Source organism: Mastacembelus armatus, chromosome 12 (genome assembly GCF_900324485.2).
Source record: "Mastacembelus armatus chromosome 12, fMasArm1.2, whole genome shotgun sequence".
NCBI classification, from domain to species: domain Eukaryota; kingdom Metazoa; phylum Chordata; class Actinopteri; order Synbranchiformes; family Mastacembelidae; genus Mastacembelus; species Mastacembelus armatus.
In genome coordinates, this window is record NC_046644.1 from 15,340,648 (window position 1) to 15,620,506 (window position 279,859).

The 279,859-nt window shown below is 40.0% G+C and overlaps 15 protein-coding genes and 1 long non-coding RNA gene across 34 annotated transcripts; 11 read left to right on the forward strand and 5 right to left on the reverse strand.

Annotated features, from left to right (window-relative positions):
* Positions 1-2,543: 2,543 nt before the first annotated feature.
* Positions 2,544-27,698, forward strand: csgalnact1a (chondroitin sulfate N-acetylgalactosaminyltransferase 1a). Its single transcript, XM_026297537.1, has 8 exons — positions 2,544-2,677; positions 11,302-12,625; positions 15,124-15,340; positions 17,099-17,200; positions 23,711-23,889; positions 24,267-24,361; positions 24,585-24,666; positions 25,558-27,698. The coding sequence occupies exons 2-8, from the start codon at positions 11,815-11,817 to the stop codon at positions 25,848-25,850; spliced, it is 1,779 nt and encodes a 592-aa protein (XP_026153322.1). The 5' UTR covers positions 2,544-2,677; positions 11,302-11,814; the 3' UTR covers positions 25,851-27,698.
* Positions 27,699-30,053: 2,355 nt separating this feature from the next.
* Positions 30,054-41,965, forward strand: plpp1a (phospholipid phosphatase 1a). Of its 2 annotated transcripts, none has more exons than XM_026297540.1 (6): positions 30,054-30,607; positions 34,722-34,873; positions 36,148-36,428; positions 38,353-38,410; positions 39,566-39,742; positions 40,093-41,965. In XM_026297540.1, the coding sequence occupies exons 1-6, from the start codon at positions 30,550-30,552 to the stop codon at positions 40,210-40,212; spliced, it is 846 nt and encodes a 281-aa protein (XP_026153325.1). In that variant the 5' UTR covers positions 30,054-30,549; the 3' UTR covers positions 40,213-41,965. The 2 variants fall into 2 exon arrangements, with proteins under 2 accessions (XP_026153325.1, XP_026153324.1); XM_026297539.2 differs by lacking the exon at positions 34,722-34,873 and adding an exon at positions 33,143-33,297 and having other exon boundaries at positions 30,056-30,607.
* Positions 40,801-58,601, reverse strand: mtrex (Mtr4 exosome RNA helicase). Its single transcript, XM_026297536.2, has 27 exons — positions 58,473-58,601; positions 57,966-58,100; positions 57,657-57,723; positions 57,508-57,570; positions 57,220-57,332; positions 56,520-56,694; positions 56,316-56,406; positions 56,084-56,208; positions 55,871-55,969; positions 55,560-55,677; positions 55,339-55,470; positions 52,131-52,210; positions 51,816-51,926; positions 50,940-51,041; positions 49,280-49,405; positions 48,489-48,639; positions 47,967-48,139; positions 47,808-47,876; positions 47,606-47,731; positions 47,280-47,390; positions 47,009-47,197; positions 45,591-45,754; positions 44,804-44,909; positions 43,744-43,800; positions 43,492-43,654; positions 42,408-42,512; positions 40,801-41,734 (listed from the first exon to the last, which is right to left on the reverse strand). The coding sequence occupies exons 1-27, from the start codon at positions 58,571-58,573 to the stop codon at positions 41,682-41,684; spliced, it is 3,105 nt and encodes a 1,034-aa protein (XP_026153321.1). The 5' UTR covers positions 58,574-58,601; the 3' UTR covers positions 40,801-41,681.
* A 286-nt stretch (positions 58,602-58,887) lies between these two features.
* Positions 58,888-68,674, forward strand: dhx29 (DEAH (Asp-Glu-Ala-His) box polypeptide 29). 3 transcript variants are annotated; one of them, XM_026298239.1, is made up of 28 exons: positions 58,888-59,203; positions 59,676-59,749; positions 59,948-60,061; positions 60,152-60,281; positions 60,366-60,505; positions 60,596-60,739; positions 60,859-60,985; positions 61,190-61,348; positions 61,561-61,729; positions 61,955-62,075; positions 62,214-62,606; positions 62,703-62,969; positions 63,081-63,224; positions 63,466-63,642; positions 63,935-64,075; positions 64,330-64,474; positions 64,583-64,703; positions 64,790-64,901; positions 65,175-65,263; positions 65,610-65,738; positions 65,890-65,965; positions 66,064-66,288; positions 66,449-66,585; positions 66,778-66,868; positions 66,963-67,262; positions 67,342-67,473; positions 68,006-68,102; positions 68,308-68,674. In XM_026298239.1, exons 1-28 carry the CDS (start codon positions 59,035-59,037, stop codon positions 68,361-68,363), a joined length of 4,179 nt encoding a protein of 1,392 aa, XP_026154024.1. In that variant the 5' UTR covers positions 58,888-59,034; the 3' UTR covers positions 68,364-68,674. The 3 variants fall into 3 exon arrangements, with proteins under 3 accessions (XP_026154024.1, XP_026154025.1, XP_026154026.1); XM_026298240.1 differs by having other exon boundaries at positions 64,817-64,901; XM_026298241.1 differs by lacking the exons at positions 68,006-68,102; positions 68,308-68,674 and having other exon boundaries at positions 67,328-67,467.
* Positions 68,675-69,153: 479 nt separating this feature from the next.
* Positions 69,154-75,833, reverse strand: pstpip2 (proline-serine-threonine phosphatase interacting protein 2). The gene is made up of 14 exons (XM_026296622.1): positions 75,704-75,833; positions 74,659-74,759; positions 73,899-73,973; positions 73,498-73,532; positions 73,252-73,358; positions 73,112-73,174; positions 72,382-72,480; positions 71,771-71,816; positions 71,541-71,620; positions 71,368-71,466; positions 70,958-71,054; positions 70,720-70,798; positions 70,564-70,604; positions 69,154-69,898 (listed from the first exon to the last, which is right to left on the reverse strand). Exons 1-14 carry the CDS (start codon positions 75,734-75,736, stop codon positions 69,843-69,845), a joined length of 1,011 nt encoding a protein of 336 aa, XP_026152407.1. The 5' UTR covers positions 75,737-75,833; the 3' UTR covers positions 69,154-69,842.
* A 2,273-nt stretch (positions 75,834-78,106) lies between these two features.
* Positions 78,107-79,401, forward strand: LOC113124808 (uncharacterized). The gene is made up of 2 exons (XR_003295075.1): positions 78,107-78,669; positions 78,785-79,401. It is a non-coding gene; the product is annotated as an uncharacterized LOC113124808 (long non-coding RNA).
* A 229-nt stretch (positions 79,402-79,630) lies between these two features.
* Positions 79,631-84,913, reverse strand: LOC113124866 (Golgi phosphoprotein 3-like). The gene is made up of 5 exons (XM_026298011.2): positions 84,519-84,913; positions 83,832-83,963; positions 83,321-83,435; positions 82,626-82,786; positions 79,631-82,100 (listed from the first exon to the last, which is right to left on the reverse strand). The coding sequence occupies exons 1-5, from the start codon at positions 84,726-84,728 to the stop codon at positions 81,837-81,839; spliced, it is 882 nt and encodes a 293-aa protein (XP_026153796.1). The 5' UTR covers positions 84,729-84,913; the 3' UTR covers positions 79,631-81,836.
* A 12,206-nt stretch (positions 84,914-97,119) lies between these two features.
* itga1 (integrin, alpha 1) lies at positions 97,120-134,672 on the forward strand. 2 transcript variants are annotated; one of them, XM_026297139.1, is made up of 30 exons: positions 97,120-97,379; positions 111,679-111,799; positions 114,183-114,292; positions 116,954-117,042; positions 117,807-117,921; positions 119,029-119,156; positions 119,910-120,058; positions 120,375-120,525; positions 120,764-120,938; positions 121,385-121,458; positions 122,355-122,502; positions 123,797-123,942; positions 124,178-124,321; positions 124,440-124,691; positions 124,780-124,910; positions 125,756-125,925; positions 126,062-126,219; positions 127,985-128,095; positions 129,314-129,390; positions 129,807-129,936; positions 130,023-130,100; positions 130,223-130,299; positions 130,459-130,548; positions 131,095-131,197; positions 131,275-131,391; positions 131,473-131,571; positions 131,792-131,896; positions 131,991-132,171; positions 132,257-132,397; positions 132,581-134,672. In XM_026297139.1, exons 1-30 carry the CDS (start codon positions 97,331-97,333, stop codon positions 132,670-132,672), a joined length of 3,711 nt encoding a protein of 1,236 aa, XP_026152924.1. In that variant the 5' UTR covers positions 97,120-97,330; the 3' UTR covers positions 132,673-134,672. The 2 variants fall into 2 exon arrangements, with proteins under 2 accessions (XP_026152924.1, XP_026152925.1); XM_026297140.1 differs by having other exon boundaries at positions 97,121-97,379; positions 131,991-132,086; positions 132,284-132,397.
* Positions 134,673-135,537: 865 nt separating this feature from the next.
* On the forward strand, positions 135,538-141,220 carry kcmf1 (potassium channel modulatory factor 1). Its single transcript, XM_026297560.1, has 7 exons — positions 135,538-135,729; positions 137,341-137,508; positions 137,704-137,843; positions 138,282-138,383; positions 138,514-138,697; positions 139,320-139,614; positions 140,715-141,220. Exons 1-7 carry the CDS (start codon positions 135,714-135,716, stop codon positions 140,977-140,979), a joined length of 1,170 nt encoding a protein of 389 aa, XP_026153345.1. The 5' UTR covers positions 135,538-135,713; the 3' UTR covers positions 140,980-141,220.
* A 5,530-nt stretch (positions 141,221-146,750) lies between these two features.
* Positions 146,751-158,274, reverse strand: ntrk2b (neurotrophic tyrosine kinase, receptor, type 2b). The gene is given in 16 exon segments (XM_026297670.1): positions 146,751-146,936; positions 148,662-148,820; positions 150,172-150,412; positions 151,148-151,320; positions 151,444-151,574; positions 152,341-152,529; positions 153,338-153,437; positions 153,607-153,662; positions 153,982-154,323; positions 154,799-154,931; positions 155,431-155,567; positions 155,751-155,902; positions 155,995-156,063; positions 156,149-156,220; positions 156,330-156,404; positions 158,078-158,274. Coding segments are annotated over 16 exon segments (2,412 nt in total).
* A 3,701-nt stretch (positions 158,275-161,975) lies between these two features.
* hnrpkl (heterogeneous nuclear ribonucleoprotein K, like) lies at positions 161,976-174,374 on the forward strand. 11 transcript variants are annotated; one of them, XM_026296818.1, is made up of 18 exons: positions 161,996-162,094; positions 162,974-162,991; positions 163,151-163,255; positions 163,915-164,012; positions 164,133-164,189; positions 165,080-165,123; positions 166,353-166,425; positions 167,305-167,337; positions 167,434-167,547; positions 167,859-167,987; positions 168,131-168,435; positions 168,891-168,944; positions 169,607-169,643; positions 171,393-171,408; positions 171,698-171,730; positions 171,852-171,919; positions 172,008-172,177; positions 173,035-174,374. In XM_026296818.1, exons 1-18 carry the CDS (start codon positions 162,013-162,015, stop codon positions 173,063-173,065), a joined length of 1,467 nt encoding a protein of 488 aa, XP_026152603.1. In that variant the 5' UTR covers positions 161,996-162,012; the 3' UTR covers positions 173,066-174,374. The 11 variants fall into 11 exon arrangements, with proteins under 11 accessions (XP_026152605.1, XP_026152603.1, XP_026152607.1 ...); XM_026296824.1 differs by having other exon boundaries at positions 161,999-162,094; positions 162,907-162,991; XM_026296827.1 differs by having other exon boundaries at positions 161,999-162,094; positions 162,907-162,991; positions 163,185-163,255.
* Positions 174,375-174,555: 181 nt separating this feature from the next.
* On the forward strand, positions 174,556-184,088 carry LOC113124257 (guanine nucleotide-binding protein G(q) subunit alpha-like). 2 transcript variants are annotated; one of them, XM_026296831.2, is made up of 8 exons: positions 174,556-174,807; positions 175,085-175,225; positions 177,638-177,822; positions 179,580-179,734; positions 180,023-180,151; positions 181,402-181,531; positions 182,026-182,179; positions 182,633-184,088. In XM_026296831.2, exons 2-8 carry the CDS (start codon positions 175,090-175,092, stop codon positions 182,821-182,823), a joined length of 1,080 nt encoding a protein of 359 aa, XP_026152616.1. In that variant the 5' UTR covers positions 174,556-174,807; positions 175,085-175,089; the 3' UTR covers positions 182,824-184,088. The 2 variants fall into 2 exon arrangements, with proteins under 2 accessions (XP_026152616.1, XP_026152617.1); XM_026296832.1 differs by lacking the exon at positions 174,556-174,807 and adding an exon at positions 174,829-174,993.
* A 144-nt stretch (positions 184,089-184,232) lies between these two features.
* Positions 184,233-191,881, forward strand: LOC113124258 (guanine nucleotide-binding protein subunit alpha-14-like). The gene is made up of 7 exons (XM_026296833.1): positions 184,233-185,652; positions 187,153-187,337; positions 187,797-187,951; positions 188,132-188,260; positions 188,885-189,014; positions 190,828-190,981; positions 191,261-191,881. The coding sequence occupies exons 1-7, from the start codon at positions 185,532-185,534 to the stop codon at positions 191,449-191,451; spliced, it is 1,065 nt and encodes a 354-aa protein (XP_026152618.1). The 5' UTR covers positions 184,233-185,531; the 3' UTR covers positions 191,452-191,881.
* Positions 191,882-192,014: 133 nt separating this feature from the next.
* On the forward strand, positions 192,015-201,411 carry prune2 (prune homolog 2 with BCH domain). 4 transcript variants are annotated; one of them, XM_026296838.2, is made up of 11 exons: positions 192,015-192,177; positions 194,440-194,503; positions 194,637-194,837; positions 195,362-195,529; positions 197,081-197,183; positions 199,151-199,282; positions 199,365-199,451; positions 199,603-199,701; positions 199,805-199,843; positions 200,300-200,350; positions 200,477-201,383. In XM_026296838.2, exons 2-11 carry the CDS (start codon positions 194,452-194,454, stop codon positions 200,505-200,507), a joined length of 963 nt encoding a protein of 320 aa, XP_026152623.1. In that variant the 5' UTR covers positions 192,015-192,177; positions 194,440-194,451; the 3' UTR covers positions 200,508-201,383. The 4 variants fall into 4 exon arrangements, with proteins under 4 accessions (XP_026152623.1, XP_026152619.1, XP_026152621.1 ...); XM_026296834.2 differs by having other exon boundaries at positions 200,474-201,379; XM_026296836.2 differs by lacking the exon at positions 192,015-192,177 and adding an exon at positions 192,188-192,845 and having other exon boundaries at positions 200,474-201,386.
* A 395-nt stretch (positions 201,412-201,806) lies between these two features.
* On the reverse strand, positions 201,807-224,375 carry pcsk5a (proprotein convertase subtilisin/kexin type 5a). The gene is made up of 37 exons (XM_026296817.2): positions 224,226-224,375; positions 222,714-222,818; positions 221,578-221,745; positions 221,308-221,451; positions 220,938-221,014; positions 220,608-220,696; positions 220,334-220,506; positions 219,957-220,163; positions 217,954-218,054; positions 217,759-217,862; positions 217,308-217,428; positions 216,860-217,048; positions 216,200-216,336; positions 215,952-216,074; positions 215,215-215,317; positions 214,800-214,990; positions 214,165-214,249; positions 213,649-213,752; positions 213,365-213,503; positions 213,077-213,192; positions 212,623-212,725; positions 212,226-212,362; positions 211,209-211,409; positions 210,965-211,033; positions 210,760-210,802; positions 210,455-210,597; positions 209,925-210,125; positions 208,983-209,066; positions 208,655-208,853; positions 207,614-207,828; positions 206,846-207,088; positions 205,984-206,235; positions 205,684-205,861; positions 204,829-205,046; positions 204,336-204,436; positions 203,747-203,945; positions 201,807-203,390 (listed from the first exon to the last, which is right to left on the reverse strand). Exons 1-37 carry the CDS (start codon positions 224,373-224,375, stop codon positions 202,915-202,917), a joined length of 5,688 nt encoding a protein of 1,895 aa, XP_026152602.1. The 3' UTR covers positions 201,807-202,914.
* Positions 224,376-265,771: 41,396 nt separating this feature from the next.
* LOC113124773 (BCL2/adenovirus E1B 19 kDa protein-interacting protein 3) lies at positions 265,772-273,203 on the forward strand. Its single transcript, XM_026297877.1, has 6 exons — positions 265,772-265,938; positions 268,393-268,543; positions 268,775-268,856; positions 269,492-269,565; positions 272,124-272,270; positions 272,470-273,203. Exons 1-6 carry the CDS (start codon positions 265,896-265,898, stop codon positions 272,516-272,518), a joined length of 546 nt encoding a protein of 181 aa, XP_026153662.1. The 5' UTR covers positions 265,772-265,895; the 3' UTR covers positions 272,519-273,203.
* The last annotated feature ends 6,656 nt before the right edge of the window (positions 273,204-279,859 follow it).

The following is a 279,859-nucleotide window of genomic DNA, read 5'->3' on the forward strand; positions in this document are numbered from 1 at the left end:
ACATAACAATGAGTCTGCACAGGCCCATCTCTCCACACAGTCTGCTGTGTGACATTAAATACTGCAAATTTTCAAAGAACCCCCTCAGACCAGGTAACACCCCAAGGTTTCATTAACGAATACATTCGCCCGGAGATGGAGCTTCTTCCCCAATTAGGTTAAAAGTGTTTGTGCCGCCATTCATCATAGCCAAATCTCAGAGGGTTGTACAGAGAAACAGAGAAATGATGCAACTCCTCAAGGTAAAAGAAATGGGAAGTGAAGCAGAGGATTTAAATTGGCATGTTAGAAAGAGAGGCCGACATCTATAGCACTTCAAAGTGAATACAACATCTAGTAGAAACTGGACTTTAATGATCTAGTTTGCATCATTGTCCCTCTGGTGTGTTTCCTTTCAAAACTGTTGAAGTTGCAGTTTTATAGTTGTCCATGTGGGGTCACCATATGGTAATAAAATACAGTTTTCACTTAAATTTACCCACAATTAGAACAGTTTATTTTCATACATGCTACATTTAAGGTGAACATTGTGTCAGTAATTACCATCAGCTGTAATATCAATTTCTGCAATCTCACTGCAATTCAATCTAGATTGTGGCGATATGGTGTCTTCTCCTGCAGCCCACTTTTGGTTCTCCACTCAAAATGGTTTTTATTATTACTACACTTGGATGTTTGTGCTTCAGTGTGCCAAATGAAGTATGTGCAGTAAGACACAAGAGGACTGCTCAACATGGTCTCTTACTTATGTAAATTCATGGATGTAAGAAGGCTACCAGGCAGAGGGCTCCCTGATCAGTCCTTCAGGGGACAATAAAGTCAGTTAAACAATCATAAACAGATGCAAAACAACAATAGAGAGACACAACGGCAGACACATAAATGAAGGACACATCGACCATAAAAAGATTAAAAATGACAACAATAAAAAAGACTTTCAAAACAACTTCAGAGACATAAAATAGCCATAGAGAAACAAAATAACCACAGACATCTGCACTTAGGCACAAAGTGACCACAAAGAGAGACAGAGGTTTGTAGTTAAAACATGACTACAAACTGACCCGATAGAGTTTGAGGGTGTCCTGTTTCTATTGGGGTGGGGGCCCTTTTACTTGTTTGTGCCCTTTGCCTCCTAATTCACGTTTAAATCATCCAATCAGCAGGACTTTTGCCTATGAGAGTATTTCTATATAAATTAGAAAAGAGAGGCCAATTGCTACTTAGGTAAAATCTGAGTACTCATATTTAATTGAATAACTGACTCCATGCAATCATAGGCATTAAAGAATCTGGTCAAATAGGAGCCATCACGCAATTACAACTGGATATCACTTCACCCTACCCAATTTGTATATTTTCTGCCTGATTGAGAGTATAGCCCTCCAGTGAGTTTAGATTAATTAAGAGGCATGGTTATGTCGACTTTACATTTGGACTTCTTGTTGGCTTTGGAAATGAAAGGCAGTAGTGTTTCTTGCTGCTGTAACGGTGTCTTAAAACAACTAACAAGGCTGTCTTTATGTGAGAACAGGGGGGAGGCTGGGTGATCTGGGTGGATCGGACCTGGGCGGACCTGTGTCAAAATAACGCCGCTAATGAACCGGACTTCCGCTCCACGCCTTCAAAATAAGACAACAAAGACGCTCAAATAGTGAACCTGTCTGAACTACAATTATGTAGCATAAACACGGGTTCGTTTTCTTATAGATGATCTAGTTTTTGATCTTTGATAAGTCTAATGCAAGTTAGACACTTTATTACTTTATTCCAAAAATAAAGGTTCAGACAAACCCCAAGCTATACTATCACTGAAATCCATGTTTCCGTGGTAACAACCAGTAACACTTCCCGGTATCACCAAATGAAAAAAAATAAAAAAATCTTTATTTGTTAAGTTTGCGTTTTGTGCTTTTTGTGCTGGAGTAAAAAAACAGAAGGAACTTTATATACTGTATGTTATAAAAGTCTTCGTTTACCCAGAATTCATAGCAAATTAGTCCCGCTTACAAACTGATCTAGCGTTAGCTAACATTAGCTAACTAGCGGTAGCATTCTGTAAAACATAAATTTAGACATGTAACGTTACCCAAAACCTTTTTGTCTTTGTGAAACCGACCTAAATTACGGAGTGCATGGGTCCAGGTTAGTTGTCCCTTTTGTCCGGTTGGTTACCCAGCCTTGAATAAACAAATAGCTCAACAATTTGGGAAATATCTTACGTTTATTTGCGTTTTTCTCTGAATTTTTTTTCTGTATGGTTAAATCAGTCTGTGGAGATATAAGTTAGCTAGCTAACATGTTAAAGCACAGGCCGGTTTGTTACCTCCAGACAACCAGTTTAACATTAACTAACTGTTTCCTTGATTTTAACCTAAGCTAACTAAACTAACTAACTTTACCTTCTAGAAAAAGTGGATATGTCCAACTTTTATTTGCCCATTAGGAAATTGACTGAGTAAATTCTTTTAATTTGAAAGCAACGCTCTCCATATTCCGGTGTTATTTTGCTTCTTGCAGCGGTACAAATGCTCACACCCACTCATGCACTCCGCAAGTGTCGGCTGTGGACCGGTGGAAGGATGGAAGACGAGACCGGGACCGCATTACCGGGACAAAACAAAACCTTCACCCGCACCATGGACTAAACCAACGAGTGCCGGAGCAAGTTGGCCGGGTGAGAGAGTGTACACACTGAAATATAGATGTAATTTGCTGATCGCCATAATGTAAAGTAATATTTTAATAGTCTTTATACGGTAATCATCCTGACCCTGGTCGTTGTTAATTTCATAGTGGTGATATTTACAAGAGACAACTTTCCTCAAGAAGAACAAAACAAAACAACTATCAATTATGATCATATGAAGTCGTATTTTCCCATAACACACCTAATTGGCACAGGATTACTTTGAAGGCATAGAGTGTATAAAATGTGACTGTGATTTGGTTCTCTTTGTATTTCATTGCTTTTCTTGATTGACCTATAGGTTTTATTCATTCATTGACTGAATACACACATTTCTGAGATACTGTGTGTAATATAAATGAAACTGTGGCAAATACTGTTAGTGCCCTGCCAGGTTGCCAGTCTTTGAGTCACAGTTTAGGTCACTTGAAAGCAAAACCACACAGATGTATTAAAAAGCCGCCCACAATAATTTGCAGTGGGTAGAACCAGATAATATAATTACCTGTACGCTGAAAGTGCAGGCTTCTTTTCCAGTGTTTTCTGCATATCACTCACACACAAACACACATGCACACAGTCTACAGAGTGAGCTGGAGGTTTTTTCACGGAAATGGCTCTAATCCTACTTAATGCATTCACTAACAGGCACCTGGCACCCTGAAATATTTGGTTTGCAAACTGGCAGAGTTGTTTTTTTTCTCATACTGGAAGAATGAATTTGGAGCTTATATGGGATTTGAGATTGTGAGAAGAGAAGGTTTTTGGAGAGTGTACACATCTAGTATGCTCAGGGTAAATTTACTGTATATGCCGTTGCCCTGTTGTGATTAATTGAAAAAAAGCTGTGTTACACAATGACATGTACGTACTTGGATGGAAGACGAATCTGCCCCCTTTAAATGCCCAGTGCTTGTGTGCTTTGTGTGTTTTTAGTGCATGTGTAGGAGGGTGTGTTATTCTCACTTTCTGATCACATTAGTTCTCATGTGTCACAGTTCATGTAACAGTAAGACAAGATTTACCCACTGATTTTTTTTTTTTTTTAATGGTGCTGATGTAACTGCAGCGTCCCTGCGGTGTATTGACAAATTACTCACTAATGATATTACAGTTACCCTTGCTCATTTAGATTTTGCCAGTTTATAAAAATCTATTCAGTTAAATGGAGATGCTAATGACGCTGACGGCCACATTGCCACAAGGACTGAGTCGCTCATGTAACCCAGTATAAATTGTCATCAGCCAGGGTGTAGCTGGTTCAATTATTCCTGTAAATATTTAACTTTTACTTCTAGAAACCAAACTAAAAGACTTCACATTTGCCTGTAAATGGGCTACAAATTGAGAAATATGACTGCTCTGGTGTCCAGGGTGATGAGGGAAGTAATGTGCTCTGGCCCAACTGAACTTGGCTCAATCTTGTTCATATCTTTCACAACTTATTTCCCAAACACGCCCGAGTGGCAAGAATTGCAGAGGTAAACTGGTGTGATGCAAGTTAACAGCTAGGGCTGTGAGCTGGCCAGATGTTTTTTGTGGACACACTAGATTTAGTTATTTTGTGTCAACTTCATTAGTGCCATCTCTGTTATCACTCTTAGTGACAATTTTTTTACTTGTAAAATTGCTGTAATCAACTGTGAAGCATGTGACAGAAAGTCTAAACTAAGATTTGTTTTGCACCATAATTATGTACCAGCAGAATTGTATTGTGGTTTTTTTATTGTGTTTTATTGAATGAGGCAGTTCCCACAAATTTCTCATCTCTACATACATATATAGCACAGAATTGGGTGGTGGTTGTTTTTGTATCATTCATTTATGGAAGATATCAATCTCTTTGTGTGGATCACAAACTCAACATGACAGTCCCTGCTGTTCACGTTGGATTGAAATCAAAGTATTTGGTTTTTAAAGGCTGACAGATGCTCTGGTTTAAAATGCCAACAAACCACATCTGCATCTCCTTTAGCTTACCTGGTACTGGATTATTGTGGCCAGTAGCGCTATATATGAAAATGATTAAACATTATTTTTGCCAATAAAAAACAACACAAACATCTTAAAAAGGATCCTTTGGTTATTGAAGAGTTGTAACCAAAAATATGTTCCAATCTGAGCAGTTTACAGTTGAAATAAACTTGCTCTCTGTGAACAAACATATAATTATGCAGCTGCTTCTAAATTGGCTCAAACATATGCTCAGAATGTCTGAGCTGCACTTTCTTTTTATGGTTGATATGCACAGTTTGCCATTATACTTTTGATAATAATTTAAACCAGTATATCAAATATATAATCCAGACAAATGCTCACCTATGCTAACTGTGTCAGTCTTCTGTTTGGTGCTGAGTACAGTCAGTTTCAACATCTGTTTTACAACTATTAGCATCTGTTCCTGGAAATGTGGCTCATGAGAACTGTGACAATGAATGAAAACAGTAAAACTGAATATCATGAAATTAAAGATGCTAGACACTCCATAGCATGAGGGAGAGGAAAGAAAGGTTGAAGAGGGGGCAGGAGAAAGGTGGTTGGTGAAAGTTAACACAGGACGCTTGTAGTGAAGTAGAGGAGTGTAGTGGTTTTTTTTTTTTGTTGTTGTTTTTTTTCTTTTCTTAAGAGCTTTACAGATGGCATGTCGACAGGAAGGTTCCAGGGAAACCGGCCCCTAATGAATGTGAGGGAGAATCACCTGAGGGGACAAGAGACATCAAAGAAACCTTTCTCTTCTTTCCCTCCTGCATGCTCCTTTTATATATTGACTTGTTTCTGTGCTTGATTTTCTACTCACACCATATAGCCGATCTCCTCGCTTAAACATTCCACTCAAGTAGTCAGTGGACATAGTTAATGCACTCATCAGCCTCTTTTATCCACTAATTTTTAAAATTTATCTTAATTAATCTCTCCTCTCCTCCTGTTTTCCTCTCTCCTACAGAACGTTCTACATTTCTACAGTGAGATAGCTGTAGGGCAGGTTCAGACACAGCTGTCTGAGAAGAGACCCTGAGGGTCACTGTGGCGAACATGCACATAAATGCATTAACATTCTTGACCTGTAACAAATGCACAACCCACAAGGAGCTGAAAAGAGGAAGGGTAGGGATACATAGATATACAGTATGGTGTAGAGTTTGTTGTTTATCAGGTTTGTAATGATCATAGATGCCTCTTACACTTAAGAGTGTGTGGGATGCGTAGGCGTGGGAGGAGAGGGTTGAGGTTTAAGTGATTAATGCTTCAATACACTCTCTTATAAACGTGTGCACTTTTTGGTGATTATTTGAACCACAGGACAAAAGAAAATGCCGAGTTGGTGTTTTGTGTTATTTAAGGAGGTCTTTAATTGAGCTGACATTAATGTTATTGTTTAATGTGCTTTTCCTCCTATGACAAGCCGAAGTGTCCGCTGCGAAGAAGGTCGGTTGCACAATATGTAATATTCTGTGTTTTTTGGAAATACTGTTGACTAAAAATAAGGATATTTTAAGATGGATTCATGAGCATCAAATTTCTTGCTGTGATAGCGCACCACATCTAGCGCACCACTAGATGAATGTATTATACATGCTGAGGCCATACCATCCACTATATGAACAAAACATTGTTTATAGTATTTTACTTTCTTTGTGGTATGTGTAGTGGTGGGGATGTCCACCTACATTTTTCAGTGGATATGAGAATACTCCTTCTATTTGCCACACTGATTCATTTACTGTGGTAGAGAGCACCGACTGTTGTAGACAAATGTTTTGCAGTGAAGTAGCTTATCTAAACATGTTAAAAGATAAGTGAGCTTTTTGCTTCATGTTATGTGTAGTCTGAGCAACAAGTACTGACATTAGTATCTTGTAGGAGAAAACACAAGCAGTCCTTGCTGACTAAATTACTGTTTTTGTGCTTCCCATGTTGTATCCGTGCTGTTGTTGCCCGGTGTGTAGTTATAATTTTGGGGAAGGATAGCTATGTTGGGTTATTGCTTATGGTCTGAAGCAACACCATAACCCCCTTAACAGGCAACTTTAAATCAAGCATCAGCCTCCAGTGCACAGATTTTATCCCTTCATGTTTAGGTTTTCCTTTGTTAATGCCCTGACTTTGAAAATGCTAAAGATACTGAATGAATGGAGCACCTCATTTAATTGAAGGGCTATGCATTAATTAGTGAAGACTTAAACATCTGATGTTAACTATAATGAATTACACAATACAAGGAGGGTTCCTGAGTTTGTTAATAGATTTTCATGCCATGCAGAAAATGAAAAAAAGAAAAAAATGCTTCTAAAAATATAAAATTATTGTACATGCCTTTGAATACCATGTGGAACTTGCAGTTAAAGAGATGGAACGTCAAAAAACACTGATAAAATCTTTGAAAGCTTACATATACTGTCTTGTCTGTTTTCTCTTTCCTGTAATTTCAGTCACACTCCCTCTTTCACACTAAGACACATTCACACTCTCACAGCTAATGCATCTGCAAATTGCTTCTGCCTTTGAAAAGCCCATATCCTGTATGTTCTCAGTGCATAGATTATTTTTTAAGAGTGGGCTTGAATATATTAAATACAGCAGAGAGCAAAGAGAATCTGCTCTTTCGGTGTGACAGCAGAACAGAGATCCTACCTCTGTCATGATGAAACAGTCACTAGGTTGCTTCTCAAATGCCTCAGACCTTTAAAGATTGACCTGTGTCGTCTGTAATACAGAGGAGCACACACGGAGATAACCTGTCACCTGTATGTGATTTCTGTGCAATTAGTGCGACAACCAGAAATGAAACCAAAACCCAAAAGAAAATCATTCTTTTCAACAGCAAAGTCCTGCAGCTCCTACTGCTCACTTACCTCTATCTTTTCTCACACTTGTTTTTTCCTGTCTGACTCATTTTCACTAAGATAAGCACAGAATTTCTAACAGGTGTTAAAAGGGCAACATTAATATTTTGCTGCAAATGGAACAGATACAGCCATATTCATATTGCCACATAGATGCACACACAGACACACACAAATGCCCTGTGGGCAGGAAGCTGCAGCAGGAGGGGAGGATGTGATTTTGGAGGCTGTACCAGATGCTGCAGTACTCTGTTTTGGAAAAATCTCTGGCCACCAAATAATAAATCATTCTCTTTCCTCTTTCTCTTTTTCTTTTCTTTATGACAGCCTGCTTGTTTATTTCATCTGTTTTCTGACCCACTCTCACTCTCATCCCTGCGTCTCTGTTTCTATTTCCAGCAGAGAGAATGAAACATTTGATAAGGAAGAAAACACATTTATCATTTTTGTCATCTCAGGAAATGGAGGGAATGTATCGTCTGCCTTGTTTCACTGTTGTCAAATGTGTTAGTTCTGTTATGCAAAGAAGATCCTGCCTATACAGTACCATGAGATCTTTGATAGAGGCTGTGATAGAGTTACTAACAGAGTTAAGGTTGAAACAAACAGCAGGAAACTGTTATCAGGTGCACAAGTGTGCAAGCAAGCGTCCCCGGCACAGAAGGAAGTTGAAGTGTCACATAGTGTGAAAACTAAAACTCCCTTTAGGTTAACTGTGTGATTTATTCTTTTGAAATGTGATGATGCTGTCAAATAATTGTAATATATAAATGTGCATAAGGATGCTATGGTAATGTCTTGCAATCAAATAAAGTACAGTAATTTCCTGTCAGTTAAACTGTGTCAGCTTGGATGTACTGGAAATCTTGGCTTGGTTCAGGTTCTGGTTTTGGAAAGACATTGGGGGACGAGGTTTCTGAAGTGTGCATCCAAAATGGCAACTTTAGAAGTCCACAGTATGTCCATGCTACTGGCTGTACTTAAGCACAGCGATGCTTTCAGTGAAATGTTAACATAAGCATGGCATAAGCTTATCTTACTGTGAAGTTGACTGCATCAACATTATGATCATTGTTCTTTAAATAATTAATAATTACTGCAAAGATAAATAATATAAGCAGAAAAAATAGAAATGACTGTTCGGACAACCTAAAATCAAACATGATTTTTTAGCTGCCTGTGGAGAGTCATATAACCAGGGCTGAATCAACTCAATTATTCCCAGTGAGACTCGTGACTTTGGTGGTTTGGCTGAGAGGCTCTGCTCAAAAGTTTCCTTTCAGTAATGATTCTTTCTCTCATTACTTTACAGCAGGGATTGGCTACTTTGGCACAGAGGAGCTGTAGTCCAATCATGGTTGTGATCAGTTGTTTCTAAAAGAAGAAATTAAAAAAGGAAAAGAAAAAGTCAGTAGTTTAAAGGTATAGTTCATTATTTTGGGACAAGTACTTATTTGCTTTCTTGACAGAGATTTTAAGCATCCTATAATATACATTGTACAAATTTCTTATTTAACTCTTGCAAGAAAACAGACATACTTACATATTTCCCAAACTGTCAAGCCAACTTGTGACAGGTGTTTTTCGCTGTTTTCTGACTTGCTAATCAGTTAATTAATTGATAGTGAAGATTTGCATCACTATGCTGTATGCTTCCTTTTTCTCTCTGTAAGGTGACCTTGAGTGTTTGAAAGGCGCCATGAAATAAAATGTATTATTATTATTATTATTATTATGCTTATACTATACTATAGATGTCTTTCCATGAATACTATGTGACATCAAAGTAAAATGAGGAAGAAAATATAACTACATGATTTTTGTAGTGCATTTGTTCCCCAGAGAAAAGGCAAATTGACTTTCACGATGTGAGAACTAAGTGCATGGTCTCGCTGGTGAAAATGGTTTGTGGTTACTTTTAGTGGCATTAGTTCAAATGCATATGTGTCTTACAGGAAACCAGGAAAGTCAAAGTCTTGATGTGATCTAATTATTCAAAGGAGGTTCCCAGGCTGTGATCAAATGGAACTAATCTAATGACTGTGGCTACTACACCATTAATGTGATGCCATATTATCCTGATGATTTATGGCTCCATATGACACCATGAAGATCTTCCTGTAATGGAAAGGATGCTACTCCATCACACCAGTCATATTTTGCTCTCTAGCACTCACTCACTTTCCTTGAGCACCCTATCCTTAAAAATTTTCTGTGTCGGCAGTGGAGGTCCTGCTGGAGAGATGCCCTGCCTCTGCTGATTCAGCTGTCTGTTAGAGCACAGTCCAGTATTCACTCATGCCATATACTAATCCATTCATTAGGCCCAGCTTCAGGCAACTCTGTCAAAGAACCAACTGTGTACGGAGTCGAGAGACCAAACCTGACACACAGAGATACATTTATAGATATATACACAAACATAAAAAACACAAACCTAAAAAAAAATGAAAAATATGCTTCCACACATTCACATAATGAAATACACATCAGTGTCACAATAAAACTAAGATTGGAGAAAGATCTGAAAAAATACAGTGAAATCATAGGTATCAGTTTTTGAATGCATTATAGTTTGCCATTTTAGGAAGTAAGTGCATTTGTTTTCATGACTGGAATTAGATAAACCAATTGATAACACTCTCTCTCTACACTAAATATTACTGTAACTACAGCCAGGAGGTTTATTTAGCCTAACCCATACACCACAAACAGGGTAAGAGCTAGCACTTCTCTGCCCAAAGGTAATAAAATTCACCTAAAAGCACCTTTAAATCTGACTAATTAAATACATTTTATCTTGTTTGTTTTACCTGTTCGAAAGAAGAAATGTAAATAGAACAAACGTGTAGTTTATAGGAGGTTAAGAAAACCAAGAAAGTGTCTGGCACAAAACTTCTCATAAAAACCATAACTTGTTTTACAGTTTGGTTTTTGTACAGATTGCTTCCAGTCTTTATCTAATCTATGTGTGTGTGAATGTTTCCAATGTTTCAGTTTTTATATAATGCTTTAATCTATCCATTATCAATACCTGAGTATTCTTTGCAGTGTATCCGAATTTACATTGGGTGAGAAGTGAAATATACTGTACCTTGACAGTTTGCCATTTTATCACAAGTCTTAGAGAGATATGCTCACACTCATAGTTATGGGTTATTTATAATCATCAAATGAATCTGTTTGTCTTTGGACTAGGGACAGAAACTGGAGCACCCAGAAGTTTGCACCCTGGGCTTAAAATAACTTATTGCAAGAAACTTTATTTAGAAATGCTGCTGTTGTATATGTCATTCATGAAAAACAGTTCATAATAATTATAATTTTTTTAAGGCATGCTATCTTGAACAAGAAACAATGCATCTGAAGAGGCACTGTGGTTAAAATATATGTTTATAATACTATTGAGGTTAGTCTGGCTGTATGGATATGACCCGGGTACTTTACTCTTTATCCAATGAATGCACACTCACAACAAAACAGAAACACTCTATTAGTGCACTTTTAAGCAAACAGCCCAGCACACAGCCTCTTATTCACACACATCAGTGACAACATTGTTTTCCAGGAGCTGTAGTCCTGAAGGAATGCTTAGTTTGGCGTAGGCAGTCAAATCCTAGGCCACCCTAAACAAACCGCCTGATTTCTTACACCATGATACAATGATAGTAACAGTAATGAGTTTGAGTCGGTGGAGGTTAAAACGTTAAAAATTATTCTCTCTCTAATGACAAACCTCTCTGTCCTATTTTTTTTTTTTTTTGATAGGAATACAACATGAAGAAACCACCGCTGACAATCAAGGTGCTGTTTTCTCATGGAACGTAGCATTTCTTTCATCAGCCAGCTTCACGCGGGCTGATGTAGCTGAATATTCAATCATTCCAAGACACAACCAGTCAGACAGGAAGAGGACGTTACGGAGTGACTGAGAGTCGGAGCACACACAAACAGATGAGTCACATATGAGTGATTGATGATGTAACAGTAACTGTGAGACTTCCAGCACGCCATGAGACTAACAGAAAGGTGGGAAGTGTTTTTTTTACAAGCATTTAAATTTACTTTGCCAGTGACAAAATAAGTTACAGTCTCAGACATGGGAGTGGCATGACCTAATTCAGATTAAATGGCCTTACACTGATAAGCAGCCTTCCTCCTCAGTGGGTTATGGAACATAACCACAAATGGACTGTTATCATTGAGGCAAGAGTGCGTCAGGTTACATGATATTTTGTATGTGTGGGTGGATGGCCGTTTAACTCAAAGGACAGAGTTTTGATGCTACATGCAGCAATGTTGCGACGTGGACTACTAGCCTGGGTGTCTCGTGTAGGAGGGGTGCTGGTGCTCCTCTGCTGCTCTCTGTCACTTCTCTATGTGATGACCTGCAGCCCTCCACACTCTGATGATCTGCCACTGAGTCATGCATTACCCCGTGCTGGACCCAATCATCCCAGCCTAGGGGGCACAGGGCCAGGCCTTGGAGCAGCATCTGGTGGGACAAGGGGATCCAGAGCTGGGCCTGCTCAAAGCAGTGGACCACCAGGTGTCAAGTCGTACCAGGTGCTCCTCCAAGAACGTGAGGAGCAGCACCGCCTCCACATCTCCTCCTTAAAGAAGCAAATTGCTCAGCTGAAGGAAGCCTTGCAGGAGCGCAGCCAGCAACTAAAAGGAGTGCAGGAAAGCCTAAAGAGAGCTGCTCCATCAGAGGGACAAGAAGCTGGGACTAGGTCTCAGGGAGGTGGTCTTGGGGAGGCTCCCGGTGCCAAGAGTCAGCAGGCAGACCTCCAGGAGTTTCTGAGGAGCCAGCTGTCAAAGGCAGAAGTAACTGCAGGGATTAAGCTGCCTAGCGAGTATGCAGTGGTGCCATTTGAGAGTTTCACCCTGCAGAGGGTGTACCAGCTAGAAATGGGGCTAACACGTCACCCTGAGGAGAAGCCAGTGAGAAAGGACAAGAGGGAGGAGCTGGGAGAAGTTTTGGAGACAGCTCTGCACAGCCTCAATACACCTACATCTGAACAGGACAACAGGGGTGGAGCAGAAAAGACTCAAACTAGCAAAGTGTATGCCCCATCTGACTTCATAGAAGGTGAGAGCCCATAAAATCTTAACCATGCCTCCTAGAAATGATATTTTTATACACAATAATTAATTTTGACAGAAACATAACCTGGTTAACATGGATTATGTTTTATGTTAATTAATGTATCTGGCAAGCAACGAAATTTTGAATCTTGAGCATAATATATTGATTGTGATTGTGCTATGTACATCCATCATCCACCTGCCTATGACTATAATATGACAGTGATTAGGTTTATAGTTTGTTCTGTATAAAGATTTAATCACCGATTGATATCTTAGCTATTGAGAGCATGTTTGGGAAATAATGTTAGACTCAACATAGCTTTGAATTAAGTGTTACAATAGCCAATTCGTTCTCAGTCTCTGTCTTTAAGATAACATAATGTTTGTTATCACAAAGCACAAAATGATCTCTATATAGATGTAATTTCCCAGAGAGTACATCAGAACACCATACTTTCGTTTCATCTGTTACCTTCAGTTGCTATGATCTTTTTTGAGTACACAAATCCCTGGAAGGTCAGAAAGATGTGTGTTTTTGTACGGCCAGGATATCCTCATAGTTTGTTCTATTTAGCTCTGATCAGGAAACCTCTGGAAATGAACACAGCTGCTCCTCATTCACAACAAAGCATCTCTTCAAACATGGCATTTTGTTGTGTGTATAATATGTCCGTTGTGTGTGATCTGCTCTGTAAAGCTCATCATCTTCGTTCTGTGAGTGGGTGGAGGTTTTAAAGTGAGTAGTGGGGCCTCCGGCTTAGAGATAATGAGCCACAGGTCACTATATAGAACATCTAACATGTGCATGAGCTTGTGTGTGGTGTAACCTATATGTGTGTTTATGTGATGGTGACTTTAATACTGCAGATGTGCATACATCTGTGTGTATTCACCTGAACAGCCTCTACAAATCCTCAAAAGGACAGCAGGAGAGTGCAGCTTGCTTTTAATGAAACAGCGACTCCCTCCTGCTCATATTTTGCAGTTAATGAGCCTTAATGGATTTAGACATTGATTTTAAGCAAGCCTCGAACAAGCAGCCAGCCAACCAGACAAGAGAAAGGCAGTCTAGATGGCTAGACTGACAAAAGCATCTTTAGGGAGCTTTCAGGACTGAGGTAGCATGCTGGTGATCTGAAACTACACACACACAAACAACAGAAGTATGCAACATGAACTCGCCAATCACGTTCTGCCTTTAGGAAGAGACAGGGAGGTGTAGTTAGACCGAAAGAGACAGGAAGTGAAGGCATTTAGTCTAAATTGTTCAACATATTTTCTAAATGAAAGCTTAATATGTCCCTATGGGAAATGAGGCCTCCCATCACAGGAAGCTAGCAAATTATCAGGAAGGCCTGTCACAGCAGAGTCAGAGTTACCAGTTGACTGGAAGTCTTTGTCTGAAGATGTCTTTCTGTTCTCGTTTTTATTTCTTTCATTTTGAGCCAATTGTGTGTGGCCATATTTTAGTCTGTCATCAAAGACAATGAACCTTTTTCAGTTATGAATTTTCTTCCTCTTTTTCCCAGTTTCTTTCCTTTTGTCTGGTCTCACTTCTCACTTTCTGTATGCCAGTTCCCTTTTCTTTCTGTAACACCTGACATCAGTAGTACAGTAGTTGAAAAACAGCTTCTCTGATGTAATGCCTACAACAAGAAAATGGGTCTGGATGACCAGAAGTTTCTCTTTCCGTGTATGTAAGTTTGTATGTGTGTATGTACAGTCATGGCTCTTTGCCCAGCAGCAGCAGAGTGGATGCACGAGTTCTCCTATGGGCTCATACGCATCACTCTGTCAGAAAGAATTAATGAAAGATACACAATAAATTAATGATCAAGCTAATGGTAGAAATTATGTTCTCTTGAGAAACATTTATTTTTGTGCAATTTTTAAAATGAGATGTTGACTAACTGGCAAAACATGATCCTTGGCACAGAGAAGCACAAAAATCCCAAGGGAATTACACAAAAGCCTCACTGTGGAGAAAAGAAAAACAATATCACTGCAATGAGAAAGACACTGAACTTTAGGCACAGAAACTGAAATCTGATTTTAAAATGCACTTTATGCAACTTTTTAAAGTTAGCAAGCTAGCATGCTAAATTAAGATTGTAAACATGCTGAATATGAATATATGTGTGTAATAGCATGTATCTAAATACAGCCAGTGCAGCATGAACATTAATTTAGTTTTGTCTTTAGACCCAGACTCAGGTTAACTCTTTCCACGTGATTATAGTATTTATGCAAAGCTAATCAATCTTCTAGCTGTAGCTTCATATTTAATGGACATATATGAGATTGTTATTGATCTTCTCGTCTGACTTTTGGCAAAACTGTCAACTAGTGCATTTGCAAAATTGTTCTTTTAAAAATGCTGTTGTAGTTTATAAAACTGTTTTCCATTGATGGAACTACTGCTTAGCACAAAACCCAGACAATATCATTATATATTAAGTTTGTTTAACAATGACTTTATGCCTCTGTCCCACCCATCAGGTATCACTCGTACAGAAAAGGACAAAGGGACACTGTACGAGCTGACCTTCAGGGGGGAGTCGAGTAATGAATTCAGGCGCCTGGTCCTCTTTCGTCCCTTTGGACCACTGATGAAGGTGAAAAATGAGAGGTTGGACACAGCTACTGTCCTGATCAACATCATTGTCCCACTGTCCAGACGTATTGACAAGTTCAAACAGTTCATGCAGAACTTCAGGTGAGACTCTATGATTTAACTTCATCTAAAGTTCTTGAATTCTTTCTTCTGAGTCCATGCTGTTAATTGCAAAGTTACCACACCACAATAAATCATCCCAGATGGGTTCTCTTTGTCACACATAACCCAGTTGTAATTATGGTTTTACATTTTTATTGTGGATCTGGAAGACAGGGACAAGAAGTGGAGGGATTAGACGAAAGAAAATGAACATGGGCGATATTGTTTTTCTTTCTTGTTTGAGGGAACATCCATGCTTTTTGAAACTGCACATGTAATGTTTTAGTCAATTTATTTTGGTGCTGTTAGGCATTATAGAGAGATTTAAATCATTTAGACAGGAATATGAATAAAGATGGTCTCTGAGACTCTAGCTTAGTTTTAATCAGATACCACATGACCACAGGAAATATAATTTCATACATATCTTTGACATGTATAGCTAATAAGCTTCTCAAATTTATCACATTATTATCACAAAAAGATCCAAACTACATTGTGTATGTGATAAATCAACGAATAACTTTTGATTTAAATAAGTCTGATTTTCTTTTAATGGACCTCTGCAAGGTGAAATTAAGATGAAGAACAGTTTTTAACTCACTGACAGTCAGAACTTATCAGCTAACAGGAAAACATGCTTGTTTCGGCTCTGCACTCTGTCACAATCAGCTGAGAAAATATCCTCCTTATGCCTGTAATTTATTGTGCTGCTGCTGCTTATCACAGCTCTTTTTACATGGTAAATCCTGCTTAGTAGCAGTGTTGCAGCCCATTAATATGCCCCCCTGGGCAGAACAGCAGTAGCTGATATACAGCATGGGAAATGTACTTACTTGAAAGACTTGGCGAGTTGCTGAGCAAACACTTTACCCTCATCCATATTAAAGGGGTACTAGGAGTGTGTGTGTTTTTAGGGGGTGATAACAATGAGTAACTGCATCCAGGATTTATCAAATGATCTTTACACACTTTTAGACAGAAATATAACAGCATTTCTGATTCACTGTGATATGTTTCCCCAGTGCAGAATGTAGAGATAAAATGTGACCCAAATACGACATCCAAACAAATCGCAAACATTTGCAGACAGGCACTCTGGAGTTTGTAAAGAGTCTTATTCTTACCACATAATCTTATAATCAAGACAGTTTTTTTCATATGTGCTTCTGGGAAAAGGTCTGACCAGTGTGTGTGTCTCGTGGGAGAGGAGGTGAATCATCTTCAGCGTCTGTGTGATATATTTGACATGTCTCCATCAAAGTGTCAGCAGGCATCTCCCACCTGGTCCCTCTTTTACTTGCACACAATCTTTCCCTCCCTCTGCTTTACATAGTAACAGAATGAGGAGAGTCAGGATTGTATGTCATTTTTGATGAATTAATGAACCCTCTAATCTATAAGTGTCCCAAAATCCAAGTCTGACATTTCTTTAATATGTGCCTACAAGCCAAACCATAATCAGTTTACAATGTAACACAGAAAAGCAGCACAGCCTTGCACTGCAGAAGCTGAAACCATTTTCCGATCAATAATTTGATTGATTAATAAATCAATTATCTGGGTTGCTGTTAAAAAAATGTTGCAACACTAAGAATACACACAACACAAAGAATAAAACATCTCAGCCAAGCCTTCTTCCTATTAAAAACCCTCATTTGATCACAGTGCTCTTCCTGCCTGCAATATCCCCTGCTCAGTTGTAGAACACTTTCAGCCATAATGTCCCTTCCTCTGTGTGTTTGTGTGCTCGTATAGGGAAGTCTGTGTGCGTCAGGAGGGCCGGGTCCATCTGACAGTGGTGTATTTTGGGAAAGAGCAGATGACTGAAGTCCGCAGCACTCTGGAAAACACGTCCAGGTGGGTTGGAACACAGCCACACAGCCAAGATCAGGTCTTTGAATCAGAGGCCAAAGACACTGTGCATTTTATGTATGAAACAAATGCTGCTGCAGTCATGCAGCCACTCTCAGAGACAGCCACTGTAAAGATTGTTTAGTTATCTCCTCACATGCACCAGAATCTCCTCTTCTTCACATTTTGTAATATGCACCTCTCTAATGACACACGCAAGACATATACCCTTCCTGGCTCGCCTTTCTGCCACAGCCGTTCATCTGTTTGATGAATAATGAAGCTGTGTGCCACCCATGCTGACGAGCTGAGAGCTACCAGCCAACACAGATAAATTACGACAGGCCTGTGATCATCCCTGACATTACCCTTTTGCATAGACCCGAACACCCACTCCTCTGGCGACAATGGCTATGTGGCTGATCAGAAGTCAGATCCACTGTGGATTGGGCCGCCAATTCCCTGAGGTAGTTGCTATGGTGATGCTTGTCAATTCCCCAGCCCTGAAGGTTTTAATGTGGCCTTGAATCAGTCGGACTACCTCCAGTATCACACAGAGTCTCTTTGTCTCTTTGTATCTCCTCTTGCTGCTGTCACAGAGGACGAACTATGGATATAAAAAAGGCAGTGTTAAATACTCTTAAAGCGAAGTGTCACATGAATTGAAAAATCTCTGAATGTGCAAAGAAGAACATGGACACATCAGACTTTAATTATTGGTATTGATAGTGAAAATTTTCAGAGAGGTGTTCGAGAAGAGATACACACTGAATGGAAAATAGCTGGGTTGGAAGTAAGTGAGGGTACAGTCTGAAAGAAGGGTGCTGAATAAGTACACTGTCCTGTAATTGTTCTTGCTGAGAAGTGGCTCCGTCTTGAACTCTTTTAGGCTTTTTATATTCTTCTCACACTCTTAACAATTCATTCATTGGTTATGTAGCAGCTTATCTGGGTGTGAATCAGTTCCTGTAATCAACTTTGTACTCCTCTTTTCTTTTATCTGGCTTTCAGACTGTGGATTAAAATGAATGGCAGTCGTCAATGGTTCCATTATCTGAATCCCAAGGCTGACACGCAAATGCAATACACATACAATATGCACACAGATATGGTTACAAATTGCATGTTGGCTCTCAGTGGAAGGTGCGTGCATGAGTGCATGTGTAATTGGGCTGAAAGTGAGTATGACTATCTTAGTCATCTGTTGTTTTTCATCACTTACTGAATTGCTTGCTCTTTAATTTGCCAAGACTAATGTCAGAAGTCTGTCACAGGTTAATACATTAAACCTTTATTGCACAATAGTCGACAGCCAAATGGCTTAATGAGGATAAGTGAAAACTTACGCCTGTTAATAATGCAACATGAAAGGATCTCCAAAGTGAGTTGTATTCATCCTTTGGTGACCATGAATATTTCCAGTCAAATGTCATTATAATCCATCCAGTAATCAGTGGAAGATATCATTCAAAAATGGCTAACATGGCCAAACGTCAAGCAAAATCCAGTCCTATCATTTGTGAGGTTGTATTTAATTGATTTTGGCGCAGTTGTACTTGATGAATTGCTTCAAGAAAAAATCAGTTGTAACATAATTGTTCTTTATTGACTAATCTGTTACACTAACTGATCAGTTGTCTCATCACTTGTGTGCAGGGCACACATGCAATCAACTTTATGCTTGTATTATTTACTCTTAGCAAATAAAAAAACGCTTGAATTCAACTTTAATCTTTAAAAGCAAGCCCTAAAAAAGTGTTGACGATCGACAAAAACTCCTCACTCCAAAGCTCTAAAACTCACTCAAAGGTATGGTTCAAGTACACACATGCACACACACTCATCGGCACTCACAAACAAGTCAATATCTGTTCCCAGCAGTGATGGTATCATTAGTGGCTGATCTGATTCTACACTGCCCGTCTTACAAATTAAATGGACCTCTACAAACTAGTTCTGCTCCCAAATACCCTCTAGCTCTTTGTCATTTCGAAGTCACACTTCCTCCTTTTTAGTAGAATGGTATCCTTTCTCACGTTCCTGAAAAAAAGTATATCCTATCAATAGCCAATATAAACTACTTGAGGCAAATATAAACTACTTGAAGTGAATTTCCTGTGAGTTTCTAAGCTCTAATTTGTCTTGGATGTGCACCAAGCTTTCTAACCACCATCAACTCATCTTCCAGGAGGGTTAAAATGTGTTTTTTTTTTTTTTATTGCAGCTGAGTTTATATATCAACAGCTAAACCAGTTTTGCAAAAGTCAAATCAAGCAGAATATCATAGATAGAAATAAATCCTCCAGCAAATCTACAGCCTAAATCCTTAAGCATTCTAGCAATCCTTAAGCATTTAAAATAGATAGGATTGGCCGGTGAACTTTCAAGTATATAGTTTGCGCATCTATACTTCGACTCTCAGGCTCAAGCCATTGGGGGCATGTAAGCTTCTGAACCTTACATGCTCAAGAATAATGATTGAGAAAAACATGAAATAAAGAGGAGGAGATACAGAGACGAGGGAGTGAGAAGATGGGAGATTTTGTGTGAAGCAGGGAGAATGAGTGATCTATTTTAAAGAGATACCAGTCAATACGTATTAATAATTACTGTGTTTGAGTGGCAGAGGAGAGATGATAGCTGAGGGGAGAAAGGAAGTTTGGAGGAGAGTTTAAAGATTAGAGAGCAAAGCTAACGTGGAAAAAAGATGCAGGAAGAAGAGCATCAGCAAGGATCTTGGAAACAAAGATAAAAGAGAAGTTTGGAAAGACAATGAAACAAAGGATGAGATCACTTTCTCTCATCTTGCACCAGCTTGCGACAGCCTCTTTCTTCATGTTAGTGTAGTATTTTATTCACAGTTCACAGATGGGTCAACAACTCTCTGAAGAGCCTCTGACAGCGATGAGGAAACAAGAGGATAATTCTGAGCAGAAAGTAAGGTTATGGGTGGATGAAATGACAAATCCTACACCAGTTAGGAAGCTTTTTTCATTTGCACAAGAGCCCAGAAAAGATACACCAGGGTCCCTGCTCTGTAAACACCAAACAGGATGGAGGAATGTTGATGCTGATGAACTGGAAATGTCCAGCTTCTTTGGTTAAAATGCGTATTTAAAACACAACAAACCTGAGAGTCTACAGTTTTGCTAGTTTCTGTTTGAGGTCGTGCTTAGACGCACTGGTGCTTTGATCTAACAGCATGCTAACATACTCATAATAACCAGGATAACATGCTGATGTTGAGTGGTCGCACTGCGTGCCATGTTTGTCTAGTTTAGAACTGTAGAGGAGATGTTAAGATATTTCACTGGGTTAGTGCATCTTTGACCGGCTGGTGGAGGTAAAGCAAAGGTCAGAGGATCACATGTTGTAGTTCGGATTTAACATCTGAGAAATGTGGACAAACAAAATTTGATGCTAACCTCTCCAGTAGTTGCTTGAGATACTTATGTCTGAACCAAATAGGTTTACAGACCAACATCCAGAAAGAGCAAGCATGCCTCTCTGCTATCTGAGAAATTTCATGGGACTAAAAAGAAGCCTGGACATTCCCACAACTGAGGTTTTTCTCATTCAGTAAACACCATTCCTGCAGTGTGTGCTCAAGTTATAATCAGGCCCAAGCAAATACATAAAAATGGTTACAAACAGACAGAAAAAGACACACAGAGAAAATCTGGTCTTCTTTCCCTGTCCTGAGCAGAACTAACAGGATCAGGCCTGCTGCTCAGGCACAACATGACAGCCTTTTACAGGCTCCTCAGTCTGACACACTTTCAACAATTTAGTTGCTACTAGGTACCAGCCATCACGCCTACAGTAAACAAATTGACTATTTTAGGCCATTATACAGGAGCTGATGCCTGTGGGGAAGGAAAATAACGCGATATAAAAAGTAATTTAGAAAACAACGATATTGCAGGATTTAAGTGATCCCTTCCATTCAGCAGTGGTGTTTTTCTGTCTGTGAGAATTATCGAAACAGCTAATGCACTCAGGCAACGCACAGACACCATGCACTCACCAGAATGAATAATAGATCAGCTTTAGTCCTCTTGAAACAATCACACACACAATAGTAATGAAGAGAATAACACCACTATAAACAATTTATGACCTATTTATACCTACATGTTGCTTTAAACATAAATACGCACATCTGAATTTGTAAATTATTGCAGTAGACATGTATCTCTACACTTAATATAAACTTAATGCCAGGCGACAGTTAGCTTAGCATGACGAAACAAGTCCGGGGTCACAAAATACTTGGATATCTGTCTTAAAGGAATATCTTGACATTTTAAACTAATCTTATTAGCTTTCCTTATGAACGTGCTTTTGAAAGACTTCTACCACCCTCATTTCTGCAGGTAAATATGATGCTACAGCCCACAGCTCCTCAGCTTAACTTATCTTGGTATAAAGACGAGACAGGGTGATGCTGGTAGGTGCATGTTTTACCCATGCATGTGCATGTTTTAGTCTTTGTGCTAACCTAAATGGCTGCAGCTTCATATTTAGCATAGAGGTACAAGAGTGGTGTCAGTTTTCTCATCAAACTCTTGGAAAGAAAACAAAGCATATCAGCCAAAATGTTAAAGTATTCTTTTTAACAGTGTGGGACATATTTGTTTAGACAAAGGCACCATAAAATGTCAATGTTATCACAGCTCTTGGCCTGAGTTTAGTGGTATGTTTGCTTTTTCAGCCTCTTCACACTCCTCTTGAAAATGTGCAATTTTCTCTCTTCATCTCTGACAAACAAGTTTCCTGCCCCATTAAATTTGAGAGTGAATCAACATGTGAATGTAGCTGGAGTTGCATTAACATTGTCTGACACAAACAGAGCTATTGTGCTCTGTCTCTGCCATCTGTGGACAGTTTAATGCCAGCGGGTGGGTCCGCCTCTCCTGGGACTCTGTAGACTGTGAAACAGATTGACTGTGTTTGGATTCATAAACTGCAGACAGACGTGCAGACTCAACTCTGTGAGCTGACATGTACAAAAACACACACCCAGGTATATATCGTGATGATTTACTTGTTTATAAAAATGTTTGAGGTGCAAAGACTTTTTGCTGGCCGACTGCAGTTTGGACAGATAAACAAGAAGCTTTTAAGTGGCATGTTTATGTTTCTCTGTAATTTAGGACCATTCAGGATCAGTTTTATTACGCCTTACTTAAGGCAGAGGATGAAAATATGGCAGTGAGACAAAAGCTTTTTGCTAGTACACATGAATAAATATACTAATACACACGATTGTCAAACACAACACACAGCAGTGGCATGGAAATGTGGAGAGCATGATTCAAGCTGCCTCAGGCAAAAACAAATTGACCATGTTTCCTCTGACCCTCCTGGTTTCCTCTACAGATCTGTGCATGTCTGCTTCTATCTACCTGCTCTCTCTCTCTGCTGTTTCCCATGTGTTATGTCACTCAGGAATGAAGAAGGAGGTTTGATCCTGCTTTGGACAGAGACATGTGAACCAATTTTTCCTCATATCTTCTATCTGAAGTCAGTGCAAGTCTGTGTTTATGTGTCTGACTGTATATGTGTGCATGCATGAGTAAAGCATTAGTCACAAGCAGTGCGAATTGTTGGGCTTAGGAAAAAGCCCACAGCTGTGTACATCTGAATCCAGCTGTTTCTCCCCCACCACATCCCTGAAAAACCTCAGACCAGTGATGGAGGAAGCTTAGTTATCCCACGCAGTTAATTCTTGGTTCCAGTTAAAAGGTTGTTCGTATCATCACCAGAACCAGAGAGACAACAGCAGGAGTTCATGAAAATGCTGGAGGAGTGAAATGAAATTAGTCTACAGAGGTCTGTGCTGATGTGAACTTTTGTGAGGTCATTTTGTGGAAAATACTAAAAGGAGCAAACAGATGATTACTAGGACCACATTAAACCATAAGCCTCGGGAAGAATTATCCCATGGGCCCTTACTGACTGTCAGTTGCCCCCTGTCTTGCACATGGAAGCTTCATGATAGTTTTGCTTAGAATCCAAGAAACTACTTATTCTGTCATACTATCCCACCCCATGTGTGTCATGTTGTTGTTTTGTGGTCACATTTCTACTAAAGTGCCGCACAGCGGATATGAGCTCCAGGAGCATTTGCCATGGTCCCAATAACAGTTTGGCTGCAGATTGGACATGTTGATTTTTGATGGCTGAGGTTACAACCTGAGCTTGGAGCCGTCTGTCCAGCACCTGATCTGTAAGAATATTGGTTGAATATTTTTGTTTGAATCTTTCAGAACCATTTCAACCAACAGGTCCAATCATAATCAGTGTCTTACTATTTCTGTGCGTTTCTGTTCATTATTAAATGTTTTTCAGTTATTTTATGTCAGTAAACCGCTCTGAAAACAGTACACAGGAATTCAGTTAAGATATAAATATTTTCACCTAAAACAGGTTTCCAAAGCAAATCAGCAACACAACGCAGCTTTATTTAGGGCAAAGAATAAACATTTATATATGTGTTTATTCTCTCTGCAGGGAAGTGAATTTTAAGAACTACACTCTGCTGCAGCTGGACGAGGAGTTTTCTCGGGGACGAGGTCTAGATATTGGGGCTCGAGCCTGGAAAGGAGGCAATGTGCTGCTTTTCTTCTGCGACGTGGACATCTACTTCACCGCTGACTTCCTCAACACCTGTCGACTCAACACACAGCCAGGTGAGATCCACAAACATACTATGGCAAGCTTCTTCAGCGTATAAAATTGATATTAAGACAATAATTATATATAATCAATCAAACCTTCAATCTTTATTGAAAAATAGTTTTATCTTATTACAAACATTTAAAGATATCTGCCTTAAGGTTTTGAATGCATTGTGGAAATCTGTGATCTGTCTAAAAAAATGACAGACTTACACAATGCAATTGCTGATATCCTGAGTAATAATTCCAAATGGTCAGATTATAATTATTTCTCAAATTGGTAATTGTCTCAAATGTAGTTGGAAATGGTCAAACTAAGCTATTAAATGTTAGCATTGCCTTCCATACACACATTCCCATTAAATTACAGCTTGTTCTCTCCCTCTTAGGTAAAAAAGTGTTCTACCCGGTGTTATTCAGCCAGTATAATCCCACTCTGATCTATGGCAGCCCTGAACACATCCCACCTGTGGAGCAACAGCTGGTAACACACACCAATCAAATTCATCTTTTCTCTTTCTATTTTCGAACAGTGTGAAAGCCACTTGTGGAAAATATAATACTCAGTTCTTTGCTGCATTGCTGTGAGGTTAAGAAACATTACTCCTCTCCAGCTGCTAGGTGAACAAATCCACAGAAGAACTTGTGCTGAACTACCCCGGTGTGTGCCGAGCTGATGCATTTTTGCTCATCTGTTTTCCCTGAAGGTAATCAAGAAAGACACAGGGTTCTGGAGGGATTTTGGTTTTGGCATGACCTGTCAATACAGATCCGACTTCATCAACATAGGTAAATATTACAGAATAAAACAACATGTACTGCAGTCATACCCATCACACCATTTTAGCAATCCAAAAATTTATGAACAGATCCTCTTGGGGTTGATTATCATTGCAGAGGTGTTACATAATGCAGAGTAAAGGGCTTCCTGGATAGCTACAAAAATATGTGCTCTGCTATGTTAATGGTGCTGTAGCTGAATGGATATGGAAAACATCTGAACACAAATGGTTCAATATTACATTACCTTTCTTAACTTAAATGGGATTTTATTATATTACTCTGCATGAAACTGCTCTGAGCAGCAGCAGTAGCAGCGCACATTTGCATATTTCATAGTCTCGTGTCCTCTCCATGTCTATATTGCACTCTAGAATATTGGCTCGAAAGACAGATTTGCATTTATTTCCTTTTCCTCCAAAGTGAAATCAATTAGACGCTAGGGTGAAATTCAAAATGTTTTATTGTTTAGGGCCCAAACACAAACACATTCAGGCAAATGCTCTCACTTAACTGTGCCAACACGTAAGACAAGGCTAGAGAAGGTTGTTTTAGAGGAATAGTTTTCAGGAAATATACTTATTCACATTCCAGCTGAGGATTGTATGTGAGCACATGTATCGCTATATGCGCATATATATCCATGTCTTTGTCCTTGTTACTTTGATTTCATTTTGTTTTGAAATGAAATTATAAACCAGGCAGTGTAGAGACAAAACTGATTATGACCACATGCTGTAAACTCTAATCAGGATTCATAATCAGTATCATTTTAAGAGGTAATGAAAAAAAGATCTGAAAACAGTGATTGTTTGGTTTAACCCTCTACTTATAACACAATTCACTGGTGACATAATAAAATTTTTGCGTTACACTTTTGTTCTGTGCTCTCATCACCAGGAGGTTTTGACATCGACATCAAAGGCTGGGGTGGTGAAGACGTCCACCTGTACAGAAAGTACCTCCACAGCAACCTTCTGGTGGTTCGAGCGCCGTCACGTGGCTTGTTCCACCTGTGGCACGAGAAGCACTGTGCTGACGAGCTGCCTCCAGACCAGTACCGCATGTGCATGCAGTCTAAGGCCATGAACGAGGCCTCGCACGGTCAGCTGGGGATGCTCTTCTTCAGGCACGAGATTGAAGCTCACCTCCGCAAACAGAAACAGCTAAACTCAAATCCTAAGAAGACATGAAAGCTCAAAGTTGGATGGATTATAACTGTCGCAGAGACTTTCATTTGTTAAAACTGAGCGGATGATGTCAGCTTATCTGAACTGCATCAGATTTTAAAGGATTAGTTTACCATTTTTTGGAAATAGACTTATTTGCCTTCATGAGGAGAGTTAAATGAAAAATCTGTGTGCTAAACATGGAGCTTAGCTTAGCTTAAAGACACTGATTCACATTTTATCTTGTTTAGCATGTCCAAAAAACATGTGAAAATGACCACGAGTGGCTTTGCAGGCGGTTTTATAGGCTGTTGGCTCAGCTTGGCTGAAATAGTAAAGAAACAGAAAGAAAACAAGTTTGCTTAAAGACTGGAAGTCCTGAATTATATATGGGAGTCCAGGCAATTATGGATTCATTTCCTGGTAATTTTCTCCACTAAGCTTCTAGTAACTAAAGCTGTCAAATCTATGTAGTGGACTGAAAAGTACAGTATTTCCCTCAGGTGTAGAGGACAGGAAGTATAAAGTGGTATGAAGAAAAAATGCTCATGTTAAGTAGAAATACCTGGGATTTGTACTTAAATGCAGTACTAAAAGTACATTTCACCTCTGCCAACCTTCATGCTTTACATTCTAACTACAGATATGAGAGTGCTATAAATCTTGTCCTTTACCTCTCAACAAGAAAGTGAAGAAGTATAAATGTAAAAATGTCAGAATAATGAAAAATGTGAAGAATGTTTACTTTTCAAGTATTCAGAAAGGACAACATAAAGATCGAGCTGCTTGAATCATTCATCTACTGGACTGTGGTGGACTGTAGTTTTCTCTGATACATCCATCATTAATTTACAGTCCGTTTGTGTGTTCCTGCAGCAAGACCTGTCAGAAAAAGCAACCAACCGAATTTTGAGACGTACTATCTTTCTGAACCGTGTGCCTTCTGTGCATTAAACCTAAACACTGTCTCTTCAGGACGGCCAGATGAATTTAAATCAACCCACAGGTTCTTATTTGCAGAGAAACAGAGCCATCTAGTGGAGCTAAAGCGAACAGCAGGTTGGTGAATAAACCATGAAGGACTTGAGGAAAGCCTGGATTTTTTTTTTTTTTTTTTTTTTTTATAAATTATTGAACAAGAATCTTCATTCCGTTATTTATGTTAGTTATAATTTTGTAATGACAACATTTATTTTTTATTATTTCCATTTTTCCAGTGCAGTTGTTGCCTGGTCAGTATTATGTGAGGACCATTCACCTCTTAAATGAAGTGAGAATGAGCCAAAGAAAAACACAGCATGAACTGAATTTACTACATGTCCTCAAAAGCCTTCAAAGTATGACTCATTTGTATTTAAATGTTTTTGTCACATAACTAATTTGTGGATAGCTAAAGGAAATGTATTGGCAATTAGACGCTTGACTGTCCAGACACTGACGATGACTTAACCAGTCAGAATGAGACTATTGAGTTGAATATTTTTGTTTCTTTTAATAAAATGTGACTCTTGTGCTATAAATATACATTTAGGTCCAGAGTGCAATAATGAAGATAAAATGTGACAGTCCAAATATCACTGAGCAGTCACAGAAACTGAAGACGTTATGATTTATCAGTTTATGAAACCTTCTTCATCAGCTGCTTCGGTGCTTAGTGAGGGTTTGTTTTGATATAGTTTGCCATGGAGATACTGATGTTGAATTCCTGCTCCAGCTCTTCCTCAGTCTTAGAGGCAATCAAAACAATGTGCATCTTTAGTGGAGGACAAAACGTGTGAAAAGAGGCACTTTTTGAATCTTGTTCTTATTGTTTGCCATTGAAACAATCCTTGTAATAATACATCATTGAATAAAACCCATTTGCGCACTGTGTAGATTTTATTAAGATCTGATTGCTTCTGACATGTAGCCTACTGCAATCAAGCCTTTTTGATTATGTTACAGATAAAAGAAAAAATAATAATTATTGTTTCTTGGCTAGTCTGTTATAAAATGTAAAGGTCTTCTTCAAATGTTAATGGACTTTTTATTTTAAGATTTTTTTTTTTTTTTAAACTACAGTTGTTCAAAGGTTTGGGCACCCTGCTAGGTTAGCACTAGGTAACCGCACCCAAAATCGTCTGCCTACACTACCCACAATGCAACTCGAATGGCCAACAGGTCAAGAGCCAGGTGCAGTAAAATACGTAGCAGCTAATTTAGCCTCCTGCACAGACAATGAGCGAGCACCTGGTGAGCAGTTTATTAACTTCACACTCCTAAATCATTTTTAGTTTTAGACTTGTAGTTTTCAGACCCAGGCTTTTCCTGTAGTTTTCTCTGGAGCTGAATGTATTTGTTAACTTGCGGTGGGACTACAAGTTGTTTTCAGGATGTTTGGGGGAAATGTTTGTTTAGTCTGGGGATATTACGGTCGTGAGATGAGATAAACTTTATTCGTGCTTGACGGGAAATTCAGGATTATATTTAATTATCTAAATAATTATTTGGTAAAATTCAAACGTAGCTGACAGGTTCAAACCAAGCTGAGACTCTGTAATGTTTGTCACACCTAGATAAACTGAGCAAAAATAAGTGCTGGGAGCAGCCTCATGGAGTTGTGAGCTGTAGGAGACATTGTTCCTGTATGTTATTGTGAGTGAGCACCATTACCACTTGACATAACTAGTAACATGCATGATATAGACTTTATTCTGTGACGCGTCAGTATAAATTAAGATGGACTTAATAATCTTATAAAGGAATTTGTTTATGACCCGAAATATGTGCAACTGTACTCTGTATATTTCACTGTTTTAAAGTTACATTGTTCCTGCTGCAAAATGTCAGTTTGTGATTTGCTTGTGATTCCGCATTTAAATTACTTCATGAAATGCTCAAACAGCCGCCCTGCAGCTTCCTATTCTAAAAGTGTAAAAGACATTTCACACGTAGACTTAAATTTTCAAATTATAACCTTTTTAAAGATTTAAAAGTGAAGAATTGTGCAACCAAAATTTAAAATATAATACCAAATGTAATATCAGCCCATTTGTCAACAAGCGGCACACTTTAAGTGGACTTTATTAGCACAAAGCATATGGGAGTAGTTGTGTGCTATAATAAAGAAAATAGTCACCATATGGATCTCACAGAATGAACAGTCCCAGCATAATTACTCTCTGATTGAAAACACCTTGAATCCATTGGTGTAGCTTGACCTCCAGGGCACTAGATGGAGTCAGTGAGCTAAAAACAATGCCGTTTGTGATCAGTATAGAGCTGCTTTGTATGTTTGTGTATACATACTAAAATCGATACGCATTGGCTGTTGAGGGAATAAATTTCAATAAGAAGGTAAATGTAGATCTAAAATGTCACATTTTCTAACCAAAAAGACGTGCATTTCTCAGTATATTTCCATTTAGCCTCTTCTTATTGGCTTAATGTTCTCTGTGGCCTTTTGTAATTCCCATGGGTGATAAATGTTTCCTGTGCAGACATTTCCAGAGTTCAACAGATTATATCTCAGTTGTGCAGTGCTGAAGGTCTGGGGCTGATATTTAAGAGTCACCAGTGCATTTAAGAAGGAATGTAGCTCAAATCTAAAAATTTTACATCTTAGAAATAATTGGAAAAACATCACAGCTTCAGTTTTGGTAGTTTATTTTTGCAGCAATAATGAGAAACATACAACTATAAAACAAAAAAAAAAAATGCTGCCCTATTGTCTCTTCATGCAGACCCAGACTCAGTTTATGATGCTGAAACCAGGACTTTGTTGGGGGTCAAACCATCTGTTGCAAGACTCCTTGTTCTTCTTGTCTCTGAGCTCTGCTGCAGGAGTCATTTGGGGTCAGTCGCCTTCCTGACGGTGATACATAAGAATTTACCTTTTTCCAGCAGCCTGCATATTGTCTGCAGTGATGAAATATGTGATAACATAGAATATAAAGTTACAGTCCAACTTTATTGTGACTTATTACTTTGCTCTTTAAACGTTTCAGGAATTTTCTCCTCTAGGCACAGTAAAGTTGATGAAACATGGTTTCCTGTTTGTGAATTTGTGTTATTGATAAAAAATAGAAATGCGACTTGAAGATTTTAAACCCCAACCAGACTACATTTAGCCAGATGTGTGAAACGTGTTTTGTGGGATCCCTTCAGCATCAAAATAACATTTTTTTGGTTTGTTTTGGGGTTTTTTTTAGGTCAAAAATGAGGCCAGTACTGGTATGTCCGATGTTTCCGCAAGCACGCGAAGGCAGCACCAGGCCTTCCTCTGCGGTGCTTTCGGGTCTTTTCGGCTGCGTCAAACTCTTGTTCGTCGCCGTCGTCAAACTTGTGAGAATGGACAGGTGTTGGTCCAAATGTCTGGGCCTCGCTGAGACCGTGTCCTGGCTGGTTTTCAGCCCTTTACAGCAGCTCTGAAACCACCATGGCAGCCCGGTGCTGGTATCGACCGTGCTGCAGTCCACCCTCTACACCACCAGGACACATTTCTCCTCCTGATATGATCCTTCCTGCGCAGTCGGGGTTTATTACTTTCTGACGACGGGAGGGACGTTTGGTTGTTTGTTTGTTTTTTTATTCACTGTGGGGTTTTTTTTGGCACCACTCGCTGTTATTTTCTGATCTGGCTCTCAATCGGAAGCAGCAGCGACGTCCCAAGGAGGAGCATCCCCTGGTGTTTATTACAGAGGACGCGCCGCAGACCAGGGACTCGACACTGACAAGAGCAAACATGTTCGACACCAGAGGGATCCCCTTCGTCCTGCTGGACATAGCCTGTCTGCTTCTAGGTATGTGCTTTAAAAGTGTTTTGCTGCTGATTTAAGCCGGTTTGTGATCTGATATAATCCTCCTGTTTGGACATTTAACAGCCTGTCAGCTCATGAAGGGAGTGGTGAATGTTTACCCCAGCAGTCTGATTTAACATTATTTATTTCTAATGTCTAATGACAAGAGTGTGTGTGTTTATTTGTGATACTGGTTAAAATGTCTAGGTACAGTAAGAGGGTTTGTTTTATCACTGTAATGAGGAACGACCTGCTGCTTGTTTTCCATTGTATGTAAATTAGTGCCAGTCCAGTCTCTTTAAGTTTCAGAAATATGATGCTGCTTTATATGCTGTGCACCAGTTTGTACTAGTGCATTGAATACAAGCACATCTCTGCAGTGATTCCAGGTGTCACTACTGTATGAACTATACTCCAGTACTTTCATAGTTTAAAGGTATAGTCTTATAATCTGTGCTCACTGTTTCATTTACTCCATTAGTTTAATTTCTAAATATATGTGTGTGTAAACAGATCCCTAACATGAAGTTGGCCTGTGACTGTTAATTTTGATTAACCTGTTGATTCTTTTTATTTCTGCTCAGTTGTTTAAGCAGTATATGTCAGAAAATGAGTGGTGTCTTCGATTTAGAAACCCCAACCAGTTTAATGAACAGCAAATATTTGACATTTTTACTTTTTCGTGTCTGAATTGTTGCAGATTCGTCTTCTTTCAATTGACTAATCAATTAAACAACATTTGACTGTAGTAATAAATGAGTAACTTGCTGGTTACTGTTTCAATCAGTTAAAGTTTATCTCTATTGATGTTATAGATGGCACTAATGTCTTTCTAACAATGTTTGAATCTGAAACTGGTCTTTATAAACAACCTTCTAGTGCCAAAGTCTGCACACAGTATAATCACAATGTGTTTGTGACCTATTGCTAAGCTGCCTGGGACTATAGATTTATCTGACATAGTTCTGTAAGTGCCTTACAATGTGTGACTGTACAACCTCAGTAATGCTGTTTGGATGACTGATGCAGGGGCAAACTTGATTACTCTGGTCCATTCAGTTGTTAATGCAGTTAGTGAGGAGACGGCAAACAAATCCTGTTGCTAAAATATTCACATTTCTTTCTTTCAGTGTTTGTGCTGAGCGTTACATAGATGAGCACGTGTTACACTGCTGTTTGCTGTGGTTAGAAAATGACCTGGGGGTGGGGTCCTCTAATGGCCCCTTGTGTGCTACTGTCCAGACCTGAGGGCAGTTCCAGCTGTTGTAACCAGTCAGCCCAGGATGGTACAGCTGACGACGGCAACAGCTGCAGAAGTGGCCGACAGAACTGAAATACCAGACAGAATTAGAAAGTAGCTCATGGACAGTTCCCAGTCAGTTGTGGGTGAAAGTGCATCTTCATGTGATCTTATGTTTGTGCCATTTGTAGACGTGACTTGCTAATGTGCATTACTGCTCAGTAAGAGACCCTCACTTTCTGCTTGACTGGACGAACAGACGTTTCACTACTATACAATGGGCCAAACGAGCCAAACAGCCAGAGAAGTGACAGCAGCATTACGTTCAAACTTTGGACTGTCAAATCCAATTAGTTTAATCTCTTATCTTTATGTCCAGTGCTCCTTTCACATCACCATGACTCAGTGCTTCATCTAAAACTGTCTCAATCCTTCTTGGCGCAAAACTGGCCAATGATAACATGGTTTTTTTTTTTTTTTTGGAGTAATGAAGTCACTGCTGTCAAGTGTTTTACTGTGTAATACATCATATTGTAAAGTGTCTGACTGAGCTCAGTAATGCACATTTTCTGGGGCTCCAAATGAGAGGGTTAAGGTGACCAGGATTTCTTATTTTTCTTACAATGAACAAATCTCATAAAGACCAAAACCAACAATGAAATGATCCTACGGGTAATTACTGTTTGTGTTGGCAAAATGTGATGCAGCTTATTTTTCTCTGATTTACACCTCAATTATAGATGATGACACTATTGTACTGTGACTGTGGGCGACATGTTTTTTTTTTCATTAAGTGAACATGGGCACTGATCATCATTTTAAGTCAGTTCCACAGAGTCCTGCTGCTGCAAATGCTAATCAGAACAAATACACTTAGTCTGTGAGAAATATTTGCTAAAAAGTACAAGCCCAGATAATTGTACTTTGCCCAGAAATGACTAAGCAAGGTATAGAGATCAAGATATATATTTGAATTGTTTAGGTTTTCTTATTCACTGGGAATCAGTGAGCTCATGTTGAAGTGTTGGAAAATATTGAGCGATGGATCAACATAGTTGGTTTTGTTCTTTTCATCGGGTTTGATGGAAATAGGATATGGACTTAGTCAGCCTTATACTTTACCTGGACTAGTGCAAAGATTGGGGTTCTCATTTCTCTCACTCAGATTTAAATGTATAGTTTGGTGCACATTTTGTTTCTGTATTTCATGATGCTGATAAGCACTAAAATCCTTTCTGTTCTCTTTTACACCTCTGACCTCTTCCATGGGTAACTCCTCCTGATCTCTCCACCCACAGGTGGTCTGCCCCTGGCAGCCTTTAACCTGGGTAAGATCCGTCCCTACCAGAGGGGCTTTTTCTGTAATGATGACAGCATCAAGTACCCCTTCCACCACAGTACGATCACCTCCACGGTGCTCTACACTGTGGGCTTCACCCTGCCCATTAGCTGCGTAAGTAGGATTTATTGAAGGCAGGTCTGACAAATAGACACATGGTGTGTCTCATGGAAAATATGTCACCTGTCAAGTACAGGTGTAGCTAATTACCCAAAAGCTTTTCAAGGTGTGCCAGGGCTGCAGCTGTTACGCATGTTGGGTTTCTGGCACACCCACATGGAAAACAGCAATTATTATCATCACATGCACAAGCTGTGGTGAGTGGATCTGCTGTGAGAAAGGTCTGCTAGGACTCACCACACATTCATATTGTGACTGACACTGCAGGTAATGTAATGTAATCAGTGGCCATCAGGAAAGCACAGCTGCCTGCTGTTGAAACAGAATATCTGCATTACATTTAGTTCTGCAGTGGTTTATTTCATTATTGGTGGTGCTCGCCAGCACTGGCTCCTGTGTATAAAAACCAAACAGCCAAAGAGGATGTCCACTTAAAAACAGTCACACAAACACTAAGCAGAGCATGTTTCTTTTACCACTCTAATGCTGCTGCAGGCTTCATCAAGCCAATGACAGATTGTTGTGATTTTAATGATCCTCTAGGTTAATGTTTCATTTTCTAACATTTTTATTTTATTTATTGAACAGTCCAGCTGTAAACAGTTGGCCCAGCACAACGCACAGTCTCTCAGAAAAGATCACAAACAGCACATGAATTTAGCAACTGCTTTAGTGAATCACTGCTTTAGTGAATCAATGCAGTTTCAACTTTTTGCCTTTATTTTCATCTATTTGGTGCAGTGTCCTTTCAAAAACGCTGGAATGCTCTTCTGGAACAGAACAATTGTTTTTGGAGGATGAGAGGGAGGAAGGGCTGGTGCTGGTGTGTGTGTCTTCTTTATGTGCGACTTCTCTTATTTCTTTGTGGTGTCAATTTATCTTTACTTCTGTTTTCTGTGTATCAGAAGCTGAATTTGTAACACCTTAAATGTTGTTAGTGGAGTTTTTAAAGTCTGACTTCAGTGTTCACTGTCAAAGGAAGATGAGTAGGTGTCAGATTAGAGCAAAGGGAGACTTGTTTTTCTTCCATGGACTTCATGGAAACACACCATGCCTGCTGCACTGGCTGCTTCAGCTGAGGGCTACCTTCTCAGGACTACTCCCTAACCTATTAAGAAATGTCATTTTTGTGCCCTTAGTGTTTTTCTATTAACAGCCGTTCCTCACCAGCCTTTACCGCTGTCGTTTATGTGCCAACACTCTAACCTTTTGCACCCTGACGTTCCTGAAAGCTACAGAGGATCCCGCTGCCTTCAGAGGATGCAGCGTTTCATGTGACCCTCTCACATGGCTGCTTGTCTTCTGCTTTGCACAGTCTGCACTGCTGCATCATGGATGGAGTTCAGAGCCCCAGTAACATCTTGTAACCTGTATTTTTTTTTTTCCCTTTGTTTTTTCTCTCATTGCCTCTCGATCAGCTGGAATCCCATTTGTAGTGCTCAATTTGCAGCACAGTCCTTTCCACCGGGGCTTTTTCTGTAATGATGATTCGATCAAGTACCCCTTTAAAGAAGACACCATTTCCTATCAGTTGTTAGCAGGTGTTATGATTCCCATCACAATACTCACTGTAAGTGCATCTGTTTTGTTTTCTGCTGACAGTTTTCTCTTTGGCACGGCTTATATCTTCTCATCTTAGCACTATCTTCATCTCATTTTGTAATACATTGTTGTTTAATAATGTATGTGTGCTTTTAAATTGCATGCTACGCTCAGCTGTAACTCTAACAACTGCATGTTGTGGGAAAATGTTTTCAAAACCATAGTTTCCAAAATTCTCACATTAGGAAATGAAACACAATGATGTTCTGAGGCTTTGCAGTTTGCAGATAGACTAAATATGGAAGTCTTGACGTGGAATTTGAAACATTTTTGTTTTAGCACCAAAAGAGACACTATTCCTAAACGCATAAAGACAAACCTGTTTTTGTGGTTTTTCCATTTGGGCTGGATTTGTGAATGAAGCAGACACCTGTGGTGATTGCTGACGGCAGTTAGTCCTGAAGGCTTTAAGAGGCAGTGATGACTGAACAGTAACGAAAAGGGATTGTCAAGTTATTTATTTATTGTCCCGGACTGTTGTTGAACATGTGCACCTTATGGGCAATGCTCCCTACAAATGGAGTCATTCCTCTGACGTTACACGTCGCTGATCAAGTATCAAACATACGCACATTTTTAGCTCTAACATTATCTATATGTAAACATTATTTTAAGTGGACATCATCCTCTGGCCATGATTATTTTTAACATTACTGTCTCGATATGACACAACAAATGCCAGTTTTGTCAGATGAGCATCACTTTATAATGGATGTAGTTCAGAATTTTGGGAAATGTGCTTCCTTCTCTGAACTTAAATGAGAAGATCAAAACTACTGACATTTATCTAGTATATATAAAGCTACAGTACAGCCAGGACATGGTTAGCTGAGCTTAGCATAAAGACTGGAAACCAAAGGAAACATGTTTGCACTTTTTAAATAGGTGCACACACTGAAATGAAAGATGTAGGCATATTATGCCACCCTCTGACCACTGAGACAGACTAGATGTTCCCTCGTTTTCATTCTTTATCCTAAGAAAGCGAACAGCCTGCTGACGGTAGCTTTATATTTCCCCAAGAGTCAAATGATTCCTTTAAACTCAAATACAAACCTGTGTGTACTAGGCACTAAAGCTACTATCTCAGACCCAGCTAGTGAAGGGTTTAGGGGATAATCCTGGCTCTGATTTTGTTCATTTCATTCAGTTGCATCTTGGAATTTTGGTCATGTTGTATATCTGTACAAATCTCTTGACTCTGTATCTTTCCCTCCCTCATCCTCCTCCTCCCCCTTACAGATGATCTTTGGCGAGTGCCTTTCAGTTTATCTAAAACATGTTCAATCCAGGTCCTCTTTCGGCAGCTACGTTGCCTGTGTTTACAAAGCCATCGGCACCTTCCTTTTTGGTGCCGTGATGAGCCAGTCTCTGACCGACATAGCCAAGTATTCTATTGGCCGACTCAGACCACACTTTCTGGATGTTTGCAAACCTGACTGGAAACTTGTCAACTGTTCATCCGGGGCTTATATCGTAGACTTCACCTGCACTGGAGACCCGACGATTGCCAATGAGGGCAGGTAGGTGTTTTATCTCAAAACTTTACTGCAGTAATTTAAAATGTGCCAGCTTCACAAGCGTGAGATTTGATGCTTTTGTTTGTCATACATGATAGAAGTCTGAATATCTTTGGGGTTTGTTTGTTGAATAGAACGCTACAGGCCATGCATTTCTCCCAATTTCAAACATTTATAGACTGAACAGTGAATTTGAGGTTTAGACTGTGGTTTGATTTCAGGTGTTTGCTGTGTAGAAATTAGCTCATTGAAAATTGTAGCACTCTGCTCTTGTGTTGTTGCTCAGCTGATTAACCAAAGCCTTAAACCTCTGTTCTCACCATTGTTTTGCAACATAAGCTCATGGTGTAAGTACAAGGAGCAAAGGTCAAACGTGTCACCAAGCATCATATTAATAAATTGCATGTTTTTCTCCTTTAATTTGGCAGGTGTTGACCCTTTTTATATTGACGTTCCCAAGATTACACAGTGGGGGGATTTGCATACACTTCTCAATCTAAGCATAACAAAAAATTTAAAAAAAGAGATAATCAATCCCCCTCTGAACCCAGAAGACAAACATGCTACATTACTCATCATTAATGGGATGAGTTTGACAGATGATATGGCAATATCTTTAAGACACAATTAAAATAGTACTAGGATTTTACGCTACATGCAGAAGCAGGGCCAACCTCTAATATTGTATTTGGAGTGTTTTCAGCTGGCAGTTTATTAGGTCCACCAAGATAAAGCTCATGTAGTCTAAAAAATCCTTCCAGATGTCAGTGATGCAGTTTGAACCTTTTGCAGTGCACACGACCGGAGATACAAGGCTTCAGTAACATCGCAGGAATGTAAAGTTTGTTTTGATTAAGGTCTCTGTCCCTTATCTGCTCAGAGCAGGAGGAAGTATACTGGGAGGAGAGGATATCCACTTCTCATCCTGATGTTGCAACACGTGCTGAGACTAACTGTAATTATAGAAGTAGAGGCCAAAATATGTGAACTCACCTGTGCCACTTGTATCACTGTTGAGGAACTTTCTACTCATTTCAATCTAATCAACTTGGGAGCCTTGGAGTCTAAGAGCAGCGTGGACATGTCCCTTATGTGCTGTACATTTAGCAGGATGTGGTGCGTGATCGTTGAGGTTTCCAGAAGCCCCATTAGGTTTTCCTTGAACCTTAATGAAACATTTATCTGCAGGCCAAACAAAGGATGAGGTGATCCATGGCTTTTAAGGTTGATGTCAGGAGACATATTTCTACCTCCTCTCTCTGTGTCTGTCTGTGTGTGTGTGTCTGTGTGTGTGTGTGTGTGTGTGTGTGTGTGTGTGTGAGAGAGAGAGAGAGATGGTCTGCTGGGCACTAATAGAGCTAATAGTAGCCTGCTCAGGATCACTTTACTGTAATATGATTCCTCCTCAGCTTGGTTTAACTTCCACAGGAGAGAGGTGTCCTGCTGTCAGAGCTGTGTGTGTTTGTTTTCATACAGAAAGTACAGAGGTTGGGTGTGTAATAAAAAACAGTTGTTTGCCTTTGTGTGTTCAGCAGATTGACTCTTGATAATTCTGCAGGGTAAAAACCCCAGAGAGGTGATTTTCAGTGCAAATGTAGACAGATGACCTACAGGCAGCAGGGAGTTAGTCTACAGGGTTGTCTAGACATCATATGTTGAAGCTCTGAATCTGAGTGGAATAACACACCAAATAAGGTGGTGTACAGTAATATTACACTGTGCGTAGACATGGCTGTTGCTGTGGATGTAGTCCAGACGTCGACAGGACTGTTATTAGAAACAGGAAGTACTAAGGCAGGAGGATTTGGAGGGTCTGCTGCGTTTCGCTGCTGCAAACAGCAACAAACAGATGTACCTGCCAGTTTTTCATGCAAATGTAATAAGCCCATGACAAATTGCTGAGCCGCTTTTTATCTTCCCATTGCAGGTTATCGTTCTACTCTGGCCACTCCTCTTTCTCCATGTACTGCATGCTGTTCCTGGCTGTAAGTACCCAAACCACTTACGTATCGATCTGGAGTCAAGTTTGTATTCACTGCAGAGCTGTGTTCAAGGTCACAGAGCAGGATGTTCGAGACATTTCTTCAAAACTATAAATACATTCTTAAAAATTCACAGCCACACACAAACATGTCTTCATTTACTAATGAACATTTTCTAGCTTTAGTTTGTGCAAAAATGCTTCCAGTCCTTATGCTAACCCCAGCTAAGAGACTGGCTGTTGCTTCACATTTAACAAATAATTGGTATCAGTCTTATTTAACTACTGGAAGGAAAGTGAAGTAGTTTATAACTAAAATGTCAAACTATTCCTTTGAACTGCAGTGCTGAAAGATTACTTTCATTCGCCTTCGATGACCTTATGACAGTTCCCTCAGAAGCGTTTGTGTGTCCTCTGCTGTGCCTGGTCCGAGCTGATTTTACCGCCCAGCCCAAGCTGCTGATTCATTCAACACCAGCAGATATAAATAGACACGCAGACAAAGTCCTGGCACCGGTATAAAGCTCTCTTGCTCTGCGTGGAGTGGAAATACGAGTAACAGCAGATGCCATTTAGCTGAAGACACAAGAGTGTTTTTCTTTTTTTCCCTCACCACCAATTAAATGACAGCATTTGCGTCAGAAATGAGGTGAAATGGGATGAGAAATGCGGATCTTGATAATGTGGCTAAACATGTTTGTTTTGGATGCGGACAAAAAGAACAGACACACCCTGTTTTTAATACAAACAAAATGAGTTTATCCGGTTTTAAGGCACGAAAGGGCATGACTTTCAGCTGACTAAAGATTCATACACAGATCATCCTGGCCCAGAGGGCGGAGGAGTTTTTCCAGTTAGGGCAGTGAGGAAGTAAATAGATGAAATGGTTCGTTTCACACCAATCTTAATGTTAGGCCTCAAACTGCTAGTTTTATTGTAATGTTTTTCTGTATGAGAGTTGTACTTGGTTGTAATGGGAGTGGAAATAGAAATGTCGAAATGACTCATCTGGAAATCACTGCAATTGATTTTGGTGCCACTCCTGCAGGAGTGATCATATGCCAACTGCCAAACCTTGCTTTGAGTCCTTGTTACAGTCTCTGCCGGTGAAACACATTTACTGTATTATGACTTAAAAATCATCCTGTGTCTTTCCCAGCTCTACCTACAGGCTCGACTTCAGGCCGATTGGGCAAGGCTGCTGAGACCCACAATCCAGTTTTTCCTTATTGCTGCCTCAGTGTACACAGGATTGTCAAGGGTGTCCGATTACAAACATCACTGGAGTGATGTGCTGACTGGACTCCTGCAGGGTGCCCTCATGGCTATCCTAGTGGTGAGTGCTGCACCTTATCTTGATTACTGTAATATTTTTGGAAACAGGCTCATTAAACGACTTTGCCAGTTGAAAAGTTAAAATGAGACTAACTCTATTTGTTAATGCAAATCATGGCTTCAGAGTTGCAGGTAGCCCGATTTTACCTTTGGACTGAGCCATGATGTTTGTTTCTGTCTTTACTTACCCTCTCTCCTGTAGCTTCATATTTAACATATGCATGTTAGATCTTTAGATCACTTAGTCTCTCAGGCAGAATCCATGTTTCTTTATTTTAAATTGCATGATTATCAGTTTATTAAGCTCCATTTCCATCTACTTCTCTCTAAATGTCTCTTTGCACCCTACAGGTCTTCTTTGTGTCTGACTTTTTTAAGCCAAATGCAGTTTCCCGTAAAGAGGCAGAAATCCCTCACACAACCCTGCAAGAGACCCCAACAAATGGAAACCACTTTGAAAGTCCCAACTAAGCTAAAGAAGAGGTGGAGGAGCCTACCTCTGCTTGGTCCAAAGGCACACCCAGGATCTCAGCTCTCTAGCCTTTCATTTTATGCAAATTCTGATGCCCTGCATGGATTTACAGTGTAGAGTACTTGATTCCTACTTCAAGTAAGCTTGTGGATGATGCTTTTCAGAAGAAACATTTGGAAGCTACACCTCAGGCCTTTTCAGATTATAAGACAATTTGCTGTCTGGTCCAGTTTCTCCATCTGGAAGGAAAGTGGTGAGACAACCTGTGTAACCCTTGTTGATCCACTAAAGTGACTGTGTAGGTTAGGGGCTAGAAATGTAAGGATGGGAACCATTTCACATCTATCTACTGAGCTGGTGGGAAGACCTACCCGCACGCACCCACTAAAGGGCCTGACCACTGTCAGAAGAGAGGAGAGTTGGAAACCTGTGAATGTAATCATGCTTTGTGCTTTTCATGACTTGAGTCAGTTTTAAGTCAACACCTGCAACCAGAGAAACATCTGAGTCCTCTAAACCTTTCTGCCTTGGGTCCAACAATGATTAATCTGCTAATTCTAAGGAGGTTTGTTTTTCCAGGACTAGAGCATGTTGGAGACTAAAGTTGATCCTAGACCAGAGGGCAATCCTGATTCACATCTGGAGCTGCTGACTCCAGGACACAGCTCTTATTCTCCAACTGCCTAACGCACAGGCCTCTAACTCCAGTCCTTGACAGCCACTGTCCTGCTTGTTTTTTAACTATCCCTGCCCTACCCACTGCTGATTACCTGGATCAGGTGCATTTGGCCAATCAGAAGCTGCAAGGGAAAGTTGGAAAACAAGCAGGACAGTGGCCCTGGAGGACAGCTCTTGACACCTTTGGCCTCTCAGTCAAGGAAGCTTGATTTGAATCATGTTTGCTTATAAGGTTGAAGAGTAGACAGTTCAAGTCCTGTGTTGCCTTTGCTGGACTGCTGCTATCCCAGCTCCCTGTGTATCAAAGAACTAATATAAGCATCACGTCAGCAGCGTACCTTTGTATAATCTGTATGTAAAATAATCACACAGACTTTTAATGAAAAAAATGTTACAAGTATGTACAATAGGAAAAACAAAGCCATTTTAACTTATACAAACACCTTTGTGTTCATGTTAACAGGAGCCGTCACATAAAATTAAAGCATGACTTGTGTTTACGTTCTCAGCCAGATATTGTCACAAATGCACCATTTTACTAATGTAAGCAAAAACCTAAATAAAAGCATGAATGTTCAGTGTATTCTGGCAATGCAGAAAAGCACATTTGGTTGATGTATTTATAAAATGCAACAGGATCTTGGAGTGGATAATGTGACTCATCTGAAAGCCAATTTAACATCTTGGGACTACATAGCACAACATATGACACCAGTGTGAGACGAACAGAACCATTGTGGGTTATTAAGTTAAGTCCAAAAACAGATCACCTGCAGCATCCACTGTTTGGTTACAGGTAGAGACTAGCAGCAAACACAATGTCTCTCTTGATCTTCGTTATACCTGCAATGACATGAAATATTCATTTAATACTTTTCACACGCACATTTCAACTCAGTAAAGAATTTACACCATTTTGCAGTTCCAACACAGTACTTTGTTAAATGTTAACAGCATATGGGATGACAACTGTATACTCAGCAGCGAATATCTACACCTATACAATCTAATGGAACCCAGTACAGCTATCTTGCTCTCACCTCTTGAGGAAGCTCATAAAGTTTTTGTCAGAAATGTGGGGAGTATGTGTATTTTGTGATCATAATTAAAAGGGGAGCAAGTGGAAAAGTCCAATCTGACATGGACATACATGCAACTGCAAACAATGCAGTCAAATTGGTGGTGAGGGTTCTCTCTCTTAGAATCCTGTACTACAGGGTTGAGAGGCCCATTGTCTTTTAATTCATTCATGACTGGACTCAGATCAGCAGCATAATTGTTGACTAGATGAACCAATTAGATAAGAATGGAACTAAATTACAAATTCATTCATTCAAGTTTATGCTTAAAAAACAAAAACTGGTCCATTATGAGTCTTTGTAACCAGCTAATCTCAAATCTCTGAGCAGTCGTACGACTGGATTTGAGTATGTTTACTTAAACAGCCTGAACGATTGCCACTTCATTTCCTGATAACCAATTAAAAAATAATTTCAGTAACAATGCAGTTTCTTACCTTCAGCAAACTTGTTCTCCAGCTCAGTGTTGCCTATGGCCTTGGCAGCAGAGCACATTTGTCTCAGTACCTCCTCCAGACGGCGCATGCAGCGGATGATGCTCCCTACACAGGACAAACCCAAAGACAGCATTTAATGTGTGGACATTATAGCAATCAGAGAATACAATTTCTAAGAAAAAACTAATCAGTGATGAATTTCATTTAAATCGTTTTTGCAAGAAAATTCCAGTTTTTATGAAAGCTAAAATGACTATATACTATTACAGAAACATTTTCCAGGAAAAATAGAAAATTACAGATGTGTAAAATAAACCACAACCTTTTATTTACAGCCGTAAATAAAAGGTTGGTAAGAGTTTATCAAGATTCAAATTAGATGAGGCAGAAAATCGTAGACAAGTAATTTTTTGCGAAATGTCCAAATTCTTTCTTCACCAGCACACACGGGGACATTTAACACTCCCTAAAGTTTCCCAACTCAGCACTACTTTCTTAATCCAATGACAGCCAATATTTTACAGCTGAGGTCATTGTTGGAATTGGTGATAGGACCTATGAGAAGAACTGGGCTTAAATTCAATAATAAATCAATTACTAACCCTCCCATGGTCTCCAAGGCACTGCACACACACTGATAGTGGATAAATCAAAGGTGAAAGTGCATATTTCTCAGCAGTGCTGGATGAAGTACTCTGATTCTTTACTTAAAAGTATTTTCTGTATTAAAAAGTCTTTGTTCTGCAGAGAAAACATCCCCATGACTGGTATAATGTTAAATAAGATGTTACTGAGCAGCATTTTACTGTTGTGCTGCTCAAGGTGGCGCTGGTTTTAAGATAAATCAGCAAGGCTACGAGAGGAAAAGAGCAAAACAACTTTCTGCTATCCAAATCTGTATTTTCAACTTTTCTCAAATCCTGAAAATTTTCTGTAAAATAATGTCCAACGCCCTGAACGATTATTACAGTTAACAACTTAGATGATGAAAATATGAAAGCTTTATTCCAAGGTCCAGCTTTATAAGCTTACTGTGTTTCTTTTTTTCTCCTGTCATGTCTGGAGGATATTATTAAAAACACACCTTCAAAGACGTCGGTCATCTTGCAGATTTGGGCAAACGTGGCACCATTAGCCCAGGCATAGACCACATCCATCAGGTGGGGCTTAAACTGGTTAAGATAGGTCTCTTCATCCACCTCCAGCTTGGCATCTGCGGACACTTTGGCTATGCGCCTTGCACACTCCTGAACACTCAGCAAATCAACAAAAACCACATTTTCACTAAACGTTCAACAGTTAGAAAACCCATTGACAATTTTTTACATTGTCTCACCTGCATTTGCCTCAGGGGGGCAGCTAGTTGTTCAGTCAGTTTTGGCATCTCACTGGCCTGGAAGTGAACATGACATCTATAATGTTGTGACAGCAAACTTCAAACATTTGTTTGTATTAATTCCAAGCTCCAGACAAACATGTATTACCACTGTAATCATCGAGAGGCATGTTTGAGAAGCCAACAGGATTCCTCTGTTTTCTCTGCTCGGATGTGTTCATAGACACGTCACTGAAAGTGCCTGAGAAATGTTTGCATCTTTTGCAATCTTCCAGAGCACCCTAAGGATTTCTGGATTCCTTCAGAGTAACATGGTGAGAACCAGACCTCGTATTTTCTTTGAACATGGTCTTGTTTAATTCAAACTATTTTCTTTACAACTTTAATACAACTATTAATCGGTAAAAAGACCCTGAACAACTTCAGTTCTCATTAATGCCAATCTGTTTGTTAGCAGCTGTTGTCTGTCTGTCACTCTAGCCTTCATTGTTGGGAGCGACTCCTTCCTGCACTGGTTAGTACGTTAAAATCATCAATCTTTAAAGAAAACTCTATTGTCAGAGGTTTAGAAATGCGCAGACCGGACAGTTTGATGTCCCTCTCAGCTCAACTAGCAGCAGGTGCTGTTTAAAGAAAGGCAGCAGCTGCGAATGGACAAACAATGGTCCAGTATGTCAAACATGACAGCTGCTTGCCGTCGTTCTCTCCCTAAGAGAACAAATAAGAAAACAGAGACAACAGCGGGAGATGTGTTTGAGCTGAAGTCACCAGTGTGTTAAGTTCAGAGGACTGAGCTGATGCGGAGCCAAAGAAAAGGTTCGTTAAACCATCTGACACTGGATTGCCTCACTGAAAGAGCAGGCTTCATTAGGAAAGACAAACACACATCAACCTCGACTTTCTGTTTTCATTGCAGTGCATGGGAAGAGGTCAAGAATGTGACTCGAGCTTGAATGTGTGTGAATGGGAATCAGCCCTTTATCTCAGTGTTCAGGAATGGCTTCACATCTGTTTGTTTGGAGAATCAGAGGAATTAAAATGTGTTTGTGTGTGTTCATACATTCTCCTGGAAGACAAAGCAGGACAGCAGGGCGGTGGCTTGTTCAACCGTCAGGTCGTTGAAAAGCCCGTTGAAAATCATCTCTGTCAGCAGGAGCTCGTCAGCACTGAAAAGATTAAGGCACAGGATTAATTAATAGATCATATTTTATTATGTTCAAGATCTGACATACCTGTCCTTCCTCAGTCATTATACAGAAACAAGATGTAGAATCAAGCTTTAGTGAGTGCAGATGATACCAGTTCTCATATTTCAGGCCTGGCAAGAATCACACTTCCCTAAACCTCAGGAAATTTAACCAAGCAGAATTAGACACTGTCTGTTCCATCAACAATAAATAAATAAACCAAATTTTTATTTATTTTTTAAGTCCAGTTGTAGCAGCTTCTGCTCCATGAAATCTACATTATTATTAAATCCACATTTGAATTGCATCCTGAGCATCTTGTTGACAAAAGGCACTCGGGCTGCCTTTTGTCTCATGGCAGGATGTAAGGCAGCCCAAGTGCCTTGCTACAAAAACTCTGCCAAATATCTTACAATATCATGTGTTTTCACTTTTCATTAAATGATGCGTTTGTTCTTATTACAATGCAATCAATCATAGATTTTGATAAATGAAATCATAAGCTAGCAATAACTCCAGTTGTCTTTAATTAACTGCTCCAGCCAGGCCTTTCACATTCAGAGCTGTGGAAGTCGAACAAGAGGTATGCTAATGTTATTGTTCCCCAAATCATGCATGTCATCTAATGTGAATGATGTGCGTTTGCTCCTTCCTTCCCACCTGCTAATTTCACAGGCGACTCGTCCTTTCATCTCGATGACATCAGAGGGGCTGGCGAAGCCAAGGCGTCGCAAAACTCTCTTCCTGCACTTCAGCTTGTCCATCTGTAGGACGGTTCGAGCTTTCTTTAGCTCCCGCTTGGCTGCTCGAACGTCTGCAGCGATCTAAAACAGAAGGGCACACACATTGTGTTATACCATGTAACCATCGCCACATGTAACCTGTAGAAGCTCTTCAGGGTTCCCAGAAACAAGTCTAATTATTATAGGCACGTTGATAACTACCAGCTGTTCCGGGCCCAAGCTCATGTCAAACGCTACATGGTGACGCAGGGGAATCTATTAGTTTCCTGCCAACGATGCTCATCTGTCCACTTGTCTGCCCACAACAATGTACTACATTTTCCACTTCAACATTTAACCCTCATCATTACACTGCACCTCATGGCTGAGGATGCAAACACAACCACAAAGAAATTTCAACATAGTTCATTACTGTTTTAGAGTTATAGTCTATATGGTTTTATATGCAGGGCAGCTTTTACAGTTGTGGTAATGTGATGAGCTGAGTTGTTAAACATATAAGGGTATAGGCTGAGAATTAAGGCTGGGGACGTTCAAAGAGCAGAAGGATTTTAATAGGAGAGCAGGTTTATACTATGCTGCCATTCAAACTGTTTACACTGCACAACCCATCATCTCTCACATACAAACACACTATCTGCACCAAAGTTTTGACTGAAACATTGAGACTATTTGACGGATTGTCGTTAATTTCATGTGGATCTGATTTTATGTAGCGTCATCATGAGTTCATCATTTTAGTTTATGACAATATACTGTATCTGCTGTATCCAATGAAATGAATTCCTCCAGCTGAAATGTATGTTCAGTGCTAATTACCTAATGTTAATATTCCAACATGCTAAACCAAGACAATGAACTTGGCAGACATTATAGGTGCAAAGCCCCTTGGACAGGCTGCTGTAAATGATTGGTTTCTCTACAGTGGCAGTGTGTGTGGCGCCTTGTCCTGTCTCTGGAAAAGTGACAATACAACAAAAAAAAAAACACCCATTGTCGTAGCCTTTCTTTATTCCTCATTCAATTTGACATTTTCTATTCTGACCTATTACTTAGGGTTAGGTCCTGTAAGTACAACTTTCTTGCTTTCTTCCTGTGTTTGTCTGTGTGAATATATACAGTATTTCAAACAAAGCTGATTGGTCTCAAGAGGAAAATACAATGAAAGGTCAAAACTGTTAACAAAAGTAGATTAACAGGAAAGATTAGAAATCATATTTCAATAAGAACAAAAATATCTGCAACCTGTGGATAAATGTTTAATAGGGTTTGATATTTAGCAGCATTTCACATGATTTAACTCAGATACACAAACTCAAAGAGTAAGTTACTTACCAGAGCCTTTTTCTCACAGAGAGAATAAACAGATTCCAAGTTAGGGTCACTGTGCAGTGGGTGGGAGTACATGCGGTGTTCAAAGGCCTCTACTTTCTGAATGACTTTCTTCAGTGCAGGGTCTTTAATGCCCATGTCATCAATGGGGTCGAGAAGAGGAACACCATCTGGGAAACGCTTCTGCACCTCCTGAGGACAAAATGTTTGAACAGGGAAACAATTTAGATTTTGATTTCTGCAGTTTAACCAGTTTCACTGTTGCATTTTGTACCTGTATGGACTTGAGCATGAGCTGCCTGTTGTCAAAAGGCCTGAGGTCCTTAGGGATGTAAAGACGAACAGAACTGATGGCTGTCAAGAGATGCAGCATCACTGGGACAACCTGGAAAAAATATAATCACAATTACAGAAAGCACTGAGATAAACAGTTGGTGGTGATTATTCTCCAGGCAGATACCATTAAATAAACGCAGATGAAGACAAATTAACAGATCGCTAGTCAAACCTCACTTGCAAATTGAAAATGCTAATGGAAATGCACTTACCATCATTTTTGTGTGTGTGTAATATGTCATTTTATGTGTTTGTTTTACTCACCTGCATTTCTCCAGTTTCCCCTGGAGCAGCAGGTTTCGCAGCCTCAGTCGCAGCATCTTTCACACTGTCCTTACTACAGTGGACCAAAACCTCCACCACGTACAGTGGATCTGAGTCTGTGCTGGTCTAAATAGGGAAAGGACATTAGTCACAGCCACATGTTATTTCATTCACTTGGTGCAACAATATGACACTAACTTACCTTCACATTAGACTTCTTGCAAAAGTTTACCACAACTCCCCAGCCAAAGTCAGCATCTTCATTTTTCACCTGACAGACCAAAATAAAAAAGTAATTAAGTGACATGTTAAACCAATAACTGCTGCAATGTCATAACACATGAAGCATGTGACGCTTTACCTTAACAAGTCGCCCAGGCTGCAAGAAGGGCAAGCAGTATTTGGGTTTCTGGATGAACTCTTGTATCTCTTTACCCAGTTTGGCTAGCTGCTGTCTGATTTTAAAGTACGTAACAACACTCTCTTCATTAGGGATCTCAATGGCGTGATACTGCTCCTCTAACTTCTTAATTTCTGACAAAAAAAAAAAAAAAAAAAGTTAAATAGGATTCAAATTCAGCCTAGAACTAGGCTTGAACAGAACTGGCAATGTAACTTCATTTCAGCATCTTGCAGTAAAAAAAAAAAAAAAAACTTTCTTGAAGGCCCAATGACGTCTGGCATTTCTCAAACAACTCTGCCATTAGTTAGATTCATCTTTGACATTTTTTTTTCCACTGCATAAATCACACATGCACATGTAGACTGATGTGCAGAAGTCACTGTATTAGAATGAATGTATTAGAGTCTTTGACAGCTTGTCAGCGAGTTACTATCTCTCCCAGCCTGAAGTGTGTATAAGTTCATAAAGAAATGTGCTTACTCTCTACTACACCAGGCAAAGCTCTGTAGTGTTGGAACTGGTAGAAAGACTTCTCCAGCATGTACTCAGGGTTAATCTCCTCCACACGCAGCAGGTTGAGCACCATGTTATAGGTCAGGTGGAAAGCACTGTTCAAGGGGTCTGCTGATCCCTGCACAACACAAAAGCCAGACAGATTAACAAACATATAAAAAAAATACTTAATTTATACCAGTACATAGCTGTAGTTAATTATGTATTTTGACAGTCTTAGTGTTTTGCTGAAGGTGCCAAGAAGGCATGAGGTTTGCATAAATGCAGGTTGAAGTCACATCTCTCAAATTAAACTCTGAGGACGTTGTTCAATGACCTCTGAAACCTCAGAAACCCACAGATATGTGTTCAACATCTTCCTCCAAGAAACTGGGAGTTAAACACTATGAGAGTGCCAACAAACAGTTTTACATTAGCACAGCTCTCTTTCAAAAGCTACGAAGATACATATTAATAGCAGCACAGCTGTAAATGTGTCAAATCAAAGACAAAAGCCCAGGACTCTTGGTTCTCTGTGGCTGTGTGAGCCGTCAGGCTTTGACAGAGCACCAAATGGCCCGATGATCCACAGAGAACAACTTAAGAGTCACTCCTGACAATTTCCACACTTCCAGCAAGACAAGTGGAACTACTGTATGATTGCAACAGAAGGGTGTGCAGACAGCAGTCAAGAGGTTTGCAAAGATATGATGGATGACTAGTAGATGTGTTCTGAAGAGTAATATAAACTGACTTCATAGGAGCCACAGTCACTGTACCTTGAGAAGTTGTTTGCCCACAGCTGGACTCATCTTCTCGTCCACCATGAAAATAACAATTCCCCTGTCATCCATTCCCCTCCTTCCAGCACGTCCAGACATCTGGATGTATTCACCTGATGTAATCTAGGCCACATGAACACACATGAGACATTAAGAAAGAAGTGTGTTAGCAAATGTTTTTCTATATTTGTAGACTGAAAAAGAAACAGCCTATTCTACTGAGAAAAGAGGTTTAGAACATCTAAAGGTAGAGAGGAAGGACTGGTCATGAGCTAATGTATATTTGAGTGACCAAGTGTTTCAGAATTTAGATAACATATTCCTACAGTCTGTAGGTGCCTCAACTATTAAAATAGAAATCTAGGTGGGGAAACTCTCATGAGAAAGACATTGGACGAGTTTTCCATAGGCCTCTGTACTACATTACGCTCCACATTTCTACTGGTCTCTGAGCAATAAAAATGCAACAAAAGGAAGATACGTTTTTTTTGTGCTGAAGTAATCTGATCATCATTTCAGGCATGCCATGGGATCAACTCTTGATTTGAAACACAGTGTGTTTCAGGAATGAGAATTGTGTGAACTGAAGTTTGTGAGTGCCTGCGTGGAGCTTTGGCACCATCACAGGAGCCAGATGTAGTTTCCTTCTCCCTCTCACAGTCTTTGCAAAGCCATAGTGTGTGTGAGTGTGTGTGTGAGAGTGTGTGTGTGTGCACGCGCCTTGTATGCGTGCGAGAGAGAGAGAGAGCTGGAAATGCATGTGTGTGAAGTAAAGATGAAGGGTGCTTCTAAGTAACAGCAGCTCCACACACAGCCCCCAGCTCTTACAAACAATACGTGGCGTTTATGTGGCGATGCAAGCTGCATGGCTTCAAGGCCTTATAAAGTACTCAGAGCAGCAGACAGTGTGACACCTCCACAGGCTGGAGCTGTTATTTTGAAGAGATAGTGCTATTTATGGGGAGTTTTACTACTAAGAGTCAAAATCATTGCAGTGGGGGTAAGAGAGACAGCCTGGTTTCCCTCACTCACTGGATGTTTATGGAATAAATAGCTGCTCACTTTGCACAGAAAAGCATTTTTACACTTTACAGTTTGGTTGAGTTCACTTTCTGTTTATATGTCTCCACAGCCACACGGATGGATGTTTCACAATGAATTTTGTATTAGGAATTAGCATTCATGATAAACATGAAAGGTAGAAAAAAACATTTCATGACAGGCAGAGTGGGGAATATACACATAGGTGGAGCCAGTCATTTCAATTCACCAGAGGTGGACTCCAATCAAGTCCTAAACTTCTCAAGGATAACTCAAAGTAAACAAGATCCAGAGCAAAGCAACTGAATACTTTTGTACTTTTTATTACATTGGCAAAAAAAAAAAAAAAAATCAGAATGCTTTCTGATGCCACTTCATAATTAAACTACAAGACTTGAGACAGACAAGACAAAATGAGTTTAGTTCTGAGTGAAAACTAAAATATATCAGTGAAAATGTAGTTTTAGGGAACACTTTTAAGAACACGTTCTCCAGTATTCACCAAAACATGCATGTGACAATAGCTGTGTGTGTGTGTGTGTGTGTGTGTGTGTGTGTGTGTGTGTGTGTGTGTGTGTGTGTGTGTGTGTGCGCGCGCGCACGCGCGTGCTCTTACAAAGCGATGATTCTTGCCATCATATTTGCGTGCGCTGGTGAAGAGCACAGTGCGAGCCGGCATGTTGATGCCCATGGCAAATGTCTCTGTGGCAAACAAGGCCTGGAATGAGAATGAAAAGAGTTAAAACAATCTCATCTCAATATTCTGACAGCTTAATTGTAAATGCAGTCATGTGTAGTGGCACTGTGTGTATGCTTGTGGCCTAACAAATGTGTTGACTGTGTATTGCTCCTCATACAGCTTCTGCAAAGCCAATATTTAAAAACATAACGGTGTCCTCAATGGATAAATTATGTTCAGTGCACTCTGATTTATATCCATATCCGGCATCTTAACCATCTTTTCCTGACCTTTTGTTGGCACACTGACATGTTTTGTGACAGGTTATGCTGCATTCAGACTAACATCACCTTGTTCTGGAATAAGACCAATCTGGTGGCCAACACAAAGCTCTTCAGCCAAAAAAGCGCTTCCAGCAGAAAAGGGTGAGTCTAGCTCAATTTTTGTTGAAGTTGCCAATTGAATCAGTGGATTACTTTGTAAGATTAATCGCATTTTCTTTTATTTACCTTTCAATCCTCTCATTGAAAAATATAGTAACTGCTGCTATGATACATTTCAAGACTGTCAAAGCCTGAAACTGGTGATGGAACAGTGACCTGAGTCACCACACCCTTGTGATCTAACAGACTGATGACCAGCTCTCAAACACACAGCTCCATGCTGCAACTAGTCAAAACTTCCAGGGTCCCTTGTAAAAACAGACTAGGGTGGTCTGGATTCTATTATTTCCCGTTTTGTGCATCACTTCACAGTTTTTCTACTTATCCTGTCTTTTATATTCAATGTATAAAATGATTCAAAAAGTCATACCTTGAGCAGGCCTTCAGAGAAAAGGATCTCTATGGTTTCTTTCAGGATGGGCAGCAGACCTCCATGGTGGATTCCTATACCTCTCTTCAACAATGGCAGCACATGCTCCACCTGGGGAATACCAAACAAGGATAAGCCTCTTATTGTTACCAGCATTTGTTTCTAAACACTTTGGGACAATGTAAATACACTAGTTCATAAGAGCACAGCCAGAAACACCACAGAGAGTGGGAACCATCACAACGGGTTTATAAAGGTTTATAAAAACATCAAATGCTTAGAGAGGAAATAGAGTGAGAGTCCAGTCCTTGTCACCTGAGGAAGTTTCTTGTCTTCATCTGAAAGACAGTCCACTGCGTTGTTGAACACTTCTTCCACCAGACGTTTCTCATCATCTGGAATAAACAAACTATGTTAACATCGTTTTTTAAGCTGTGAAGAAAATGTTCTAAATATTATCACAAAGTCACTTCTTTAAGCCTGAACCTGTCCAACATACATCCACACACAAACTCATACACACTAATCTCAAAAATATCAATTGTAATTTTTCCTCATGTGAGACAACAGGCAGGGTCTTTTTTTTCTTTTAGGGAATCACATGTAGTGAAACAACCCAGGGACTGAGCAAGAAAATGTTAATGCAATCGCTTCAATTATTTCTTTTTTTCTCGTTTTACAGCCATATGTTGCAATAAAACAGTTTCTCTAATTTATGTTTTTATAGATTTCCTTCTTCAGTTTAAAAAAAAATTATGAATGTTGATATTGTGAAGCAAATGTTTTATTACAGTGTAAACATTGTCTGACAAATTTTTGGCTGCTGCAACATTTTAACCAGCACTTCACAATCAGTACCTATTGTATATGAATGCACCAACTGACCCACCACCATGACCCTGGCCTTATTATCACATTGTTTGCTGCTGGCCATGTTTGCCCATGTGGAAACTTAGTCACAGGTCTTTCTTTATTCATGAATCCATTCTGGGAAATCTTCCTTCTCATGTGTCTGTGTTAGTCAGAAACTTGGACTTCCACAAGGTCGGACAGCTCAGAATTTATTGTTAATGCAGAGTGGCTTTACTGCCGATGGGACTCCTTGTAATCCCACAGCAAACACACACTAAGTCATGCAAAAAGGAAGGTACGCACAGGCTAACCATAACCACAGTAAACAGACTAATGAAAAAAAAATGTGAGCCAATCACTGGAGGCTGCGAAGTTCATAAAAAGCAAATATATGAAAACATATTCCTGTGCATGTTTTGTATTTTTAGAGCCATACCAGCAGTTGGCCAAAGATCTTAAATTTGTCCTAAGAATCAAGCTAGACAAAAACTCCTAGTTTCCAAAATAGAAAATGTTTACCCTTGCAGTGGTTGTATTCACTTAATTATACTAGGAAAAAACAAATCAGAAAAATATAATAGGCCCACAGGTGCCAGAACCAGTCAGGGAGGATCTAATGAAAGATGCTATAGATTTGCAGTGACGGAAATGCAGGGTCCAGTGTTTTTGGAGAATGCAAGTTCTCGTTTTTTTTTTTTTTTTTTTTTTAAAGTATAATTAATTGCAGTTTCCTTTTAAGTGGGGAATGTTTGACTTAATGGTGAAATCTCAGGACAGTCAGCAAATCCTTTCAAATGATCCAAAACAAAGCCATAGCTATCTGATCAGTAAAAGCTGAAATATTTGGACTTCATCATACTTTGCTATTAGTTGCAAAAAACACTTTGCCAACCTCAGTCTATGTTCACTTGTCAGCCTTTCCATGAACTGAAAAAAACTACTATAATTTGACTGCTTGTTGTGAAATTCTGCACTCATTGGGTTTGTGTTTCGGCACCAGTTGGCCCCCTGACTCCAACACAGCTCTGCCATTTGACAAACGCTTCCCAGAAACTATGTGTCACAAAGAGCAGCAGAGACAGAAAGAGAATGGGATCTGTCTTTGGGGCTCAAAAAAAGAAACAGAGAAAGATTTGGATGGAGGGAAGAAACAGAGTACAAAAAGAGTGGTCCAGGGGGTGGAGAGTGGCTACTTGAAAAAAGAAACCAGGAGAGCCACGTGGATCCCCTGTGCTCATAACCCACCTCCACACTCAGGAACTCCATAACACCAACAACCTGCCCATATACAGCGTACACTGATCAAACTAAGACTTCTTAGTTCTTTGCAATGAGTTTGCAATAGGTGAGAACACAACTGAATCTTTGCTTTAAAACTGCAAATGATCAGGTTTGTCCTTCAGAGTAATTAGTACAGCAGAATTTGTGATACTTTTTTCTGTAGCCAGAGAAAAACACATTTTGTCATGAAAGCGCCTTTGTTTGAACTAATATAAAATGTAAATGCAATAAATTGCCTCTGACTATAAATCAGATACATTTTTCTTTACTTAAATGAAATTTAATTCAATCAAGTTGAATGTCCCGATTGTTGTTATTGGATTTTATCTGCCTCACATAGGCTTGTTCGATAATATTTTCAAAATGAAACTGCTGGAAATGAGAAATTCTTTGTCATAGTTTTTCCATTTGTTTTTGCAATGTGGATGAAAAAATTGGCAGCATTGGCTGAATAAAGCTCTTTAGTGTTGGCAGAACTCAGCATTAAAGCAAACCTCATTTATATGAATGTCACAATACAGTGGAAACAATCCAAATAGAAGGAGAAAAATGTTTTCTGAGTACAAATCATGAGAATGTTTTATTTTGCTAAAAAAGCTTGAAGCAGGAGGACATGAGCCAAACTCAATTTACTGCTGGACTGGCTCCCATCATGCAAAGATTTGTCCTCATGAAGCAACTTCACTTATCCTCTGGACCAAACAGCAGGACTAGCTGTCCGGGCATAAAAAGCAATATTCAATTTAATATTTTGGTGAGCGGTTACACTTGCCTACACTTCAACTCTCTCCTTCCCAGCTGTCTTAGCAATTCATCAGTTTATTTGCTTTGGCCTTTCATTGCACAAAGACAATCTGCTCACCAAAGCTAATAAACACTGTTTTGTGTGCTGTGTGTGATTCTAATACCTGATAACTCTGAAAATAAAATACTACGTGGCTCTAGCAATTGTCCCCTCCAAGCATCCTTTCCTGTATGTACATCCCCATAACCCCTGACGTGTGTCATGGATGGCACTTTGTTACTTTCCTGGCCTTTTTCCCAGCCATCAGATTATGAAATGTACAATAAGTGGACTATAAATCTACACTTCCAACACACTATTTTTTTTTTTGACTTATCACCGGAATTTATGCTTAGTAAAGACAAGTACCATTCATTTACATGATGCTGTATTTGTTTAAGACTAAATTTGACCTCACTCGGCTTGAAAAAAAATGAATGTGATCTCACCTGTCATTAATCTACTGGGCCAATGGCTTGACGTAAACCTTTGACTATTCATGTAGCTCCCCAAACCACCAACACTATTATACTCTATATGGCTACTCACACTGAACAAATCCTTGACAGAGAATTGCACCAAAGTACACAAAACAAGTGCACAAACCTCTGTTAAAGTCCAGTTTGGCCACCTGCAGAGCGTATGCCTCGCAGTCTTTCTTGCTGAAGCTGAAAATGATGACAGGCTGGAAGTTCCTCTCCATGATCATCTTCACTATCTTGAACACACTGGATGGACCTAAGGAAATCACATGTTAGAAAAGAGACATGAATTCTGAGGTGAATTACTGAACTGAAGACTATTACAGATTTAAACCTGACACACACCCCTAGTTCCTCCTTTCCGTCCTTTTGGATCCCATTTGCCACCTCCGCTGCTCCCAGAATCCCCTGTGTCTCTCAGCACCTGCATGGCTGTATTGAAATTGTCCTCTCTGAAGTCACCCTGAAGAAACAAATGACCACAGAGATGTTAGATGTAACAAGTCGTGTGAGGAGACATACAAATGGTCACCTTGCTAGAAAACAAGACCAGACACATCTAGTCTATTTGTAGCTCCAAAGGATTAATTGATCTTTAATAAGCAATCACCGATGGCTCTGACTGACTCCACAAAGTGTAGCATAAGTGTCCTTACATTCTCATCAACCACCAGGTGGAGTCCATCGCCCCCTGCTGGAAAGATGTAGTGTTGCAGTGGAGTGGGACGGTAGTCTGTATAAACTACATGGCAGGGCTAAAGGAGACATGAGATAAAACCACTTTAGCTATGTATGAAAGGAATGAAAAACACCAAGAAATAAAGTAACTTAAACCTTAAAATATTATATATGGCAGTTCAGCATCCCACCTGTTTATGTAGGTGACAAATCCACTCAGCAAACTGTCTGGCATTGGGGATGGTGGCTGACAGGAAGACATAATGCACGTTATCTGGAAGAAGAATGATGGTCTCCTCCCATACGACACCACGCTCTGAAACACATACAACACAGGTGGTCCTTGAATGAGGCCTGATGTTCCAAAATACCCTGACTGGATTAGCAAATACTAGGTCTGTGCAGTTTATATTCTGTACACACCGGCATCCCTCATGTAGTGGATCTCGTCAAAGATGACCCATGCCACTTCCCTCATGATCTCAGAACCTCGGTAGAGCATGCTCCTCAGAATCTGGGAGTAAAGAAGTTTATCATGTCAGATCAACCTTGCAGCACTATCCTCCAATAAAGGTGATGTCTGACCAACTTAATGACTCCACTACATCAGACATATCTGCGTCCCACCTCTGTGGTCATCACAAGGCAGGAAGCGGTGGGGTTGATGGTGACGTCCCCAGTCATGAGTCCCACATCCTGGAACTCTTCATACATCTCTCTGTATTTCTGGTTGGACAGTGCTTTAATAGGGCTGGTGAAGATCACTCTCTGCTTCTCTCTGAGGGCCAGGGCAATGGCATATCTACAAAGAGGAAGGTATCAGAGCAAACCAAATTAGATTTGATAGTACCAAAACTGTAAGATGTAGTACCAAAAATGTAAGATTAACTATGGTTTCTAAAATTTACTTTGAGAGAAGGCAATCACTGAATACATCAGCTTATCTTCTTTTAATAAAGTAACATTCACAGTTTCTGTAAAATTGCTTTAAACAAAAACTGATGCCATGCTCAATGTCATTTTTATTTTCTGTAAATATGAATCCTTAATTGAAGAATATATTCACTGATCGCACATGGAACTGAAATAATGATACTGTTGTTGTCAAGTGAAAACTTTGTAAAAAAAAAAAAAAAAAAAACAAACAAAAAAAAAACCTTTTCAGAAAATGCATCAATATTATGTGTCATACAAACAACAACAAAACATGCGGTTTGGGGTTAGGCTAATTAGGTGTGAATGTGAATTTGTCTTCCTTTAGCTGTTAGCCTTGCAAAACACTGGCAATCTGTCCAGGGTGTACCCTTTGTTTATACAGGATACTCACTCAGCACAGACAGTCTTGCCAGCAGAGGTGTGAGCAGACACCAGCACAGACTGGTTGTTGTCAATACATAAGATGGCCTCACGTTGGAACGGGTCAAGAATAAAAGGGTACTCCTACAAGACAAGCAATGTTTACAAATGAAAATCAGGTGGTACATTAAGGTTCACTTTACACCACCTTCTGAATATACTTACTGTATAAAACAAAGTGATAAATGATGAACATATAAGATTCAAAATATTTGTAAAATAAACAAGCAGAAGACCAAAATGAAAGATATAAAAACACCTTGGCAGCTTTCCCCACTCGAGGTTTCAGTGGTTTATATTCATCACTCGCAGGCAGAGCGACCTGTTGGGGAAAGACCAGATGTTTAGCCAATAAAGTTTCAGCAACTGCACCAGAGAAATGCATTTGGTTTAATGTGCTGTCTTTACCTCGTGTGAGCATCCTTCCACAGTCTCAACCTGCTCTACCTTCACTTGGGGCATAAATTCTGCAAGACTGAAGTAAACAAAGCAACTTTAAAACATGTTGTGCAGCTCTTCAGGACAACAACTCCCCTGACAAATCTCTAAATCTTTCATTTGTGTCGTAACTGCTTTGTGAAAAGAGACATGTCGAAGCTGTGAGTTTATTAGGTAAAATAAAAGCAACAGTCCTGCAACAAAACACCCCAATTTCTATTAATGGTTATATACATGATTATAATCATGCAGAGGCACACAGCATTAAAATGTACTGACTTTAGGTCATTAGCTGTGACTGTGTCATGTCGAGGTTTCTTCCCAAGCACCACCTCCTCTCCACCGTCACTGTCTGCCTCCCTCTTGCCCCGGACAGATTGACCAGCATCCTTGTCATTTTTCCCTAAAACATTCCTGGAAAAAAGAAAACACAGGGAGACACAAACTGTTGTTAGCCGAACATGTCTGGCATCTATCTAGTTAGGTGTGTAACTTTGAGTTAACGTTAGCCAGTCTCCTAGCTGCTCCCTCTCAAAATGAGCCTTATATTAGAATTTGAAGGTGTAGTTACAATTTAAACACTTTTCCATAACGGTATTGAAAGTGAGGTAAACATAATACAGTGAAAACACATCAAAAACATTTAGAGGTAACACCTGTTTCATGGTTCTAATTAGCTAATCAAACTAGCATACTCAGCCCAGTAAGAACGCACATGATGCTGAATTTACGGTACATTCTAATTTAAAAAAACCCAAATTGCTTCACAAACACTACAAAATTTACCCAATTTCTGGAGCCACCGGGGTGGGTATCTTTTTATTTGTTGTGGTTTGTTGTTCATCGTCAAACACGCTGAACAAGCTATCCCCAAAAGCGTCTGCCATGATTGAGGCACACTACCCACAATACACCACGAGGTTGTTTCACTAATGCAACGTTCACGACATATCGTTCAAACGTAACACGCGCCACTTGCGTGGACATTAAAATGCTAACTGTACAACAACACAATGCAGTCAGCCGACTTTATAAGAGCCATACACCCTTTGTTTGCATCGGCTTTCATTTAGTAACAGTAATTATAACGCACCGAACGTCGCTGTTTTAGGCTCGTTATCCATCTGAATAAGTGGCGTTGAATTCTCATTCTCCCATTGTACATGAATGCAACATAACACATCCTACGGCAGCCGTTTGGTCCAAAAGTGACTCAAGACAGTCAGAAGAGCGTGAGAAAAGCATAGAAGCATTATTTTTGTTTTGCCTCCTTTCAGCAACCTGCTGATGACTTGTCTTTACGTAGCTGCATAAAGGCGCCACAGACAGCCCGGATCCTGGAGACTTAATGGGTGGGAAGAAAAAGAAGTCGGCGGCTGCTGCGGTTGCTCCGGTGGCCCCGGCAGCCCCGGCAGCAGGCGGCAGGACTGGAGCGGGGAACGGCGGGACGGAGGAGCCGAAGAAACAACCAGCCAGCAACAAGATGAGCAAACCAAGCAAAGACAACAAGGCCAAAGGTGGTATTACCTTCTAGCATGGCACATTCGCCCCAGACGTTGACGAAAATATTCAGGAATATAATTGTATTTTCATACAGCGTGTACTGGTGAAAGCTGGAAGTGTGTTGTGGATGTTTTCAGTTTGTAGTTAATGGTGTTGTATTGTTTCTAAGTGTTTATAATAATATTGTGACAGCTCTGTATACAGTGACTTAAACATTCGTGTGTTTTTGCTGTGATCCGTCAGTGTTCTTTACTTAATGGTCAAATACAGAGAATTTACCTTTTATTTCTCAAAATCTATTTTGCTGCTGTGTTTTGGTTGCATGCCAGGGTGGGTAAACAAATTTCCTGTATGGCTGGAAAACTGGTACCTTTTGGTGGACTGTATATCAAACACTATCCAGACTGCTAATATTGGTTAGTGGAACAGGAGCTGTAGTTTGTGTGATAACTGGACTAACCTGAACCTGTTTTGTCCATACTTCAGCTCCAAAGACCTACAGTCTGGCCAACACTGCCCAGGTTGACACAGGTGGGGTCTCCGACAAGTCGATTCTCAAAGTGAGTCAGCTGCTGAACAAGCAATATTTATTTTAATAGTAAGGAGTAATGTTTCTTTTTCATGCTTTCATTATTTTACTGTTGTGAAAAATGCTGTATATATAAATGTACTTACATTTATTCTGCTGCATAGATAGATAGATTGTAAAATAACATTCATAATGTTGTAATGTGACCAAAATCTCCCACTGAATACAGGTAACAATTCAAGCTGACCTGGAGAAGAAGATCATCAAGCTGATCAATGACTTCAGACAGGAGAATGGGGAAAAAAGGCCCATATCTGGCAGACTTACCAGCAAGAAATTGCTGGTAAAGAAAAAAAACCTACCTCTGATTTTTCACATAGAGATCTGGTCTTGCAGCAGCTTCTTGTATTAAGGTTGGATTTCTTGCTTGTAGGACTTGTACACAGCTCTGCAGAAGTTCAACTTTAAGAGAGAACACATTGAGGAGGCAATGAAAAGCAGCGTACTGTACGGAGGGGATCTCCACTCTGCCCTCGACTGGCTCTGCCTCAACCTTAAAGATGGTAAGAGGGTCATTTTGATTTCATCGCCTTATATTGTAGCTGCTGAGGACATGATGCTGTCAAAACTTAATTTATTTCTTCTAGAGGAGCTTCCAGAAGGTTTCAGCCAGCAGATGCAGGAGGAAAGTCAGAGGAGCAGGCCCAGGTTCCAGCCTCCAGCTCAGCAGAAACCTGCCACCCTGAGCACCAAAGAACATAACAACACTCACAAAGACACCACCAAGGTTTGTGTGTTCATAAGTGGGTGTTGCTTAGACAGATGCGTATGATCACATTATATCATAGCTTATAACTGTGTGCATTATGTTTGCCAGGCTACAGAGAAGGATGAGGCTGCAAGCATGAAGGACTGGATCTTGAGGTATGCAGAGCAGAGCAGCGAGGAAGAGGAGGATGTTGAAGCTGAAGGAGAGAAGAAGACTGCACACAATCCTGAATTGGAGGACAAGTTTGATCCAGTAAGTAAAAATAAAGCTGAGATTTTAGCTATGTTTTTTTTAAAAATCAAATATTGATCAGATGATGCAGCATGCAGCATGATTTCACTTTCACTGATAGTGTGTGTTATTTCTTTCAGAATGACAGGTATTTGGTCCTCACTGCTCAGCTTTATGACACTAAAGAAATGGCAGCTGCTGCTAAGACCAAAGCAGATAAAATGGGCCAGAGGATGGCACAGGACAGAATACGTATCATACAGCAAGGTGTGTGCATTTACAGATGTCTAGTTTTTGTTTGAATTTACTTTTTGCTTTCCTGGAACACATGTATTTTTTTCTCATTTTACTCTTTCACGATATTTATATGGAATAAAAACCAACACAAATATCACCAACCCAAAGAAAAATTAAGTTTCTGTTATTTTACCAAAATTTTCCCCTGATTTAATCATCTGTTTTCTTTTCTAGAAATGAAACAACTGGAGTCCCACCCCATGTTCAATTCAGCTCTGAAAGTGGTGAATGTACCTGAAAAGGAAAAGAAAATACTTCCTGTTAATGAGGACAAAGAGGATCTGGGCTTCACCTTATTTGAACAAGCTGAAAAGGAGCCTCCCGCTGAGAAAGGTTCCTCTTGCAAATAAACCATCTTTCAGCTGAGTTAAAATCACCATATCAAGGCTATAGCAAATATAGCACCACTATGACACATAGGTCACATCCACATGACTAATCACAGGTTTCTCCCTTATCCATATAAATCAGTTGCAAAGTTCTGACCATGATTCCAAAGCCTTCTGCCCACATCAACTTGAGTTTGCCGCTATTTTTCTTCACAGTTGTGAAAAAGAACGAGCCGAAGGACATTCGCAATTTTGATTACACAGCTCGCAGCTGGACAGGAAAGTCTCCCAAACAGTTCCTCATCGACTGGGTTAGAAAGAACCTGCCCAAGAGTCCGCCACCGGCTTTTCACAAGGTTGCTGCTGGTAGATACTGGAGATGCAAGTAAGTGTGTGTCTCTGTATCCTTGTTCAAATATACAAGGAATCCCATAGCATGTAGTTCTGGAGAGGTGCACTAGTAAAGGGAAAAATAGTCAGTTTTGATGTGGTGACAATCCACTTTGAGAATCTATTGCTTACACTACAAACATATCAATCATTTGTTCTGCATAAACTGGAGAAAGAACCAGCAATAACTGAATATAAAAATGTCTTTATTACCTCTAAGGGTGCGAATTCAGAGGGTAGAGGATGTGCTAGAAGTTTGTCCAACCATTGTGACTGAGGACAGCATGCAGGCTCAACATCTGGCAGCCACACTGGCACTCTACACCCTGGTTAAAGGACAGGTACAGTACTACATGTATCTAAAGGATACTGAATTTTTTCTAGTTTGGCTTGTTTAGAATTTACATTTTTGCTTAATTGTGTCTTTATTTTTTGTACACTCAATCCCTTCCCCCTTTCTCTTCATCGTTGACCCTCAGTCAGTGCACCAGCTCCTTCCTCCCACCTATAGAGATGTATGGCTGGAGTGGAGAGACAGCGAGCAGCAGCAACAGGAGGAGAGTCGCACTGCTGCTAATAAACCCCGAGACCAGTTCATCTCCCGGCTCCTGACCAGACTCAAACAGCAGCAGAACCAGTGTCAAGGGCAAGGGTCTGGATCCGCAGGACAGGTGGGGCTGGGTCAGACTGGGAATGAAGAGCCTGAAGAGTCCTGGGAAAACCTGGCTGGTCTTGATATTGAAGAGCGTGGAGAAGAACTGGGAGACAAAATTCAGAAAAGGGGAGGGAGGACTGAAGGGGCAGGAGCACTGGAGGCATCCAGAGAGCTCTTAACAAAGCTGAAGAAGTCCTCGCTGGCCCGCAAACTGCAGGTAAATACACATCAGCACTGTACAGTTTCCCATATTAAAGAGTGTTATGTATGCATACAGTAAATCTAGACATTAAAAGAGTATACTACCTTTAAGGCAGAACGAGAGCAACTTCCTGTCTTCCAACACCGGAATCGTGTCCTGGAGGCTCTACAGCGCCACCCTGTGGTGGTTGTGGCAGGTGAGACAGGCAGTGGAAAGAGTACTCAGATCCCTCAGTTCCTGCTAGAGGAGCTTTTGACTGGGGGCAAAGTGGCTCAGCCCTGCAACATCGTGGTGACCCAGCCCCGAAGGATATCTGCCATGAGCCTGGCCTGCAGAGTAAGTCAGGAGCTCGGCTGTGAGGATGGACCGGGATCAAAGGTGAAAATACATTTTTTATCAGACATCATAAGAATTGAGGGTCACTTATATACTGTGTACATGTAGAATGCACTGTTTCCTGCATTAATGACCATGTTAAAATCATTTTAGTCGTCACTGTGCGGGTATCAGATCCGGATGGAGAATCAGTCTGGGGAGTGGACCCGACTGTTGTATTGTACTACTGGAGTTCTGCTCAGGAAGCTCCAGCATGACAGACACCTCAACTCCCTGACACACATCATCATAGATGAGGTACTAACAGCTGCTTATTAAACAGTCTTTGTAGATTGTCAATGACTTTATACACTGTGTGTTGCCATAAGAGGCCTTTTTTACCACAGGTTAATATATTTATAAGAGCTGTTCATGAAGTTATTAAATCAGAAAGTGTCACATTTTTTGTTAAGTGACAAAATCAGACTCTGCCATCTCAGGAAGTCCCATGTGTGCCCCAATAATCATTTTTTGGACCTCCTCATGTTCATCTTCTCAGGTCCATGAGCGCAGTGTCCAGTCAGACTTCCTGTTAACCATCCTGAAAGACATTGTTATGAGAAGATCAGACCTGCAACTCATCCTCATGAGCGCTACAGCAGACTGTGACAAGTTCTCCAGCTACTTCAACCGCTGCCCTGTGATCACCATTCCTGGCCGGACATTTCCAGTTGAGGTGAGAGGAGCTTTAGCGGCTTATGTGTTTACTTGTATATATCAGAATCAGCTTTACTGGCCAAGTTTGTGCAGAGAAACAAGGGATTTAATTTATTTAACTGTATATAGAATCCAACTGAACTATTTCTGGTATTATTGCTATTTTTATTTTTTGCTATTCAGGAATAGATATTAAGGAAGAGCTCCATCTGTTTTTGCATTTTATTATAGCACAGATTTTTTTTTTGTTGCAACCAAGAATAGAGGGAACAGGATGTACTGTCCTCAAGCTCCTGTGATTTTGTGTCCAGGTGTTTCACTTAGAAGACATAGTGGAGCAGACGGGATACATCCTGGAAAAGGACTCGGAGTACAGCCAGAAAATACTTGAAGAAGAAGAGGAAGTAAACATCTCCGTCACCCAAAAAGGTGGCAAGACTTTACAACACCAGGTAACGTCAGCTCTCAGCAGCAGAGCGACAGGATTCAAAACAAGAGCAATTAAAGAAAAAGCAAATACAGAAATTTACTGGCTAATTATTTTGTGCACATGTAAATCTGCATCACTGCTAGAAATGACTCATATAAACTCATGGAAAAAGAACTTTTTGTTGCCTTTATATGACTTACAGGACCTGATTCTAATGTTATTCTACTGTAATTTATACTGTGTATGTGCTAACCTGTGTGCTTGTGTGTGTTCTAGGAGGTGATAGTGAGGGACTCCTCCTCAGGCTGGGACCTGGGTCCTGACCTTGACCACTTCAGTAGCAGGACCCGACAGGTGCTGCAGTATATGAACCCTAATAAGATCAACATGGACCTGCTGGTTGACCTCATAGATTACCTAGGTACAACAGATTACTATGTGTGTTTCAGACAGCACAAAGCACATGTTTATACATGTTTTTGGTTTTATATGTGCACAATTTTTCTGTATTCTTTGTTGTTTCTATCAGACAAATCCCCACAGTTTGCAGAGATGAATGGAGCAGTTCTCGTGTTCCTCCCTGGTTTGGCTCACATCCAACAGCTTTGTGACCTGCTGTCCTCAGACAAGAGGTTCAGGGACAAAAACAGGTGACATTCACACCAATCTAATATACTGTAATTCAATATACACACAATAGTAACACTAAGTAACATTATATAACACTAAACTACAGATTGAACTTGACCTTTGTTATTTTTAGATATCAGATAGTTGCTCTTCACTCTACTCTGTCATCCAAAGACCAGGCTGCTGCCTTCACAGTGCCTCCTGCTGGAGTTAGGAAGGTACTTTTTCGCACTATTAAAAAGTATTGTGAAATATGAGAGCACATACTGTAATGCAATTTTTTTCCACTGTAACTGTCTCACACTATCAGGTGATTGTTTCTTTTGTTTGAAAATAAAAAACAGGAGGTAGGGTTAGGGTGATATTTGTTTCATTAGTTTAAGCTTTATGTAATATTACATAAAAACAATATGATTTCACTGAATGACTGAACAAATATATTCAGTCCAAAAACAAATAACCACTGCTATGCTTTGTTTTCTCTCTTTCAGATTGTCCTGTCAACTAACATTGCTGAGACAGGTGTGACTATTCCTGATGTTGTATTTGTCATCGACACTGGGAAGACTAAAGAAAATAAGTAATGGCTCCTGAACACAGATTTTTTTTTTTTTTTTTACTATATTGTTTTTATATCCTCTCATTATGTCTAAACTATTTGCTAGTAAGTATATGGTATAAAAAAGGATGGGAATGTCATATCCCATATTTGTATTTGGTCATAAAACAAAGTTTTAGATACACCAGTGTTATGTTTTTGGCTCTCTACTAGTCCAGTATTAGGACCAAAGTGGTGGACTGGCTGGCCAACCAACATTACCAACTGTAACACCCCACCACTAGCAAGGCTTATAATTACAGCAATGTAAAAACGTAACTGAAGTTAGTTGTAGAGAGACTCAACTCCAGTCCACTGTGCTGTTCAGGTACCATGAAAGCAGCCAGATGAGTTCTCTCGTGGAAACGTTTGTTTCCAAAGCCAGTGCCCTCCAGAGGCAGGGGAGAGCGGGACGTGTTAGAAATGGCTTCTGCTTCAGACTCTACCCAAAATACAGGTATGGCGCTCATCATTCACTAAGCAGAGATGAGATAAAGAATGCAAATTTATTTTCACATTAAATTTATAAAAAAGTGTTCAACAAAAAGCCAACTACACATCCTAATGCTGTTTTATGTAATCAGTTCTACTCTTCTCTTGGATGTCAGGTTTGATGCCTTCATGGATTACTCCATTCCAGAGATACTACGGGTCCCACTGGAGGAGCTCTGTCTTCACATTATGGTACATAAACCACATCCAGTTGCAGAGACATAGATGATCCTATTTGAGGTGTTCTAGACTCCCCCTAATCTCCTTAACTTACTCTGCGCCACTGTTAGAAATGTCAGTACGGCTCCCCGGAGGACTTCCTGAGCCGGGCCCTGGATGCTCCTCAGCCCCAGTCAGTCAGTAACGCTGTCAGCCTGCTGAGGAAGATTGGTGCATGTCACCCTGACAGCCATGTCCTCACGCCCCTGGGACACCACCTGGCGAGTCTGCCTGTCAACGTGAAGATTGGCAAGATGCTCATCTATGGAGCCATACTTGGCTGCCTGGAGCCCATAGTACATCCCATTTTCTCATTATTTAGAAAAGAGCTGTGCTTATCTTTTTGTTTTTGCAACAGTATGAGACTTAAATTGTGGTGTTTTATTTTGTTACTCCTGATTATTAGTTTTATTATTTATTATTTTGCTGTGAATATTAATAAAAGATTTGTTTCAGGCAACCATTGCGGCGGCCATCACTGAGAAGTCTCCCTTCTCTACACCAATGAATAGGAAGGAGGAAGCTAACCTGGCTAAAGCTGCTCTGGCATTAGCTAACTCTGATCACCTCACCATATACAATGCATATCTTGGGTATGGCCTATACTGTTCCATCTGTTTTTGTCACACCTGTAAAAATCACTGTCCTAACTGCTAGGAGCTAAAAGACTTAATTTTATAATGAGCATGTGTCAATATTAGGAAAAACTTGAAATGACATTTCAATAAATCTCTGTCTTTAATGATGACTTAATGATTTTGTGTGTTTTACTGTCGTCCTGTTAGGTGGAAGAACTCACAATCTGAGGGGCAGAGAGTAGAAATGTCCTACTGTAGGAAACATTTCCTCAATCGAACAGCTCTCATTACAATAGAGGTGTCCCAAACAAATATTTCCATGCACATTCTCACATGAGTTTCTTGTCATTTGTTTGAACGCCTGTCTAATGTCATGTGTATCTTCCATCAAGGATGTGAAGCAAGAGCTGATGAGGATGATGGAGCAGGCAGGTTTCAGCTCTTCTCGCTCCTCCTCTTCTCATTTAAAACTGCAGGCAGCTTCGCTGTCTAGGCAGCAGATCTCTGTCCTGAATGCAGTGCTGACAGCAGGGCTGTATGACAGCGTGGCCCGGGTCTTGTGCACTCCATCTGTGGATGTGCTTGAGCGAGTGGCCTGTACAGTGGAGACCCCTCAAGGCAAGGCTCAGGTCCATCCCTCGTCTGTTAACCGCAACCTGCAGACACACGGCTGGCTGCTGTACCAGGAGAAGGTACGACCGAAGAGTGTGTGTATATGTATTTTTTTTTTTGTTTTAAGTCTCTCTTGTCCTAATAGATATTGATCCACAGGTGAAGTACACTAAGATCTACCTGCGAGACACCACTCTGATATCTCCATTGCCTGTGCTGCTGTTTGGAGGTGACATTGAAATTCAGCACAGAGAAAGGCTCATCACATTAGATGGATGGATCCACTTTCAGGTAGGAGGTCACCTGGGTTCTATTAGTTGGTGGTGTTAAAGCTATAAGGGTCATTTGAACATCAAATTGTGAAGCTTATCATTTCTGCAATTTTTATTCAATTTAAACATAATAAATTTACAGGTGAAGTCTATGGGAGAAATGACCTGACTGTAAAGTAAATCTTTACAAGCCTGCAGCTGGAAACACAGTCAAATGTTTAACCATCTTTAAACTGTCACAGCTATAGTTCTGTTTTGTGATTTTTACACATCCTTAATTTTTACTCTACAAGCCCCAGATTTACCTTAGATGTTGCCGCATTTCTCTTCTTCTGCATAATGAAGACATAGGACCCACAGAAGTTGTAGTTTTTTCGAGCTGAACCTTCATTGATATGTCAGGTGTCTTACTCCAGTCACGGTTCCCAGCGCTCACACATTTTCTCCAGCAAATGCAGATTGATTGAGTTATGCCTTTGGTTGACCAGTCAATGGGTGAGCCATGAAAAAGGCTTATTTAATTTACTTAACTTTATTGTTCTCCTTTAAAGGCTCCTGTACGGGTTGGTGTGATCTTTAAACACCTGCGTAAACTGATGGACTCTTTACTTGAAAAGAAGCTGGAGAATCCTAGGATGAACCTGGAAGGTAAACTAGGCTTTACAAAAATGCCTAAGTGTGGATTTTCCCCACATTGGGAATTGTATCTTATTTAAAGTCAGTCCACATGCATAAATTATTAGAGAATGCTGAAATGTAGGTATGTTTCTAAAATACACTAAATAAAATATTACATTTTCTAGAGATTTCATTTTGTATAGGGGAAATATCTAATCTGAACCTGTCTCTGTAGGTGAGAGGACCATCCAGATCATTCTGGATCTGATCAAGTCAGAGTATGCTGTGTGATTTTAGACCACCAAAAGACATACTTGCCACAGAGGAAGCTGCAAGTAACATCTCATGCACTATGAACAGACTTCTGTGTCCAGTGGTCCTGCTGGGGACATGCTTCCTACTTCATCTGTTATTCAGGATTAACTCCTGCAGACACACAGCACCCTGTGGACTGATGTGAGCAACCTAAAAATGAACTGATGGATACGAAGAGCTCCTACTCACATTGAGGAGGACTCTATAATAGGAAATGCTTAAATATTATAATGATGTTTCCAAATTGTGGTTCAATTAAAGCTGTATTAAATTTTTGTTGAACCTTTCATTGTGTCATGGTAAAAACAAAACACTGAATTAAATATTGTATAGCAGGTGTGAATGCAGGCAGCGAGCAGAGCTTAGCAGTATGTTAAAGATAAAACTGAACAGTTAAAGGGTATCATATCATGCGGACAGACTAAAAATTAAAAGTAAAACTAAGTATTAAGCCTGTAGATGGATCAGTGCTGCAGCTAGAATGTCTTCCAGTATTACACAACAGATGAGTAAGGTCACGATCAAGGAAATAAGAAGCAGTGTCAGCTGCTGCAAGTTGCCATTGCCCTCTTTACTCCTGCAGTTGAAAACATACAGTTTTAGCGTTTTCTACAAATTATGTGTTCTTAACATAAAATTAAGCAAAACCAAAGTGCAAAAACTTAAACAATCCTCTAGTACCCAGAACATATTGTGCGTCATAGCGTATACATTTTGTCAAATTGTTAAATGCAGGTTAAGTGACAAAGTACAGGACCTTCAACAGAAATTAAGAAAAAATTGTTTAATTTACTTAAACCAACTTATATACTAGAGATAAATGTTTCTGAGCCTTTAGGTTCCAATCACATGATTGAAACCTGCTCATGCACTTCTCTCGCATCAAACAGGAAATGAAAACAAGTAAGCAGATGACACATTTTCTTGAGTCATTTTCTTGTCAGTCTATATTTAAAATTTGAGAATATAACCACAAAATAAATAGAAAGATAGAATTAGGATCCAGTTCTGAAGACAATATTAACCTTGTGCACCATAAACATGCGGATAATAATTAGGCTCAGAACCTGGACAATGGAAATGGCAACTTTAATTAGGTGGACGCCACTGTTTTGTGTTTATTATCTAATCAGTAGCTGTATTGTTTTACAGAATGTCAAGTCCATTAAAAATACTGAGCAAAAAAATCTCACTGCTTAGCATGTTCACTGCTTAGCATTAAAAATACACAGAAGGACCCTTAAACTAAAATAATGATGTTTACTGTGATAGTTATAACACAGTGATATACTCAAAATACCTTTCTAACTCACCTAAAATATTTATTTATATAGTTATGACACCTCCTTTCTCTCTATCTTTACAGAGAAACACAAACAAGGAAGTAATGAGATACAGGACAACTTCCTTTCTATTACAAAGGACTGCCTATACCTCCTCTGTCAGTGCTGTGTGTTAGTACTCAATAACACTGTAGCCTGCGTCCTGCACTGTTGAGTAGATTGTATCATCTGCAATCAAAACACAGATCAAACATGTGTTGGTTAAGGATGTAACGCAGAAGTGAAAGCAATGAGCCACAAGCTCTAATCTCGCCACTGGAAATGCCTTTTGTCTCACTCACACTGAACAGACTGAAGTGCAAATGTGCCAGTTTTCACCACACTGTAAAATGTAGCAGCAGTTGGGTCAGTGTTCATTTTAAACCATGTATTTGACCTGTCATTAGACCCTGCAGTGGATACCCTGCAGACTGCGTCTTCATAAATGTCCTGTTTCACATACTGAGCTCTCTGCACTGTGTGCTTAGTTTTTAAAAAACCAGCTAAAGCGTGCTAAGATGGTGATAGGAAGCTCCACAGATTTTAAACAGTAAACATCATACCTAGAGAGTTGGAAAATGATTTAGAAGAGAGTGTTGCTGGTTTTAGGGATATGGAGAAAACCAATTATTCACAAAGCATATTTTTCTGTGTTCACAATTTTAGAGGAACAGACTATTCCAGATGCAACTTAGGCTCTCTGTTTGCTTTTATACTTGTGTGATACAAAATACCACTTCAGTAGCAGTGCAACACATGAGGTCCACAAATGAACCCACTTGCCAAGCCTCTCCAACTACATCATCCTTATAAACACATCATACACAGTTTGTAAGTATGAAAAAAAAACATACCCTCTGTTGTGCTGTGTGTTGGATTAGGTATTGGGCCCCTCCTGCAAATTCCCAGAACAAGGTAAACAATTAGGACTGTGAGTTAATGAAGAACTAGGTTAATATTAAATGAAAATGTAGATGGATAAACAGGTTGCAGGTGTTTCTCTTGTTTACCTTGATAGAGGCAGTCGAGAAGTTGGAGCTGCAGTTGGAGACTTCTGGCCAATGTAGAAGTTCTCATACATTACTGGAGCTGTTGGAGGAAGGTTGATACTGGTCATATACAAACGATGAAACAGTGAATGCTTGTATGTCGCCTGATAACCGCCTTCCTCTGTATGTGTACTTAGCACCACAGCTCTGGTTAATTGTTAATGACAGGGTTTGTCAGTGAGTATTGCTGCATTCATACCTGGTGGTTTATCACCGGTCCGTCTCAGGTTTACAAAGTGTTCAACATCTTCCTGGACGTCACACTGTTCTAGTGACTTCCTCACTTCCTCATACAGCTATACAAACACAGACATGCACATAGAAACAGTGGCAACAAGATCAGAGTCTGGTGAAGCCATGTCTTTATACTACAGATATTCAATACTACAGTTTGTCCAAGAGGTTTACAAAGTGAGATTTTCATAGCGCAACATTTCTGTCTTGATTTGTGGTTGACCTTAAATATGAATTAAAAATTCTTTGAGCCATTTGTAGAGACACTTTGTAGATTTGTCACTATAAAGAGCCAATTTCACAGTACATGTACTCATTTACGCACACATTGGAGCAATTTTACAGTTGGTTATTGTGGCTAACCATATGTGTTACCTCATCACTGGTCACACACTGCTGGGACAGCTGGTTCAGGTGAGTCCATACTATGTTTCTCAGAAAACTGATGCGCTCGATTGATTGTTTTTCAAAAACCTGTGAGGGACACATTCAGCTTATTTACATCATGAGTGCTATATTCAAGAAACTTGAGTCATTTAAAGTCTTACCTCACACGCCTTCATGTGTTCCTTCAGCCATTCATCTCGAACCTTTCCCAGCGCAGCCACATTCTGCTGGTATAACCTGTCTGCCAATCGTAGAGTGCACCAGTATAAGCAGTAAATCACACTCGCACCTACTCATCACTATCAATTAAGGGATTAGCAAAGTGAATCTATAATCATGTTGGGGCCATGCAGATATGTACCAAATGTCAACCTGCTGCAGTTTATCTTACCTGCTTCTTCTGCATTCTGTTTTGCTTGTTGTGCTTTTGAATAGAGCTGAAAGTGAAAAAAAAACAAAAAAACATGAGGACTAGGTCAGACTAGGTCAACAGACTTGAACAAATATAGAACTTCCTCTCCATAAGGTCTTCACAGTCTTAATATAGTGGTGTAACGCATATCTGTGAGACAGATGAAGGGAGTTTGAAGTACAGAGATAAAAATACATGTATTTATGTTTTACATTTTCAAATGCAATATTTTAGCAGGAGCTACTAAATAAATTAGCGAGAACACAACAGGACTCAGATGCCTACATCAATGAAGGGGGTAACTTAAGCAAGGTAATTCCCTCTACACAACAGAGCATATTCATTTTACGTTAGGGAACAAAGAACCTCTCAACATTGCCTCAAATGGAACATGAGATACAATGTAGCTTCTCAAAATAGTCACATGTTCAAACAGTGATATACTTTTCATAAGGTTTCTAGAGGTTTTCAGCTCTTGTCGTGGCCTAATGGATAGGGAGTCTAGATTAGATTAGATTTGATATTACATTTTAAGTTTGAATTGCATACATAACACGTTAATTGTCCATCTGTGTGAAGCTGCACTGTACCTTCTCCATGTGTTTGGTGTTGTTGGTGTTGGTGTTACGGTTTACGTTCTGATCCGCTTCTTCTTTATCTCGACACTTCTGCTCATATGACTTCTTTGACTGGGGACAGCACCACAGTTAGCATTAGAACTTTTAATGCATTGTTTTCAATTGATTTTTTTTTTTACCAACACAAAATCTAGAACAGAATAAAAGTTTACAAGAAACAAACAAAAATCTGTAGACTCAAGCAAGGCGCTCTCTACTTCCGGGCAACTTCAGTCTACTGCCATCAAGTTGTGTTAGTGTCACAAACTTATATTTAGCTTTATTAGAACAGTACATGATAAGTACTTCTTGTTTTAGTGTTGATTTTCATGGCATTAAATGATGCCTAGTGATTCACTTCCCAGATTGCACAGCACAACTTCCTCCACCAAAGGGGAAGAACAGAAAATGGATAACAACTGCATTTTCACTGTTTCAAAGCACAACTAAGCTCACCTGACATGAATCACAGAGACTATTGTGTGTTGGCACGCACTGTAAGACTGACCTTATAGGTAACACAACACTGGTTCCATCATATTCAGATGTTTGAATATAGCTAACAGTATTTTGGCTTTGCCAGCTCAAACATTAGGTGCCACAGAAGCAGAGCACAGAGCAGAAAAGTTCAAACTGTACCTTGTAGTAATTTATTTCATGTTAAGCACATAATAATTAACTGTGAGACCCTTCCATTACTTACATCCATTGTCTTTTTGAACTGGGAAGACTTCTGTTTGTGCAGAGTATCCATCTGTTGTTCTATCTGCAATGACAAGTCATATGTGTTGACAAGATGCCTCAGTGACTTCGGTGCATCTCAGTGCTGATAAAGCTGCCAACCTTCTTCCTTGCTTCTTTTTGTTTTTCCCTGAATTCCTCCAGTTTCTTGGCCTCGTCCCTCATGCTCTGCGCCAGTTGTAAATGTGACAGACTCACTTGCTCAGTCTCTGCACAGTAAAAACATGGTTTAAGTAGTGAGCTACACAAAAAACAAAAAAAAAACAAAACTGAAACTGAAACATACCTATAAATATACCAGCGGCTGTATGGCAGTGTAATTAACATTTGAAAATGTTAAACACTTACGTAATTTGAACACATCCAGGGATCTTTTTAATGTGCTGAAAGAAGAAAAGAAATAAAAAATTATTTAGTACATGTTGCACAATCTGCATAAAAAGTTCACACTATAATTTTATGCATCATTCAAACCTTTCAATATCCAATGCACAACACATAAAATAATCAAATGATCATGAAGATAATACTATGGTTTAACAAGCCCTCCCACCCCACTTGTCTTCCAACCTCTTGTCACTTTAACATCTCCAAGCAGAAACACCACAAACCTAATGTAATAATCAGTTGACCACTAGACTTGCTGATAAGCAAACCTCATATTAAATGCATAAAATTAAACACGCTCTTATTATGAAAACAGAGGCTACAGGATATTTCAATCATTGGTCAACACAGAGATTGCTTACTTCATCTCATTGTGTCCACACACCTTCTTGGACAAACCAAGGAGATCTTTGGCATATTTCTCTTCAATTGACGCTCTGAAAAATAACAACCAGAAACAGTGAGATCAGCCTACAAGCAAAGTACTTAAGAGAACAAACAGAGCAATGCTTTAGCTCATTAAAATGCAAATTTCACTCAGTCATTCCAGTCTAATTGCATTATTTTTGAACACTTATACTAAAATCTAAAGGTTTATATGACTGGCTGGCAACTGGCCTTGTGTGTGTGTGAATGGTAGACAAATGAACTATTAAAAGAGAAAGGAAGAAATTCATATCGGCCTATTCTGATGATCTCAGCCCATTACTTGCAGTGTAAGGCTTAGAGTACAGCACTGTAGATGAAAGACACTTTTTCAGTTCCTGCTCCACATGCAAATTTCCACTGGTCTATAATGATGCAGTATTGTGCAAGAACAAATGTTCCTTTACTTGCAGATTGAATTTAAAATAGACAGAAAATCTGCTGGATCAACATATTATATTAGATTCAATTATATTAAAGTCCATTTCAGATGCAAATCATACTAAAAAGTGACTTTTTTGGACTGTTAAAATGTGCATTTTAACTTCTAACGTCAATTAGTTCAGTTACTCCTGCAGCTAATACACCTGGCCACTAATTTAGGGCTACAGTACAGTAGAGCCCTGCTGACCCAGACTGCAGTAGAATGATAATGCACATATTTTACATGAACACATACATAGATCATAGCATTACCTGGCTTTCATGAAGTCCTCCACCTCCTTGCATGTTCGCTTGCCATCATTAAGATACTGGATAATGGCATCATAGCCACCAGTGCAGATCAGGTCAGAGTTCTGTCAATAAAAGAAAGTGTTGCATTCGCTTCATTGTGTTTGTTATAAAAATAGTTATAGATTAGCCTGTTTGTTTAGATTATGCTGTATGTCTAGTTCATGGATAGATAAGACATTGTACAGGATTACTTCAAAACAGATACCTTGAACCATGTATTGCCATTTTGCTACCTCAATACCACTTCTCTTACTAACAGTGTTAGCGTTAGACTGGGAGGCTCTGTGCAAATTGAAATTCACAGAATGAAACTCCCAAGAAAACACTACACACTCTCAAATTGATGTTTTGAAGTGCACATCTCCATAATTTAGGTAAGCTGAGTGTAAAGCCATATAATTATCCAAACTATGTGAATGTCACACTCTGACTGACTGCCTAACTTTATGAAAGATTTGAACGATATCATGGTTTTGTTAACTCAATTATACAAGGAAATTTACTTTTTCATAAATCCAGTGGTGGAAAGTAACAAGTACTGTGCAAGTACAAATTTGAGGTAGTTTTTGAGGTATTACAGTTTATGTTTCTTTGCTTCCGTACAGCATTTAAGGAAGGAAACAATGCATCTTTTATTCTACTACATTTAGCTATTTACTATTTACTTTACAATTTATGGTTTTAAATACAAAAATGATGCATTGTAATAGATTAAACTACCCAAAATGTACACTTCAACTTACCCAAAATCACTGGTAATCTTTTCAGTAATTAATATTTTTACTTATGATACTTTAAGAAAGTATTTTTAACCAAATGTTGCTAATACGCATTGCAAGATTTTTACTTCTACAGAATTTCAGTGTTATTTGGGTACTTAGGTAAATTATCTGAATAAGTCTTCCATCAATGCGTAAATACAGGAAAATGGATCGTATTGGATGAAACTTAAATATAAAGTGTTTTCAGGTGAATAAATAAATAAATCACCAAACAACAAACTCACCCAGAAGAAATCCTTGAAATGTATGTTTTTCATAATTGTGAAAGGTGCTAGGCGACAAAAGAGCAGCGTTTCTGCAGCTCTGGCACTGACGCGCGTTGTCTCCGCTTGTGAAAGTCACAGTGACAATGTGTCAAACTGACGCATGCGCACTGATAACTTCAAAAATTAAGACTTCATTCAAAAAATCGATCAGATTAATTTGGTCGTGCAATCCAACTCAAGCTACATAGCAATGATCTTTAAGAAATCAGTATTGCTCGGTTGTATATTCAGCTAATAATTAATACTCAAAGCAGCAAATAAATTCATTCAAATTAAATCACAGCTTTTCCCAATGTGCTTCTCAACCTTTACCATCAAACATATCGATGAATCAATCACAATAAACAAATCAACGCGATTGGTATTATAATAAAAATATAGGCCAGTTTCTAAAACAAACTAATGTCAGTGCTTTGTATTTGGTGTTGACAGAGCAATGCAGCCCTCTGCTGGACAACACTGAAAGGTATACAGCAAGTCGCTGTTTTATATGTATGTTTTTTTTTTTACATGCTACTGAAAAACAATCCACTCAGTTATTAAAAACTAAAATCTAAATAATTGTCTATTAATGTTATATTGTCAGCAGTGTCCCATCAGGAGTAAATATGAAAGAGAACAACAGGTGAAACTAAAGAGTCATAGTGCAAACATTAGTTATAGTTAAGTGTTTTGTTTCCTTTCCTGCTTTCACACAGGGAGAGACATGGGGTGATTCCAAGTGAGATATTGTATTTACATACAAAGGATCACATGACTAAACCTCGTGTGGGTACAGTAACTTTGACATACATGGTCATAAAGCACTTCGTCCCCGTCTGTCTTTGCCCTGCCTTCAGGATGTGGCAATAAAAGAAAACCTGGAAGCAGTAAACATTTTACAGCCCTGTTATCACCAGAGAGGCCCACGCCTTTTCCAACTACACTCGAACATTTACAAACAACACTGTGCTTAAAGTAAGCAATAGTAGAAAGAGACTCAGTAAATTTACTCAGTTCAGTTTTGTTATAATTGAACTTTACTTGATTTCACTACCTTATCCTTCTGCTCAATCATCATGTCATGGTAATTACATTCAAGTGTGATTTTTCATTCTTTTAAATAACTGAGCTTCAAACACAGCTAATGATAATCATCACTGAATAATGTGCTTAACGTTTATTATGTCATGAACACTGCAAAGCTTATAGAGGAGCTTGGAAAACAATGGAATAAACTACCAAACTGTATATGGTAAAATTACGGAAGACGAGCTCCACCTTGACCAGCGACAACTGAAAAATGCCGTTTATACATCGGTATATCAGTATTATTTCAACAATATGATAATAAAAATATATCAGTTACAGTGGCAAGTACTTCTGAAGAATAAGAGCAATAATCACAGATTAATTTTAAATGTGTTAAATGTATTTTTACTTAAGTTAAAGATCTAAATATTTCTTTGTTCTGGCTTCCTGGTTCAGATGACGTCACTGTACTTTCCATGGTACTTCCCTATTTCTACAAAGAAAAAACTACACAGCTGAATTGCAAGTTGCTACATGTCCATAATCCTTTGAGTGTGCATAATATTTGATGCCAGTGAAATGGAGCACACATATACAGTATATATTTGGCTTTTACAATATATTACAATCCTTTTACTGTATGTCTTCCTGGTGTATGTGGGTCATTGCCCTGGTGAGGTGTTGTCTGTTGAATGGAGTGTCTCTGTTGCTGAATGAACGCAGTCCACTCTGATCTCTGTTCTTTAATTGTCTAATATTGCACTAAATATGACCCTATGACTGCTGTACATTTAGGAAAAACAAACATTGTGGCTAAATATCTTATCACTAACAGTGATAAGCCCATTAGGACAAAATCAGTCACTGATTCTTCTGCGAGCTGTTGTTGTATATTCACACCACAGTTAACTACTGGAAAAAAGCTATAAATCTTGATAGTGGGATTATGTAAATGTGAGTTTTGAATCTTCACCCTGTATCTTTACAACAGCACACTGGAACCATCCATCCCTGTACTGATTATCCTGGTACATGCTGAGACAAGAGGAGGGGTAAACCCTGGACAGATCTCCAGTCTATCACAGGGCTGACACAGCTGAACAGCAAAACCTAGCATGGTTTTCAGCGTCTTCACTTTATTTTGTTTTGTAATACAAACACTTATTTTATTATTACTTATTGAATTATAGAACAGAGCAGACAGCAGCAGACAGCAGAGAAGATGATTACATCAAGCCTTTTTTGTCGTGTACACGCTGACTCGTGATCTTGTAACGTCATCAGCACATTAGTAGCAGAAAGTGAAACTAACAACGTACCTAGCTCCAGCGTGTCACATCAAACAAGATTCACTGTAAAAAATTGCTCTAAATTTGTAGTGTCAGCTGGATACCAGAAAGAATTTTCTGTACAAGGTTATATATGACTTCATTTAGTACGTCATAAGGTAAATACATGCACTGCATGCATGTAATTAATAGGCTAAATCTTCTAATGTTGTCAAATCACTTTATAATTTATTTAGTATATTTCTAACTGCAGTTTATTTATGAAATCTATAAAACCCTGAATGATCACTTGATTAAAACTAAGTGTACAAAACAACTATTATCAGGCACAAACAATACAGATGTGTTGCGTTCTACCAAAAGATACGTTTTATGTAACGCACTGATTAAAAGTGCCATAAACATATTTTTAACAGAGTACTCTACGTAAGAGTAGGAGGAACTTGGCTGTGGCTGTTGCAACACCACTAGTATTTAAGAGAGTACTTCTATTAGTAGTTCAAACTTGTTTGAAACCTGACAAGCCACAGCTACAGAGATTTATAAGCACCGGGGGAGAAGAACAACAGACCTTCTTTTCTCTCTCCCAGACAGACAGAAGCATTATAAAAATGGCCAGCCAAGGTGAGTATCTACTAAGTTTACAATTAACTTGAACTGGTTGTGACTATGTATTAATACATGAATTGGAACATGGATTTTCAACCTGTCTGATCCGAACTGTGCTTCCTGCCCTCAGATGTTTCTGTTGTTGTGGCTCACATGGCACAGGAGCTACGTCAAGTTGGAGACACAGTTTACTGGAGATACAAACTTCTGGAAATATTGAAGAACTACAAAATGAACATCAAGTGAGACGTCGTTGAGAAGACTCAGATATTGCTAAACTGGAAGGTATTCAGAGCTTAAAGAGAAGATTCTTGGCTATAGACTCACCACTGGGGGCAAAATGGGGAATCCTTAGTGGGTTGTGCATAAGCCTATGGAAACACTTGTGACCCGTCAGTCGACTGTGGTCATATTCATAAGTGGAGCCCAGATGTACGTGATGCTGCCGATCCATTGATTCAGACCTGTGGCTGACAGGACCAAAGATAATTTTCTGAACAGAAATTTTCTCCTGAAGATGCCACATGCACCCTGGATATACCACTGTACACACTAATGTATTCTGGACATACTAATATATATGGGATCGTGGATTTTGTGTACTATGCTGTCACATTTACCTTAACGTGAAAGCTCAAGGACCTGGACAAAGCATTACTTGGTTTCTTATTTGCTCAAATATCTTGTAAATGTCTTTTCTTATGTGAAATATTTAATGAGTTGCTATAAAAGATGCATATTTAATAAGTCTAGTATCTGGTCTTATGTATTATCATTGAAAAGAGTATGTACACAGCACATTAGTTTTTACGCTTTGCATAAAAACCGGAAACATGGGAAGTTGTTGATCTAGGACAACATAAACACACCAGCAGCTCTAGCTCTAGTCAGCTGACGAGGTTGGTCTAATTAAACTACAAAGAAGTATCCAACATATATATTCAAACAAGAAAAAAAGACAACAGCAAAACATTGCTAAATTCAGGCACTTAAAGGATCCTTACTTTATTTTGTGTGGTAATACAAAAGCATACAGAATTATAGGACAGGAGAGAAGATCCCTTTCATTGAATTCCGTTAGATCATACACATAAAATGACTAATAATTACATACAAGCCTTTTCGTTGTAGCTACATCCACAAGTACCCTAGCCCTCCACCAATAGCATGCATGGTCTCTTTGCTGTAAACAGATCAACAGTTCTTCATACCTACAGGGATTTTGTATTTAAAAAAAAAAAAAAAAAAAAAAAAAAAGTCTTGTCACTTCATACATTGATCACACCGGTCAGACCAGGATGTTTACAATCATAATTTTTTACTGAAACAGAGGTTTTACCAGTCCTACACTAAAGCATGTTTACAGAAGGTTTTTGTTACAATGTAGACAAACAGCTTCAGTCTTTAACAAAAGTTTCATCTGGGGCTCAAGTAACCTTCTCATCATCTGCAGTATGAAACAATACAACATACCCACATGGACCTATTAGACAGAAGTAACATCTAATTATGGCATGACGTACAAAGAGACATACATTATATTGCAAGAGGGAAACTTAAAGGGCTGGTTCACCCAAATTACAAAATATATTTTTCTCACTTAACCCTATAGGCATCTAATGCTATTCTCCATAGAACTTGCTGTTGACAGTTTCCATAGGGTCTGTAAGTAGCTCAAGGGAAAACTGTTTACAGTAAAGTCTGTACTTTTGTCATATACAAACTCCTATGCAAAATGTTGCTTTTTCCTACTGCTGACAAGCATCGTAAAAGGAAATTCCTTCCAGTCTTATTTCACTAGGATAGAGGCAGATACCTTAGATGGGGATTTCTAAACCTAATCTAAACCAAGACCTCCTCCAAGGTTAGATATCATGTTAGAAAATTCCTTTTTATAATGCAATTTGGGTGATCTGACCCATTACTCTTTTCTAAACTGAAACTAGCTCCTTTGGCTAAATTCCCATTTTTATAAGTAACTGCTTTATATAATAATATATCATATATTGTAAATCTTCCTCAGGCCATTCACAGAGATCCAAATCTGATTAGATTCATTCACTCTTTTCCCCCACTACACATCTTGGCTCACACTTATAAATAAGCACACACTTTTTTTTTATACCAGAGGAATGATTTTAAAGTATTCATAGAGATCAATGGTTGTAGAAAAAATAAGTGAGATCCTTTTAACCATGGTTACCAAGGTTCATAATTTTCAGTCTGATCTTCACAAGCTGGTTACTCAAACTAAAAAAAAAAAAAAAAAACCCTAACAAATAATATCATACTGTTAGGCCTATTAACTGTGCAAAATAGTTGATAAATGGCAGGCTACTCCAAGCAACAATCAGCATCATGAGCAGAAGTGGAAGACTAAGTTATTCTATTAACATTGAATGAACCAAGTTATTTTTTTAAACTCAGTGTTTAATTCTTCATTTAGATGTGAGTCTATAAGGGATAAATTCCCAGCACACTCTTACTGGCATGGGAACTGAATGCTAGATTTTTTTGGGGGGGTCCCATCTTTTATCCTCAAAATGCAATGAGGAGAAAGTGAACTGAAGGACATGATGGGGTGAATCAGTAAAACATTCATAGTATGTTCTAACAGCCTTAAGCATAAACTCCCAACACAAGTGGGAATGAAGAGGTGGAAGCATGAGACCTACACAAGTGCAAAGAGCATCAAGAGTCATGTGACCAAGAACTGATTCCGGCCAGCTCTTCTATTAATGGAGAGATGTTTGCTTAGTGTAGAAGGATAACTTGGCCCCAGTTAGAATCTTCATATTCCACATGCCCACTGCTGCCACCTGTTTTGTTCTTTGATGTCATCTAATATTCATACAAGCCCAACAAGTAATGTGAATGTTTATACATATATCTATCCTCGTAGAGTCAGATAACTTACCTCACTGTGCGAAAGCAGCCATTTTTCATCTAGAGACCTTTCCAACCAACGAAATGTTACTTGGTGAAGACCACCACCAATCAGATTGCACTGGGTTAATATGGACTACCACCAAACTGTCATCCCGAATAGATGTACAAACAGGCTCCCCAACCACAACAGATTGTCTCATTAAAGTGAAGTCTGTCTCATTAAGTGAAGTCCTTCAACCAATTAATTAACACAGACTGTGGCCAGATCTTCCAGTCCAACCAATTACGTGTTTTCATTTAGTAAATGCAGCCACCACAGCCCACATAAGTTCATTGGCATTGGGCTTTGCACTTTCTTTCTCTGGTTCCAGCTCTAGCAGAGTGTGGACTCTCTTCATGCCCAGGTCGTACTGATCGTCTTGGAGCGGGGCAAAGGCATTCTCGAGAACATCGGAAGAGTGGGCCAGAAGGATTAGAGCCAGAACCCGCTTGTCCATCCGGTGAGGATCATTGACCCACTTCTCCAAAACAGAGTCCTGGACCTTCTTGACGAGACGCTGTAATCAACAAAGGGAATATATGTATTAAATATCCATTATAATATGCAGCACATTTAAGCATTATATGTGTTTAACTAGAAGAAATAATTAGAATTAACACTAACAGGATAATAGGAGTAGTTAACATTTGAGGAAATATACTTACTATCTATCAGACTGTTAAATATGCAACAGACATAGTTTGAAATAAAATAATTTTTAATGTACCAGTTTGCCCTCTATGAAAACTGGGAAATTATGGTTTTTGGACAAATATATGATGGACTTCAACAGAATCCAGTGTAGCTGTTAATATGTAAGTGAAGGTCAGATTTATGTGCAGTTAAGTTGAGACTGTGACTGCTACCATCATAAAAACTAAATGTTCATGTTTGCAGACTGATCATAAAAATATTGCTAGCATTGATGTGGGTTTACTTCTAACTCAAGAGTCTCCAGCAATACTTATTTGAGGCATTTTAATTATATGACAGCTAAAGTTTAACTTGGTTATACAATAACAATTAACTGTGAACACTTCACCTGTTTAATGGAACTGTTGGTGAGCGGATGTGTAGTCATGTCAAAAAGCAGAAAGTTCTGTTTCTCTGTAGTGAGGACACCTTTCTCTACCAGGTTTTTTGCCAGACGTTCTCTAACATTTCTCAGCTGGTAGTGCAGCTTCAGGGGATTCCAAGTCTCTCCTAGAGGACAATATGAGATCCAGTTCAAGACATATATCATGCTTGTCAATCCCATTTTGATTTGAGCTCTGCATGCCCCTCCTTCCAACTTATTCCAACTTACTTGTAAGGTTTGTGTATTGTGTATTGTAAAATTGCTAAAAATTCTGGTTAGAATTTACCACAGCCCATGTGTCTGGTGTAATCACCAGTCGAAAAACCCAAAGAAGTTCCCTTTAATATCATGTAAATAAAAATTTTTTGTTATTTTGTACTACTGTGGGCATACAATGACAGAGATTCAATCATTCATCTATGACAAGGACAGCAGGCAATCCTGACACTTAAGAAACTACGAGCAGAAACTCTTTGATATTCCTTAATGACAACTGACTAAAACAATTATCAAAAAAGTTGTGTGATTAAATCAGGAAAGCTCTCAATATAATTTATTATAAAAGCAGGATATAAAATTGGAAGTATGTTATCCACATGTGAAAGAATGAGTATTTTATTACTAGATTTGATAAACAAACTGGGCAGGCTTTATCTCACCACTCAGCAGCTCTATCCAGCTCTGGACCGTCTCTGGAGGCTGGGTTTCTTTAATGTGCTTCAAGGCCTCATCCAGTAGCACATCTCCCGTCGGGGCATCCGACTTGCAGATCACCTTAGCAAACAACGGCGAACATATTTGAGGGAGAATGATTGTCAGTCTCACTCACATCCTGTGTGCAAACAAAAATCCCTATACATTCTCTAGTACATTATGTGTTTTCACCTAATTCAATTCAAGTCCAACTCAATCAGGGATTTTCAGCTTAATGCTGTGTTTAACCAAACCAAAATTTCCTCATATCTTAGTCACAGCTCTATGCTTTTAATTGAGTCTTACTTTACCTTTAGAAGTCCACTTTTCAATGGCTAATTTGTTCACAACTAAGGCCCCATTGCTTACCAATGACTCACACAGTAGAAAGGGTGTCGGGTGTAAAGAGATTTGACTGGATAGACGAAACACAGAAGTGTTTTGTGTTCCCTCTGAATACTTGAACACGGTTCTCACCTTCCTTGAGAGCAGGCTTTTCCTCCTCACACCGCAGGCCTCCAGCTGAAGCCTCCCCCTGAGGGCCAACTCGACCAGCATGCACCCGCGAAGACCGGAAGAAATACAGTCGTTCCAGAAAGACGTGTAGCCCTGGGGTGGAGGAAGGGTAAAAACAGAGAAGCCAAGGTGCTTAACTTTAGCTGACGTGTGGGAGGAACATTTGCTGTGCTTATGGCTGAAAAGGAGTCACATCACTGCGGGAAAGCTGCCAAGAAAACTGGTAGTTAACGCAAGCTAAGAGTGCTACGTAACTAAGCAAACAGGTAAATGGCTGCTTCCGTCCAGGAAATCACGTATGGTCTGCTTCCAACTACATGTCGCCTTAAAATATATATGTATGTTGCATTTGTCATATGGTCAAATGACGTTCGAAGCTTATTTGCCATAGAAATATACACGTAGCATTACCTAAGCTTCTGTGCAAACACTAGCTGAACGTGAAACATCGGTAAACGTGCACTTTGTTTTTTCCTGACAAACTAATCTAGGAAACGTGAATTGTTTAGTAACGTTGCTGCTTGGAGGAGCGAAGTTAGCTTCACGTTTGGTGACGTAAACACAATGTTAGCTAACGCTAGCTAGCTAACCTTAAACGAATAACCAGAAATCAAACTGGAGGATTAAAACGCGAAACACGGCGCACACCTCTCGGTCCTTGAGGCCCAAAAGCAGCACTTCTTCCATCAGCGTGAGCCTTGTTTCCTTTGAGTCCCCCTTGTCGTCGTCGTCGTCCTCCCCGCGGCGCGCCTCTTCTTCCTCCCCACCGGACTCCTTCTCCTTGTCGGCGGCGGCGCTGCGAATGGCCTCGGTCCTTCGCTGGACGAGGCCCGAGGTCCTCTGCGCGAGAGAAGTCATAGCTGGAGCTGCAAAACGTTCAGATCTGGGCAAGAGCGTCTATGTCGAGCAGCCAGAAAGCCCTGCAGCATGTACCCTGGGTATTAAATGCGAAAATAGTGAGATGATCGAACGATCGTGCGGACTCGGCTGCTACCGTTAAGCTGCTTCGATTCTGCCCATTTCCTGATCCAACATGGTGGCGCTGCCAATGACGTAGAACGCGATTTGGGCCGAAGCGTGAACGGTGTTCTCGTGTTACCTTCATGTGCCAATTCGAAATAGCTCAAAACTGGTGCAGTACATATTTTGTTGATTTTGCTGAAGTAAATACAACCCCTGCTAAAACCCACACATTAAAAAGGTAAGATTTTCACATTTTTTTGCAAGGCTGATTTCATTACCTTAAAAACATAGCTGGGGAAAATACAGTAATTGTGGCTTGTGGAAAAATTTGGAGACTACTAAGCCGGTTTGATGTTCTCAAATGCATTTCTTTATTATACATGGGGCAGCATCTATCCAAATCCCCAAGTTTCATTACATTTTTTTTAACAACAGCTAAAAACACCTTTTATAACTGAATACATCCCATACATGTTATTTTATTTAGCCTATTAGTTTTTTATCATTATTTTTTTCTATATGTAATTCTATTGTCTGTCTCTTATGTCAGCTGTCTCAAATTATGTCATACAAAAAATTATTAATATTCATATTATAGCTGCAATTAAGTGACGATAAGGTGAGGTGCCACTAAGCAAGATGTTGTTCTATAGACAGTGGTTTACCTGGTACCTTTTAGTTGTAGATGTACTTATGTTCTTTTAGAAATTTAGCATAGTGCATATTATCTATGAAATAATGTTCATGAGCTACATAGCAGATAGAAATTTTAGTAGCAGCCCTCTTGATGACCATAGGATATTTATTTATTTAATATAATATAGAAGCATTTATATTATTATTTGTATATTATCTTTATTTTCAGAAAAACAAAAAACAATATACAGTGTAAACAGTTATACAATATAGACATAATGCAATATAGACTGTAGGCACAAGGTGGCAGGCTGCGTATGTGAAAGAAATAGTTAGTCCAATGATATTCTGCCCTTGCTTTCTTTCTTCCTTGTTCTTGGAAATTGATCCTGCTGAATGCACTTTTCTGTTGAGGTAATATCTTGTGCAGTAACCTGTATGCAGGTTACTATGGGACCACTTCATCATTGGCAGAGGGCTACTGTTGATCATGGCATCAAAACTAGTCTCAAATGTCCTCCACTTGACCTCACTCTCCCTCCATATCCTCCACTCCAGATCTCTCATCTTGTCCAAGTTACTTTGTGATGTCAGGCAAAGCTCTTTGTGAAAGATAAAGAAACCCATTAACACAAGCCTGGATCGTCAGTCTGTCTTTTTGTCTTGTTAGCGGGAAAAAGTTCAGATGTAATTAATATTTATAAGTCAGCATGCACAAATGCTAGGCCACAGAACTGAAACAATTACAGCCATCTTCCATTAAAAAGGCCTTTTTATACACACCACAAGAAACACAGGCCCACGGTATGCTTATAAAACATGTCAATGACTGCTTCTGTTTTTCTTCCAAAACAATAAGATTTAAAAAGCATTTGGACAGCCTTTGGCTATTGTGTGCAAAAGAACATAAAAGATGAAAAAAATGAAGCCATGAACATAGAGGCTGACTAACGCTTTTAAACGAGCAGCAATAACAGGTGTCAAAGGGAGAGCCAATAAGCTGTAGTGGTGGTGAAAGCAAAGACCACGAGTTGTTTCGTGATACCTCAAATCCTCGGGAAATACAAGTAGTTTTATCCACTAATCCTGCTTTATGACCCTGTGAAGATTCATCCTCAAAATAAGCTGAGGCTTTATTTTTGCTGTTGTTTATAAATGTGATATACTCCATATGGCTACAGTAGCCTACGTGCCTGTGATGCCTTATTTAGTTATTTCTTGGGATGAGAGTGAGTAACTGCACAGCTTGATGCTTTTATGTTAGCCCTTTAATAGGTTGGCTAGTAAGCTCACCTCACTATAAATATTTCTGATACTTCTTCTAATTTGTTCCTTTTGTTTAAAATATTAGGCTTTGATATTGTTCCCCTTGGCTTGTGGATAGCTATAATAAGTTGATTTCTTTTTAAAATAAGTTTAGGTTTAAAGAAAGTGACATAACATTAGAAAAACTGATAGCTGTAGCAGAAGTATTTGAATTTAAGAGTTCTAATTAAATATCATCAACTAACATTAATCTGGATCTTTAATCATGAATTAACAACAGTGGTGGAAGAAGAATCAGTATCCTTCAGTAAAAGTATCACACTAAAGCCCTGCATGTAACTATCTACAGTGAGTACACCATGAGCAAAAGGTAGGCTGTTACATAATTAAATCAGTTACTGATTCATTACTGTGCACCATTATTGTGTACTGGTGTTGATGGTCAAGTTGGAAACTTTTTTAAATGCTTCAAATTAATGTAGTAGTGTAGAAATATAAAGTCATGTAAAAGTACCCTCATCTACTAGTAAGGTAGCCTTAATTTTATACCATTACTGTATTCCAACACTGGTGAGCAATATAATCAGTTTCTCCTCTCTGATTGTAGTGTGTTATGGATATATGGACTCATTGTATCACACAAGCTGATGAAATAATCTCTTCTCTGTTCATGTTTAATTCACACTGCCAAGAAAGTCATAACACATCACAAGCAGAATAAAAGTAACAGTCTTTTTTCTGATGTTAAGGAGCCCTCAAGTGTGGCCCTAAAAATATCTTTAGAGAGATGATTCCTCAGATGGTTGGAAATATGCACTGTGTAAACAACCATCTCTGCTACCATCACAGCTGAGACAGTCCACCAACACTCTGACCATCTATGTAGCATTTTTGCACACAGTCCAAGATGTCAACAAGCACAAGCATTGGAGCAATAGGTCTGGAAAAAAAATCTAATATATATATGTATATATATACATATATATCTTAACAGATGTAAACAGAGATGAAAATTGTAAAAAGATTTAACATTACCATACTAAAGCAAATTTCTGAGTGAAATTGAATTGTTACTATATTCAGATTGAAAGTTATAATAAGAATGACAACAAGTAGAAGTTAAATGTAGTTCTTAAAAAACACTGTTTAAATATGGAAGACTGGACACAAATTTTATTTGACATATCACCTCCTCATCTGCTACCTCACTGACACTATTAATAAACCTCTGGGTCCCCGTGAAGCCTACCAGAGATATTTAATTGGTCCCAACAAAACATCTGTATTTTTCACTTTGTTCACTTTTGTTCACTGATCTGCCATTCTGGTCCTGACTAGGAGCCTAAATCACTCCCCAGAGCTTTAATGGAGGCCACACTCAGGCCCATATTGGAGTCATTTCCTGTCTCTGGAGTGGCAAAGTGTTGACCCTTGGTGCCCTTTCTATATAAATGCACAAAAACTCACTGACACACACACACTTTTAAGACAATACCCCCACAGAGACAACTAGGGTAGTCACTTATCATTGAACTCCAGTATAAGTGAATTACAGGATCTCTCAAATGACCTGCTACAATGCATCTCACTGGAGAATAATGGCTGAGAAAATATAATTATATGTAATAGCTTGTCATATTCAAAAGCCCCAGTGAATACTATGAGACTGAGAAAAAGCAGAATCCCAATTTTAGATTCATATGGAGAGGGCTCAATAATGAAGATCCTACCAATGTTCTCACAGCCTGTTGCAATAATAAGAAACAAGATAGGCAAAGAGGCTGCATGTATGGAAACAAGTGGAGAAAATTAAAGGTCACATCTGCACATTTCAATAATTCTTTCTCTTTTCTGAGCTGGTGTAACCTTGAAACATAACAAAACAGAAGCTGACTGAAATTTATATTGTGCTTGTGTGATAGCACATCCAAGGACTGTGCACCATCATGCACACGTCCAACAACAGTGAGACTACTAAAGAAAGAGAGTGAAAGAGAAAGCATGTTGACGTCTAAGAAAGAATGCAACAAAAAGTTAGTCTCAAAATCTATTCCAATTTGGCACAATTACTGGAAGTGCTCTGCCTGCACCCCATTCATAGTGACATAAATAATAAACATAAGGAGGCAATACGTCTTTAGCCTATAGTGCAACTGAGTAATGTTACTTCACAGCAGAGGCTTGAATACATATTGATAGACTGAGGAGTTTATCACACAATGAATCAGTTATCTAAGGCTCTCACTTGGAAGAAGAATTTTACTATGATGAACAAATCTTAGACAAACATTTCTTATTTGCAACAACTAAAACCCAGAGTTAACTTTACAGTGAGTGTGGAATAAAGCTGTAGCAGCAAAAAGACAATAGAGCATTTTATTGAAAATCAATGAATTCAACTTTTTGTTTGTAAGAAAAGTTCTTTCAAAAGTAACATAATCTTGCTTTGAAAAAATATGGTATAAAGTATTTCGTAAAGTTTAAATGAATAGTCTATTTTTTTTTTAAAAACTGAATGAAAATGTGCATTTTCTGTATAGACTCAAAAATTGTTTGATCCTCCCTTTCCTTTGTTCTACAGGAAGCCTTTAACAAAGGGACCCCCTCCAGATGTCTTCACACATACACACTCACAGAAGCACATATGTGCTGTTTGTATTTGCACGTACAATGATCCCACCCCTCCCTTGTTTATATGACGCCGACCATCGTTTAGACGCAAGTTTTCTGATCAGAAACAGGGACGAGCTGATGGGGCAGCAGCAAAGTTGACCCCGTGGTTAACATTTGGTTTATTTGTTCAGCAGAAGTGACGGAGTATTAAAGGCCTGCTCTGCTCAATTTAAGGCAAAATCCCCATTAATGACAAATTACTGAATATATTTTGGTTGAATACTACTAAAATAAAATGTTTAAGTATTTGTGCTTATTTGAGTGCTTCCTTTTTATGTCTTGCTATACTTCTAATCCACTACATTTATTTAACACATTATTTAATTATAACTTTCTTGTCATATTAAACATATAAATGTTTTTTCTAAATTACAATAGGTTTCCTTAATGTTTGTGCTTTGACTTTTTGTAAGTGCAGGAAAAGAGTACTTTTACATTTGGTTTTATGTACAGCTTTATAATAATTCTAACATATTTTTCCTTAACTGAAATCTTGAATGCAGAAATGGTACTAATGGAGTACTTTTACATCAGTTTCCACAGTTGTGTTGCTTAAGTGATGAAAATATTTTGGTCCCCTGCTGGTATAGGCAATGCCAGCTAATAATCTTGACCAGATGCTTCTTGTGACGTTCACTAGTTGTGGTCAGAGGCCAACCAATGTTCGCCCCAAAACACAGGATTTGTGGTTGGAAAAAAAAATCAAGTCACAGCGAGCATGATGAAAGGGCATGGAGACCTTATGATCTTAATCAGCAGCTTGTTTCAGGGGAGGTAGAGTACACAAGGGTCAGTGAGCACACACATACATGTTATACCCACTGAGTCCTGGAGCAAAGCAGCAGAAATGTGAGGATATGTGACACCCATTTGTTTTCTCCTCTTACCCTGAATTCACATTCACCACAGGAGACCTGTCAAAGTGACTAAAACTAGATCCGTCAAAAATTAATTTTCTCACTGTTATGACACAGGAATTCAAAAACAAAAGGTTTTTCTTTACTGCCAACAAAGTTAAATCCACATAAACACAACTTTGACCACTTTAAACTGTCCCTTTTGGTCGACATAATGTTCTACTCAGATAGTAACAGAATCGCCCGTTCACTGTGCTTTCATGCTGCATATGTTGCAGTGTTCCTCATGTGAGTGTCTTGTGAACATTGTGCTGACAGTGTCCAGCTTTACCACCTCTGACAGGCGAATGATAAACAAATCTTTTCCCTGTTGTTGAGTGAACCTCTGGGCTGGATGGTCAGACTGAGCTGGCCAAATAAAATGTACTAAAAGTCAGGGGGCATACTCTACAGTTGAAATAGTCCCTATTATATTACACTGAAAACATATGAGGCAAAACTCGCTGTTGAAAAACCAGCCATTTGCATCTTACTTTGTTATATTATGAGCAAACAACATTTTTGGTAAGGCTGCATCTGTAACTTCCCTCATTGTTTCTTAGCCGGTAGCTGTTATTTAGCTGTAAATGACATTATTTCCAAGAACAACATACTAAAGCTGTTAGGGATTATAAGAGAAATGGAGTAAAGATAAACTGTTACTGTACCCACCAGGAAGAGTCATGTTTCTAAGGAAAAATCTGAAATTATATAGAAGATTCCCCAATTCCTTATTTTGCTAGTTTTTCCACTTGGATTATTTTCCTTGGGCTGTGTGATTCAGATAAATAAGATTTTTTTCTACTTATCCTCCTATAAACAGGACTAGATCTGTATGTTCAGTTATCTATTTATCTTTAATAGCTAAGCCTGAACAAGCATTGGACAAGGAGAAACAGCTGTTACTAATAACATTAATGACTGACGTTGTTGTTAATTTTATAATTTACACCTGTTTCTTTACCACGACAAAAGATCTTCTGCTGTGGCTCTTGTGCAGCTACCCTCTAAATATCTGTGAAGCACTGAATAAGATGTGACATTTCTCCATTATATTACATTCTTTGTGTGGTCTCTGAAACATAGATTGGTCTTTGTCCTCAACGTGTAAATCATGGCAAGTTCAGAGCAATGGTGGGTGGACAAGAGCGGACTACTGTAAAGCCACTGTCTACTTCTTGAAAGGTCAGTGACTGGGGGGGTTCAAGGTCAGTTTATTCGAAATACAAAAACAACAGGACCATGCACACATAAACAACACTTTCTTGTACCAAACTGTGAACATAAGTGAATCTTAGGATTCTGCAGCATGACCCCACACACCCTCATGTCTCTTCACACACACGTACCGTACTGTCATGCCAGATGTCACGCCAAGAAAGTACAGCACTCTGAGCAGAATGTGATATTCTTCAATCACAATGGCTGTGTGACCTGCCAAGAATGTGACGTCACATGCTGGAACCATGTATGTGCACGTGTGCATGCCTATGGGTATGTATATATGCAAAGCTTTCTGTGTCTGGGACATAAGAGAAAAATAGTTATACTGTAACACTAAAACTAAACTACACTCTATCACCTCTTGAAAATAACTGGTGTGAAACAGCTTGCACGCAGTGAGCGCAGTCCAGTTTTGGCAATGATCATTCTTTAAACAATCAGTTCCAGTGAGAGAAGCCCCACCAAACTTCCTGTATACTGACACCATGGTCTGGGGACAAACTAACAGAAATCACATTCCTGTCATTGTTAGGCAGTCAGAGTCACACACAGCAAAACCCAGACACATAATGGTTTCCACCATTATGCTCTACTTCCACAACAATGATGCTTAGACTCGTCAAAGGATGCAGGAGGAAACAAAGCTATGACTCTATAGACGTGCTAGTGACTCTCTGAGGCTTTATTTAGCACAGTGTGGCTTTGAGCTAAATGCTACAGTTGATGCTGTTGAGTCATTAATTTTGTAGGTGTCTGGTCATAAACTATTACACAAATTTTAAAATAAATGATCAGATGATAGCACGACATTAAAAATTTAAAAATCCATCCATCCATTAGCTATACAGCTTATCCTGCAGAGCGTCACGAAGGGGATGATGCCAATGGTTGAATTATCCTCAGAGTTATTGTAATTCTTCCTGAGGGGAAAATAACTGTCAGTACCAGATTTTATGGATATCCATCCAGTAATTACTGTGACAGCAGTCACTCTTGTGATGGTGCTTGAGGATAAATCAGAGGATTGCAAATTCATTAGAATGCACCACCTGGGAACCATGAATGTCTGTAAAAAGTTTTGTTGTGATCACACATTAGTTGTTGAAATATTTCAGTCTGGACCAAAGTGGTGGACTGATAAACTAGCACAGAGCTATACCCCTTGCACAGATGAATGTAAAGGATAGTGCACCGTGATGTGCTCAGACAAGACAATGTTCAATACCCAAGAAATAAAGAAGAAACCTGCTTATCACATTGGTTACCATCTCCTTTTTTTATGAGGCATTCCCTGTTTGTTGACAGCTGTCCAAACATTTGTCGGAGACATATTTTAGTATAATACAATCAATAAAAGAAAAGGCTGAACGAGGATCGGGGGGGTTCACTCTAGATATTTCCATTTGGTCTCCTTGTTCTGGTTAATGTCAGAATTAAAAACATAGTCCCAAGCTGTTCTCATCTAAGAGGAATCAGTAAGGATGGATCTGCTTTCTTTCACTCTGAGCTGAGAGCAGACTTTAGTCCGTTCTCCCTGAACTTCAGCCCCAGTGGTATTGCCAAGTCATGCTTGCAAGCAACCACCTGTGCTGTTGCATCAAAAAGGACCTCCACAGTCCTGCTCCATAACCACGAGGAAGCTCCTGCATTAGCCCACTTATAAATACAACTCCTGGCTGAAACTTAGCAGCACTAGCTACTATTTCTTCCTTCTAGTAGCTTTTCATTTCTACAGCTACATGTTCAGGCTGCACAAAGATGTAAACAAGGTAGAGACATCACCTTTCAATGATGAGTGTTCGTGTGTGTGTTCGTACAGGCCCCTGATATAGACAGGTGTGATGGATTGTGGGAAGACATTGTTATACAGTCTGGTTGTATGGGCTCAAATGCTTCTGTACCTTTTTCAGATGGCAGAATGGAAAAGAGAGTGTGTGCGCTGTCAACCACAATGCTCAAAGTGGATGCATCATGTAGTGTAAATGTCTATGATGGAGCAAAGAGGGACCCCAATAATCTTCTTTGCTCTCCCATGTTCTGTAGAGTCTTGTGATCTGAGATGGTGCAGTTCACAAACCAGACAGTGTTGCAGCTGCTCAGGATGCTGTCTATTGTCCTTCTGAAGAAGGTGGTGAGGAAGGTTGGTGGGAGATGGGCTTTTCTCAACCTCTGCAGAAAGTGAGGTGCCGCTGGGCTTTCCTGGCTATGGTGCTGGTGTTGATAGACTAGTTCTCCACCAGGTGAACACAAAGGAACTTACTCTTGATGATCTGCAGGTTTATGTTCAGTGGGGCCTTCTGTGCTGTCCTGGAGTCAGCATCAGATGTTATATTTAGTAAATTAACTTGATTTTCCAGGTATCAGATCAGTATATACAGGAAGGAAATAACAGTAGTATATGTTAATGTGAGCTGTCATGCACCTTTACACAAAAACACTATCCTCTTGTATACATTACAGATTCCTGGTCACTGTAAATGGCTTTCACTGGAGAAGAAGAAAAGTTTGATATTGAGTCAAAAGGATCTACTGCTTAGCTTTAACATGACCATTTAGCATTGATTCTGCAAATAAATGTTGTCTCTCTAAGCATATGAACTAAGCTAATTTCCCTCACTTAAAGGGATTTAGTGTCCCTGTCATATACAGTTTGATTTCATTACCTTAGTGGAGCCTTACAGCACAAAAAAGCAGCTTAGGCAGGCTGAGTGATTGAAGAAAGATATTTTTAGAGGATTTTATTCAAAGAACAAAATGAACAAATATGCCTTTGATTAATTAGGGACCCAGAGAACCTTGTGTGTTGAACATTCCTAAAGCTGTCTTCCTGTCTGGTTGTATACGATGAGTTAAAGGGGAAGAGAGAAAAAAAACAGATTAGGTCAGACATTTATGCCATACTAGAGGAGTATGTTATAATGAAAAGCAGCGGATGGAGGGAGGGGTGGAAACAGTGTAGGGGTTGCAAATGAAAACATAAAGTACCATTACTACACTGCACTGCATTGTTACCAGGAGAAAACAGTACAAGTGGATTGAAGTGAGCAAAAGGATGAGGAAGGGACGAGAATGCTGAGGAAGCATATGTTGTAGTGAGGAAATGCATTGAAACTAATCAGAGTCTTCCTGAGTCTCATGCAGTGATATCTGCAAGCTGAAGACAGGAAGGACTCCTGTAAGCTGTGAGTTCCTGCGATCCTGTCTGATCTTCATGTGCCATTTAAAGTCTACATGTGTTGTGTTTGCACATGTTGTATAAACCCCAAGCATTATTTCTGCGTATTGTGTATGCATAGTTATACAATGAGACAACAGGATATACTGTAAGTATAGTAAACTCATTTTGCATGCTAGCCAATAAAATGATCTTCATGTTCGTAGATCTTTGTGTATAAATAGACCCATGATATTTATACACAGAAATGGAGGAAAGCAGCAGTTCTGCTACTCAGTGACTGAAGAAATGGATACACACCTGCAGGCATCTGTGTTTTTGTGTGGTGGTGTAGTGGTGCTGGCGGAAAAGTAATGATTTTTAGTTATTGCTTGAAACCAGTACACATCAGAGGGAAGAAAATTGGATGAACAGAATTAACACAGAGGCTGAAAAGTAAATTCAGGTTTAGCATGTAATGAAAACATATGTTTGAGACTGTAGTTTCTCAGTGGGGGTTACTGTGGTACTATAGCAGATGATTACACCAGTGAATCTTAGATGATTACTGCTTTAAAGGGGGTTTAACAGCACAGTAACACTACTCATTACTGAAAAAGCCATCAGGTCACTGTAACTACAGAATCACACTGGTCATTGGTCAAAGGTGACAACAAACAGACAAAGCAGCAACAGTTAAAATGATCATAAAATTGTCAAAAGACACAAAAAACAATTGCTGTCTGAGTCACAGTTTTTCTGATGGGGGTTGAAATGTTAGCTTCTGTAGAAATGTTTGCTGAGTTATCCTGAAAGTGTTGGCTATTGATTAACAGTGGCTATTAATGTGACGGCAGGCGTCTGCAAGTGAATACTCGTGATTTCTCTGCTGTCATCACATGGTTTTAAACCTGTAACTATGACGAGAAGGCTGAGCCAGCAGTTTTCTTTCCTGTAGTTTCACATGACTTGAACCTGGAGGACTGGTGACCTGTCCAGGGTGTACCCCTGCCTTCCACCCAAAGAGAGCTGGGATAGGCTCCAGCAGATCCCCATGACCCTGGTTAAGGAATAAGCAGGTATAGAGAATGGATGGATGGATGGATGGATGAACGTAGAGGATATATACATATATATATATTAGATATATGTATATATATATAACTAGAAACGCATTCAAAATTGTGCACAATTGGCAAAATATTGTCATAAGCTATTTTATACACTTGGGGTAAGCAGGCTCTATTACAGGATTAGGGACAGAACTGTGAAAATACTGCACAGTACCATTTTTAGGGGAACCTCCAGCTGTAAGAAGGCAAAAATTTGTTTTTTACATTATGAAATTGTACAGTTGATTGTAATCAGGTGTGCACCTCTGGGACTCCTGAACAAATGTTATCCACCACCATCTCTACAATAATCCAATGATTATCTGGGAGTTTTGCAGGTTCTCAACAGCTGTGGATCACTGGATTTGAGACCCCATTTCAGACTATTTGTAAGATTGCACTTTCATAACAGTATAATTCATCAGGGGCTGATCTAGTTCACCTGAAAGTAAGTACGCATATAGCAGTATAGCACACTGCAATATACTGCGTATGTTATTTTATAGTTAATAAGTAGATACTATACTGGATGTGCTTCATAATAATTGGTTGGTTTGAATACCTCATCTGAAAAGTGAGGCTTCAGAGCTACAGAAGGAAATGGGCATATATATATATATATGTATGTATGTATATATATATGTGTGTGTGTGTGTGTGTGTGTGTGTGTGTATATATATATATATATATATATATATATATGTAATAGTACTAATAGTATGTAATAGTACAACACAGATGGTGACCTTCTTTATACACTGTGGCTCTCAACCTTAAATCCAACCAAAACTAAACCACAGCTGCTGAATGAGTGTGGACCACTGGGAAATATGATGAGTTTATTGCCAAAGCAGCATAAGATTATATTTTCTTTCATTTCTTCCTTTATATATATCCCTCAGAATTCACTCTAAACGTACAGTGTTAGGATTCCTAATGGATGATTCTGATTAGAGGAAGGATCTAAACTTTTGGTGCATCTGAAAAGCCAAAAACACAATTTTCACTCAGTTCCATTTCCTCTACAATTGGCCAGAATCACGATGCACCTTCACTCAATAACATGCAGCGATGCGATGCTATGATACATCTACAGTTCACATAAAGGGTCAGCTGCTCTGGTCTAACTCTTCAGTGACTCTTGTATTTACGTCTCCAGACACACTGCGCTCCTGGGACTTGATTGGTGAGATTTTCCCATGAATCGGCAGACCAAGTCCCCAGAAACATAGTTTGTAAGGTCCTGTGCACTAGTGAACTCTTCACAACTCTCCCACCAGCCTTCTTCCTCTTCCTCCTCCTCCTCATTCTCCTCCCTGTTTCTGTCTGTGCCCTCTGCTCAGCAGAGTAAAGCTCATCACGAGCAGTGGAGTCCGTCTGAAACGGGACTTGCGGCTGCTAAGCTGTGGATGCTGCCGCACAGGAAATGCTTTGTGGACTCGTCTTAATCATTTAGCGATTTGCCTTCTCATCGAGAGCGAAAAGAAGAAGGTCCGTGGAATAACTGAAGCTACGGGACAGACTTTGTGCGTCAGGATGCTCGAGTTAAGTCAGCTTTTCACTACGACAACAGTGGCAGTTGTTGGTGAGTGACAATATAAAAACGACATGTGTGTTAATTATTAGATGGAAATATGAGTGACAGGCGGCGTGTGCGCAAAGATCTCCGGCACATCTTTACGCACACGCCGGAGTTCAGGCTGCATAAATGAACCGGCGACTGAAAGCATCTATTAGGTGTGTCACTCACGTTACCTACACGCCCATTAAAAGGTGGTGGGACGTTTAAGTACTTTAAATAAATACTTTATTGCCCAGAAGCTATTTATTGGGACTGAGGGAAAGTGCAGAGCGCTTGTTTCTATGTGCCGCGGTTTGGTCTTAGAATCATGACAGTAAGTCACACAATAGTGACATTACAGTCATTCAAATTACTGCAGGGTTCCCTAATTGAATGTTTGGCCTGCTACTATTTATACACTATTTCAAGGCTTTCTGGGAAAGTAAGAGTTCTTGCTACTGAGTAGATGTTTTTGCAGTGTCCCATATTTTAACCAAGGATGTGCGATGTGAAATAATGTCAGGTTCTGTGGCATAACAAGCTCTTGAATGAATGTTTGGAACAGATGTTCCTCAAAGCACCATTGATAACTGGATTATAAAAAAAGATGGGGAAAGTGAAATTAATATTGACTTTACACCACCTTTAAGAGGCCGCGTCAGAGTCTGAGTCCACATTAGTAATTGATATCTGTGTGATATTGGGGAGTCCCTCTGGTGATTGGGTGTGATCTCAGCTTCAGCTCCAGACCAACAGCAGTGAATTAACTTCTAGATCCTGTCCAAGTAGGTCAAACATGAGGGACAGTGCTGCAGAGTTTGGGGGACAGATTAAGAGATCAAAGTAAACAGTGCATGTCTTTTTATAATTTTCAGATTGCTAGAAATGCATGTGATAGCAGCTTGTGATCATCATTAGGGAATTGAGTTAGACATGGAGATGTGTGTGTGTGTGACTTTGTACATGAAGGGATCAGCAGAAGCTCACTTAGCAAATCACTGCCATCACATCCAGCAGTCAGGTTTACCTGGCCATGATGACCCCTCTGCCCACCCCCACAATCCCAAATGCCATGTACTCCTTCAATCAAGTTGCTGCAGGTCATGAAACAATGATCCTGGCTCTGTCTGTGCACCTTCAGGCTGATTGTTTGTGATTGAGGCTGGATGCAATTAAGTGAACTGAACTAGTCAGTGTTCTATTATTGTCTCCTGTCCAATCCTACACAGTTTTGCTAATGCAAAGTCAAGTAATGAAGTCTGGGCTGTGTGAGCATGACCTCAGCTGGGTTACACAGCTGAACACCATACTGGGAGATCCCGTGTTGTGCAATTGGAGCTACCTCTGCCTGCCTCAGAGGCCCACATGTGGGTTATTGTAGTGGCAGCTCTGTAAATTCCTAACGGAGATGGGCTACAGGTGGTTTGCGTTTGGTGCTGAGGACTGAAGGGACCAGGCTTACTGAGTATGTGAGCAGCATGAACATCTTTACTTGAGACTAGGGCTGCAACCTATGATGGTTATTTTTATGTCCAGATTAGTCTGTCAGTTATGTTTTTTTCAATGAGATGATTAGTAATTTAGTTTTGAAAATGTTAGGATAAGGGTGGAAGATGCCGATTACAGCTGCCCAGTGTCCAAGATAATGTCTTCAAATTGTGATAGTCTAATAATCAAATAATTTGCTGTTTTTCATAAGTAAGAAATCACTGTAAACTGAATATCTTTGGGTTTTGGACTGGTGGTTGAGCAAAACAAGACATTTTAAGCCACCACGTTGGACTCTGGGAAGTTGTTAGTAATTTTTGTTTTACTAGATAAACAATCATGTAGCAGTTATTTTCATTGCCTTTTATTCTGCCAATTACTTTCTTAATTAGCCATGTATTCCTTTGGTCCTTAAAATATCAAGAGTATAGTAAAAATCCACACTGTAGTCAAAATAAGTCTAATGAGTCTAAATTAGGAAATGTACAAAGCTACAAAGATGGTGAGAAAGGTTGAGGGGTTTGACTTAGATTCCTCCACATTCCTTTAAGCAGTGGGATGTTGTTTTCCTGCACTTTCTCACATCTCAGATTTTGCCTTTTCTCTACATTTTTGTGAGCATGCAGAAAGCTTCAGTGGATGACCACAGCAGACGATTAATTATTTGAAGGCTGTAAGGTCAAGGGAAACAAGTCTTCAAACATTAAAGCTCTAGATTGAAATTATGGGCAGAGTCGACCTGGCCATCTCAGTCTTTAGGATTACGTCTTCTCCTCCTCCCCTGCCATCTCTGCTGCATTTCATTTGCATCAACTCACTCCCTGAGTCACAGCAATCAGCACTAATTTGACATAAACTTTCTGCTGGCAGTGACAAACTGATTCTCAGTAAAGTTAATTAATGAAACTCTGATTATGTTTGTTGATTCTCTGCTTGTCTCCTGTTTAGTGTTGCTGATTTGTTCATTTTGTTTTTCATTGCTCCTATTTTAGCTGTTCTGACGTTATGTTCACACTTTAAACAGCAGGTGTGAAAGGAGGCCATGTTACCCTCGTATTTCCTCTTCCTGTGAGACACTGACATTCTTACATGAGTTTGGTAGTCGGGCTACATTGCAACAATAATTTGCAAAAAAGTAATGCTGTAAAATCTGTGACTGCCTTAAATATAACACCTTTTCTCCTAAATGTTTGTTCTGGTGGTTTATGGTTTGTGCTGTTGGTAATACGGTAGAGGAGCAGGTTTTCACACATCTGTCCACACACTAACACTTCTCTCATGGTTGCGTTTTCAGACTCGGTTGGTGCTAGAAACTGTTGTTCACTGTGATCACTGCAATGTGATCAGACCTTTATTTGTCAGCGTGAACAAAGATTTCCACTAGTCAGTTAGCAGCGTCTGACCATTTAAGTTCATACTGCAGACGCTTGTTTAGCATTCTTTCTTTGAATCAGCAAAATAGAAAAGATAAAAGTTCATGTCAGGAGCCATTTTTTTTCAGTGCATGTCAGAAGAGAAAGCGTGCTGTAGGATGGAAAGGACACAGATCTGTGGCTGTTGGGGTGTCCAACAAAACAGACCAGAAACAGTCACATGAAAAACTTCCTGTTTATCTTGGCAAAGATGAAATAGGAAGATACAGTAGTTCCTTCACTTGATGTGTTAGAACTGGGGGTTCAAACACAAAACAGAAGCAATGTTTTTCAGATAGTCCATGTGACGGAAAAAGATCACAATAACAGATATATCCCTGACAATATTAACAATGTTCTAGGGAATATTGGCATTTCATTTCAACTGCTTCACTTCACTTTTCAGTTCTACTGAACCTGTCAGGGTTGTATCACATATCTCATTCAATAGAAGACAAGTTCATGACCGATTTCAGAAAATGACTAACTTTGGCAGGAAGTTGCATTCAGGAGAGGCAGATCATGATGAGCATATATTTCCTTGAACAGAACCTAGACAGAGTTGGTTCAAAGATTTAGTCCTACCCTTTGAAACCACATAGGCCACCCACTCGACTTTGTTTCACTTTGTTGCTTCAACCCACCACAGATGTGTAACAGTATTGCCATTTATTCATTCTTCTGTCTGTGCAGCATGTGTCAACCATGAAACTAGCATTTGCAGAGTGGAAGATGTTCAAGGTCTGGAAAACCAGTCATTGGTCACAGGAGCTGACCTTCAAGTCTGGTCATTCAGCTAACCATGAGCATGGCACTGAGACAGAGATTCATATTGGGACGTTTAATGCCTACACAGACCTAAGCTTAATCTCTGTAACACTTATTAACTACAGCCTTCCTTAATTTGTAATAAAAATAAGAAAAATCAAATTATTGATCTACTGTATTTGCTGAGTGTGCTTCTGCCCTAAAGGACAGCCAAATGCTGTGAATTTTAGTGATACTTTATAATTTACATTTCAAAATCTGTAGACAGGTAGACCAGTGTGGACATGGTGTAAGTTAGGCCTAGTGGATGCTTTGCAAGTTTGCATGATTTCACCTACTACAACATTTAAATGTGAAATAATGAAATCCAATCAAGGTTAACATCAAGGTTAACAAGGTTAAGATCTGCTGCAAAATAAATGTCAGGCCTGAAACATGAACTTGCATGACATTCATGTCCGCTTCAAGGTGAAGATTGCAGTAACTTTTGTGACCCTCTGACTATTAATGTAGTCAGTCAAAATTTTAGTTCTGTCCATCTGTGATTTTACATGCCTTTTATTAGAATGGCTGCATGCTCTCAGTCTTGTTACAGCGTAAATTGTGAAAAAGAAAATGTGAATAATATCTTTGATGTATATGTGAATGGTGACTGTCCGTAATGCCCACCAGGGTTGGGTTCTGCCACAGAAGTGAGTCATCACTGAATCATTAGGCTCAGTCTCTGCCATAATTGCAAGTGAGAGACAAAAATAAGAACAACTTGAGGGTTGCCAAAATGAAGCTTGTGCCAAGCTTCATCTGTTTAATCACTGCAAATGTGAAGTCATCTCCTGGAGTCTTTTGGTTTTAGGACATGAAATGTTTCAAAGCCTAATATTTCTATTGGCTGCCAATAAATAGGTGCAGAATAATCCTCCCGGTTATACACACACTCTGGAGAAACTGATATCTGTCAAAAAGAGCTTTGAAAAGCAAGACACCCGTGACGGTGCGACATCACATGTCGTGTCAGCTTACATAGGTCCTGCACAAGGTCAAGCCACACACAGACACACACTGAACACATAAAAGCATTCAGCTTGTGTTTCACACTTTACCGCTGCTCATCACTCATTCTTCAGACTGTTACAATTTCACCTATTTTCAGGGACGACCTCTTAAACCCATTATCCACTGGGATAATTGTTTCCATATTGAAAAAATATCATCAAAAATATTTTAATATGTACACACATTTGCATGCATTATGCTTAATATTAGTATTAGTAATATCAGTAAATGTCCTATTTATCATATAGGAAATTTGCACCATTAGTTTAATCAAAAATGATTTTGGCAGCAGAGTACAAGTTCTCCTGACTCTTCAAGCAGCCAGGCTCTGCTTTGTCCACAGATGATTTTCAGTCATGTGAACTCTGGCACTCCATAGTTGTTATCACCAGGGGCATTGAGCAGAGAGAAGATAGCAGCAGCAGGGCAGACATGTAGGCAAAGGGGCAAGTGCAAAGGATGTTTCCAGGAGAGGAAAGCTTTGTGTGAGACAATAGGGAGTCAAAGAGGAGGTCTGTGTCGAAAGAATTTGTGGTGGTAGAAAATGTGTTTATCTCCGCTTTGATGTGAGCAACGAAGAGTGCAGAGGTTAAAGTGACCACTGCTTCTGTTTTTCAGAGAAATGGTTTAGTTATTGGCACAGTTTCTGTGACCACTGTAGTTGACAATACAGTTCTCACGCTTAAGTAAACTGACTGTTATTTGTACATGCCTGGCAAAATGACCTAAATGAACATTTTTGTCACATTGTAATAAAATATCAAATCAACATTTGAGAAATGCACTTCATCACTTTCATACCAAGCATCAGATGAGAAGATCAATACTGCTCTATTGTTTGTTTGAAGCCAGAGCAGAGTGGTGAATAGTTTAGTGAGGGGCATAATAAACTGGACATAGGGCTAAACAGGCAGACTCACTATCTCCAAAATTCAACATACTGCACCAGAGGAAGTTACATGATGTCACTATTTCTTGATGAACAACAGTTTATTCATTTATCCAGCACTTCTGTGTGGTGCCTCCGTTAGTTACTTGGCATGAGTGGAAATCCTGAGCCTGGCTGTTGTTTGCCAAAAACTATTCAGAGCATGTAACCACTCCAGAAGTGACATCTTTATGTTTCTGTCTGTGTACAGATTAAACAAATAAATGACAATAGGATAATTGGTGAGTTTTAGAGGTGCTGCTGGATGTATGACAGCCCGTGCTTCATAGGCTAAGCACACTGGCTACTAGTTGAAGCTTCCGACTGTATTTAACATGTGAGCATGGCATCGATCTTCTCATCTAACAGAAAGAAAATGAAAAAGTATATTTCCTAAAATCTCAACATAATAACGGATAAATGTAGATAACAACTTGGTGTAGTTAAAGGAAACATTGCTATGGATAAAAGAATGAAATCTGAACTGACCATTGGTGTAAGACATGCAAACTGAAACCCTAAATTTAGGCCCTTTGTGCTTTCCCAATTACTCTGACCCACTCACACTTTGTTTTGCTTTTCTCTTGCTTCCTTGTTGGGTACACTGAAAGGGAAGTAAATCTTGAAAGCAGGAACTTCTTCTGGAAAGTGGGATGGACAGTGATTACAGGAAATGTAAATCAGCTAGTAGTCAGCTAGTTTTAAACTTTATCATTTCCCTGTATTAACATTAATTTGGAAAACACTTCTGTTTTGGGTGCAGTTTGTGATAAGGCAAACAGGATTTAGGCCTGTCTGAAGTCATTTCCTTGTTTTTGTATGCCAACCAAGATCTTGCCAGAAGAAACATATTATGAATACACACACACAAACACACACACATACTTCAGGTCCTCAGGGGCACTCACTACCTGGTAAGTGTTGATAGCCTCAGATTCTAGATGTATGTGTTTCTCAGTGTGTGTTGTGGTGTGTGTGTGTAGGTTTGCAGCCTGAGCAATGCTGCATCTGTGCACCAGGCCTGTCCAGTCCTCCACCCCCTGTCTCTCTCCCAGGCCAGCTGTGGGCCAGAGCTATCCATCAAACTGGCATCATACAGGGAGCAGTGGAGCAGTGGTGTCTGCCTGGGGCAATGTGTTCTTATTAACCTCTCCCACAAGAGGCCAGCACGGACGGCCATGTTAGTCATGTCGCTCATCTCCCAGACAAATGTTTCATGGGAAAAATGTGTAATATTTTAGTGTTGCGATGCTTCGCAGGTCAGAGATGTTAGAAGAACTCAGGATATGTAGGTAACCAGTCCATACAAACTATATGATGAGGCCAGTTTGTTTTTGTTGGTTCATATAATGCTATTAGGGAGTAACATTTGAGATCAGCATCTTGGTTTACATTGACAACAGATTTTCCCACAGGTGCAAGACAATATGATAATATGATACTGATCGCAGGTGTTTTCCAGACATAAAGGGACCAGAGGCCTCATGTTCACCGTGGTTAACTTTTAAATACTGAATATAAAAAAACTAATAAAAAAATACAGTTTAGATTAGTACATGGGTATATTTTCAAACAACTAAGAAACAGAAATGCAGTTTACAGTCCTTATTGCTGCTTTGTTACAGCAGATAAAAACCTGCAGAGGTTTGACTTGAGCTGGTTTGTTGACAGAGAGAGCAGCTGACACCAGACCTGACATTTATGACTGATGTTTATGATGGTTGAAATTCCCATTTGTTGGAGTTGGCTGAAAGTATTGAGTGGCATAAATTGTCTATTTTTGGTTGTTTTTCTGCAAAAAGGAGAGAAAGTTTTTCCTCATCTCTAAAGCAAAAATAGGAGCAGTGAGTTTTACACCACAGTTTGTTCCGTAGTTCCATGTAACTGTCATGCAAACAATTTCTCATGCTGTGTGGAAGGGTGGAACCTATCATAGAAAAATGAAGGCTGCAGCTCTGTGAAATATCAAAGTTTTGCTCAGCTTAGTGCATGTGGTGAGAATAGCATAATGTCACGAGCAGCGAAGAAATGCAGAAAGAGAAGGGAAAAGTTCATGTGACAAGTTCTTAATGTCCTTGGGGTGTTTTTGGTATTAGGATGTAAGAAAAGCCCATTTGCAGTGTCTCTGTGTCCTTGTTTGACTTTATGTCTAGGTTTCTAATCTGTTAGCACATGTATGTGTTTGACAGAGAGAAGTAGTGTGGCAGCTGGGGTGGGTTTCACTTCCCCTGAGGTCATGCCCACAATAACATTAATAGATTCTTTTCTTGAGCTTCAAGTCAAAATAGGCCAGAGGTTTTTTCACGTTTATGGTTTCAGCATATGAGTAACTATGAAACCATGTTAAAATCTTCGGTGCCAAGGTAAGGTGCCGGCACTTCCAACCCAGTAATTTTCACTTGTTTGTTTGTGGCTAAATTATCTTAAACAACTGTAAAAATCAGTAGTATCACACTGACAACAGCATTACACAGTTGTCACTTCAGATAACAGCTCTGTGCTGTGATTCAAAGCATATAATTATTCATGCCATATATACTTTTCGCTTTTAACCTAGTGTGTGATGTATTTACAAAATAACCCATGAATAACAGAGTAATCTGCTTATGCTCCGCACTAAACAGACATTTCTGTGTCTTACCAAGGTCTTAAGAAATATGGGTGTGTGTTTTGGTTTTCATGCTGCTTTGAGAAACACACAGAGTGCAGTAAAGTATGAGCAAACCTCACTGTGTTACATTTAAAATCAAATTTTCTTTCAAATAATACTTTTGGGAAATACACTTATTTCCTTAGTTTTGAAGAACCTAATGAGAAGAGTTATATATGTTAAATATGGTAGATTCAGGTGCCATTTAGCTTAGAATAGCATAAAACCCTTGACTTGGTCTGACTTTTGGCAGTGTTCAAACATCTGACATGAGCACCAAGCTCACTAATAAACAGTTCTAATTTGTTTAATGCACACAGGACCTGATCCTGATAGTTAGATTGAATTTCAATGCCTCAACAGATACTAGGTTTTATAATATCATGTACATAGGCTCCAGCTGAACGCCATGACCCTAAATAGGAATAAGTGGGTATAGATAATGGATGGGTGGATGGATGGATGGATGATACGTACGTGATTCATGAATTTTTTTCAAAATACCATAAATAAAATAAATTTTCATTGCATGTTTATGTACTTTAGTCTGTGCATGCTCAAGTGTTGTTACATTTTACCTGGCTGCAAGACAGATTCCCCCACAGGGAATAAAGTGAAAGCTGACAGATGTTTCCACTCTGCTAAGCTAAGCTAGGCTAATTGCCTTCTGGCCCCAGCTCCATACGTCATGCAGCATTATGGAAGTGGTATCAATCTTCTCATCTAAGTTTAGGAAAGATAGCGAATGCACATATTTCTGAAGACTATTCCTGTAAAGCAGTCTTTTGCTCCTGATTAACATGACAGATAAAAGCAAGAGCTTGAAACTAAGCTATTTCTCATATAAATGAATGGCATCCACCTAAACAGCAAGCACTCTGCTCTCCATGCATTGCTGTACTACTGATTAAAATTTTAACAATATAAGTGGATAGTGCAGATCAATGTGTATTGTTCTGTTAAGTGGGAGTCTGGCTAAGAGCCTTGGTATCACTGGATTATTAAACATACTAAAAAAAACACAGATCAATTGCACTTTATCTTTGTAAAACTATAATTAGACTATTACAGTTGTAATCTATGTTATTATACAGCACATGTTATTTCAAATGAGACATACAGTAATTATTTCGAAATTGTTGGTTGAGAGCTTCACGGGAAATTGTCCTCTGTTCACACAGGGTAAGTGATGTTACACTTTCTAAGTTTATTTGCTTTCCCTGACATTGCAAAATAAACCTGTGTTGATGTTTTAAGAGTTGGTGATTAGAAGCAATATGATGTTTACTCACATACTCAAGGTTTTCTCTCACTTCCTCGTAACATGGATGATTATTTTTCCATGTTGCTTATTGATTCTGGAGGAAGGTCACTCTTTGACCCCTGGGTGTGTGTGTATTTTTAGTTCACCCAGGGGTGTTTGATGTTTCCCAGAAGCCCCCACATCCCAGCCGCTCCCTGTATGTTAGACTGTTGTGATCAGCAGATTTACCACGCATACTATGAGTATGTGTATGTTGGACGCATATGGTCAGGAGGGTGTCAGCCACCCCTGCATTATAGAGAGATAGTTTTGGGGGGATGAAAGCTTTCATAGCTGTCGGGGGGGATGATGTCACGCATGGGTCTCAGCTTGTAAGTCTACATGTTTTGTGCACCAGTAAAATCAAACAGGAGCTCCAGAGAATACATCTGGAAGTTTCAAAGAGTGGAATCTGATACCGTCGAGCCTATATGTTCAGTCAATGAATGAAAGGATGCATAAATAGAGGAGCAGAGGGATGTTGGAATTGGTGGCAGGAGGGATGAGGCCGAATGGAAAGAAGAAATAGAGAGATGGATGAGGCTGTCAAGGGAAAGTGGTTTAGGAGAATGAATTAATGAAGGGGAGGAGAAGAGGAAATGTATTAAATAGCGAGCAGGGTGAAAGGAAATGATGTTTGTTCACACTAGTGAAGTGACACTATCAATCCCATTGTTGGTCTGTGGGTTCACTTTGGTTCAGACTAAGATATCTAAACAACTGTAGAATCAATAGCAATAAAATCCTAAACAAATAATCACGTTCTCCGGAGGATGAAACCTACTGACTTTGGTGAGCTCATTAGGTTTTCCTCTGAAGTATGTTTGACAAATAAAGTTTTATAGTTACAGAAATGGTCAGATGGAGAGCCCAAAGGTGACATCCAAAATATATGAAAGGAACGAGTTTCCGAAGCTATCTGATCTGACAAGCACTTCATATGGAGTATGCTGGCCCCTTACCCAAATCACGCTTGTTCTATTATGCAAAAGAGCGTAAACTACTCTCATTGGACCACAGTGTATAAACAAAGGTTGAAAAAATAAATACAAACATTTTCACTATGACTCAAAGGAATTCTGCCTCTTGTGTTACCCTCTGCACATTAAGACACAAACACGCCTACATCCGTGACCTCCTGTGTCCACTACACACCCACATACTGCACATTTGCCAAGATTAAAGCAGTCACAGCAGCAGACAGCCAAATAAGAAAATTAAGTCAAAGTCAGCAGAACTGTAGTCTGTCAAAAGTTCAGCTCGTGATAACCGTTCCTAGAGTGATTAAAAAGAAAAGTGGTGATACTGTTAGAGCAGAAAAACAAGAAGAAATTGATCTGAATAAAAAATAGACAGTCAGAGGGAGTTTAAGGGAAACCCTCAACAAACTGCAGCAGGGAAGAAAACCAGATAAAGATAAAAGAACAAAGGAGGAAACCTGGAAATATTTCAGTTTCATAAGTTTTGATGGCTCTTGGCTGCCAGGGGTCATGCCAGAATATGAAGCTACTTTTCTTTGCCAGGACATGATGCATGAAAGTCCAGGTCCCAGGCCTTATGCCTTTGAAGATTCAAACAGTCCATCATAAAAATATGAATTAACTCAGTCTTTCACTCCAACTGATATATCATTAACAGTATCCAGTTTCTGAGCTGCAACAGATGCATGTTTGCTTTAATTTTAGGGGATATGATTTAAAGCTCTGTCTTGGATTAGCTTTACTACTGACCACTGTCTCTTACTACAACAAATTAATGCTGAGGTTCAGGGTTTCCTGATGATCTTGTTGCCCACAAGTGCTGATTTGCACTAAGCTTTAAAGCTGATTATAGTTGGTTAGATATGTCACAGATGAGCAGGTGCCAGTTGGTGTGTTTTTACTGCAGCTGAGCGAGGCTTTGAAGCCTACAGGTGCTGACTTAAGGTCATTTTTATAAGTGGTTTGATGTGTCACAGGCCAACAAGTGCTGATCTGTGCTGCTCTTTGCCCAGGCTGCATCCAATACAGCTGATTTTGGCTGCTTAGCTTGATGTATTGCAGAATTGTTAAATGCTGAACTGGAGTCATCTTGGTTTGTGTAACTGTGGATGAGAGGGCAGCTGGGTTTTATTGTGGACTTTATTGTGTCGCACTGCCAAGATTAATTGACTGCATGGAGCTCGACTGAAAGCAGACTCATTGTAGCCTTAAGGTTTTATTTTTTGAGACTCAATTTAGATTAGAAATTTCTGGTGAAAAAAAAGAGATTTTTCTTGCAATAAACAATGACACAGGGTGTGTCAATACTTAATCTGCCAGGCCTCCAGAGTTGGCCTATATGCTGATTGGTTGATGGACCAGGGCAGGGCAGGTAGATAGCAGCACGAGGGGTTAGGTCTAGAATCACAGAGTACACACATACTGAATGTACTCTAAGCCAGTAATTGTGATAATCAGAAGTGAATCCTAACACCAATACCTGTTGAGGTATTTTACTAAAATCCAAACATTTTTATCCTGTTGTTGCTACCAAAGGAAAAGTTCCAAAAGTCATAAGATTTACCTCTTGGCACCATGGATATGTATAAAAACTCACAACAATCCATCAAATAGTTCAAATATTTTAGTCTGGATCAAAGTGATGGACAGACTGAAATAGAGTCAGACTTGAATGTTTAAACTCCTCCTCCTTCTGCTCTGCTCACTCTGTGTAATCAAGTATAATATGAACCGACCAGACAGTGATGGACAGCTTTAAATTCTCTTCAGTCTTATGAGACCATTTCCATCCACAAAGGGACAACCCTACTTATTGGTTTTCCAGGGCTCACCTCACAAAAATAGCCAGTTACATAACCCTGGTTTGAGCTGAGCAGAGCCAAGAGACACCAAACACAACACAGCAAAATGAAACTGGTGTACACAAAAGAAATGTCTGCCAACAGACAGCGGACGTTCCTCTATGATTTACACCTCAGGCCAGTGTGACTGTAAACTGTACTTGAGCTCTGTCTCCGATAAATGAAGAAAGCCTTGCTGGCCTGAAGCCATCTTAAATTAGCTAAATTAGCTGTGTGTGTGTGTGTGTGTGTGTGTGTGTGTGTGTGTGTACCTGTGGATTTGAGGGGATGTCTATAATCAGGTTAATAGGAACAGGAAATGGAGCTTCTCTGAGATTGAGATGGGGCAGAAGAGGACGTATAGAAACAGGGGGATACAATTTCTTGGCTGGGATTTTGGTATATGACTCTGCAGGTCAAGTTCTCCCTCTGTAAAAGCTGTAATCTTATATGAAATCTATGTGCTTCATATCTAAACATGACTGGATGATGACTGGCAACAGTATGTTTTTATAACTCCTCTGTTTAAGGCAGCAGTGTAAAGAGCTGTTACAGACCTAATTGCATATAAACTGAGGTAGTGGGAAGAAATAACATTTTGACTTTATGATGGTTCATAAATTCAAGTAGGAGGATCTGTAAATTTATTACAATTCATCCTTAGGGGAACATGAATATGTGCACTAAATGTCGTGACAATCCATCCAACAGCTGTTGAGATATTTACTCAAAATGACACAAACACAAACATTGTCGTGATACAATTGAGGAAGTAGTAATAGTACAGCAGTAGTACAGAGGTACTAAAGTCACCAAAGTCAGGGTTCAGGCTCTGAGGATGTGTCTGTATAAAATATATTATTCCAATTAATATTTTCTGACATACACTCAATTGTCAGTTTATTAGGTACACCAAGCTAGAACAAGCACAGACTAATGTAACAGTCCTGCACTAAATCTTCTCTTAATGTAGCTTATTATGTTCAGTAAATTATAGATTGAAAGCCCAAAATGACCTTAATCTATGCTTCATAAGTGTGGGTCAGACATATTCACTGAGAAAAACATCATCATCAAAAGAACAAATTGCTGCTTTTCATTTACGTCTCCATGCATGTGGTCTGTGTCTGCATGTTCCCTTTTTAATCCCACTTCTCTTCCACTCTTCTGTACTCCCTCACAAGTCCGGGAATTGAATAAATTATACTGGAGGAATTCCTTGTGCAGGAAATATAAAGACTTTCATTGTGGTGCAGGCACAATGAGACATGGATGGATTTATATAGAGTCTCTGTGGTATAGTCAGCTCAGTGACAGACGGATGCAGACTGGACAGAGAGCAGAGAAGAAGCCATTGTCCCGTAGGTCAGACTGTTCTCTGACCAAAGTGCTTCACAGTGATGTTTGAAATTCCCTTAGTGTCCTCTAGAAGGACTCTCTATGTGTGTGTGTGTGTGTGTGTGTGTGTGTGTGTGTGTGTGTGTGTGTGCGTGTGTGTGTCTGTGTGTGTGTGAGTGGTATGGTTCATACAGTTCATCCCTCATCTCAGTGAAACATCATATATGCAATATACTGCTAATTGTTTATGATGTCATTAGAATTATTTAAATGATGTGTATTAATTACCACAATGTATATTATTAAAGTAGTTCTATTACCAGGCTTGTGTATTTTTCATTTTATCAATATTTATACACATTATTTGTTCTACTGTCTAATATGAGAACATTAATAAACAAGTCTCTTGCTTCAGGATTGCATTGTTTATTCATCAGTTTATTTAAAATAAACTCACAATGGAGAGCAGCACAGAAGTTTGAAGGCCTTTGACAACCTTGTTTGGTTTAGTAAACAGTCTCTTGCATTCTTTGTGACCTTTTCTTTCCATTTGTCTCCGCAGTGCTGCTGGCATCTGTGCTGTCGTTCAATGTGGACCAGAAAAACAGTATGTCGTTCAGTGGTCCACTGGAGGACATGTTTGGCTACACTGTCCAGCAGTTTGAAAACAGCGAGGGGAAATGGTGAGTATTAATAGCTGTACACATTACCCACCATGCTCTGCACTACACTCCTACATAACGTGATGTACAACACCCTCTTACAGTAAGAAATGTTTGATGTTTAGTTTGTTAAGTGTATGTCTTATGGGTCTGTTTCCATTCAACTGTCCTTGTGCACGTTTTCGTTTAACACATAGAAAATCTCAGTGGAATTGTTGCTAAACCTGGATGGGAATTTTTATAATCTGCACATGAAGGTGCCTAACATCAGTTTTAAATCTTTTGTGGTTGTTCACAACCTGGTATTTCTCCTCAGGTGGTCCTAATAATTAATCGTGTTTATCAGAAAATCCTGTGCGGATTGTTTAAGATAGGCCAGGCTCAGATTTTGCCACCTGAAAGCATTTTATTATAACAAAACATGTACCTGGTTCAGTTCAGTTCAACACAACAACATCAACAAAACCTAAAACCCTAATTCACCTGTAAAAAAGAAGTGAAGGAGAACATACCAGCTGCTGCTGTAATAAGCATCCTTGACTTTATGACTAGCTCTTAAATGTAAACTGCCCACCAGAGTATCCACATTACCAGCCTGTAAATACACTGAGGCCAAGCATCCATGGCTCCTTGCTAAAACTGTCTGGGAGCACATTTTTAAAACCTTGTTAAATGCTATCAGAGGCTGGTTACTGGCTCTCTGTCGCTCACTCTGTTTCTTTATGTCTTTCCCTCAGTTTTTTATTTTTCTCTTTCCAACCTGTTGCAACACCACATCTGTTTCTTTCCCACATGGTTGTACCTGGTGCTGTTCTGCAGTAATGATCTTATCAAACTCAGTAATTCATTCACTGCTAATCAGTGGAGCCAGCTGTGACTGAACCTCCACACTGTTCACTGAAAACACTTAGGCTTCATGGCATTTTCAGATAGCACTATTTTTTCAGTTCAGAGAGAAGTATTACCCAAAGAGGCCTGAGTGATAAGAACCTGAGTGTTGGACCTGAGAAACAACACGGGCCAAGCAGGCAGAAAGCTGAGGGAGGACATGGGAGATCTGTAGAGTGAAGGAGAACAGCTTAAAGAAGGAAAAGAATAGATAAAAGAGAATTATGGAGGAAAGTTTGGGAAAATCAACAGGAGTGGCAGTAAAATTAGAGATGATATGTAGCTGTCAGTGCACCCATGTGGAAGAAAATTATGAAGAAAAAAGATGATGTGACGTAACGTGTAGGTGACTGATTAGGGGCAGATGTGTCCTCCTAACCTCCGCCCTTTAGTTCTTCAGTGCACCTCAGCAGTGCTGAACGGTGGATCAACAGCAAAATGCGTTACATGTGGCACAGATGGTGCAGAAAGACACTGAAGTTTCTGATAACTTTGACTCACCATAGGTTTTGAAAACATGCCATGTTTAACTAGGACCCGAAGAATCTGCTTCTACAAAGACATTATTGCTTGTTTGGGTAGATAAATTATGAGAAATTTCCAAGTATGATACAAGTAAAATCTGCCAGAGGGACAACTAAACATGACTCACTTGAAACGAAAAAGCTGGGGGATCACTGAACTTTATACAGTTTATCCTGACGAGAACATGGAAGTCTGAACGAAATTTTATGGCCAATAGTTGGGAAGACATTTCACCTAAGTCCACACATTTCAACCTAATGGTGGCACATGAAAAATCAGGTGATCGTCAATGCTCCGTGAATGTCTGTACAAAAAATTTAGTTAGGTTATTCTAGACCCAATTGTTGGAGCAAACAAATTAAATTTCCATCAATACCTACCTCAATGCTGCTTGCATGACTAAAAATCAACATCATTTATCTTGAAACAACTTTAATAATCTGATGAAAATGGTGCTTGACACAGTCATTGTATCTTAGATAGGAAAGTTAAGATTGAATCACTCTACAATGTGATATTATGACTTTTTTGACTTACCCATTTTGTCATAAATACTGTAAATCAACAATGTGCTGGCGTTTCTCATAGGCAGTGGGTCGATATGAGAGCATGTTGTTGTTCCACTCGCTCTAGATGAGCAGGGCCCATTAGAATTGAGGAATGTTAATAAGCCTGAGTGTTTAGATGAAGGCAGATGACCAACTGTTTTTGGCATCAGTTTACTTACAGGGTGACATGATGTTTTCAAATTCACACACAGACATGTGTTATATTGGCAAGTAGGCAGTTTTATATACTGAACATACAGGCCTACAGACAAAGTACAGTATAAATAAGGAAAATCTAACTTGCTGTTAACCTGAAAAAAAAAAAAGCTCAAAGTCACTCCAAACTGTAAATTCTGAATTTCCTCAATAATATTTGTATTGTGCTTCTCATCCTGATTTTAAAAACGTGATGCTAGTGTGTGGTCCCAACTTTATTTTTTTAGGGTTCTGATAGGATCACCACTGTCGGGCCAGCCTGCTCACCGGACGGGAGATGTCTACAAATGTCCTGTGGGGAAAGAAGACAACACATGCATCAAACTGGACCTTCCTAGTAAGAACAAAGTGTCTGCATGCATTAGTAAGGGTGTAGGTTTTGTTTCAGGAGTGGTGGTGACAATGAAGGTACACACAAATGATCATCTTTTAATATTGATATAAAAATAACTAAGGTTTTAAATTTTTGTACAGTTAATGCACTTATGATTCTGGTTTAAAGGTGCAGTGATTAGCCAACCCTACTGCTCTGAGTGCATGGTAATAATTGAAGGCAGCTGAGATAAGCATGTTAACATTTTATCAGCTCCTCTCTTCTCACATCTGGATTTTAGCAGCTGAACAGGATACTGTAATTTGATCTTAAAGAAAAAGTGAGTGGGACAAACTCTCCAGTGGAAATTACACCATTGAGTGTATGCACGGACACATCTTCCATCAAATATATGTTTAAATACTGTGAATCTTGGTATGTTGTAGCGCTGGATGTGTTTAAGTCTGCTGTATATTTGACGGAGTCTCATAGAGAGGAAGTAATGTCCATCTGCACCGGAAGACAGTAAATAAACAAGGTTTTAATGTTCCATCCTTCCAATTATATCTTAATTAAACAGATAAACACAACTTAGCTCCTGGCGAGCAGTCGGCAAAGTCTCTATCAGTGTTTGTCTGTGTTGACGCAGGAGAATTGGGAGTGTGTTCAGTAGCTCTGCATACAAACTCTCAGAGCAGGGATTAATACTTTTCAACACAGCTATTCACACCTCAGACTTGTCAAGTAATAGACATTAATGTTCCCCTGCTCTTGGTAAATAATTGATTTTAAGTGCTGCTAATTCACATTCAGGTCTGGAAATGATTCCCCTTAAAACACATTAATGGAAAGTGGTGTATTTGTTATATCTTGGACAAGATAGATATGCAAAACCTTAAATTTCCCAAACTCAAGTTTAGACTGATAAACATCCACTGGGAGTCAATTTAGACTCAGTGTCGGAGCCAGACCCCTCAGCAAACAACTGGGTGGGGTTTATATGATAACAAGTAAAAAAGTCCCGTATTTTCAATTTATAGTAAAACTTGATGAGGCATGATTTAGCAACTTCGTGACCTAATTATTACCCTGATTCAGAAAGCAAAGTAATATTTCTTGAACACCCCTGAGGAACATCAGGCAAATCCCGGACAGCCTGTCAGGAATAGTTCTTGTGTTTGACTGAAGGAAAAGGCTCATCAGTCAGCTATCATCCTGATCCCTGCAGAGTAATGTCAATCTAGGTCCTACTCTCACACTGCCAGATGTGTCTCCATGCTATCTTTACACTTTTCCACTGCAGAGAAACAAACCAAACCATAATGAGCAAAGTTTAATTTGTGTGGGGTTTGTGTTGTAATTATAATCACAGACTAACAAAAATTAAAAGTTGTGTGATGAAATACTGGCAAGAAGGTCTAACAACAATCTGCAGTTTTGCTAAAGAGTACTGCAGCGTGTTTACGTTCTCTTCAGAAAATTGAACGTAGATGACAAGCATATTATCTTGGATGCGGAACTGGAAATTAAGCTGCAGTTTTACAAGCTGGAGAACTACGCAGTCTAATGCATATAGTAACATGAAGTGTCTTTTGTAAAAGACAGACCAGGCAGTTCATATTTAGTGCCTACTAAAACACCAATATTTTGTAGAAACCGCTTTACAAATTTCCTTCAATTTTCAAGCAGCCGTTGCAGACCAAGAAGGTTTGTGTTATAATGTGTGATTTCTGATACTTATCTGGAGTCACAGTTCACTGAGGACAAAGTGTATATTCTCCTCTGCAACTCCACAAAGCTGCTTTCAGTCACTTATGGATGCATCATGAGGTGCCAGACGTTGGGTAACTCTTTTTTATCAGATGGTTAAGAGTCAATAAAGAATTGTATGAACCAACTTATTTTCAGTTCATAATCTACTGCGGTTCATGAGCAATGACTGTTTACTGTGCATCAAACAAACAGCAAGGCCTTTTAACTTAAGAGTCAACAGGGAGTCATAAAGAGCCCAAATGCATCTTCTTCAGTGGTTTCTTGTAAGCTGGAGGGTAAGAAATAGAGAAAGGGATAGAAGGGAAAAGCAGGGAGTGTGACAGAGCAGAGATAAAACAAAAAAGGCTAAGCTTGACTCATTAAAGGTCACCGATGCACACTACTAACAGTTCTGTTGCATGGCTGTTTGAAGGAAGACACATACCAAAGTCCTAACTGGCTCCTAATGGCAATCAGAAATGGTTATATGTCAAAATTCTCTTGTGAGCAGTGGTAAAGAACTCAGTTCAAGTTTGAACTGACATGTGAATGAGTTCAGAGTAGTGAGGTTATGTGAATCTCAGAAAAAAAATCACATCCAAGGAATTCCTCAGCTGAAGCAATACTTTGTCATAACGTCCTAATTTTAGCCACATGTTGTGATTGCTTAATGATCCGATTCCTCTATGTTTCTTCTTCATTGCAAATCTGCTCTACATCTTCTATTAACACCCACAAGTTACACACAGATTGTTAAAGTAATGAAACCACATGTCAGTGGTTATAACATCTCAGGGTGGACGGAAGTAAGAAGAGCTTGAGTTGCTGTCTTCCTGTGGGAAAATGAAGAAGAGGAATTTGTCCAGCTGTTCTTCCTCTGTGCTGCACTGTGTTTGTCTCACTCTGTTTATCCATCCATATTTTTTTTTTTAGAAAACACAACAGTTCCCAACTTACATGAAGTCAAGGAGAACATGACCATGGGAACCACACTGGTGACCAATCCCAATGGAGGATTTTTGGTAAGGGAGGAGTTTCTCCTTATACCATATGAATGCGCTCAGTAGTGAATTGTCCACAGTAAGCAGAAAAGGAGGGTTCAGTTTTGCATATTCTCTGCAAGAAACTGGGCAGCAAGTATATGTTCACTAGACCTTTGGACTGTATGGACTAGGTTGGTTTGACCCCCTTATTCCCAGTGAGCTTTTATGTACTGGGAAAGTAAGAGGATACAGTAAATCAAACGTATAAATGGAGAAATGTATATCAGAGAGGGTGAGGTCCATTTGGTTTTATGGTTATGAATTAGAGTCAATCTTTATTTGTACATGGAAATGAGATTAGCAGCATGTGAAAAGAAACAGTGGACAATAAAATCACGTTAGCTTGCTGAAACTTTTTTCCTAAGTACAGTCCCACAGAGCTTCTAGCATGGCTGGAGTGCAGAGTGTGGAGCACATAGGGAAATCTAAGGAAACTATGCCAAAAGATTAGTAAATGTTATTCAATTTTCCAGTTATTGTGGGTAATTTCTCAAACCATGTTTCCTTCCATGCTCAATTTCTATCTTCCCCACTTCTTTTTCTCTCTGTAGAAATATAGTCTGAAAGTCTCTGTGGTGGTTTTTAAAAGTCTCTGTATAATACCTAGTTTGAGTAGTTCTTTCCTCTTGGTTTCAGTCTTCAGTAGCCTTGAACCTCTTCTGATGCGCTTGAGAGTCATAGCAAGTTTTACTTTCTCAAGCAGCTAAAGTGTCAGTTTGTTTATGTGTGTCCTGTCTCCTCAGGCGTGTGGTCCTCAGTATGGCTACATGTGCGGGAAGCAGCAGTACATCTCAGGAGTTTGTGCCAATGTCAGCTCTTCCTTCCAGATCCTCAACTCTTTGGCACCGGCAGCACAAGGTACGCGACCTGGCACCACAAGACAAAGCTGATCTGAACAGGACGTGACGGCATCTGCACAAATTGTCTGTGCAGGATACGAGATTATAATCTACTCTCCACAGACGTACCACCCAAGACCCTGACATCAAAATCACCCTCCCTAAGTGAAGAGGATGATTAGAGCATTCTTCTTAATGTAAACTTGTCTGCGACCCCCATCCCTCCCAGGTCCAGCCCTTCGCTGTGTTGTATGCCCAAGTTAGGAGACAGTTTACTGGGCCTGAACTCTGTTACCCAGGAAGGAAAGAGAGTAGAAAGAACCAGAGAGTAAACAGTCTACAGACATTTTCCCTTTGTATTTCTGTTTCTCTCATACTTTTGGTATCACTTTCTCTGCCATTCCTTTGACAGAAACAAACATTTACACAGATTGAACATATAGTGCTGCAAAAATACCTTCAAATGACTTAGACTCTTAACATGTCCCTAATGTTTTAACATAAACTGATTTTATCAATTAAAGTAAATTTAAGAACTGACAAATGTTGAGAGTTTAGTCTCTAAAGAGTTTTACTTTTTTTGGCTACTTGCCATAAGTGTTGTGTTTTTAGGTCTATATATGGAGTTTGAAATCAGATTTAGAGCAGACTAGATTTATTCTAGATACCCCTGGTTAAATACTGAGCTTAGAAAAACCGCGTTTCACTACTTCGCACCCCCAACAAATTAAATGAAAATAGTAACAGCTGATTGTCTTCTCAAATTTTAAAGTTGTACTTTCTATTTTTTGTGATGGCTCTAATTCATTTCTATCCTGTTAATAGACTCACAAATTTGGGAACCACTGTTCTATGTTGTTACATTTGAACTGGGGCAAGTGTGTCTGCTGCAGCAGTAAATATGAAGAGACCTGTGTGTGTGTTACATAATTGAATTTCTTTCTTAGGAGTGAAGTCAGTACTTTTAATGTGTTAGACTGTTTTTTTTTGTCTTTGGAAACATATGTATGAAAACATATAATGGAAATAATATAAGGCCAGCGCACATTTCATTATACTTGTATTTATCAATGAACACAAACCAAAGTTACCCTTTAATTAACTACAGGCTCTGGTTTCGTTTCAGACTGTGCAAAGGAGTTGGACATTGTGATGGTTCTGGATGGCTCTAACAGTATCTATCCCTGGTCCGATATCATAAATTTTCTGAAGCGCTTCATTAAGAACATTGACATTGGACCTAAACTCACACAGGTCAGTTGTGTCAATGAATGAAATGTTGTCTTTTTGTTTTGAACATATGAGCATACACAGTGTTAAACTTTGGGTTGTGGATTGTACAGCATTATAAAAAGCATGAATGAAGGAATAAATGATTTGCTGCCAACTCTGTATTTCATATTATACTTGGTGTCTTAAGTGCCCTATGTTATGGAATTTTCCACTTGGTGCCAACAGTAAGAACAACTGTCAGATGCCCTACATAAAGCAGACTTTATGAACTGAAGACTAATTTTGCCTATGTCTTACTAAGTTATACCTTGAGTTTATTTCTGTCTACTTCTTTTGGATTACTTTGCAAATGGGTGGTTAGTTTTTATTATGATTACACTAATCTGGGCTGGAGCATGTGGAGTTTTCCACAGGGAAACACTGGAAAGTCTTTTCACTACAGAAACCAGCGGTTGTAAGTCACATCTTCCATGGCTGCTGAAGTCCTCTGCTGCTGTATAAAGAACATGTTGTCATATCAACCCCACCAGACCCAACCACATCCTCAGCAGACTGTCTGGGAGAGGATAGCAGAGAAGACAAGACACAGATTGAGAGAAAAGGAATAAATAGATAGATAGATTGATTGATAGGTGGATAGATTGATCAATCGATAGATAGATGGATAAATAGATAGATAGATTGATAAACCTTAAACTATAATTATGTAAAATAAGCACTAACCTAATATTGAATGTAGGATAATGTTTACACAAAAATGTGTGTGTTTTCCAGGTGGGAATAGTGTCCTATGGTGAGAATGTGACTCACCGTGTCAACCTGAGCCAGTTTGACAACACTCCTGACCTGCTATCATTTGTTGGAGAACTTCCTCAACAAACTGGCTATAAGACCATGACTTTCCTGGCTATTGAAACTGCCAGGTACATACTCTCTTCCCTTTGGTTTGGGGCCATCTAGTTACTACAGGCCTCAATTTTTGATTCTGTCATTGTGATCTGCCAAGGTTTATAGACATTGGGACAGTGTGAAATAGAACAACAAACTCAGAAAGCTGAGTTTGTCGCTGATCATAATTGTCCTAAATTTTGTAGGATTTAAATTTTGTTCCACACTATTAGATTAGGTTGCATTGGTTTTACCTGTGTGTACTTAATAAACTGCGTGTGTGTATTTAACACCTAGTTTTACCACACATTGTGTTCATTTGAATGAATTATGATCATTTCTGCCAATCAGGAGGGAAGCCTTCACGCCAGAGCGTGGTGCACGGCATGGGGTGAAGAAAGTGATGGTGGTGGTGACTGATGGGGAGTCACATGACTTATATAATATGAAAGAGGTCATCGGAGACTGTGAAAAAGATGACATCGAGAGGTTTGGCATTGCTGTGCGTACAAACTACGTTTCTGTTGTCTGCTATTATGTTAATCTACTGTATACTGTGTTTTTTAAGTTCATCCTTACAACATCTCTAATAATTAAAATTAAATGAAGAAAAAGTGTTGACCACAAACCAGCGACTCTAAGAACAATTTCACAATTGGATAATGTAAAACACTCACTCTGTTACTCAGTCGTTAACCTCTGATGATGTTGAGTTTTAATGGATTTATTCTTGTTTCTAGGTTTTGGGAGACTACAATCGTCAGAACAAAAGTCCAGAAGATGTGCAAAGGTTTATCAGAGAGATTGAGTCCATCTCCAGTCCTCTATTACAAGATCACTTCTTCAACGTGACTGATGAGGCAGCGTTGTTGAGCATTGTGGATGCTCTGGGAAGCAAGATATTCGCCTTGGAAGGTATAGACACATACAAAATGTATGATCACAGTGTTTTACATGCCTTTCTGTTCATACACCCAAAAGCTTTAAAACATAGTCTAGAGAGAGTCACAGTGAGGTAGATTCTTATCGTTTGACTTGACTGGTTTTGACTGATTGACTTAATGCTGTATGGTAAACATGAAGCAACAGCTAGGAGATGGTTTGCCTTTCTCATCATAAATCCTGGAAACAGGGCCAACAGCTAAACTGGCTCTGTATTTGATATATTTAGAAAACATCCCATAACCAACACTAATATTAACCTGCTGTTATGAACCACATTTTTCAAAATATAACGATTTCATTAAAAAATGCAATATTCTCCTGATCAGCAATTCATCAGTAATGTGACATTAAGTTATGAACATTTGATTTATTATTATTTATTCATTTGTAGTTAAAGTGAACTTTACTTTCCACAGCAACGACTGGCAATTTCACCTCCTCCTTTGAGATGGAGATGTCACAGGCAGGATTTAGTGCACATACTTCCAAAGTAAGTCTAAATCCAATTATTTCTGTTAGATATATAGACAAATATTAGGTTACCGAGTTAAAATCGCATAACCAGACCCAATGACACAGGAGTGCAAGTGAAGTTTAGATGTCTGTAGTTTTAAAGGAACTTTTTATTTTGTGTGTTTGCATGCAAGTGGATGCTTTAGGGTGGATGTTTGCTCAACTAATGAACTCATCCACACACAATATGTGTCATTGTTCTCTCTGGTGCATCTTCAGCCCTTTGGTGATTCACCTCGGTCAGCAGAAGTTTCCAGGCACAGACTCTGTCTCTCTGCTGACACTGCTGCAGGCTTCAGACTGGTGCTACTGAGAGTCTGCTAGACAGTAATAAAGAAAGCAAGAGATCAGAAACCAAACATAGTCCATGTGCAGCATGTGAGGAAGGTTGAATTTGATGCTTATTCAGTACAGTAAAAGACAACATGCTTGCGTTTGCCCCTTCACATGCTTCTTAAATTCATTCATTAGGTATTTCCTATGTCAAACAAACAAACTCCCTCTCTTCCTGCTCTGGACTCATGTTTATCACCTCCTCAATAATTGTGTACGCTGTCTCTGTGCCTGTGGTGGCTCATCAGCTTAACAAAACCAGACACAACCAAACTGAGTTGTTCCACTGAATGCTTAACACGTGAAATATCGCTGTAGTAGGCACAGCTCATCATGACTAATGAGTTACGTTATGTCCGATAAGACCCTTCCCCTTCCTATAGATAACTCTGTTTCCTACAGATAAAAAGACTGATTGATAGACTTTTTATGTTCAGTTATTCTGTTTTAATTTATGTTTTACAGGTTTTTAAAATTTAAGTCTGTATTTTATTCCTTTTTTTTTCATGTCCCTGATATGAGCTTTACTGTCTCCTGCAGGATGCTGTGTTACTGGGAGCAGTGGGAGCGTATAACTGGAATGGGACAGTGGTAATGCAAACTGCTGAGGGAACAGTCATTCCAGGAAGGAGTGACTTCTACAACCCAAAGAGCGAGGTGGGGTATGAAGGCCTGGCCGGATACATTGGTGAGTTGACTCACATATTTTCTCAATCATTATCTCACTATGAATGATTGGTATCTCCCAAAGTTTTGGTTATATAACATGAGAGATTTGTATATTTGTGTTTTTGTCTGAGCTGGTTTGAAGTGGGTGAAACACCACTAGAAAAAGGTGATGTCACCTTCTTTCATGCACCAACCAAGCGTTTGAATCCCGACTGATGACAGAGCTTTTCACAGCTTTTCAAATCTGATTAAAAAACACCACCATGGTCCTGATCAGCTGTTGAATCCTAATGAATATTGTTTTTGATGGTTGCTTATTTAAACCTGTCCAGGGTATACCTTGCCTCTCACACAATATCAGTGAGGATTGGCTCCTGCCCCATTTCACCCTTAAGATAAACGGGTATAGCTTATGGATGGGTGGGTAGTTTGCTTATTTATTGGAGATTTCCTGAGCCAGTTCTCAGGATCTGTATCAGGCTGATCTGGACATATTTTAATGAATCAGTATTTGCTCAAATAAAGCAGATCAAAATCTGGTAATTTCTTTACTGTGCTAACTTTGGTTCTGAGGAATCATGTTTTGTTCATCATCCTAGCATGGTTGACAACTCTAAAAGATCCTCTGTGTTAATTTAAGCTAATAACAGAATAGGATTGTGTCAGCTGTTTTGTCAGTGTGTCAAATACATGTTCATTCAACATAATAAACTCTTTCAAAGCTGAGTGTTTTTATTTTATTTTGTTAAACAGAGAGAAACCACTGGCTAAATCTTTCAAGTGAAACTTTACAGCTGGAGTGTAAATACAGACTCTCTTGGGTGGAGGAATAAGATATGTAATTTGTCTAACTGCAGATGCTTCTCTCCATGTGTCACATAAATAATATACACAGACTTCTCTCTTTGTCCTGCTGCCTTTTATGGCTCGTAGAGCAACCACAACATCTTAATATCAAGTTATTTAATCAACATGTCATTATAAAGAACACTGGTAGGCCCAGGCTTGCATACTGTAAACTCAGCTGTTGGCACATGCTCATGCCTAATGTTCTAGCCCTGCAGCCCTCTGGTGCGTGAATGCAGGTTTGTGTGTGTGCCTGACAGCTTCTAGTAATGTTTTATCATTTCCTCCGCACAGTGAGAGATAAACAGCGGCTGAGGAAACAGAACATTTAAAAATAGCCCAAAAAGAAAACCGCAGTGTGTTGTCCTCCATTAGGTGCAGATACAGTATGACACTTTCCTTATGATGCCTATTTATGTTTCTATGAAATTCAATACAACATGGGCTTGTGTGTGCATTCTCCACAGGCTATGATGTTCAGTCAGCAACAACCCCTGATGGCATGCTGTACATCACCGGTGCACCGCGCTACAACCACACTGGCCGTGTTGTCATCTATCGTCTAAATGAAGACAATAAGATTGTTGTCACACAGACCCTGAATGGAGAACAGGTAAGCATTTTTCATTTTGGAGTTTATGATAATCTTCCTTTAAATATGCTGAGAAACGTTTTTTTATCAACATCTTCAAAAACTGAAAGATGATATTCCATCTTTTTCATATTAAAGTCTGTAGTTGTATTTATTAACTAGGATTTTAAATAAGATAAGATTATATTGAAAATATGAATGAAAATTTGCACTTCAGCAAGTTCAGTGACATACACTGTCTGACTCCTCTGTGCAGATTGGTTCTTACTTTGGCAGTGTCCTGCAGACTATTGATGTGAATGGGGATTCTTACACGGATCTCCTTTTGGTTGGCGCTCCAATGTACATGGGCTCTGAAAGAGACGAGCAGGGACAAGTCTATGTTTATAAAGTCAACCAGGTACAGAAGATTACAAATTAGGTCGTACGAGATTTTTAGAGAAACTCACACTGAGATGACTGCGATGAAGCATCCACTGATTGTGTCTCCTTATGTCTTTAATTTGCTTTGTTACCAGGGCGGTCAGTTTAAGCATGAGTTCACTTTAAAGCCTGTCAATCAGTCCTGTTGTACTGATCGCTCAGGCAAATGCACTAATAAAAATGAGCCATGCGGTGCACGGTTTGGTACAGCCATTGCAGCAGTGACAGACCTCAACCTTGACGGATTTAATGACGTGGCAATCGGTGCACCTTTGGAGAACGATCACAGAGGAGCCGTCTATATCTATCATGGAGATAAGACATCGCTGAAACAGAAATTTGTACAGGTAACACTGATTAGTGAACTGTTGATAAAAGATGTGTAGAATTAATTGACATCAGTTAGCCCTAATCAGTTCTGTGGTGTCTCCTTAGCGTATCCCTGCAGGTGGGGATGGTGAAAAGGTGAAATTCTTTGGTCAGTCCATACATGGAGTTATGGATCTAAACGGAGATGGAATCACTGATGTTACTATTGGAGGTTTGGGAGGGGCTTCGCTATTCTGGTGAGACGTGGCCCATCATCAGATATAAACATTTACTTTGTATTTGCTTCTAAAACTACACATTCTACTTACCACATATCCTGAAGACATCATCTTATGTTTCCGCTTTACATTGTCTTAAATGGGTTTAGACAGCTGTTCATGTCCCACTGGGCTTGTAGGCTTGAGACCAGCAACTTCCTAATGAGCTCTCTGTTAAAACCCCTGGCTACATACTCCAGTGTTGGAGACCAGCCTACAGCCCACAACATGCAAAGTTCTGCAACACCAGCCCACACCCATGATTTAACTTCTCAGGCAGTCCATCTCCCACAGTTTCTACTGGCTGAGGCTCAAATACGCTGTGTGAAAACTCCATCTCCCAAGGGGCTTAGAGTTTAAATAGGATTTGCATGTTCTTCCTGAAGTGTTGCCTGTGGAGAGATGGAGAGAGTCTTAGTTTTAAGGCCAAGTTTATCCTCAAGATGCATCCTTTTTTTCTTCCTTCCTTAGAGAAAGTAGACACAATGTTGGAAATCTAAACAGTGACACACATTACATCAAACAACAGATAAAAATGATCATTGTGCAGATAAAAAGTGACATAACACTGACATATGCATATGGAATAATGCATTATTGTGTAGTAAGCATGTCACTCTTGTGGCTAGCTGAGGTGAAGCTAGTTTTTCTACTTTACACAGTTTGGTAGTTTAGTCTAATAGTTTAGTTTAGTCCAGAGGAGCACAAGATAAAGGGGATAAAGGGATTCTAAGATGATTAATGGTGTATAGGAAAGCAGAACGAAACCTCAAGCACTGTATTAATGTTTTCTATAAATTAGCATGTTTATTTCATTGCACCAGGTCCAGAGATGTTGCAGAGCTTCATGCCAACATGACTTTTGACCCTGTTAAAATAAACCTGCAGCAGTCTCAGTGTGAATATGGTGGACGCAAATCTGTGTGTGTGAAGACCGAGGTGTGTTTCTTCTACAGTATCAAATCTGACAACAAGGACCTAACCTCTGCTGCAGGTGAGCCAGACCACACCCTGTGGTGATGTTAGTGATTCGGTCATTTTACAGGTTCCCTCATTAATTTTTCTGCCTGCTCATTGTCAAAATTGTTGTTTTATTATCGTGAGAGTTTTTTCTTTGTTGTGTCCTACAGAGATTCGTTATGATCTGACTCTGGATGCTCTTCGTGCCAAAGCCAGGGCTTTATTTATTGACATGGAAGATAAAACTGTAGGTGATCGCAGGATTACCAGGAACATCAAAATCAAAGACCAAGAGAGAATATGTGTAGAACAGACCTTCATGATGTCGGCAAGTACTCTGATCTTTATGATATACACATGGGGGCCAGTTATGGCATGCCCCATGCCCCAGTTATGGCATGCTACCTCAGAAAAATCACCTAAAAACTAAACTTTTTAAATCCTGTATCCACATGACACAGTATAGGTGTATAGAAGCAACTAAGATAATTCTGGTCTTTCTGAGGTGTGGATGGTGTTTTACCCCAGGAAAAGAAAAAGGACAAAGCTGTAAGAAGTCTTATGCGGAGGTGGAACTCTTCAGTTCTAACATGAAACAGATGCATCCTGATCAAAGCATGCATGAATGATAAATTATCTGTGCGCACATGGAGGGGCGTGGAGATGAGATGTGAACAAGAACAAGAAAAAAGATGAAAAAATGAAAAAGTGAAGGAGGGAGAAAGAGAGTAGAGGAGGGTGTTTTGAGAATGTGAGTAAGTGATGTCCCAGCTCAAGGAAGATTTCTTCAAGTGGCCCAACAAATGCATCAGAGACATTGCATTGTAGACTGAAACCTCACAACTACTGTACATTACTCTAGTAGTAATGTACAGTAGTTGCCTACTGTTGCCTGCTGTAATTGCCTACTGAAAGTGTAAGTGGTATCTAGCAATGTACCATTCAGTGGCATGTGTATGAAATGTTTCATTCCAGCCATTCAGTGCAGCAGTTTGTCTGATTTGCTGCCCCTGGGTGAGAGACAGAGGAACTAATCATTGGGAACAGCTGTTGTTATGTGTGCTCAGCATGAATACCTGCTCTGTTCTAGTTTGCCAGTTTGTGCAAAAAATTCTCACACAGTCCAACATAGAGGGCTTCAAGGGTCAGAAAATTTGTATTGGACACAAAAAAACACCATAATTATCTCAATTGAATTCAAGATGGATCAGAGCCAAACCTGAACAGCTCTGACATCAGTAAACCAATGCATCATAAATTCTCAATGTCTAAACAAGGGTTTAGAAGGCATACTCAGTGTACGCTCAAGCAACGGCTTCAGCTAAAGTCCACACCACAGCATACACATTGGCTTTAATTGCTACATTCAAACCCTTCACTGCAGTAGTAAAACTGCTAGTGTCTCTTTGAATAGTATTCCTTCACTGTATTCCATGCACATAACACAGACAGATTAAATGAACTTCATTGCGGATGGATATAGAAAAAATCTGTAGCCTTGCAGAGCAACCTGCAGACCACAATGCAGCATTCTCAAAGTGGTAGATGAGCAGTTTATACACAGGGCGGCCATTTTAACCTGCTTTAAACAATAGATACAATCTGCACTCGATTCAGTAACATCCCAAATTATAGATATCACTACAAATGCATGTTATGTTTTTCTCAAGGTCCTTTCAGGTATAATCAGAAATTGCCACAGGCTGAGAAAGGCATGTATGCCTTATTGTCCAGATATTCCTGCTGCTGTTTTGAAAAGGGTCTTCATGTTTCGCTAAAAACAGTCCCTGCACAGGTGACTGGACCTCTTTTAGCCATGACACTCAGTCCATCACTTGTTTGAAATATCTATTGAAGAGATTGTTGATATGATATTTTATACAGCTGTTCATGGTGATACTATTATTCTATTTTGGGAGTGTTCACACACTAATCCAAGATGGTTACCAGATTGGTAGCCTTGTGGTCACATAATTTAATACCCAGTTATTTTTACCAGGTTAAACCAGCTGATGTTGAAAAAAGCGTATTGATTGTATCACTGTCCATTGTCCTTATTTTTTTCTTCTGCTCCACCTGTTTTTCCCCTGAAGGCTCGGCTGGACTTCCGAGACCCTCTCATGGTGTCTTTAGAGTTTGGACTAGTTGATGAGGACAAAGGCCCTGTCCTGGATGAAAGCCTTCCCAGATCCATCAATAAGACAGTAAGACAGTACTTAGTATCACTTACAAGAGTCCCTTTCAGTACTTTAACTATTCACTGCCAAATACCAGTAAGCAGAAGATTTAGACTCAGACAGAAAGGATTTGAACCTTATCTTAAACATCCTCCATCTGTCTGACTTTATAATCCAAGAGTGAGAAGTGGGGTTTTCTTGTCTGGCTTCAAACTTTCCGCTGTTACAGTTTATCTGCAACAGCTGACTGCCATCCTTCAGTTTTTCGTCTAGTCTGTATTAATGTTTCAACACCAACAGTCACAACAGTCTTCCCATACTCCCACATGCATATTTGTTCTAACAAGAGGTTTTTCAGATAATTGTCACAGTGAGTGATGTTTCCAGACAAACAGAAGAAATACACACGAGAATTCAGCTTCAACATGTAACAGAGGCTGCCAATAAGGCCTGGCTGTGTGAAATATGCAAAAGTACCATCAAAGTCAGGACCGTATGTCGTGTGGTTAACAGCCTCAATGCACTTAGTGTCAGACTGTCATAGCAGCAACGCACGCTGTGAGGAAGCGTTGTTAGGACCTCTCCTGTTATTGTGTTTGAAAGGAAGAGAGGTGACATGTGCACAGAGAGGAAATCATTAACCGGAAGCTGCAGTTTTTCTTTTGACATTGTGCTGTGCGTGATATTTCTAGTCTCCCGTCGTTTCTTGGGAATACAGACGCTGTTGCCCTTGGGAGTCCAGTGGGAGAGTACTGAGAAAGGGAATAAATACAACTGTGACCCTCAAACACTCCTGGGGAAAATGCAAAGGAAATTAAGGTCATCTGAATGCACCCTTTTAGTTAGGGATCAAAACAAATATGCAGAAGCGGCAGCATATACTAATACCAAGTTCAGAATCTATTAAAACCGTATCAGCACCAGTGTAATGCTGGGGTTCCACTAACTGGATTGTTCACTGGTCTTGCATGCTGTCAAACACCATATCAATAACCTTATGAAAGAATTGATCAAATGTACATATGAAAAAGACATCTGGGCTTCTGTCACTGACCCGTGTCTGTAGAATACATCATCTTACCACATAACATATTCAAAATATTAATCTATTTAACAACAGCCTTTTACTGTCAAACCTGCCATTATTCTACACTAAAACTCAAATATCCAAATGAAGTTACAATGAGTAAAATACATTTCTGAGTGCAGGGGGACTTTAAGGTTTCACTTCAATACTTCTTGCAGATTCCCTTGGTGGACTGTGGGAGCGATGAGAAGTGTATAGCTGATCTGTCTCTCAAAGCAGAGCCTAGTGTAAGAAGGTAAGTGGAATTAGCGTTAAAGGATACATTCCCATTTTCTCAAGCCTATCTTAAAACTAAAATACTAACAGACCCTTATGTATTGTATTGAAACACTTGTCACTGTCAGTGTGTCTCCTGTCCATAGAGCCTGCAAAGAGATCCTTTTCTAATGAGATTTTAGTCTAAGAGATGAATCAGGGCAGACCTTGTTTTTTTGTGTATTTTCACAGATAGTAGGGCAGTACACAAAGTGGGACTTTTATATTAAAATACTAACTTTAGAAGATATTCCACTGCTGCCTTAAATTAGCATTAGCTGAACTTCAAGGCCCAGTCTTGTTAGCTTCAAACCCTTCCAGTGTGTGACTGCTCCCTTGTGGGGAGATATTTGCATCACAACTGAGCACACTGACAGTTTTAATTTACTTCTCCAGCATGGTGATCAAAGCCAGGGCCAAAGATAAGATTGATGTAACCGTCAACATAAGAAACAGCAAAGACAGTGCATACAACACCAAAGTCATCCTCAGCTTCACACCGAATATCAACTATGTTAAAGTAGAGGTGAGATTTTGAGTACTCCTCTGCATCATTTTAGCATTTGAATTGTGCTTTCAGTGAAAGCTGTGTGTTTTATTTTGCTTTATCAGCCGGAGATGGCATGTATTCTGAACCACACAAAGGTGGAGTGTGCTGTTGGATACCCATTCCTTGGAAGCAATGTGGAGGTTTGTTTCATCTTGCATTCATCTGTACTTTGCAGGGTGCAGACCACATAAAATCTCTGTAATAGTTATTTTTTGTCCTAACTGGTAAGCCATAAAATTGTAATCTGGTCTAACATCCACAGGAAAATTTCAGAGTGAAGTTTGAGGTGAATTCTGAACATATACAAGAGGTAATTCAGATCAATGTGACAGCTACAAGGTGAGAAAATCAGTAGAGTATTTCCATTTCCAGCTGTTTCACTTAAAATGTTTCTGTTTCTGTTTGGTTTTGTGATTAATGAGGTGCAACATTATTTTGTCATTAAAAGAAAATCTTTTGCATTGGAAGAGTACAAATTTGTTGTTACCTTTCCCGCAGTGACAGTGAAGAGCTGGCTTCTACCCTGAACGACAACACTGTGCATATCTCCATCCCCGTGAAGTATGAAGCTGGGCTCATATTCTCAGTGTAAGTAACTGGTAGTTGGTTTAATTGTTGGTTCATTTCTCACTCATCTATACAGCTCTCCTACCATATTGTATTGTAAAAGTGGATACAATATTGGTCTCTACCGTCTGATTATAGTGGACATTTTTAGTTTTCATAATGTCTTTTCTGCAGAAAGAAGGAGAGCAGCCAACAGTGTTGTTAGTCCTTGTGAAGTACACTGTTTAAACACTGGCAGTCAGAAACAGGATGCCAGAAGAATGATAATGCTGCACTTTAACAGCTGGATGTCTAAGTGGGCAGCTGTTTGCCAGTTGCCTTATCAACTTTATAGGGTAGTAACACAGCAGTGTGTCTTGTTTATAGCTTCTTGTGCTCTCCTTCAGTGGCTAAAAACGCAAAGTTCAATAACGTCATTAGCAACAGCTTATGTTGCTTTAAAACTGTACTCCATCGATTTACTGCTGTACCAGGCTGTACACTTGATAAATGATACATCAACATATCTCTGTATGTGAAACTCTGATTGAAAAGTGAGAAGTCTAATATGATCTTTTTATTTTCTAGGCGTCCTGTGGATGAACACATTGTGATAAAAGAGGGTGAACAGTATTCCCCTATATTCAATAACACCAGGATGATTGGAGAGGAAGTCAACATCAGCTACACGGTAGCTTTGTTAATACAGACTTACAGACGTCTGTAACGTAGACAGATGTAGATCAGTAAACTGTCCCCTCTCTTCAGGTGGAGAAGTCAGGTGAAATAGCGACTCCATCCCTTGACCTCAGAGTGACGTACCCTCATAGATCTCCTCGGCAGAACAATTTACTATATCTCACACATGTCACTACCAGCCCAAAGGTACGTCTTCATGTGCGACATTCACACGTATCTAAACAGACAGAGCCACCTTCATATCTGATTGGTCCTACTTCTCTGCAGGTGAAATGTGATGCAGCGCGTTGGATCAACCCTCTTAAAATCAACCCAGATGTTATCAAGCCTGCTCCAGAGAAAGAAACGCTCAGTGTCTTTCTATTGGTGAGTAAATTCTTCTCTGAAGGTTACACTGCTCAACTGTGAACATGAATTGATTTGCAGTTAATTTCAAATTCATTACATTTTGGTAGACGGTACAGTAAACTAAAATCTGACGCATCTGCACAGAATTACAGTCAACATTCTTGGAGATCAGCTATGGAGAGTGGTGTTTTGGTTGTGGTTTCATGTGTCTGACTGTGTTGTTTTATTTGCTCTGCAGAGCTGTGAAAAGCTTGAGTGTGCATCATTTACCTGCTCCCTCCCTGAGGCTAAGATCAGTCAGGTCAACCTTACGTTCAGAGTGTGGAAGCCTACGTTCATTAAGGTAGGTTTCATGTGATCTGTCACTTATCATTTGGGATAAATTGTAATTAAAATGACTGATGGATAGACAGGACTAAAGGAGACTTATCTTCCAGGGTGAGTTTTCCAGTCTGCACATGTTGGTGAATGGCAGTCTGGGGATCAAAAACATAAACCTGTATGAACTCAGCAAGACTGACAGGACCAGAGTTGTAAGTCAGAATGTTTTTGTACATCATGGGTCTAGTATTGTCATTAAATGCTTTTGTGTATTTACATGTATGTGCACATTTACAATGTGTGTGTTGTGTGTGTGTGTGTGTGTGTGTGTGTGTGTGTGTGTGTGTGTGTGTGTGTGTGTGTGTGTGTGTGTGTGTGTGTGTGTGTGTGTGTGTGTGTGTGTGGCCAGGTAAAGATCCAGATTTCAAAGGAGACCTTAGGAGGAATCCCTATTTGGGTCATCATACTCAGCATCCTGATAGGACTGCTGATCTTAGCACTTGTCATCTTTATTCTCTGGAAGGTAATATTTCCTGCAGAGTTATTTCAAATCTTAAAAGCGCCTTGTGACCATCTTGACAAAAAAGTAAATAAGCACCTTTCCCAAAATGGAGAGTTTTTCTTTTAATATATACAGTGGCTATTTTCATCTGTATAGAGCAACTGTTAATATGTAGTTTGGTAACTGGGTTTTCTCTTCCTTCAGTTGGGCTTCTTCAAAAGAAAATCCAGGGATTACACAAAGGAGGAAATAATGGACTGATGTACACAGACAACCAGCAGCAAGCCGCTCTGTGACCAACCTCCTCCAGAGGCATCAGGTCGCACAAAGTGACTTTCAAACAGACAGTCGGAACGATGGTGGAGGCGCCATAAGACACCTCAGTGCTTTGACACAGTGACTACCTGGAATTAGTGTTCGCTGATTCCTACACAGGCCTGGGTCAAATAATATTTGCGGAATCTTTGATTCTTTGACGCTTTGTGCAGGAACCTTAAATCCTCGGCCTGTTTATATGGTTTCACACGCAGAAGGTTTTAATGTTTTATTTGCACTGTATGCATTAAAATCCACACATGTGAGTCTCTAAGCAAAACAAATGCTAAGATGTATTTAAAAACGTTATTTTTTTCTTGGTCAGCTTTATTCTTTCAGATATCAACGTCACGCCAGGGCAGGCAATTCAAGAAGAGAGGAGGGAAAAACACATTACATACCAGGCACCATTTGGCAGAGCAGCATGTATCTGTAATCCATTTAGCAGTTTTTTAAAAACCCTCAGAGCTACAAAAGCTTCACTCAAGCTTTAAAGGAAAAAAGTACTCAGGTTTTTCAGGATGAAAACCCAAAGTCACCTAAACCACCTCACATACTTTTATGTCCGAAGATCTGTTTGCTTCTGAGACAATATGTGAACGCTTTAAACACTTGTGCTTGATTAGTTTTATAAAACACTGTTCCTTTTAGCGTGTTATAGAATTTTCTTTAGGTTTGGGATTTTTGTTGAGTTTTAGCAATATAACATGGTATATTCTACATTTTTGTATTTTAAACTGTTAGCTAAGACACCAAGAACACAAGCCTTTACTACACTTTACTAAACAAAAGCGCAGGCTGTATGCTTTTATTTTTTTATACTGTTAAGTGAAACTCTGGTTACTGAAATATAAAGTTTCAGAAGATCCAATCCTTTGATTGTACTGTAAATATAGATAACTGCTCAGAAATGGGTGTAAAGCTTAAAATGTACATAATTGTTTTTTGCTTTAATTCATGTAATTTAAGAGACATTATCTGCAAATCGTATCATTTTTGAGTGTGACCAGAGGTCAGAGAATAGGATTTTGCTCAGGTGCTACCAGTATCATGACTGATGACATTAACATTTGACATGTAAGAAAATTATCTGGCCACTCTCACAATTTCACAGCTGATGCAAACGTGTAAATATTGTTATATTTTGATGAGAAAATAAGAGTACACAAATATACGTGAAGATGAGGGTTTGTTTCCACTATTTTGGTTTTAAGCCTGTTGAATGACTGTAATTGTGATGACATCCAGCCGTAGGATCCTATGATTTCAACCCTTTTAAATCTTGCAAAATAGAGAATAATATTCCTTCAGTGTAGAAACATATACATATGAGTCACCATTCACCAGCAGTTTTCTTTTGCTCCCAGATAGTAAGTGGGATTCACTGGTAGATGGTTTTTAATATAGACAAACTACATGTAAGCATGGAATTAGCATACTGTAGGCCATTGTCACCCCAGAGATGGTACATAGTACCTTATAAAGTTATCAGTCAGGTTTTCTGTCTTATTTTTGTTTCTAGAATTTGCACAGCATCACATTATGTTAAAGGAGATTATAATATTGTATATTGGGGAGGCTGAGGGAAGATTGCGAGAAGGAGAGCTTTTGAATGCTCCTCCGAACTCACTCTCCACTGTTGAAATGAAGCACATGTAGTAAATTGTATGTACAGAATGTGTAACTGTTAGTCGTTTTACGTTTGTATGGCTACATCAGGCTTATGCATGAGGGTGGGATTATGAGTCTCTCTTTGTCTACTTGAGGTGGCATTATATGATTTCCCTTAGGTCTTACTTTATTAACATCTGAGAAAGAGTAAGGCACAAAGTGGATGTTGTGATCTCCACCCAGGTCTTCTACACTGCTGTGAACTCTTCATTGTAATGCACTGGTTTGTCAGAGTGTATGTGTCCTCATCAGCACAGGAATGAACCAAATCTTATGTACAAAATAAAGACTTTTCTATGAAGTTCTTAAACATCTGTGCTTTTGTTTTTCTGTAGATGAGATAAAATGTGTATTTTCAATTAAATGTCAATAAAATACAAATCAATGCAGAATATGTATCCCTAACTCCTGACAATCAGTCTTATGCAGAAACTGACAGTACTGCTGGTCTGCAAGAACACTGCCACTGAGAGATTGGCTTATTACTACATAATAGTGCGTCATAAACAATTTAATGTGTGTTTAAAAAGTGCTTAATAGTGTTTCAAATGTGAGGACTTGGCAATGTTACACATAACCTGATTCTAGCTTCTCAAGTTTGAGAATTGTCTGCTTGTTTGTTGAATTTAATAAGAAAATATAAGGTCCTTTCTTAGTTTCACAAATGTCATTTCAAATATAGATTTTGTTCTTTCTTCACTATGTAAGTTTTTTGTCCTTCGAAAGAAATAAAAGCTTGACTTTATTTTAAGATTCTGAAATGATCATAATTGCTGGTACATGTAAAATTATAGTTATGGTTTTCACTATCAGATCTGAAAAAGGGGCTTAAAGGTAAACATACAATTAGATTCAACCGTTAATAAAAAATACATTTGAGTAAAGAAAATTAATTGAGCTGTAAGCTGCAACCAGCAGTTATCTTCATTATTAATTAATTTGACAGTTGTTTTTCTTTAATAAAAAGTTGATGGGCCATGACATGAGTATTTTCAAACTGTGTTGTAGCTACTTTTACTTAAACAAATTATCTGATTACTTTGTCCATCGTTGGTTTTGGGCAATTATAAGGAGCGAGGTTCCTGCGAGGCAAGAAGAGGGGCATGAAAATCCCATTTCTCAGACCGGGCTGCTGTGGGAGCACGCCCCCTGGCGTTCAGCAGCGACATTTCAGCGATAAATGACACTTTGGGAGGGGAAGCAGAGCAAACTGTAAGTTGCTAGGGGATCCATCTTGCTTGAAAAAAAGGAACGAGGGGGAAGCGTTTTTCACTGTAGTATCTCCAAACTGTACCGTCCCCCATTAAGCGGACTGGGGAGCCCAAGGAGGGGCCGTGTTGCTGTTTGTAGGATGTCCCGACATGAGGGTGAGTTGATAAACAGCTCAACAGCCTGCGTTAGCTACCTGAGCAGCTAGCCCCACAGCTAGCTAGCTAAGTGCACATTAAAGTCGCAGCTTGCTCAGGCTTGTGTCAGCACATGTGTATTTGTTCTGTTTTACAAACACGTCTTTTAAGCTATTATAATATACTACTATTATAACTTAACTCAGCCTGTTCGCAGTGTTAGACGGCGGGATAGCGAAGCATAGCAGTTAGCCATTGCTAGGTTAACTTAGCCGGGCTAGCAGACAGGCTAATATATGCTAACATAAGGAGTCGTTGGCTTACTGTTCCTTATACTTTTGCGTTTATACGCTTATTATTTACGCTAGGAAACACTGATATAGATTTCATATCATTGCTGTGCCTCATATTGGCCCGTCTGGTCCCAAAGCTGCTGCTGTTAGCGAATGCACTGTCATCAACAAGACAGAAAGTCTTAGGCCTCGGACCATAAACCAGTCAGCAAGTTACATAGCTGGCAGCTACTAGCTAGTTAGGGTTAAACCAGGTGGTTGTCCTGCGTGATGTCGTCAGAAGTTCATAGCATGACACAACACCAGTTCTTTTGTTTTTCTTTGTGTAAGGTAAAATATGTAGTTAGTTAGCCCCGGTTGAAGCAAGGGGAATGCCCAGTAACTTGCTTGTTTAAAGTAGGACAAAGTTAATTGTCCCGAGGTTTGTTGTTAATTAAGTTAATTGTCTTGTATTTTGAGATGACGACACTGAGGACACTTCCAGGCAGTGAAAACTGTGGGTGTAAATGTGTCGTGTGTTCACATGAGAAAGGCAGGACGTGTTTTATTCCACTCTTTTTTTGCGGTAAAACCTGCTGTGGTCTGACCAAACCTGCAATCAGCAAACAGTGCTGATAACTGTGTCTTTCTAGTTGATGTGTTTGTTCAGACCTGTTCTTGGGTTTTCTTTTTAGATTTTCAAGCTAAGTAAAGAAATTCGCTTAATATTTACTTAAGTACTATCTATAGGTGCTCTTCCCTTGGAACAAAATGCCAGGAGTTGAAATACTGTGTGTAATGTGTAATGTTAACTGTGATGTCATGTGGAAAATAAGCTGTTGTGTCTTTGCTAGACTTTAATCACATACTAGAGTGTGGACAAGTAGAGATTTCCAATGTTTGGACAGCATGATTACTAAACAGTAATACACTATTTGTAGAATATAGACGGCTGATGTCTTGTCTGGTGCTTTGCTTGACTCTACTTCAACCTTTGTATCTATTCACGGATTGGCTCATGTGTTTCTAGCTAAATACAAAAACCAATATGGTCCCTCAAAGCATATGACTGGTACAAATGTATAGTAAAGGCAGCGATGAAAGAAGCTTGCAGCTGCTTCATATGTTTGCATCAGGACTCTTAAGTTGCTTGTGAACTTCACTGGAATGCTACAGTTCTTCATTGCTGGCACTTGTGGGTTGGTTCCGTTCCAAAACACATGCTCATGTAAGTGAGACTGGCCTGCAGATAGAGAGTGCTTTCTCTCAGTCTCCCTTGCACAGGCACAGTTATAAGGAATTCCTAACTTTATTGTCAAGTCCACATGTTTGACTTTACATTTTTCTTTTCTCTTTGTAGGTGTGAGCTGTGATGCTTGTTTAAAAGGGAACTTCAGAGGAAGACGGTTCAAGTGTTTAATTTGCTACGATTACGACCTGTGTGCATCGTGCTACGAGAGTGGAGCCACAACAACAAGACACACCACAGAGCACCCCATGCAGTGTATATTAACCAGGGTAGACTATGGTACGGACCTGGCTGAAAGCCCAGATGTGTGGCTTACTAATCTTACACAAATTCATCATGTGTGTGCCTTACTTTGTGATTACACATCATCCAGTCATAATTAATATAATTTATGGACCACAAATCTTTACTGAAACAATTTATTTGTGTTAATCATTAAAATATTGCTTAATGAGCAATACTGATTTCTTGCAGACTTATATTATGGAGGGGACACCTTTTCAGTAGAGCAACCCCAATCATTCACATGTCCTTACTGTGGCAAGATGGGCTTCACAGAGACGTCGCTACAGGAGCATGTCACCTCGGAGCATGCAGAGACTTCCACAGAGGTGGTGAGTATACTGCACACGTTGTCTGCCAGCATCACTATTGTTCAGTCTTCTGTTTCTGTTAAGCACTGCACTTCAGTTTGAAGTGACTTCCCAGAATGTACATGCAGAGGACATTTACAGATTGTTTGTTGTTCTTTGTGCCGTCATTGTTAAAACCATTTATAGTGCTACATGGTGAACCATTATTATTCATAACTGCCTTATTTGGGTGTTTTCTAAAGACTCCTCTGGTTTTAAAGAAGGTATAATAGCAGCCAGATGAAAACTTGTGTGGCTTACTGATTGTATAGATTATGTTGCTATGTGATAACAAAAATTCAAATAAAAAAAAAAAATATTTAGACTTGTTTCACACTTCACTGTCTTCTGTAATCTTTCATTTTCGATTTCAGGGGAAACCACACCAAAACAGAAACCTCTTGGTTTTTCTCATTTCAGATCTGTCCCATATGTGCTGCCCTTCCAGGAGGGGACCCCAACCACGTCACAGATGACTTTACAGCTCACCTCACGCTCGAACACAGAGCGCCAAGAGATTTAATATCCTTTCTGTGTTTCAACACACTAAAATGGGTTTACACATATTGGTTTTAATGTCCAACAAATATTGACACACACACACACACATTGTGTCTCATCATTGAATTTAACCTTAACAGTCTCCGTTTATGATGAGTCCAGCAGTGTTCGACATGTGCGCAGAATGTTCCATCCTGGACGAGGACTTGGCGGTCCCAGAGCACGACGGACAAATATGCACTTTACTAGCGGTTCCACTGGGGGACTTTCATCCTCCTCATCACAGAGCTCGACTTACACCCCAAGTAACAGAGAAGCAATGGACCCTATTGCAGGTAAGAACCACTGAAAGACTAATATACCTTGTAAACTCGTGGTTCAGAAAGGTCTGTCAAAATTATAAAAGAGTTGGATTTGCCAGTAGCATTCAGTGGTAGTAAAAACAATGTACTATCAAAACCCCTGAATTACTTGACTGGTAACCATCCATTTCCAATCTGTACAGAAACATAAATGTTTTAGGCACTTGTACCACCACATTTTTATTTTGAATTTATATAAATAAATTTGGTTAAAAAAAAAACTTGGGTTACAATGAACGGGTCATTATCTGGGATTTTTTTTTTTTACTGGGGCTCCCAAGAAGAGAATGAGAGCTAAAGTGAAAAACACCATGGAAATGAGCTCCAAATACAAAAAATCATCGATGTACTAAAATCAAAGCGCAAACATTAAGAGAAATGGCTGATGAGTCTTTGAGCAGTGTTTTTTTTTTTTTTTTTTTTTTTTTTTTGTTGAATCATGTCATGCCATCTTGTACTACCTCATCTAATATTTGTATTGTTATTCCCTATTGACCTTCTTAGCTTTTCACAGGTATCACCAGGGTTGTCTTTTGAAATCATGACTTATTTAGAAACAGCTGACAGTGAAGCCTGGTTTTGTCGTCTTCTGCAGAGTTGTTGTCACAGCTGTCAGGTGTGCGCCGTGCAGCAGGGGGCCAAATAAACTCATCGGGGCCCTCAGCCTCTCAGCTCCAGCAACTCCAGATGCAACTGCAGTTGGAGCGGCAGCAGGCACAGGCAGCTCGACAGCAAGTGGAGTCAGGGCGCCACGCGTTACGGCGCAGCAACAACCCGGGTAACACTGGCACCAACGTCCCTCCACCCAGCACAGCAACTGCCAACACTGCCACTGTGGGTGAAAGCAATCCCTCATCCTCATCACATACCTCCCAGTTCCTATTAGCACGGTGAGTGTGGTCAATGATTTATGCTTCACTTCATTGTTTGCATGATGTGCTTTTGAATAAAACCAGTGCAGCACTGGCTGCAGCTTGGCACCTTAGATACTAAAACTTTGGAGAGATTGCAAGGTTATATTAGCAAATGTTCATATGTTAATGCAGTATTAATGGATATGATATTAATGACATGTAGTTAATGCCTAGCCTGAGGACAAGCTAACCATTAATTATTGGTGTTAACATCCATCTTCAGACAGAAGCTTGGTCATCAAAGATCATGTGTGTTAAATATCATCTTAAAGAATGGATAGTGTGTACATTTTCTTAGTTATGTTTAAGTTATCAAGCTGATCTTGGAGCATGAGGCTGCTGTTACAGTATATTTTATGTTTCTGTTCAGTACTTTAGTCCAGCTTTCAGTACTTTCTGCATTCCCTAACCTCAGTCCACTTAAAACAGGTCACAAATATAAAATTAAATGTTAGAAGAAATTTGTAGTTTTTCTAACAGTATAAGTGGTAATACCTGGGCGGCCACACCGTCCTGTGAGTGCCCGATCTTGTCACACCTGGTTAGTACTTGGATGGGAGACTGCCTTGGAAGACCACATAATGGTTAGATTCAGCCACTGAGGTTGCACAAGCCAGTGTGGTCCCAAGCCCAAATAAATAAGAGGATTGCATCATGAATGGCATCCAGTGTCAAATTTTTGCCAAGTTAATCATACTGATCAATTGATCCACCATGGCACTACCAATGTTTTTCTTTTAATGACTTGTGACTCCAGTAAAGTATAGTAAAGTTCAGGTATGTTGTCTTCAAAAAGCTATTAATCAGTCATGTTAATTCATTAATAAAGCCTCCGGGTTAATCAGTGTTAAATAATAAGTAGTTTCCCCCTTGTTCCTTTTTTTCAAGCAAGATGGATCCCCTAGCAACTTACAGTTTGCTCTGCTTCCCCTCCCAAAGTGTCATTTATCACTGAAGTCAGACTCAGTTTAACAGTGTAAAACAACCAGTTTCTGTTCCTTATCTTTTGTTCTCTTTGTACCTTAACTCAAGAAGTGTATTACCAGAATGTAATAAAGTTAAATTGTTTTCTTCAGGTTGAATGAACCCAAGATGTCTGAAGCAGAGCGGCAGTTTCTAGAAGGAGAGCGTGCAGACCGCAGCCTGTTTGTCCAGGAGTTGCTTTTGGCTACGCTGATGCACGAAGAGAGCTCTTCTTCTGATGAGGACGAGCGCCGAGACTTCACCAACTTTGAAGCCATGGGCTGTGTGGATATTATGCCTTTAGATGTGGCTTTGGAGAACCTTCAGCTCAGAGAGAGCAACTCAACGGGGAAGGAGCCTCCGCCGCCTCCTCTTTGATGTCCGAGCATCAAGCAGACTGTGTCCTCTCTGTTGCAACTGTCAGTGACAGGCAGCAAACAGCAGCAGTCCCCCCTGGCCTTTCCCCTCCTCCGTTTTCTGAGTTTGTTTTTGGTGATTGTAATTTCAGGCCTGTCACCATTTTTGTTACATTGTAAACAAAAATAAATGAGAGCAAGTGAGATAAATGTGCGCAATAGCAACTGAGAGAATGAGTGTGAGGTAAAAAAAAAAAACAAAATATATATATATATATTTATATATGTCTTATGTATGTGTGTATATATATATATATATATATATATATATATATATATATATATATATATATATATATATATATATATAAAATATATATGAAGTTGATAATCAATTCACATAACTTTTCTTTATCAGGTAAATGTTACAGGCAGCTGGGGCAGACTTTTGGTTCCTGTAACATGCAAATGGCTCTCCATATAAATACTCCACATTCAAAAGTCAGGAGGGTGTAGGCTCCTCTGATGAAGCTGCTGTGTGTGTTTTTGACTCTTAATAAATAAAAAGTGCTTGGATGGGTTACCATAACTACTGCATGCAGTTATTTGCAGCGTGCATGACCTTTAATGACTTTGTCATTAAAAATTTTTTTTTTAATAAGCCTTCAAGAACTTTGAAATGGTTATGCAGATGCGGCTAAGTATTGAAAATCGAGGTGTTTACAAAACAGACAAGCAGAAATGTATCTTTGAATGCGAAGACAACTGGATTCTGCAGTAGCGTCTGTAATGTGTGTCAGCTCCAGATTGCCTTTTATCTGTGACTGTCAATATAGTGATGGCTGTGCTAACAGCAACAGGGCTATGACTGCACACATCATATGAAAACTAGGAGCAGAAGCAAATAGATCTTGCCTCTGAAGTTTTCCTAGAAGTTAATGTTTAGTGATAAACTGTTTAGGCACAGTGTATTTATAATTTTTCGATAAGTACAGACTCCCAACTCTGTTTCTCCTTCACACCGTATTCTAACATTCACTCTGGCACCGTACAAGACCTGTGTCAGACCACTTGCTTTAGATGTATAAACTTCTTTGATGAGTAACAGGAACGTCAGACTTTCCACACTTCAGTTTTCATTAAGAGAAGATATTATTTTTTTTTCTGCTAAGGTTAGCACTTTCTATGTATTCATGTTTGTTTTCTGATTCTTTTTGAGCCTTGAAATGAATCATGCCACCTTCATGCCTATACTTTGACCCACTATGTAAATTACAATGAGATGTATATTGAATTTGTGCGTTTACTTTCATAATGGTTCTGAGATATGGGCAGACTTTTTTTAAAATGTAAATTTAGAATATAATAAATATAAATGGCACACAGCTTTTGATGAAACCAAGAGAACGTCACACATTTTGCACTTTATTATAATTATACAGATCTTTTTTATTTCGCCAGTATTGTTTTATAATAATCTGTCGGTACATAAATTTCTCTGCTTGATGAGAGAATGGGATCATAACATTGGTCCCTTAAACTGAGGAATACCCCTTCTGATCCACAGCTAAAGGGAATCAATAGCACTACTTTAACCCTATTCAGCATTTATCAGCAGTATCAAAAAAAGAAATGGTTTATGACACAAAAGTACATCTAAGTCTTTATTAATGTAGTTGTCAACAAATATAACTCCACCTGTTGACATCCATAACTGGAGATTTGTGCATGACAAGAATGCACATAATGCAAATAATGTATACAAACTCTGACTCTGCCTTAATAGAAGTACTGCACATGAATAATCAAAAATCTCATGAAAATAAAGTGTTAATGTAGAGCTTGTAAATGCTAAATAGGGGGTTACAGTAAAGTAAATTCTCTGAAAATTGAAAGACAACCATTTATACAAGATACAAAAGCAGATGAGCAATAAAATCAGTCAAAAGTATTTAGTTACCATCTTACATAACTGTGAGATGTTGGATAATAACTAAAAGAGGAGTTCTAATATGGATTCTTTCTGCAGGAGACACAGCGGACAGTAGGTGACCCATGATGTTAGACATGGGATTAATCTGTTAAAGAAAGAAGCCCTTTATGGATTGACCCAGCAACTGTCCCCATGTGTGCACAGTATGCAGAGTGGAGACCCATACAACTAACGCTACAGTGCACCAAGGTAGGTTATATATTCAGTTGTCCTAAGATTTTTTTTTCCATCTTTAACTTCAGGTTTGTGTGTGTAAACTTTGACAAAATCAGATTGTAAAAATCCCTTTATACCCTGCAACAATATATAGTACTTTCTTAGGAACAGTCAAAAGCTGTTAACACATGTATCCTTGTGTGAATGTGTGTGAGGTCTCTCAGGCACCTGTCCTTGTCGCTCTTCAGTGGTTATTGTTAGAAACAAATGGTGCACACAGGATGCCTTTCATGACACCTCAAACTGCTGGGTCTAAAGAAGCACACCACTAAAAGCAATGATGAAACAGATGCAGTGTCTCCCCTAAAGCACAGTAACAAAAGTCATTGAGAACTGAACTGCAGGTATGTCAGTAATGACATTTCGACTTTCAGTAAAGCTTCCAAAGTGATACGTTACATCTGATTAGACCTAAATGCTTTAATCAAGGGAATATTTCAACATTTTGCAAAATATGGTTTTTGTTTAAAGTTAAATGAGAGTGATGAGTTTTTTACTACAGTGCAGACAGTTGAGTTTATTGCGTTTATCAATCCCACTGATACTGTAAGCTTTTCTGACCATGTAAATTACAAACTATTCTTTTAAGTAGTGGATTGCACTTCAAAACATTGAGAATGGAGACATTAAGAACTGTGAAGGCACAGAGCATATTGTAAGACATACCACCTTTATTAAATGCACAGTATCACAAGGAACATTTCCATTAACTGTGGATAAGCTACTCACATGATGCACAAAGCATTGAATTGATTGATAGAACTGGCTGATTAAAGCAGGATTAAATCTGCCAGGAGGCCACACACACTCACACAAACACACACACTCACACGCTCCGGCATACAGATGTATGTGCAAATGCACACACACCATCTCAGAGACATTTGCCACACACACAAACACACTCTTTTTTTATATTCACATAGTAAGTAAAATTTGTATCTGCACAGGAATGAAAACTGTAATCGTTTTTTCTTTTACCATATATTTACAAAAAAAATCCTTAGCCTCCCCCCCCAGGATCGATTACATTCAAAAAAGGTCCCAACCCTCCTAGATTACATTCAAAATAATATACTTTTCATGATGCAAAGTCACAGTTATTCATCTGAAAGAGGATCAAGATAGGCTACAGTCAGTCAGAGGTTAAGTGGTGGGCTTGGTCAGGAGGTGACCTTTGACCTCCTCGCCATCGGCCACAGGTCTGCTAGGACACCTGTCGGCTCGGAGAGATCATGATGTTTAATCAGATCTAGAGTCTATGGTCGTCCTACAGACAGACAGCGTCTCAAACAGCCTCTGTGTAAGCTCCACGTCACAGTGGAGAGGAAAGAAGAGATCATTTTTCTTTTTCTTTTTTCTTCTTCTTCTTCAAAGAATGTCCTCTGCAGATCAAAAGTTGCCAAAAAAGGATTGTATTCTCACTGGTATTATGAACGAGCACAATGTAGCACAAATAAAATTGTATTTACATATAGTATGTATTGCCAGTGGCCCATAACATGTTGTCTTCAATAGACGTCACACACTTTGACGTGATACCTGCTTAAAACAGATTATACTATTAAACATAGCCTACAATTCATAGACATCAGAACTGTACAGAATGAGCAGCAATTTATATACAGCGGACATGTGACGGTTATAGCGACCTTAAAAATGCTGTACAAAAAACATAGAGGGACTGTCATTTTCTATAAGGTCAATGTGTCAAAATTAGGACATCTTCAGTCATATGAGCATGGTGAAATAACAAGGTGCAAGGAGTTTTACTGCTTTATGCCTCCATATGGAAATATATGATAATAAACATGTATATCCGTATGGAAGGATTAATTTCTGTTGTTTTTGCACAGATTAACTCTCGATGCTTGAACCACCACACTTTGCTTTAAAATGTAATCCTTTTTGTAATCTCAGGCAAACCGAACAATTTACGATCATTTCGTAAATGAATACAAGAATGCATTTGAAAACTATTTCTAAGCACCCTGTGCCTTTAAAAATGTGCTTCACCGCTGCCCACAGTGAGGAACTGCATCAGTCACCACTCGGCTGAGTGGGGCCGCTTAGAGAGATGAAAGCACCCCTGGGACACTTTAAGGGCAATCAGACTCTTAATTAATGTTTTAACTGCAATCTCGGTCTACTATGTAGAATTAAAGATTAGATCTTTAAAGGACACTGTTGTAATGTAAATTAATAACAAATAAACTGGCAGCAACAACAACACATACAGAACCAAAGTGCTGAAAAGAAATCACCAATATAATTAATCTACATCAGTTCATCAGAAAACTGCATAAAATGCCCTGTCAATCCCTTTTAGAAATTAGGCAAAAAATGAACTTTATACATTCATTTTCTCTCACCAAACCTAAACACAAAACCCACAACATCTGAAAACTTGCCTTTTGTAGATGCATAAAAAAATCACATCACTTACAGATATGGGCCACGAACAATAAAGGTTTGCTAAATGGCATTGCTGGTGAATGGAAAAAAAAAAAAAAAAAAAACACACACACCGTGCTCATCTTGTTTCAGACAAACACACCTCAACCACACCAAGTCCTTATTTTCTGTGCTTTAGATACACCAACTGAAAAGATTGGAAAATGAGAAGAGCACTCCAACAATACTTAAACACCACTTTGTTAATACAGATGATGATCTTGTGTAAAATATGAACAAATATTTACAGAAATTATGACAAATTGTGGCATTATTTAAAAAAATGGTGTAAAATGCTGTATGCCCTTGTGTTTTATAACCTCAATGCTGATTTTACATACATTTACAAGTCCCATTGGGAAGTTAACAGGCATCTATGAGAATTTGTATGGGCTTCACTGTTATTTAAACTTATGTATATAAGAATATAAACATATGTTTGAAATTAAAAAAAAAATCACTAATTTAAATTAAATGCTTATTTGAAAAAAGAGTCAACATTTATAAATTCTACAAATATTAAAAGAGTCTGGGACATAGAAAAAATGTCAGGTGTAACTTGAGGAGCACTTCTAACTTCTGGCAGATTATGTTGCTTTGTGTGACAAAAAACTGTCTACAATGTTATGTCCATACACTGTCTATTATGGAGAGACACATTATTTTCCCTTTGTTCATTCCCAGCACATATTCAACATTAGAGAGTGATCATTTAGTGCAGTGAGTGTAGACTGAATAAACCAGTAATCAGTGTGTCTGATTACTGGGTTTAATTTGTTTTTATATACTGTATATCTAGAGTTGTGATGGTTTGCATAAAGTTACTTAATCCTGTATGCATTTTGGTTTCTGTTTTCTGAAATGTTCCTCAGTAATTTCTGCAAATGATAAAAGAAAAAGCAAAAAAAAAATCACTCAAAATTTAAGGCTTTTTTCAATGTAATGAGGACATAGACAGTAGCATTTACAGTAACATTTACAGGCAGGTACTGTACATAGACACACTCACACAGGCATACAACCTTCATTTCCCCTTCTTCTCTCCTTATCACTGTGTGCAGACAAACACGCAAACACTTGTCCACATACGAAGCCCCAGCACGCAAACTACATACACATACAGTGATGCATCAGCCCAGTATGTCCAGGTACACGGGGGAGGCCTTGGCGAAGCTCTGGAGCATGCTGTGAATCTCCTTGATGTTCAGTCTCATGTAGGGCTCCCTCTGCCAGCAGCCCAGCATCAGGTCATACACCTCTTTAGGACAGGTACGGGGCCGCTGCAGCACACGGCCCTGGGTGATGCACTCAATCACCTGCAGGATACAACATGACAATAAACTGTCTGCTGTTGCTGTGATGTTCATATCAGAATAATATATATAATAACATTTTTCAAAAGCAGCAAAGGACCTCAACTGAAAACAAAGTCTATGATTTAAAAATTATAATCAAGTCTGGAGGGCCACTGGTGGTATAGCGGTAGTGTGCCCGTCCTCGTACGCAGGGGAAGCCGGCTCGACTCCTGAGCCGGCCGTCATAGACTACCTGCATGTCTTCACTTGCTTTCTCCCCTAATTTCCTGTCTCTCTCCACTGTCCTATCAAATAAAGGTAAAAACTGCCCAAAAAATAAATAAAAAAAAAACATTATTATCATATTCTTATCATGTATCCAGAAAATCCTTTATTATATAACTGATAGTTTCATTGCATCTTTGCTTGGTTTTCATTCAGATGGTTGCCGAATAATAATCAGGAAACTCTTTTTGCTATGTATTATTAGGGATGACATGTGACCATATCTTTAAGATATACAGACTTTTACTCCCAAGCATTGGTCAGGCTCCAAAAACAGCAGCTCCTTCATCTGCAGTAAGTCAACTGAACAGCATCCCCCACACCCCCTGTCAAGATTGCTGTCTCAGTCCTGTTTAGGCCATTCTGCCACTCTCCATCTGCCCACCAGATGTCCTCTGACTCAGAGTCCCATTCACCTGACCCCCACCCAGATCCACCAGCTCATGTCTCCTATTCTCAGTCACTGGGCAAGCCCCACCCACCCACACACCTGTTCCCATTTTCCTCATTAGCTCCCCTGCATATGTACTGGCACATTTCCACCACCATGGGCACACTTCCTTGTCATATTGTCCTGTCATAGTTAGTGAAGGGAGCACAGTCCGAGAACAGAATGCAAAGGCAGGCAGGCAGGCAGGCAGGCAGGCAGGCAGGCAGGCAGGCAGGCAGGCAGGCAGGCAGGCAGGCAGGCAGGCAGGCAGGCAGGCAGGCAGGCAGGCAGGCAGGCAGGTGCAATCAATAAACTACTATGAAAAGTGTTATGATGATGCCAAAGGCTTCCAGGCAAGAAGACAGGCACAGAAAACAGCAGGCATACGAAGTGAAAAGGAAAAATCTAAGTAACAGGCCAAAGGTCAGAAACAGGCAGAGTAAACAGGCTGAATGGAAAGTAGTATAAGCAGCAGAGATGATCTGGCAAGGAGCTGACGGACTAATATTCTCACAAAGTGTAATTCACACTAAGTCTAAAAATGTGTGTTTTATCCGTGTGTGTGTGTGTTTGTTTGTTTTTTAATGTACCTCAAATGCCTCAATGATTTGTGTGTCATATCTTTGCTGCTGTTCACCATTTTGGTAAGTGGGCCAAAGCAGCAGGCCAAGCAGTCGGAACTGCAATAAGTAACTTTCCATTGCTTTTCCCTGGTGTACAGATGTCCTGCTTCACCCACTAGCTTTGCCTCTAGCCTGTCCCTTCAACCTCCCGCAACTCTCACTTGCCCAGTTTTGGAATTCATAATTTACATCATCTGCTGCATCTGGTTTTTGCATATTTCTCAGATTATTCAAGCTTCCAACCTTTAGACTCTTACAGCGTTGCCATCAGCAGCAACACAAACATGTTTAGTGTCAAGTGTCTCTGTGTTCTGTGTCCATCGTTTGTCTGAGTGTCTGTGCCAACTAAAGCAACTCGGAATAGGACAGACAGGTTCTCATGCAGGGCAGACAGAGTGCGACTCTGACCTCATTGTTGGACAGCTGGTACCAGGGCTGCTTGCCATATGTGAAGATCTCCCACAGAACCACACCCAGACTCCACACATCACTCTCTGTGGTGAACCGCCGGTACATGATGCTCTCTGGGGGCATCCAGCGGATTGGCAGCATTGTATGACCGCCCACCTGCAGGGGTAGACAGTCTACAGTCTCAGAGAACAGTCAGGATTTACATCATGTACCAGCATTAGTTTTTAAAAGTACTTATATTTAATGTACCCTTATTGATGTAAATCCTGTAGGTTGTACAAAATATTAGAAACATGTCTCAACAAAAACTGAACATGATCCGCTTCAGCAAGGGAGGGCTGTTGTAATAAAGTGGATTCATTTTACATTAGTGGACCTAATAAGCTGACAGCTGAGTGTATTTTTATGGTGAGCAGTTAAATTTAGTCTGTCTTCTTCTATCGCCTATTTCCTGTCTAGTAAATGCATTTCCTCTGTTACTGTGTTTCCTTTTATCTGGTTAGCTTTACTTCCATCTTTTCGCTTCGTCACCACAGCATGCTATAAAACAAACAAATCGGTCGCTCTGTACTTGATAGCAGGACAAGTACAGCAGTAAAAGTACAGTGCTTCAATACAAATCTGCTTACATGAATGAAGGATCATAAGTTTAGGTGTACAAGCATAACAGCATTATACATTATACAATATATTTTGCTTGTTTAATTCACTGCAAATATTTGCAAATGCAACTGTACTGTTTTTATAGCTAATCTAATTCAGGAAAAGCTTTGCTTTTGTTTCCAAAATAAAATCTGCATTGTAGCTGATGAGGCAGCCTCATACTGTGAACTGTGTTTATGCTTCTACCTTCTGTTTGACAGCAATGTTATCAGGAGTTGGTTATAGGCCCTCTTTAGGGTGAGCGTATTGGATGCAGGCAAATGCATCTGGAAGGTTTTTTTTTTTTTTTATGCATTTGTAGATTTGACTTCACTTTAGGCAGCAGAGGGCACTGTGGGATTCCTACTGGGATCTGAGATGCAAAGGAAGCAATAAAACACCTCACATCATCTGTTTCTCAACATGATGTATTTTATTCTTTTTTTCCTGGTATTATATCATCAGGAACTTATAAGGTGTAATTCTCTCATAGGAATCAATGGCACATACTGTACAATACCTCCTCTATAGTTTGAAGCTGGAAGGAAACATTGACTCCTTTTCCAGGGAAAAAGAAAAACTACCCAGGCATTTTTTTTACTTATGACTATGGAAAATGTAATTTTATGTAGATTATAGATTTTTTGTGGTATTAAAAATAAATAAAACATTTCTGGTTAAAGTAACATTTTATGTACCTACAAGGTTATTTCAAACAAAAAAAATTCTAATTACATACTTGTAAATATATATACATATATATATATATATATATATATATATATATATATATATGAAAAGGGCATTAGGTATTAGAGTAAGAGACAGGGATGAAGGTGAAGGGGAAAATGATCAAATTACTCACTCTGTAGTAGTCTGTGCTGTAAACATCTCTGGACATACCAAAGTCTCCTATCTTGACCAGCAGGTTTTCTCCTACCAGGCAGTTCCTAGTTGCCAAGTCTCTGTGGACAAAGTGCTGGGAGGCCAGGTAGACCATGCCAGCAGCAATCTGTTGGGCAATGTGCAGCATCTGGGACTGGGTGAGCTCCACCAGGATACTGTGTTGACCGTCTGCCATCAACACTGCATCAGGACCGTGGGACCTGCACCCAGAAACAAATCATCAGATCTTCAGTGAGTCTCATCACTGGATAATTTAAAAACACAAGGTGTGTAATCTTATTATCCTCCCAGCAGAGTTAGCAATATTTCCAAAATTTTACTTGAATACTGTAATTTTTTTTTAATTATCTGTATTTTTTTCACAGAAAATACCATAATTTTCAATGCATACTTAAAAGAATAGTTTGAAATTTTGTGAACTGTGTTTAGTCTTTCTTGCTGAGGTTGGTTTCTTGTCGTGATTATCAATACCACTTTCATGTATGTGTGCTAATTAAGAAGCTGGACCCATAAATCCGTTAGCTCATGGAAACAGAGGGAAACAACCAGCAAAGGTCTGTCCAAATATAATAAATTTTATAATGCTTCCAACATTAGCATGTTAAAGCTTGTTTAATCTGTGCAAAAGTGTAAAACACAAGTGGTGTGTTTTATGGTGGAATCCAGAGGGTCTAATGATCCATGTAAAGCCACAGCTTGTTATCTTTTACACTTGAGTTCTTGTACAAATTAAAGAGAAATAGATAAAAGTGTTTATTAGTGAGCTGTAGAGGTGCTAGTTTGGAACAGAGTCATTTTAGCTGTTCTTCCTGACTTCAGTCCAGAAAGCAGAAATCTCATCTTAACTCTTGGCAAGAAGAGCCATACATAGACATCCCAGAATGTCATCTATCTGTAACACATGGCAGTACTTATAGATGTCAAAAAGATCCTACCTGAGGAACTTGTTTAGGTCACCATGTTTCATATATTCAAACACCATGATGAGCGGGTCACTCTCCACACACACCCCATAGAAGGTGACAATGTGTTCGTGCTGCAGGTTGGTCAGGAGCTCAGCTTCTCTGTAGAAGTCTGCTCGGCCGCTCTCGCTGGCCTCTTTCAGAGTCTGAGGAAAGACGATGATGCCTGGTAAGAAACCTTATCTACAGGAATGTACGTGTAGACAGTTGATTTCACTAACCAAATGACATAAATTGATTATTTGAGTGAGAAGCTTCCTGATCTGCACCTTCACTGCAACATGAATCTTCTCCTGGTCTGGTGTCAGGTTGTAGCACTCAGCGAGAAAGACCTTCCCAAAGGCTCCCTCTCCCAGCTCCCGCTTCAGTACGATGTTGTGTCTCTTTATGTGCTGGACAACTTTAATGCAGAATAAGAGAAATCACTCTCAAGGTCACAGGACCGCCTTGAATATCTAATAGGTAGCATGTAAAACCCACCAATTTAGCATTTATCATCAGTATATAAACATAATCATTTATAACACAGTATAATGTAAATGTTAAGTGCTATAGCTGTCTATGTAAAGCTTCATGTGAGCCAAGTGTGAGTGGAGCCTGGTGCATAAACATACACTTGTAAAACTGTTAATACCAGAGGTTGTATAATAACTTTTTAGACACTGTCTATAAATGCTAATCATAGGGAGTGTTACCATAAAAGATGTTCACTTTAAGGTTAGGATTATTGTGTTATAGTTAGTTAAAACGGACTTCCATGATTTACTTACTACAAAATCACTTAATCTACTTATAATTGAGTCAGTTAAATATAATTTCTAGAGTAAATATGCTGTGGTATGTGCTTGATTTGTCTGACAAACAGTCCAGAATAATTTAGTTTGTAATGATGTAAAGTGAACAAAAGTAGCTGGAACCAAAAAATGTTTAAGACTTAATTTGCAGTCAGTGGACTGATTCAGCAGTATACAGTATGAAATCCACCCCCCCTAAAAAAAGCACATGCGCATAAAAGAAACATCTGTTGGCTAGTTGTCCGGTTTTCCTGCAGAGCACGATGCAGTAGGATACTGATGTTAAAGCTGGCGTCCAGCACTGATCCTTGCATGGATTTATCAGAAAAGGTCTGGGTTACCGGGCATTTGTCGAGTGAGGCGGTAACTCACACGTGTCAGATTTCAGCATGCTGCCAGAGTTACGGAAGTACTGTGGGTTCTCAATGACGGGAATCTTTGTCATTCCAATGATCACTGCATCTGGACCCATCTCCGAGGACGATGGGGTGTTGTTGCCATTGGAGACGTGATGAAGAGGGCTGGCAGAGTCATCGTCATTACTGATGACTGAGGAGGAGCCTAGGGAGCCACAGAGAAGGGGATGGAGAGGAAAGAGAAGACCGGGAGTGGGGATGAGGCAGGAAGAGATGAGAGGGGAAGAAGTGTAGGGTGGTGGTCACAAGGGAGGAGGTAGAGAAGTATGAGAAGGGTTGGAGAGAGAAAATAGACAGGACTTGGAAGTCCAGGTTGTATATTGACAACAAGCTTTAAGATGATCAAAGGCAGCCATGGTTCAGAATGAACACAAACGCTTTCCTTTAAACCCCGGTAAAAATGTGTGGAACATCTAATTATCTAATTCCAGGTTCATAACAAACTATATTGTCAGTGTCATCAGGAAGCAGACTTTTAATAAATAAAAGTATATATATATATATATATATATATATATATAAGTCCTATAAGTATTAGGCCTTGAGTAAAACAAGCATAGCTGGAGTGTAAACAAGAAATAATAGTTTGACAATTAAAGAAATATTCTTATTTGCGTTCGGTGTTATATCTCAGTTGTCTTTATTGATATATAAATTTCAAGAAGTTTAATTTACACTTTTACTGTGATTCAGGTATGTATGATGATACTGCTCTTGTCTTGCCAAAAATGAATGATGAGGTCAAGTCTTGTGATTTTAGAAAAAGGAATAGTTCAACATTTTGGGAAATTATTTCAGTTCCTTCCTGCCAAGAGTCAGATTAATATCATTCCCATGTCTTCATGCTAAGTTTGAAGGTACAGCTATCAGCCAGGTAACTTAGCTCTGTACTAGTACAAGAAACTGGCAAATTGATTAAGTTTATTTTTTAAATTGTTAAATTACTAGTTTACCTTTTATACCAAACTTGGAGTTTCGACCGTATTTCAGAATAATCACCATCAGAACACAGCCAGTTAAGGCAACTCCTGCAATTCCCACAACTACATACATCTGGAAAGAGAAAAACGTTGTTTTAAAAATAACTTTTTAAAAACATAAAGGGTGGCAAATTAAATCACAGATGCCATTTTAGACTTTTTAACAATAATTCACCAAAACAAGACAAATATATATCTTTGATTGAACTGACATACACAACCATACTCTGGGGATCACTTACTGCAACACTGTCGTCCAACGGAGGGAGTGGCGAGTCTGGAGAAACACATCAAAATTCTTGTCTGAATATGTGAAAATAATCATTAAGTGCAAACAACTGATATTTTTGATGAGTCTCATGTTATATAAAAGTGTTAACACCTACCAGTGGTGTCTGGATGGAGAAAGGTGCAGCCACAGGCCACAGAAGGAGAAACATGGACATCATAGAAGAGTTATTGTCAACAATTGTTATTAACTTAGTAAGTACGATCATAGTTAGTTGTATATAACTGAATCAGTACTTACAGTAGTAGAAAGGCTCATCTACTAAAAAGAAGAAAAAAGTCAGTATTAGTAGTTTGTAAACAGAAACTAGCTGCAGAAATGAGCTGACTTCTGTAAAATTAAGAAAACGGTATATGGAGACCTGTGTGGTCGATGTAAGGTGGGTCGATGAACTGTGCAGTCACTATCTTCTCGTCCCAGCCGTACTCATTCTTTGCCACCAGCCTGTACACGCCATTGTGAATATGTGTGGGATTGACTAGCTGCAGGCATCCGTGGTCCTCGCTCTCGGTGGACAGGTGGATCATGGTGCGGATGTAGTCCTGCTCCTGGAGAGGTACATCCTCATGGTACCACTGTAGCTCAGGTTTAGGGTTCCCTGTCACGCTGAAGGGTATGCACCAGTGGTGGTCTCGCTCTGGCCTCAGCAGCTGCTGGATGGTGGGGGCAACTGACACGGAGGCAACAGTAGAGGAAGAGTAATCACGGGATGATAGGAAATAAATGCCAGGAGGAAAAGCCACATTCATGGGTTTAGAGAGGAGTCGCAGGCCGGGATGAAAAGCACGGGGAAGAGAAAGACTCACTGCGTAACATTTGAACACTGACATCAGGAAAACATGGATGAGGAGATTGAGGAGAAATGTGGCACAAGCAGAGGAGTATGACAAGGCATGAGGAGCTTCACAGGAGGAAGAGTTATAGACAGGAAATATGAAGAGTCAATAAGATTTGCTGAGAGACAGTAATGATAAACTGAGGCGCCTTCTGTTTCACTGGAATAAAGCAGTCCAGAAGAAGGCATTAAGAAGTTCATCGGGGAGGAAATTAGATAGATTAAACTTGCAAATGTAAATATAATTCCACAAGATGCATACTACAGTTGGTTAACATTTACAGTCAGTGGTAATGATGTGAATACTTACAGAGAATATTGAGCTGAAGGGTGGCCTCCGTCTGACCCACCATGTTCGCAGCACTGCATATGATCACCCTGCCATTATCATCAGGAGACAGCCCCGACAAGGTGAGGTTGCTCTCCGTTTCCAAAATATCAATCTATAAACACAGCATTGTTTTATGCATTAGACCACGTGTCCCATGTAGGTTCAACTGTGTGTTGTTATTGTGTGTTCGAAGTTGCATTAATGTTACAGTTTTACTGGGCCAATGCAAGTCTCAGGTTTTCCTATTTGCGAGTTAAGGAACAATCTTTTTTTGTTTTTGTTTTTGTTTTTTTTTAAGATTATTAACAGACCCCATGAAATATCCACAGCTAATATCTTTGTCCACCTCTCAGCACCTTCTGACTTCCCTGTGGTGCTCAGGCCATTGGTTCCTTGCAAAGATGTAAATCTTTAAAAACAGATTATAGACTTCCTAAGAGCTGGACAGTGTTGTTTTAGTGGATAAAACCCAAACAGGAGTAAAAACAAATGTTTGGTCTAATTTTAAAGTATACATATATTGCTCTGGTGAGATTTAATGGCAGCACAATGCTCAAAATAAAGTGCAGTGACCATCAGTTCAAACAGAAAGCACAAAGGGACCAGCTCACCTCGTTGGGGGTAGAGAGCATATCGCGGTTCCACTGGATCTTAGGAGGAGGAGACCCTGAGGCACTGCACACAGCTGTGATGTTACTCCCCTGCATCTCGGTTACGGTTTTGGGGGTGATCTCTACTTTGGGAACCACTGTGGAAAAAAAAAAACAAAACAAAAACACGCTAAAATTCAACATCTGACCAGATATAAAACTTTACATAGACTGATTTCTTTCCATCTTGGTTTCGAGCACATATTTCTATCTTCAGTAGGCAATTTCATCTCTTAATGTCCAGTATGCCCAGTATTTATGATGATGTGGTTTCACATTACCACAGTCTGGTAGAGTGAGTGTGGCAAAGGCCTTTGTTGCTCCCCTGCCATCTGTACAATTCAGATCTTGACCATCCGTTTCTTCTTGGAGCCTTAGTTTTATCCACAAGTTCTCACAAGCACAATCCAAAGGGTTTCCGGACAGGAGGAGCCTAGGTCATGAAGAGGCAGTACATCAGAAACTCTTGTGTTTCCCAGAAGAGAAAGCAGTGTAGTGACAATTTTATGTACATGTGACACTTACGGAAATGTTGAGTTAAAGTTCTGAAATGTTCTCCATGACAGTGTTGATACATTATTGTCTCTGAGATTTCTAAAAGGTGGGGAAAAACAATACAAATCTAAACAAGGCGTACGTCAGTGAAATAACTTAAGAGGGTCTTCAAAGTTCTTCTTACACGTATTGAAGTCTTGTATTGTTGGAAAATGCATCAGATGATATAGACTTCAGCGTTGTCTTCGTCACTGTTCTGTTGGGAATTAAAATGCAGAGTTATGAGGTCAGTCAGGACTTTTGTGTTTAAGCAACAGCGTCTTTTAATTCCATGTAAATCACTAGAAACAGACTGGAGTACTTACAGGTTTCTGAGGTTTATGTAGTGCTTCAGACTGTTGTTATTGATGTCAAACAGCCTGTTTTGATTAGCAATGTATCTGTCAAGCAATATAAAGGAAAGACCTGTTAGATGCACAGGTGGTCACCTAACTAGCCAACTGTGTCACTGGTGTTTGTGTATTTTTATAAAACATGACAATACAATGTGAATACAGCAGTGTACACACTGGCAGTATGATGAGTAAAATAATGACTTGTATAGTTGCTGAACAAACACTGAACAAAACTGAGCTTTTTAATAAAGACCAAAATGTTTCCACCTTTATGATGTAATAATCCCACATTACCATGATTTTTTTTTTTTTTACTATTTTTGATTAAAATGACACCACGCATGTAGTATTAGATATGAAATATCCTGGCCAAAGGCAGTAATCGATATCACTTGAGGTACTTTTGAAAATATAAATCAAAACTTGAAATCCTGTTTTATTTATGGCAACAAACTAAAAATTTCAAATGAATTACAAGGCATTAAAACCAGTTAAATACATGTATGTAAAGATGAATCCATTGTTTATTATCTTAGTTGGTGGTGCAGCACTAAAGGTCTGAATTATAAATGAAAAGAGCATTTATGAGCTTCTTAACTGGCCATTACTATACATACTGTAGCTGAAGTAAACAAACCTTTAGGTGGAGACACATTTCCTTCACGTGTGGGTTTGAACATTTAACACCAGAAAGCTGGCAATATAAGAACAAATATTAAGCAATCTAAAGCTTTAGGGCTGCTTCAGGAGTTATGGCTTTATTTCCAAAGTAAGTAATAGAAATGACGCACAGGAATTAAGATATTTAGAAGGTGGAGCTGACAACCCAAATAGTTACCGGTTTAGTTTCAAAGATGATGACTGCATGAATGTATCAGTCAAAAGTCCAGTCACTGTAAGATGTTCTTTCCGGGGACATTTACAACGTGTAGGCTGCTCTAAGACTTCTTTCATTTGTGAATTGAAGAACTACATTTATGACAGGCTGATGTGACTCCAGTCTGTCTGTCTCAGAAAACTCCTCGCCTCCTCTCCATCCTCCACTGGGTGCCAGTTGTATACTTGTGTGGAGTTGTAGCAGGTACACTCCGGCACAGGCCTACACACTGACGCAGATAAGGCTACATACCTGTGAGTAGCCCATCGCCGGCAATATATAACTGATAACGGTCTCATGTGTGATCCGGCAACAAAGTGGTCATCTGGAAATACCGAGGCTGTTTGACACCGCCGCCCAAAAGCCGAATTAACACATCAGAGCCTGCGCTGGGCCTAAACATTTACTCCGTCACTCTGGAGCTGTTTTGTAAAGGAAAACACCGACTAATCCAAATAAGCCTGGCGCGCACGATCTCACCACCATTACGCACGCACGCACACATACACATTGTCGTCGTTAGTGGCACGCGCAATCCACATCACCGCCACACAAACACACACACACGCACACATATACTAGGCTACATGATCTGACAACACTGCTGGTCATTCGGATAAAATCACAAATTTCGTGTTTCTATTAAAGAAGAAATGTTTCTATTGATCTTTAATCCACAAAAACGAGAAGTACTGTCAGGCCCATTCTTGGTGTTATTATTTTTCTTATCATAATTCTAGCCCTCTGGTATTATTGGGACCTACGTTTGGAAGGTAGTTCTTTACGCATTGCATCCTAATAAGTTCATAAGCTGTCTGCACGACCATTTTCATACACTTACATCTCGGTGATGTTTTCCATGTCATCTAACGCGAGGGCAGGGAACTCCTCGATCCCTGGTTCAGAATCAATACAAACAATCCTTGGGATGGTGCAAGTGCAGGGTATGGGGCAAGCATCGCTAAATCTCCACAGCCCCATCAAAACCAAAAACAATCCAAGACGAGCCATGCCATATTCCCCCGCGCTGGAGTCCATCGCAGGTCCAATGATATCCCACTAATCCCCCCAACAGAATCTGCTCAAATTGAATAGTTGTGAAGATTTCCTCCCTCTTCGCCTTTATCTGGCAACGTTAATCCTTTCGACTCCGCAGAAAAAAAAGACTACGGCGTCGGTGAGGAATGCGCAGAGCTAACTGGTTTAATATCAAGATGCCATGCACTGGCCTTCAGTCTCCGCAGAGCTGGTATCACGCTACTGCATATCGATGCCGTGAAGCAAGGTGTCAAGTGGTCCGTCCTGGTGCTGCTGCTGCTGCTGCTGTCTCACTCCTCTATCTCGGGTACAGAGTGTCCGCCTGTGCCTTGTAAAACAAATATGAGGTGTTCCAGATGTTCAGAGATCAATAGGCAGGGCACCCACGAGCGATTTCTCATATGTGTAGTGATGGAGAGGCAAACAGGAGAGACTGCACAGTGGAGTAAGGATGCGTGGTGGTGCTGCGTGTGTAGGGAGGAAGGCTACCTGCATCCGTCTATCGATTATCGCCGAGGACGAACGCATCTCTCCCAGCCATCACTGGAATTGGGTTTATACGGGAGATTGCTGCGATGCCACCCCGGAGATGTATTTCTGACAATCTGAATCCCAAATTCATAAGATATCACTATTTTAATCACACAGAAAAACCTACTGCAGTTTTGTTAAGCTGCACAAGTGGTCGGTTGTGGGTCAAATGCCCTGTTTCATGACCACAACAACAATTTGGATTTAAACTCCTGCGCTGGAGTTGTTCTGAAACCACACAGTGGATGAAAGCAGCGCTTTCCCCACACCAGCAGTGTTGTACGGTTGGCCATAGGCCTATAGTGTGACGTACGGTTGATGCACAAGACGGGTTGCATCTATGAAAAATACTGTTTTTGCAAGCTTCAAATTTGGGTCTCACTTCAAACACTGGTCAGTGCACTACACAGGAGACCATGAAGCAAACTGCTATATGTTTTTCCATTCTTCTCTCAAAGAGAATTTGGACAAAAATAGGCCAGTTGTGTTTTTGTACTATAAATTTTGGCACATATTTACAGAAAAACTACACTACAACCAACTGTAAACACACTATGGTACATGTTGATTGGAGTTTGAGAAACCCTGACCTCTTAAATAAATTTGAATTGAAGATTTGAATTTGTCAACAATATTTAGGTCCTTGCACTGGTCTCACCCATCTGTAGTCTGTATTTGTTTCTCAGGATTTAAACATGTACTTTTTTAACCTTTAATGTCCAAATTGGGGCACAACCTATGTGTCTTGTTTTTCAGGGCTTTGAGAGTCCTCAATATCAAGGTGATGATATGTTTGAAAATGATGAGATAAATCCTGTTTACCAGTGGATTCCTAAATTTCACTCATAATGAGGAGGCATACGGAGAGAGGACACATGATCTATGACACAGCCTGGATGTTAGTGTCGCTATGGTGACTTGCTTTTTACAAATAGCGCGGACAATGTCAAGTGTCGCTATGGTTGCAGATGAAAATATGTACGCAGGGTTTTTTATGAGAAACATCAAGAACTGAATTATATCCGTCTCCATGGTAACATCAGAGTATAGGAGAGGGAAGAGAGCTCTTTATTTTGCAATGGATCCTTGCCTATATCTGAAGGAGCATGACAACACTGAGAAAAAAGCTGTTTAAAATAGATCAAGTATGGACATAATTCAGGCGCATGATTTGCAATAAATGGGGTAAGGTGGTGGCTTTGGATTAGTAAGTCTGATCTCAAGGTCTTATCATCTTATCACTGCAGAAAAAAGAGAATCTAATTGCACATTTCCCAGGAAGGTTTAATTTCAGATAATCAAAAGCTATGGAGTATAATGATGAGCATTCATTGTCTGTGCATTATGCTATTTCTTTTAAAGATGAGAAAATTACTTGTGAATTCAAATCATTTTTTTTTCTTTAACAGAACTGTATAGCAGATTTGATCATTTAGATGTTAACATTTTTAAAGACCTGCAGCCTGAATGATGTCCTTATCTTGAAAAAATCCATATCTTGAGGTGGTTCCCCTCAGTGAAACATGAGTTTGAACTTTGCCTTGCCCCAGCAGAAGACATAAAATCTAGTGTGGGGAAGTTATTTAACACTGAGTATTTTGGTATGTCAGACCAAAAAGGATATTCATCTTTTTGTACATGTAGGCTAGTTTTGTGCCACTTCTTCAGCATCCAGCTCCTTGAACCCCCAATCCTCCTCCAGGTCTACCACCAGCAGACCTGACTTGAACTTTGTGTGGAGTGATGCAGCCGTGACTCAGTCCACTGATTTAGATCCTGCACTGTCTCCCAGTCTAGTTTGGATTACAGACAATGTAACAGTCAAACAAGAATTTTTTTTTTCAGGCACAACAGCTTTTATGTATTTCCAACCGTACATTTTAATCAGTCATGTAATGTCAGAAAACAATCCCTGTGCAAAAACTCTGTACCACTTAAACACACTACATACAAATTATAAATGATCTGTTTACACTTTAAAATACACACCATGCTTTAAAGAGAGACCAGAGTCACATTCCTTGATTGTGTGGACATACTTGGCCAATACAGCTGATTCTTGTTTTGAAAAAAATGCTAGATCCACACAGTGTTTCCAAAACTTCAGTTGTCACATAGGATTCATACATTATGCTTTATTGTAAAATCAGCACAAGAAGACTGAACTTGCGTTCATCAATAGCTAGCAGGAATAAAACACACTAATGGTAGAAAAGGGTGAAACTTAGGAATAAGAGCTTACAAGTAATTTTAATAATTTGATACAGATGTTTATTGTTGCTGCTCAGGGGGTTTTGAGCTTCACATGTAACTGTTAAAAGGCTTTCAACAAGGTTGTCCTGACATGAAAGTTCACTGGGCGTGATGAGGAGATATAAAAATCCCATTTAAGTATTGCTGTAGTTCATGTTTGTTGTTTTTGTTAGGCTAAGAATCCACTCCTCCATTAGCCCTTTCACTTTCTTCTCTGTGATAATAAAATAAATGGCTTTATCAGACCTGATCTCCGCAGCTGAACTCTAGTCTTTATAAATATACTGGGCTCTGTGGACAAGATAAGTAAAACAATAACTCCATGTTGATTTATAATTGTGTTTGTATTAGAACAATAGTAAACCTCAACCACAAAAATAAGAGGTAACTCCAAAAGTGTTTAATAAATCTGCCATCATGCACATATCCAAGGAGTCAAGGGACCCCTAGACCTAAGAAGCATGGAGGGACTGTGACCTTATTATTGGAGCCTCAAACAAATGAATACAAAATGACTGAAAAGGGCCACAAAATGAAAAAAAAAATACATGCAAACCTATACAAAATTATTTAAAAGAAAAAGAAAACAACACCGAAAAGAAAAATGACTGCAGAAATATTTAAAACGACCTAATGAAACAAAAAACAAGTAGGAGTGGAAAGAAGCGTGAACGGAGTAAAAGCTGAGATAAAACCCGTAAGTGGGGGTAGGACAACTATTTTTTTTTCTCCAGGGTTCCGGGGAAGTTAAGTCGGAGGGAGCGGGGTGGGAACGTGAGGCAGAGGAGCTGCCTGCGGGTCTGAACTCGGGATGAGAAGTCCCCATAACTCTCAGGGAGCGTTTGATCATGTAGTCTGCTCGGCCCTACGGTTACGCAGACTCTCCAGCGGTTATAATGTGCCTTAGCCCCGCCCACCCGGCTGCCTTGGTAAGCGTAAGTAACAAACCACCGGATGAGTGTCCATGCTGGAAACGTGCAAACGTTTCAGGGCGAGGGAAGCGCGGAGGACCGCAGTGAACGTGGTTTTACCGCAGGTTTGTTGTATTAACCGTCATGTTTTAGCTATTCGGTAACATAACGTCGCGTCGTTTAACGTTTTTGCTGACACAGTCGGGCTTCATTGCTGACATTAGAAAGATAGCTGGCGTGTCGTTAGCGCCGTGTTCCTGTTATTTGTGAATGTTGTACCTTCGCAACGTGTAAAGTGCAGCCGGAGACACGCCTCACAGAAAACAACTGGCTAGCTTAGTCGAGCTGTTAGCATAGCAGACTAACCCAATGTCAACTTAGTAACACCGCACACAAGCTAAAGCTAGCTAACTTCTGCTAAGTGACATACACCTCCCCACTTTGCGTGTTTTGGAATTGCGCAATTTCTGCACAGTTTGTTTGAGTGATTGTTTTTGGGGTTTAGAAAACACGTTGCAGTAACGTTGCGTGATGGGCTACCTCCACAAACGGCTAATTGCTGCCTGTTGGCGCTAACGCACCTATAGGTACGTGTGTTGTTGCTGTAGGTGACAAACCCATGGGTGCTTAAAATGGGTGCTGCTAATTCCTGTAGGCGTTGAGCAGCACCACTGGTTTAGCGAGGCCTCAGTACTGGAGTGATGCTGCTCAACTAGGACTGCATGGTACAATATAGTTTGTGCAGGGTTTATACGTAGGACCACTTAGACCCTAGATTGTGCATGTTACAATGTTTTGACTAACCAGACAACATGCATGATGTACACTAGGGATTGACTGTAGGGTGTTCTGTAATTAATTCATTTTACAAATAATAATATGCTGAATATTGTCTGGTTCCAACTTCTAATATTTAAGTATTTTCTGCTCTTCCTAGTGTTATGTCATAGTAAACTGAATATCTTTGGGTTTTGGGTTTTTTGGACACAACATCAACTCTGAAGACATCACATTGGGCTTTGGTAACGTGTGATAGATATTTTTTTTATGTTTTTCTGGCATATAAAAAGGCCAAACAATGAATTAAATGCTCCAAAATTATTGCAAGGTTACCTGACAACTAAGCATTGATCACATCAGATCTTTACATCTGCTCATCATATCATTGCCTTTTTTTTTAGCAAATCCAGAAAGCCTGTTTGCATTACACTGTAGGTGCAAGACAATGGAGGTGAAAATCGAGCTGCAGGAAGAAGACATCACATTCAGCAACTCTGATGCTAATGGTAAGATCATACATCTTAATTTTGACAAAGCAAAACTTAGTCATGCATGACCATAATTTAAACTGCATGAATGAACTCATAGAGTAAGTAGAAAATGAACTGAGCCTGTCTAGTGTTATATCCAGTTTGAAATATAGTGTGTGAAACATACCGGTTAATTACTTCACTCAAGGGAGGAAAAAAAAGAATATTCCTGGCTTGCACTACATAGCATGTGGACATGTCAGATGGTTGAGGGATTCTTGTGTCCAAGAAACTGCTGTTCGGTGGGCTCTGAACAGATCTGCCGTGTTTTAATCCAGGAAGGGTACATGGTAGTGCTGGATATATTCCAGGATACAGTTGGCTGCTGAAAGAAATCCATTCTTTGGGCAAAACGCACTTTATATTTAGCAGTCGATATAATTTTTTTTGGTCACTAATAGGAAAGTTTTAGTGGCTGTAGTCATTAATAATGATTAGCTTCCCTTTGCCATTTTTTCCATACAGAGGCATAGTCTGTTTTTTTTTTTTTTTTTTAAATACTGCTATACATTAGCGTTACATTAGTTACAGTGCTGTTATGTTAATTACCACTTAAGTTATCAGTTGTGATTGATGAATACCATGTGTGCAATGACTGCGTGGTTCAATTTTGATCTGAATTGTCTTCCTCTCAGGTAAACGCCCAGCTGAGGACATGGACGAGGAACAGGCCTTTAAACGGTCACGCAACACAGATGAAATGGTGGAGCTCCGTGTGCTGCTTCAGAGCAAAGTAAAGATTTATTCAGCTCCCACAGTGGACCACATCAGTGTTTGGGCCAATCTGTTGTTTTTTTCCCCTATTAATCAAACGAGTTTTGTTTTTCTAAGGAAACCCCTCTTGTTTTCGCAGAATGCTGGTGCTGTTATCGGAAAGGGTGGAAAGAACATAAAAGCCCTACGCACAGACGTGAGTAAATAAATAAAATGCTGCCAACATTTCTGCAGCTGAGGAGAACATTTATTAGGCTCACGCCCCTCTGTTGCAGAACCTTTTGGAGCTGACACCACTGTGCTGTGTTATTGTTGAAAGATATTTAAATTAAAATGATCCAAACCCAAATTCAAAATAATTTGAACCCCGACTTACTCAGTTCCCACAGAAACAGTCTTAGAATTCTTTGTTTTTAATCATTTGACATCAACAATTGACATGCACTGTGGACACACAAGGAAGGCATTTTTAAACAGATCTGTTGGATTTTATGTTCGGTTCTCTTGTGAGTTTCAGCCTGAGCGCAGTTCCCTTTACAGTGTTGACACTTTGTTTGTCCTTGACATGACAACAAGTTCCTCAAAGCCTGAGAGGTTGTAGTGTTTTTGTTTTTTTTTTTTTTTCTTTTCTTTTTTTTCTTTTGGAGGAAAGTGAATCTCTGTAGCTTTCCAGACTGTGTAACAAACTAATCTTTGTCCAGGTCACACTTCCTGTTCTTCTTCACTTACCACAGTTTCAAGTCTCTCATTTCACTTTTGGGACAAAGTAAAGCGTGTATTCAATTAAAAATGTATTCCTTCTCCCCCTCTTCCCTTCTCCTTTACTTTTTTGTTTTTATTTTTGGCCACCTTCCTCCGTTGCCCATGTACTGGATCGACATGCCCCTCCTGCGTTGCCCACCTTGATGTTGGCCCAACCTCCGCCCCTGAACGCCCGCCCGCCCACCTGACACTCCCGGTTGGCCCCGCCCATAAACCGTGCCCCTCCTTAAATGGGCGCCTAACTTGTGATTGAATGCCCCCGCCCAATGCCAACCTCCTCCACCACAACCACCACCACCACCACCATCACCTCGGCCCATGCAGTACAATGCCAGTGTATCAGTCCCAGACAGCAGTGGCCCAGAGCGGTATGTCCCACCAGTTATTGCCTCACTGCCTGATTAGAACAGTGAAACATGTCTTTGATATCCTGCCTTCTGTTTCATTTGAACATATTTATATACATGACAGTATACTCCCCCATCCTCCAAACACCCCCCTCCTTCTCCACTTGTAAGAGACGTGTATTGTTACTTTTGATTTTTTTTTTCTGTCCATTTTAAGCATCTCCATTGAGTTGCTCTTTGTCATTATAGTTTATTGTCCAAGCAGTGAATCACTGACAACCCACTACTAAGTAGAATAATGTTAGCAACACAGCTGTCGGATGCTGGTTTTCCTTGCTCTGATGTAAAAAATTACCATGAAACTTTTGGAAGCAGATATCTTTTTCTCGCTCTGTCCTTTGTGGCCCACCTGGTCCCCTTATCTCTGACTCCCCCCTCCTCCTCCATCCCCCTACCCACTGTTTTCAGCATCACTGTCCATGATCTCTGAGAGAGCGCTGGCTCTTGTTCGGAGGCTCAGTCCCCCACTCTGTCACTCATTAATGTTGTCTCTTTATTTAATTGTGCTGCATCGCTTCTGTTAAATTTCTCTCAGGTCACATCAGATCAGAGCTGCCTGCCAAACTTTTCATAACCCCACCCCACCCCACCCTTGCTGTTGTCCTGTGCCACAGAGTAGTTGGTAGTAATCACTCATATATCCTTCCCCACTTCAACTCCTATGCTCTGTTTTCTACTGCCCACCTCGTCTACTCCTCACCTCAGCCTCAAGCCCTCTCCTCCCCACATCTTTCCTCTTCCCCAACCCCCTGATTACAGTAAAGAAGGTGTGCTGGTGGTGCAATTGTCATGGCAGATTATTGTTTCAGTTTATGTTCCTTTTCCCCAACTTGCTGGTGGTGGGAAGGTTATATACAAACTCTCTCGCACACCCTCCCCCAACTCTGTGACGAGTCTCACGTTAATTTAAGCCGTTCTGAAGCTGCCCATCCTCTCAAGGCTTCTCTTTCAAAATAATACTAGATTGAGTGCATGTCAGCTGCTTATTTAAATCAGTTTAGTGTTGGGGAAAAGTTATAATTGTGCATAGTCCTAATTTTTTCTTTTTAGTTTGAAACCTTTTGTAAGTCTCTCTGTAACTGTTTGTTGAACAACTTCTCACATTTTTTTTTTTTTATCAGGTTTTGTGTTGTACTTTTAAACTGTTTTATAATGCCTTGCTTACTTTTGGCCAAAATGGTCCCTGACAGGATCCTGAGTGTGAATGCCAGCATCGACACTATTGGAGACATTCTGCTGAAAATTATACCAACTCTAGAGGAGGTAAGGCTCAATGGTAATTACCTTGTTAATTGTGTGTATGTGAGCAGAGAACAGTCCAGGATGATTGATGAGTTTGGTGTTAGACATATGAGGCATGTTGGAATTAAAAGAACTGAAAAAAATATCATTTGGTTGTAAATATGCAGAATTGAATCCCTGTGTAGGTTGTAGCACCAGCAGCACAATATTTTTAAGTATCTCCACACTTTTACTTGTTTCATGAATGCACATAAGGACATGCAAACATTTGCATTAAAAAATGTTGATATTATGTTTGATAGACCTCACAGATTCAAATAGTGGTCCAACTGAGGTCTGTCAAACCGAGGTCCAAACAGGATCTCTACCGGATTAGACTAAACGCAGCTTACCAGCTGGGAAAATGCATACCTGAACCTGAAGAGACCCAAACCTATATATTATATTGTAAACCTTAGCTTTACTAAACCCAACCCATCAAAACAGTCCTAACCCAAACTATAACCCTTTACTTTGGTTGTAAAAGCAGAGCTGGCCATAAGTCATGCATATGCCTTTACTGCAGTGGTCTTTTTAAACTACTCACGTCAACCTGAGAGCCTGGACCTGTTATTGACCGTGCAGACAAATCACTGCAGTCACTCCTATGCAATGGCAGCCCATACTAATATTGATCCTCTACCATATTTAGCACCTGGAACACATTGCATCAGATGTGTCCAAACACCAAAATAAAAGATTACACATTTATATTGATCCAGGTTTTTGTGCCCTGTAACATATTATGCATCACACTTTACTGACCTTGGATATATTTTTCAAGTGGTATCTTGATTTTTCACAGAAGTGATAATTCTGTGTTGTTTCTGAGGCTGATATTTTTTGATGATTTTCCAACAGCTTGGCCAGACCTTGGTTCATCATTTTAGAAAAGTAAAATTAAAATTGCAATATTTTACAAAACAAAAATATCCTATATTTTATCCGCAAGATCCTACTGATATTACTGACTGTGCATTGTTTTTACAGTACCAACATTATAGTGGGATTGATTTTGACTGTGAGCTTCGCTTGCTGATCCATCAGAGTTTGGCAGGGGGCATCATTGGGGTGAAAGGTGCCAAGATAAAGGAGCTGAGAGAGGTAGGACAGACTCTAGGTTTGTGGGAGCCTCACCTTGATGTTCTGTAGATCAGTTGTTATAATTGTTGTATTAGGTTTTATACTTTTTATACTGTTGTGAACAAACTATGGTCTGGTTCTCCATGTTTCCTTTTACTATGTTCCATAACTTAGTTTGCAGTAGTATTAACAGTAATAACATTATGTGCATGTATACAAGGCCAAATTGATTTTTTTTTTTGTTTGTTTTTTTTCTGGTGTCCCTGAATAGTTCAGTAGTAAAATAATGAAAAGTGATGGTATTCATGTTCATATTCATGTTTCTGTGCCAGAACACCCAGACCACCATTAAGTTGTTTCAGGAGTGCTGTCCACACTCCACGGACAGAGTCGTCCTGGTTGGAGGAAAACCTGAACGTGTTATTGAATGTATAAAAGTTATTCTGGAGCTGGTGTCAGAGGTGCGTTCACAGTCTTGAAATCTGCTGATAGCCTCTTCATACTTTACAGTCTTGGGTTTCACCTCATCATTGGTTTCATCAGTTATTTCTGAGTAGGCTTTTGCAATCTCTTGTCTTTCTTTTTCTTTGCCTTCAATGTGCAGGCGCCAATCAAAGGTCGTGCCCAGCCTTATGACCCTAATTTCTATGATGAAACATATGACTATGGAGGTTTCACCATGTTATTTGAGGAACGGGGAAGACGACCCATTGGTGGCTTCCCCATTCGTGTGCATGGGGGCTTTGAACGTATGCCTCCCGTTCGTGGCAGCAGACCCATGCCTCCATCCAGAAGGGACTATGATGACCTGAGCCCCCGTCGAGGTCCTCCACCACCTCTGAGCAGAGGTGGACGAGGCGGCAGTCGAGCACGCAACCTGCCTCTTCCACCACCACCACTGCCAAGAGGGTAAGTAAAAGCTCACTTAGTTTGGTTGCTTTCCCACTTGCATGGTTCACAGTGGCTTGGTTCATTTGGGCTGGTGTGAAAGCTGTCAGTCAAGAATATAAAGAATAGAGCCTTTATCTTCTTCCATGCAGACTCTGATATGGTGTGTATTTAAGCAATTTCTATATTAAAGGTGAGTGAATAATGTTTCATAGTGTGCCAGTTGTAGGCTGCTAAAAATTCTAATCATCATTTTGAGATCTTTCTGATGCCAGGATAAATAATTTCAAAAAGTTCACGCATAATTTTTCTTCAGTCACCAGAATTAGATTTGCCACGCCAAAGCTAAAAGGCAACAGAACGTCTTATTTATTCTTATTGAACCAAACAGGTGTGAAAGCGACAATATATTGATTAAATACAGATTGACATTTTTATTTTTCCAATGCTCTTTCATTGTCTGTCATTGTTTACAGGGGAGACAGATTTGCACATGGCAGCTACCACAGCAGTATGGACGAAAGACCAAGGTGAGCATGGAAAAGGATGGTAATAAGGGCTGGTGTTCAAATAATGACTTCTGGCCAACATGAACAAATAAATGTCATGTTAAGTAAATATTGAGGGAATTACCCACAGCCTGCTGCATCAGCTCAAGTATTAATATTAGTAAAATGTACATTTCCATATTCACCCAGATCATCAGCAGAGCAGGAGTTGCTCATACCTAATGGTATAGTGTTCTGAGGTTTCATTTCTTAAACAGAAATGTTTTCATACTCAGTCCCAGTTGTTTTGTTATTTCTTTACAAATGAATGTGTTAAACTTCTATCAGCCAGGCTCAAAACTGATGATTTCCACATTATAGTTCTACCTATACATACCTACTGACCTAGAAATAAAGGCCTGCTCTAATATAAGCATGCCCCCAAATAAGGGTCTGAGAATTTACAATAATTATATTTTTACAGAAAGTTCAGCGACAGATGTCACTGAAAGTTGCTCTGTACCAGAATGCCAACCCACCAGCGTTGATTCAGAGTCTGGTCACAGGCCATGAGGAGAGTCTGCACGTGTTTAACACTGAGCTTTCTTAATACCAATTCAACAGTGCTGACCTGCTTGATACTGTATTGTTAAGTGTCCTGTAGTGTAGAGAAACTATATTAATGCATACCTTTTTGTGTGTAGTGAAAGAAGAGGCCGAGGAGACCGTTATGACAGCATGGTGAGTGCCATCAACGTTTACAGGTGCTGCTGTAATGCCAGGCTGTATGTCTGCAGCTTTCTTGTTGTGTAGTAGGCGTTTGTGAATTATGCTGCAGATGAGGTGATGGGAATTCCTTTTTCTGAGTGTAGTACAGAGCACAGAGGCATGGAGCTGTGCTGCGTTTTCACTGTGTATGCACACTGATTTAGGCCTGTTGTTGCCTGGCAACAGTTGTCTCCTTGGTTACCACAGAGCAGCTGAGTACGTAGTCCAGAGATCCACCAGGCTGGCAAATGAACTTGAGCTGAAACCAAAGTAATTCCTGAGCAGGTTCCCTTCCCGGTCTTAGCTCAAAACAAGTACTTTCAGTAACAGGGCAAAGACTTCATTTGACCAAATAAATACCAATAAGTTGTCAGCGAATTCCTGATATTTAAAACAAACAGTGCATGACAATCCGATAAACATCTTGGTTTGCTTATCAAAATGAGAATGGATTTCAGCAACAAGTCTCTAGAAATGAATAAGATAAGGGAAGCATATGGCTTTTCTTTTACTCATCTAAAATCTCCATAAATACAAGTTGGTAAAAGATGTAATGTATTGCTGAGATAATTCAAAAAATTTAGGGGATAACCTTGTTCTAATCTAGATGGTCACATTAATACGTTTCTATTACCTTTTGAAAAGTCAGAGGATGAATTTATCCTTTATCAGGTTAAGTGAAATCATTATAGTGTTTTTAAATGTCCTAAATATGAGCAATTAATTGTTTGATAAAATTAGCGCTGTGATGAACCATATCTATAAAAAAGTAATATCCCAGATTGTTGAAAGCTTAAGCACTCAATAAGGTTGTATTTTTGACCCAGTTTCAGTGTTCCTAAGTGCTAAAGTCAGTGACTGCTTTAACATAAAATATGGAATCATTTTATATCTGTAATGTTTATTCTTTAGATGGTTGTGTGTTATTTTTCTTTTCACACCATCTGAATCTCATCTCATGCTGTAAAATCTGCTAATGGAACCTCTTCACAATAACCAGAAGTCCAAGGGCAGTGTGAACTCTGTACTTTCACAGTATTCAGCAGAAATATTTTGCAAGGTGATGCTGTAAAATAGAAAATGTAGACACAATAGCTAACATGAGAAAATAATTTACTCCCATCTCTGGCTGCAGGCAGAACAAGTGTCAAAGTTACTCAAGCAGTTCTTTTCTTTAACCATAGAAGGCATACATCACTACATCAGCAACTTTTAGTACCTAGAGCTTCAAGTTGTCTTTAAGCCATTATCACATTATGACTATTACATCATTCAAGGACAGCTGTATCCTATCACTGTTTTGTTTTTAGTGTTTTTCAGGTGAATAATTCCATAAAGATACTGGAAAAAACTCTTATCATCTTAGTTCCTACAGATGTTTCAGTGCCCTGCAGGCCTCAGAATGAAAAGGAGTAATGCACTATTGAGATAAAACATGAATGCCACTAAACATGCAGGGACTGCTAACACTGAATCAGTACTGACTCAGAAGTTGTGGAACATTTCCAACACTTTGCTGAGTCTGTGCCTCAGATCATTGATTCTTTAGACAAAAAAGATCCTATACAGTATTGGCCAGGTTGTTTATAACTTTGTAGAATTAACTGTTTATTATTGTCCATAAAACTTTAAAAGGTTCTAATCACATATTATCAGAAAGTGAAATTAAAACAGTTTTATGTTTTGTCTTTTTTACTGCTACCAACTGATCCTGAAATGCAGAGTGGAGGTGGATATGGTGAGTCCTGCAGTTAATTCTTCAAAGGAAAACCCTGTTTTGTTCTTGTGTGTTTTGGTTTTGGCCATCATCCTTTTCAGATATGTCATATGGGGACACAGTTACTCCTAACAAAAACAGAACAAACGCATATTTGTCCTTTAACATACTTGTTTGAGCACAGCAATGGAGAACTTATTTGTCCTGGACATTCTGTCTGTGTTGTTTACTGTCACACTATCCCTTTTCTTTGTCCCAATGGTGTATTTTCATTTTTCACTTTCTTGTTTTCTTTTCACTGTTTTCTAAGACAACAATTCTTCCTGGGAGCACTTTCAGGCTGGTGAGTGTGAACTAATCTTTACTGTCCCTGTCTTGCTTCTTAACCTGAAGGCATTGTTTCATGTGGTTTCACGCTTTAATTGAAGACAAATTCACCTTAGATGTACTTTATCGCCTCTTAGGTGGTAGAGGCTCATACAGTGATATAGGAGGCCCAGTCATCACAACACAAGTAACCATCCCAAAAGATGTAAGTCAGACATCTATTCACAGTGGAAAAACACATGGCTCTTAAAGTAAAGGAGGACAGAAAATCCATTTGTGTGGTTGTTGTGCAGCTGGCTGGCTCCATCATCGGTAAGGGTGGCCAGAGGATCAAGCAGATCCGCCATGAGTCTGGGGCATCCATCAAGATTGATGAACCACTAGAGGGCTCTGAGGACCGCATCATCACCATCACAGGAACACAGGACCAGATCCAGAACGCGCAGTACCTGCTGCAGAACAGGCATGTGCTCCTGTCATTTCCCCTCCAGAAAAGTCTTTATCATCACATTGGAGCAGTGTGGTCAGTTCTGATGGCCTGCTCATTCAGTACTCGATAGAAGTAAAACATTTGGCTTTGACTATATACTACTGCTTTGTCAGTTTGTGCTCCAGACATTTGAACACAGCAAAAAAAATTTGATACCTGCTAATTTTTTTTTTTTTAAAGCTGAAACTGGTTGATTAGTTGATCAGCACAAAATGAATCCAATGAATGACAACAATTTTAATAACTGATTAATCATTGTCCTTTTAAGTAAAGTGCAAATACTTGATTGTTTCACCCTCTTGAATTTAAGGTTGTGCAGCTTTTTTGCTTTGTCATTTGTAATTTTGTCAAAAAACAACTTACAGGGCAATTTTCATTATTTTGTGATGTTTTGTGTAATTGGCAGGTTGATGATGACGGCAGTCATTAGTTGTTGCCCTAATTTATAAAAAGCAAACAGGTTTTCTTAAATCAGTTGTCATTTTCCACTATCATATGCCAGTACATAAGGGTGCTGAGCCTTTTTTTTTTCGTAAACCAGTAGTTAATTTTGAAGCATTTGTCAGTTCACAAATTTCTTTCCCTTCCATCACTAAAAGGCTTAGCTGGACTCAGCAGTCATCTTGCTTCTTGCAGAAGCCTTAAGAATTTATTTTCAGCCCTGACCTTGGCTTACTTTTTATAACTCAATTGTGCTCCACATGAAAAATGTCTTGGAGTTTGCAGCATCCAGCTTAGACAGCTCCTGACACATGTCATGTTCCTGTTAAAATAGATACTTCTTAATGTTATGAAATGTAATGAAATGAAACCTTTCTGTCTTGTTTTAGTGTGAGGCAGTACTCTGGCCGGTTCTTCTAGGAAGGAGGAGGTGAAGAAGAAGAGTGAAACCATGCTGCCATACTGTTTGCTCCTTCTATTCAAAGCCTACATTCCTCTGCTTTGGGTAGATGTTCCCCCTCCATTAACTGCCACACACTACACCACCCATCTATACATAATACATTTTAATTTAAAGAGTCTGGAAAAACCTACTATCAAACAGCAAACAACATATTTCTGTGCTGGTGTAATTATTTTTTGCAAGATTGTTGTGCCGTCATTGGAGTAAAATCAATCTGTGAGATAAGTTTCAGTGTCGTGAGCTGCCCTGCTCCTTATCTCCCTCATTTCAGCATAGCATGCAGAATGTAAGCTTTTTGTAAGGAACATTATGTGATTTTTATTTTTCGTTCAAACGTTGAAGCACACTCTCCAAATGAAGATGCATGGTCTCTGAACAGTTAAAGAACCATTTAAAACAACTTTTAATTTTAAACAACATATTTACACTTTTTGAACTTTACAACGAAGTTCTTTTTTTATAAAGAAATAGACAAAATTCTGGAAATATGCTTATTTGTGTTGCAGTGGAAGGTTTTAGATGGGAAAACTGATATCACTCTGAGGCTGGTTTCACAAAGACCGACTTTGCTCAAATCAAGCTAATATTGAGATTTAAGATAGAAATAATGTTTGTTAGGACTAATTTGCCAGGCTAGCAGTTTCCCCCTGTTTCAAGTCTTTATGCTAAGCTAATCTAACCAGTTTATGTTTAATGGTCAGAAGTGAGAGTTGTCTCTTTTCTATCTAGGTAAACTCTTCCTTTAAACAAATAAACATATTTCCCAAATATTGAGCCTTTGTGTTAAGTTGAGGTAAATGTGCCAGTTGGATTTTGCAAAATGAACATTTTAAGAATTTTTTGTTGAAGGACAAGGAGCTGTATAAAGTGTGTGTGTGTGTGTATATATATATATATACATAGAAATAGTAATTTCATGAGTGGTTAGATTGGCCCAGACTACTTTCTGCTTTCCTGGAAGGAGCCGTGGCCAAAAGACAGGTTTGGTAAACTGATGATTTATTGTCTGCCACTCGCCAGGATGGACTCGCTGTGATGCAACTTTCATATCTGATCTGCTAGATCCATTTACTCTTGCACAAGCGGTTTTTTTTTAAAAAACAAAACCTTTTACAACTTTGTTCAAAGGATCTCTGGAGACAGTTTGATGTGAGAAGCATACAGCATTGTGAGCCCACGAGTGGATTTCTGTCTTTTTGTCATACTTGTGTCTGAAATCTGTCTTTCCTGCAGGTGTAGAGTTAATAAAACCTGTGACACAATGCACCAAGTGTGTGTTCTTTAAATCAGCGACTAGACAACATATGTAGACTATATTTCATGGGTTTAATAACTAGATTTCAGTGAGGGTGCTGTGTTTTGCCTGAACTGTCACATGCATCCGCAGTGCTAGTTAACAGCGGAAACTTGTTCCCATAATGTAATAGTGAGAGCCTGCACTATTTCCCATCAGAGCACAGCCCTCAGTCACATGGTTCACTGTTGGGTTTCACCCAGGAGAGAGGGGCCAGGCCACATAAAACCGGACGCTGACAAGGAAAACGCCGAGCTTCACGTCCAGCAAAGACAGAAACGGCGGCGAAAGAATCTTTTTGTTTTCCCCGAAGAATGACGTTTGTCACATTTGTGTCATTTTGTAGCGCTGTCAAGTAAAACTCCGCCATATTCAGCCCACCACGCCCGGAGCTCAGCTACCAGGGTAAAACTCGCTGCTTCAATCTGCTTGATGTTTTGCACAAAGTTTCTTTGCTTTTCACAGGAAGGAAACAGAGCAGTTGAACCAGGCGTGAGAAAAACTACTTTACTTCAGTGCATGTACATTTGTTAAACCTTGTTTCCAGTTCAGGAAAACACTGTTTTGGTGCACACGGTGGAAATTGGAGAGGTGAATCAAAATATATTGACAGAAGGATGCTCGGGGGGCAGGGGGGTGGTTAATTTCTGTATGAACAACATTATGTGTCTGTGTTGTCCAGGAGCAATGACTCTTAGCTCCGTGGGAGCTTGCTGCCTCAGTCCAGAGGCCAAAGAGGCTCGAAGGATCAACAATGAGATCGAGAGGGAGCTCCGCCGGGACAAGAAGGCCTCTTTACGGGAGTTCAAGCTGCTTTTGCTCGGTAAGGGACTGAGGGGATAGTCTTTATGAATGACTAAACATGGTGGAAGGACTATTCACAGCTTCTTTAAGTAAACGGCCATATCTCACTGTAAAAATACTCATTTACAAACCAAAGCCATTCACGGTATTAGCAATAAAAAAGGTGTTTTATATTACTGGACTCTTATTATAACTAATGGAGTAGGAGGATGTTGGTGTTGGATGTGGAGAAAGGCATTTTATATACTATTGGGCTCTTATAATATTAAATAATTCTGAGGTGACACTTATGTTTGTTCTTATTTTTCTGTGTATTTTTAAAGTAGTTTCAAGTACATTAAGCAGGCTTCTTCCTAAGTGTACTTAAGTGCAGTTTTTGAGTAAACCTCTTTGTTTACTTTCCTACACTTGCCGTAAGTTAACTGAAGCAACTCACCAAAAAAAAGCATGATGATGTTTTTATGGTGGGTATCAGAGGTTTTGTAAAGAGTGGTGGAAGAAGCATTTAGATGTTTAATGCAGTGTGACAGTGTAAAAATAAATGTAGCAGAGTTAAAGTACGGTATTTAGTAGCATAAAATGAAAGTACATAAATGAAGCACAGATAGTTCATAACTGTTCTTAAATACTGAGTAAATGTACAAATGTGCATTTTGAATACACAGTATTTCTATACTGTGGTGATAATACTTTTGCTTCAGTGAAGGGAAAAAAAAAGTCACTTTTTCTACTCATGTGTATGATAAAATTAAAGTTTGGCACCAAATATATAAATAAGCAGATGTACATATTCTTAACATAATTAGACTTGAAAGTACTTGAGTGCATAATGATGCGTTTGTGCCTGAATATGAGCAGTTGTGCACTGAAAAAATGATGCAGCTGTGTCTGGTCACACCCCATCACAGCAAACTCTCCAGCACAGCGGGTAGAAAAATGATGATAATCATTATAAGCAGCAGTGGAAGAAGAATTTAGGCCTTTCAGTTAAAGCAGCACAGCACAATGGAAAAATATTTCATTGCAACTATATAAGTCCTGCATTCAAAAATCTTACTGCAGTAGATGTACAGAAGTATCAGTGAAATCTATATAAAGTCGTAAAGGTAAAACCCTTGATGCACAAAAACGTTCTTTGCGTTATTGATTTCGTTGTTAATGCTTTAATGTGTTTAGTGCAGTTGTGTTGTGGCTGGTTGATGCTGTATTAGTTTTAACTTATTTTATATTCAAATGAATGTAGCAGAGTAATATGTGTAATATTTCCATCTCTAAATTAGTATTCGTTGAGGGTATAAAGCAAAAATAGAAATACTCTGGTGCAGTAACCTCAAAACTGTACACAAATATAGTTATTGATCATAACTAATTATCTAGGAAAGACACACTAGTCACAGCTGTTAGAGAAATACATGACAGCTGTGTCACCTTGGGAGGCCACATTTGTATTACTCGACAAAAGATACGTCAGAAATACTGTAAATTTAAGGTGTAAGGACATCATGTTACTTTTGGGATCTGTGCTTTCAAAAATAAATGACTCATGCCGAATGCATAACCACACTTTCAGCTTCAAAAGTCAGATGTGTGACTTCAGTGCTTACAAAACAATGACTGCATATTTAGAATAAAACATTACATTTAAAATTTTACATCATATTAGATTTTTGTATCTTGCTGAATAATCAACTCAGATGTAAAGCTTTTAGGATATGAGTCTAGTTTTTTTTTTTTTTTTAAATTAGAGTACACTAGAGTAAAGTACCATAAATTTCTTTTCACTTCACTCTGTCTTTAAAGTCTCTAACTATTGCCAATATATGCTGTTATTTCAACTGTCAAGAGGGGGAAATGCTGCAACTCTAGTTCAGTCTTCTTAAAGATACAGACCATCAGTGATGAGATGACAAAATGCCGTTTGTAAAGTTAAGTTAGAGAATAAACATAAGATCCCTAGGGCCCAGAAACAACCCAGATTATAGTAATTAAGGAAAGTCCAAGATTGCATAAGAGAGAGCCATGAAATGCAGGCAGAACTTCAAATAGATAGCAGGCAGAGGTAAAAGATACTGTACAGCAGATGATATTCTGAAGAGATCAAACCTGAAAATAAGTTGATCCCACTAATAAGTATTGTCTGTAGTGAAAGTCTCATGTAGCTTGTTACTTGAAGCTATAGACCCCGAGTGTTGTCCAAGTCTACAGCCTGGCTAGCAGCTCAGTGAGGCTGAACTTTGACATAGTGGTGTTTAGACTGAAATACCAACTAGTTAATGCTAATATGCTCATTGTTCGTTGGTGTGATCTTCACCACCAAAGTTTTGAGAGACTGCTGATATTGGTCTTTTCATGGGATGTATGTACAGCAAAAGTACATTGTCCTTTTAAGTCTGAGTGTGTATGCACTAACTATGTATGTGTTGGTGGACAGGAACTGGTGAAAGTGGGAAGAGCACTTTCATCAAGCAGATGAGGATTATCCATGGCCGTGGATACTCTGATGAGGACAAGAGAGGCTTCACCAGACTGGTCTACCAGAATATCTTCACAGCCATGCAGGCCATGATCCAGGCCATGGACATGTTACAGATCCCCTACAAGTTTGAACACAACAAGGTAGACCAGAGTGCTTTCTGTTTGTCTTTGTTTTTCCTCACACAGACAGATTAAGGAAGAGGTTTTACAACACACTGTCTCAGAAAAATGTGTGCAAGGTTTACTGTGTCACTGACGGAGTCTGCAGTTCGTATTATTGTGTATTCAGGGTGAAGTACTTCTTGTAATTTGCAACAGTGTTTGTTTCGCAATCCTGCCAGTAGAAGGTTTTGCCTGCCTACAGAGGCTGTCTTTTGGAATGCACACATGATGTTACACTGCAGGCATGTACAGACAGGTACTCCTGAGAAAAAGCAAGGAAGAGACAGAAGAGGAAGAAAGATAGAATTCCCTATTAATCATACAGGAATCTGCCCTTTTCATATACATGGATTGAGATTATTAATCACACAAACCTGCTATCTTATGTGTGTAATGTTCCAGGTTAGGGTGAGACCCAGGTGAAAAGAGTCCATGTCATGTGTACTTAATACAAGGAAGGTGGTGGGGTGGGGCATCATGTTGCTGTCTTGGACTTTTGGAAGCAATAATCAAGTCTGAGTCAGCATGTGAGCTACAGACTCTTCTTGTCTGCAATGAGAATAAAGTTTGGTGTAAGATCAAACGACAATAGTAAATGTTTCCAAGAATCACCTGACGTTTGTCCCATCATTTCTCCACAGAGAAGAGTAGAAGTATGAAAGCAGTGAAGCAAGAGTCATGAAACCATTTGCAAAAGATGCACAAAAAGGGAAGACATCAGAGAGTATAGCCTCCCCACATAGCATAAAGTTACTAAAAATAAACTCCCTGAAGTGTTTTGAATGCATTTTCAGTTAGTTGGAAATAATAGGAATATTATCAATTACTAGTGACCAGCAGGTGAGAAAATAAAAGAATTCTCTCCTTTGGGTGCAGTAGAACAGTGCTGATCTACAGCTTGAGAGAAGGTTGGGTTCTAGTCAGCTATAGTTCTTGTTACTCAGTGAGTAACCTCACATCATCCGTAACTTGTTGTGCAATAATTTTTATGCTGAATAAATGTTTCAGACAGTAAATACTGATGAGAGAGCTGCAACTAATGATTATTGTCAACCAGTTTGTTTGTTTGTTTGGTGCATAAAAGCAGTTAAAACCACCCATCACAGCTCTGAAGGTGTTATCTGGTTTTGTCTGAACACATGTCCAAAAGTCATAAACAATGACATAAATTATGACACGTCTATTGATTTAATCCTTCCAGCTTTAGCCTGGCTGATTGACTAATGAACTTTGCTGGTTTCTAATGGCAGGATTGATAAGACAGGCATTTTTTTCATACAGCAGGTTTCAGTAGTGGAGGGTGCCTTTTATCAGCAACTGTGCACTTACTGCTGATAAAGTTTAGCTGCTGCACTATCCTTGTTCATGCACTTAGTCTATGATTAGTAGTATGAATCAGGTTCTGAATTATAGAACATCCTGTTTGAAGTCATTAGGAACAGCATTACCATCTGTTATCACTGAAAAGATGTAGCTCTAAGTGTAAGTGATTGTTGCACATTATAAGGGTAGTGATGAGAATACAGATCTTTTTCCCCTGACTAATGGGACAATACATCTATAATGTGAGATGCATGGTTGGTAAAGCCTTTTCTTCTAACAGCCAAGCTGATTTATCTTTTGTAACTCTACAGTAAAAAATGTACAAGAAGATAAACGAGAGCATATTCGTTTGAGTCATGAATGTTTCCGAAAGTGATGGGTCATTCCATTAATTGTGTTCTGTCGTTGCTTAGGCCAATGCCAGTATTGTCAGTGGAGTTGATGTGGAGAGGGTGTCGACTTTCACAAAACTATATGTGGACGCCATCAAGAGTCTGTGGAATGACCCGGGGATTCAGGAATGTTACATTCGGAAGCGGGAATACCAACTCTCGGACTCAGCCAAATAGTGAGCGCAAACAGAGCTTAGTAGCTCCTCAGACATTACCAAATAGTTTCCACTGTTTCATCTGCCAGTCGTCTGTTGAATGCTCTGAGGTTTATCTTCAGTTGTTATACCATTTAAGGTTATTGATACAAGGCTCAAAGCAAAAAAAAAAAAAGTTCACTCAATAATATTTCACTGCAGAATTATGCAAATCAATGTCTTTGTCCCTCTTCTGGTTCTTTGCCACTCTGTTGATATTTTGCTGTTGTCATTTTAACTTAACTTTAAGTGGTCTTTATCTGTTTATAGCTATCTGAATGACTTGGACCGAATTGCCGAAAGTGCTTATCTGCCAACCCAGCAGGATGTCCTCAGGGTCCGGGTACCCACAACAGGTATTTTAGAGTACCCCTTTGACCTGGAGAATGTGGTATTCAGGTGAGTGTTTTATGTTGTTGTTAGATTTTATATTCTACTGGTTTTATTGCAGCTGAGGCCAAAATCTGTATAAAGTACTTGGGAATTGCAAAGGCATCATGGTACGCTATATGAAGTTGGATATTGGTATACAGTAGTTTCAGAAAGTATTCAGCTCCCTTCACTTACAACATTCACAATGTTTAATTTGACATGGACAAACTGGCATTTTTGCCCATTAGCCTACATAACTGCCATCACCTAACCTCATCCAACCTGAAAGAAGGGCGTAATGTACAGTAACATACACACTTATTCTTAGCTACATTAGCAGCACTATAGATTGCAATATCTATCCACCACTTAAGGTTCAGACTGAAATGTCATAACCACTGTTGAATTGAGTGCTGTAAAATCCTGTACAAACACTCAGTTTGCAGATGATTACTTTTTCTCTCGTGCCCCCTTTCATGTGTTTTTATAAAGTAGCTCAAGAATGACAGGATGGATTGTGCTGATGCACACATTAATGTCCCTCTCAGACTGAAATATAACACGTTTTGTCACTTTTTGTTTAGCACCACCCTGAGGTCAAGTAGTGACATTCCCATTAGCCTCAGCTAACCTTTGTGTTTTGTGCTTTGGATCAATCCAGTTTGCAAATTTTAGCCTGATTTTAGACTCTTTCTTCTTGAGACAAGACTTAACAAGATTATTGTAGAAGACTGGAGGTTTGTAGACAAATATGTCTTGTCTTTTGGACCTTGTTACACAATTTGTTTGCAATTTCTCACACAAAGGTTCAGGGTCTTACTCTGCCCATTTATACTGCCAAGTCAGGCTGGTTCTGAAAGTTAAACATCTCTCTCTGTAACAGCAGCAGATAATTTGGGGAAGTGAAAGTTTCTACTCCCACAATTTAACCTTGATGCCTTAAAGGCAAATGCTGTTTTCTGGTTGTCATGGGAATGTTTTAAAAGCACTGAAACCTCTCAATGCTTTAGCAGATATAGATTTTTATATTGCAGATATTGTTTTCATTATTGTAAAATTGTGTTACAGCCTCAAGGTTGTCTGTGCTTGGTCTTTAAATGCTGCTCTGAGCAAAACAAATATTCCCTTTACCTGTTTAGTCATCATGAATAATTGAATTTAATCATTTACTTCATTAACCTACAGTGTAGCAGTGTAGTAGCCTTACAGATTTCAAAGAATATTACTGACTGATATATAAAGTGATGATTTTTTTTCATGAAGGCCTGTGATTGCAGGATGGTGGATGTGGGTGGCCAGCGTTCAGAGAGGAGGAAGTGGATTCACTGTTTCGAGAATGTCACTTCCATCATGTTCCTGGTGGCGCTCAGCGAGTATGATCAGGTCCTCGCCGAGTCCTCCAATGAGGTAAAATGTGGGCTGCTGCCTACATAATAGTCTGTTTATATATTTGTGAGTCTGAATATAGGAAAGAAATGTGCTCACTGTGGGATGAAGATCACTGGGATGAACACAAAGGAATATTGTTTCTTTTGTTTAAAGCCAAACCTGTAGATGGTGACCTAGATTCTTCTATCCAACACTAGTCTGGGTTCTCTCTCCCTTTAGTCTCTCTCTCTCTCTCTCTCTCTCTCTGTTTCTGTCTCTCTCTTTTTGTGGTGACTGATAAACCTCATCGTGACCTACCTCTGTGGGTGCATAGATCATCTGCAGGGGGAGCTCTTTAGTCGCTCTGTTCAGCAAAGTGTCCCTCTCAGCAAGGCCTGTTCACTTGATGAGATTACAAACCAGTTGAATTTGTTTGCACAGACAGTCACTGCAGAAGTACTGCTGTCTAACGCCATGTGTGAATCTCATAATTTTGCTCATGCTGAGATGTGTGTGTCATATGTTTCTCATAGAATCGGATGGAAGAAAGCATGGCCTTGTTCCAGACAATCATAACCTACAAGTGGTTCAGATCCTCCTCAATCATCTTGTTCCTCAATAAGATCGATTTGCTGGAGGAGAAAATCATGTATTCACATTTGGTCGACTACTTCCCTGAGTATGATGGTGAGAGGAAACAGTTTCTTCTTGGTGAAAACTATACAAATGAGACTGAGCATGATGGCATGTATGTTTTGAATATGTCATTGAAGTTGTTGGTATTTTGATTTCCTGAGTTTTAAGAGTGGCCCTATGTATTTGTTTTTTCCTCTTAGAGATGAAAATTTGAATTCATAAGCAATAAAACCTGCTGTGACAATCACGAACTGGCCTTAAGACTGTAGCAGCATATACTGGATTGATCAAGAATGTGTTTATTGTTTATGAATTCAACCTTTCCTTTATTAGAGGAAGATTGCGTTATGTCATCTTTTAAACCTCACAGTCTCACTCACATATTCTGATACTGTTTTATATTACAGTGCTAGGCTGTCTTATATTCTGGAGCTTTTATGTAACTACTGAAAATACTACACTGACTTTCCTGTGCTGTTTGTGCCCTCTGTCTCTTCGTACCAGGCCCCCAGCGGGATGTCAAAGCAGGAAAACAATTCATCTTAAAGATGTTTGTCAATCTCAATCCAAACAAGAAAAAAATCATCTACTCCCACTTCACCTGTGCCACAGACACAGACAACATTCGATTTGTCTTTCGTGCAGTGAAGGACCACATCTTACAAGAAAACCTGGAGGTCTACAACTTGGTTTAAAACTGTGCTGATGCCACTGTAATTCAATTGACTTTGTGCATCTGGCAGTCAGGAGAGCTCTGCAGTGATTCAGTTTGCCTCACACTGCTACTGAGAACTATGATCCAAAACAGGAAATGGAGAAGCTACAGAACCTGTCTCCAAATGACTGTACTACTGGTGTGTTCTAAAATTTCCTGTTAGGCTCTTTAAAAACGGATGTCTCCAGCCATCATGAACTGTGTCCTGACAATTAAAGTGCTGCCTTAGTGAGGAGCCTATTACAGTATCCACTCTGAAATTTATGGAGCTCTTTGCGAATGATTTTCAGCAGTAACAGTATAAATGCACATGGATGGATTGAAATGGAAAAAAGTATTTTAGTGGCCTCGAAAGCCTCTGAGGACTAGTAATGTACTAGGTCTCTCCTTCAGGGAATCTGTGGAAGTGAATGCAGACTAACTGCAATGCAGCACTTCACGTCACTAACCCAAGCTGGTTGTAGTTTTTTGTTTTTTTAAGTTAAAAACAGTTTGAAATACTCTAGATGCATAGTTTGTGTGTTGACCTAACGAGTCAGTTAACACTAATTACATATTTACTTTATTATGGATAGTGATTTGCACACTGGTACTTCTGTTGTTTTTGTTCATTTGTACATGTGTGTTTTCCTTAGTTGGGTATTTCTACAACCTTAGTTCACTTGATTTTGTACCCTTTACATTTGCCTGTCATGGCATTGTGCAGTGTTAAACCACTTTTTCTGAGCACAGCCTTAGCATTATATTTTTATATAGTTTTCCATACATTTAAAAGGGACATTTACATACTTTTTTCTTTTTAATTGTTTGTCAGAGCTGCAGAGTTGAGTGTTCATTCAATTCAGGGATAATTTGATCTAAAAACTAAAATGGCTTTAGGTCCAATATTTATCTGAATTCCTGTTGTAAATATTGCATGGTACAATCACTTTCTAGCTTCTTTTACTTGTTTGCATCAAGGTCAGTGTTGAAAGTTTATGAAAGAACTGCTGGAGAGAGAACTGTAATGTCAAATAACTTCTAAGGTATTGACTTAGTGCATTCTTGATCTTCATATGTTGTTCAAAGGTACAGTATCAAATGCATGAATAACAAGCTAATGAGCGCATATCCACAAATCATATGTTTACACAACCTTTGTTTTTGTTAGGCTAATTTATGGTCATAGTATACTCTCATTACAATACTGTTGTGTAGTGTTAGGATTTTTAATCTGAATGGATAAATAAGATATTTTGAGGTTCATTTGCTGCTCACGTTTTCCTTCTTTGTCTGTTTACAAATCCGCTCGGGCACACGGTTGGTTAGCCATTCTTGTGTTTGTCTTCTTGGCTGCTCTATCAGCTCATCTGGAGCAGTGTTAGTCCTGAAATCCTCCTCTGTGAAACATCCATCTGGCTGGAGCCTGCAGCAGCATGTCTGTTAGAGTCCATATTTTTAGTGTTGTACACAAGGTTTATGTAGTGTGAGGACACACAGTGAAAGTAATGCGGTAGCAGGACATGGCATTAGTGCTGTGCAAGAATGAAGGAAAGCCTAAGGACTCTTGTGGACAGAGGGTTCATTGTCTGTTCTTTCCCTATTTAATCAATCAATCTTTCTACATTCCCAGCAAACATGAAGTACTGAGGCTGCATCCAACAATTGTTTTATTAATGTTAATTTTACTTCCTGCTTCAGCTCTAACAGATCTCGGCCAAAAATGAGGGATTGTTTTTTACTGCTTGTTTGTGTTTTCTTTGGAAACGCACACTGTAGGTTTTCAGTCACTAACATAGCGCCAGTTGTTTTTCCTCGTCCTGCTGCAGTGATGTACAGATGCACTCCAGGACCCAGTGACAGGCTGTGCTGCGACAGAGCACAGTCAAACACACTTAAATCTTGTGAAATGCTGCTTTCAGCCTGATGGTTGCTCTTCAAACACATCTCCAATTGCTCCTGATTCATTTTACATCAATCAGCTAATTGATTAATTGAATGACTGTGGCAGCAACGTTGTGCAAGTGCTCAGATCAGGGGTGGATTTCTAAACTAATGGGTGGGTGCAGTTAAAGAGTTAGATGATAGACTCCAGTATTTTTTTTTTTTTTTTGTTCTTTCCTCACAATAGGGACTAAAGGTTGGGATACTGTGGCCTGTAATGGTTGTCTCTTGTGAGTACAAGTACAGTATAATAATAAATCACTGGAATACCTCTTTATGTAATTCAACACTGGTTTGGTCGATGTGGAGGTGAATCATTTTTAAACTTAATCTTTTCCACCCATTAGGATCTGATGCCTTTAGGTATTATAGGATTTCTAACAGTGTCTTTGAGTATTTGATGCTACATGTAAACAGATGTTAATTTGTTGCAGGTGGCTGTTCTCCATTCTTTTCCTTCCTGTCCTCCACTTCATTGTGGGGAAGGAGTTTCATATTCAGCGGCCCCTGGGAGTCAGATGTGTAAGCAGATACACATGAGTGAAACCTTCTGTGAACCCGCCTCTGTTGCTCAGCAGGAATGTGAAATGCACCTGAGCTGGATCCACTATGAGGAAGAATCACCGCTGAAAGTCGCCAACCCACCTGTTCCGGGACAGAAGTTTCCCTGGCAGCTCAGACAAAAACCATTACCCCACTGATCTGCCCAGTCCGCGACAGCTGCAGCGCAGTTGCACTAGAAGCAGCTCGTAAACGCGGAGCACAATGGGGGAGTGCTGCCGGTCTGCGGAGCAGGACGAGAGACTCAGGGTGCACAGGGAAATAGAAAGACAACTTCGCCGAGATAAACGAGACTTTCACCGCGAGTTGAAGTTGCTGCTTCTAGGTGAGTGTCAACAGAGCTCCGAGAAGAAACACACGTTTGACAATAATTAACCAGTTAGCGCATGTTCACCTACTGAGACAGTCAAAACTCTCAGCCACAAATAGACATTACATATATTCCATTTATTCTAGATCTCACCTACAAAATAACTGGACTCCTAACAGGTTGATATAGACTCTAGTTAGTGGTTTAGGGCCCAGGTGATTGTAGTTTGGCGTGTTGTGAATCAGTGTCATTGTCTAGTTGTGTTAACTCAGAAAAACAACAGTGAGGGGAGAACTTTTGAGATGAGGATTTCCTCCAGTAGCCTCTGTCTTTTATTAAGATGCAGAGATAAAATGGCTGCTGTTTGTGATGGAGCCTGTGTCACCTATATTGAGAGCTGAGTATCAGTCCAATAGGTGTGAGCTGACACACCAGCAAATAACAAAAGCGACTGAATTAACACATTGCAAGACTGGTATGTGTTTTTGGCTACACTGTTCATTCGAAAGTAGTTACAGGTTACCCTTTGCATTCTTCAAATAGTTGACGAAGCCAAGTCAGCACTTTCATTGTACATGTCTCATTCATATCAGGCTGGACTGCTGCATGTTTTCATAGAAGACACACACGCATACCTGAGTGTGTTCTTATTTATTTATTTATTTATTTGGATCTCCATTAGCTTCCATTGCACTGGTTGCTAGTCTTCTGAAAGTTTATGAGGCTTTATCTGCTGCTATTTGGTTTTAACTCCAAATATTAAAGTCCCTGTAGTAATACTGCTTCACTGTCAAAGCCAGGTTAGGTCAATTCAATGCACGCAGGCTTTTCTGCCATTTTGTTGTTGCTTCTTTGCTTCTGTGAGGATTGTCAGCATATGAACAATGAGTGTAAAGTGCTGACTGAATGAAAAAACAGCTGGATGAAAGTCATACAGTGCAGGGAAACCTGACACACATGAGTAAATATGATATACGTTACAGCTGATAATAAATTTCACAAGTATAAAGAAGCCACTCATAAAAGCCTTATTGTAATGTTAGAACCAGCACAACAATACGTTAGAAAGACTTTGTTTAAAGGTCAGCACTACTTTAAACTTCAACTTGTTTGTCTGCTTGGAGAACGATATCGTCCTGTAAAGGTCAGTCTAATGGTTAACATTTTTATGCATTTTAGGTGCTTGGCCGACACTCTCAGCGAGAGTAATTTACAACAAAAAGCAGGAAGCAGTTCACTATTTGACTCAAGGACACAGGGCTGTTAATACAAATCGACTTGCTTGGATCAAACACATTTGGGCCTTACAGAACAAATTATGTTGAAATACAAAATAAATTCTTTTTAAAAATAGCTGTAAACCGAATTTGTTCTCTCAGTAATGCAACATCTTTATTTTATTGCCGATGTCCTGCCTTGGAGCAGATAAGACATATCACAGATGTCTTATTTCTGGCCTTGCATTGATTTGATTTGATTTTTCATCCTTTGTTCTCATTCATCTCATTTGCTTAGGGACTGGTGAAAGTGGGAAGAGCACTTTCATCAAACAGATGAGGATCATTCATGGCAGTGGATACACAGAAGCTGACAGGAAGGGTTTCACTCGGCTGGTGTTTCGGAACATCCTCACAGCTATCCAGGCGCTGATTGAGGCCATGCAGACTCTACAGATCTATTACGTCGATGACAAGAACATTGTGAGAAACTGCTTTTTTTTTTTTTTTTTTTTAAAAAAGACAATATTTGCGTTCTGTGGCATGTGATGAAGCTCAGTGTGTCGCTGAGAGGTTAAGACACTCTTTAGACTACAGTGATATTAGAGGCTCTGTAAGGTTTGAGCTTAATGCTGATGTTAGTATATCTACATGCGTACAATGACAATGATACAAGCTGATGTAGAGCATGCCCCCCCTCCAAAAAAAAAAAAGGTTACCTAATAATAAATAAATTATTGATATTTCAGTCTGGTCCAAAGTAGTGGTCTGACCATAGAACTGCCAGCATGTTGAGTTTTTATTGGGGGCCTTAAAATAAGTTTAGTTCTGGATGGAGTTTTGTTGCCCTCATGAAGGTCTAATTGTAGGTCAGCCAAAGATTCAAAGTTTGTGTTGAGGAAAAAAAAAACAAATCCCCTATGAATGCTTTGTGTGTGTCAGAGCCACGCAGAGAAACTGAGCCAAGTGGAAGCAGACCAGGTGTTTATTTTGGAGGCCTGGCAGGTGGACGCCATTAGGAAAGTGTGGAATGACCACGGTGTTCAACAGTGCTTCAGTCGCAGGAGGGAATTCCAGTTGTCTGACTCTGCCAAATAGTAAGACTTATATGTTTGATATCAATAATATACATAAACCTCAGCTGTTCCAGAGAACATTCATTCACACATATTTGAGATGATGTATTTCTAATAATTGTGCAGATTTCTGTATATTACTTTCTATCCAGTGAATGTTGTCAGGATATTAAACTGGATGTGTTTTTGATATATTTTCAGTTATCTGAGTGACCTGGACAGAATCACAGCCCCGCTTTACATCCCCACCCTGCAGGACATCTTGAGGGTCAGGATCCCCACCACGGGCATCATAGAGTACCCCTTTAACCTTTCAAAAGTTATATTCAGGTAGTTCTTTATCTGACCCATTAAAAACAATATCAGGAAAATTAAAAGCATTTTCTCAGTAAAACAACACATAAATAAAAACTTACTTAGTTTTAGCACCAGCAATGACCTCAAATCCCCAAGTTTCCTTTTGGGTCCCTGATATTAAACAAACTGGGGAAATGCAGGCTTTGGTGAATTTGGCACTATGATAAATTCAGAGTGAATCTGTCAAAGCAGTAGTTCAATATGCTTGTTTATGTCCTTGCCAAGACTGAGATGAGAAGGTTGATACTGTGCTGGTTTATGTGATGCTATGTTAGCATTTTAGCTTAGTTTGGCAAAAAGACCAGAAACATCGAGATAAGTGCAGAGGGCAAAGTTGAAAAAAACTTGAAAATGCATGTTGTTATCCGATTTCCTTCTGACAAGACCATTACTGATAGCTACTACTGATGGTAGTGATTGTGATCTTATCAGGGTTCTTGGAATTTTCACCATAGATATGTCAGGCCAAGTTTACTGCAACACAATGAAGCAGTAAAAGAGAATGGTAGTAGTCATATCTCTTGGAAGGACCGCAAATAACTGATCAAACTATTCTTGTAGTAACATCCATAATGATCATCGTTCCTGTGTCTGTAGGATGGTGGATGTTGGTGGGCAGCGTTCAGAGCGGAAGAAGTGGATCCACTGTTTTGAGAACATCACCTCCATCATATTCTTGGCTTCCCTCAGCGAGTACGATCAGGTCCTTTATGAGAATAAGAACGATGTAAGCTCATAACCCTTTGTCTGTTGTACTTCAAAATTTGGATTTTGGATAACAACATTTGGATTTTGTACTTGTGTTCTTGTGGCATTTTCTATATATATATATATATATATATATATATGAGGGAAAGGGAGGTGAGGTGAGGGAAATAGAGGTGACAAGGAAGTGATGGCTAAGTTTGGTATATATATATATATCACCAACATGTCCTTTGAAGTCTGCCCTATCTATCTACCCATCTACCCATCCATCCATCCATCCATCCAAATCTATGATAGGTTGGACACTAAGGAGGGAGAGGTGGATTTGTACAGGTTGGCGAGACAGAGACGGGAAGGATGTGCAGCAGGTTAGGGTGATTAGGGACAGGGATGGAAATGTGTTGACAGGTGCCAGAAGTGTGATGGAAAGATGGAAGGAATACTTTGAAGAGTTGATCAATGAGGAAAATGTTAGAGAGCACAGAGTAGAAGAGGTGACTGTTGTGGAGCAGGAAGTAGCAAAGATCAGTAAGGATGAAGTGAGGAAGACGTTGAAGAGGATGAAGAGTGAAAAGGCAGTTGGTCCTGATGACATACCTGTGGAGGTATGGAAGTGTTTAGGAGAGGAGGCAGTAGAGTTTTTGACTGGGCTACTTATCAAGATCTTGGAGAGTGAGAGGATGCCTGAGGAATGGAGGAGAAGTGTACTGGTGCCCATCTTTAAGAACAAGGGAGACATGCAGAGTTGTGGAAACTACAGAGGAATAAAGCTGATGAGTCACACAATGAAGTTATGGGAAAGAGCAGTGGAGGCTAGGCTGAGGTCAGAAGTGAGCATTTGTGAGCAGCAGTATGGTTTCATGCCAAGAAAGAGAACCACAGATACAATATTTGCTTTGAGAATGCTGATGGAGAAGTACAGAGAAGGCCAGAAGGAGCTGCATTGTGTCTTTGTAGATTTGGAAAAAGTGTATGACAGGGTGCCAAGAGAGGAGCTGTGGTTTTGTATGAGGAAGTCTGGAGTGACAGAGAAATATGTTTGAGTGGTGCAGGACATGTATGAGAGCTGTAAGACAGTGGTGAGGTGTGCTGTAGGGGTGACAGAGGAGTTCAAGGTGGAGGTGGGACTGCACCAAGGATCGGCTTTTAGCCCCTTCTTGTTTGCTGTGGTGATGGACAGGCTGACAGATGAGGTTAGACAGGAATCTCTGTGGACCATGATGTTTGCAGATGACAATCTAGAGAGGTGGAGGTTTGCTCTGGAAAGGAGAGGAATGAAGGTTAGCCGCAGTGAAACAGAGTACATGTGTGTAAATGAGAGGGACTCAAGTAGAACGGTGAGGTTACAGGGAGTAGAGGTGAAGAAGGTGGAGGATTTTAAGTACCAAGGGTCAACAGTCCAGAGTCAAGGAGAGTGTGGAAAAGAAGTGAAGAGACGTGTGCAAGCAGGTTGGAACAGGTGGAGGAAAGTGTCAGGTGTGATGTGTGACAAAAGAGTGTCAGCAAGAATGAAAGGAAAGGTGGACAAGACAGTGGTGAGACCAGCAATGATGTCTGATTTAGAGACGGTGGCACTGAGAAAAAGACAGGAGGCAGAGCTGGAGGTAGCAGAGCTGAAGATGTTGAGGTTCTGTTCTGTTCATGTTGAGGACATGAGGATAGTTGGTGTGGGTGAGGAGGATACAGAGGACAGGGTTGAATGGAGGCTACCCCTGAAGGGAGCAGCTGAAAGAAGAAATCAATAATTCTTTCTCCCCGACTTTAAAAACAAATGCTGTTTTGATGTTGATGGCCGACTTTTTCCTGTTGTCTAAGATGATTGTTCTCCTCAGAATCGACTGCAGGAAAGCCTCGCCTTGTTCCACACCATCCTCTCATACTCGTGGTTCCAGGAGTCCTCCACAATCCTCTTCCTGAACAAAACGGACCTGCTGGAGGAGAAAATCACGCAGTCTCATTTAGCCACTTACTTCCCGGCCTATAAAGGTAAAGCATGTGTTAAAACAACCACAGTATGTCCAAAACTCAGTCACTGTGTACTACTTAACTATGTTGATAGTTTGCCGTTTAATTTGTTGACAAGTTTTTTTTTTTGTTTTTTTTTAATAAATCATTTGCAAGACAATCACCAGGGGTTCTGAGAAACTTAGATGGGCAATTTAATTCACAATTGTTATACGTTTTGTATCTTAAACAATTTAAAAATATAATCAGCACCATTCATTTGTAATAAAAGTGTTGATCTTGACCACTTCCCCCCCACAGGGCCTCAGCGGGATGCTGAATCTGCAAAAAAGTTTATCCTGAAAATGTACGTGGATGAGCACAGTGGCCATGACAAACCCCTTTACACACACTTTACCTGCGCCACAGACACAGAGAACATCCGGATTGTCTTCAAAGCTGTCAAGGATACCCTGTTCAGAGAAAACCTTGAAAAGTTCAACCTTGAATAGAGGAGGCTGTAGGACAAAGTGATGGTTTCACGTTCATCACCCAAACACTGGTCACACACTTTAATGGACATTTTATCTATGATGTTCTGCTCAGTCAGCAGTGTGAGGTGATGCATATGTAGTCATAGTCTGTGGTGTTTTTATTTGCAACCACACAATTTATAAATGTTAGTTTTCTACTGCTACAATGGAGAAACTGACTATCAGTTAAATGAATGTTACACAGTGCTTCCTTTTATACTAGTAGAATAAGTAAATGGTATGAAACTGGTTTGACTGTCTTACATAGCTAGAATGCAACCTGCCCTGATCTGGGGCGAGGAAGTGAAAAGACAGTTTTAATGGTTTTATAAATTGCAGCAGCAACTATGTAGTAGCCAATTATTTTTCAGTAAATATAGATATTAAAACCACGTGTAATGCATTTCAACTGTTCTGCACTGTCTTATCTTACTTGTGGCTTTGCGTTTGTTTTACCTGGGGAAGGTCATTTTTTATATATATGAGAGAAATTTATGATCCATCTCATAATATATGACAGATGCTGTATGGCACTGATTAACCCAGATGTTTCTGGACGTCTCTACATTGCGATCAAGCTCCAGGAGTGGCCACGCTGATTGGCTTATAATGGCATAACCTTTGTACTAAACAATGGTTAACAGTGTGCACAGCTTTGACAGGCTGGTGTCTGCCTTCCTGTCTAGCTGGTGGGACTGAACAGTGGTAAGTGAAAAGAGGCATTCAGTGAGGGTCGACCTGTGGAGAGAACAATGTCTGTTTCCACATGGAAGCAAAAAGTGTCTAGAGTACAGATTTGATCAGTTTTGTGATTATAGTCTTGTTTGTTTAAACGTTGAAAAGTTCAGTGCTAGTGCAGAATCTAAAGGACACATTTGAAGCTGCTTTATGACAGTCGAAGGGTAAGCAGCAGATATTTACTTTGGATCCGTTACTGTTTTCACTGTGTTCGCTGGAGTTGCCAGTGGTTTTTTTTTTTTTTTTTTTTGGATTATTTCTCTTTTCTTATCCTGAGGGCTAATAATTTTTTAACTGCACAATCAGGCTCACAAATCTACTGCCACACTCCTCACAGGTAGTAATAACAGGACTTTATCCCATCCAGCTGAGGAAAACAAACACCACCTTCCTATCCTATCCCTATTCAGCTGCACTGCCTGAGGAAGCTGCTGTGCTCAGAGCTGTTGTAGCAGGTGATCGCCCTTATTTGGTAATGGCCCAGGTCATGTGACCACAAAATGGTGGCAGCTGTGAGCTGTTTGTAAGCTGAGCATCTCCACCGAGAGACTGGGAGCAGGAAATAGGCAGGGAACTTGGAAGTACATCCATGCTCTGAGACGCAGGAGGACAGAGATTGCTGATCCCAGGCAGTGGTGAGTAGATGGCTTTTATTCTGTGAAGATTAAAAGAAGAGAGAGGGATATGTTTGTTTTTTTTTTCTCACAGCCAGCAGACAGGAAGAGAGGGAGGGAGGGGCTGCTGTCATCAGCACTGTGGTCCTGTGCTCTGCTGTGGAAGTAGATCTGAAGCAGCATCTTTCTCCATGGAGGCTGCTCATAACAGCTGATGCTGATTTAATTATTCTGTATCGTGGGAGTGTGTGTCATTGTGCTTATTATTCTTGCAAGTGTAGGTGTGTTTGCACACACTGCACATTTCTGCAAATCATCAGCATGAAAGTCCTCTCTACTGTACAGTAATCAACCATTCAGCATTTTCCTGGTGCAGCTGCTAATGCAGTCATGTTTTACTTGTTCCGGGCTGAGTCTACCGAGGAAGAATGAGGTTGTCTTTTTCATGCGAATGAGCTCATGTGACTCACTGTGAATTTGCATCTCTCCCCAATCTGTGTTCAGGCGAGCATGCAGTCATTCAATTTGAATCGGCATTAGAAAAACGCAGCGAGGAGAGGAATGAGCTTGTCATGATGTAACAAGCTCTGTTCCCTCAGCATCCTCCCCCTCCTCCAGTTTGAATGAGAGGTTTATTCATAGGGGAAGATGACCTTTAACCTCAAATTCTTTCTGATATTCCTCCACCTTATTTCACCTTTTCATCTTAACTGCATTTGTCTTTAGTCCCTGTTTCTGATAATTGGAAATGTCTAAACAAATGCTGGTGTTATGGTGACACTGTTTCTATATGACCTCTAACCTAGTTTGGTATTTTCTGATCTGCAGTTTCCTTTTCCTTTATCAACCATATAAATCAATGAGCTGAGCTACCTGACTGGCTGCTTTGACTTTTTCCGGTAATCTGGTATTCCTGGGAATGTGTGGCTCTGTGTAATGCAACTAGGGTTTCAAAATATGTTATACATAGTATGTCATATTATACTATGTGCAGCGAATGTGTGTACAAATGGGGGTCAGGGGTCACAGCAATGTCTGCTGCCGCCAGCATTTGCGATAGTTGGCTCTTACTGGGGCCATGGCCCATCGGTCTTGCTCCCTGCAGCCCTCTCTGGTGGGGGGGCTTTCTTCCTGTCCTCCTGCACTCCCCTCTATGTACTCTGTTTCTCTATCCCTGTCCTTTCTGTTCCCCCACCCCCTGAACTGTCTTGTAGCATGACATGAAGAGCTGGTTAACACCTCTTGAGAAAGCAACTCTTGTTGGTTCAAAAAGACATCCAGATCCTCAGTACTGTATGCCAAGCAGCTGGACAGGTTAATACTATTTGCATGTAAAAGATCAAATGGGAGTAGTGGAGTAGAACTCTTGAAGTACTGTAAATGTACTTTGTTACATTTAACAGGTTTTAATTTGATGACTACCTTGGATATGGATATACTACAGTAAACTTGCGCAATCTCCATCTAACAGATCTACACAAGAAAATCAAATCAGCATTCTTTGGAAATCATGTAGTAATGTTTGTGAATCATGGATTACACACAGGCCTTGGGTTCTTTCTAGGTTTGTTTTATTGTAAGAGTCTATTTTATAACTATAATTATCCTCTTGTAGGTCCTCCTGGGGATGGACCTGGTGTCAGAGAATAAAATGAACTCAGAGAGCGAAGGCAGACCAGGTTAGAAAGAACTACTGCTCAAATTTACAGCAAACCAACAGTTACTTAAATGCAATGTAAAGATTTTTTTTTTTCATATCTCAAAGTCCAGCATGGCCCAGGTAATTACATGTTTGTACATCGTTTCTTCCAGTCCCTCCTACAACTCTACCCCTACAAGGAGGTGCCACCCAAAGAAAAAAGCTGTCCGCCCCTCGTATCAGTCTATCACTGGACCAGAGCGAAGATGACTTGGGAGAGACACCAGACGATCTCGACATTAATGTTGACGACCTTGACACTCCAGATGAGGGGGATTACCTTGACTACACCGACCATGAAATGGACTGGGAAGGTCGGTCATTCAGAAAACCCTTCCCACACATGTGCGCGCATGCACACACACACGCGCACACACACACACCTACTGCTCTAATTCTGAATCATTGTCATCCTGTAGGAAGCAAGATGTGCAAAAATGTTGATTTAAAGAACTTAAAATAATTGCATTAAAGTTTTTTTTTTATTTTTGTGATATTGTAGCTGTCATAATCCTTCAAACCACAGGGGTTCAAATAAATGTTTTCTCTTTTTCCATTAGAAACATTTTGACATTTGACAGAATGTAAAGTAATAAAATAAAAACTAATAATAAAAATGTAGATAATGTCAATACTAAGAATTCTGTTTAGCTGCTTTGGTTTCAGGGCCTGAGTGTTGTGCATGCTGGCTTACTGCCATATGCTGCCAATGCTAAAACATTGAAAATAACAATCATTCTTAATGTTATTAGTAACGCCTTTGCTTTTCCTTCTGTAAGTCAAAACATCTGCTGAAATAAAAGTCTTTCAGAGAGTTTTTGGTATTTTCCCTTCTCAGATCCCAGTGCAGCCAAGAGCAGTGAGCCTTACGATCCAATCCCGACATACAGCGCTGAGGAGGAGCGCCGCGATGGCAAACTGTGGAGGACGGTCATCATTGGGGAGCAGGAGCATCGCATTAACATGAAGATCATCGAGCCCTACATGAGAGTCATCTCCCATGGAGGTGACTATGAAAGAGCTAATTCACAGTCATGTCTCTTAATTATTTTTTATTTATTTTATTACATAATTTATTTTAATTGAAGGATCCTCTGACTTCAGACCATATCTGCCCTTTTGGTTGAGCTAACCAACAGTTGCTTCAGCTGAACTTTAGACTGTATTTTTGTTTAGAACAAGGAGTATTGATTTTGTCCCTTGAAATTGTTTACTCACAGTTGGACCAGAGGGATAAGTACAGTTACTCAAATCACTGTAGATATTGTATGGACCTGGGAGTGTTGTTTTAAGAAAGACATGAGAAATTCTAGTTTTCAGTAGACACAAATAGCTAAATCCTGAAGTAAGAGCATATTATAAATTTCAGAATGTTTATGAGCTGGCTCCTGCCTACTCTCAGCTAAAGAGACTGCAGAATGATGTCATTTTACATCACCCAGTGTGGCTATCAGAGTGGTGACTCTCCACAAACAAAACACAGTGGAAATTTCAATGGCCATTTTTCACAAGTCTGTAGTTTAGAATAGGAACAAGGTTGAAAACTGGTGAAGTGGACAGTAACATGCAACATCAGTGCATTTAGCGGAGGGTGGCTGCTATGACTCAGATTGCTGCAAGCATACAAAGAGATAAAGGAAATGATCTCAACACCTCTGGACCAACATATTGTGCAACACCATCATCAGAGCTGTTAAACCATTAGACAAAAACTTCTAATCATCACACTGGAGAAGCTAAAACCAGAAAATGTTTGGTATTTTTGCTCAGAAAACCCTAATTATTAGAATATTTGCCATGTCTGTCAGTCAAGTGACTAATCATTTACGCTCTACAAACACTAAATGAGAGAATATCTCTTGGAAGAACAGTTCTCATCCCAGCAAGAGTATTGAAGTAACCTGGAGGCCTGTGGTAGCCCACCCCTTACTAAAGCACTTTGTTGGTTTCTCCTTTAATTTGTCACCCATCTTTAGTTGCATTAGGGCTGCTGGGGGTCATGGGTCTTAAATTGAGGCCAGACATGGAGTCGCACCATATTGATTTCACAAACTGTCCCAATTTCTCTCTTCCCTGTCTTTTGGACCCTCTAAAATCCTAGGGCCAAAGGCTTGCACCCTAGTGGCTCAAGTAAGTAAAGACCTGAAATAGGACCCTTAATCATAGCAGGCAGTGCACTTTCATCCTACTGTGTTTTGTGCCGTGGGTTTGAGTGAAACACAGCCGTCACATGGAAACTGAGACGTCTGTCACTGATCAGTCAATATCACGAGCTCTGTCATTTAGATAAAAGACTCTCTGTCTGACTGACATCAAATCTGCTGATGAATGGGTTGGTGAATAAAAGAAAATTACATTAATCTGAAAAGTAGTGAGGGGAAACAGGACAGGGAGACAGTCAGACAAAAGATACGCAGACTGGCAGACAAATACAACAAAAAAGGGTAAAAGAAGAGAGCAATCAAAATCTGAAAGCTATGCTAATTAAGACTAAACTCTTACAGTACCCAGGTCACGCTCTTTTATTTATTTATTTATTTATTTCTTTTATATCAAGGCTACTATGGAAATGGAGTGAATGCCATCATAGTGTTTGCTGCCTGTTTCCTGCCAGACAGTGACAGGGAGGACTATCGTGAAATAATGGAGAACCTCTTTCTGTGAGTATTACTGATGATGCACTGCAACAAAAGGATCAGGCAAGTGATTATAATTCATCCTGTGGGACATGTGAATCTCATTTGAATCCATAACACAATTATTGAGATATTTTACTAAATATAACACAAACGTGACTGGTACTAAAGAGAAGTCAGGTGACCACAGGCTTCATAAATCTCTGTAATTCATCTAATACACATGCTGATCATTTGAATTTTCCTCTAGTTGCATCATAAGTTTTAGGTTTTTTTTTTTGTTTTTTTTTTTTAATTAATTAATCCATTAAGTCTTAATGGAAAAACATTCCAAATACCTGCAACACAAACAAAACATCCCTGTAACCTGTAGATAGCATTGCTCTAGACTCAAATGCATAATGCTGTCTCTGCTGAATTCATTCAAGGCAAATATAAAAGCCTTTACTAACATAAGCGTTTTGAAAAACATGTTTGGAAAACATAAGATGGTTTCTTATTCTCTTGTAAATTAGCCACAGCCCCTCTGTGCAAGGAAAACTCTCTAAATTAAGGGAGAGAAATAAAGTGATAATGCAGCTTGTTTGCTGAGACGCCCTGTGTTGATGTCTTCACTCTTGTTCTGGCACAGTTGCCTTTCATGCTTGGGCAGTGTGGTCGGGATCCCACAGGCTGTTCTGTGAAAGATATTGAATAAGCTGGCATATCCAAGAGTTTTGGATAGAAATGAAAGGAGGTAAACCATAGTATCTGCAGTTCCTGATGCCAGATGGCTTGAGGTCCTTGCGAGGAGGAGTAGCTGTGGCTGGGTGGTGCATGGTATGCAGCTTGATGTCGGTTGGAGATGATCACAATAGTCACAAAACAGAGTGGATCAGCAGTGTTGGTTTGTAAGCTGAAGGAATGACATTGGATGAGGAGGAGAGAAGGGTCAGACAGAGAACAAAGTGTTTGAAGTTAGATGCATTATTGAGGAAACTAGGCAGGCTGTGGTAGCTGAGGATATTGGCATCTATTTTCAAAGGAGGTGACAAAGTTGCCTGCTGATCGAGAAGAAGGGAAAAAGGAGTGTGGGATTGAGGAGAGAAATGAGAAAGATAAGTTTCTTTTGGTTTGAGAGAGAATTGGATTTTGGAAAAGTAGAAGTCTGATTTGAGCTGCTGAGATTGAATTTCATCTTTTTCCTCTTCTGCATCAAAGCAAAACGGTTCATCCAGGAAGCTGTTTGTCGGAGGTGACATCAGGGGAGAGAATTTTTCAAATGCAGCTTGTTTTCAAATACAGGGCAAGACTTGTGCCCAGTTTCTTCATATTGTTGGTGTTCAAATAAAACATGGTTCTGCATGTCTTGCTTTTACAGTAAATGTGACCATGTTGACACATGTAATGTTAAAAACATTAAGTTCATCAGTACTAGTTTAGTATATTAGTGTTCAGAAATGTAATTCTATATTGGCACTACAGGAGCTGAGTTGAAAGCATTAAAACAGAGAAGCTGTTTGATTTGCTGTGCTATTTAAAAATAATTGCTTGTAGATATAGATGAACTCCAGGGATGAATCTTACTGACCTTGCTCATCTCTGACTCTTCCTTTTGCTGCATCATGATATTATATTTAGTTTAAGCAAAATGTCTTAATAGCTGTTAGCCTAGATGGATTGCCATCAACTTTAATACATTCACTTCTCCCCACAGGATAAATTGTAATACCTTTGGTGATTCCCTAAATTTTAATCTAGCTCCATTATCGGGTCAAACTTTTTAATTTGTCCACTACATTATTTATGACCCAAATGCCTAAAAATATTCCACTCAGCCTCAGTTGTATTTAGTGCTAATCAGCAAACATCAGCATGTTATTGTTAATGAGCATTTTAGCAAGCTGACATTAGGAGTAAGCTCCTGCTGTGCCAACATTGAGGACTAACACGGCTGTAGATCTAGACCTCACTGAACTCGTGTGTGTGTGTGTGTGTGTGTGTGTCTTTAGCTATGTGATCAGCACACTGGAGCTGATGGTGGCAGAGGACTACATGATCGTGTACCTGAATGGAGCCACACCCCACAGAAGAATGCCTGGTCTTGGTTGGCTGAAGAAATGCTATCAGATGATTGACAGAAGGTCTGTCCCCTTCACTTACAGTTTCAATGTGACAATACTTTGATTTTACTGTAACACACTTAAACTAAGATGTCTTTTTCAGGCTCAGGAAGAATTTGAAATCCTTCATTATTCTTCATCCCTCGTGGTTTATAAGGACCATTCTAGCTATTACCAAGCCCTTCATTAGGTAAAGATTTTTACTTTTTAACCTGGTTACTGGGATTGTTATGTTTGTCTCTCGGTCGACTTTGATCCATGCTGAAATATCTCAACTGTTTCATTGATTTCCGTACAATTTGGTATTTATATATGTGTGGCTATACATGCTTTTGTCATAGCGCCAAGTTCAGCAGTAAGATAAAGTATGTGAACAGTTTGGACGAGCTGCAGGAACTCATCCCCATGGATTCCATCCAGATCCCAGAGTGCATCATTAGGTGAGTCCTTCTATGCCCCCAGATGCCACCGCCACCTCCTCCAAGCCTGAACTGTCTTTTTAAATGACTTCATTATTCCTCTCATTTGAACTCTCACCTCCAGGCTTGACAAGGAACTGAAGGAGGCAGCAGAGAACTCAAAGTAAGCATCAACTCTCTTGCCTCCCATTACTGCCGTCTGTGAATGGAGTGGCCCCTGCCACAGCTTTATTCTTGGCTGGAGCACTCATTTATGAGATGGCTCACTTTCAGATCACTGGGACTCTTCTACTGGAATGAGGACCAATTGGATTTAGCTATGGTTGCAATTACAGAAAGACAGAATAAAAAAAAAAAAAAAGTTTCTGAAAATGCTAAATGCATCACTTTCATCTCATTTATCATTACAGTAAAATAAATGAGCCCGTCCTTACTGCAGTGATCTACTACACTGATAATAAAAGTAGAAATGAAGCTGTAGAATTCACACACTAATCTCTTTCTGACTAATTGTGCAGTGAATCATAAGCTGTATGTGTGCAAATTCACAATATACTGGTATGTTATGACAATAAATCCTGCTCTAACAACCTCCATTTTTTTTTTTCTTCCATTCAAGAGTGAATAGTTTTCTGCAGGGACCAGAGCCAACAGCAGCAGCCAGAGCAGAGTAAGTCCTCTAAAACATTTAAGTTCACACATGGAAGAAAAATGGCTGTGTGTCAGTGATCTGTCACCTATACATAAACACACCCATTTTTAATGTCTCTGTTTTGTTCTTTTGTCTTCCCAGCAGACCAGACGTAGCCAGTGCCAGCAGCTCTTAAACCCAAACAAATGGATGGATCACCTCAATGTTCAGAAATCACTGGAAACCAGAGGCAAAGGCTTGTTAAGCGTATGTGTGTGTGTGTGTGTATGTTTGTCAATAAGAAACTACTAGAGTTTAATATAAAAACATAATTTAGAATAGTATCTATTAACACTCAGATCTCATTCTTTATGGCTGCTGTAGCATTTACTGTACTTTACACCTGCAGTCATGCAAAAACTATATAGTCAAGTGTGATGCTTTCCAGAGGTAGCATCACCGTTTACAGTAGGGTAGGAGATGCAATTACACACCGGACAGTGCACTGCACAAATCCATTTGTAGAGTCTGTAGTGTTGTAGTTGTGTGCATGAGAAGCAGTGAAGCAATAATATCACCCCTTACTGGTTACACAGTCTGTCGTCTGTCAGATAAAGAGGTGACTTGCCAGCAATACACAGTAAAAGGACAAGGCAAAAAAAAAAAAAACCTTCTGCAAGAAATGACCAACTTTTGCATTTCAGCAATCCAAACTTTAATAAAACCTACAGCTAAATATTTTAACTCGAGTCAAATTGAAAACCAAGAAGTAATTTATTTGTGTAGTATGTGCACATGTCCTTTTTAGCAAAGTTGTGTGTGTGTGTGTGTGTCTCTGTTTTCAGTGTGTTTCTGTCCAATACATAACTTGGAAATAATCTCTTCCTCTCCTGGTCATCAGGAAGAAACCTCAGACAAAAATCGAGATGGGATCTGTGTAAAGCACAATGTCTTCTTTGTGTGTGTGTGTCCACACGCATGTTTGTGCGTTTGTGCATCAGTGCATGTCCCCTCATAGATGACTGTTGGTCCTCTTAGTCTATTATGGTGGAATATTGAGGATGTAGACAGAAAGTATGGATCACTGTCTAGTAATTCAATTAAATGGACTGAAATCTGAACGTTGTTTTCAGCTATCATTTTCCAATTGTGATTTATTTTCAATTCAGTTTTGATGAAAAAATGAATTATTTTCCCATTAAGAGATTCCCCACCAATTTTTACAGAGTTTACGCATAATACATTTTTCCAATTAAACTTCAGTAACAGCAAACAAGTTGAGAAAAGCAAGAGATGATAGATTAAACTTACAATTTAACTAATCCAACACAACAATTCAAAAAGAGATGCCACGATAAATTATCAAAACTAGTAAAATGCCCAGGATAAATTAAACATAAGTCGTCATACTGCAAACAAAGTCTAGATAATCATGTTGAGTTTTCTTAAAGGTAATCAGCTTATGTCTTATTTCTGAAGTGCTAAAAGTAGCCAAGTGGCAGATGAATTCTGAGTGGGTCTCCTTCCTTGTATGTTTTGGAAAGTCCATATTTGCAGGGGTAGAGGCATAAGTGTAGTGGTCAGGCTATTGCCTTTTTCTTACAGCTGCTGGTAGGATTTCCCAATTCATAGGAAATGTCATCTTTGAGTGGTAGCCAGCAAGATGTTTATCTTCTGGTCTTTTCTGTCGTTGGATGGCGATCCGTTTGTGCTGATGAGGAAGGCTGGTACTTTCATCCTGAAGTGTTCTACTTCTGAGCACCTAATGGCTGACTGATGAAGTCCATGACTGGTACCTGTTCTGGTGATATGGCAGAATTAAGTCATGTCAGTTTTTGAAGTCCCTGGTCCGTCCTCTGCTTCAGCGCATCAGTGGTGACATCGGTTTGTCTTACTATCATTGTGCTGCTGGTGTTGGGCTTCCTGCAAGATCCTCTCTGCTCTGTGGCCTTTCACTGTGGAACCCAGTTCTGGGGATTGACGTCAGGACTTTTTTTGTAAGTAGGTGAGTGGTTTTGTAGACCACCCACTCTGTTTAGTGATGGCTGTTCCCTCTTGACATAAATGACTTCTTTCGCTCGTCTTTCAAACCACCTGTCTTCTCTGTCCCAAATGTGCACATTGCTGTCTGCAGAGAAGCGTCATTCGTCCTTCAGGTGCAGGTGGATGCTGAGTCTTGTCCCGAGGAGTTGGCTCTGCTGTGCCATGTGTTTCTGAAGCCCTTGTTTTGTCTGGTTTAACAACCATTCACACCTCGACTCTCGTGACCCACATGATGGCTCTGTGGGGGAATAACCTACACGTGATTTGAATGGCCCATGAGGTGATAACTCCAAAGAAATTAAATACCTGGGACTCCACCTGTCAATCGGAACTCAAGAAGATTATCAGATTAGAGATGAAATGTCTTCAAGAACTTTAGCAAGTCCAGCTGTTTTTACCACTTCACATTTACCATGACCTGGATGAATAGGAATCTGCACAGACCTCTCATGTCTCATTTGGCTCCAGTCATATTCAGTGAAAAATAAAAAGGTTTGGCCCTCAGGGCAGAAGATCAAGAGAACAAAGGAGGGAGGAGAAATGTTCTAGAGAGTCCTGCTTCACCGGAATGTGTAGCTCTCATCGTCGTACTCCAGTTCATCCTCCTTGTCCTCTTCCAACTGTCCATACCGGAACTTCCTGTACACAGTGCCATCCTGGCCCATGTAAACAATGTCTTCATCTTCATCATCGTCATCATCATCCTTGCTCCCTAAGCGACGTTCACTGATGTCAACTAACTGAGCCTCCTGGAAGGAGGAGGTGGTGCGGCCACCGTAAGATGCAGATGAAGCAGAGCTGTAGCCACCATGTCTGCTGCTGCCTCCATATTCCCCGGCAGAGCCCAGCTTCTTGTAGCCACGGGAAGGGATGTCTGGGGGTGAGCTTTTGGAGCGGGAGTGTCTGATGAGGAAGACGACAACCACCAATCCCAGCACCAGCAGGACGCAGGCAATGATGAAGACCGTCAAGTTTCCTCTGGCCTCCTCTTCCTCCTCATTTGTGAATGCCAAGTTGGTGCTGAGGACACACACTCCTACAAAGACAGGATCATTAGACACAGATCATCATAGTCAGTACCACCTAAATGTGAGTATGTTTAAGCAGCCCTCAGTGATGATTGATGAATTTACTGCCAAAATACTGGTTTTAGTTTTAGTTTAGTCATCAGAAATACAACTCAGCCTGTCAAAACAACTGAATGTCTTCTGTGGCGCTGGAGATTTCCAAAATCTAAAAACATTACTTTAGTATTTATTTCATTATTTGGACCTGTCAGTCATACCAAAATGAAAAAAAAAAACAAAACAAAACTGATTGCTCAGGAACGAAGTTGAAATAATTAAAATTAGACATTTTCTTTCACTGAGGCCTGCCAAACGTACAGCCTACCTCGAGTCTTGGTGCAGTTACAACAGTCCTGCTGCTGTGTTGTGGATTCATCCTCTTCCTTCTCATGGTGGCAACAAAGCAGACAGCGGCCTCCTGCTTCTAGGATGGCCTGAACAGGGCACATAGTGCAGTTGGCTGGACCAGGCCCTCGACACTCCAGGCAAGAACTGTCACAGTCTTCACAGGTGTGGCCTGAATCCTGATGAGGGACAGAAGAAAGGGTTGACAATGAGAAGTATAGACATCCACACTACAGCACTTCCACACTGAAAACTTTTCTAAACAGTCCTACAAGGACTGAATACAAAAGATGCATTTCCTTTCAGCCTAATCAATTAGTATGCATCTACCTGTCAGACAGCTTCAGTAGGTTGCCTCACAGCATGAGCCGGAAGATTTATTTTGAAATCATGAAAGTAATAACTTTGACTCTGCTGTTTCTTCTGATGCAGTAATAAGTCAATCTGAATTACATTATAAGATACCCGGGGCCAAAACATTACTACTGATTATTTTTGTGAGGTGAGAAAAGGAGAAGGAATTTTTAAATGAAAAGTTCATATTTGTGAAATTGAAACCTAGTCGTTACCTTTATTACAGCATATTGGCCTATGTCGCACATGGACTCACACAGGCCATCCAAGAGCAGGTATCCAGCATAGCATGAGTCACACGAATGGGAATCTCTTCCTGTGAATACAGAACAATTTCATTAGAAGTCTGGTTATGTTTTGTATTATTGTCCATCAATCTTTTGAAAATATCAAAACCAACAATGAATGGATCCCACTAACAATCAAAGCCTAATATCCATTTCCTTTCCGCTGCAGCGCTTCATTGTTAAACAGCTAAAAACATCAGTGAATGATACATCTGCACTAAGTGACAAGATCTATCATTATAATTTAACTCTAATTCAATTGTTTACATTATATTTTTAAGAAAACTTTTAAGTACACAGCACAGTCAAAGCTCTCTACTGTGCTACTTTTACATCTGCAGTATGTGGTGAAAACAGTCTAATTGTCTTCACCCTCATCTGTGTGTATTGTGTTAAATTAAAAATGAGTGGATGCTCATACCTGAGCATGTTCTGCAGGTGGCATGGCAAGGCTCGCACGTGCTGTGCGCAGTGTCGTGGTAGTATCCCTGAGGGCATGAGAGGAGGCAACGGCCTTCTTTCTGCAAGTAGGTTAGACCCAGAGCACAGCTCAGGCAACTGTCCTCCCCACCTCCGATGCACTCACCACAACTTGGGTCACACTTCTCACACATCCTTGAGGCCGTGTTTCCATAGTGACTACCGGATAGATGGCGAGAAAATTATGACAGGTTAGATTCAGTTAAATGAGATGGGATTAGAGCTTTGTTTATTCTCAAAAGAAATTTTTCTCTATAACCACACACAAACGCATACCCATAACCCCTGAGACATGACACAGACCACGCACCATGATAGAGGTGAATGCAGTCATAACAAAACACTTCAAACTATTAGAGGAGAGTGAGATGCAGGTTGTGACTGACCAACAGCAAGTGCTGTTTTCTTTTTTGCTATATGCTGCTTTGCTCTCACATAGGTCTCAAAGTTTAAGGGAGGCATGTCACAGGAATAAATTGCCTTTACTTTGTGTTTTCTTCTGATTATTTAACTGTGCATCAATTTAACAGCACATTAATTTAACTCCATCACTGCACCTCAAATGAAATTAAGTCTAATTAGCATTTTACAGGCCACATGAAGGGCTATTTAAATCTCAGGCTAAATTAGACTATCTCCACACTGCATCCATGTCCAGCTAACTACAGAAAAGCAACGGTTTAGTGTCCACAGTGACATTATGTGACTAGGCTGATCTTTTATTAATGGCAACACTGTGACCGCACTTAATGTGATGGATGAGAGGCACAGCTCGATGGCGAGCGGGTCAAACTACCTGTGCTGGCAGGTCTCCGCACACTCTTTGCCCTCTCGAAACAGATGGGCTTTGCAGACAAGACACTCATGGCTATACTTTCCAACGCAGGACTGACAGGAAGGGTGGCAAGCTTCACATTTCTGCCCCAACTCGTCCTTAAAGTAGCCAGCTGGGCATTCATCTACACAGGTCCCATCTGTGCCAACAAACACACATGATCATGAAGCTAAACAAATAAGTTACAGGTACCTGAAGAGTTTTTCAGGACATGCAGACTTCAGAGTCTTCGTGAGGCATATAAGACAACACTAGACTCACTGAGCAGGAGATGTTTCTGGTAGCAGGTCAGGCAGTGGGTTTTTCCAGGACCTGAACATCTGTGGCAGTATTTGTGACATGGATGGCATTCTCCATCCTGGTCTGCATACTGATGAGACAAACACTTGCTGGCTGATGGTACACAATGGCCGTGACCCTCCAGACTCTGACCCTCCAGCCTTAAACCTTCTCTGCAGCTGGTGCAGGAATCAGCATGGGGCTCAATGCAGGTGAGGCAAGAAGAATCACATTCTGGAAAGTAAAAAGGAAACCAAAGGTGTAATTCCTACCTACTGGGTTCTCACAGTGTGGTCTTTGAAATATTATCTGAAGCATGTGTTTATTTTTGATGACAATATAAATATTTACAACTCCCTACTGTCCATTTTGTAGTAAAGCAATGCACTTTTAAATGTCTTACTGCTTGCAGCCACTGTAACTACTAGTATGTTCCTGGGAGAAACACATCTTCTGTGTTTTTGACTAACAAAAAACAGAGCTTGTGTGTGTCTGTGTCTAGGGAACTGTTTTTGGCATCGCTGTTTTGTTTTCAAGGTTTGACAGCTGCCTGTTAACCATCGGAAAAGCGTTGCTATTTTAGTCTGAGCTAAACTCAGGAAACACACTCAGGCACAGTAAAGAATATAACTGAGACAACGCATGAAAGATGCGATACAGGACAGAGTGAATAGGAGTGTCAGGAGAAATGGGGCATCTGATTTTGTCAAACCCAAAATGGCAGGTGTTCTGAATATATAATAAAAAAAAAAAAAAAAGTAATATTAATAATGCAAACTCAACATCACAAATGACTGAAACTGTTGGATAAGCTTGTGCTCTGTGGTTTATGTTTTTACTGTACCTTTACATTCTCCTGTTACGGCATCCCTGTAAGAATGGGTGGGGCAGGCTGTCAGACATGCCCCATTGTGCAGAGCGGACTCTTGGTCCATACACTCATCACAGTCATTGCTGTTTGGTCCGTCGCACAAAGCGCAGTCAGGGTGGCAGTGCAAACACTCCCCTTTCTCGCTGTCCTTATAGAACCTCTTGGGACAGTCCAACAGGCAGAGCCCCTCATGCAGAAAGTGATACTCCTCACAGCCTGCACAAAGAACAGCTTTCATCACTGAATGGAAGGACAACTTAGTACAACTGAATGAAACTAGACTAAGTACTCTAAAGTCTTAAAGTGGAATGTAAGGGGAAGAAAAGCTCCATGTCTGGGATGGATTTCAAAAAGATGCAAGACATAATTGGAAAATAGACGAGTTAGACAAATCTCTTTACTGCTTCCAAATACTGCAGTAAAATAGTGTGTTCACAGTATCAACAATAAACAAGATTTCTGACACCATCATCTAAGACACAGTGGATTTAGACAAGTTAGTAGACAAGTTAGAAAATAAGTCTATGCCATGGTAGCAGCTCTGTGAATCTGTACTTAGGCACATGAGTGAAGATAAATGCTAATGTCATCAGCTAATATGCTCATGTTCTGTGAGCATTGATATATAGACTCAGATGACTCATGAGCTGCTGCTGTCCATGTGATGCATCACTGTGGCTGCCATGTAGTGATACTGAATGAGCCCTAGCAACAGAATATGTCTGTGTTGTGTCTCAGTACCTGTGCACTGCCCAAAGGCGCTGCAGTCCTGACAGGCTGCGGGGCAGTGCTGGCACTCCCCACTCCTGACAGTGTGTGCTGGAGGGCACTCCCTCACACACTGGTGTTTGTGTAGGAAGAGAGGTTCTACACAGGTGAGGCAGTGGGTGGCATTTCTCGCACAGGAAGCACAGCCTGCCACGCAACTACGACACACCTGGCCCACAGGGTAACCCCTGCCAAAAACCAAGCAGAGTTCAGTACGGACACAGACAAAACAGTACATTGAACCTACGGTATGTGTAAACACTTGAATCACTGTCTGTGTTTGCTGTCAACTTTAGTTGAACCAGGCCAAATAATGTGCAGAAATTATACATATCAAAAACATGGATTATCTTTTTATTCACTTTTTCCTACTTATGACCAATTTATGTGAAATAACAACATATAACTAATGTATTAAGTGTCTCATATAGTTGATTAATGTTCTTGGTTTTTAATTATTTATTTTTGCTATGTGCAACAAAAATGGAACGGGCTGTGATAAAAGTGTTTGCTGCTGCTGCTGGGGTAAACAAGAAGACTGACATTTCGTTCCTCTGAAGAAGACAGCTAATAATTTATCCAAACAAACATGTAGTACTCAGGTTTTCCTAAAAAGCTGCTTAGTAATTGGTAGTAAAAATACAATAAAAATAAAGCCTTCATGGCCAAAAAGCTAAAATGGTCATCTCAATGCTAATGGAGCTTCAAGGACCTCTTCATCAAGGACGAGACATTTTCCCTCACAAGGATGTTGCAATTTAATGGCACATAAACATCAAGGAGGAAATGTCAAAATCATGGCCGTCGCATCATCTTTTGACATTTCATTTTGGCTCATCAGAGAATATGGCTGATGTTCAAAAGATGTGCTTTCAACATGATGCCAGCAGGGTTAAATTTCCACGGTTTTTAACTGAGGATAATCAATTTGCAGTGTTTCACTATAGAAAAAAGGCATGCAAATACATTTAAAACTGAGCCAAAAAACAAACAGCGATAGGACTGATTCCAGACCTGACACACTGCTGGACACACTCTCCGTTCTGCAGAAATAGCTGAGGTTTGCGAGTGCTTTGGCAGCGGGTGCAGTGCTGTGTGTCCACACACTGCAAACAGCCTGAAGGGCAGGCCTCACACACACCGCTGAGCCGACTGGCAAAGAAACCCCCCGGACACTTTGACACACATGTTTGCTGTGTGGTCAAAAACTGCCCTGGAGGAAGAAGGAAAAGTAAACATCATCATGGCAGTAGAGCTGGGTATGTTGTGGTTTAATCATGAAAACATGGAACAGATGTTGCACGTCTACTCCACATAATCTACGTAAGTGACCGACACACACCTTTTATACATTTTGTGCACTGGTTCTTCTCCTCACCAGAGCAGGACTCACAAGATGGGTGACAGTCCTCACATTCATCATCATCTGGAGCAGAAACACAGTGAACATGATGGAGCCACTGTAGTGAAGAAAACTTCTTACAGCACAACACATGACAAGGGGAAGAACCTAGACCTGGTCCATGACCATCATTGTACACCACTGTCCTCGCAGATGGATGGAAGTATTTAATAAAATTCCATTATGGGATTTATGTTGGACATTCAAAATAAAAAGCAAAATTGAAAAACATCTTAGAGACATATAAAGAGCCTAATGGTTTATGTACAGACATGAGTGGTATTGATCTTATTTCACTCCCAATGAAAGTATATTTTCAAAAATGTTGAACTACTCCCTTAATTGAAGACCCCCTGCCTGCTAAAAAAAAAAAAGATTAGTACTTAAACACATCCTTCAGTCTAAATAAACTGGCAATTACAAGTCCAATGGCATCCTGCATTTTGCTAATCCAAATTTTGAGTGAAGGTTTGAGTCTTTAATCTACGGTTCTGTAGTTTTTCAGAAAGAAAGTTTAAGAATAACTTTAATTCTCATGTTCATTTTCAACCTTTGATTAACCTATGTACTTTTCTCAGAGTTATTCCAGTTCCTATAATTAAGATGTCTTGCCTCCCACTAATTGCCATATGTTGTTTTAAGGTCTGTCCAAGTAATTCTTGGGGGAACTAAATGTTCAGCATATACAATCAATTATTTCAAAGTCCATATCTGACTGTTCTGTCTGTTTTGAGTGCTTAAGTTGGTAAGAGGTTGAGGACCGATGGCACACAGACCAATTACCCTCCAAGATTTCTTTTCTGCCCCCGTGAAAGGGCCCAAATCCCTGATTCATTATGGGCAGACAGTTGGATTAGTGGAATACATAAGTATTAGTCTCACCGCTGCGAAAGGTCTTAATGGGACAGACCTCATGGTCAGACACACACAATCCGTTTTCTAGAGTCTTCCCCTCCTCACACGATAGACAGTCATTGTCCTCTGGGCCATCACAGGTCACACAGTCTGCGTGGCACTCCTCACAGTCGTTGGTGTCTTCATCACCGAAGAAACCGTCGGGACACGCTGAAACACACTTCCCCTCTGTTGAGAAAAAAGAAGTTCTCCATTTTCTCACCAATACTGTATGTATCCTGCAGACTGTAGCTGGGTAATTTCACAATTTTAGGTGTTTATACTTTCAAAAAAGATCTTCACTTAGAACACTTGTAGTTTGAGTGTTGCTATTGTGTATGTGTGCTTAACACTTAGGGACATCTTTTCTGCATTATAAGTACTTAAAGACATTTCACTAACAATACTTACACATACTACATACTGTAAAGGAGGATTTTTATATTGCAATAGTGACACTTTTCAAGTGAAGGGTCTGAACACTTCGACCATGTCCTGACCCAGTGGGGCAGTTTTACCTGATAAGAAGAGGTCAGTCTCACACCAATAGCACTCATGTTCGTCGCAGCTCACACAGTTGTCATCACACGGGACGCAGGTCATCTCCTCTTCCATGCTGTATGTCTTAGCGGGGCAGTTTCTGTAGCAGCCATCCTGAAAGCTGATGATAAAAACAGCAGTCGATAACTGTGGTCTTCCCTAGCCCACACACAAACACACAGCAAAAAGGCCTTTTCTATTCTAGTACAGCAGAGAACTGAAAGGCAGAGCGAGTGCAGAGAGGCGAGATCACACATGACAACAGCAAGGCACACAGCCTTACTTGTAAAAGCCCTCAGTGCAGGACAGGCAGTGCCTGGGGTTATCTGTTGAAAGCAGACGACAAAAACTCAGCTCTCCTTTAAAACATGAACTACCAGGAAAAACCCCTGAACATGGCTGGCAACACAAAAACTGGAGAGCTCAGTCTGCTGAGGGTACTGTTCATTTTGGGAAAACTTTCTTGTGGTTGCTGAGTTCAGACTTACACAAGACACATTTCCTGCAGCCTTCCTCACAGGCCATGCAGCCATCATAATCTGGATCCTCCACCTCCCCTGAGGGGAAAAAGACAGTGAGTGTGGGGGAATGACAGAGTGAGAAAATCAGAAAAAGGTCAGAGGGAGCAGAGGCCGGACAGGTGTGAGGAAATACTTAAATGTCATCCTTGACTCTGCCCCTCTGTAAAACAGAAGAAAACAAGCTCATCAATAATGCTGGGACCCCATTTACCTTCGCCACACTCCAGCTTCACACACACTCCATCAGAGATGTAGTAGGAGGAGTTACACTTAAGGCAGTGGGTGGGGCCTGTGCAGAGCTGACAGTGGTCCGAGCACAGTTCACAGCTCCTCTCTTTGGTGTGGTAGAAGGACTTGGGACAGGCATCCAGACACTGGCCTTTATACAAGTAACGCTCCATTCCAAACTTATCTGGAGGAAAAGCAAAAGAATCGCAGTGACTGTGATGCTGAGCTTTGGTTTCTGCAACTTCTCTGTGTTTATTTCGTTTGGTTTCCCAGTCGTTTCCATTTTAGATTTAGGGTCAAATCAGTAAAACACCTTGATTTGTTAAGTTCTGAGTCTTAGTTATCAGTTATCTCCTCTTACTTAGTTTATTGGCACAGAAATGCAGAAAACATAAGCCCAGCATTTTACTACACAGCAACTCAATCTGTTAATAAGCTGTTTAAATGTTTTAGCTCTTAAACATGTTTTAATCAATATTTCTGTATTAACAACCCATCAAATGACTACGTGTAATGTGACAGGGATCTGTTTTAGTGATGAATCCACGATTATCCCCCAGCTTTCCAGTTCCCCTGAACTCTATGGAGCGTTTTACCATCTTTCAGCTGTTGTTTTAGTTTTACACCCTGCAGTTCTACCTTTTTCATTCACTCTGATCTCATGGGAATCATTTTCACATGCAGCTGACAGCAGTCGCTGTCCCAGTTATTCCAGGTTAAAGCTAATTATATGGCCACAGCTTATTTCAGTTTATTTTAATGAAATGTGGAAATTGCTGTGTTTTGCCTCTTTGGGCAAAGGGTAAACAGTTTTGTGCACCACTTCCTGCTACGGTTTTTTTAAACCACCATTTTGGAAAAAAAAAAAAAAAAAAAAAAAGTTAAATTGCAACCCCCAGTAGGTAGTCCATGACGAAGCCCATTCAGTTTATTGTCCCTCTAAGCCATAGACGGGCACGCTCACACATACTATAGCAAGATTTACTTGTTGAGCCCTCACCAGTGTCACAGCTGGTACAGTTAGCGGGCCCAGCATCCAAACAGATGGAACAGGTGTGGTCACACAGGTGACACTGACCACCTGACTGATACTTGCCCTTGGGACACTCCAACACACAGTGGCCCCCATCCAGAGCCCTGCAACATCAACATCACTTTTTCAAATACCACAAAAATCAGCACATTTGAATTATGTCTATGAGTAAATGATGCCTTAATAATAACTTAGACAATTATTTGTACTTTACACAGAACTGAGCACTATATTAGCTCTGAATGCCATCACTTATTAATATTTGTTACCATACAGCCTGCTGGAACCCATTTTGAACTCATATACAGTGGGATGTATTCATTTTCCCTTTGACACTGAAACTTAAAAGTCAAATCCAACTCACCATGAAGAAGCACAGCTGATGCAGTCTCCACTTTGTGGCCCTGTGCACTTCAGACACGTTGAATCACATGCGTGGCACTTTCTGTTTCTGTCCTGGTACTCTCCTGATAAACATACAGCAAGAGAACGGCGCTGACTCACACATTATTAACCATCTGAAGCACAGAAGAGGATTTAAGGTCACACGAAGAGTGGAAGGTACATATACACCAAATAACTCTATGCTATTTGTTTTTTCAAAGATATGTAATTTGACTGTATGGCTGACTCACAGATGCTTCATACAGTATCACGCTGCAAATATTTACACAGATATAAAATAAAAAGCCTTGACACCATATAGATATTACAATGGATTCAATTAAAGGAAGTTTGAGAAGTAAGCACCACATTAATGATATTTATCTAGAAGGAGCGAGCCAACATGTAGCAGAGGAAAAAGGGGGTTGACTGACCATCTGTGCACACAGTGTTAACAGCACACATTCCCTCCTGCAGGCTGTGACCACTAGAACAGCTGCTGCAGTTCCCCCAGCTTGGCCCCACACAGGTGAAACAGCTGGCGTCACACCTGAGGATGAGAGCACAGAGTCTGAACACAACACCCATAGTGACCACCAAAAAAAAAACAAAACACCCATACAGGCAAACACAGCAACAAACACAAGCCAACCAGCAGAATAAGGCCTGCCATCAGCAGATAAACAAACCACCCACACCTGAACACACACCAGTGAGCTCACCTCCTACATGTCCTGTGCCCATCAGCTATCTCTGGGCTTGGTTCTGTGGCGTAGAAGCCAACACTGCAGGAGGACACACACCTCCACTCCTCCATCAAGTAGCCTTCTGCACATTGGTTACACGCTTCAACACCTGCACCTGATGCCACATGAGCCAGAAACAAACATGTTTTTAAATGCACAAAGGGGTTCTGCAAACAACAGTCCCCCACCACTTATTTTAATGACATTTAAATACTTTTTCATACATTTCAGGAACACAGTCCCTTGACCCCTGCTCTCACCTGCACAGGTAGAGCAGGCCTTGTGACAGGGCTTGCATGTGCCTTCCTGCTCGTCACGGTAGGATCCCGCTGCACAGCTCCGCTGGCACCGATTCCCCTGCAGACTGGAGAGGGCGGAGAGAGCATGTGGCGCCGTGACACACACACAGCCAATCATGTGACACCGTACACATGACTCATTGCCTTTGGACTGCAAGCTCAGTTTTCCAACCCACAGCACACCACCACAAGCACTGTGTGAACTGAGTCAATGAACACTGTATTCCGGAAACTTCTAATTCAACAATAAGGTGAATTTGTCAAAGATGTTTTGTCTTTTCAAGTGGTGACATTGCACAACAAACATCAAGACACATTTTTCTTGTTAGAGGGCATGATGACATACAATGTTTTCTAATTGTTACGTTGCTGCAGAGAATATATGCACAGGGAGAAAAAGCATTCCCAGTGGCTGGAGGAGAAGAAGCAGCGTTTACTGAGCAGTTATTTCAGGCATCATGAGAAAATTAGTTTCACCTTGTGTCTGGTTTGCATTCTGTGCAGATGCTGTAGGAGGTGCACTTCAAGCAGTTTTCCCTGCACTTTCTGCACATATTTGCATCTGTGGGGAAATCAAACAATACACATGGAATACACATCAGAGCAATTAATCAATCTTACTCACACACCTCTCAACTGCAGTTACACCAACTGACTATTCATTAGCAGCCTTATATGCAGCTGTATTCAAACAGCTCTTCTGTAAATCATGGATCCCTAAGCATTCACTTGAGGACATTCCTCCCATCTTGTTAAGTATTGTAAAACCCAGCAGACGGCACAAAAAGGCCATATGCTGCAGGCTTCCAGCACCGAATGAAACCTTCTCCAACCACCAAGACTTCCTCTCTCGCAATTCCATCAGGACCCCAATACTCACCACACATCTGTCAACAGAACCTTAATAAAAGTGATTCAATTTAATTCAATTTAATTTACTTTTACTTAGTGATGATGTCATTATTTTGCAGCCTAAATATTTACTTTGTAAAAGCAATAAATAAAGTTAAGTTCAATAAGTTCAATATTTCTCTTATTGTATTTTTAGTATTACAAAATAATGTGACAAAAGACATTGAAATTCATTAAGGCTTCAGAATAATAAATCTAACCATGGTCAAGGTAGTAGTTATCCCCACAGGTGGCTGTGCAGGTGTTGGTCCCCTCAGTCAGGTGATAACCAGGCAGACAGGAAGTGCACTGGTCACTGCGACTCCCGGTGCAACTCTCACACGAGGAGTAGCACCTCTTACAACGTCGGCGGTCGCCCCAGAATCCTCTGGGACACTCTGGGAGACACATCCTTTTAGACAGACATGGACCAAAGTAACAAAGAGGACACGAGCTGTAAGTCACTAAATGGATGGAGGCAGAGACAATGACATTCTGAATTCATAATGTAAATCATACTTATTTACACAGATTGGCATAATAAACATTACATATAAATCATACACTGCAAAAGCAGTATCAACACAAGCATTCTGCTTTCTGGATGTATTAACTACACTGTGCGATGATGCTAACCTTGTGTTGTTCTTGAACTTGAGAAAAAAGTGTAAGCATGTGACACACTGCTGTGGGCTGGGCCCCTCACAACCATCGTCACTGCATTCTGGGTCGCAGGGTCCTGGGAGGGCAAAAACTTGCAAAGTCACAGCAGCATCATGGCAACAACAAAGAAACTATTCAAACAGCTGATTCAGTTTCCATATTTACATAAAAACTGATGCTCCTGAAGCAAAACTACAGTACTACCTAAACCATTTATATATACTGTAAGTCTGTGTTGGAGTGAAGGGTGGGGATGCTGGGTAAACTGTGGATGGGGTCTGGGAGTTTTTTTTTTTTTTTATTACGGATGCTGATTATGTGAGATTCAAATTTCCGATAACAACGGATCTAATCTAAGCCTAACAGATGCTGTAAAGTGTTGTACAGTGCTTAGTGGTTTAAAAATATATAGAGATCACAACAAAACATAAGTAGCACAGTTTCTTATTCACATCGGGATGTTTCTTGGGATACAACCTTTTTTTTTTGTTTTAAATTGTTCTTTTTTATTCAGTTAATTTTCCAATTAATTATTAAATTGTTTATTCTATAAATGTCAAAAAAAAAAAACTTCCCACAGTCCAGCGTTAAGTCTTCAATTGTATTTTTGTTTAACCAACAATAACTCACTTTCTGCATGACAACAGAATTGGTGTGAACACTGACTTGAGCTGGAACAAAGGACAGTTTAATACCAGTACATGGCTCACCACTGTATTCTTCAGTTAGGTCACTATCCATCGGCATCTCAGCTGATCGGGCTCGCTCACGACGCACACGATACGGCTGCTCTGCAGTGCCATAAATCACCAGGGACCACTCCTTCAGCACTCCTAACAACACAGAACACAGAACGAGAGCAGGATAAGAGGTCTGCCTCAGTAGGCCTGAACTGTATTTTAGCTGGTGTTCCAGCTACACTTCAAAATGTTTCATAATACTAAGAAGAGGAGCAGACCTAGTTCATCGTTGTCTCTCTTCTGAGAGGGAGTATCCTGGATTTTCAAAGTCCATTCCCCCGCTGCCTGCTCCCCCCAGCAGTGAGTCGTCATGAATTCCCAGTTGTGAAATCCCTCAGTGGAGTTGTCGAGAGGCCTAAACCGAAACATTATATAACCATGATATTACTACACCCGTCGCTGCTACTGCACCACTACTACTAAAATTGTTTATGTTTTGGTTCAGACTGTTTGCCAGGGTTAAAACCATAGAACATGTGTGTGGATATGACAGAATATGAATATGACTGAATATGACAGAACCTTTCCCACTGAGTCTGGTGGCATTTAAAAGAATCTGCTAGGAAGACTGGGACAAACTTCCCAAATTTCTAGAAACTTACCAAGAAGTTGTATTAGACTTCCTTTAATGAGTTTTTCAGATTTTTAAAATGTTTGCAACATATGCACCACTGCTGTGATTTTTTTTTAGTAATGTCTAGAAGAATCCACATTTTCCTCTCCTAATGGTACAAGGTGCCAAACTGAAACATTTAGCACTTTGGAGTCACTGTAAACAAAAATGATGCTCCTAGATTACTCTACATACAATCCATGTAGTGAAGCCATGGCAGAATGTGCTAATATTTTAGTGTGGACGACACATTGTTCTTACTTACCTGTTAGCTAGCAGCTGCGACACCGTGCCCGAAGGTGATGTGAGTGTAATAGAAAGGTCGCCGCGAAGACTGTGACTGATGGTAATACGGGCGATAACATGCTCCACATAAACAACATGCTGCAGGGGCTTGCTATGGCAGCCTGTAGTCTCATATACAGACGTCAGCACCGAGCCTGGATGAATAGTTCTGTCATGAGATGGAGAGAGGAAAAAAGAATAAAGAGACCCAGTGAGTGGCAAAGATAAGAGAGGAGGCAGAACACAAGGTGCACAGGAGAGTTACAAGAAAAAGAGCAGTAAAGAAAATGACACCCATTAAAGAGGATGAGAATCAATGTGAGAGAAATCCATGTGAGAAGTGAGACAGAAATAGTGTGATAAAAGGGGAAATCAAGGGAAGCCCTGACTCAAAGTGCAGCTCTCTTGCAGTACAGTTAGTGTGGTACCTGCTCAGCTGGATGGGAGCCTCCTCCACGCACTCATGCTGTGAGGGGACTTGTTTCCACTGCTCAGCCTCCTTCACCATGCTCTCAGCATCCAGCAGGCCAAAGCCATACAAGTGGCTCACTGACAGACACCCGCACATTCCCAAATACACACACATACAGCACATTAGCTGGGGCATAAAAGGCGCTGTAGCTTATAAAAGACTTCACACACTCCTGGGACTTTGTAGGCGTTTATCACTGTTCTGCTTACAGTATCTCATTAGTTTGTATGCTCACTGTTTTATAGTTTCCCTAAAAAGAGCTGAGAGAACATTTACCAAAAAATGCTTATCTAGCCATCTCTGATAATCTTCTTTATTATAAGTTTTGAGAGCACTGCAGTCAAAAGATATCATCTAAATATCAAAATAAAAACAGTTATAATTAAGCAGAAATCCAGTAGGAATACCTTTGAATCCAGCCCCGTTAATGTGCCAGTCAGGAGCAATAAGATGATGAGCTTTTGATGTTCGGACAATGATGTGCTGCACATCCCTCCAGGTTAGCAAAGGGCTGAAAAAAGGAGAAATACAATATACCCCCATCACCTGATTATACATATTAATCTGAAAGTTGGGATTTTGTGTGTGGGATAACTGTTTACTTGGCTTCCAAGCTGAGAGCAATGACACCTGCAGCCATGGAGGAGGAGAGTGAGGTCCCCGACTGAACCTGGCTACAGCTGTGCCGTGGACCCAAGGACACCTGTCAAGGAGACCAGATTGTTAAAGCTTTTCACTGGCCTTAATGGAGTAGGGAACACATAACTGGGTATGTACAGAGGGGCAAGAAAAAGTAAGTAAGGTAAGTTTGTATAAACACAATTTGCTTTCACTTATAAGGCAAGGCAAATTTATTTGTATAGCACCATTCATACACTGTGCAATTTGAAGTGCTTTACCAGGCATATAATTACATTAAAAGCATGGAAAAGAGCATTTAAAAACAAAGACATTTATAACACACTACTGTTTACACTACTATTGTTTATATGCATGTGTTGGAGACATCACTCAAACATCCAGTGTAAGAGAGAGTATGTGATCTCTGATGCAAATGAAATCAGCAAAAGCTAATTGGATCAAGAGACGAGTGAACTCAACTGAATCCTGAGATCAATCTGTGAAATTTCAGAGTTAACAGCAACATGAAAACATCAACCCACCAGTGATGTGAAGGGAGCATGATCAGTTAGTTAATTTATCAAACTAATTGACAAAAGATGAATCAAATGAATTCGTTTCAGCACCACGACACACCAGTGTCCCGCCAGGTACACACTGAGCTAAAAGACGAGTGGAAACCTGCTCAGTAAGCCTGAGGCCAGAGAAGCAGCCCTCAGTGTTCACTCAATTTACTTGATTGAGCCACTGTTTACCCATGGCCCCTGCAAATTACATGAAGTCGGACACTAATTTATTTAAATGGACAATATAGATTTCTTTCTTACCTGACAAAGATATATGGCCTACTTAAATATATATGTGGAGTCTGTGCAGGCTTGAATTTTTATTGAATCACTTTTTAAAATAGCCTTGCACCTACCAAACATATAATAAAAGTTGCACAAATAACATTAATGTACAGTAATTAGGTATTTGGGGATATTTCCTCTCTTCCAGGAAGCTTCTATTTGGCCATATTATCTATCCTGACATGTTGCTGTAGGCATCCAAGGTCTTTAATTTCAGATATTAACTAAGGTTCCTACTGTTTAATTAGCCAAGTTACAAGTGAACTGAATGTTGACAGGAATGCCATGTTTGTAACACAGCGTCTTGATTGGGAACTATAGGCTCCAGAGTTACTCAGTCTGCTAGAGTGAATGGAAAAATGCCCAGAAAGTACAAAGTCAGCACATTTTTCCACTGGAGGTTATAGGATCTAATTAGCTCCTTCTCTTCTTCTTGCGTCTTGTGAATGTAAAATTAATCTAACACTAGAAGAAAAGTTCACAAAAGGGATAGATAGTGTACTTGACTGATTGACAGGTGTCTGAGACCATCACTATCAATGGCAGAAGTTGTTGCTTACTTATAAAACAATGGTGTCTGTTAAATCCAACTACAGACTTTATTATATTTCAACATCAAAATATTATGAAAGGCAATTTCTAAAGCCTATGTTAAAATATTTTTTTTATTTCAAAGAGAGAAAAAACATTTTTGCACACAGATGAGAAATACTCTTCAAACCTTTGGGCCTATTATGCCCTTAGAAGGAAGCCAAATTCACATTAACCTCATTACTATATGCAATTCATTTATTGCATAATTTATTTTTTGATGGTCAGACCTGACCCGCAGCATTTTTTAGCAGAATTTTTAGCTGTTATTCTCAATGTTCTATTTTTTTGTACTTGGAGTTCAAGTATAGGTGCAATGTCAAAAGATTTAAATATTTCATAGTAGGCTAATTAGTGAACGGATGATTGAGGAGGGAGAGTGTTTTTTTTTTTTTTTTATGGATCATACTCTTGACAACTTAATTTAGACGTTCTCAGTGAATAAAGCATCTAGTACCTCCATTACTCATACAGCCCACCCTAAGCCTAATGTTTACAACCACATCAATATGTTTTGAACTTTTCTTATGGTCTTTACTCACCGTGTCTTCTGTCTCCCCACCAGTGTAAGCTGCTGCCAGTATGGATGTGCACTGCTCCAGGTAGTCTGGCTGGTGTCCACGCCAAGTGCTGCTGCTGATAGAGATGGTGTAGATACTGCTGCTGTAGCCGTCACAGGAACAGTGGTCCCCTCTCTGCCCTCCGTTCCCTGACGCCCAAACAAAAACAGAGCCCCTCCCACGCCGGCCCTGAGAGTAAGTGGGGAAGCAGACGAAGGTAATTCATTTATTCATGATATTTTCACAAAGATGCAGAGAAAAATACAAAACCTTGATGTAAATATACAACCACAGGTAGAACACAGACTTAAACCATGGCCAACAAGTTGTTCCACCCTTTCTCTTTCACACTCTCTCACTGTTCTGATGCCGTTCTGCAAAGCAAGACGAGCCAGAGGCCCAGGTCCGTCCACAGTGGCTCCATCATCTTCCGGCCCCCAGCTAGCTAAGTAAATATCTATGTACTGTGGACTGAAGCTCAGTGACTGGGCCTCTACAATATCTGTCACATCTCCATCCAGCATGCGAATGCCTAAAGGTTAAGGGGGCAGAAGAGCAAAGATAATGTCTGAAGTTATTCCATACAAACTCAAAAGTCCTTCAGGAAGCTTTCATGTCGTCACATAAACTCACCGCCTATCCGTGCATAGAAAGAGACTCCAACTGTGCACTGAGAGTTATTTTCAGTGGCAGAAACCATCCCCGCACACTGAGTCCCATGGCTTCAGAGAAAGGAGGAGAACATCAGAACATGAGGTTAGATGCATATGCATGAGGAGAAGATGGGCTATTTCTGTTACATGAAACCAGTGAGAAGGACAGACGGGAATTTGCATATCCATATATACTTGTAATTACAGAAAAAAGGGAAAGGAAAAGCATACATTAATTAAAGTAAGAACTGTGATGGGGAAAGCAAAGTGTGAAACAGGTACAAAGAGAAAGCTAGAAGTAAGTACTTACTAGTTATCAGCATTGTTGGAATAATTCGGAGATGGATCTTGGTCTTGTCCGTTCACATCATAGCTGGCGAGAGGATCCTGAATCAGATAGATAGTCAGTAGCAGCACATAACAAGATGCCAGCGGCTATCTGTCTCCGTTTCATCAGACAAATCACAAAGAGCATTATTCACCAGTTCACTCGGCAGCTAAGTGGATCAGACGTTTAATGTCCACTCCAATACTTTTAGCCGGCTTTTCTAAACCTTTGGCCCAAATGCTGTGCCTGCAATAGCTGTCTCAGCGCTGCACTCTTACACCAAGAGCTCTGCCAAATTGCTTATGATTAATGTCCCCTTCCCGAGAAGTGCGTCCCATCCCAGGGCACTTACATAATTTGGCTTCAGATCCGGATGCTCTCTCTCAATGCCATCATCTAGGACAGACACCACCACACCCTTCCCAGTATAGCCTCTCTTCCAGGCCACTGCAATGTTCATATGAGTCTGGCAGCCATTGGACTCATCACTGCAGGGCTGTGGAACAAACAGTGGGACATCATATTTAGCCCTAAGGAGTAAAGACTAAATCAGGTTCTATTTTGGGCTCTGGGTGTCTATTTTTTCAGACTTGAGCTTAGTAAAAGAAAGAAATGAACTCACTATATACCACAGACTGTTCGACACTGAGGCATGCATTGTGTGGGTTGGGTTAGACTGAAGATGTACAGCGGGAAGGTGTTTGGTCTTCATGTTAATTGAGTAGATGTCACTGGCTCTGAAGTTCCTCTTTGCTCTTCTCTGGACCACCTGCTGCTGGAGCCATTCCACCTTAAAACGAGCACACAGGAAATTATACGCCAGCTAGCAGCATGCCTCCAGGGATGTCAGATGGTCAGTCTATCACTGTGGTCCAGACTCATTTATTTCTCTAACATTATTATGCAGTAATATTTAAATTTCTAGAATTACAAGTTAAAGTTTGTTCTAACATACATCTGTTTGGCTGCTTAGCTTCCTCAGTGGAGCGAGTCAGCAAGCAATCAAACGAACAGGAAAACTAGATGCACAGCATGGATCGAAGTTTCACTACAAAGTCATTGTGAAAAAAATATACTTAATTTGTCAATAACCAGAACATTTTCCTGCAAGCATTGTAATAATGAGTTGTTTCAGTCATTTGCAAATCCAAATGCCAAACAATCTCTGGTGATCAGCTTCACAAATCTGAAGATTTGCTTCTTTTCTTTCATACATTTGATAGTGTCTTTTAGTCTGGAATAGTACCAGACAAAGCACATAATTTCACAATGTCATCATGCACTGTGGGGAATAACAATGGACATTGTGTTGACTATTTTACTTCTACTGATTGTGTGATGGGTGTTTACAGCAGGTACTGAGTCAGAATTTTGACACATCTGGTTGTGTTTCCTGTCCCATGCATTTTAGCCAACACCAGTGTTCGTTTACAACTTGCACTTGTTTGCATTTCTTGCCCTGTCTGCATTCTTTCTACCAATGTCACCAGATCTAAACAAATAACTTACTGACAGAACCTATGAAAAACTATCTATTTTAAAATTAACCACAATTATCCTTTACATATTATTCTGGGTAGTGTGTTACTCTTTGTTGAGGGTATCTTCATGTTTTTAAGGGTGTGTGTGTGTCCTTGATGTGGTGTGATTGTAAGACAAACGTGTATTGTGTACTTGTTTCTGGAGGCAGGAAGAGACATGGTGCCAATTAATAATCCAGCAGAGTCTCCCAGTTCTCCTCATATCCCATTACTATACCTGAGTCTCCTTGGCGATGCTAACAGTCACCTCTCTATTGGACACAGTGGACCACTTTGCAGTCTCATGATGTCGAAAACTGTAATGACTCTTCAGGTCTCCAACCTGGTGAAACAGACATCAAATTGTCTAAATGACTTTGTTCTCAGGTAAAACTGTGTTGCTCCTCACACCCTGTGACTCTCCCAACCAGCTGTTCAATTATGAAACGGCCTTTGGTGTCTTTCATTAATGTGGTTACCTTACACCAGAGATAGTTTTTCAGGTAAGGGTAACCTGAGCCCACAGTCCAGCCACACTGCTGCTTGTGTGTGTGTGTGTGTGTGTGTGTGTGTGTGTGTGAGAGACATATACAATATACTGTGTGTGTGTGTGTGTGTGTGTGTGTGTGTGCGTGTGTGTCCCTGACATAAGCAGATTTTTTTTAATATACAGGAAGAAGCGCACAGAGTAATTTACGTTCAATAAAAGTCGAAGGTTGGCCATTTTCTGAGAATGAAAGGAATAATTTATTCCCAGATGGCTCTGAGTGAAATTAGCTCTTTGATTTCTGACCTCAGCACAATAAAATGAAGTAGTCTCTTCAGTTTCAAAAGGTATTTCTAGTTCATGTCACCCACAGTGAAACATGGACCCAAGACCTGCAGCTTTCATTACGGCGCCTATTCCAAAGGAGCGTTGATTTTTATGGGCCTGGGCTCTATAGCTCACTGTTTTATTTACATGCTTTATTATTTATTGATTATGGTTTTATTTGGTCATTCTGTGGGTTTATTTACAAGTCTGGCCTGATTGAGTTCTGCTTTTACGTCTTTCATGTAATTGTAGACTGACAAATTCTTTTCAGCCTGGATTAAAAAAAGGCAATAAAATACTTTGCATCTTGGTCCTTGGAGTTTTATCTGTTTGGATAATTGATACTCTACGGTCCAGGTCACTGTACTGAAATGAAGCAAAGAGGTGAGAGAACAAAATGGTATTTTTGGCAGCTTAGGACTCTTGTAACGTAGATGAGCAGCCACTGACTCCTCATATAAAAAGTTTTTCAGGATACCAGAAATAAAACTTGCTAACAATATTGGAGATCTATGATGACACTAATATTTTAACTTCATTTTGTAGCAGTTTACTGGCATTTTATTATTATTCTACAAGTTACCTCGATATCTCATCCATCATCTACCGCACCAGCTATTTTATACTGTCAAATGTTATTATCAAGGTTTTATTTGAGCAGAAGTTAAATATTAGTTACTCTAGTTGCTGCCAGATATATGGCTGTTAATGAACTGCATGTTTACAATACAATTCATGTTACCACATCAACTGGATATTTGCCATATTTACACAGGTGTGTACAAACATTGGTTAGTCATGAATTTTGCTGTAGCCCAATGGGATGTGCTTGTCTCTAAAGCTTTGTTTGTCTGAAGGCCTACACTGAGCCTACCTGGGCTCAACCCCTGAAATACTCGGTGCGTCCATTACTGCTGCTTCTTTGATCATACTCACCTGCCCCAAATTCGTAAATCCGTATTTCTCTGCTATCCTGTTCACAGTGTCGTTGTCACCTCTTATTCGGATCGCCCAGTCGCTGGTGTAAATCGCTGCATGACAAAACGTGAGGAGAGTTCCCATCCACAGCGCGAGAAACAGCGCCATTGCTGCGCACATGAGGACTGTTCCTCTAATTAGACTGCGCCCAGGTGTTTCAAGCGCGCACCTGGTCTCTCACTGCGGGAGGGTTAAGGTCGCAAACTGACGTCAACTGTCGTCGAGATGTTCTGCAGAAAAGGCCGTGAAGTTCTCAGCTGAAGCTGACTCCCCTTCCCTGGGAAAAAGCAGTTAAGTTATCACATTACTGCTTCATCACGGGAGCCAGGAATCAACTAGTGTTCTTTAAAAAGGATCCCACCTAACACTCCTTATGGTGCAGCCTCGTGTTGCAGTTTAATCTATTCTGCATTATTTCCCCTTCTAATAAAAACACAACTACTACATAGTTTAGATGAAGCCAAAGAACAAAAGGATGAACACACACACACTGCAGATGACAATGCATTTATGGATTCCATGAAAACCATCATCTTTATTGGCCTAAATAATTTAAAAATCTTTCAGAGTGACAGGACAAAAGCTCTGATGAATGTTACTGTCTGTGTTAAGAGATTAAATGGATGGTAAAGACTTTTTAATAATAATCATTTGTATAGGCCTATTTTCTCCTCCTGTGCTGTAGTGGGAAAGTCATAAAAGTCTGTGAATATATTAGGCTACATATAAACATAAAGCACTGGATCCTCTATATGATAATAGGCCTAGTTCTCATATGCATTTAAAATATAATATGTATAATATACAACTCATATATACATGGATCTTCAACAGTAGAATGAAAAAGAAAAATGCACTGATACTGATGATATACCATTACGTTGTTTCAGTGTGTCGGTTCCCCACAACCTACATCTGAATTTTATTTATTTATTTATTTATTTTTTTTGCATCTTGACAAACCTTTATTATTTTATGTTCCAGGACAGCAGTAATAAAGTGTCTGTGAAATGGTTTTCATCACCAAATTCACCACTCTGCTATAATTTTCATACATAATTCCATTCATCCAGTATTCACTGTTTAAGCTGATCATATTTGGCTGATGTGTTTGCAGTACAAAGCCTTGTCCTGAACCCAGAGGTTGTGTTAAGCACGTTGTGGGGAAAATAATATTTGCCCAGAGGCAATGGGTTTTTGAAAATTCTTCTTATTTTGGCCAAATGCCTTCCCTGTTGTCAACATAAGAGTCGGTGCTTTGGGAAGGGATATCCATGTGTTTAAAAATTCACTGCTTTAAACTGGGTCAATCTGAAGCAATCAGAACAAACCCTTCATGGTGTATAAGGAGACAATCGAGATGTTCTTAAGCTTTAATGCTGCAGTTCAACACAGAAGAGAAAGACTAGAATCTAAAGTGGTGATAAACTTCAGTTTAATTACCTGCTTTGTACGTGTATTAGACCATACCAATGCTAATCTAAACCACAAAATTACAGTTTTACACTATTATGTTCTGTCATTTAACACTTATAATCTTTTTTTAATTCCTGAAGTGAGACAGTTTTACGTGCACTGTACCATTTAGTTGTGTTTCTGCTGGTAAGTTGTTTTGCAGTAGTAAAGAAAACTGCAGGAAAAACCAGAGGAGGAGATGAAATGAAATCGTTTGTTTGATCTACAAAGCTGGTGCTCTATTTCATCTGATTATAATGCAGCAAACTACAGAGAGAACCAGTCTTAACTTCTTTAAAGGGCCAGATTATCTTATTATTCCATATTTCATACACTACAATACAGTGTTACATGGACAAATGCAAATTGTTGGGATTGAAGATCACCACAATCTGTGATGTAACACATCCCAGTATGTTAATTCTATTTTCAGAAGACACGGAGCCCATTTTATATTATATCAGACCAAGTCTCCTAAAATGATTATCCTACAACTATAACTTTAAATTTTACAAATGCTGTCATACCCATTTTGCCCTTATTGAGCCTTCATGGTGTAGATTATTGTGACTTCACTGTGTGTGAAAGGGCTCGAGACAACATCATGGAGATAGTTCTCTAGCATTCACAGACACTGATCTTCAGGGATAGTAATTTCAATTAATGTCGCAGGATTAGTCATATAATTATGTCACTAGAGACCTACTGTATATGTGGCAGGTAGATGAGCTTCCTAATGTGATGCTTATTGGATGTTGTTGAAGGATCCGCTACTAATTAAGGAGTTTCGGGCATCAGCGTCTTGTTTCTGATTGATGCTGTGGGGGGAAAAAAATCAGCAGACCAGTTGATCATTTCTGATAAAGAAACAGCTGCTGTTTTCCTCTAGACTTTGCAAGTGTATATAAATCCTGACGGGTATTACCATAAAATATTTGAAATGTCTCGAAAACATGGCATTACATCTTACTGCAAGTGTTTTATCAATCAAAGTGAAAGACCTTTAGTTATTTATTATTAAACGACCAGTAGGACATTTGGGCAAATGTGCTTATTTACTTCCTTGCTGAGAGTTATAAGAGAAGATTGATACTTCTTTGATGCGTCCACACTAAATATAAATCTACTGCCAGCGGCTGATCAGCTAAGCTTTGCCTAGAGCCTGGAAATGGAGAAACGGCTGGTCTGGTTCTATCCAAAGGTACCAAAATCCATCTAATGGCACCGTGAACATAGAGCAACTAATTAGCATGTCATAGCTCATATTTGAAATGTGCTCAATAATGAAGTGTATACAGGGCAGTTGTGTTTTTATTCAGAAAGATAAATGTACAGTCATTCAGGACAAGTCAGAAAAACATCCAAGTTTCAAAATCCCAAAAGAATTTAATTCTGTCATCATGTACCATTTCATGGCAAGTCCTAAATCAAATGAAAAGTAATCAGCTTGAAAAGGACCCCTCTAAGCCACTTTCAAGAATACTCTGCTGTTTAAAGTCACATTCGTTGTCCACTGTGCCCTTGAATTGTAAATTACAACGAACAGGTTCATAATGTAATATGCACTCCCAGTCTTTATCATCTACTCCACAATGGGGTGGAAAACAAACGAGCTGAACAAAACAAATGAAAAGCACCTCTCGGCAAAGCAGTCACAGGACTTTGAAGTTATCTAACATGTCTTCAGAGAGACTGACTTTGATGTTCAGAAAACTCTTCTCAAACAGCGACACATTCCCCTGAAAATAATTGTCAAACGTGTTCCTGCGCACATTGACTGCCCTGCAGGCAGCATAGGCATGAACCCCTGCTTATTCTTTGTTCTAAATTTCTAACTGTTTTGAAAACTCTCATTGTTTGGTGTCATGAGTTTTCCCTCATGGTGCAAGAAGTTCACAACTGAATACTTAATAATGATGTCATCCATAGTGTCCATGTAACAGTTTGCACGAGAAGTTTGTGAAACAAACAGACGTTTCAGTCTTCAGCTGAGTTCATTTGGAGCCTACATTGTGGACTCCATAATGCTACTGTAAGAAAAACATGTAACGAAAACACTACAAGTGCAATGAGCACAGATGCAAAACTTTGCTCACAGCTCAGCTCCTATGTTGATGTTCCTCCGAAGCCCCAATTATATACATTTTGAAAGTTTTTCTCATTCTTCTCTACCTCCGCTAACATGAATTCAGTGTGGGCCCTTGTCACATATCATCCCACTTTCTCTTAAAGTCTTTGCCATGTGTGCTTGCCTAGTGACGCTTTCTGTCAAGGCAAAATGTTCAAAACTAATCAAAACTTAAGCAAAAATAGGAAAGGTAGGGGAAAATCCTACTTTTCCTCTTTCTTCTAAGTGCACCATGAACATCTGATCATACTATATTTCTGTCCTCATATGGAGGACCCTGGTGTCCTACATCTACAGTGTCTCCATGTCCTTCCCAGCACAGCCATGATGTATTTACATTTCATTGCCCTTTTTTGCATCAGTGACAGCAGTGGCAGGGGAGAATTTAGCTCATATTTTATTAAACCAATCTGCAGCTATCGCGCTTGACTCAGAAACTTGGCAGGTCGTCTTGAAATGGGTACTTTTTAATTCATTATTTACAATTTCCCAGTGACACATGCACACACACACACACACACACACAGATATGACAGGGGATACTCTGTGTGTGTGTGAGATGCGTCTGAATTCTATTGAGCCAAGCGAGAAGATGTGCCCAGGCGCTGTGTCAGTCTGTGTGTGCTCGTGTACATGCGGGTGGGGGTATTTTTAATTTGGATCCCCTGGTCCACATTCAATCCATTTTTTTCTTTTATTTGGTCACTAATGAGGCTCCTATCTCAGTTAAAAGAAAAGAAAATTCTTTCAACTATCATTGCAGTCATGGAAGTTGTTTATTAGAATTAAGTCATTGAGAAATAGACACCGTTTATGTTGCATCATTTAGTTGTATTAACCTTCAAATAATATTATTTTGCTGTTGGACTCTGGATATGTTATATCTCCAACACCTCAGACTTCTCATTTTGAATGTCTGTGAAATGACCTCTTTAGTTGTAATGTGGTAAAGTGAAACACAATATCTTCATAGCAGCCTAAGCTCAATGACTCATGCAGTATTAGCGTTGCTGCTTCCGCTCAGCATGCAGGGGCAGTTGTAGTTGTTTTCACATGCACATTATGCTTGTTGATGCCTCAAGACGTTTTTTTTTTCTCCTTCAGTTTCATCCAAGCCTCGACTGATGTTGCAGTGAGTTGCGTGAGCCAACTTTGACCCTTGATGTTTCTGTGAATAGGTCTCAAATAAGCTTGTTCTCCCTCTTTCTCTGCAGGCGGAGCACCATAATGACCAGTCTGGATCAGAGCCCATTTACCTGATGTGTCAGTGCGAACCGGCCGCCTGTGTTTCTTTCCATGTAAAGCTTTCCTCTCTTTTGTGTGTGCCAGAATTCTTGAATAGCACTGCAGCAATGCTGACAAAATAGTTACCTACCTCACCCCTCCACACACACACACACACACACACACACACACACACACACACACACACACACACACACACACACACACACACACACTTCCTTTCTCTTTATGGATTCAAAGCCAGTCTTCTCTGGCTCCTTTGTTCCCCACTCCAGGCTGGGCTCAGATCCTCTCTGCTCTCTGTAAGCCTGCTCTGCTCTGTCATCAGGATTACAGGCTGTGCAGTAGCAGATTAATGACTGACAACTCTACACTCCTGCACGGCACACACAGAGCGTGTGCCTAGATGTGAGGCAGAGAGGAACAACTGCGGGGGAGATAATGCATTGTGTTGGTCTGAGAACAATATGTTAGCTGTGTGATTGTGTGTGTGAAGCTGAATTATGTGGTTGCAGGAATGTGAGTGCGTGTGCAGTAGGCTTTGCGTGTAAATGTGTTGCGTATTTTGAAGCGGTGGTACGTGCAGCAAAAGCTTTTCAAATTCTACACCTCAGTGCAGCACAGCAGGACGGAGAGTTATGTTGGTGAACATGTGGTCTCTGTTAAACAAGCTTAGGTGTTTGTCTGTGTGCATGCTCATATGCATGTGTACTCATGTCTTGAGAGTGCAGCAAGAAAAGGCAGTTACAAGTCCAGGACATAAGTGAGTATGAACTCCTGCTGGACATTGATGCCTGAAACATCTATTCCCTCCAATGATTCTTCCCAACAAAGACAAAAAAACAAAAAAGCAAAAGTCTGTTTGTAACTGCTTTGTTTGAGGCAAAGTGGAAACTGGCAGTAGTTGTACAAATCCAAACAAACAGGCAAAAAAAAAAACTGAGAGCTAACACGTTCTGAAGTTTGGTATGAATTAGGACAGAATCTCATGCCACCTCAGAGCCTCACAGAAGCAGCTTATGTGTGTCATGAATTACTAAGTAGTAATATTTGGGGCTTCTCGCAGCCATCAAACAGCTGAGGCTTAATTTGCTGAGACCTGCCCTGGAGTGTCCAGGAAAGTGGGCTGTCTGAGCTGCCATCTGAGGACTGAGAAGCTTCTGTTATTTGCATTCAGTTGCCATATCTTAGAAATACAAAAAATGGTTTGTGGTATATTAGAGTTCAACATTCATTTATTTATTTATTCTAAAACTGACTGATGATAATTTCCAGAGGTGGAAAGTAGAAACTCGGAAACATATTTACTCAAGTCCTACATACTTAAGTGCTATGTGGACCTGTTAGAGCACTTCCATTTTATGTCATATTATAGCTCTAATTAAAGGTGCAATGAGTAAAATGTGAAAGATTTAGCGGCATCTAGTGGTGAGATTGCAGAATTCAACCTTCTAACCATCCCTCACATCCCACATCCCTGTTATCAGGTGAGAGGGAGGGTACGACGGCCATCACTTTAAAAACAAAACACAATTCCCTGTCCTAGAGCCAGTTTGTCCATTCTGAGCTACTGTAGAAACATGGTGACGCTACTTGGCCGCCTCCATGAAAGGAGACCAGCTTCCTAATGCGCACTAACAATTGACAATATTAATCAATACTATATTCCATTATGGCTAATAAATCGCTTTAAATGCTAAACACTGAACCTTTAACTAGATTTGTAAATATTGTAGTGTTTATTCCCCTACATTCATCACTACACTACTGATGGTTACTAGTTACTTTTGAGATTATGATTCCACATAAAGACAGAAATAGACAGTGCTATTTATAAAACACACTGCATTATTAAAGATTAAACCAGTGGTTCCCAACTTTTTGGCTTTTTCTCAAAAAAAAAAAAAGATATTATATTGGGGCCTCTCATGTCTTAGATGATAACAGTTCCACCAAATATTTGTAGAGGAGAACTTTGTTTTTTCTTACTTCCTCTCCCATTGATCATCTCCTGACCCCTTAGATTTATATCTGACCCTTTGGAGGGAGACCAAAACTACTTCGGGAACCACTGGACTAAACTAAAGAAGTAAATGGTGCACCAGAAGAGATTTAAACATGTGACAGTGATGTAACACTTACAGGGGGCATTTTTCTGTAGAATGAGTAGTTGTGCTTTTGATCTCCTCGTTACATTTTACTGAATTATTATGAAGAAAATGTAGGATTTATCATGTAGGACTTGTAATTGAGTACTTTGTAAATGCAGGTAAATCTGCAATGACTGATTTTTGGGCAACTTGATTGAAAGCTGAAACATACCAGAACCTTTTAATATCTGGCTCTTTAGCTGCTAAACCCACTGTTTTCCACAGATAGTCTGTGTCTGTTAGCTGTTTGGTGCTGAGCAGTCTGGGTACAACTACCTGCTGTGGCCTAAAAACACAGTGTGAGTGATGGGAGTGAACCAAAGAGTAAAGTTGTGGGCAGGACATCAAAGCCATAAGCTGAAACTCACTGTAAAGCATCAGAAAGTGAAGGAGGGCTGCAGATTTAGTGATAACTCTCTGAGGGTCTTTCACTACAGATGCCTCCTTTCACATTACATTGTCATTTCATCCATTGTTTTATAGAAAAATATCTTTTTCCACCATTGACAATGGCTTGAACTTTGTTAAACCCAGAACGACAACACACACCAGTCAGCTGTGGTAAAATACTTTTATAGAGCAGTAATCCATATCTGAAATATAGCATCCAAGCAGATTAGCTCTGATATGTACAGAATTCACCTCACCCATTTTCTCAATTTAAATTCTGTATGCTTCTATGTTACTGTATCAGTTTGTGTGTGTGTTTGTATGTGTGTTGTATGTGCATGTGGACAGTATAGAAGTTTTCCATCAATTACAGGTTATTAAAAGTTTTAAATACAGATCATAATAATTCTTTTTAAATGTCTCTGCATATAAAAGCTGGTGTTCTGACCCTCATTAGTCCATTAATGAAGATGAATTCTTCCTCTGCCTTTTTCTCTTTTTGCCCATAAACTTTGTTCATTTCATCTTTTATACTAGAAATATGCTCCATTCTCTGCTGTATTGCCTGTTATACTGTGCCCCTTGCTCCATTCCACTTGCTGTATATTCTCTTTATATCTCTTAATTGCTTCCTAACTGTGAGTCATTTTGTGGACTGAACTTTTGCTTTTATTTGACTTCAGCACTTTTACTTCCCTGCACCAGTATCAAACCCGTAAGCGCTGAAGAGGCATTTCAAGAGCAGCAACAACATGTGCACCCCAGTCAAACCATTCTCATCAACTCCAACAGCAACAGCTAAAATCATAACCTTTGCACCTTTTTCTCCTCCCACAGTTTTATGTTTGCATTTTAATTCTCCAGTTCATTTCACCCTTTTTTTTTTAACAAAATCTAAAATCATCTGTACTTTTTAAAGAAGGATATGCAGTGCATAACAGTATCAAAATGTCTCTTGCTTCGCCTACTAGCACTCAGAGGAACCAGAAGCATTTCTTCCTGTTCTTTTTTGTGGTGGCAGGGGGTCGCACCGGCTGAGGTGAGTCTTGTTGGTGGGGTGTGGGGGGCTGGGGAGTGGTGGGCTGTGGCGAGCCCTCAGGAGGGTCACCCACCTTCCATGTGCGAACCACCTGCCCTTCCTGCAGACGAAAGTCGTGCTCCACACTAGAGAGAGAAAGAGGAAGAGACAGACAATGCAGGAAAGTATTAGTTAAGTCTGATTAACCTTTTTTTGGGCAGTAGAAAGAATTCAACCAAAATACACCTCCAGCAGTTACAAAATTATCATTTATTTGAGGTGTGTTTTTGGCTACCTGGCTAATGTAAGTCTAATAATTATTAATATCAATCTGGCTCTTTAGCGCTTTAGATTTTCACATTAGCAACTAATTGCTAATGGCATCTGTCTTTCTTGTTTAGCAGGAAGGGTACAGTGGAACGTTATCACTGAAAACACCTGCCTGATGCTAGAATTATGCTATGAGAGCGGCAAGAGTGAATCAGAATAGTGAGGTTGTGGGTCAGGCAGATAAACAAAGAACAGGAAATCATTATAAACCTCCAGCTGTATTCATATTGGCATTTCATACATTGTTCTAAAAAATATAGATCCTAGCCACTTTAAACACTGCATAAATATACAGTAGATAAAAGCATCGCAGGCAGTGAAGTCTCTTCTTGCACCTTCCACTTCCTTGTAGAAATAATTAAGCTGTTGACAAAGTAAATCAAGTGCAGAAATGCTGAGTGTCACAGAAATGTTGCAGCACCAGGAGGGATCCCAGGACTGCAGTTGACACACACACCAAATGAAAATTCAGCCAGGTGCATCGTCAGTCACATGACAGTATAGCTCAGGGGCTTCACTGCAAAATGAGATATGAACTCTGATGCACCTTTGCAGGAGCTATAGGTAAAGGTAAGCAATAATAAATGAATACATCTGCAATATAGGTATAAGGACAATATTTGCTTGCTGAATTACTTTTGTCAGCAGTTGCATGTTGGGTAAGCTTTCCCCATGTGAATTGATTCTTTTTCCCTCTTTTCTTTTTTTATTCATTGTACTTTGCTGCTATTCTTGCTTATTATGCAGTGGCCTAGTTAGCGGGTGTTTCTCATCACAGCACAGATGCTAGGAATGAGGAGGACTCCCTCGGTTGAGGATATGAAGGAAGAAGTGCTGGAGAGGAAGCAGCGAGGACCGAGATCAGCAGCAGCAGCAGCATCAGGGCCTGGAGTTTTCAGGCAAGAACAATGAGGACTCTCACATTCATCTCCATCTGGCTTCAAAACTCCCACTCCCTCAGTCACTCAACCACTTCACACTGGATGCCCACTGGTATTGTCATGCACAAAAAACACAAAACAAATGCAACATCAAACTCCAGACAGGAGCACAGTGCAGGCAGCGGGTGCGGACAGAGTAAACGGTAAAAAAAAAAAAAAAAAAAAGTGAGTGGGTAGGGTATAAAGAGCAGTGCAGAGGATTTCTTCCATCCACAATATTTACAGCAGGCAGGAAAAAAAGCCAATTCAACTTCAAGCCTCTTTGTGGCAGCTATGACACCTTTACAAACCTCCAAAGCTGCATAAAATGAGGCACTAGTCAGTAGTAAAGTAAGTGATGGAGTCTGTCTGCTGTGATATCACCTTGAAATGGATAGAGTAAATAAAGTGTTCCATCCTCATCTTCACAGCCTCCCTATTTGTGACACCATACAGCTCAGCTCCCTATAGAGCTCCCCAGTGACTCTTGCCTTGCGTCTGCTATGTTCCTTCTTTGTGAAAATGAATAGCCCTGGTCCACAGCTCTGTGTGATCAAGGCACACAGGCGCTGTAGGGAGCTGTCCACCCTCAACCTTAATTATCTGCACACTGAGCCCGCAAACTGTGGCAGGCAGGAAGCTGTGAACCTAACAGTTCTTCCCGCTGCTCCTTTTCTGTCCTTTGCCCACATCGCGGCCTTTCTGGGTGCAGGCTGCACCTCATCTCAGGTCCTGCCTATGGGGAAATTACACGTGTTTTACAGATGATGCAATCCATATTTCAGAAGAAGAGTGGAAGAGAATAACAGCAGCGATACAATCAACACTAATGAGTAAATAAGACACAAGTCTAGACTTTAAATATAAAGTATGTGTGGTTATACAAAAAAAATCATTGCGGCTTAATGCGAGAGTCCTTTTGTCTCCAGTACTTGCACAGGCGTAAAGTGGAAACCTGAAATCTCCAGTTTACAAACACTTCAAATGGACATTTCAATGAAGAATGAGACAAAGTGTGCTGTGCAGTTAAGTTTTTAAAATGAAATATTTGCACAGAAATGAATTTTTAAAAGGCAGTGAAGTAAATGCAATTCTAAGGAAACAACCAACCAAATCAAATGCAAATGATCCTTCAAAGTCTAAATGTCTTTAAGACGTGTCTGAAGGGGACATTTCTTCGGGCCCTTCATGTGTCTAACTGTATGACACCTGCATCTGTCGTAGTTGAAATGATTTGATCTCAGGCTTTCAGATGACGGCTCAAAGTGACTCCAAAGACATCAGCTTGAAAAGTTCATATTTTTTGCTGTAAAACTTGTGTCAGTACACTATCCATTCCCACTGTGTGACCTTAAATTGCACACCTCCTTCCATCTTTAGAAAGCCACCATTTAAATCTCATCTTTTCTAATCATTCAATTTGGGGGACAGCAACCTTACACAAGAGCAGTAGCCCAGTGCATCTCTGGAGGGGACTGAAACAGCACATTTGTAAATACCGCATAATTTCTCAAGAATTCAATTATTATTCACAACTGTCTGTTGAAACTAGCAGAGAAAATTAACAGTCATACTTGAAATATTATTACTAGCCCTAGATATACGTATATTACTGCATAGTATTATAACTTTAACAGCAGTCAGATGAGGTTACAGTGTAAAGTGCTGGTGAGCAGATTCTCACTTTCTGTCCTTTCCATAAATGAAGATGTTAAGTGCAGTCAGACTGGATACAGGTTGCAAGTTTGACAGGCTGAAAATATTTTAAAACTGTATTTTAAAATAATATAAGCACAGAGGTTGATAAGGACTTCATCTCTTTTTCATCCTTCCATTTATAAAACATTTATACAGCACCAACTGGAGATCATCATTTCCCCTCCATCTCCCCTCCTCTCTGTGTGTTTTTACTGAGCAGTGGAGGAGTGACTTTCAGCAGAAATATAGCAGTGCAAAGGCAATCAACTCAAAATAGCATTGCAATTTTCTCTCCTATAGACTGAATATCCTTAAAAAATAAACAACATTTCATTTCAGCAGGAATTACAAGAGCAGTCAGTCTGTGATGAGGTACAGCCACAAATGCATGTATATTCCATCACGTAATGTGCGCACATAGCATCTACTGCAATCCCCAATCCCTCAACCTCTACACACATACACACAACAACCTTCCTATTACTACCCTGAAGAACAGGCTGCACCCTGAGGTATTACACTCTCCTGAGACTATTATTCTGAGATGGTCCCACCAGCTGCTCGGCTGTCACACAGCGTTCCAAACTGTGGCTTTGTTGATACCTGTGACAACATTCAGATTACACTGATTAGAGAAGTGGTAAGACAGATGTGTGTACTTTAATACGAGTGTCACAAAGTCCATGTTCGTGTTTTTTCAAATTTAACATCTTAGCCACACATTAGATGGCAATTTACCCAACTACTTTGATTTTGACCAGTTTATCCATTTTAATAAGATTGAGTGTGATACTGAAAAGCTGTAGAACAACCTTAAAATACTCCCATAGTGTAATTTAGATATATACATCTGCTGATCTCAAACTGTAGTTATGTTTTATCATTATCAGGTTAACTACAAAACCTCCATTTAACATCAACCCTAACACATTCAACATCATCCCTAAGCTCAAAACTAAAGACTTCACTAATAGACTCGAACCAGTTGAAAGGGACGTCTACGACAGGCTGAGGATGGTAAGGGCAAAGTATTATTTTAGTTTGAATTGCTGGGAGGAGACTGTGTGACTGAGCATAAAAAGAAAGACACTGACACTGTAAACATGACTAATACCTCAGGGACAGACATCATCATATGATTTATGCTAGCCATGGTAAGCTTTCACAATACAATATAATTTATGCTAATCATAGGATGCTAAAAGCCTAAATGCACATCACAACAGTCAGATCACATTACGCCACAACACCTCGCACCATAAGACTGGGCAATCTATTGTACTGAAACTATGTGTAGTACGATGCAGTTCTGGACTTTTTCAAGGTCAGTACATTTGACTTCATTAATAAGTGCTGAAATTCTTGGCAACGTTTCAGAATAAACAGAGGGAAACCTGTTGGGGATGATTTTAATCTTACTGTGTCTCCATTTGTCCTCTTGCTTGTATATTTTTCACTCTATGATAATGAATGCTTACTATTTCCATTTTTATACCAATTACTCACATAGATTTTACTAATGTGACCCTATTAGGGACCTCTGGCACCTTCCATAGTGCTTTGTTTTCCAAACCCAATAACACAACCATCCCCGGTCAAAGAAATGTAAACTCTCACCTTTGTCTCCATGTGCATGAATAAATAACAGAAATAACAGATCCTGGAAGGCTTCAGATTAGAGAAAATCCCCTTCATCAAATAGCTTTGTAACTAACAAGCAAGTGAGATTAAGACTGATTACTGAAAAACCATAAGCTAAGGAGGAACTATAAACAGATATACTGAAGGCCAGTAGCCTATAGTCCCATCACAGTTAGCCTATACCAGCTTAAGACTTGACCCGCTATTGTGGTCTAACTCTCAGTGTTTTGTTTACACTGTAGAGCTCATTGTGCCATGGGAAGATGCAGTACAAAGTGTATAAATGAGACAAGCTTACATGCACTGAACTAGCAGCCAAACGTGAGGCTGGCAGCTCTGACTATCCAGGATCAGCTCTGTGGGAAAAAAGCTGTTCAATGTGAAGTCACAAATATTACTGGATTGTTTTGAGAGTTCAAAGTATGTGCACGCCCCTATCACGCAGCTACTGTACCTGCATTAGGAGCTGCTTTCAGCAACCTAATGAGTGCATGTAACATAACAGAGGTCAGATGCAAACCTATGACAATGTAAATATGTATTAGGCAATTGATGGACAAAATAATAGTTTTGCTTCGGGAATCAAGGAAATAGGAGTTCAGTCCTCAGGGAAAAGGAAACACCTATCGTACCTGTTTGTCACTTTGGGGCAGTGAAACAAAATTTAACATATTTACAGCACTCACAGTTTACCACGTTCTAACTAACCTTCCCTGTTATCGTGTGCCATGAGCTGCTCAATACGTCATTTCCATTCAGTCAAACTGTAAGCTGAAGTATGTTTTAGTGTTAGTGCAGTTAAACACAGCTCAGGGCAGATCTGTGTCAACACAAGCTGAGTGTTGGTATTGAGGAAATTGGATCAAAATTTACTTTTCGGCCTCCCAGGGCTTTTGTGTGCCAGATTTAGTGCAACATATGTGATGAGGTGTGCTTACCCAGTCTGTGCTCACATTCAAGCCAGGATTTTTCCTCAGCACCCGCCCACAATGGATATTTATTCAATGTTTAGCGATGGGTACACAAAAAAGTACTGCAGTTATGTTACTAGGAAAGTTTTCTAAGCCATAATTTGTTCACCTAGATCTTGTTCTGATAATGGAACTGTTCAGTAAGTAAGTCAGCTAAGGTGAATTAAAAGGCAAGAGGTGATGGCTGGGTGCATGCAGTACCTGTTTGTCCTCAGCACCACTGAAGTATTGAGTGATAGCTGGTGGAGTGGAAGGCTCTGATGGATGACTGGCTACTGAGAAGAGAGAGAGGGGTGACGGCAGGATGGCAGTTTGCCACTTTAAAAAACAACAGCTAACAGTTACGATCCATCTATCTTTACCGTACCTGTCGTACCCATTCAAAACACAGACTAACATACTGAGGCTTTCTACTTTGTTTTCTTTGTGTTTTTGTTTCACCTCTCGAGCATTTGGAGGTGGGATGGATAAAGGCAGTCTCCACGGGTAATAAAAATTTAGGGCTAAGGTGTGGTGTGGGGAGGATCGCTGTGCACAGATGCAGAAAATAGGAAGGAGATTAACACCAATGTTTATTGTTTAGCTAAATTGGATTTTTTTGGATGGCTGAAGAGGTCAAAAATAGATAATAGGCATATTTAACAGTTTTGTTTTCTTTAGATTTGTTTTATTACCCCTTTCAGGGCATTTAGGCGATAACGTCTGGTGATCTTTCTTAATGCAGCTGTGTGAATGTTGTATAAAAGAGGTTCATTGACAAGTGCTGGTAATGTAAAAAAGAAAATGGAAGAAATACTATAGCACATTTAAAACCCATAAACCTTGGGGACTGGGTGATTTTTTACCCACATCTTTACACAAATAATACCCACACAATATAAAAAAAAGTGAACATAAACTGAGTAAATGGCATCTGCTGAGATAGAGTTGAAAGCTATTAAGAAGACCTTGAGTTAAGATTATTATTTTTTTTTTGTCAAACTAATGTAAATGTAAATACAACACAAATACATATTCTCTTCTCTTGTCTAAAAATAGCACAAATAAGGTTTTGTAACTAATACCATAAATAATGTTGATAGACCATTTATTAAATGCATTATCAGGAAGTATCAGTACCATAAGTGTTTTTAGGTTATGAGTTGCCTATTTAAAATATTCAGATTTTTGACCTATGAATCTTTCACACTTTAAAATAGTTTTTATGTTGCATATTTATGATACTGTCTTATTGCACTAAGAGTCTATTAAGGCAAATTCCTAACAATGTGTGTTGTACAAGTTTTTCACTTTCTAACTAATGATCAATAAAAATGAGGAAGTCATCAATAAAAGTGACTTTTACAACAATCGATCAAGTGTGCTACAGTTTTAGATGTTATATATGATATGTCTAGGACAGGCTTTTTATTGTTAATAAACATGCTGCAGACCTCTTCTGGAAAATAAAGCAGTGAACTGGTCCATTGCAGCTGTTTAGCTGATAAGGTATTGAGCTACAGTACAGGTAAAAAGACAAAAAAAGTCTCAAGGCATCAGTATGCTTCAACCAAAATACTTATTGGATGATCATGCAACACCCCGGCCATCGTTTCAAAGGCCTGGCTTTCATGTTGGAGAAACCAAGGGAATTCTTACAATATAGCAAACCTAGAACGATGCTCAGAATTAATGAATGATTTATCCATCATTAATAAATGAAATAGTTACTAATGATAACCCTTTAAAAAGTGGTACCCATAAATACTATTTGACTACAGCAAATGGGGAAAAAATGTTCACATTAGTTTAAAACACAGTGACGAAGCAGGGAGACGACTGAGTCGGTGCTGTGGGACGAGCTTTAGAGATCTAACGTAGCTGTGGATGTGATTCTAGGATGATCAGTATTTATATGACACATCATCCACATTAGGCAGAGCTTCCCTGTTCCACATGCCACTCTTGATCTTCCTCTCTCCTCCCCATTTCAAAGACATGGCACAACGTTGATGGGCACCATCTGGCACTCACTGCTGGCGTGACTTCGGCTCGGTGATTATTGCCAAACAGCATGAACAAGGGTTCTCACTTTCCCTCTTCTCTTTTTGTCTCTCTTTCCCTCGGTGTGACACCCAGCCCTTTATCTGTCAGTTCTTCATACAAACAAACTCATGAGTGGATGGATACACATTTGTAAGTACATATAATAATTTTATATTATATAAGGTACTTCTATTTTCTTGCTTTCTTGCTGTGAAAATCTCATGCTCCTGCTTTCCTAACGTTTCCTCTGTGTAGTTTCATATGAGTGATGCCTACAGTGTATTTTCTCCCTCTCCCCTGTGAGATGCCTGTTGCTCCGTGGCCCAGCCCTGAGGTAAAGATAGATTACTGCAGAAGAACTGCCTGCCCTGCCCTTTACACATTTCACACACAGCACTTCTCCATTTACAGCCTCATCCACGGAGGAAGTGGCACGCATGTGCACACAACCTCACTCACACACAGGTCTGAAAGCTCTGACAGAGTTGTTAGCAAAAGGTCAGAGTCAAGCATCTCACAAATCTTTCTTTAGAGGAATGAAAACCCCTCATATCCAGTTAAACTGAAAGTGCACTAGTTTTTATTTTTTTCCTTGTTGTCTTTCTATTGGTTTCTATTTATCTCTCTCTGTCTCTCACTGTCTATACACAGTAAGGGAGAAATCTGTCTATGTTTGGGTCATTTTCTTGGCATATCTGGACGACTGGTGATCAGATCAGAAAAAAAAAAAAACGAACCTAGTTCTGCAGTGAAAGGATTATGTGCTGATGTTGACTGGCTGCAGGGACTTAACCTCAGGATTCAATAGGTGTCTTATTGACTGAAGGGTAAGCTGTGGTGTTCTCAATCATTTGGGATCTCAGGTATACACTGTTTATCTTCTATCTTTGAAGCATAAACAGCATAAAGGCCTGACGTTTTATCAGTAATAGCCATCCGATGAATGTGCTTCCATTCTTTGTCTCTATCCTGACTGAGTCCACCTTTCACACCTGCCTAATTCAAATCCTGCATTCACTCTCTTTTACCTCTCTGTATTCATCTTGTCACATTATTTACACATTGTCTTTGGATGAATTATTAATATAAAAATATTGATTATATGTGCAGTATAAAAGAATTGTGGCTACAGTTGATAAAAGGGTTGAATTAATTGAAACGGCTCCATGTATCAGAGTCAGACCATGGTGACCTCCACATCCTCCTGCAGCAATGTACAAGAAGTGTGGAAAACAATTCCTATGGATCCTGGGCTGCCTGAGTTTGTTTTCTGAAGGTTGATTTTAAAATTCATATTATGTCTTCTCTCTCACTTTTACACGCAGACACAGATTCCTTTGCCACTGTTCTGTTTCTTCTGTCACTTTTGCATCAGTGCCTCTTCAAATACAAATGCACTTTCCTTTGCCTCCTTTTTCTTAGCCTCCGTGTTTTCCTGGTAACGCATTTTAGATTCTACTCAGTCAGGTCTTTTCACTGCCTGTTATGATAATGGCAGAGAATCGTCAATCTTTAATGAATGGCTAGAGGCTGGATAAAGGTTCTGAAATATCCTTGTGACCATGAACATGAGAAGTTCATCTATAATTTGCTCACACATCACTGTGTTTCAGATGAGCTCTGCTAAATGTGGACAAACTGAGGCACAGATTTATTTTGGCCAAGTTTCTGCTCATTAGCATACTGTGTGTATAGTGCAGATGTTGGTTTCCCTGAATAAACTGTTTACAAAAAGACCTCAGGTACTGGTTTATTTGGCTGTGGAAGGGAAAGGAAAGCTGTAAGTAGCTGCTTAGGCAGTCTTTCCTGCTCACCTCCTCTTTGACGCTTTTCTCACCCTTCTCTCCTGCTCCTATACCCAGTACAGAACTGCAAGTTTGCACCGCTTCTCCTCAGCCCCATTTAGATGTGAAATGTATTTATATTCAAAGTGCAAAAAGGGGAGAGAGCAGAGGAAGTGACAAGCAATCTGCTTGAAAAGACGCCTCTTTCTGATGCCTATAAAATACCATATTCCTCCTGATAAAACCAGGACAATAACAAGCTGTCAGCAGCTACGGTCCAGTGTTGGGACCATGTGGAAAGTATTTGAATTAGACTGCCCTAGCCTTCTGGGACACATGAGAAAGTGAATCAAAGTCGGTGAAAGGAGACACAAGTCCAAACTGAGAAGTAGCACTCTGGAGACGGACCAGACAGAAGCACATTATAGAGGGCAGGAGGAGTGTGAATGAGGGCTCCATGCACCACAGCCCACAGCTCTTAACACTGCCTTGAATGACAGTGAAGAAACTATACATTGTTCTTACTAGATTCTCCACTTTAGAATGTGAGTCCTCTGTATTCAAACAAACAAACAAAAAAGAAAATCATGCTATTTCCCCCACATGTTGTTTTGAAGTTTAATTCTCTCTGAAACTGATCGGTTTACATTATACTGCCTGATTAACCATGCAAAGCATACAGCACTGCACTGTCACAGGGATATCTTGGACAAATGTGTCTGGCAGCCATCGTTCACCCACACTGAGCCAAAGGAGAGATGTCTCCAGGTCTCCTTTAACACTATTATTACTTTTTAAAATCTTTTAAAGCTGCTATGGTGAAAATTTAATGTGGATGAATATTTCAATGCACACAGAGTAAGGCATTTGATAAAAAAAGAAGAAAAGGGAGAAGTGTGAGGGATATGGGGTGAGAGAAGAAAGTGGGAGATATTTAGACGCATGAAAAACCATCCCAGTTTCCTTCCTGGTGCCCAGTCTCCAAAATGTCTCATGCTCCATTCTCTGGTCTATTGCAATCGAAGGACAGCGTGCGAGTATCCAATCCTGTCATGTGATGTGTCAGTGAAGATGTGCGTCAGAAAGCGCTGATTCATGATGGGTGTGTGGTGAGAATGGCCAGTGATGAGTTGTTACTGTAGGCGCTGTCAAAAAATGTTCGTCTCAAACCCTCCCAATGGATCAGTCTATAGCTTTCATCCTACGATTCTTGGAGTCTCAGTAGAGGAATCCTCCATTCTACCACCACGCCTGGCACGCATATGCATATCAGTGATGTGAAGAGGCATTCATTGATAAATAGGATGCTTAAAGAGTCAGCACAGACTGTAAATGAGAGGAATAGAGAAACAACAATATGAGCGTAAGACGAGGCCACAGTGCAGATGAGTCGCATCCCAACAGATAACACTGAGCGAGGACAGAGAGAAAGAGCAGGAATGCTTCCTCAGCAGCTTTTTTCCCTCAATTATCTGCTGTTCAGTGAAGGCGATGACGGATTGTGTTTTAAAAAGATCTTGGTGAACTGATAGTTTAGCTGAAAATGTACGGTCCAGAGAGTCATTAATCCATCTCAGAGCAGCAGCCCGTCGAGCTCCTCCAGTGAAATGCGTGATCGAGCAATAGACAGCACAGTAGTGGAGAGAAAGCAGCCGAGTACAGATCTGATTAGGTTGCCATCTCTGCACACTCCATGGGGATTAAGCACAACAGTTCCTTGTTAGAGCTCCCTACTTTGCACCATACAACATATTTGCCATCAGCAAAAACAATAGCAGGTCACAACAGAAAGTCACAACTTCACTCACTAATTAGCATTCCTGTGTGGTCATGCAATTACACTCACATATTCATACAGTATGCAGTTAATGTGCTACTGGTGCTGGATAAATAACGTCAGGTAAATCAAGCAGTACTCTTCCGGTAATACATCAGCAGAACAAATGAAGCGCTTATTTATGAGTCTGAGTCGGGTACAAACTGTTACATTCTGTAGCCACGAGTATCTAAATTTGCATGCTAAAAGTGTCATTAGCATTTTTATATAAGCTATGCCCTGAAAGATGTCCTGAGAAACTGGAGAACAAAGCTCTGTGTGCATAGACACACACAAAGACACACTTAAACACACATTTCATGATACCTTTGTACTGAAGATATTTTAGTTAGACATTTATTTTTCTAGTTTTTTACAGAAATGATTTCCTGCCATTTGCCATTACAATAATTCATTCAAAGCAAAGACTTAATTTCCACTTTTTTTCTGTAATGTTTCTAGCCACCCAATGAAACACTGGGTCTAACAATCACTCTTTTAGCTCCAATTTGGCCTCCACCAACCCCTGAGGGAAATATCTGGCTCTTTATCTACAAAAAGCTTTTCAATATTCACCAGCTTATTGCTAAATGTCTTTCCTGCTGAGCAGGTAGTGTATAGTGTTTTTTTTAAAAAAAAACTATGAACAGTGCAAAGCTATTATTTGCATGTTTTTGTCAAAAAGTAGCTCATACCATTTATACCATAAGTTGTTATGCATCGTTTTATGCCTTAAACTGTTTTCTACTTCCATCGAAATATGCTAAATAAGATGTTTTGAACTACACACCTGAAATAATCAAAAAATTCAACGTGAGTCGATTGTGAACCGTATTTTGCTGCATTATCTGCTCATAAGTCATTTTACATCCTTACTGTTATAAGTTGTAGGTTGGACAGCTAAACAATCACTGCATATCATCCATATTTCAGACAGTCGTTAGACCTATTGTTAATATAAAAATATTGTAGCAGATTTAAAATACATTTCTGTATTATTTGATTTACTTACAATTATTGTTTTATAATAACAATACATTTATTATTTATCAGTCAAGGAGAAATATTCTTGCACGCAAACTGAAATAATATAGTTCATAATATATATATATATATATATATATGTATAATATATATAATATAGTTTAATAATACGTTTTTCAGCCAGATTGCGAGTGTGTGCTGAGTTGTGCTCCTTTCTCTGAGGCTTATTGAAGACGTTTTTTAATTGATGGACTCTATCCTGTCAGATTTTATGGTTTCTCCATCACTCACTCCTTTTTAGGGTTCACTTTATCTTTTTCCTTCCTCCAACACCTTTTTCTCTATCGCTGCCAAATTCTCTTTTTAGACTCCACTCAAGTTGATCCTCAAAGAAAAGAAAATCTCCTCCCTTTTCAAAGCAGGAAAATCCTCTTGTCACACATGAAAGAAGCGTGTCGACTTGACAGGAGATTGAGTGATAAGTCCTCATCTGACCAAAAAACAGTAGCTGGGGATGTCGACTGTGCAATGTAAAGTATGATATTTCAAACCAGCTACTGTAGGAGAAGAGAACCTGATGATATAGTACAACAGGAGAATGATAACTTATCTTCTGTCACATTTCCTCTCTCAGTACAGTCTTCATCTGAATTTCTTAAGCTGTCTCCAAAATGAGGAACTATTGCTGCGTCACACTGACATTTCTGAGCAGTAACCCTCATTGCAATACTCTAATCTTTCAAAATGAAGCTGTATTTAGTTTCTGAATGGATCACTTTCCTTATGGGCCTTTTCTCTTTGTGATCTTTCTTTCTAAAATCCAGCTCTGTTCTGTCAGCTCTTTATTTTTGCTTTCCTCTCTTTTATACTCAACTGTCTTTCTTCCTCTTCAGATGTTTGACTATGGAGGTTTTCATACATCATACTTCATAAATAAATTAGTGAGAATAACTAGATTCCAGCCTGGATAATACCATGATTGAATCATCTATGTGATTTACAGTAAGTCACCTTCAGCACTACTATCATTTGTTTGTTAATCGAGTTAACGCTCTGTACTTCTGTAGCTACAGGAAACACCTTATGAGCACTACAAAATAATAAATAATAAATGAGTAAGTAGGTGAGTGTGCAGAATCAAATCACTGAAAGTAATCAGTCGAAGTATACATGCCACATCTCACAGCTCCAGTCCACAATTAAAAAAGCTGATGATGAATCTCGGGTCTGTTAACTGGGTTATGCATTCTCAGATTTATGACATAATTTGACTAACATAACCCCTCTAAGGTGTTTACACGAAAGTTTTAATAATCAGAGCACTGCCTTAATCCTGTCATAATCATATTATATTTGTGCATGGAAGCTCCGTCATCTCTTATCTCTCTTCACTGTTTTTGTTCTCTTCTCCCTCTGCAATATTTGCTTCTTCACCTAATATCCCTCATTTTTTCCAATTTTGACAACTAAGAGATGGGGATTTCAATTTCATAGCAATCCACACGTTTCTTTTCGCCTTTCTTCAACCTCCTGTAACGTGTGAAATCCAGTTTGTTAATTGATTGATTTCAATTCAAATCTCAGAGCAGAATGATTATGCAGTAACTGTGTGTGTGTATGTGTGTGTTTGACAATATATTTCTGTGTGCATCTGTGTGTGCAGGAGAGTAGAAAAATGAGAAGAGGGAGGAAATAACGTGAGCACAACTTAAATCTGTGTTCTGGTTCACTTCATTAAATTTGAGAGAGCATGAAAGTGTGTGTGATAAAGTCTTAATTAATAAATCTCTCAGAACTGCGTTCAGTGATCAAACCTGCAGTAGTGTTTGTGCAGTGAGTGGCCATATTCAAAGTGCTGTATCCAGCTGTGCTGTCACACAGAGCAGAATGACAATCCTACCAAGCCATGAATAAAACTAAACTTCCCAAACTGACCTGATTTAAACTGACAGTGTGCTGTACGTAACTGTGCACTGAGACACATGCTGTGCATCCAGTGCTCACATGTATATGCGGGAATTCACACATGCGTCCGTCCACATACCTGTAGATGATGCAGGCACAGTCCCTGCAGGTCCCACAGTTCTCAATGTCCTGTCCAGTCCTGTAGGAATGTCTTCTGTTGAAAAGCACAGAGATGACATATCAGGGGTAAAAGAGTGATGTTATGTATGTGTATGTTTAAGACATATTCAGGTTATCTTCTCCCTCGTTGAGCTGAATTTCTAGCATGCACTTCCCTGCAAATATACCAATCTTTTCTCTGAAATCACCCCTGATCATTTTTTAATGAACGATACTCCTTCCAACAGGCTCAGGCTGTTACGTAAACCATGAGTCACTATATCTCTCCAGGCATAAAATAATGCTTATGAGGTAATAGCAAAGTCTGTGTGCATTAGACTGAGCCCCATCATGGATTTCTTATACACGCAAGATATGTCACTTTATGAGACAGAAGTCAGATGTGCAAATGTCTGCAAAGTATAGTGTTGGGCATTAGTGTTAACAGTGTGATTTGGATTACATTGCTCAGATATCAGTCAAGTCTTTACATGAATTCATAAACACACATCAATCTGTATGTATCGTATCCTATCCAAGAGTTTCCGTGTTCCCACATCATGTACTATTTTGGTGTGATAATGCGGAAGAAACCACTAAGCAGCTTACAATGTAGGAAGCAGATTAATTGAAGACTTGATGAAAATTGTGAAGGCTTTACACTAGGAGGCATGGAGCATTTGAAGCCACCAACATGATGACAGCCAACTGCTGATTTCTATCAATCAGCCTAGTGCATACATGCATGAGGAAAGAGCTGCTGCAAAATAGGTGCAACCAGTCTGCTACAAATCTCCCTGTGGTCTGACATGACATAAATAAATAATAATATAATAAACAATAAAATAATAAATTCTTTAGCATATTGGTAGTAAAAACTTGAATTTCTCACAACATTTCATTTAAAAAAAAACAAACAAAAAAACATAGAGATGCTTTGCTGTGTTCTATCGTGTGATAATCTGGTTTTTTTCTTTTTTTCTCTTTCTGATGCTCAATCTACCATTTTAGCCACTTCTGTCTCTTTTGCCATCTCATTCTCACCAATTGTATTGTGCTCTGTCCACAGAGCTTTGATGCTGAAGTATTTACAATCCTAACAATGCTGGGATTGGCTATAAATAGAGAAGCTGTATTACAGAAAAGCTTAAGCGCAACAATCATCTATCTGTAATATTCACAGCACATGAGGCAGGAAGGTTGTTACAGTCGGGTTGTGGATATTCCCGTTCTGGTCAGGAATAATCTTCCTACAACAACCTACTTGTCTTTTCCAATACAGGCGGGAGGAGAGAAACTTTTATTGTCACATGATCATGTTTGCCCCTCATTTCTTTTTCAGTGGATTTTACTCAAGACAATTAAGTGTCTGGTAATAAAACAGTAGGCACTTAGGTTACATGCTGATATTTTACTTTCCAGGTTTCTAAAATACTAGGCACTCATAATTTACTCCCACTGTTTGTTCTTGTCTCCTTACCTGTCTATCCGTCGAAGCATTTTTTATTTAATAAAGGTCAAAATGTCAAAACTGGCTGCAGATTACCAGATGTCTTTTTGCACCACATTTGGCCCTGGGATGAGAGCCCGTTAGCCCTGGGTTTACTGCTACATTAGCCCAAGGCTTTCAGTCATTTCACATTTACAACTTCAAATTGGAATAGCTCCTCTTTTGGCTCAGGGCTTTCACACCACATTTAAACCCAGGTGAACCCTCTTTCAAAACCCTTGATTTAACTCCAGGCTATGTAACATTTCACACTACTGTTAACACTAGCTTTTAATACCACCTTGGAGTGCAAAGAACAACACAGTGATCTACCCTACAATGTAAAATTCTGAAATTGAATAAATGAGATAAATTTTTAATCTTTCAAACAGTAAATATAGCTGAAGGTTGCCCGGGAAAAGCTACTGCATCTCTGACTTTTCGAGGTTGGCACGAGAAACATGTGTTTGCAGTACGGTGCTGTTGAGTCATTTGTATGGACATGGTGTTAGTATGACACATTTAAGCTAGCCTTTCCCTTTGTAAAGATGTAAGAAGCCAATGTCAGCAGTTGCCTATTCTTACAATTTGTTACGATATCAAGGCAGGAATGCTGTAATGTAAATGTTATGGCCTGACAATGGGCCTATTGAGCTCAAAAAATCACTGATTAAAACAGATCTAAAAGTAAAGAAATTTAAATCGTCCTAACAAAATAAAATATTTCCTCACCCATCTCTCTCTGCTTCCTTTTTCTCAAGGTCTTGAATGACGTCCAGCAGGACCTTAATGGTGTTTTGGCTGGTCTCCAGCACCCCCTCCAAGCTGTGGAGCTGGTTCTGCAGGCTACGAATATCATGCAGGGGTCCATTTGGACTCAGGAGCTTTTCTGTTACTCTTGATGGGTCCAATTTACACCTGGCCCCAGACACCAAACCTCCTAGAATTTCCTGAACCTGTCTTAGTGTGTCTGCCTGGGTGGCAGTCAGGGGGCCCACTGTAGGCCGCTCTGCAGACACTGAGCAGCCCCTGGCTCCAGAGCAACCCTGCTGGTTTGGAGGGAGAGGAGTTTGGCTGTTGGGGGTGTTGGGCCTGGCACTGGCTCCTGAGCAGAGCATTTTGTGTAGTGCCCCAAGCTGAGCCTGGGCTGAGCTGAGACAGCTGGACTTAAAACAGGCCTTGGCAGGAGAGGAAGAGCCGGACTGCTTCTCCCCCTTCATCATAGCAACTGGTGGGCTCTGAGCTCTGTGCTTCAGAGAGCTGGCTCTCTCACAGAGCTTGGGTGAATCTGTACATTGGATGTCTTCCTTTTTCTTTTTCTCCTTCTCTTTGTCTTTGTCTTGCTCATTGGCCTTGCTGTCTGCCCTGAGCATGGGAGTTTGGACTGCAGGACCTGGTGAATTGCTTCCCTTTTTGCGAGGTGTGTAGGGTGGAGGTGGTGGGGGAGGAGGTGGAAGTCGGATGCCCCTCTTATCCTGAGCATTGTAGGGGGCCTGAGAGGGGGGTGTGTATGGTGGTGCAGCACGAAATGTGGTAGAGTACAGAGGAACAGCTTTAGTTGGAGTTGCAAATGTTTGCACCTTTGAAAGAGTGGATGCATATGTTTTCACAAGTGGAGGTGGAGAAGTGCAAGATGTTAGCTTAGGGATGGGGGAGGAGTAGGGGACAGACGAGGTATTTTGCAGAGCTTGACATGGGATGCTGCAATGAGATACAGTTTGTATCAGAGTCGTATAAGAAGGTGAAGTAGAATTGGAGTGAGGGGTGTGAGGAACAATTGGATGTGTGGTAGTGTAATAAGATATGGAGGTGCAAGACAGTGCAGTTTGAGTTACAAATGTACAGGGTGGTAAAGTTGTAGGGGGTGTAGCATTAGATGCATTGTGGGGTGGTTGATTTGTTATGTTTGGAGCAGTGGTTGGATGTCTGGTGGGGTCAGAGTGAGTCATACTAGGGGTTAAAGCTGGAGTAGGGGTAGAACAGGTTAATGGAGTGGGTGATGCTATATTTGAGATAGGAGAAGTGCAGTTCTGAGTGGGGCATGGTGGTGCAATTGAGGAAGGACTGGAGCAGACAACCACTATGCTGGGGGTTGTTGGTGGTGACACAACAGTGTAATAGGGAATAGGGTGTTGGATAACAGTAGGTGCAGAAGTGGAGCAAGGAAGGGACAGTGCTATAGGTGGAGGTGGGGTGCTGCAAGCTGGCTTGGCACAGAGTTCAGGGGTCTGTGTTGGTGCACTTGAAGGTGGCGGAGAGGCACAGTAAGGCACAGTAGTTATTTGGGTGGTGGGAGCATCATGAGTCACAGTTGGGGAGACAGGACTCTCAGAAGGAATTTGCACTGAGCTGCATGATACCACCAGAGGTGGGGAAGCACAGGGACTGCAAGTTTGTGTCTGGGTAGTGCAGGGTTGATTGTTTGAAGGTGAGTGACAGGGAGAGTTTGTTTGTATTTCAGTTGTGCAATGATCAGCATTTGGAGGTATGGATGGGCAAGAGTTGACAATTTTAATTTGGGTTGTGCATTGTTTGCCACTCGAAGCAGGAGACTGGTGTTGACTCTCAGTCTGACTTTGGGCGGTGCAATACTTTGAATTTGGACGTGGGCAAGAGCTCTCAGTTTGAACTTGAGTGGTACAGAGTTTGGTATTTGGAGGTGGCGCAGATGGATTGGCGCTCTCAGTCTGAGTGGGAGTGGTGCAGTAGTGAACTTCCTTTCCTGGATCACTTGTTGTTCTATTCAGCCGCTTCCTTCTTCTGACCACAGAGGGAGTGCTACTTCCTTGACGCTTGTGGCCATCTCGGCAAGATGCAGAGGAACACTGACAGGGCTCAGCGTTCTGAAAGACTGAAGGGGGACAGCTGTGCCTTGAGTTTTTTACCACACTAACAGCTGATTTAATATCTGTCTTAGAGGCTTTAGACCTTCGTTCTACAACAGTTCGTTCTGCAGGGCCAGGAGGACCATTCTGATCCTTGGACCCAGACAGCAACACATGGTTGTGCATAAGGTACTCATCTTGAGAGTCATGCTCATCATCCCCATCCACACCAACTGAGTCCCTGAGGCTGTGGCTACGTGTGTGGGTGGAAGAGAGGGACTGAGGCTTCTTCAAGCATGGAGAAGTCTGGATGGCTGTGCTGGTGCTTGTACTGGACCTGCGTGTTATTGGCAAAGTTAGGGAGTTAGTTTGTGGTGGTGCCCAGCATCGTCGTGTAGGACCTGGTGTCAATGGATGAGGAGGGGCCCTGGCTAAGAAAGCAGCCACCACCTCTATGGTACTTGCCATGTCCCCACGCACGGCCCCCACCACAGAGGTTTGGCCAGGGAGGCCATCAGCGTGTGGCCCATCTCTCTCACTCCATGGCTGAGGGGACCTGCTGCTGTGTTTACGAAGAGGATGTGGGCTGTCACAGTCTGTGGCAGGCCTCTGATGGCTATTGTTTTCTCCTGTTCCACTGTTGCCACTGCTGCTGCTGCCATCCTCCAGGTCTTTAAAGCGAACCTGGTGGGTGCGGTTGCGGCGCCGCTTAAGGCGACTCTCAATATCTGGGGAGTCTCTGTTGAGCAGCACAGAGCGCACAGTCATTGCCCCAGGCAACTTGTCCGCCATGGTGCTCTTGCCATTAGTTTGGCTTGTGAGCAAGTGGTTTGGCTCTTTGCTCACCATTTCTCTGGTCTCACTCGCTCCCCCAACATCCACAGGCTCTACAGGCAGTTTGATGTTGTGAAGGCCTAGTAGTGTTAGTGTGTCAACAATGAAAGGAAAGTGATCTCTCCTTTAGCACATATTCATTTTAACAGTGAAAAATCTGTACAATTGATTGACTGAGTTCCAGTTTCATGAGGGAGCACACTGGGCTAGTAATAATAGCTGTCTCTTAATTGTGTACTGCTGCTCAGGTTATCTTAGATCTGAGATGCATTGATGTCCTTTACAACTAAGATTGTCCTCAAATGGATGAATTACCACATTACGATCACAGTTCAAGGTTTAGTAGTATCACGCACTGCATGTAAAAATTCAATATAGATCACATTGATAAATGCTAGCCCAAAGGACCCTGTGGGTATTACACTTGTACAAAAATAAATATATGCAGCAGCAAATGTTCTTTAAAGTGAACACATGAGAAACGTTCCATGTCTTCTGAAGTTGTGCACTTTTGCTTCTTATTCCCATTTCTCTTTAACTATCAGGTGGATGATCTTGATGAAGTTACCAGCAAACAAAAATGGCAGAAGGGAATGCAGCCTGCTCTTTCTTTCTGTGTATATCACATTGGCTGATCTACTTGGTGACCCCTCCTGCTCCACCTGCTTTGTCCCCTGGGCCTCCAAGAGATTGGCTGGTCAAAGTGTGGGATGGGCCTGCGTGCTTCCCCATAATAGCCTATCTCTTTCAACTTTTGTGGTTCTCTTTCAACTATTTTATATTCTGCCCCCTTCCTTTTGATTTTATCACACTCTCCCTCTGCTTCTTTCTCAGCTCTCAGTGACTCATTCTCTCATGGCTGTAGACAGTGTGAGTTCCTAAAGACAGAAGAAAGAAAAAGAGAAAGAAGAGACAGTAATTGTTTCCATATTATTGCATTTCCATTGTTCCTTGGGATAATGAAGAAGATATAAGATAGGCAGCTATTTAAAAAATGCATGAGAGCAGGGTCAGCATAAAATGGAAAAAGAAGACATTGAATCAGAAAAGTAACAAAAAAAAAGCTGAAAAACACAATATAGGAAAATCACTAGGTATGTCATCCACCCAAAACAAGAAAATGAGATTAATTAAGGCCCATTCACACAGGCTAAAGAAGATAGGCCTATTTGATATTCCTGTCATTAAGATTTCCTTTTATAGTATGAAATCTTATTAAAAGAAATTGTGTTGCAGTATAGCAGCAGCAGCAGTATGGGTGGTATTCAGTATTATTCCTGCTCATGGCCATGACTGTATGACTGTAATTTTATTTTTCATATGTATGTGTCTTACGGATTTTTCATTTCCTACTTGTTTAACAGTCTGTGGCCCTGTTATCAGTCCTTGATGATCTGCCATGGTGACATCCTTTCTGATTCATCTGGTCACTGTGTGACCGTCTGCCCGCCATGCTGCAGTTAGTAGTATGTTCTCATCACTCTGATTCTCCGGTCTGTTTTCGATGACCTATGGCTTTGATACACACGTATATATATATCACTTCCATTTCCTGTCTATGTCACTATCAGTCAGGCATGATGTTGTTTGCATTACACAATCTATGGATCTGTGCCTTGTTATCGTCTTGTGATAGCCTCTGACATTGACAGGCTCAGGCTAATTTGGTGTGGGTGCGTGTGTGTGTGCATGTGTGCTGGCCGTTACTCCATTCCCCCTCTCTTTTGTGGGAGGGGTAATTAGTGACTCCTTCACAGCTCCTAGGTTATTTAGGGAGAGAGATACTGTACCCGAGGGGCTGCCACTTTTATTTATGTTCACCGTTTTCTCTCTTTCTTTCTCGAGCTCTGAAGAGGAGGATCTTTGTCACAACTGCGCCCCCACCGACAACCCCTCTAAAAACATAGTTATTAGGATTAATTATGATTCACAGTAGACAGACGCTTAAGGGGAAAATATCAACCATACACATTTGGATATATTAATGGATTTAGAAACAAACCACGGGATTCCTTCTTATTTTCCTTCCTTATCACTGCAGTTTATACAGATAAGCTGCTTAACTACGATTCACACAGAAGAGTGAATCCCTCTGGCTTATGATACACCTTCGCTCAGGTGTGGAAGACAGAATTCTCCATTACACAGGCTAGAAAATAAAAGCACACATATATCTATAGCATATTACAGACCTGCCTTGACTTATACTGTTCATTTTACCTTAATAACAAGTTGGTTTCTTAATTCTCCTTGAATAAAATCACATTTCTACTCTTCCTATTTTTTCCTTAATATCCCATTTCACTACGATCGTCGATCTTCCTACCAATCTCTTGCAGAGCACTCCACTTCCAGCCTTCACCCTGACAGATCTTCCTCTGAGTTTCATCCACCAGTTGTAGGACAAATACCCTTACTCTTTCTAAGGGGTGTCACCCTGATCCTGCCTTACTTCCTCCATTTGGTCCCTTCTTTTTTCCATCCCTGTCACTCTTATCTTTCTTCCTTCCTCCACCACAATTTGCTCTGCCACAATTTCTCCTGCTGCTTCTTTTTGTCCCACATCTCCTCTGCTTGGTCTGCAACCACCCTGAGATCAAAATTTACGCTGACAATTTAATGAATCCAGACCCTCTTAATGCTGCATGGGCTTACTCTTGTGGCTGAGTCCAGCTCTTTTCCACATGTGACATTTTCATGTTGAGCTTTATTGGGAGACAAGAGATAAATCACCAGGCACGAGAAGGAAGGTGTGCAAAGGCATAATGTCAGCAAGGGTCATATATCAGCAGTTATTATTTAAGATTTACTACTGTCTCCTTGCTAGCTGCCTACCTCTCTGAGAAGGCTTTACTGTGAATATAGGCTTCTACCTCTTTCCAATGTGTGTGATTTTATATCTGTGTATGTGATGATGATGATGATGATAATGCTAAGGTCACATCTGATCTCCTTGTGTGAAGCCATGCTGACTGAGAACATATCTGATGCATTCAAAATATTAGAAGCCAAAACTCTGCTTGAGCAGATCTGATATTATTCAGAGCTCGAGTCTTTCAGGGATGTTGAGAATTGCATACATGCCAATAACACACCTTTGGGTTTCACTGTGCTGAGGAGGTGAAAGGTGCTGTGGATTGAAATGTTATGTAAAGGCATGTCAGATTGGATTGTCTAGGCATGCTTAAATTTGTCAGACAGGACTGAGATGAGGTGAAGGAAACAAGAAGAAGAGGAAGAAGAGGAGGTAGACATGCTTGGTTATATTTAGAGATGCTATGAGACGCACAGAAAACTGAGAGGAGTAGGAATCTGAATAAGTAGGAGGGAGAAGAGGCGGAGGGAGACAGACAGGCAGAGGTAGGGGGACAGGGAGCAAAGCAGGAGAGAACAACCCCTGGCAGCGGAGGAAATGTCACGGTTAGGGTTCAGTGAAGTGGTAAATCAGGAGCATCAGCGTGTCAGGGCATTTAAGGGGGAACTGGAGAGGAACTAAGAAAAGCTATATGATCAGTTATTGGCCCTGTGAGCTCAAAGAAAGGTAAGAGTTATACCTGCGCCTTGTCAAAGGAATTTACAACACAGGCAGCTCAGACAACAGATACAAAGTGCATAAGCCGTTGTGGTGTCTGCATTCTTGTCCAAAGAGATTACATCCAAGAACAACTTGAGAGTTGCCTGTAGATGAACATTTTGTTAGGTAAGCATTGTGTGCAGCACAGCACAGCAATGTCGCAAATAGGGGATGTTTCATTTGATTTGATATGCTAAAACCAGCAGGCACATTAAAAATGCAGATATAAAGCCACAAAGGACTTCATGGGCATGAACATTTGTATGTAAACGATCCGCACGCATGCATAAGCAATGCAAATGCAGGAGTCAATGACAACTTGAAATTACACAGTGTTAACAAATTGTTATTAGAAAAAAGTGATGGAATATGTGAAGTGCAGCTTTTAAAGCTTGTAAATAAAGCAAGTAAATGCATCATTTATGAAAAGAATCTGTCACTCCTGCTAGTGAGCAGTGGAAACAGTGTTACTGATGATCTCTTAAGCCCAATCATGCTTAACGGCAAATTAAATTACACAAACAAACACAAATTAAATTGCGATTCTTATTTCATTATATATCCAAGGCAACACAGTGAACACCACCACTGTTATTCCTGACACTTGCATACAGTAATAGCAGCAAGATGTAAACACTGGTTTGTTTGTTTATGACTGTGTACTGGCATCCAATTTAGCCAGTTACAGTCAGCTGTCACAGCGAGCCATATTTCACAAGGCACTAGCCGCAGCAGAAGTTTTACACAATCAATGTCTGCAAGCAGAGCGCCTGGCAGTTTCTAGTGATTTTTTTATCCTGTCATCAAAATAAAGTTATCGTGCTAACCACTGCCTGAGCACTGGATGCAACATAAAGTGATGTTGGCCTCTATATGCTAACAACTTCACAACTTGAAAATCTTAAATCTTATGGTCTTATTACCATGACCATGAGATGGTTGACATTACTGTTGAATACATCTCTTTTTCTCTGTGGAAGAAAACACACTACCTTCTGTCTTAGATGTGCATTGTGACAAAAGCATTTCTCCTGCACAAATACCTTTACACAATCCATTAAATGCCTTCACATATTTGAATTTTGCATCTTTAGTCACCACCAACAGAAAAATAAGAGAGTTAGTGACTAGCTGGTGAGCAGTTAAAGAGCTAGATATTTCCCTCAGGAACCAAACAAAATTGAAAAGGGTATTAATATGAATGAATATTAAACTTACATGAATCAGGTGGATAAAAACACAACTCCAAATTAATGTTAATGTTTCCCAGCATGTTTGCCATATCAACTTGAAAGTTCATACTGTATGCAAGTGTTTTGGTTCCATCTTTTTTATGCTGACATAAAGGTTATCATAGGCTCAAGAGTATGTTCGTGAGTTTGGGTTGTATGATTCAACCAAAAGGCTAAACTCCAAAGTAGTTTTTTTTTTTTTTTTTTTTTTTAAACAGCGGAAAAGACTCGCTGGCATTTGTCGGCAATGGTGGTATAATGCTCCCATTTATATATCTGCACAGAATGCAACTGCTTCAAGGTTAAACATTGCTTGCACAGTCACAGCAACACACAAATATTAGTCTGCAGAGTCACTGGCCAGCTCATTACTAAAGAGGACAGTGCCGCCACCTTATTTGTTCCAGTTTCCTTGAAGGATGGCCAGATGACTTCTAACTTTTTGAGTGTGAGTGCCAGAAATGATTTGTTCCATCTGTCCTCTTTTGACCAAAATCCTCCGCCTAATATGAAATCCCTATATGTAGGCCAATGGATTGTGATAAGCATACTTAGCTGTCTGTGAACAAATTTGAGGATATTTGGGTATGTGCGCAAGAAAGCCAGAGTAAACACTGTTTTGGTTTCTCTGGCTCTTTAGCTCTTTTATGGTCCAACTTTTGTGTCTCTACTCTCTGCTTTGTCACTGGATTCAGAAAGGTTAAATATTCCTAAGATCTCTGTGTGAATTATCAGCAACATAACAGAAGTGGCATGACTGACATGTCCAGCGCACAGCAGCATGCTTACATGTTGGTACATACAGCATGGCCCGCTCCCTGGGGGTTACTCTCTGCTGGGCTGTTGTGCTGCAGCGTTCCTGTCCAATGTAATGTCCTATGAGTACATCATAGTGTGTTACCTATAAAGCAAAAATAGCTGTCAGTCCAGCCACAATCACCTGGTTAGCAGACACACAGATTGTCAGTGTGTATAGAAAGAAAATTAAAGTAAAATTACATTAGGAGTACATTAACTTCTGTTAAGTAAAGAGAGAAAATTAAGTGGTGGAGACAGACAACAGATTTATAAGCAAAAAGAGAAAAGGATTAAGTGGTAGACAACAAAGAAAGTAGAGAGAGAGATAGCTGACCCCTAAAAAGACAGGCGGGTGAGATAAAAGGCAAAGATACTGTAGTGTAGCGCAGCGTGAATGAGAGAACAAGAGAAAAAAGATATGTGTGACGACAGACAGGATTAACAGCATAGTGTTTCTTCCCACAGCAAATGTGTGTGTGCAAATGTGCACCTGTGCATAGTGAGCGCATGCATGTGTGTGATGGTGTGCACGTAAGCATGAAAAGAGTGCCCATGCAATTATACTGATATCACCCATGCCAGTGACACATTACTATAAGTTAATTGAGAAACATGTCCAAAATGCAATAAACGATTACACCTAAATGAATAATGATAACCTTAAAGCACATGAATATTATTGAGATGCATTAGGTACAACAGCATGCATTTATTGTGCATGCATTGCACCTTTGTTAGACACACACACACACACACACACATCCATACAAATGGAATTCCCTGACTCAGTATCTCCTCCTCCTCAAACTTTCGACATACACAAACACACACACACACACAGAGTTCTGCCCATGACAAATATGCAATGAAAGCACACTGCTGGAATCTGCAAAGCTACATCACTGACAGACCAATCTAAGCTCCTCACTCTTTTAAGATCCTCATAAAGCTGCACAATCTCAGAAAATAACTCCCACACCTGCAGTAAAGCAAATCCCAGTATCCAAACACACACATACAATCCCATTTCACTAGATTTCACAGACACGAGCACAGGCACACGATGAGCACAAGAACACACCCCAGTTGTCTGAATAAATATGGGCACATACACACGGACTTGCCAACCACATAAACAAAATACATACACGTGTGTGCATGCATGCAAGGGCATACACTGCCTTTCCTTTCAGCGTACAATTTAGCAGAATGCAAAAGAGTCCAAACAGTAAGAAAATGACAAAAAATGAAGAGATATTTGAATTGTGCTTTTTAATCTGTCATTAGCTGTAATAGATCTTGCTGAGTTATCTCTATGGTGATGCTAAAAGGAGGTAGATGAGGAGATTACTATCTTCTATCAGGACACAGAACTGAGTCACACATACCACATCTCTCTTTCTTTCCCCTCTGTGTTGTCTCTTTCTCCCACAAATGCTCACTCCTCTTCTCAGCTATTCCTTCAGATCTCTTCCTCCCATTCTTCCATCCTTTTGGCATTCATGTTTGCTTTTATTCCCACCTCTCTGTCACTGCTGCTCGGTGAGTCCATTTGCTCCTCTCTTGTCTCTTTCCTTTCCTCCTCACCTCTTTCTCTCCTTCTCTCTGGTTGTTTCTTCTTCCACTTCACTGTCCTCTCTTCCCTAGATTCATGCCTTTCACGTGGGAACGTTTTTATCCATCCATCGGAGCTCTGAGCTCCTCTGTGCCTACCTAGCTGTCTGAGCGTTTGTGTTGTGAGTGGAAGTGAACGGACAGGAGGGGGAGCAAGAAGACAAGAGTGAGCAAGCAGGCAGTTGTGATCTCAGATGCTCCTCTCAGTTCTCCCTGTCTCGTTCCTTTTTCCTCTCTCCCCCTTTCTCTCTTCGTCTCTCCATCATGACCTCCTCCCTGTGTCGCCATGCAAGCCCCTGTATTCTTGTAAGCAAAGAGAGGGAGGGGAAGGAGGGAGATGGGGGAGTGTGGGATGAAGAGTAGGAGGCAGAGGGAGGTGGAGCTAGTGAGTCGGTCTAATTAAAAAGCAGAGTATGTACAGCTGCAGAGAGCAAAGAGGGAGACAGCGAGAGGAGGAGAGGGGAGGAGAAAGAGGAGTAAAGTGATCCAGAGGGCGGAACCAAGAAAAGAAGCAGTCAGTAGGGGGTGGAAAAAGGGGGCTTTGGGGAGGGGGGCTGGTGATAGAGAGCAGCTACTGTAGTAGCTGTGAGGTGGGGGAAAGGAAAGCGCTGACAGGACACCAAGGTCAGCTGGAGAGAAATGCAGAAAGGTCATGCATAGAGGGAGGGAAGAGAGAAGGAGATAGGAACAGACAGGTAGAATTATTCTACAGATATCTCCCATATGAACAGGGGGAGAGCTGGGGACCCGTGACCAGCAGGATAATAGAGACACATGGACAATGGCCCTCTGAAGCAGAGGCAGCTCCACAGTCATCGAAGGTTAAACCGCTCCAGTGTTTTCAGGCCTCTCTAAATTAACATGCGTAAGTGTTGTGCATGCAAATTAAAAGGCAAAACACCAGTCTAGATTAAACTAATCATGCATTTTTGATCAGGTTGTCTCATGTCTGAAGGTCCTAGCTTGAGGAACATGTTGTTTTTGTCCAGACTTGATGTCTTGAACAAATTAATATGCTTTTTTTTTTTTTTTTTATTGCTGTGACAATCATCCCTCCATCAATGCACTGGCTGTAGTCACCTGAGGCTGGATAGTAGAAACCATTCTATACAGCAGAGGCAGAGATAAAATCTACACCTAAATGCCTTAGAGGCAAAGACATCTCATCCCATTTTATCAGCTCTCATCACTTATCTTGTCCTATCTCCTCTCTATTGGACTTGCATTAATATAACAGTGAATCTGGTTTTTACATCCCTCAGATGTTCTACTTTTAGACTTTCAAAACCAATTTCTGGGAATCATCATGCATTTCAAATAAGATTTCATGGAAAGAGGGCTGTTACTCCTACAGAATTTACAGTAATAAGAGCTAAATGAGTAGACCGACAGATACAATACAGATATATAACAGGATAGAATCTACCTATGGAGAATATGGACTGCATATATAAATAAGGAGCCAAGTCTTTTAGTTATTAAAAATATTCCATATAGCTCAGGCACATTTGCATAACTTTGCGTATACACCACTTATATTAAGTACACCTATAGAGTCGACTATAATCCATTAACAGCTCTATCTTTTCTTAGTGTGTAATGTTCAATTTTCAGTGAAATGTGTATATCAAAGGAATTTTGGCAGGAAAATGCAGGACAGTAATTATTGATATTATTGATTAACCTGACTTTTTTTCATTACTGTTTATACATATAAATACATATTCTGATGGACCTATAACACAATGTTTTTTTTATAAACTACTGCACTGCATGTTGTGTGTAAAATAGAATACATAGAATCCAGTAATAACTTTAGACTATCTGAAAGTAGTGTAGTAAAACGGCCAATATCTGTATATGAAAGACATAACACAGTGAAATGTAGTGGTCCAGAAGTATAAAATGGTACAAAATAACATTAAACAAAAATGGCCAGGTAAAGTACAGGGACCTTAGCAATTTGAGTAAATGCACTCCATTGCTTTCCATCACTGGTAGCTGAGCTAATTCACTCTGGACAAAAGTGGTTAATTACAGACTAAACTGCCATCACTAGAGCTGAAGTGCTAGACGACGATCACGATAATGTAAACTATTAATAAGCAGTGTTACTGTGATATTTATTATATTGTAATTTTGAGATTGCTAAATTAACTTTAAATTATTATTATTATTATTATTAAATTAATAATAATAATAATCATCTTGATAACTCGGCCCCAGGATCTGCACCTGCAGCTTGGTTGGAGCAGAATGACAGATTTGCTGAAGGGGTGTTCAGGGCCATGTGCAACATAGAGTGTGTTGCTGTTCACGACTGCAGCGACTTTGACGACAGAGTTGAAAGAGCAGTAATATTAGACTCTGTGCATGTTTGTGTCTTGGAGTGACTGTCAGCATGGTGAAGCAGCAGATGGAGCAGTGGAGGATAATGAAAGGAGGACAGACTCTATGAGGCTTTTAAACAGGCAGAGCTGTCTAGCAGCTACAGAGAGAACCTTGACTTTACAGATGACAAAAAGCTTCTGCTGACAGTGTTTATGGGTGGTGTTTAGTTTATTGTCCATTATATTTTGAGGATGTTTGAAGTTCTCCACCATCTCATCTGTTCCACTAGTGATTAGAGTGGAGTCGTGTGAAGGACGAGGCATCTTAGAACTAAAAAAACCACCTTGTGAAATTACACTGAGATAAGAACACGGTAAAGATACTGTATATTGTTAGTATTTAAAAATACTGACACATTTAAAACCAATAGTAATTGCATCATGAAACTAATAGACCTGAAGATAAATGTGCAGTATTTACTGATATCGTACATACCAGTAAAACGTTTGGTCACACTTTCCCAATGAATGGAATGAGACAGTGTGACCAAACCTTTCACAGGTATATTGCATGGGAGTAACATGCTGATAGAATGAAACATCTAAAAAACTAGTGGGCAAAATATTTTACAGACATTCATGGCCCCATGGAGGATGATGCCTACTGACTTTAGCTGTGTGGTTTTAAGTGAACCCTGAGATGGGTTGTTATGTTAGTGGCAACATTTACAATAGCTCCAAGCAGCGCTGTGCCTAAATAAAGCCTCATAGAACTGCCAGCCTTGCTGCAAACCTTTATCCCACAAATCAAGAACATGCAGCAAGCATTATAGCTATTGTTTTAAATCTCCTTTTTGTGTTTCTCCCTTTTCCCTGGCGTTGAGTCGGCCATCCTGTCAGGGTCAGCCCAGGACAGTAGTAATTATTTATCAAATTATTCCAGAGTCCCTACATATAACCAAACAGATCATGTTTTCAAAGTACCCACATTGCCATAAGAGAACACCAGGAGTTTCACTGGCACCCATTAATCATCCTCCATGTCTGACCCGCTACATAAAGTGAATTTTAAGCAGATCCCTTAATGTACAGTCAGATCAAGTCATCAATCATAGCCTAATACAAGGTTGTAGGACAGGGGACGTGCCTAATGGTGAAAGCTAACCGTAGCCATTACCTGAAAAGGTTTTATTATTTTGCTATCTCGGCTTCAAGCATGACGGATGAACAGAGGCGGGCAGTCATTTGCTGGACCTGAGTAGAGCTGGCATCTCCGTCTTTGATCTAAGTCAGGCCCAGGACATTGTCAAAGATCTTAAGTTCTTTTGATGGATGAAGGAACTTTTCCTGCTTTGTTTTTGGACCTAATAATGTCCGCTTGTCTAGAAACAAGGCTGGGGGTCAGAAGAGAATGCTACTTGGCAACATAAAAAATGGGTGAGAAAATAGACTGTGAAAGTAGAAAGATTTCTGGCTGCTGCTTTGCACCAGAAGGCACTAACAATACATTGCGTCGTTCTTAATGCTCAGTCCTCTTGTCTATGGCAAATAACTCTTGGAAAGTGATTTACGAAAAACTTTAGTGGACCTAAACCAGCTGTAGTGTGATCAGTATGAAGATATACAGCAGATGACGGTTTTAATTTTGAATCTGGTAAATAATATTTGCCTCAGGACATGGAGCGTCTTGGTCGCTCTCTCCACCAGGTGGTGATGTTGTTCATAAAGTGTTTGGCAATGTAGCTCTAGACTGTGATTTTGGTTTGTTTTTGCATTGACTAAAACATATCAGAGTACAAGGTGTGAAATGTTTTGGTGATGAGCATAAGAGCATAGTGTGTGAAGCCTCCTGTGTTATGTGTCTGTTTGCTGTTGGCTACATGAATAAAAAGCAGCACTGTGTATGTGTGTATGTGTGTATGTGTGTGTGTGTATGTGTGTGTGTATGTGTGTGTGTGTGTGTGTGTGTGTGTGTGTGTGTGTGCCAAGAGTCTTAAAGGAAAGTCTCTGAAACAGATGAATCACTGGCCACAGGGTTCATTTGATACAGATACAAACATAATATTCTCAAACACATTCGTGATCTCATTCAGTTGAAAAATTGCTTAAATATAGCACTGGCTCTCACATGTTCTCCAGGTATATGATGCTGATAAAGTGACGATGCAGCAACCATGAACATCCTGATCTGCTTTGGCCCAATACATTTGATGTTTTTAAGGCAGACATCAAAGGGTTTTCTACAGTCTATAAAACGACTGCCAAACATTTAAAGGACTAGAAATAACCAGAATCTAAACCAACCCTTATTGCAGTATAAACCAGTAGTTTTATTATAATAAATATGCTACTGATAAAACACAGTAATGTGATAAGTTGAGGCATTAGACGAGCCATGGATAAACAGCAGGTCATTAGAAAGATCTATAAATGTAAAGACCATGACTCTGACAAAACAAATATATAACAGCCTCTAAACAAATCCACTACTTCCTAAATTAGTTTGGCCAAACCAAGACCCCAGACTTCATGAAAGAACGTGACTACTGTACTAATATGATTTTCCTTCAGGAGTTACAATACTTTGACACCACCCAGTCATATGCAACGCTGATCAAATAGCTGATCTGACTTTTGTTTTATATTTGTGCATATAAACAAACTGTGAGCATAAATTTCTGCTTAACTTTAGAAACTGTAGAGCCAATTGATCTAAAACATCTCCCTGCAAAAGGAATGGATACTTTTAGGCTACACATTATCAGAAACTACACACAATCAAAGTGCAAGACAAAGATATTCTACTTAAGTAGCCTAATCTGGGAGGACAACAGAGACATGTAGTCAGTATTTTATTGTCTGGTTATGTCAAATGAGTGGTGCCTTACATCAGTGGAACTGGTGTTTGTCTTCCTCCAGCAGGATGCTTGACTTCACTTTTTAGATGATTATTTTGTTCATCATGTACTGGAATAATCACCCTTGGAAAAATAAAGAAATCATGTTTAACTGTATTCACTATAGACTTGATGACTTGAGTGTAAAACGAACATTTGTCATGTTTTGATAAAGGATTAAATAGAGATCTGAACCCAAGCCTGCAGACAAAAGAACTCTACTAACCCAAAACAAGGAGGATAACTACAACTGAAGTATTACAAGGTGACGGGCACGAGGATCCAGGAATAAATGGAGAGCAGGTGAGAGTGAACATGGAAAGAACAATGAGAGGAGCACAAGAGCCAAAGAACCAGGAGACTCAAAGAGGAAAGTGAGTAGCTGACACTGCAGAAACTTCACTTACAGGGCACACAGGGAAGCAGGTGAGTAGATACATGTAGGGAGCAGGGAACAGGAATCCAGGAAACACAGGAGGGGAAGGAGCCAGGAGGAATAAACTGAAATACAATCTGTCAGCGAGGTGATTTAAATAGGGTTCATCACCTTGCTGCCTACCAGCACACACACACGCACGCACGCGCGCACACACACACACAAGGAGAGAGACCAAAGGGGGGGGGGACAAGGAACAAAGCATCCAGACACAGGTGAAAGCAATAAGGTAGATGAGAACATAAAACTACCAGGGACTACACATCGGGAACACAGGAAATAATATAAAATAAGAGTCTCAGACAGGAAGCGGGGCATGAATCCTGACATTTTATACAATACTGCATAATTACCGAATAGAAAAATAAACACTGGTTATAAGGAAAAACAAAAGTTAATCAAAATAATAATCAATAAAGCTGTTACACCTGAAGCACTTTTTAGAGGTGCACGATTAAAAATTAGTTCCCAATTAGATAAAAATAACTTTAACTCTCAAATTTTTTCAATAGCTTCCAACAGAATGTGGGAAATTATTTAAAGTCAGCTTTGAGGTTATTTTGAAAAGGCGATTTTGGTTTTGTGTATTGTAAAAAAGTGATATAGTTTTGCTTACACAAGACTTCAATGGATAACTGTTACCCAAAATAAATTCTTATGTGCTTCCTAATGTCCAGTCTCCCTCACGCACCTTGTCGTGTGGCTTCTACCTGCTGAGCCGCTTGTTTTGTTTACCTCTTTGCTCCTGACACGTGGGAAGGGAAGAGGGAGGGGGGCGAGGATGGGTGGGGTGGAGTGAGAGGAGGGGAGGCGGATTATTGCTGCGTCGGTGCCCGGTGTCCTTTTTAGACAGCAACAAACACAAGCGTGATTGAGGGAATAGCGATCAGGGCAGAAACCCATTTGCACCTGCTTGTCCTCCTCGGTCAGTGTCAGCATCTCTCCGACCTCTCTCTCCAGCCAGCTCGCGGCGATCAAACATGTCCCTGTCCGGCTCGCAGACACCAGAGGACGGACTCAACGGTGAGTGATGGTGGTTTATGGGACTAGGCCGTTGTTTTGCTGTTACATGGCGGCATTTATTTATTGGGGTTTAATCCTAAAACGGTATGCTTTTTGCTCTCGTAGCTGTCGAACATTTAATGAAAATTTAAATGAAACCTCTTTTGGATGTGCACAAATAGATTTCATAATACAAATGTCAGCACTGTGGGTAAACCATGTCAGCAATGGCCCCATTCATTCGTCCAGTGTGTTTCCAGGTCTGATGTGCAGATACTGAAGCAGCAGTGGAGACGTGGCATTAACAGCATGTCAGACACAGCAGCTGTGAGAGGATGCACAGAGAGAAGGCTGTTTTGTTGTTGTCATTGTTGTTGCCACTGACACCGTCATTGTGTAAACGGATTCCCTGACTCATCTGTTTGTTTCTTGTAAGCCAGCTAAGCTGTGGAGATTTCCTGACGCTTATAGCTCCACTGTACTGCACATTGCTCGGCACATAGGATGCTGGCTAAAAAGTGGAATAGTGATGAGGGACTGTAGGAAAATGACTGGAGGGTTGGACCTTATACCAAAAGACCTCATACAGTCCCCAGTTCTCAACAGGTGCCTCATATGTCACATTAGTGACTGAATTATCAGTGTTTATTCTGTTTACAGACTATTCTAGCTTCCAAATATAATGCAAAGTCAAATGAAATTAGCTGAAATTCTGCCAAATAAAATGCAAATGTTTGTATCTGTTATGTGATTGTTAGGAGTTGGGTGGATTAACAAGCACCTGGTGCTGCACCACCAGGTGTTTGTTAATTCTTCAGCCAGGTGCCATTAAATCGTTGAAGAAGAGGGTGGAAAAAGGTGACGTGAGACAGGGGAAAACCATGTAGCTTCATGTGTCAGAAAATATAAATGTGGGACAAGAAAAAAAAAATTCAAGACCCCCTGCAAACAACCAAACATCCAGAAAAACAGACAAATACAAAACCTTTCCCCAGCTTTCATCCTAACAATGTGTGTGTAGTCCCTAAACCTGAAGCAGGCATTCATCCTGAAAAGGATTCTGTCGTGCTATAGTTCATTCAGTCTTTTAACATCCAGCTCTTGTCCACATTACATAAAGCTGATTTGGCAGTGGCACAGATGAATGTGTACAGGATTGCCCCATAGAAACTGATTTAGTGCTGTAGAACGGCGACAGATAAGTCAGGCAGCAAGGCAGCTGTTATGTCATAATTCCTCTTTGCAGAAAAATAACTAGGGCAATGGCACAGTTTTCCCAGCTCTGCCCTCCCTTCCTCAGTCCTACCCCCAGCCTACCTTCAGCTCTGCGCCCAGTCATGCCACCCCCACCCTGCCGCTGTTTGTGTGATTACACAGTGTCATAAACCCAGGTAAAGTGATGATTAGATAGATGAGATAAAAAGGAAGGAAACTGTGGTTGACAGATGAGATGTTATTTTGGAAATGCTGTCTGTGTCAGAGAGTGAGATACATCCAGAATAGCAAGAGGGAAACAAGGGGAGGAAGGGAGAGGGTGAATGGCTAATCTGTAACAGAAATAAGATCTTACGTAAGCAAGCATGCTGTCGACCTGAGTTAGCCCTGCCCTACTGCTTAGCTGTGGGTGTGTGCACGCCATACACACCAGCATGCATGTGTGTGCATGTGTTAATCTCTTCCTGCTCATGTACCCAGTGAACCTGTCTCCATTCATTCATATGCCGTGTGTGTTTTTTGAACTCATTGATACTGTTTCTCTAAGGCTCCGATTCTCTGTGTATGTTTTGGTACATGTGTGTACCACAGCTCTGTCTGCCCAGATATCCATCCTGAATTCGACATCTTTCAGGTCATCTAATGTCACATCAGGAAAGCCATGGTCCTGCTTATAACTCACCATCTGTCAGGGCACAACAAACACCTGTCCACTTCATGCCAAAACCTCTTTTTCTTTTAAAGGAAAAGGGAACAAAGACGCTAAATTACCCTCACATCTCTTTTCAGGGCTCTGTGAGATAGCTGAAATCTGTAACACTGGTGTGACCAAAACATGAACACATAAGCAAATTAAACTAAAAATGGAAGGAAAAAACAAATAATACTAAATTCAGGTTTTGCTTATTTTGCAAAACTACGGAGTATGAATGTTATGAGCAGTGGCAGTGTTTAAGAATATCTATTATCAAACTAGAAATGGTGAAACAAACAAAACAAACAAAAAAGCGAAAACTTTTATTAAATATCTGATTCTCCTCTTAGCAGATTATGTAATGATGGAAATACAACAAATTGCATGCACAATGAAAGTGTGAAAGTGACTCGTAATTTTAAGTTCTAGTTTTGTTTACCTGTCCTGTCGGGCCCATTACAGGCTCATATACTGCATCTGTATGAAGTGCTGCTGTTTTCTGCCTCCTTGCTGCCTGAGCCTGAGCATCATAACAAAGTCTGCTGCTGGTATTGTTTCCTCATCAGGCTCCTGGGTTGAGCTGGAGGAGCTGATTGCAGCCGTGAGCCGCAGGGAGAGTCTGGCAGGGCCGCAGGACGACATCTCCTCCGCCCTGCAGGGGGAGCTGGAGAGGATCCTCCTGGAGGCACAGCTTGAGTGTGAGAGGAGTAGAGACAGGTAATGATGCAGTTTGTTTGTATAGATTTTTTTTTTGTTTGTTTAGTTTAGTTTTTGGGGAGTTGAACAGCACAGCAAGGTGTAAAAATCATTTGCACAGTAATGAGTTTCATTCTGTGCTCAGTGGGACTTTGCTTGTTTTTCCACAATGTGTGTTTACTTTCTCAGTCTTTGTTAAACAGAGTAGGAATATTACGTAAATTGCGCTCTGTCTATATTTGTTGTCCTCAGTCCTCCGCAGGTGGTGACTCCACAGTCTACTGGTTCCCCAAGACCCACTAGTGAGCAGGATAGTGACTGTGTCACCATACAGGTATTCACTGCCAAACAATATGTCCTCAATGGTCATGAGAGACCTTTATCCTTTTTTGTGCCTTGGTGTGCAGAACAGTTGAGTGAACAATACAGACAGATTTAATTTGGAAAGAAACATGCTGTTGTTTTATTCTTTAGGCCATCAACTACAAATCACATATACATTGTATTATATGTTTACATATTTGCTGACTGTTCACTAAACCATAAACTGTAGAGTGTTTATACTGATTTATAGCCAGCCACTTCTTCCAATTTATTTTAGTCCATTTCCAAAACAAGCCTGCAGATATATGAGACTTGGTTGAGATAGATAATCAGTATCAAGGGACATCTGTTTGCATTTATCTACTGAAGTTAGTTATTATAACAGTAACACAACAGTTGCAAGCAGGGAGCATTTAAAACAATGCACTGGTGGTGACAGCGCTGCATATGAGGAGTTGCTTATATCTAAATAGTATGTACTCTACATAAATATTGACTTGTGTTCAAACTCAAAATGTAAAATAACCAGAAAGATGTGTGCTCAGCTTGTTCATGTTAACACTCACTGTTTCTGTCCTGATTTTCTCCTTTTTTGTCTTCTTTGTTTATTATTGCACATCATCCAATCCTTTATGGATGTCTCAGGAGGAAGGTGAGCGGCGAGTGGACACTGACTGGGTCTGGGACTGGTCCAGTAGACCTGAAAATATGCCACCAAAGTAAGACCATTGAATTTAGCTTCATTTAGTTATTCATGTTTGCTGTGATATTTCACTACACCACTAAATCATTAGTATTTTCAAGTACTAGCAAAGATGTATTAATATTTAAAAGTCCTGTATGGATATTTGATTTTAGGCATTACAGTTTGCTTTGGACTCAGACTCTCAGTACTTTGCCACCTTTCTTGCATTCTTAGGTTTCTCTTGTGTTCTTATTATCTCTGTTTCTTTGTTTCCTTTTAAATCATGCCCCTCCCTGCATCTCTCATTACGGTGGCCGACAAGGGCAAACGCGCTGCAAAACAAAAACGCTGCAAAAGAGAAACGCTGCAAAACAGAAACGCTGCAAAACAGAAACGCTGCAAAACAAAAACGCTGCAAAAGAGAAACGCTGCAAAACAAAAACGCTGCAAAACAGAAACGCTGCAAAACAGAAACGCTGCAAAACAGAAACGCTGCAAAAGAGAAACGCTGCAAAACAAAAACGCTGCAAAAGAGAAACGCTGCAAAACAAAAACGCTGCAAAAGAGAAACGCTGCAAAAGAGAAACGCTGCAAAACAGAAACGCTGCAAAAGAGAAACGCTGCAAAACAGAAACGCTGCAAAACAGAAACGCTGCAAAAGAGAAACGCTGCAAAAGAGAGAACACAACGGAAGTGCGCCAGGCCGATAGGGGGACCCCGAACTGAGGGGTGCAATGAACAAAGAACTTTTACAGAGGCGAGAGAGACACATGTAGTGACATAAGTCACGTCTCATTTTGGAGGCTGCGTAATGACGCAGGTTATAGTGTTGAATTGCAAAAGAATTGAATGAGCGACCTCTGATGATTGTTCTCATGTGCTAATATGTGCTAACAATGTTCTGTTACATTTGTTTACTTGATCAAAATGTCATACAACGTGGGGGGGTTGGGAGATCTGAAGGTGCGTTTTCCATTTGTTACTTAACACTTGGCCGTCATCTTTTACAACATTGTACTTTTATAATACTGTAAAACATGACGGTCAAGTGTTTAAAAAATAATAAATGTAAAACGTACTCTAATGCCCGCTAAATTCACAGCCAGCAGACGTTCTTTTGTCACTTTGCTTTATTAAGTTTTTAGTCAGAACAGGTAACAGGTAACAGGCTACTGTTTCAGCCGTAGCCACGCTAACTAGGGATGGGAATATCGACTCTCTGGAATTGATACTTCCATATTTTGGAGTCGGTACTTTCTTAAGTATCGCTCGATACCACGCCTAATAAAAAACGTGCAATTAGTTTTCACTTCTGAGAGTTTTGGATGTGTGAAAACCAGCCCAAGCGTATTTTAAATGGTCTTCCGTATCACATGATGATGGCAGCCAATCAGATGTCAGAGCTTTCCAGAGCCAGTCATGCACTGCAGAAGGAAGTATTACTCTCTCCACTCTGCAGCGTGGAGGGACCTCCTCCGTCTCAGTGCTGACAGGCACGGCAGCATGGAGAGAGATAGAAAAAGAAGCATTGTGTGTGGTTCATTCACCCACTACGAAGGGAAATGCTATTTATTTATTATCATTTTATTATTAGCATTTAAACAAGTATTTATGTTCATGAGCATTATTCATGTTGCCATTGCAATAAAGATATTAATCAACACTGTGCAATAATGATTTTCCTTTAAGGTGCAGAAGGTATCGGTATCGTCGATACTGACCCTGTAGTTACTTGGTATCGGATCGATACCAAATTCTGTTGTATCGCCCATCAGTAACGCTAACTCCCCTCACCGAACAGCTCTCTCTCACCCTCCCTCTCTTCCCTCCACACACACTTCTTCCCTCCTCCCTGACCCATCTCCCTCTAGCTCACCCCACCGACTCCCCAAAGAACACCCTGAACAAGACAACAACCTATAGTCATTACAGCACCTTCAGATCTCCCACCCTGCAACACCCCCCCCCCCCCCCCCCCCGCCACGTCTCCCGACGTTGTATGACATTTTGATCAAGTAAACAAATGTAACAGAACATTGTTAGCACATATTAGCACATGAGAACAATCATCAGAGGTCGCTCATTCAATTCTTTTGCAATTCAACACTATAACCTGCGTCATTACGCAGCCTCCAAAATGAGACGTGACTTATGTCACTACATGTGTCTCTCTCGCCTCTGTAAAAGTTCTTTGTTCATTGCACCCCTCAGTTCGGGGTCCCCCTATCGGCCTGGCGCACTTCCGTTGTGTTCTCTCTTTTGCAGCGTTTCTCTTTTGCAGCGTTTATCTTTTGCAGCGTTTCTCTTTTGCAGCGTTTCCGTTTTGCAGCGTTTCTGTTTTGCAGCGTTTCTGTTTTGCAGCGTTTTTGTTTTGCAGCGTTTCTCTTTTGCAGCGTTTTTGTTTTGCAGCGTTTCTCTTTTGCAGCGTTTCTCTTTTGCAGCGTTTTTGTTTTGCAGCGTTTCTCTTTTGCAGCGTTTCTCTTTTGCAGCGTTTCTGTTTTGCAGCGTTTCTCTTTTGCAGCGTTTTTGTTTTGCAGCGCGTTTGCCCTTGTCGGCCACCGTATCTCATCTCCCCGTCCTCTGTCTCTGCAGAGAGTTTGTGTTTCAGCACCCGAAGCAGCAGGGCTCCCTCAGCGTCAGGAAGACAGAAGTGATGAAAAGAGGAATCTTCTCTTCCGATGTTCTTCTTATCCTTGTTCCTTCACTGCTGGCTTCACATCTGCTTACACTTGGAGTTGGGTACGACATGCATACACAATTTATCCAATATACATTTACCATTTTATATGAATTGATATTTGTATCAAATGCATTGTAGCACTACAAGTTCTTATTACGTCCTGCTGTCTATATAGTAAAGGTTGCTACTGTACAATCACAGTTTGAGGTTGAGTGAATGCTCAGTTATTAAGTACTTCTTTCCTTTTTCTCTTTTTAGGATCTACATAGGAAAGCGATTAGCTGCTTCCACAACTAGCACACTGTGATGCTGGCTGTAAGTCAGGGCCCCCGTGGCTAAGAGTCTGGCCAATAAGGTCACAGTCTGCCCTCTGTACAGCACTAATTTGCCTCCTTCCTTCTTCGTCACGGGGCAAACATAGGACCCTACCTGTCTGTACCTCTGTCTCTGTTCATCTCAATGTCTGTCTACACTGCCGCACTCTGTCTTTGTGTCGTAGGGCCCGGGGAGCGGATGAATGCCAACCAATGAGTCAGACTGAGGTCACTTTTACTCTCCCAGAGAGTAACGCTGATCTCAACCAGCTAAGACATAATCAGAGAGCAGAGATTGCCGAGATACAAGTGGAAGGAGAGAAAGATAGTTTTACCCAGCTAGAACTATAAATCTATTTGATAGGAGAAGATGAAAACGGTTAGCTGGGAACAGTGTGTGCAGTCAAAATGAGAAAGATAACGTGGTAGCCTTTCATCCAACCTTTGATAAAGCAAAATGTCTGTCATTTGTCAAAAGTAATGACCCTCTGTAAGACTGAGCTGCCAAATGCGGTTCTTGGGAGTTTTCTGCCCTGATGGTGTGTGTAATATAGAGCTTTAGTTGGCTGAGTGAGTGTAGGATTGGCTCTGGTTGCTTTTTATCCCATAAACCAATTACATATTTGATCTCCAACAAAGACAATCAAGATCCCATTAAACTTCACTCTTCAAAACCTTTATGTTCCCCTTGGGTCTTTTATTCATCTCGTCTACTCTCATCCTATCAGTGCTTGTTGTACACATGTTGGTTCTGAGGCATTTTCAGCTAGCAAAGCACAAAGATTTGCTGAAGTCAGCTCAGGACAGTAATTTATACTGTATGTGTCCAACATGGTTTTAGTTTTGGGCTATGAATGTCTGGAGATTATTTGTAGATAATCACAGAAAACAGCAAGGAAAAAACTTTTACAACCTCCTGTGCTGTTAACAACCTGAAAATAAACCACAACATCTGTTTAAAATTTTTCCCTTTTCTATAAAAGGTGAAGCACAGCAAATTTCTCTGTTGATTTATCTTGATAAGCTCTTTGGTGTGTATTTCAGTGGCTTTTCTTTATACCCAGTCTCCACCAGCAATTACTTTCCTCCTGTCTAACCAAGCTCTAAAAAAATTTTTTACAATGTCACACTAGTCTGTTTCTTTCCATCTGCCTTTGTCCTTCATTACCTCATAGAAATCCTTCTTTTCTATTTTTTTAACAAGCTGCTGCTTTGACCACTCAAGGATTTGACGTTTTATTGCTTTCCCTTAAACTAGAAACCAGTTTCCTCTTAACATCTCATGAAAATAGCTGGCCTGTATCTTGAATGGTAGAGCCTGTGAAGCAAACTGGGCTTTTGCAGCGCTGCCTTGGACATAAACATGCCCATTTGTTGTCTGACCAAGCCCAATAAGTTTATCAGCCATTAGTGGAGTGTTTGATGTGAGGGGTCCTGCTGAGCTCATTAAGCTACTTCTAGACACACCACGCTGATAATGCAACAACAAGCCTGCCTTGGCACAACACAAAAGCACCTGGTTTCTATTCACAGACATGTAACATCCACATGCACACATACCATCTATTAGTAGTAAATGTTTTGGCAAAGACAACAGAGAACAAAAGGTAGGATTATGCCATTAGATGAAATGATCCACATTCATCATCCCTGACTGACATTAATCTATTTAGTGTATGCTTTGCAATGTTGCAATTCATTATTTTTTTTTCATTAGATTAATCTGCAGCATCTTGTGTTACTGGTTCTTGGAGAAAAACAGCAACATATTTATGGAATAAAAACATCTTCAGCTGAACTTAGAGTGAGCCAAGAAGTGGCTATGGCACAAGGATGCTTACGTTGTACAGTGTACCTTCATTCAGCCACCACCTGTAAGCATGATGAGTCTACACAACAGTGAGAGTTGTACAGTAGAAACCACAAAAAAATAGCTGAAAAAACTCTAAACTATAACTATAAAATTACCATTTAACATTCGACTACATGGAACTAAAATGATGCACATTTCCACCAGAAGGCTGAGTAAACTAAATTAAAAAGAACGTCTTGTTTACAACCTGCCCAACTGTTTCTTGCTCTGCTAATAGCATTCTTGTATTTTTACTGTTCCTATGCTTCAATTGCTTTGATGAGTGCATCATTATTATAACCAAGACAAATATGTGATAGTGAAGACGATGAAAATAAGGTCCAAGTTGTAATATACCAGAACTCTTCTATAAGACAGGGCCTGTGGAATGTCCTTGATTCAACCCCACACCCGTCAACCATTTATCCTCAGCTTGGGGCAAACAGGCAGTCACAGGTGTGGCAGGCTGTTGTAAATCATGTTCTCACACGGTTATATGCCCTGTTGTTGTGAACCTTAGTGGCTTTTTCCTAGTAGGGGACTGTGTTGAGATCTGTTGACCCTGTAATATCCTCCCAGAAAAGGATACAATTACTACAGTAAACAGCCTTAAATGCCACATGTGATTTTCCACAAACCTTTCAAATGCATGTAGAATAGGATGATTAGCATGAGTCTGAGCATTTGGTGTTGCAAAGAAAATCTAAATCCTATCCTCATGCTTTGTCTCTTGTAACTGCTGAAGGAAGAGAAGACTGGGGCCGAGACAGAATGTGGAAGAAATCTATTCATTTCCTGGACTAGAGATCGGACATCTGTCTCTCTGGGAAATGCATTATCTTCCTGCTCCTATAGTGCTAGACAGGAAATAGAGAGTTCAGTTTCAAAGAATTTGGATGTGACAAATGAGCTCAGTTAAACTGGCTCTGTGCCTGTGCCTTAACATTCAAAGAAGGTCAACAATTTGAGCTTCAGTATCAAGTAACTTTTCTTTACCACATGTGGCCCACTTCCCCATCATGAGCTGCTTATTTTGAACAAAAATATGTAATAATTCCAAATAATAGAATGACATCCTCCCACTCAAAAATGAGACACATAATAGTCAGTATACTCCTACACAAGAAAGTTATGCTCAACAAGAATAAACATGTTTATCATCAATATTTGATATTTGCTTCAGTAAATACAGAATTAATGTTTGGAGGGCAAAGTCAGTGTGTCCTCCTCAAATGTAATTTGACATTGAGTGTGCACAATGAGTGCCCTGCTGGAAACATTTTCTGACAGAGATTCTTGCATTTTTCATACTTTGCCACTCGTGAGAACATAACACCAATTTGACTAATCAGCTTCATATCTGCCAAAGCATGGTGAAACAAGCAGAGCGTAGAAGTTCCTACAAGAAGTTCCTACAGTTTTTTTCTTCCTGTCATGTGCCCAAACATGTGCACGTCATCTTATATCTGCTGTGCCAGATTACACACCGAGAAGGGGCAATAATCACTTCCATGTGTTACCTTTCCCCCTCCACTTCTTGTGCACCCTCCTCTTTCTTCTTCATTGTAGTCAATCACTGCTCAGCAAGCATGGCACGGACGTGCACCTGAACCATACTGTGGGTGAACGAATGACCCGGTGTACTCTCCATCCTGTTTCCCACCATACAGCAGACCATTCTAGCCCAAACATGCTTGGTCCTAATGTGCTAGAAGTATGGGGGATTAATGTGAGCACCTGGAATAAGACTCAATGGAACATGATGCCATGCTGTTGATAGTGTGTAAACAAGCTGCTCACTGTAGTGTAGGTGTGTTTTGTCCTCACATCCTGAAGCAATTGTTTGATACATGTTTTTCCACAAAAAAAAAAAAAGAACCTATTGAGCTGTGTCAAATGGGACATATTTTAGGTTAGTGTGTAGGCTTATAATAGATGCTGAGGAGAGGAAACAAAAATAAAGCTGCCAGTGTACTGCTTGTTGTCAGATGGTTGAACAGCTTGTATTACCAAGACTGTTGAGGCTGCAGCCATGTTAGCTGCCCTGTATAGCTGTACTTTGATGGATGTACTTCAAGCAAAATCTTATCCTCAGCATGTGTAGCAGGTATTATTCACTATTTAATTCACTATCTTTGTGTGTAATAGGCTAACATTCGCTAATGCATCATAAATATATATATTTTATTAATGGAGTTGAAATTTCGACCTGATGACAGCACTGGGTGAAATATCATTCGTTCATTCATCTTAAGAGGAATCCTTGAATGAAACTGAGTGGCAATGCACACAAAACCTCACTGTGGCACCACAGGAAAAGTCAGGGGATCAAGTCATTACTTTTCTTCCTCTTGGGACCACAAATGTTTGGAGAAAATGTCATCACACTCCATCCTGTATTTGTTGAAATCCTTCACTCTGGACCAGTACAGTGCTCTGACATTGCCATCCCTAGAGCCAACTGCTAACGTGGCAAAAGGGGTAAAAGGCAAGAAAGAGACAGATCAGCCAAATGGGGAAAAGGTTTCACTGAGGGTGTTTGTGTAAAAACAGAGAGATTGGTGTCAAGCATCTACAGTGATGATTTACAGCCAGCTCCAGCATGTAGGTAGGTGTAGGTGAAGCATGCCATGAGATGGGGTGAGTGAGTGAATGAGCAGCTGGACAGTCTTGAAATGGTCTGAGAATGACCTCAGTTTACACATGGCAAAAGCATCATACACAACGTCTTCTGGCAGCTTTTCAGGGGCCTTCGTTACGTACCCTTGCATAATACTCAGAAATTTTGTGAGACACTGCAACCACATTGTTGTTTTAGAAACGGTATGTTCCCCCATTGCAGTGAGGCTACTCTGAGAATACCTTTGTGCACCTATCATCAATCTTCTGGTGTAACCGCCATGTTTTTTCAAGAAGCTGCTCAGGTTTATGTTACTGTGTCCACAACTCATACTATTTTGAATGATTTTACAGAGAGACATGAAGGTAGGCGATTTTGTCAGGGGAATGTATTGGAAAATACATGGCAATGATTTCATCTATTTCCTGTAATTTTATTACACCATGAGGACTAATAGTAAAACATATTTGTTTGTATCAATTTTCATTTCAATAACTCAAGCCCAAGGACTAAATAAATGTAAAATTGAGTATTTTTTCAGATTAATTTTGCATCTGTAACATTCGATGCATAATTTGTATTCATGCCCTCCACAGTGTGTGAAATGATTCCAGGAAACTCAACCGCTTTATCCACCATGAAATACCAATTTAGCTCAAGAGTTTGCAGTCTGCAGGATGTGGGTCCATTTATTAAGCCTCTGCCTTGAGTTCAGAGTTACAGCCTGTCTAGTACCAGAAATTCAGGCAATTTAATGCTGTAATTTCGGGTTTGGAGTGAAACCCCCTCTACCAGACGGAGGTGAGGTTTTGATAGACGTTGCAGATTTAATGAGGTGTTGGATAAGACCCCTCGGACTTGCTGACTGGCTACAGTTATGTAACTTCATCAGGTAAGACAGTGCAGAGCTTGTAAGACATTGCATCCCACAGTGTAATGAGTACTTAAGCACTCACCGCAAGAGTAAGGAAACTTAGGATCACCTCCAGCTGTGGTCTGCTGTGTCATAAATGTCCGTGTCCACCCCTCAAGCACAAGACTTACTTACTGAAGTAAGTCGATTTAAGAAGATTCCGGACACAGTCCATCCATCCATCTTCTATACCCGCTTTTTCCTGGTTCAGGGTCACGGGGATCTGCTGGAGCCTATCCCAGCTCTCTCTCGGGTGGAAGGCAGGGGTACACCCTGGACAGGTCACCAGTCTGTCGCAGGGCCACATATAGACACACAAAGACAGACAACCTCACACACTCACACTCACTCCTACGGGCAATTTTAGAGTCACCAATCAACCTAACATGCATGTTTTTTGGACTGTGGGAGGAAACCGGAGTACCCGGAGTAAACCCACGCAAGCACAGGGAGAACATGCAAACTCCACACAGAAAGGCCGGGATGCGAACCCACGACCTTCTTGCTGTGAGGCAACAGTGCTAACCACTCAGCCACCATGCTGCCCCTCCGGACACAGTCATTATCCATAAATCTTTTTCAATGGCTGTCACACTGATGACAAATGTGGTAGATTTATGTGTACCTGTTGCAGTATCAGTATACTTAAGTGTACAAAAACAATAAAATGGAATAGGTTACTTGTAGTAACACTGAATAACAGGAGTCTGTATAGTGCATAAGTACATCTGCACAGCATATCATACAAATCAATCCAATTAGCTCGGTAAAATTAAATTAGGTTCATCTGCCAGATGAAGAATAACACAAACCACATAAACGTGTTTAGAATTAGTTAAAGCAAATGTTGAGTTTGGAAGAAGAAGATGGATACACCCGAGGAAAAACAGAGAAGTATTACTTTTCTGTGCTAGTGGTATAGATGACAAAAGCAAGAAAAAAAAAATCAAAGTCATGCATGTTTCTCCTTTTTGTCGTTGGATTACAGTAAAACATCTTTTGTTTCACTGTCAATGTACCACATGCTTCCTATTACTGTAGTAACTTTAATCATTCTTATTTCCGACATGTGTCTTGTTTCTTTTTCTGTAGAAAGGTTTTGTAAAATGCTATTTGCCAGACCTCCCCAGAGAGCACAAACTGTCTTTTTATGCAGCACAAAACCACAATTTTGGGTCACCAACATTTTACTCTGTCATTGTGGTAATGGCAACACTACAGCAATGGGTGCCTATTACAAGCTACGGCATGAAGAGTTAAGAGTGTGAAAGCAGGATTCAGTCATATCCGCATTACAAATAAAAATGGTCAGGAGATGGTGTCAGACACATTAGGGATTTGGTTTTACCTACGAGCCAGCTACAGCGCTCACTGTCTGACCTCATCAACCGCACCATGACGTGACTCAGCCAAGGTCCTTCAGCAGGCTAATGTGGGCTAGTGAGCTCCTGGCCGCAGCTGCAGACCATACTTAGAGGTCCAAGGGGGTTTCTGTGATCCAGAGTGCAAACTGCCTGTAAAGGATCATTCTGAAAAGCCATCAGAGTTCAGATAAAACTCTGGGTGTCCTGTTGCAGATTGGGTGGAGTCCATATCAGTATACAACAAACGACTGTAGCAGCCGTAAACAAACTAACCAGAGAGAACACCTGTGGTAGAGGTATGGAAACTATGACTCATTTGCTGTTGTATGTTGCTGTAGATACTTGTGTTTATCCCTTTAAAGAGAAACAGCATCTTGTAGTCCCTGAGACTAGGCTTTTACTGAAATATTCAAACATTATTCATGCACATTCACTTTTTCTTTGTACAGTAGGTACTCACCCATGGAATAAGCTTTGGGTGGCTTAAAAAATAAAATGCAACAAGCAAGGAAAGACGGAATAACAAACATCATTTAGACCTAAGCCCTCTCATCTCTGCCAAGTGTGGCAAGTCCCATGGTGCCA

Coding starts and splice junctions, on each gene's coding strand:
- csgalnact1a (XM_026297537.1), top strand. CDS start 11,815: ATGCTACATGCAGCAATGTTGCGACGTGGACTACTAGCCTGGGTGTCT. Junction 23,890..24,266: donor TCGACTCAACACACAGCCAG/GTGAGATCCACA, acceptor TCTCCCTCTTAG/GTAAAAAAGTGTTCTACCCG. Junction 24,667..25,557: donor ATCCGACTTCATCAACATAG/GTAAATATTACA, acceptor TCTCATCACCAG/GAGGTTTTGACATCGACATC.
- plpp1a (XM_026297539.2), top strand. CDS start 30,550: ATGTTCGACACCAGAGGGATCCCCTTCGTCCTGCTGGACATAGCCTGT. Junction 33,298..36,147: donor TCACCCTGCCCATTAGCTGC/GTAAGTAGGATT, acceptor TCCCCCTTACAG/ATGATCTTTGGCGAGTGCCT. Junction 36,429..38,352: donor ACGATTGCCAATGAGGGCAG/GTAGGTGTTTTA, acceptor TTCCCATTGCAG/GTTATCGTTCTACTCTGGCC.
- mtrex (XM_026297536.2), bottom strand. CDS start 58,573: ATGGCAGACGCTTTTGGGGATAGCTTGTTCAGCGTGTTTGACGATGAA. Junction 57,571..57,656: donor TGGAAGGATGCTCACACGAG/GTAAAGACAGCA, acceptor TTTCCCCAACAG/GTCGCTCTGCCTGCGAGTGA. Junction 55,678..55,870: donor ACCTGGTGGTTGATGAGAAT/GTAAGGACACTT, acceptor TTGTTTCTTCAG/GGTGACTTCAGAGAGGACAA.
- dhx29 (XM_026298239.1), top strand. CDS start 59,035: ATGGGTGGGAAGAAAAAGAAGTCGGCGGCTGCTGCGGTTGCTCCGGTG. Junction 60,062..60,151: donor TTACCAGCAAGAAATTGCTG/GTAAAGAAAAAA, acceptor TCTTGCTTGTAG/GACTTGTACACAGCTCTGCA. Junction 62,970..63,080: donor AGGATGGACCGGGATCAAAG/GTGAAAATACAT, acceptor AAATCATTTTAG/TCGTCACTGTGCGGGTATCA.
- pstpip2 (XM_026296622.1), bottom strand. CDS start 75,736: ATGAAAAACATACATTTCAAGGATTTCTTCTGG. Junction 73,533..73,898: donor TGTGGACACAATGAGATGAA/GTAAGCAATCTC, acceptor TTCTTCTTTCAG/CACATTAAAAAGATCCCTGG. Junction 69,899..70,563: donor AACACACAGCACAACAGAGG/GTATGTTTTTTT, acceptor TTTTGATTGCAG/ATGATACAATCTACTCAACA.
- LOC113124866 (XM_026298011.2), bottom strand. CDS start 84,728: ATGACTTCTCTCGCGCAGAGGACCTCGGGCCTCGTCCAGCGAAGGACC. Junction 83,436..83,831: donor AAAGCCTGCTCTCAAGGAAG/GTGAGAACCGTG, acceptor TTGTTTGCTAAG/GTGATCTGCAAGTCGGATGC. Junction 82,787..83,320: donor CTGGATAGAGCTGCTGAGTG/GTGAGATAAAGC, acceptor ATTGTCCTCTAG/GAGAGACTTGGAATCCCCTG.
- itga1 (XM_026297139.1), top strand. CDS start 97,331: ATGCTCGAGTTAAGTCAGCTTTTCACTACGACAACAGTGGCAGTTGTT. Junction 132,172..132,256: donor ATGTATGTGCACATTTACAA/TGTGTGTGTTGT, acceptor TGTGTGTGTGTG/TGTGTGTGTGTGTGTGTGTG. Junction 132,398..132,580: donor TCATCTTTATTCTCTGGAAG/GTAATATTTCCT, acceptor CTCTTCCTTCAG/TTGGGCTTCTTCAAAAGAAA.
- kcmf1 (XM_026297560.1), top strand. Junction 137,844..138,281: donor CAGAGACTTCCACAGAGGTG/GTGAGTATACTG, acceptor TTCTCATTTCAG/ATCTGTCCCATATGTGCTGC. Junction 139,615..140,714: donor TCCCAGTTCCTATTAGCACG/GTGAGTGTGGTC, acceptor TGTTTTCTTCAG/GTTGAATGAACCCAAGATGT.
- hnrpkl (XM_026296818.1), top strand. CDS start 162,013: ATGAGTGTCCATGCTGGAAACGTGCAAACGTTTCAGGGCGAGGGAAGC. Junction 164,013..164,132: donor GTGTGCTGCTTCAGAGCAAA/GTAAAGATTTAT, acceptor TTGTTTTCGCAG/AATGCTGGTGCTGTTATCGG. Junction 171,731..171,851: donor CTGGGAGCACTTTCAGGCTG/GTGAGTGTGAAC, acceptor ATCGCCTCTTAG/GTGGTAGAGGCTCATACAGT.
- LOC113124257 (XM_026296831.2), top strand. CDS start 175,090: ATGACTCTTAGCTCCGTGGGAGCTTGCTGCCTCAGTCCAGAGGCCAAA. Junction 179,735..180,022: donor CTCTCGGACTCAGCCAAATA/GTGAGCGCAAAC, acceptor ATCTGTTTATAG/CTATCTGAATGACTTGGACC. Junction 181,532..182,025: donor TCGCCGAGTCCTCCAATGAG/GTAAAATGTGGG, acceptor TGTTTCTCATAG/AATCGGATGGAAGAAAGCAT.
- LOC113124258 (XM_026296833.1), top strand. CDS start 185,532: ATGGGGGAGTGCTGCCGGTCTGCGGAGCAGGACGAGAGACTCAGGGTG. Junction 187,338..187,796: donor ACGTCGATGACAAGAACATT/GTGAGAAACTGC, acceptor TGTGTGTGTCAG/AGCCACGCAGAGAAACTGAG. Junction 190,982..191,260: donor TTACTTCCCGGCCTATAAAG/GTAAAGCATGTG, acceptor TCCCCCCCACAG/GGCCTCAGCGGGATGCTGAA.
- prune2 (XM_026296834.2), top strand. CDS start 194,452: ATGGACCTGGTGTCAGAGAATAAAATGAACTCAGAGAGCGAAGGCAGA. Junction 195,530..197,080: donor GAGAGTCATCTCCCATGGAG/GTGACTATGAAA, acceptor TTTTATATCAAG/GCTACTATGGAAATGGAGTG. Junction 199,452..199,602: donor ATTACCAAGCCCTTCATTAG/GTAAAGATTTTT, acceptor CTTTTGTCATAG/CGCCAAGTTCAGCAGTAAGA.
- pcsk5a (XM_026296817.2), bottom strand. CDS start 224,375: ATGGCGCTGTTTCTCGCGCTGTGGATGGGAACTCTCCTCACGTTTTGT. Junction 210,598..210,759: donor TGCACTGAGGGCTTTTACAA/GTAAGGCTGTGT, acceptor TTTTATCATCAG/CTTTCAGGATGGCTGCTACA. Junction 207,829..208,654: donor TGTGTCCAGCAGTGTGTCAG/GTCTGGAATCAG, acceptor GGTTTTTGGCAG/GGGTTACCCTGTGGGCCAGG.
- LOC113124773 (XM_026297877.1), top strand. CDS start 265,896: ATGTCCCTGTCCGGCTCGCAGACACCAGAGGACGGACTCAACG. Junction 268,857..269,491: donor GTGACTGTGTCACCATACAG/GTATTCACTGCC, acceptor TGGATGTCTCAG/GAGGAAGGTGAGCGGCGAGT. Junction 272,271..272,469: donor CTGCTTACACTTGGAGTTGG/GTACGACATGCA, acceptor TTCTCTTTTTAG/GATCTACATAGGAAAGCGAT.